The sequence below is a fragment of the Mangifera indica genome, chromosome 2 (assembly GCF_011075055.1).
Source record: "Mangifera indica cultivar Alphonso chromosome 2, CATAS_Mindica_2.1, whole genome shotgun sequence".
Classification (NCBI taxonomy): Eukaryota; Viridiplantae; Streptophyta; class Magnoliopsida; order Sapindales; family Anacardiaceae; genus Mangifera; species Mangifera indica.
In genome coordinates this window covers 16,967,621-17,194,160 of record NC_058138.1, presented here as the reverse complement: position 1 = coordinate 17,194,160, position 226,540 = coordinate 16,967,621, and the positions used below count along the sequence as shown (strand labels likewise).

The window sequence follows — 226,540 nt, the reverse complement described above, 5'->3', positions numbered from 1 at the left end:
ACCAGTACCGGGGCCCCGTTCTGGTCAGCCCCAAAGCGATTCCCTCATCCACTGCAGTTCTCAGCCGCTGATCTTAGTCATCTCCATTTTGTTATGGCTGCATCAATATTACGGGCTGAGACATTCGGCATTGCAGTTCCTGACTGGGCCAAGAACCCTCAGATGTTGGCTGAGGCCGTTGACAAAGTAATTGTCCCAGAATTTCAGCCAAAGAAAGATGCAAAAATAGTGACTGATGAGAAGGCTACCACACTCTCCACTGCTTCTGTGGATGATGCAGCAGTTATCAGTGATTTAATCATGAAGTTAGAGCAGTGCAGGAAGAATCTACCACCAGAATTCAGGATGAAACCAGTTCAGTTTGAAAAGGTTAAAATTCTTTTCATCCCTTGTTCCAATATTTGTTTACGGCTACTATGCATGGTCCTCATGGGCAGTACCTTGATAATTTTAATTTGTTCATCTAAACTAAACATTTTTTTGTAAATGTGCAGGATGATGACACTAATTATCACATGGATATGATAGCTGGGCTTGCCAACATGAGAGCAAGAAACTATAGCATTCCTGAGGTTGACAAGCTAAAAGCCAAGTTTATTGCTGGAAGGATTATTCCTGCTATTGCAACCTCCACTGCAATGGCAACAGGTCTTGTATGCCTGGAGCTATACAAGGTTCTGAATGGAGGGCGCAAAGTGGAAGACTACCGCAACACATTTGCTAACTTAGCATTGCCTCTATTTTCCATGGCTGAGCCTGTCCCACCAAAGGTTATGAAGCACCGTGATATGAGCTGGACTGTTTGGGACAGATGGATCCTGAAAGACAATCCCACCCTGAGGGATCTTATCAACTGGCTCAAGCAGAAAGGGCTGAATGCCTATAGCATCTCATGTGGTAGTTGCTTACTCTTTAATAGTATGTTCCCAAGGCACAGGGAAAGGATGGACAAGAAAGTTGTTGATCTGGCAAGAGAAGTGGCCAAAGTAGAATTGCCTCCATACCGATGTCACCTGGATGTTGTTGTGGCATGTGAGGATGATGAGGATAACGATATCGATATTCCTCTGGTGTCAATTTACTTCCGTTAAGTGTTGTTTTCCCAATCCACCAGACCATCTGATTTTACAATGAGAACCCAACCCTATTATTCAAAGTAGTATCTTTGGTCATAAGGTACAAAATGAAAAATTTTACATCAGATTCACTTTACATATATAAACTGAAAGCAACTTTGATGATTGTTATATGTTTCTATATTTGCTTTATCTGCTGCTTATATTGACCCTCCGTACGTAGTCTCCTTAGCTGTTGGCCACTGCTTGAACAATAGTTTTAAATCATTTGACCGTGTCAATTAGCCCCAGATTTTTTATGGTATTTTCTTTGGCATGATTTACCTTTGTCGCTTTCGTTCCTTAAGTGCGTGTGTGTTTATTTTTGGAAAGAACATAAGCTGGAGTCAAATTTATACAGAAATACAACAGGCTTCTTAGCTTCCAAAAGAATTTCCGAGAATAAATTGTATGAATACGGTGATGTATATTTATCTCTGTTTGTGCGGATAAATTTGTAAAATCAATTGACCAGTAAGTATTCTCGAGTCAGTAAGGTTATGTGCTTCTGTTCAAAATGAAAAAGCTGGATTTTTGTCGGTAACTTCCACAACTGCCATCTGTAACCTAAAACAGATCACTCAATTTTTATCAGCATCTTCGTCAGATTCAGCAGATTTAAAAACTCGGAAATGTGTTTGCTTCTGGCGCCTTGCGCGACGGCGCTGGACAAAATCTTCCCATCCTTCAAGCTATTGTCAACATATACTTTATTATATATGTGTGGCAACAAAAGGAAATGAATTGTAAAACTCTTAATAGAGAAACAAAACCTGCTCGAGGGTGTCCATGGTGATTTCTGTATTATGAAGAACCAGCGTTAAGAGCCGAGTGCACATTGTGAACAACGAATATGGGAGGCTTTTCAAAGCGTTGTTGCTGAGATGCAAAGCCTGTACAGTAATAAACACACTGTATAAATAAATCAATCCAACATTAAATTCTTAAAATTCATAACCTTGATACAGCAATCAGATGAAAGAGACTAAGGACCTTCAAATTATGCAAACTGCAAAATCTATCCGGCAACTCAGACAGATGATTTGATGAAAGATCTACCTGCACCAAGGTGAACATCAAGTCAAATAAAATATCAAATTCATGTTATATGGATGGGAAATTATCCTTCTTAATTTGCACTGCAGCCAACAGCTAAGTAATTTAAGTCACGTTACACAGATTTTAATTCCATTGAAACAAAAAAAGATACAAACACCAAGAGTTGTACCTCAATAAGAGAAGTACAGTTGCCTATAGTTGAAGGAATGGAACTAATCCTGAGCAAGAGAAGCAAGCCAATCAAGAATCACACGATAATTGCATCAATTTAGGAAAATATATTACCTGTTATGGTTGACTTTCAAAACTTCAAGCTCAGCCAGAAATCCTATTTCATTTGGGAGGGCAATTAACTCGTTGTCTGCAACATGTAGCTGAAGCAGACTAGTCAAACGACCCAGTGAGCAAGGCAAAGTCTTCAAACTGCACAAAACATGTAAAAGGCTTTACTGAAAGGCAAATAAGCTGTAGACACCAAAATTTCCACTAGAAAAATATGATACATAAATGAACACAAACAACTAACCAGTTTTTGTTCAAAGATAGATATTGTAGAAGATTCAAACATGTGAGTCCTTGCCACTTAATGGATTCATCCGACAGACCATTTCCATCAAGAACCAATTTCTACCAAAGATTTGAGATTGAAGGATTCACATTTAACTTTTAGAGGGAGGTCATTCAAACAACTCAAGTTTGGAATAGAAAAGTTTTTATACCCTCAATCCAGCAAGACAGTCTATCCGACCTGGTACACGTTGAATGGAATTTTGGCTGATATCAAGGATTCTTATAAAAGGTGCATAAGACCACACTTCATCGGGAATGCCCTATAAAGATACAATAAAGTTATCAGACAGTACCTTTTAAATACATCTAAAAGAAGAACTTTTTTATTTTTATTTATGATACTAATATCAAAGGGGAAAACAGCACTCACATTACAGTGAAAAGCAGCTTAACATTCAATCAATGAACATCTATCTACCTATGACATTCAAGGACCTCTACTAACTTGTATCATTAGGCAATTGGATTCCTGTACACAGGATATTAGTTTGATACCTTCAAGTTGCGCTCAGCCAATGATACAATATTGGTAGCCTTCCACCGTTTTATACAGCTCTCATCAACCTTAAATTTATTGTCATCCCCTACATTTGTCTTCATTGTAATGGGGCTTGGAGCCTTTCTCATCATTGGATCATTCTGTTCATTCCTTAGTCAAACAAATAAAAGTCATTTAAATGGTATAACCACCATGATTTTCCACATAATAATGTATCTTTTCTTGAAGATTACACTTATCTTCATACATTAGTCATCTTTTAGTTTATACTGAAAAAATATAAATGAAAATTTTACCCATATGTGCAAACCCTTAGTGCCCACAAGCATAATCGTGACTCCATTGTTGATCCCAGATTCTCTCAAAGTCTTGTCGTTCTCCAAGATTCGACCTTTCAACACAAAATCAAGACAAAAAGGTGATCACCAAGAAGTTAAGTCAAGATTCACTTCTGAAACATGGGTTTTGATATTTCAACGAAATGGAACCTTTAAAGATGAGTTTCTGGAAAGGAGGGAAGACATTAGTGAGAGGTAGAAGGAGGGTCTTCAAGCGTTGAACTGTTGAGTCATGCGATATAGTTACTGGTATTATTTGTGTAGTGAACTTTACTGTGAAATTAATGCTGTTTTCTTCCATCTTGCTCCCTGTTACGTCCACGAAAAGCTTTTCGATTGGTTCTGTTGCACAAACCTCTTCTTGTGCGTATTTTAAAGCCGGTTCAGGCGCCAAACAATTTAGTAGCTTTCAACAGTTTTTCTGTTTTTTTGCCGTCAGTGTTCAACGAGAGTAACTACAGTTTTGCACAAACTTCGGCTACCAATTGTGGGTTGTCTTCTCAGGCTGAGATATCTTCGTTTCTTTCGTTCCACTCCAATATGTAATTTGGAAAGATTATATAAGGTCTCTCTAATGAAGAAAATCGGTCCTTTTTTATAACTAGTACCCTTAGAGGCTATATTTCATCTTTCTTTTTCCAAGAATATAACTGTAGATTATGTAGCACAGAAACAGACATGTGGAAAGAAACGCAGAAACAAAAATATAAAAACATATTTTTTAAAAAATATATGAACGAAAATGTGAAAAACTTATAAATATAAAAAATATAATTTTTTTTATAAATATTAAATTTTAATAACAAAAATATATTAATTTATATAAAATATAAATAATAAATAATAAAAATAAATAATACTTTAAAATAGAATTATAAAACCTCTTACATAAATATGTATAAATATTTAAAAAAATAATAATAATACACATCAATCTTGTACATAAATATGTTCAAACGAGAACATCCTGTACATAGCTAAAATCAGTCAACCGGATATAACTATTCACATAGCAGGGTAGTTGAATCAAATGTGATGTTCTCTAGTTCTAAATGGAAAGCCGTACTTTCTTCACTAACTTTGCGCAACAAAAAACTGATCAACTCGATTTTTATCAACACCTTCTTATCAAATTCGGCAGAATCTGTTCTATTTTCTTCTCATGCTTTGAACTTCGTCACAATCTTCCAATCCTTTGCACTCTTGTCAGAAGAATGTTTATTATCCGTTGCAGTAAAATGACAATGAAAGAAAAATAAAAAGGAAAAACCTGGCGGAGGTTATTTATAGTGATTTCTGTATTATGAAGATCCAACGTTGAGGGCTGGGCGGCTATCCCGAAACGAATAACGAATTTGGAAAGCTTTTAATGCAGAGCCTGCAGAGTAACAGAGACGTTGTACAAATTCAAGATTAATAATTAACAACAGTTTGTCATGGATGGCCTATCTCATCCCCCTGCAGTGCACAAGAATAGGTAACTTTCATTGTTGTTATATATTGCTATATTTGCTTTTATCTGCTGCTTGTTTTGTTGATCTGTACGTAATCTGCTTTGCTGCGTGCTCGGTGAAAGCAACTACAACTTAACAGAGACCTTGCTTGTGTCAATTAGCACTGCATCAATGGTTTGTTTCCTATAGGTTGAGATACATTTGCTTCCTCGGTTCCTTTCGTGATAATATGTATTTTTAAGTCATATTGTTATCTTTTTTCCCTTTCGATACTTTCATTAATATAGCTTTGGAAAAAGTATATCCTATCCAGAGGAGTCAGAAGCAAATTTATTCAAATGTTTTCGGATTTTACCCCACATTCGATTCCTATGCAACGTAGATAATAAAAAAACAGTACCCTGGTTGTAAATTCAACAAGTTCCCATAACTTACAGAATTTCTTTCCAGGGACAAAATCCTATGCAGGGCTAAAAATTAGCCATCCTGCAATAATTGTTCTCATAACAGTAAAGTTGAATCAAAAGCTACCTTCTTTTTATCTAAATGGAAAAGACACATTTTTCATCAGTAACTTGCACAATTGCCGAGTGTAATCGAACTGATCAACTCAATTTTTGTCCGCACCTTCATCAAATTCTGCAGAATTCATCACTCTGAAATCTATTTGCTTCTGATGCTTTGCACGACGGCGCTTGTCAAAATCTTCCCATCCTTCACACTGTTTGTCAGAAGAATATTTTATAATCTGTTGCAGTCCAAGGGGAATAAATTGGGCCACTTGACAATTCTAATAAGAAAAATACAAAACCTGGCGGAGAGTATCCATAGTAATTTCTGTATTATGAAGATCCAACGTTGAGAGCTCGGTACACATCCTGAACAACGAATTTGGGAGGCTTGTCATAGCGTTGTTACTGAGATGCAGAGCCTGCGCAATAATAGAGACATTGAATATCTTCAAGATTAATTGTTAGCCAGTTTGCTCTTGATGGCCTATCTCATGCACCCTGAAGAATATACAGTGAGTGCACAATACTGGTTAACTGCTTGGTGCAAATAATTGTGTCCTCCGACAGCAATATTCTGATTTGTGAAGAATTTACCAAGGAGGTGAGAATTTATTTCTTAGAACAATCTAGAGCCTTCATATAGAAATCAGAAGAAAGAGAGTAGAAAGAAACTATATATTAAGTAAGAAGAAAGTAGGGACCTTCAAGTTATGCAAACTGCAAAATCCATCTGGCAACTCATTCAGATGATTTGATGAAAGATCTACCTGCACCAGGTGAAAATCAAGTCAAGTTAAATATTAAATTCATATTATATGGATAGGAAATTATCCTTCTTGTTTGCAGCACAACAGCCAAGTAACTTAAAAGTTGAATTGGAAAGCTTTCCAGGCAATCAAAAGAGAAAAAAAAAGACACAAACATGAAGAATTCTACCTCAATAAGGGGAGTACAGTTGCCAATATTTGAAGGAATGTAGCTTATCCTGAGCCAGAGGAACAAGCCAATCAACAATCATAATTATATATAGCATAGACAAAAAGAATCATGCATAGGTCAGTCCCATTCTGTTTGCTCTCTAACACCAACAGAAGATATCCTACACAATAATTGCATCAATTTATCCATACATTACCTATTATTGTTGACTTTCAAAACTTCAAGCTCAGTCAGATTTCCTATTTCATTTGGAAGGGAAGTTAACTTGTTGTTTGCTACATGTAACTGCTGTAGAGAAGTCAAAAGACCCAGAGTAGAAGGCAAAGTGTTCAAACTGCAGAAAAGATTCATGATAATTACAAATATGCAATAATATTATGCACACAGACTATAGTTCCAGGCGTATGAACTTAGGAATAAAAAAAAGTATGACGCACTTCACACCTCACAAGCATGCCTCTAAAGAACAGTGATTAAAAAACTACAGAGAATTAATATATGCTTGTTAGGCCACCATCACTAAGTTATACAGGAGGAAACAAAGGGGTGAGAGTAGAGGATTATTAGACTGTGGTGAAGTGGCTGGATTAGTTATGGTAGCAAAAAAAAAAAAAGGACACATGGAGATCAAAGGAAGAGGAAAGTGGACGCAATACAGATAAAAAGGGGTGCATGGAAGCGAGAGAGAGAACAAGGAAAAATTAAGGGAAAACCAGGGGAGGCTTCGACCAAGGGAGTTTACATAAAGGTAAACAACCTGTCAAATGGTACACAATACAAAAATAGGAATAGCCAGTTCAAAAGATATACATCCATGTGTTTTGCACGGGAAAGCAGAAACCAAAAATTCTACTAGACATTTGATACAAAAACGAACACAAACAACTTACCAGTTTTGGCTTAGAGATAGAAATTGTAGAAGCTTCAGACTTGTAAGCCCTGGCCAGCTAATGGACTCATCCAACAAACCATTTCCATTAAGAGACAATTTCTACCAAAGAATTGCGATTGCAGGATTTACATTCATGAACTTTTAGAGGGAGCTCATTAATAGAGTTGAAATAAAAACACCAAAATTTGCAATAGAATGACTGTTATACCTTCAAACGTGTAAGACAGTCAATTCGATCAGGTACATGTTGAATAGAATTGTGGCTGACATCTAGGATTCTTATAAAAGGTGCACAAGGCCACACTTCATCAGGAATTTCCTATCAACATGAAATAAAGTTATCAAACAGCATATATTAAAATTACCTTGAGGATACATCTAAATAAAGAAACTTCAAAAACTCTTTGCTTTTTTTATTTTTTTTATTTTTTTAAAGTTTTTTATTTTATTTTTTTGGTAATGGGGGAACGCGGCCTGGCTTGTTGGAGCAGTAATGCTTTTTTTATTTTTATTTATGATAATTATAAAGGTCTATATCTCTCATTTCAATTTGTTTTCCTCTACATGTTAGGCAACATGGAATTCTAAGATCCTCAAAAGTTTATATAAACTGACACAATGATTCTACAAATCTCAAGACCTTCATTATTTATAATCTATATTCTCTGTTTAAAGAAAATAACTCTACAATAAATTACTTCTATTGATAGCATTAATAGAGAAAACAACACACACATTACAGTGAAAAGCAGCTTGCAAGTTTTTATAGCATCTGCAGACAGGTCTTACAAAATTGACATTCAATCAATGGACATCTATGACATTAAGAGATCTGACTAATTTGTATCATTAGACAATTGGATTCCATTACACAGGACAATCAGACAAACCATTACACAATGTATCAAGTTTTTTGATATAATATCTCAATCACAATAAGAAGTGATAGGATCCATGACCAACTTAGGTAAATTTTTTTTGAAATCATTCAGAAGAGATATTAGTTTTATACCTTCAAATTGCAGTCAGCCAATGCTACAATATTGGTAGCCTTCCATCGTTCAGTACGGCTCTTATCAGGTTTGAATTCCTTCTTCTCATTCACTGCATTAGTGTTCCTTGAAATAATTCGGCTTGGAGCCTCTTTCATTATTGGACCATCCTGTTCATATAAACTCCTCAGTCAAGTAAATAAAAAACATTTAAATCCTATAACCACCATGTTTTTCCACATAAAAAACATTTCTTTTCAAATTAACATGTATCTCCATATTGTTAGACATAACAATAAGAAAATTTATCAAAGCTTCTAATTGTTACATCATGTACAATCTTTAATCACCTTCCACAAAAATGAAAAAACTTTGACTAAAATCAACTAAAATTTTCACTCGAAAATGAATAATCTTAAACAATATAATCAAGCAAGAAGCTGAAATCTCTTTTTCAAGTCTATACTTCTACAATTTTCTAAAGAAACTGTCGAAGAGTTGCATTCATAACTCTAAATCTTCATACATTAACATCAATACTAACATTTATTGAAAATAAAATGAAAAATTTACCCCTTGGTGCAAACCCTTACTGCCCACAAGCATGACCCGGGCTCCATTGATGATTCCAGATTCTCTCAAAGACTTATCATTCTCCAAAATTCGGCCTTTCAACAAGACAAAAAGGTCATCACCAAGAAGTCATGATTAAATTTTGAAACATGGGTATTGATGTTGTAACGAAATGTCGAAATGGAACCTTTAAAGATGAGTGTTTGGCCACGAGGGAGGATACTAGTGAGAGGTAGAAGAAGGGTCTTCAAGCCTTGAACTGTTGAGTCATGTGATATAGTTATGGGTATCGATTGTGTCGTAAACTTTACTGTGATCTTAATGTTGCTTTCATCCATCTTGCTCCCCGGTCCGTCCATGAAAAGCTTTTCAGTTGGTAATGTTGCAATAACTTCTTGCTGCGTGCATTCGAAGGCCGATTCAGATGCTCAACTTAGCAGTTTTCAATAGTTTTTGTCTCGTTTCCTTTTTTCGTTTTCTTTGATTGAAGGGGCAAGTGAAAATCTAACATGTCTTATTGACAACCGCCGTTGCTTGCCAATCTGCTCAGAATTTTTATAGCAGTTTAATCTTAATTTTCATACAATTTTATTTATTAAATTTAATAAAAAATATTTTTTAATTAAAATAATAAATAATATAAAAATATTTTTAAGGAAATATATTATAAAATTATAACTTAAAAATCATTAAATTAATTAATTTTATAATTAAAAAATATAAAAATCGATTTTAATGTGAAAAATATTTTAACATATATATCAATTTTATCAAGATAATAATTTAAATCTGATATTTTTGTTGTAATATTTGATTTTTTTAATAAAATATTACCGCCGTATAAATTAATTCATCTTGATTAACCCAAGTATTCATCTGGTTCTCTATTTTACCTGGGTACAGTGTGTTAACGATTTCTATTTTAATTCGTGTTAGAGCAATTAATAAACCAATAACCAGTCTTTAATCAACTGGTAGAATACATTTTATGTCTTAATAATATATTAGATTTTTTTTTATAGTTTCAGATTATGAAATTAAATAATTAAATTATTTTTTTTCAAATTGTTATTTTATTATAAATATACGTTTTTCTAAATATATTTACCATATTATTTATTATTTTAATAAAAAACAAGATTTATTTTATCTTAAAAAATTAAGAAGTAAGAATAAAATTATAACAAAATTTATATTATATTAATAGCTTTTTAATATATATTAATCTTTTATTAGCTATTAAATCAAACTAATATAGTATAATATAAATTTTTTGGGTAATCAAATATTATTAAAACCCTAAGAGGTAATTAATGATGGTAAATTTATTTTTACCAAAAATATAATTAACCCATTTCGGAAAATATAAAAAAAATATATAATTACTTCTGAGATTAAGAAAATATTTTCCAAAGATAATTCCTTTATATAAATTTTTATTTTACCAAATTAGTCATAACAATCTAGGTATCCTTTATTTTGTTCCGGTTCCTCTTATGCATAAAAATATGTTACGTACAAGTATAGTTGGCCAGCTGCGAAGTCAAAGATGATAATTCAAATCTTGAACACAAAGGTAAGACTTTTTTTCCTGCCAGCTCTGAAAGGTTAAACCAGTTAACCAATGTTGCAATATTTAGGATGCTGCTTATGTACAGGTTGAGTTCGAAAGCCCAAGAAATCACAAAAATGGGTTTTCATGTGAACAAGAAGAACTTGAGTTTAGGTTCAATCAAATCGGATCAATCAATCAGCACATGGAATGTTATGTGGTGATGGAGTTTTACTTTGCTCTTCACTTTCTTCCCTGCTGCAACCAGTCCATGTGACACTTTTCAGAATCCACTCGCACAACACCCACCCACAGCCACATCATAGCTCTTTTAACTTTAATCTTTAGCTTTTGGGAACCCAATTGATTCTTTATTTCCATTCACGCCTTGTCTTGTCTCTGCCACAGTAAAATTATATATTTATATATATGTTTGGTTTCTTGACAACAGCTCACATGTTAGGATGAATTTTTAGCTCATTTTCTTCATTTCATGGCTCCTTAACCCATAACTAAACTGGCCAGGCAAATGTTGAGAGGATTTTAGCAGAATTAAATGAGTTTGATTTAAGTCATTAGTTCTGAGGTAATTTAATGTTGTAAAAATTCAGGCTAATGCAGATTGCAGAAAAAAGCATCAACTGATAAGGAGGACCTTCCATCTAAAATTAGGCTAAAAATAAAACATACTCTTCCCGTCCCCAAATTTCAAACTCTCTAGAAACCCACTAACACAAAACAAACCCCTTCACCTCAACTGCCTTAACCAAATCAACATCTACCATTTTGAGCCTTTGTTTTATACCATCTCTTGTTCTCTCCATTATTTCGACTTTTCCTCTTCAATTGTTCTCGAACCCAGTTCTCGATGTGGCGGCCGTGGGCTAAATCGCCCGTCAAAATCCACGATACGTCATCACAATTCTCATGCTCCTCCTTCAAAGACATCCAAAGCCTCTGCACAGAAGATTCCCTTTCAACCACTTCCACAAACACCCCAACCAGAAAAGCTTCCATTTTTCACCGTGTTCGCTTAGCTAACTCTGTCATCCGCGCCTTGGGCCCTCGCCCACCACCCCAACTCGACACCTCATCCTTCCACGATAACAAAAATTTACCTCAACCTCAACCTCAAGATTTACAACCGCCACCGCCGCCGCCGCCAATCTCAATCCCCGGAGCAGAGAAGCGCATTGTTGTTTACTTCACAAGCCTGCGTGTCGTTCGTTCCACGTTCGAAGATTGTAAAGCCGTCAGATCCATTCTCAGAGGGTTTCGTGTACAAGTTGACGAACGAGATCTGTCCATGGACTCGAATTTCATAAAGGAGTTACAGGTGATTCTGGGCGTTAGTCAAGGTAAGTTGACTCTGCCGAGGGTGTTTATCGGCGGTAGGTACATTGGTGGGGCGGAGGAAATTCGGCAACTTCACGAGACGGGTGAACTCAAGAAGTTTGTTGAAGGGTTTCCCACAGCTGATATTGGAGCGTGCGACGTGTGTGGCGGTTACAGCTTCCTTCTGTGCGACGAATGTGACGGTAGTCACAAGATGTACGCGGAGAAAGCTGGCGGGTTCAAGTCTTGCGCCGTATGTAATGAGAACGGCCTCATCAGGTGCCCCTCTTGTTCTTTTGCGTCATTTTCAACCGTCTGATTTTTAGATTTGAGATGATAAAAACAAAAAATATGTTTTTTCTTCTATTTTTTGGAATTATTAGTTCTCTAGTTTTTTATTTTTTGTAATTGGGTGAAATTGGAGGCCCACAGATGGTGAGACATAACAGGGGACCGTTGGATTAGTGTTTAAGATTTGTATCAGCCTCCACTGAGTCTTGTTAGTATTAGTGTCCTTTTTAATCTTGTACTGACATGGAAGGTGGACTATCTATACATATAAGATCAGAATAATCTTTATGTTATTGTTATAATCTTTTTCATGATGTAAATGTAATTAAGTCATTAAGTGTTTTAGAGTAATGGCTTTATGAACCTTAATGTATATTATGAAAAGTATTAGCTTTTTGTGTTCATCTTTGAAGTTGGAATAAAGAGATGATGTAAGTTGTTCCTGCAAATTTACCTTCTTCCATGAGAAAATGATGCAGAAATCTCTGGAATCCACTCAGAGAATGTGTTTAAATCTTCTCTTTTTATACTGATACAGTGGTCTCTTTTCATATTTGACGCCAGAAGCACTATTGCTGGCTGCATAGTTGACTACATTTTGAGCCATCCCATTTCAATCAAGTTGTAGGTACAATTTTGACACCTGATTTGCTACTGGAGGGAAAAATTGGTCAGGCTTTTACTATTAGAGAGCAACAATGTGCCTAAAATAGCTGAGCTTTTCTAAGGAAGGTAGCCTAGGTTCAAAAGTTTTTGGGTAGGATGGAGCTATCACATGAAGGACATTACATCCCTAGAACATTTTGTTCTCTTTCCTTCACCCACTACTATAATGACTCCTCAATTTTGAACTAAATAATTAAGTTTACTAATGACATGGTAGGTTTATGCAGTTTTTCAATGGTAATGTAAGCTAGCAGAAGATTATCCTAAAAACTGCCAGAATCTTTGGTCAGAATGTTAATATGTCACAGTTTGTATATTTATTTCTTTTTTTAAGGTTTAGAATAATAGACAGTGGCGGGCGAGTGCAGATCTCACGTTGTGAAAGCAATTATTTGTATTTGGTAGGCCAAAACCAAATTGCCATAAGACTTTCAGAAGAGCTGATCCCAATTTATGGCATCCAGTTCAAAAGGAATCGAATTTAGCTTTTTGATGATCCCAAAGTGAATTATATTTTCCAGAATTACTGCTGAATTATTGACAGTGGGACACATACACACAAATGTGCTTAACCAGGTGTTAATCATTTATAAATATACAAACAATAAAACTATGTGTACTTATTTTTGGTATACAATTTATATACATAGATTAAGTGTTATCATGTGATTGGATGTTTCTTTATCATATGATAACACATGTTTTAAAATCACCTAATTACATGATGACATATCATTGTGTACATGAATTATATATAAAAAATGAATACACATAATATTGCTCTAAACATTCAGTTCTTCAGCTGCTTCACTGGTAACAGGTCAAGTAGTACTCCCAAAAGAGAGAACGAAATTTTGGCTTCCAGCCTCGGAAACAACCATAGAAGCCATTCATTTAACTAAAGAAATTCTGAAAGACCACCAGTGACTGGCCATACGTCAACCCTCAAATATAAAATAGTATCGACGATAATGGTTGGCCCATCAATGTTTTGACACATACTAAAATATGTAAAATAATAATGTATTAATAAACTATTGTTCATAACTCAAGAATTTTATTTACCAAAATGATTAGGAGACAGAGTTTCAAGCAAATGGGTGATGTGTTTCCATACTTCAACTCGATAATTGGACATCTGTCAATCCATAGAAGTGGAATTCTGTGAAGAAATATGGGCTCACAAGGAAATTCAGATTCAAGCAAGGATTAGTTTCTGATAAATTTGTTCTCTTTTTAAGTTATTATGACCTATATCTTAATGTAGAAATTTTGATTAGCTGACGATTAGCCAGGCAGTAAGTTCAAGCATTATCATTATCACCATACAATTTATTACTATTTGTATTTTAACAGGTGAGTTCTGTTAGGTGAGGGTAGATTACCAGCCGCAATCAATAATCTTCGGTAAGAAATTTTGTCACGCATCATTGAAAAAACCCTTCATTTTAATCCCATTTCAGCAGCAGATAAGTTTGAAAGAACAGTCTTATTATTATGAGAGAGATGTTGATGTAGACTTGATGCACAAATATGCTTTGTATCTGGATATTGATAATCAGATGACAGATACTTGAATTATTATTGTAAGAATAATCTGCAAAAAGCATAAAATATACATCAGTGTAATTCCTGAGAGGGCACTATTTAGAGTAGAAATCAAATGAGAACTACAATGCTGCAGAAGTGTGATAAAGTGTTCTGTGAATGACAATGATGGCTTCAATTTTTTTTTTTATATTTAATAATAGTAAATCTTTGCCCCCTTGTCTCCGGTGCTTGATTATGGCCATATATACCAAATCCCTTGACACTCTAAAAATTGACAACTGTTATATTCTTTTCTGATTTCAAAGACGTTCAAAGTTGGGCCTTTTCAGTACAGGCTGGATGATTACAATTCAACAGAGTCACCTCTGGAAGAAATAGGAATTTATTTTGCAGATAAATATGCCCAAGGGATCGGCTTTGAGTTCCTTCTCCATCAATCTCCACGGAGGATTTCTCCAATGATGCTTCTTCTGTCTTATTGATTGGTGTGTATTGTTATTTTTTTCTTAAATATCTATATGCGTTCACTTAAAAACAATTTATAATAAATTCTATGAGTATATTTTATAGTATTTTTTCTCTTCATTTTTTTTATTATTTATTTTTATATTATACAAGTTTATGTATTTTTATTATAAAAATTTAGTATTTATAAAAAACCCATATATTTTTCATATTTATAAGTTTCCCTATATTTCCGTTTCCTATATTTTAAAAAAAATATGTTTCCACGTTTCCACGTTTCTCCATTTCCGTTTCCGTGCTATATAGCTTATTGTCCTCTCCTGTATATTATGACGACCACTCACATAATGTTGCAATTTGTAGCGATGATTCGCCTGTTATGTTCGCAGTGGAGTGGTATTTACTAGACTTGGATGAGGTTGATATACCTCTAAATGGTCAGTTCATGGCTGATGAGTTCGAAGATTTTACAGAGTTGATGGTCAGTGGCAGCAGCCCTGTGTCACATAATTATTTGCAGTTGCTGAAAGAGAATGCTAAGAACCTGAATCTACTGTCACCAATATCAAATGAGGCATCATCTATTGACGTCTAGATACTGCTATCAGATCAAACAACCCTGGTTTTTCCCCCAGAAAAGATGGAGCCTCTGAAGGTAGCTAGGGACTCAATCAGTAACACGGGTATCACGGAAATTTAAGTGAAGTGGAAAGATTAGAGTGCAGTGGATTTGGTTCTTTCATTGAAGGGAAACTGCTTCAACTCCAAGCATTTTTTCAATCAATGGAATGACATTTCTCTGCTCACTATTCGGAATCAAGAGTAGCAATGGAATGTCAGTTTATGGCACCCAAGTTTCTTCAGTTGCTGGCTTTCAGAATTTGGATGAAATTAGTACCAGGAAAAGCATGGCTCTCTCTGAGATGGGGTTGAAAGCCTGGAGATAATCTAAAGAAAATCATATGGAGGCTAAAGAGCTGGTTGAGTGAAGTTTACGGTCTGTATTGGACATGAAGTGCAGGCGAAAATGAGATGGTTTTGGGCTGTATAGGAACTCCATTGGTGAGAGTTTCAAGCTGGAGATAAGGAAATTAGTGACTTTGCAAGAGATACATATACATATTTCTATGAAGGGTTATATTATTTTGCAGAGATGATTGTAGAGAGGCCGATACAGATAAAAAAACAGTCAACCAAAAAAGTAAACAATAAAAGAGAGTTTTTTAAATGGCTCGGTTGTCTCATCAAAACGTACGTTCAATGTAGTGTTATTCACTCACAAAGAGCAATTACAAACAGTTAGTAAGAATACAGAGAATGTGTTGAGTGGGATTGCTTCAGTGGTCTCTAAAGATTGGAGAGTTTCTCCAACATCAATCTCTTCCTTTCTTAATTCTGTCATTTGTTCACTTGTGTTTTGTCTCAGTTATTATATACGAAACTTGTTATTTGACCGAATCATTCATTTTGTATTTAAAATGTCGTTAAAATAATATTTTGCTTTTATATTTAATATAATTTAATTATTTTGATCGGCAAAACGATGATTATATCTAATTATATATTTGTAACAATTTGAAATCATGTTTGAGAGTAGACACAAACAGTATTACTAAAACATTCTTATATTCAAAGAGCTTATACCCGTATTGAACATCTATACTCATTTAGTACATCAAGTTATTTCGTCACTAATTTGCTAGGCACACACCAAGACTCTATACCCGCAAAGTGTGATTAGATGCAGGGATTTAAACTCCTCTTGTTGAAAACTTTACCGTCCAACAGAAATGATTAAATTCACTAGGGTTTATATTCCTAATCTCTATGACATTTTAAACCGGAACTTGAGAGGCATGAGAGAGATTTATGTACTTGCTCAATATTATCTGGGATGCCATTCTAGACAACGCAAAACTTGCAAAATACTTTTCACATCATGACCCACATGTATCTTTCCCATCTTAAACATACTCAACAAAAATTCAGAAGACAGTTCATCATTCTGTCTACCAATTTGGAGAGTGAACATGACACTCTACTCTCTGCCGATTTAATGTCTCAACATGAATTGTTCATACGCCATTTTCTACAACTTTAAGAGGTTGCCTTGTCTGTTTCTATAATGTAAAGCCCCCACTTCCATTTGCACTGGTAAAAATTCAAGACCAAGTAATCAATTATGCTCCACCATAACCGGACCACTTAGACTTAGCTTTTAAGTGATGGTCCGCTCAAGGGTCTGACCCGAACCCTAAGCCCTCCGTTTGCAAGTAGACATGTAACATGTCAAAAGATAACAAGATTTTATTTATTTTATAATTAATTACCCATTACCACCCAAAAATGCTTTAACAAAACCAAATGCATTTGTTGTCTTTGTATGGTGAAGGGTCATTTAATTGCTTGGCACATCTAATTTGGGTGGACCAAATGGCTCCTTTGATTGTCCAGTCACCTAGTCAATTACTTTATTTCATGTTCATAATTTATGAATTTTAATCTAAAATTAATTTGTAACGATTTTTTTTAGGTTCCATTACCAGAAACAAAAACAGCAAATTCAATAAATCGACTTGACCCGTGATATAGACGCAATGAAAATTTCCAATTTTAACGTTAGAATTCCTTTTTCTGAACATAAAAACATCAATTCAATAATAAACCACTTGACTCGTGACATAGACGCAGCTTCATATTTTCTTCATCGTGTATCAGGTCTTGTGGACTAATTCAACAAGGCCAAATAACTTGTTCCCACCCAAGGTTAGATGTAGTTTCAAATTCCTACCTCCTAACTTTTAAAAATTCAAAATCTCATTTATAAAAAAAATTATGCTAAAATTTTCAGTTAAAATTAATGATAAAATTATTATTTAACAAAAAATTTAAAAACTAAAGTTTTATTATATTTTTTCTCTTTAGTTTGAAAAATAATAATTTTACTATTAGAATTTTGAAACCATCATTAAAAGTGACAAAGTTTGTCATCTTCAACAATGATTTTAAAACTCTAAGAGTAAAATTATCACTTTTAAAATTTTGGATAAGCCAAAGGACTTATTCCCACCCAAAATATGTTGTTTTCTCAAATTTTTCCTTGTTAATTTTGAAAATCTCATTTACCCACCTATGACCATTTAAATCTATTAGTTTTAGGGGTAAAATCATCATTTTATATTTAATATTAAAAATAAACTTAAATTTAATTTCATTTTTTCCCTTAAACCCTAACATTTAACAATTTCTCTCAAACTCAAGTTTTCAAAAACTGTATTTTCCCCTTAATGTTTCTAAACTTTTAGATCTAATTTTTTCGATGATGATGGGTGATCTCCAGACACTGTCTCTTCCTCTCTAGTGAGTCCTTCTTCCGGTTGTGCCCCTTCTAACGCTGTGAGATGTGGTTGTCGATGAAGATGAATTGCCCATAGTTGGAAACCCTAGGAGGAAAATGTAGTTTTTAAAAACTTGGGTCGGAGAAAATTGTTAGTTTTTAGGGTTTAAGAGAAAAAATAATATAACTAATAGACTCAGTTAATTTTAACTGTCTATAGGTGGGTAAATGAGATTTTTAAAGTTAATGAGAAAAAATTTGAAAAATCAGCATATTTTGAGGGGAAATAAGTCCTTTGACTTTTTGGATAAAAGAAAATGATTAGATTTTTAAATTAACAAAAAAAATATAATTAAACTTTAATTTTTAAATTTTTTAATTAAATAATAATTTTACCTTTATTTTAACCAAAAATTTTAATAAAATTTTATTTTTAAATGTGATTTTAAATTTAAAAAAAGTGGAGGATAGAAGTTAGTTGTATGCCTAACCTTGGATGGAAATTTGGCCACTTCGACAAACATCACTTACACACAAGCCGATTGGACCAAACACAAACTGATTGAATCGCTACGTGTCATCAAATAATTGGTCTCTTCATAAGTCTTTGATCACAGGGTCAGTCCATAGATTGTGCAGTATTTCATGGAATTGACTGTATCATATCATATATTTTTCTTTTTCATTTTAAAAAATGAAAATGATAATAATATCAACAGATTCCATGATAGGGAGAAATCACATTGTCGTCCTCATATCCTGAAGATCAAAACTAAATCTGACACAAAGGAAGAGCTCTGTCTCTGTCACATTAAGAAGCAAGTAAATTAGCATATTACTACTAATTACTTTACTTTTATTAAATTATCACATTATCATTGACAACAACGATGATAATTTATCTTTAAGGGATAGTTTAAGTAACAAAAGAAAAGATTTATACGTAAGAGAGTATAAGTTTAAATTTTTTTTGATGACATATAAAAATTAAACTTTTGACTTACCTTATTTAGTAATTTTAAAATCAATCACTAAATTTAAAATTTGTCATATTTAATATAATTAATTCTGACCTAATGTGTTGGATGATCCAATTCTAATAGTCTCTTAGTGTTTAAAAAAAATAGTGATAAGTGGATCACATCAATTTTTAAGATCACCCTAAATTGGTGTCTAATCATGTCTCACCTAGGAAAGTGTGAGTTAGCTATTTAAATAGTTAAAAGGCCAAAGGACTATTTTCCATGTAAAATATGCTGCATTCATAAGTTTTTATTACTTAGTTTTAAAAATTTTATTTACTGACTCATAGATGATTAAAGTTAACAGAACTCTAATCTTTAAAAAATTTATCTCATTTTCCTTTTTAAAAGTTTAAAAACTAAAATTTTCTCCTCTATACCAAATTTTAAAAAATCATATTTTTTTCCCTAAGGTTTAGTTTCAATATCTTGTTACCTTCCCCGATACCAGTCGGAGGGGTTAGGGTGGCGTTGAGATAGGTCGTTGGAGGAAGGAAAACTATCGAGAGGGAGAGACGGTTGGTGATGACGTCGGAAAGAGTAACCAGATATTGGAACTAAAGCCTAAAGGGGAAATGTGATTTTTTTTAAACTTTGTATAGGGGGGAAAAGTTAATTTTTAAATTTAGAGGGAGAAAAATAAAATTATAATTAAGTTTATTTTTAATATTAAATATAAAATAATAATTTTATCTTTAAAATTAACATATTTAAATTATCATAATGGATAAATAAGATTTTAAAAGTTAATGGAGAATCTTGAAAAGTTCTTTGGCCTAGTTAAAAGTTATATATAAGAAGGTTCCATTATGGCACAAGGCTAAAGGATTTATTCTCATCAAATGTTTACCCTTTTTTTTTTAATTTTTATCTATTAAATTTTTATTTATTGTTTTTTAAAAATTAGTTGTTAAGTTTATTAGTTTTATAAAATTGTTTAATTAGTAATATTTAAAATAAATTAAAATTTTATTTATTTATTTTAAATTTTAAAAATTAATAATTTTTTAAAATTAAGTTAAAAAAAATATATATTTTTTTTCATGGGTTCACTGTTTATTCACCAATCACTCCTTCAGATGATCTGTTTCTTCTGGTGCTTTTTTTTTTCCCCCCTCCTGACAATCTCTCTTTCCCCATCTCTCCCGCCGTCCGGCCTCCAGTCTTCGGTGTCAGTGTCAGTTACGAGAATTTAAAACAACGTTTCTGGTTGAAGAAAGAAAATTCAATTATAGCACTAAATAAATGAGAAGTGCATACAACGCGTGAATGGCACATGCTCTGTCTAAATTGACAAGTGGGCCAAGCAGGGCAGGGGGTCAAGCCAAGACTCAAGCCCCTCACCACAAGACAAACCAAAACCTACGTCAATGGATCGCCGCGTTTGAAATTTCAACTCGCCAACACAACTCGGAAACATAACATCTCTCCGTCTCTTATTTCAGCTAAACATACAATAAATATTTTTCTCAGTTTGTGTGTCTTCGGTGAAAATTTATACGTTCTGTATATATATTCTTCTTCTTTGATTATCTCAACTTAGATAACAGGCAGCTGATACAAAACGAAAAAAGGTGTTGAAACAGAGTATAATATTATCGCAAACTACTTCTGTGAATGGATGAACGGTGGAGCTTTGGCAGTCGGTGGAGCTTCAACATGGCAGCGTTCATGGTGGTTTTATTTCTGTTTCTTCAGAATCTGAGTCCTTGTTCGGCTCTCAATAGCGAAGGTACAGTTATATGTATACATTTTAATCGTATGTCCGTACAGTTTCAGTCAAAGTTTTTGCAGAGAATGATTTTGGAGGCGTCTGAACGTACAGGATTGGCACTGTTGAGGTTTCGGGAGAGAGTGTTGAGAGATCCTTTTGGGGCGTTATCGAAGTGGAATGATAGTGAGACAGATATTGATCCTTGTTCATGGTTCGGTGTTGAGTGCTCACATGGAAAAGTAGTCATCTTGTGAGTAACTTAATATATCTTCTCAAGAGTCAAACCTCTTTATTCTAGCTTATTTCTAATACATTTCTCAGTTTTGCTCTGATACTTTATAGTTATTGATGTTTAAAGTAAGTTTTATAACTTGTCTTGTTAATAGGGCCGGAGGATTTACAGTGTTTTTTGAATTTTTTGAGACTTAATCATTGTGATAACAAAGTCTACCGGAGTGTGTTCTTGAATGGCTTTCATCATCTTTCAACTACTCTCACTTGCACGGTTATCGAGTCAATTATTGAGTTTGGTTGAAAGATCTAAACAGGGTTTTTCTTTTTTTTGCTACGTTGAGTATAGTATTGTTAATGAAGAACTGAAAATTACATAAAGATTCTTTTTTTTTAAATGACGACAAAGTACTTAATGCTGCATATGTGATGCTTCCGAAGGAATGGTCTTTGCAATTTCTCCCATTCTCTGGTTTTTTTTTTTTTAAATCTTATCAGCATTATTAAGTGTAGCGTTTCTTTGCTGTTATTTGCTATGTATTTTTTTACACCTCCAATGGTTGAGCAGAGAGTAGTTCTTCTATGTCTTATTTACCTTCCTTAAATGTGCTTTAATCTGCCGTCCATGAGGTCACACATGTTCAATTTAATTGCAGGAATTTGAGAGATCTTTGCCTCGGAGGAACACTGGCTCCGGACCTTGGAAAACTCCCGAAATTAAAATCCATGTGAGCATGCATTTTGGCCTCATTATGTCTATAATTCTCTCCTCTCTATACGTTGTTTTGAATCTCCTGCCTTTTGTTTACAGTATTCTTCGCAACAATTCATTTTTTGGGAACATTCCTAAAGAGATCGGAGAACTGAAAGAGTTGGAAGTGTTGGATTTGGGATATAATAACTTTAGTGGGTCGTTTCCTTCTGATTTTGGCAATAATCTGTCTGTAACTACCCTGTAAGTTGACCCTTCAATGTTACTTAAGCTATTGTATGTTTTAGAAGCTCTTTGATTGAATTATCTTGGGATTGTTTTCTGCAGTTTACTGGACAATAACCTGTATCTTGGTGGCATGTCTCCTGAACTATATGAGCTTAAGACACCTTCTGAGTTTCAGATGCAAGAGAACCAGCTAACCAGTGCTGCTTTAAGAGCACCTTGTGACAGAAGATTATTATTTTCATGGTAAGCGAGTTCACTGAGGGCGGTACTTTTCAACCTTTTTAATATGAAGCCCCTTCAAAACTGTGAACTTTAGTCTTGGTTTAATCTGCCCTTGAAAATTAATCCCTTTTCTGCATCTTGGATCTTTCACGGTGTAATTATTTTTGTTTTTTGAGTCTCTATCTAAGAAATCGTGTGGTATTACTTAGAACTAAAGGTGAAGGAGGAAGGGAGAAAAGTTTCCCGCATATTGCAAGGAAGCAATGTTTAGCTTTGGTTACCGAATAATGTTAGGATTCTGTCAATTAGTTAAGGGAATGATCAGATATATGTGTGAATCATCAAATCATAAGTGATGAAATTGGTTTATGATCTTAATAAAACTGTAATAAGCTACATTTTCTTTTCCACGTAAGACTGAGAGGTGCCGAGGGTCTAAACATAAGTTAAAGTCAAGCTCATATCATTCCATTTGCAGAAACTCTCTTAAAGTACTTTGTTTTTTATTCATCAGGAAAACTATCCGATCTAGAGATATCGCTTACAGGAGAATGCTAACTTCTGCAAAGATCAGAAGGATGGGTCGAGCTCTCATTTCTGCTCCAGGATCAGTACGACCTTCAAAGTTTCCATCACCGTCTGCTTCACATATGGTTGCACCACTTCCTGCAAATTCACCAACTGTTGCTCCCACACCACCTCCATTGCATGCATCTCCAATGCCTTCTCCTGCTTTACCTTCAAGCGAAACCGCGGGGGCCCATTCCAAGTCAGAGCATCATATGGTTCTAGTTTTAGCTGGAATTATCGGAGGTTCATTCTTGGCTCTGATTTTTGCTATTGGCATTGTCTGCTTCAGAAGCAGTAAGGTGGCTACTGTCAAACCTTGGGTAACAGGGTTAAGTGGGCAGCTTCAGAAAGCATTTGTAACTGGTATCTCCTTTGTTTCTGGCATGTTCACCTCATTACGTAAGCCTGCATACTCATATATTAGTCTTCATTTCAGGTGTACCTAAACTCAAGCGAGCAGAACTTGAAGTAGCATGTGAAGACTTCAGTAACATAATTGGCTCTTATTCAGATGGTACTATATATAAGGGAACTTTATCAAGTGGGGTTGAAATAGCTGTAACATCTACTTCTATCAAATCTCATGCCGATTGGTCAAACACTTTAGAATCACAATTCAGAGAGAAGGTAATTGTAAATTAAATGAAACTTTATGGATGCAGCATAACAATATCGCTATCGCTAAATGTCACTTTTGGGCCTTTTTATAGATTGACACATTATCAAAGGTAAATCACAAAAATTTTGTGAACCTCATTGGGTTCTGTGTAGAAGATAAACCTTTCACAAGAATGATGGTTTTTGAGTATGCGCCAAATGGAACACTCTTTGAGCATCTTCACAGTAAGTTCCTTTAACCTCCATAAACTTTAGTATAAGCATAATAAAGCATTCTTTCATTGATATTGTATATATATTGCAGAACCTTCTTATGTTAGCTGAGAAAAAACTAGGACATGAGCATAAAGAACCTTAAAACTCACAATAAATGAAAATATATGAACTGCTTTGTGATTTGAATGACATTGAAATCTGGATTTCTTCAAGCACAAGAAGCAGAGCATCTGGACTGGGGAATGAGGCTACGCATAGCTATGGGCGTGGCCTACTGCCTTGAGCATATGCATCAATTGACACCTCCTGTTGCTCATAGAAAACTGCAATCTTCTTCCATATACCTGACTGAAGATTATGCTGCCAAAGTATCAGACTCGAGTTTCTGGAATGACAAAACTGCAGCAAAGAATGAATCAGCTTCAACGGAACCCTTAGAAACCTTAGAAAATTATCTGGGAAGCAATGTCTACAACTTTGGTGTTATTTTGTTTGAAATGATAACCGGTAGGATCCCATATACAGTGGACAACAGCCCTTTCGAGGACTGGGCATCAGCGTATCTGAGAATGGAACAACCATTAAAACAAATGGTGGATCCAACTCTAAAATCTTTTCAGGAGAATGAGCTAGAAAAATTGCTTGAAGTTATCAAGGACTGTGTCCACCCTGATCCTGGACAGAGACCACCAATGAGAGAAATCGCAGCTAAGTTAAAAGAAATAACAGCAATGGGACCCGATGGAGCAATACCAAAATTATCTCCTCTCTGGTGGGCGGAACTTGAAATTATGCCCACTGAAGTAAGTTCATAAAATGGAATTTAGCCTTGCATACTTTTAAAATGATCTTGACCTTTTCTTTTCCCTGTTTCTGTTGTTAACCCCAGAAAGGCTGATATGTAGAGTAGATGTTACTCTGTCTTATATAAGTTGAGGAAATACTTTTGTAAATAAATGGGACAGACATGCTGGTTTTTGTTTGCTTTCTCTCTTGTCATCTGAATATGATTGTATAAATTTCTGCATATAGTTTATAATTATAACATCAATAAATTGAGCTTATTCTTTCTTTTCTTTATAAGCTGCTCATGCATTGGTTGGCTATCTCAGTTGAGTCAGTTACCATCCTTATTTTTAAGCATCGTCTCTTCAGTCCCATCATTTTCTCAAATGAAAATACAATGCACAGTACTACAGATATACAATTGAGAAAAAGAAAGAAGAATGTATTTACAAATAAGAGATTAAAATCTCTTCATGTACAATGTGGACTTTAAATTTTTTTCCTTGGAAGGAAAAAAGGAAAATTAGATACTAATGGAAGACAATTTGTGAATCCTACACCCTTACTAGAACAATAACAAAGCATGCGAGTCAACAGGTTGCCATCTTTATATGCCAGAGAGGAAGTTTAACCAGTTTTTTTAACAGAATGGTCTTGAGTGGTAGCCTGCAGTTCTTTGTTCCAAGGAATCATCATAATCCATAATGCATATATGCATTCCTCAGCGACTCTCATGTTCCTCCTTTCTCTTGATGTAATCCTCTCCTCCTTGCTATCGCTGGCTAAGTCATTGGATGTTTGTAGAGCCCATGAAGTCCAGGAACAAGTTAGCTGTAAAGCAATTCCATGTGATTTTCTTCCCTGAAGCCTGACAGTATAGCCTCCTTCAACGCAATAACTTAGTTGACCAAAGTGGGAGTGAATCTCACTTCTGTGGATGATTGTTTTGTTTCCTTGCTCTATTATACAGATCAAGTATGTCCATGTGATTTGGGTCGAAGCAAAGAGCTGCTGCAGAGTCTTGGATAGCAGATGAAAGGTCCCCCATTGACTCATAAAAGGCTGCTCTCAGATGAAGCATTTGTAAGTCAGGCTTGAAAGCTAGTGCCTTTGTGAGCTCTTCTACAGCCTCAGCTTCTTTCTGGTCATCCATTAATACTGGGTATGAAGATGATCCAAGTCAGAATCGTTTTAACTTTACCAGGTAACAAATAAGAATTAAAAAAGTGACATCAATCATAAATATCAACTAATCCCCCAAAAACACTTAGATCAGTTATAACACACAAAACACCAAAAAACCAACCAAAACATTCATTAGTTTAACACACAAAACACCGAAAAAGGAACCCATTGTTAATCTTATCTTTAGTATCATTCCTAACCAGAACTTAAGCAATCCACATGAGAAGACATTCTCACTCAATTTCCTTTGTTGAATCAATCCACTGATGTAAAGAAAATAATAATTAAAAATAAACAATTATGGGTGCCAAGACAAGATCAAGTTAAACATATCTGGCAGAAAGGTATATGATGGATACCTGGGCCTATAACTGACTGCAGAACCTTTTCTGGGCTACCTCTTCTGTACTCTCCACAATTTCCAGCAAACCATTCACAACAGCAGCAAGGGCATACAAGCAATGTAATAGAAAAAGAAATGTAACACAATCAAAGTAGATGATGAAAATATGTATTGTATTGAATATTTCTTGGTGAAGTTTACAAAATAAATTCTTCAATACAATTACTATTTTCAATGACTATGTTTGATTACAACTGCTAGCCAAAATTATGATAGGAGCCTGGTTCCAGAATGATCAACTGGCTACTGTTCAGCTGCACTGATGGCGATGACTTCTTGGCTTCAGTGATGGAGATGATTGTTTGTATTTATGAAATGTATAAAAAAAACAATGTAACAGTGTTCAATGTAAACAGTGATTATATCAATGAAATAGCAAAATAATTTTATATTTCATCCAAATATTCCCGGAATCAAATGATAAGTTGAGTACAATTCTCCTTTCACAAAATAACACACAATAAGCAAAACAGGACTCTAGGACCGTTTTCCAGCTTTCGAGAGGCTGGGTCTCTCCTTCACTAATGTTTTTCTTCTTTCTGATCTCTCCCCCCTTTCTCTATTTCATTCATCCTTTTGTAGCCATCTGCCTCTTCCCTAGTTGCCACCTCAGCATCTAATATTTCTGTGGTCTTAATTTCTGATAGCATGGGTATTGACTCATTCAGATTGTCTGTTGCTTGTCTCCTAAAGTGCGTGTCTGCTTCTTGCCCTTCCAGATACTTTCTGCTCCTAGTCAACTCTTCCACTTGGCCAGTTGTTCTCCCTTATCCAGTTTCTTTCCTTCCTTTCTTTCTCACGTAGACCCTTTCCCTAACATTACCGCCCCCATCAAGAGGCACCTTGTCCTCAAGGTGCATTGTTGGGAAAAGTTGGTGGATTTTAGTGTAGAGTTCCCATGAATTTTCACAAGCTGGCAAGCCTCTCCACTTGACTAACACCTCCAATTCTCCTCGTGGATTATACCTGTGAGCAATTACATTGTCAGACTTCACTTCTAACTCACCTTCTTCGTTTAAGCAAGTTGGTAATTGTTGGCAGATAATGTTGGATCCAATTTGCTTCTTGAGTTGGGATACATGGAAGATAGGGTGAATTTGTGCAGATTCAAGGAGTTGTAATTTATATGCGACCTTTCCCACCCTTGCTATAACTTCGTATGGACCGTAGAAACGAGGACATAACTTTTCGTTCGGGCGTGATGCCAGCGAACGAAGGCAGTATGGTTGAAGTTTGAGGAAAACAAAATCGCCTACCTGGAATTCAATATCCCGATGGTACTTATCAACGTTTCTCTTCATTCATGACTGAGCTTTGCAGAGATTATCTTTTAGGTGATCCAAGATGTTATTCCGCTCCCTGATTATGCTATTTACTTCCTCAATTTTTGAATCTTTTTCCACCAGTCTGAGGAGGGGTGGTAGCTCCCTCCCATACACGACTTTGAATGGTGCATCCTTGCTGCACTGTGGTAGGCCGTATTGTACTAATACTCAGCCCAAACTAACCATTTCACCCATGTTTTCGACTGACCCATGCAGAAACAGCGTAGGTAGTCTTCAAGGCTTCTATTGACGACTTCGATTTACCTGTCCGTTTGAGGATGGTAAGCCGAACTGAATTTTAAAGAGGTCCCTGTAGCCTTGAACAGTTCCCGCCAAAAATTACTCATGAATACCCTATCTCGATCAGTTACTATTGTCTTTGGGACGCCATGAAGTCATACTATTTCTTTCACAAAAATCTCAGCTATGTCTTTGGCAGTATATAGGTGTCGGATTGCAATGAAATGACCATACTTTATTAATCTATTAATCACGACCAATATAGCATCAGCGCCCTTGACTTTCAACAGATCCATTATGAAGTCCATTGAGAGATCTTCCCAAATGTTGGTTGGTATTGGCAAAGGTTGTAGTAAGCCGACGGGCGACATTGCTTTATATTTGACTCTTTAACACACATCACATTCAACCACAAATTGTTTTATATCCTTTTTCATTCCTTCCCAAAACAACACCTGTTTTATTCTTTTGAACATTCTGAAGAACCCCGAGTGCCCACCATAAGGAGAGGAATGAAATTCCTTGATAAACATGGGAATAAATCTGGACCCTTTGGGTAAGACCAACCTGCCTTTATAAAGAAGAGTATCATTCCTTAAAGCATAACCTTTACAGTCTCCCTGTTGGCCGAGTAACTTTTGAGTAAGTTGCTAGAGTTTTTCATCTTGTAATGCTTCCTGCTGTACCTCCTCGATTCCCATAATCTGACTAACAGAGATAGCTTTAAATTCATTACTGAATTTTGGATTCCTGGATAAAGCATCAGCCACCTTATTTTCGCACCTCGGCTTGTAAATTATCTCGAAGTCGAATCCTAGCATTTTTACCAACCACTTCTGCTGCTCGTGACCGATAATCCGCTATTCAGTTAAGAAACATAAACTCCTTTGGTCTGTATGCACCTTGAAGTGCCTTCCTAAAAGATAATGTCTCCATTTTTGGAAGGCCAACACTATAGCCATCAACTCTCTTTCATATACTGATTTTCCCCTGTTTTGAATTGATAATGTTTTGCTTAAAAATACGATAGGACGCCTCTCTTGCATAGGGACAACACCCAAACCACACCCTGAAGCATCTGTTTCTACAATAAATTCTTTGGAAAAATTAGGCATGGCTAAAACTGGAAGGGAGATCATGGCTGCCTTCAAGTCTTCGAAAGCTTTTTGTGCCTCCTCCGACCACTTGTAGGCATTTTTTTTAGCAGGTTGGTGAGCGGTTCTGCTATCTTTTCATACCGCCGAACGAATCTTTGATAATAACCTGTTAGACCCAAGAATCCTTTCAGCTCACGTATGTCCTTCGGCATAGGCCAATCCCGCACATCTTCAATCTTCTTGGGGTCCGCTTCCACTCCTTTCCTTGACACAATATGCCCCAAATATTCAATTCTTTCACTGCCAAAAGAGCATTTTTTTCTGTTAATGACCAAATTATTTTTCTGCAGTAGTTGCAAGACTTCCTTAAAGTGCCACTTGTGCTCCTGCATGCCCTTGTTATACACAAGTATATTGTCAAAAAAAACCAAAACAAATTTTCCCAAAAATGGTCTGAATATGTCATTCATGATGCTTTGGAACATTGTTGGAGCATTCGAAAGCCCGAAAGGCATGACTAGGAATTCGTAATATCCCTTGTGTGTTCGAAAGGCAATCTTTTCCACATCCTCTTCTTTGATTCGTATCTGATGATAGCCTGATTTGAGATCTAGCTTACTGAAAATTTCTGCCCCCACAAGTTTGTCTAACAATTCGTCGATCGTTGGAACGGGAAACTTATCCGGAATGGTGATTTTATTTAATGTTCAGTAGTCTACGCAAAATCTCCATTCCTCGTCCTTTCTGACCAAAATTACTAGACTCGAGAATAGACTTACGCTGGGTCTAATTATTCTAGCCAATAACATCTCTTGAACAATGCGCTTTATCTCATTTTTTTGATAATGCGGGTACTGATAAGGTCGAATGTTGGGAGGAGTGGCTCCTTCCAATAGACGAATGGCATGATCCTGTCGACTGCGGGGTGGAATATCGTGTGGCTTAGAAAATAAAGATTGAAATTCTTCTAGTAGGTCACTCAGCTCAAGTGCAGAATACTCTCCATTTTGTAATTCCTCTCCCAAGATTGAACTCATCTCTATCCAATAGCCTTCCCCTCCTTTACACATAGATTTCATCAATGTTTTAAGTGAGGTTTCCAGACGGGTAAGTGAGACATCCCCTTTAATTTCAACTTTCCTTCCCTCTCACATAAATTCTATAGTTTGGTTTTTCCAATTAATCTTTACCTCTCCAAGTCTACTAAACCAATCCACGCCTAAAATTAAATCTACTCCTCCTAACTTGAATGGAAGAAAATTCTTTGTAATTTGGATTCCCTAAACACTAATTGTGATATCTTCACATCTCCCTAGTCCCTCTACCCTCCGATCGTCACCCAAGACTATAACAAATTTGGCAGGCTTCACTGGAATGTTTAGCTTTGTAACTACCCTATCTGAGATGAAATTATGGGTGACTCCGCTGTCCAAGAGGATCACCACCTCTTTCCCTTCTATAGTTCCTAGCACCTTCATCGTTTTAAGGGTGTTGAATCCCATGACTGAACTTGAGTTCAACGTGGCCTCTATTTCACGTTCCTCCACATGTGTTGGCTCCTCCTCGTCAACAGCTTCCTCTTCTTCCTCTTCTTCACATGCTATCATCACTTTCAACTGCTTGAATCTACACCTGTGACTTGGAACGAACTTTTCATCGCATCGAAAGCACAATCCCTTTTCCACTTTAGATTGGTACTCCTCATCGGAGAGGCGTCGTAAATTGCCATCTTGTAGTAAGGTGGACGTTGCTGCACCTGAGTTGAAAGGAGCCCTAACAGTTGCTGTAAATTTTGGGGGATATTTGAACGATTTTGTGGGATGAAACGAGTATCCTCAATGCAGCGAGTTGAGCTGGGTACCACATTTTGTGGCGGTTTAGTATTATGAGCCTGATTTGGATTAAAATTTAGCATAGGGCTGAATGCTGTCTGGCTTTGGGCCTGAGTTGATTGTGGACGAGTTGGGCTGTTGAGTGTAATTTGATTTGTATAGCGGGCTAGAGAGTTTTTTGGATTGGGTTGGTTGGGTCGGATCTCATATTTTCCATTAATTATCTCGTTCTTCTCCTCTATTTCTACTGCACGTTGCATCGCCTCTTCCAAGTCTCTAGGATGAAAGAGCTTGGTCTTCGCTCGAACATCCTTTGTTAGCCCATTCATGAATAAGTCAGTTAGAGTCTCTTCTGACATGTCATCCACCGTCGATGATAGCAGCTCGAATCGACCTTGGTATTCCAAAATAGAATTCGTCTGTTTGAGAGCTAATAGCTGTTTTCTGGGAGTCTGTTCATGTCTTCCTCGAAATCATTTCAACACTGCCTCTCTAAATTCTGCCCAACTTCTGAATGCCCTTCGCTTCTCTTTCCATTTCAACCAGCCGTGAGCTAGTCCTTCCTTGCACACCCTTGCTGCCGTGAGGCGTTCTCTCTTATTCAGTTGGTTGACATCAAAATACCTCTCACATTTGAAAACCCACTCAAGCGTTTCGTCGCCATTAAACACCGGAAGATCCAAACGCAGATAGGGGGTGTCTCGATGACCCCCAGTAGAGTCACCCTCTCGCCTTCCTTCTGAAATTGTTTCTTCTACTCCCAGCACTCTTTTTGTTGACTCAAGAAATCATTATGCTCTTATTTTGATGATAACAAACTAATATGTCCCTTAGCATATTAACTAATGATTTTACTTGAGTATGTGTTTAGATTGCAAGAATTAATCTAGTGCACTTAAAGGAGTTTCAAGATAAAAATAAAGACAAGGCTCAAGTGAAGAATTCTTGAAGATTTGAAATAAAACTCAAGTTTAGGTAGACATGTTTGTAATGTGGAACATTTATTTTGATTAGAATATTTATTTGCATGGGATAGCTCACTTGAAAACTCATTTTTATATCTTTCACATTTTGGGTTAAAATGTCGTTTTTTCAAACTTATTGGGTTAAGCCAAGTTTTTCACTAAAGTTTATTAATTCATTTAAAATGATGAAGTTTTTGTGAACTACATTTTCATATGTTAAAGTTGGTTTTGAAAGAATTTTCAAAAAAGGGTTAAATTGTCACTTTTCAAAGTTTTAGGGGTCAAATTGTGATTTTTAAAAATTCAGGGGGTAAAATGCAATAAAATTCGGTCGACCGAATTTGACCGACCGAATCAGCTTCCGAATTGTCCAAAAGCCATGTATTTTGGCTTCAGAAATTCGGTCAACCGAATTAAATTCGGTCGACAGAATTTTGGTTTGAATTTTTTCAACGGCTAGTGCCACGTAAGCTCCACGGAAGTGCCACGTCACATCCGGTTGACCGAATTCCATCCGATCGATCGAATTGTGCATTTTCTGGAAAACTAAAATGGCTATCTTTGTGCACAACGGTAACTTTCTTTATTTTCCCCTATATAAACCCAATCAATTTCGTTTGAAAAGAACTTTTGCCACCAAAAACTTTCATATATTTGAGAGCAAATTAGTTTTGAGCTATTTACTTGCAAATTCTTCTCTCTAATCAAAACCCTTGCTTATACACTTTGTAATTTCATTTGCATTGGGTTGTACTAAGCTTTAACTTTCATATACACTCTTGAGAGAGATCATATTTCAATTTCATACTAAAACTCGTGCTATAAAAGAGTGAGGTTCACTCTTGGAGAGATTAGAAAATTTCTTGTGAGAGAAATTGAGTTTTAACATTTATAAAGGTTAATAGCACCTTGGAAACTATTTTGGTTGTGAAGAAAAGCTTGGTTGAGGTTTAAGTCAACCAAGGATTAGTGGAATACTCCAAGGGAGAAAGCTTGGAGGAGTGGACGTAGGTCGGGTTGAGCCGAACCACTATACATCGTGTGTTTGATTTTCTCTTCCCTTAAACTCATACTTTATGTTATGTTGTTTTGATTGTATTGATTATTTGGAATATTTTAGTTATTCTCATAAATTGGATTAAAAATAGACAACATTTATTGATTTGAATAAATTGCTTTAATTCTCAAATTTGGTAAAGATTGTTTTAAAATTGCCTAATTCACCCCCTTCTTAGGCCATTCGATCCTACACCTTCATCCCCTGGGGGTGGAGGGGTTGTCGCCTCTGGTGGTGGAAGGGAATGTGATGGTGATGCCTTTTGCCCCATTGGTGTTTTGCCCTTGTCTTTGTTTTCCTTTCCGATGATGGCCTCCCTTAGTTCACGTAAGTAACCGTGAAGAGATTCCACACTGGCCTCTAAACCTCCCATTCTGTTGTTTGTTTCTGTGTTTAGCTCCACCATTTGCCGACTCATCTCACCCATTTTCTCTCTCATGTCTTCCATTTCTTTTTTAATTCCCTCTACCCTCGCCTCCATCCTCGTCATGCTTTGATACCACTATGATAGGAGCTTGGTTCCAGAATGATCAACTGGCTGCTGTTCAATTGCACTGATGGCAATGACTTCCTGGCTTCAGTGATGGAGATGACTGTTTGTATTTGTGAAATGTATAAAAAAAGCAATGTAACAGTGTTCAATGTAAACAGTGATTATATCAATGAAATAGCAAAATAATTTTATATTTCATCCAAATATTCCCGGAATCAAATGATAAGCTGAGTACAATTCTCCTTTCACAAAATAACACACAATAAGCAAAACAGGACTCTAGGACCGTTTTCCAGCTTTCGAGAGGCTGGGTCTCTCCCTCACTAATGCTTTTCTTCTTTCTGATCTCTCCCCTCTTTCTCTATTTCATTCATCCTTTTGTAGCCATCTGCCTCTTCCCTAGTTGCCACCTCAGCATCTAATATTTCAGTGGTCCTAATTTCTGATAGCATGGGTACTGACTCATTTAGATTGTCTGTTGCTTGTCTCCTAAAGTGCGTGTCTGCTGCCTGCCCCTCCAGATTCTTTCTGCTCCTAGTCAACTCTTCCACTTGGCCAGTTGTTCTCCCTTGTCCAGTTTCTTTCCTTCCTTTCTTTCTCACGTAGACCCTTTCCCTAACAAATTACAATTCTAGTAACAGATTAGTCATAAAAAGAGATCCACGAAAACTCAGTTGAGTCCTCACTGTATAAGCTCAGCTTCCTAGAGAACCACTTTCTCCCCACTTTCCTCCAGTGTTGCACCTATATTTCTTCTGTAGCACCTGCTCCCTTTTTAAAATTTTTTCACAGCTACTTCTTTTTCTTTTTCCTTTGTTTTGCCACGTCTCCCTATTTTTTGTGGCTGATTTTGCATTAGAGCAATGGTCTCCTAGTCCCCTTTACAAGAGCTAAGAGTCTTCTCTTTTTTACTTCCTCTTTTCTTGCGGGAAATGTATATATGAGTTCTAACAGTATATCAAGAGAAGAACCTAGAAATTATTAATCCTCATTACCTATGATCATTAGAGCATGCAATGAAGTATTTATGTTATGCAGAGCATCTAGTACTTGTATATAAGAAGTCATACCTACTTGAAAAAGGATAAAAAAGTAGACTTCCACTTAGAATCAAAACGCAAATATTGGTGCATAAAATTACCAGCTGCCCTACATCTGTAAGGTTATGTCCTGAGTGGATCCAGCTGTGTTGCCATTTCAAGATCATCTATTGCCGTCTCACGCTCACACTATTCTGATCCTTTTTCATATGCTGATGCACTATTATGAGCCTTCTCTATCAGCTTAGTCATCTCATCATAGGCAGCTTTTTGTTGATTTTTCAAATAACATACACGTGCTAACCCTTGATGGGCTCTTGTATGCTTGATGTTAAGAGCATTTATGTAGGAACTTGCGGCCAGATCTAGCTTGCCACAATCTACATAAATACTCCCTAAATTATTCAGTGCCTGCGGAAAATAATAAATATTGTCAAACAGATATTTCAAGGCATGCATGGCCAAATGATATAGGTTTTGGTACATTCAGAACCCACTTGTCCTTTCCGGAGACCATCTGAAGGACACCTGAGAGCTTCTTCTAATAGTTGGATAACAGAGGTTGAACATTCAGGATCGGCACTTGTATCTGCCAGTATGTATGCTTTAAGGAAAATGGCTTCAAAAGACCTTTCAAGTACAATAGACTTCTCAGCCCTAGAGAGAGCTTCTACTCGATGGCCAGTGTCATATAAAATCCAACCTTCATAAATCAATCTTTCATGTTCAGATGTGGAATGATTTCTTGCCAACTGTAAACAGCGAATTGCAGTCTTCTAACAATTTAACCTATAAATACACAAGTACCCAACATCATTCAAGCTATAGGATGATATAAGTTCAATGTTGACCACAGCCACAAGGCAGAATTCCCAATTTACACACAAAAATACATTACAGTTGTAACAACTAAAACAGATTTGAGAGAATTTACAACTTTAATTTCTAAAACAAGTGTACAATATATAGGACATGGACACAACCCAGAACCCACGATCCCATCAAACAATAAACAAATTAAAGCATGATATTCTAACCAGATTCTTTCTGAAACAATAAGGAAATCAAATGAATAATTTCCTCTAACATAGTCAACTATCCTATCAAAAATACTCAAAAATATTTTGTCATATTTCCTAATCAATAACTGAGATTTCTACACCACTCCTCAAGTTGGAGTGCATATGTTGATTATTCTCAACTTGTTACCTAATCTTCAAAACTTAACCTATGAAGGCTCTATGTTAAGATATTTGTTGTCTGCTCTTTGGTAGGATTATAAGTCAAGCGTACACTTTCATTATCAATCTTCTAATTAATGAAATGGCGATTGAATTCCACATGCTTTGTGCAGTCATAATAAATTAGATTATGTGTTATGCTCACAGCCACCTTGTTGTCACAATATAGTTTCATAGGGGAGTTACTAGGAATTTTTAGTTCACTCAGTAACCTCCCTAACCATCTTCCTTCATATACACCATTAGCCAATGCATAAGTACAATATCCTGAGGTGGACCTTCTATCTACGGATGAATCTGCCCAGTCAACATCCATGTAGACTGAAACGGAAAACACTACACAATGGATGCAACTAGAAATGCAGCTAACAGTAGGATTTATAAGTGAATCCATGAGACCAAGATTTGAAATTCAGTTTTTAATATGAGTATATAGCCTCATGAAAAAAAATCATGATTTACACCCAAGAGAGAATGTGAAATAGGATGAAGCTAGGAATATATAGATCTCAAGTTTACAGACATGCAGTCCTATGAACCATAAGCATATGAGAGTGCAATTATATGATATAACGAACAATAGGTATCATAAAGATATTTACCTTAGTAGAAGCAAAGACTGCCGAAATCGTAGGAAGCTTTTTCCAGGGTCATGTACTAGCATCTGATGTATGGCAGCCAGAGAACCGATATCATCTACAGAAGACCATCTATCATAAAGTTGCATCCAGCAATCAGCTAGACTCCACTGCTGAACCTGATGGCTGAGAAGGTCAACTATGTGATCTCCATTCACCCTGCGATGAAACATCATGTAGTTGGGCTCTAAAGTTAATAGTGCTAGAATGTCTCTAAGAGCACTTTCATAATCCTCAAGCACAAGGAAGAACAAAAAGCTCGCAATTCAAGACAGTCTGCTGAGAGCTTGAACCTAATGATTCTGTTGATCTCTGCGATAGCAGCCCTAACTTGCCTCTCTTCTGCCTTTGCAACTGCTCTGTATTTATACGGAAATGAAAAGATGGGATCCAATTCAGTTGCAGTGTCCAAATCTAAAATCTTCTCCCTTCCAAGATTATACAAAGACCTCTCTTGGTACATCCATCCCGTTGGTCCATGCTCAGAGATAAGAGAATGCATCAACTTCCAGGCTGAGAACCGTTGCCCTTGCCGGTACTTGGTTCTAGCAAGTCCAGCCAACGAATAAAAATGACCCACCTCGGCGGCTGCCTTAAAATAACACTGGGCATCCTGGTACTCCTTTCTCTCAAGCATCACACAACCCAATTGATGCAAAGCCAGCATTCTTTGCCACTGTTCAGTTGCACATTCCTCTATCCTTTTCAACAAGATAACTGTTGTTAGCGAAATCATGTTCTGTTCCATAGCCACCTGGCTAAGGAAATAATACAATAAGAAAGAAGCATGCCCCACATTGCCAATCTCTCCCTAGCATCGGGACCATAAAATATTTTGAGCACTTTAGGATTATACAAAGAGCTTGGGAGCTCTCTTAGCAACACCTGCAAGCAAGAAGCTACAAGAAGGTTTGCCCTTTCCTCCAAACCATATTCAATAAGAATCAGTGCGTCCTCAATATTAACAACAAGCGAAGCTAAATGAGCATCACAGAAAGATTTCATCTCCTCACAACAGAACCTATTTGCAAAAGAAAGTAGCTCCAAAACAATCCCTGGGCAAAACAAATCTACTCTTCTACTCCTAATATATGTTTTGACAGCCCTCATTCCCTCAACAGATATCCCACTCTGTGAAAAGTCAATCTTATCCCTTCTAGACTCAGTAAAGTCACCATACAACATTCCCTTAAACGGACTTGAAAGTGCTGCAACTTTATAGCGATTAAAATTAATCTCCTCATCACCAATACAAAATGCAAAATCTTTATTCTCCTCATCCTTCTCCTCCAAACTCAAACAGTCATTCTCCACACGCATTTTTGCTTCAATTAGCTTTGAGCATCCCTCACAACATTTGCAATTATCATAAACTGAATTTGGTTCAAACCGAGAAACTAAAGCAGCCACTGGACAGTTAAGTACGAATCCACTACAATCCATAGATGAAACACCATCAAGCTCATCTTCTCTCCTCTCAAACCTTAACCAGGCTGAAAGCACAACCTTTGAGTGCACATCTATAGCATATTGCCTTGCAGACCTGACAAACCTTCTTAACAAATTGGCATCACCTAAGCCACGCAAGTAAGCTTACTGCTCAATGCATACCAACTATTTATAGGACTCTAAACAAGTCTCTAGTCGTTGAAAAGCATGAGCTAAGGCGTCTACATAATGTATTGGCTTGAGATTAGGGTCAATGGTTGGTTCAACCAGGTCAGGTGTTGGCAGTCCAAACGGAAGCAGGGTTTGAGCCGCAGAGACAGAATTGTTCTTATCAGACTTTAACCCAATAAATTTGATTCTTTTGTGATTTTTATGCTTATTTCCAATAGCAAAACCAGTGGTGCTACCAATGCTATTGTGTTGTGAATTTAAAGCGTGAACTTGGGTGCTCTTGAATCTTTCTATGAACCTCGCATTTTGTACATCAATGTATACTATTTTGCAGGCATATGTGCAGTTATACGTTTAAAAAAATAAGATTTTTAACAGTTTCGATACAGAAATCTCAAATCTTTCAACGAAAAAAAGAAGTTCTAGTTACCTCTCTGCCCTGCAAAGTTCAGACACCACCACGTGTCCAACCCAGAAAGAGAGAATGGAAGAGATAAAGCAATTGCAGGTTACAGACCAAAAGGTTGAAAAGGGTGCTTGTTTCTCGGGAAAGAGAAAGGAGATTGTAGAAGGATTTTCAGAATTTGCATTTTCTGTGTAGGACTTTCATGATGGAAACTAGAAAAGATTCGTTTTTATGAGAGTTCAGCCATACTGTGTGTCTATCTATCTCAAGAGATACAGTAGGGCCCTCATTAATCTAAACTTTGTCAGTTTTGGTTACCAGTAACCTTTGGTTTTGATTTAGGTGTAAGCGCCCAACACAACCCCCTACACCATTACCACCCAAAACCATCTTGAATCACAATGGATAGATCGACATGAACAAGTTGAGTTTGGTTCATTGGTAAAATATCTAAATCATGAACAGAGTCATTTAAATTTTTAAGATTATAAATAGGTGCCTCCCCAACAGAACTACCAATCTAATCAAACAAATAAACAATAATATTGATCATATCTGGAGAAAATATTTATTTCATTTCTTAACCTCTTCGAAAACACATGCATGTGTTAAAGATATGGTGCCAATTATTAACTAATAAACAAATGAAAGGGACACTTACAAATCAAATTATTGATGGGTAGGTAACACAATTAGATCTAAGAATAGCTTGCAAAGATTAAATTAGGTATCTTTTTTTTATCTCCCAAATTGAGATTCTAATAGTGACTGGAAGACTAAACAATTGGTGTTTGTTTCGTTGAACATTATTGCCACTGGCAACCCTATCTAAAACATAACATAAACTAGGGCAAAGAAAGGGGCAAGGAGACAAGAAATGTAATCACGTGCTTAAGAGCCCATGTGATAGAGGTCTGAGACAGCCAGTCTTGATCAGTTTTTCTTGCTTTGAGAGCCTGATGAATGAGACGGCAGAGTAACAGACTAATATTTCACCAACTTGTGCTTGTGCACATGCCAAGACTGTAGAATTAAATTTTGCAACGAAACTATGCAAGATATGGCAAAGGCTAGAAAGTATAAAGCATATCATAGTTTACCAATTTTAGTCACCACTTACCAGTCATTTCAGCTTTATGCATATTATGTGTGGTAATGACCCCATAAAGCCATCACTCACTTAAAGGATTTGATTTGATGGTGTGAAGTTCTTCATTGTGGGCCTCTTAACTTTATTTTTGAAGTGATATTGATGAACAAAATCAGGCAGAGATAGGACCAGAAAGAGGTAAATTCTGATTGTAAGGCATACCAAATAAAGTTGGACACATAAGAAAGATATACCAATATAAACAAAGCAATGAAGATGACTAGGAAAAACATAAAAAATAGGTTTAAGGTCCATTAAAGTTATTGCTTTTTGAACAGCAAATGTCATAACAAGTTGGGATTTGACTGTGCTAAGATGTAAGATTGAATCGTCCAAACGGAGTAACATTCTTTGATGGACAGACAGGGAGCATTGAGTTGCCATTAAATCACTCAAAGCAAGCCCCCACAACAGTCTTGATGGTCCCTTCACATTGGGCCGCCAAGTATAAACCAGCTGGAGAAGTGGGTATCTAAGAGCTTGTATATAGATTGACAGTGACTCACTTGTAAATAGTTATACTTGCCCAGCCCCCTGACCTGGTACTAGCCACGTGCAAAATACTGCAATGTCAACAATGGCTTTTAGCATATTTTACACATGGTAATCTCTGGTAGTAAGTACATATAGTGGTAGTGGTGCAATATTCACTCTGGGCTCCTAAGAAACACTGGAAAGCATGATAATTTCAAGCTAATATATAATGTAGTAGTATATTCCATATTATGTAGCAGCCACCGAATTTGAAAGTATTTAGATGACCCCAAGAAGACACTGCTGTTCTGAAGCCATCCATATCTATATAAAATTCACATTGAAAAAGCTCGCGGATTGCCCATAAAAATCTTGACCTTTTGCAACAAATGTGTGATCAACAATCTCATGGCTGTTCATCCGAGTCACTTAAAGCATTTGTAGTCTCATTTTTCTTTATCCAAAACAATGTCATAACGGCTTCCATCAGCTTCTTTACGTGCAAGCTTCATTTCCCCACAACTGGCTTTCAGCTGCAAGCCCACGACCAGCACAAATATGCGTTGCAAGAAGCCTCATATGAACCATTCCGTTAGATGAAGCGCCCCCTCTTGAATTGCCCATGTAGACAAGTGTGCCCCATCAGCTAGAAGATCTGATTGATAGATTTCAGTAAGTCCTATATTTCTGCATCAATTTTAGCTATGAAACCATTCCTCGCACAACTTTTCAGTTTGCGTAAAGCCTTTGAAAATTCATTTAGCTCTTTAACCACAGCGTTGCAATAAGTTAACTGTAGACCTCTGGCTTCAGTCCAGATTCTCTAAGATGAATCACCATATTGACTGCCTCCCTGTAGTTTCCCTTAGCCTGACAGAATAGAGTTCAAGTTGTTATTCACATATAATTCAACAAACCAATATATCTTTGAAAATACACAATAAGATTGGATTACTTTGCTTAGCAATAAGATGCTTAAGAATTGTGAATTGACTTGATCTATGTAATCCAGTAAGAAACCGACACTAACAACATTCTTTGATGAATAATTTGTAATAATTTGGGCAAAAGTCACAAAGTTGAACTGCAAATTTCAAATGGGTATCAAAATACATATATATCATTTTGTGCCACATTGAATACATGACTATTTATCAAAGGACATATGGTCATGACAATCGTTATGAATAGATTTTTGTTTAAGGTCATGTCCAGTGATTTTTGTAACATAATCCATATTTTAATATTATCTGATAAGATTACATCTCTATCCAAGTAGAGTGATAATATTCATACTTATAATTCAAAATAATAAAAACAATTGAGGTAGGACAAAACACATAAGTTATAAGCAAAAACTGAAAGAGTATAATTCATTACTCCTAGCACTCACACTGCTACTCCTACCCCAATAAATCTTAAAGTTTATAGTTTAAATTCTTCAAACTAATCTCTTTCCCTCAGCCAGGGCCATTTATGTATGTATGATTAATGACCATACACATATCTTGGCCATAAAACATGATGCATTGATCACGCCATGATAATATATTTTATAGATGAAGTGGGAAAAAGATATTAAATATAGGAGAGAAGGATCAAGTGTGACAGATGGAAAAAGGACAAACATGCTCATGCTCATTCTTGGAATAGTGGGTTGATCCGCATAAATAGGGTTACATATTTTAATACGCTATATGTTAATTATTTGTTTGGGTGGATTACAATGAAATATGAATTAAAGGAAGAAAGATTGCCAAGAGTTGACCTCACATTCGAGCTTCTCAATTCTCAATCACCACAACAAAACAAGCCATTTAGGTTGCAAAATTCTTTACATGCAAGACTTGACACACCCTTTTGATAACTACAAATGACCTAATTCTCTTAGCATATATACTTTGATTATTACATTATTAATTTCTTTTTGGTAAGAAATGACATTTTGAGTATATTATATGTTATTTAAATATTAATCGCTATCAAAGTTGATAACCTATTTCTTTGATAAAGATGATCGGCCACCCTTTTTTATGGTTTACAATTTAAATATACAAATACAAGATATGTGTAAGGTTAGGATTAGGAACTCAAAGACTTTATTATAAACTTTCTATTGAGTGTTTCTTTGGTAGTATTTTAATAAATCAATGTTCAGTTTAAATGATGACATAATCAATATCATCTTTAGCAACTCAACTTATATTATTTCTAAATAATTATACCTTCAAAACAAAATTCACTACATTAAGTAAAATCTTATATTCAGTAATTGGTTTTATAACCAGTAAATTAGATAAATCAAAAGTTTAATTTTAAATATCATTAAAAATGATTTGAACTCATATTCTTTTATATATAAAATCTCTCTATTATCACTTAAGTAAACCAATGGGGCTAATTCAGCTGTAATGCATGGTTTGTGAACAAGAGTCTACAAGATTATTACCTACTGCATGGCAAAGAGCAACCGACCCAGATCATATAGAATATCTTGAATTTTTGTGATTACAGAGAATCAAAAGAGTAACATGCGTAGGATAAGGAGAGAGCATGGAATCCAACGCATGTCAGGAAAAATATTAGATACATCAAATAAAGTCCACAAGAGGTTGAAAGGAATCTCTGAGAAGGACAAAAAACCAAGCTTTGTTGTATATATTTAGGCTTGTATTCATACGGGAAAGAGGCAAAGAGACAAATCCGTGAACACCGACAGCAAGAATCATCAGCACAGTCTTCCTTACGCCCCTCTGAATCAAGATATCTTCTATTCTAGGCTTCATCTAATTCAGTTTCTGTCTTCCCCTCTTGCTTGCCCAAATAAACAAGTTCATTATTTGAAAATGTTTGTGAATTAATTTACTTGGCAATATCTGGGTGTTGTATTGCTTTTGGATTCATCATTTTGTGCAGTTTTTGCCTTTTCGCTAACTTAAATATAATTATTTCAGAACTCTCCACCACCCAAATTAAGTAATAAATTATTTAACAACTAACTAATTACCTTAATTTATCTACTGACTCATGGTTGCATGTTATCAGATGTATGTATCCATGTACATCATTGGATATCATATACATATGAAATTCCATGCGCTGAAATACTGGTGCATCTCAAATTCTTTCTTTTATATATCAGTCGATCATCTGTTCAATTTTTTTTATTGAATATTTTCAAACCATGTGCCATGACTTTTAAGAGTTAGGGCTTGTCATTTGGCATGAGCTTAGCTTCTTAAGTTGTAGAAACTGTTGCTCTGTAAACCCTTTGGAGCTATGTAAGCATTTTTGTCTTTCAGGTTAAAGGGGGAAAGGAAAAGACAGGGAAAGAATTATCAACAAACATCCTGCAGAAATCCATGATGTTTAATTGTTGTTTATTATAAATTAGAGTCAATAATTACTTCTAATGGAGCGTATCATTATTCTCTTCCTTAATCCTTTCAGACCTAGAAAGAGCTAGCCATGAGAGAAAGTAAAGTTAATGATGATGGCTTGAAGTTGAATTTTCTGGACAGAGATGAGCTCGATGATGAAGGCGAAGACGAGAACAAGACTAAAATTAGTACAAGCTCAAGCAACAGTGTAGTTGAAGAAAGTGATCAAAAGAAGACCAGCGGCTCTAGTACTGGCGTGCGCCCGTATGCACGATCCAAGATGCCGAGGCTTAGATGGACACCTGAGCTTCATCTTTGTTTTGTTCAAGCTGTAGAAAGACTTGGGGGTCAAGAAAGTAAGATCAACCTTTTCCTGTAAAAAAATTGTTCATTTTTATAAATTGGATGGTTCATGGTTTCTAAACTTGATTCATTTTTTATGTAGGAGCAACCCCTAAACTGATTTTGCAACTAATGAACATCAAGGGACTTGGTATTGCTCATGTCAAGAGTCATTTACAGGCAAGATTAATAAAATTCTTATATTCTGAACTATTCAGTACTCTCTATTGCTTCAAAATGATCTTAATCTTAGTTGTATATTTTTTGTATTAATTTGGAAGCAGATGTACCGGAGCAAGAAGATTGATGACCAGGGTAGAGGTAAACACAGCTTCACATTCATGGAATCTGAAAATTAGGGTTTATCTGGTCGTCTCTCTAATCTTTGAAAATGTTTTCCATAAACAGTACAATCTATAGGGCATATTATGGGGACTCATCATCCATATCGGTTTTCTCAAAATCTTTGGCACCATCCCATGCTTCAGAATATCGATCAAAGGGTCAGACGTTCCAATAACATCAGGTATAGAATTATGAAACTACATGAATAAGAAATCTTGTTTCGTCAACTTCAGCGCAATAAACACTCTGGGTAGAGCTTGAACATCTCTCTATTAATTAATGCTCCTGTGGTATAGCGATGATGCTTCTTGGAATGGCCAAGGGAACTGGATGCTCAAGCCACATATGACTACTGAAATATATAGTAAAAGCGCTGGTAATTGCTTTCATGACATGAATATCTCAAAAGGCATCGGTTCAAACCAAATAAGAAATGAAGCTCTCCACATTAATGAAAAAATTTCATTCACCGAACCAAGCATCAGGAGAACATGGGGACTCCCTGAAGGAAGAAGGTCGAGCATATACAACGGAATAGAAGAAAGAATGAAATGCTTTAAATCCGATGATCTTGATTTGAGCCTTTCACTGGGCACAAAATTTAGAGAAGACAAGGGAGAGCCATGGCGTGGGGAAGAAGTTCAAAGCACTTGGCATCTTTCTTTGTCATCCCGGCCTTCAAATCCGAGAAAGCGTGGAAGGCTGAAGGAAGAATGCGATGCAACAAACCCAAAATTGCCGAGTACTCTGGATCTGACTATATGAATTACAGAATTCTTAGTGAGATCTTGTTGGTACTTGAACAATTGTTGGTACTTGAAGGAAGGCTAAAGATCATTGTTATGTAATGGGAATGGGAGGTAACACCAATAACTTCTTATAAATTACCATCTAAATCATTGTTGAAGTACCAACAAGATCTCACTAAGATCATTGTTATGTAATGGGAATGAGAGGTAACGCCAAGACTTCTTATAAATTATCATCTAAATCATTGTAATACTCATCCCTTTCTCTTTTGAAATCAAATTATATTTTAATTAGTTAAAATTGATCTCATTTGCCTTATGCTTGAGTTTTCCTTTACTCAATTCATGCTGCCTGCCTATGCATATCCTACACATTGAAAATCAATTAACTATTTTTTTTTCCTTGGAAAGTATATTTCTAATGAATAAGACATGACTGTCATATAGTTATTAATAATAGATTGAGGGAGATACATATCATTATGTAATATTGGTAACCGAGTATTGATGTTGATTATTGGGACTACAAAAAACTATTGTTTGTATTTTCTAGAATAAAAACACAGTAGCATATCTCTTCCCAAGATTTAAAAACCTAAGGCACTGGACCTTGGGCAAACTGCTAATGGAGTTACATTTATAGCCAAATCTTAACTAAGTCAAAGAAAATAGAAGCCTAGATATTTTGGTGGCTCAAAGAAATTTACGGTACCCAGAACAAGAAAGGCTCCGAAATATAAACTTTTCCTTGCAAAACAGAATAATCCAGGACCCAAAACACAGCAGACATACATACTGTTCAAACCATTATTCATGCATGCAAAACACGAAGCATGCGACAAGCACTGAAAAGGAAATTAAACATAAGGGTTTACGACGCAAGAAAATTTAAACCTCAATGATTTTGATGATACGATGAACCCCTTAAGAGGATTAAAAATTCTGGCCGCCATTCAAGCTGAGGAATTGCTCTATTCCACCGAGGTTGAAGTTCATATTGTCTATCGGTGGAGGCTCAGCTTGACTCGACATCTGCATTTGCAGACCAAGTTCCCAGCCAGGCATCATCGTCATCTGTCCAGGGTTTTGCGGTTGCATCAGGTCCACGTTGAGCCAGTCAATCCCATTAGTTTCGGCATACTGACCACCACATTCGGCTGCCAGTTGCTTCATTCTATTCATCACTTCTGTGTTCCCTCCATATTGGCCTACCAAAAAATTAAAAAAAAAAATGGTGCAGTAAACGATGTTATTCATTTATGAATTACAATATACTCTAATAAAACAGCAACTTATTTCAAAACTTCTATAATAGTTTATTAAGGAAAGAGGAAAGTAATTAACTAGAAGAATAAAATGATAATTGAACTGCCAATTTTTTCAAACAATGAATTGAAGAGGACAAAGAAAATTAAGTAACGGTTGAGAGATGCCACTCGTTTCTTTGCCACGTGGCTTACTACAAAGTTTGACTCTTTGACCAGGTGAATTTTCCTTGACGCCATCGCCCCATCAGTTACATGAAGCACCACTAACATTTGATAGAATTCTACAAAAAATTATTTCTCATCCTGTCATCTCTCCCTACATGGAAAAATTTATTCTCTCAAATTTGGCTTTATCTCTTTGCAGTATAAATTAAAATTTAATTTATTCAATTTTTTTTAATATGATAGTATTTTTTTTCCTTTTTCCTTTTTTCTTAGTTAATTACTTTTTTTTTTGAATTTTTGACCGACCAATTGATGTAATTTAAATTTAAATTTCTTTACTTCTTCTTAATTATTACACTAGAGTGTTTGCCCCATTCAAGTATGGTAAATTTGTGTAAATAAATGCAAATTTAAAATTATTATATTAAAAAAAAAGTACTTTTTAAACTTAAAAAAACGCGCTAAAAGTTGTTATTGGTATAAAGAAAACCCTATTAAAAATAATTTGTATACTACTAACAAATCAAAATAGTTTTTCAAACTGAAAAAATGTGTCGAAAGTCATTACTGGTATAGTGAAAACCGTATTGAAAATCATTTATGAATTACTAAAAATTTGATTTTTAATTACAAATGTTTAACATATATATATATATGTTTGTCTCATCTAAATATGGTAAATTTGTGTAAATAAACACAAATTTAAATTTATTATACTTAAAAAAACTACTTTTTAAATAACAAAAAAACGCGGGTAAAATCGTTATTGATAGAGTGAAAACCCTATTTGAAATCATTTATATACTACTAACAAATTGATTTTTAATCACAAATGTTTAATATTTATACATATATATGATAAATAAATTAAAAGATCATGAATTTCATTGAAAATTTAAGAGAACAAACAAATTAATTATCTAGACCTAAAATTACCCAAAAAAATTTAACAAGGAGAGCAAATTGGCATAACCAAGATTGCTGGTTAATATGATGAACTTTACCTTGGTTTGAATTCATAAAAGCCATTTCCTCCAGCCCCACAGACTCCCAAAACGGGAACAATTGCATTCTTTCCTGCAGTTGAGTCAGGTGAAGTTGCCTCAGGCTGGTGACTTCCGCTTTGTTCTGTGCAATTTCAGCTGAAGAAAAAAAGAAAAAAGAAGCAAAACTTTGTCACTTAGATTTTGAGACCACACACACCCATACTAAAGAGTAAGGCTTTAATTAATTGTTTGCTTACCGTTTCTGAGCAAGCTGCGGTTTGTGTAAGTGGCCACACGTTGAGTCAATCTCTTGTGCTCCATTTCCAACATTTTTTGGTGGTTTTTATAAAGTGTCACCTGAGGACTGAGCGCGGATATCTCAGCCTGTCAATGCAAAATAGAAATAGATGAAGTTAGCATGCCTAAAATTAAGAACTTTGATAGATTCAAAAAAATCTTTAACTATAGACAAAGATATATATGGTTACCTCCAAAGCTTTCACCTTCTTCTCCATATCATTAATATACTGAAGCTTCTTCATTCTAGATCTCTGAGCAGAGACCCGATTTGAAACAATCCTTCAACAAAACATTAAGACTTAGACAAGATCACAACTTTTTACGTTAAAAATCAAAGAAAAATAGATAACAATGGATGAATTATCACCTCCTAAGCCTTTTTCCCTCCATTTTAGGGTCGAGGGCAGCACTCACTGGCTGAGTTTTGGCAGAATTAATATTATCGCCAGTAGGCATTGGATTCTTATCAGACCGTAGAAATGGGTTTTGGCTTTTCTGGTTATTAAGATCACTTACCATTGGTAAGGTAGTAGTTTTAGGATCAAAATGTGAAAAATAGGGCTTAGTGCCACCACTGCTACCGGCCCCACTGCCACCAGGGTTCATGAAGCGAGGTTTCATCCAACCTTGAAGTGAACCAGGAGTCAAAGGGTGGATCGCTGAAACCCCCACAGAAATGGCCGAACTCCTACTAGCTGTGCTTTTAGGGTAGGATGGTGGCAATCCGTTCTCGTTATTTTGTAATTTGTTCATACCCGCCATGGATTTATTACCTGCAAAATAGGCAAAAAAACAAGCAAGACATCACTATATGTACCAAAGAAATATTGAAAACCTTAACAGGAAAAATATAATACAAACCCTAAAATGTTTTAATAATAATGGATTTAGTCTGAGTTTATTATGCTTGTCTGGATCTATATTTATATAGAAAATCACAGTCAATTTCGCAAATATTACCTTCTTCTGAGCAAGGATTAATTATATGTTAAAAAAGACCTTATTTTTTTTCAAACCCAAGGCTGAAATACAAACTCACCCGTTACGAGAAAAAAACTAGGTCTTAAACAAGGGCTCTCCTAGTGGTAACCAAGATGAACCAATATATAGGAAAAATGATAGCTGTCGCTCATTCAAAGTTAAATTTGAATGCACGAGAAAGACACAAGAGTCCTCAAACAGAATACTAGCCAACTATGGAACCTTAATTATGATAATACAGGCAATTAGTCAGCTTAATTATGCCACGTGGACGTCCTCACACACTCAAAATTAATTGATTTACTTTTTAAGGCGTCTACACTAAATGAAGTGTTTAATTCTTATAATAAAAATTTTAATCTCTATCAATGATACATGTATATTAGTTAATCTCTATCAATAATACACGAAAATATGAACCAAAATAAAAGATCTTCAAGGAAGTATATGGATTCCACAATTACAAATGGAAAGATATATGATTCGATATTTTTAAAGATGTTTTATGTTCTTATGGTTAATGCATATGTTCAATTAAGTTAATCTATTCGACTGATTCCTTTTCTCAAATGACTAATGTGTCATTTTAGTCACATATTTTGTTGGCAAGTGTTATTATTAATGATTTAATGAAATAAGCTTCAGTTAACAAACTTTGTCATGTAATAATCAAATAAATAAGCATTGTCATTTGTCACTGATTTAATATGCAACCATCAAATTAATGAATCATAATGTCTTCCTTCTGTCCTGTTTCGATGGCTCTTTATTAAACTACTGAGAAAGGAGAATTGAATATTTGTGTTGGGGGTGCCTTCAAATCTTTAATGATCTTGAGGGTTTTTATTTTCTTCGGAAAAACATTGTAAAGTATGCCGTGCATTGTATTGAGTAGAATAATGTGTAGACAAACTAATTTCTGCTAAGTTTGTTTTTTAAGCAAATTTAGGAAAGAATATATGTTGAAAAATAGGCGAGGCAAATGGATTGGAGATATAACATTTAAAATGAATAATTGTGAATCCTTGTCGCTCAAGCTATGTTTATCTCCTATATTAAAATTTTGTTAAACCCATCCCATAAATGAAAAAACATCCCAATTTTGGAGAAGCGTTTCTAGAAAGCAGTTTTCAAAACTTTATTTCTCTATTTGATTTCTTTAGTTTCATGTCCTTAGACAAAAAGGCTAAATTCCCTCAAGGATTGACCTAAAAATATTTTTTCACTCCTATAATATATAAATAATATTTTTTCACCCAAAATCAAACTCTATTAATGAAAAACATGATTTGTCAAAATACAAACGCTAAAATTATCATGTTACTCATATATTAAACCTCTCTCTCCCTCTCTCACCATTTCGTCAAATTTTCTCCTTTCTCTCTGTTATGATAATCCTCTAATTGTTCTATATTTGATAGTAATATTGTTCATTGAACAAAAAAATTGATATACAATGATATGACAAGATTTTATTCTAACGATGTAGAGTGTAGCATAACATTGCATATGTGCAGAAGAAAAGAGATGAGGTGGTGTTTTCACCAAAAAGATTAACAATATGTTGTAACATTTCTTAAGGTTTGTTTGAGCAAACAATAAATTTTGGGTTAGATAAATCTAGCAATCTCATCTCACTTTGTTGAATTTTCCTTGCCAGCTTGAGAAGCACAGTGGTAATGCCCCATTGACACAATATTACAAAAATGACATGAAATGGACTGCTTCTAAAAGTCTGATTTTGAAAGAAAAGATCAGGTACTGATTATGTAATTCTATTAGCATAGTATATAGCAACCTTTGATATTTGCTCTTTGTTGCAATTTGATTGTGACAATATTATATCGTGTTGGCATCACCTTGGTTGTGCCACCTTCACCGACAACACTGGAATGACTACATATTGGTCAAACACCCCGCCTTACCTCAACCATACCATGACATAGTCAGATTGTTCTTACTCTTGTTGTTGTTGTGTTTGCTCCATCTTTCACGTGGTGTGCACTTTATTGCACATAACCACTTGCATTTTTATGTGCATCACATTATTGGTGACCAAGCTAAATGCACACTGGATTTTTTTTTTTTAATTGGCCGGAAGAAGGAGGTGGAGAGTTTTGTGAACTAGGAGGAAAAGAATGTGGTGAAGACGATGATGGTAGTGATGATGACGGTGGTGATAGTGTGTTTTGGTGATGTTTCCATGGCAAATGACGTATGAGAAAGAGATAGAAACATTTTCTATGACCAAATGTTATTTATTTATTTATTTTGATTTTATCTAATTTTATTGGCATATGTATGTATAAGCAAATTGACTATTTTACATTTATAGTATACATTTTCCGCTAAGGAAATTTGATTTTGGATGGAAAGATGTTATTTATGTTTTGGTATGAAACCATGATGCGAAAATGTAATTTACTGTTTGCAAAATTAAATAACCCCTTCTCAAAAAAAAAAAAATCCCTCTAATTGCAAAGGTTTGACAGTGCAGGCGTTACATTAAATCAAGAACAAAATAAACTAGACCCCACAAACTTACAAAAAATTAAAAAAAAAAATGAGAGTTATACATCTCGGGAGAAAGAACTAGATTATGCAAGAAAAATGTTATTAAACTTTAGATGATTGAGGGGCTTTTCAAATCTGTCCGGGTGCAAATGGATTCATGTTCCGGTTAAGCATCTGCGAGGACATTGAAGCATAAGGTTTAAATCCTAGTTTGTCATTCTGATCTACAGATTTGGATTTGACCATTCCTGTGGCCTGTAGTTGAAGTTGGTAGAGTTTCTTCAATATCTCATTCTCCCTCTTCAGTTCCTCATATTGAGCTGCATAAAAAAATTATATTTCATATCATTTTATAAAATGATTCATAATTTCATTTCTTTTGAAACAACACAATATATTTTTAAAGAAAAGGCAAAACAATATTTTAATGTATGGAAGAGGATTAACCTTCTTTAAATGTAAATTCACTAGCAATGGCACTAAGTTTTTTCGTCATGGAACTATTTTCTGCTCGAAGCAATGAGTTCTGCTGATGAACATATCTGATCCTGGGAGAAGTAATCGCTACTTCAGCCTGCACAGAGAAGAATTAGAATCAATTAAGAGAGTCTTTGTATAAAGATAAATCAACGTTGGTTTAATTTGGTTACTTGGAGAGCCTTCACTTCTGTCTCGAGTTGCAGGATATAGTGGAGCTGTTTAAGTCTATATTTCTGCGAATATTGTCTACTTGCAAGAACTCTGTGTAACAAAGATATATATCAAAGAAAATAACTGAAAAACTACTCTCGAAGACTATATTCTAATATTTAAACACGTTAAGCGTATGTAATCATGCATTAATTTTAAATCTAAATGCATGCACTTAATTTAACATGTCCTACAATGTCGAAACCCTATATAGAAACCCTGCTGGATTGATGGATATGGTAGATAATATGAGATGTGAATATTTGAGTTTCTTTTCCTTAAATCCAAACAAAAATGAAGGGTAAATCAATCCACCGTTTCTGCTTCTTGTCTAGATCAGCGTCCACAGTGGTTGACAGATTCTCAGAGGACATCGTTTCTCTGTTAGCGCCGCCATTACTCCTATTCAGTGAAAATGGGATAGGAGGCAGCCCATTGCCAAGTCTCTTATAAGCACCTTTGCCCTCCATTCTTTTTGCCTGCAGAAGCACACGGAAACCCATTCATAAATCTTTAAAAAATTAATATTAGCAAATGTTTATTGAGACATTCTCTGTGTCTTAAACTTACACCGACGAAAGTTGGAGGAAGAAACGAGAATGGAGAAGAACAAAGTGATGACTGTGTCTTACCTTCAACGCTCATTTTTATAGAAGGAAATTCTACCGAGCCATGCACAAGTAACCGACAGCTGTCAGTAGCCGGTCTGGCCATCCATGCACTTGGAGAGTTTTTTTTCATATATTATTCCAAATTTTCACAATGATAATACCTAAACTACCCACGAATGCAGCGATTTTGGCTATATTTTTATGGGGCGTGTTTAGTCTTTATACTAATCTTAATTTGACTGTTGGAGTAGCGTTAAAAGTGATAAACAGATTCAATTAAGGTTTCGTAATTCAGTGGGCTACAATCGCAGCTCGCAAGTTCCCATGTATGATGGATTAGTTATACATTTAATCTTTGTATAAAATGTTTTCTCTTTATTTTCTTACTAAATATTTTTTAATATTTCCAAATTTGGGATTCATATGTTCAATTTTTTTAAATTATTAATAATATATCATTCAATTCAACCGCCAAAAAGTATAAAGATATCTACCGTTTAATTTAATTTGAATAATAGTAAAGATGTATTTTTTTTTTTTCCAACTTATACCCTACTGTGGATGTTGTTTGGGGGCAATATTTCAACTTTGTCTTTGCTTCAAATTCGCACCTATGATGCAGTCAAGTCTCACCCAAACTTGGTTCAACAATACTTCAACATTTTAGGGTCATAATGGTGCAATTTTGGTGGCACGATAATAGTGTAATCAATATGCATTATCAACGATAAACAAAACAACAAATTTATATCAAATAAATAGACATAATACAAAGGGGAGTTCTTCCAATCTTTTATTAATTTTTCTCAATCGATTATAAAGGATAAAATTTGTCTAAAAAAACACTTCAATGCTCATACATGCATAAGGGCACGTACCCATATTTATAAGTCACACATACAAGGTAGTTACAATGATTTGAGTTTGAATAAGATAGTTTGTACCCAACTGCCCACAACATATTTCTAGGGTCTTATCCGAACAATTGCAACATCTTGGACAATAAGAACCGTATGCATACATTTAGTAGCTCCCAACAATGCCAACTCTTAAAGTGTTCAATTGCGCCCATGTAACTTATGCAAATTGGGCAAGCCCACTTAAGAATCCTATCCAAAACTAGTCTTCGATTTTTTTTTGTAACTTCATTGTCAACTAATCGATCGAATCATTAGTTTTATTTTAGGTAGATAAGACATTGATTTATTATCCTTATATGATCCACTATCAAATAACTCAATAGTTTTGTATTCCTAATTAATTTACGTAGATAATTTGCATAATTCCTATTATGTAGCTTTGTCTTTGGGTTTCAATTGTTAGAGGTGTGAGTGATGCTTATTACAAAAAAGTCTTATATGGCATTTGCTATAAAAGGCCAAATGACTATTTCCCACTCTAGACTTGATGAAATGACAAATTTTCATATTTTAAATTAAAAAAAAAAAACCAATTTTCCACCTGTTTCTTTAAAAAAAAGAAAGATAAAATTTCATAAAATTACTAAAAAAATAAAAATTCACTCAAACTAATCAATACTTTATCCTTAATTTTTATTACATATTTTTTATCTTATTTATATTAATTTCAATTAGATATAACAAAAAAAATTATTAATACAAATATAGATGCGTGTGATAATAATGTATAATCATATATTTAATAATAAATTATAATTTTTCAAAATATTAAGAATGTTAATAAAAGTTTTAACAAGGTTTTTGCAATAAAAAAATTAGGGGGTTTTTAAAAAAATTTTAATATACCCCTCAATAGTTTAAAAAAATAATTATATCATCAAAGAACTGAACAAAATATAACATATTATATGTGTAAGTATTATATCACAACTATTAGGGTTATAATATGTTTAAAAAATACATAGGGATGAAAATGATAATTTTTTAAACAAAGTAGCCTATTTACTCTAATAAGTTTAGAAAAATAACATTTACACCTTTATAATATGATTTATAGTTCAATCCAGTGAGATGTAATTATAATATTTTAAACCTTTGAATAACTTAAAAATTAATTATATTTTTATTATATTATTTGGATAGAATAATATATCTAAACATCGTTTACAAATAAAATAAAGATGGATTTTGAAAGATTGAAAAATTAAAATTTCAAACTTAAAGATAAGAGTACATGATTGGTCAGAAGTTTGGTAGGAAGAAGTGATTTGACGTGCTACTAAAATCTAAATATTTGTATTAGAAAAATGTGATTGGTTGAAAGCGCGAAAAACATGTAGAGGGTGATGCATAGTAGAGTCTCTTCTGCAGCCCTCAATCAATTCTCAAGGCCTCCGATCCCAACCAAATAGACTACAGGACCAAATTCATTTAAAAATTAAAAAATGAAAATGATTGCGGCTCCAGGTCCAACCGTCTTCTTCCCACCAGCAAAATCCATCTGCATCTTCTCTCCAATTATCTCTCCTCTCTTTAAATTACCGTCTTCCTCTTCTTCTCTTTCTCCTTGTACCTTATCCATTAGGTTTCGCTCTCCTCACCTCCCTACATCTCGACGGAGCCTTACATCGTCTCCTTCCGCCATGATTCTTCGGCACAACCCCCTACTCTCCGACGTTTGCGCCTCCATTCTTAGTGCCGGTATCGCATTTTCATTTCTTCGTCTTTGGGAAGAAACTGCCAAACGCAAACTCGTCGACCAGGTGAAATAACAAGTTGTAAGAACTTTAATTTTAAGAATTTTATTTCTGATTTTTTAGACATCTTAATATTACATGTTAGTTGACTTGAAGCTTTAATGGCGGAAAGTTGAAGTATAATGTTATCTATACTAGTGAAAGCCGAGTTGACATTTTGCTGAATTATGTTACTGCTCAGCTCGCCCTTCTTGATATTTTGATTCTTCTTTAATGGAAACAAAGGCACAACTGTTATTAATCATAAATCAGACAATAAAATTCGTTTTACTCGATTGGTCATTAACTCTTTCCAGCAGTCTAAACTGTTTGTTAACATTTTTTTTCCTTATTTTCTGAAGAAATGTAAAAAAAAAAAAACACACACACCAACAACAACAAAATTTCAAGTGATCACAGGACTTATTATGTGCTTCTGCAAGTTCGGCTTGTAGCTTTTTTTTTTTTTTTTGGTTTAATTGGTAATACTTCAGTGTAGAGTGGGCTGATAGACGCTAGTTAACACTATTGATACTGTGAAACCCAGGGAAGGAATAATACCAGGGTTTCTGGGTTTGTTATTTTTTGTTTTAAGTATGAAATTAGTTAAATTTACATGTGATACAATTCTGAGCAGTAACATTCTTATTTGTACTTGAAGCATAAAATATCTGTTAAATTCAGCCTTGTGATAAATGCCAATGTCTTGTATAGATTTGTTTGTCTCTGTAGATAACCATTTTTCAATCGCTTAAATCAGCCTATTCAAATGGAGGGTATCAGTTTTGTCAACACTTCATGTTCCTAGAACACTAGTCAATGAAACAAGTTTTATGTTTTGTTCATCAATGGGGATTTCTTATCCTTCATTTTTCTTGTTTAGTATTTGAATAGGAAGCTTGTGCATATTAGTATCGGGCTAGCTTTCATGCTTTGCTGGCCAATGTTCAGGTAATCTCATGACTAAAGAAGCTGTACATAGTACTGCATATCTGCTTGATGAAACAGCTGCTACTTCTCATTGCAGTTCTGGGCTTCAGGGAGCAATTTTAGCTAGTCTAACTCCAGGGGTCAATATAATTCGGATGCTTCTTGTGGGCTCTGGAATGTGGAAAGATGAAGCCACTGTAAAGTCAATGAGCAGATATGGAGACCACAGGTTACAACTTTGGATATTATCTCTTTGGTTCAGGAAGCAAATATGAAGAATATTTGAAATATACAAGTTCACTAGTTGCACTTCCATTGGTCTTGCTCCCCACGTAAGGGATTTAATTTGCTTTGAACTAACATAGCTGGGGTGAGCTAGACCTAGCCATCAATCTACCTAATATTTTGATTGAAAGTTAATTGCTCTGGTTGTCAGAAAAAAGTATATGTTATGGCACTTGTTACTAACTAGTTTGTCATTCAAATAATGATGTCTCTTTGTGGGAATGATTTGTACTACAGGTTGGTCATCATTTTGAATAGAAAAGGTAGGTCTAGCAGAGATATAAATTAGGATTTTTTTTTTGTTTATATTTTTTATTTTACTTTTCATTGTTTCATTTCTTTTTGTTGTCAACGATTATTTATGTCTTATATATGATTTCTCAGATTGTCCTTACACTTGTTCCTTGCATCAGGGAACTTCTCAAGGGACCACTGTACTATGCTACAGCAATTACGTTGGCTTGTGCTGTCTATTGGAGGACTTCCCCAAATGCAATTGCAGCAATATGTAATCTCTGTGCTGGAGACGGTAACATAACTATAGCTTATTCCATTTACATCCTTTAAATGGGTTCCGTTCATTGTCTTAATATCTTCATGAACAAAACCTCATACTGGTATTCTTGCAATCATATAATTTTCAGATGAATTTATGTGACTTGCTCTGTTTCAGGTATGGCAGATGTTGTGGGAAGGCGGCTTGGCAGACTGAAACTTCCTTACAACCAAAACAAATCTATAGCCGGTAGCATTGCTATGGCATCAGCTGGTTTTTTAGCTTCTATTGGGTAAGTTTCACCTGTTTCTTTTTATGTAGTGAGTTAAGTCGTTACAATTTAGTACTTTGTTTGTGACAAGCAACCTTGCTGCAGGTACATGTACTATTTTGCTTCATTTGGATATCTTCAGTGTAGTTGGGAATTGGTTTTCGGTTTCTTGGTTGTGTCGCTTGCCTCAGCCGTGGTGGAATCACTCCCAATTAGTACTCAACTAGATGACAACCTTACCGTAACTCTAACATCTTTATTGGTGGGCAGTCTTGTTTTCTGATGTTAGGAAATGTGGGTACTCACGGCAAATTGTAACGCAGAAATTAATCATGTATGCTTTCTATGTTGTAAGTTGTAGTACAATTGAATAATTTTTAGCAAATGATTTCACCAATTTTACAGAAGATCTTAAAACACTGAAATTTTGTGGATTTGTGGAATTGACTCACTATGTTTATCTTTAGCCCAGGCCATTTTTCATGGAAGGAATGAAGTTTGCAGATTAGGAATGGTAGATTAAAGATGTTTGTGTCTGGTACTGCATAAGCCAAATTCATCCTATTTGGTTTCTTCTCTCAAATTATTTTTCAATTTTTGCTACTCTGTTTTTGCCCCTCGAAGTCACCATTTCCTCCGTGGATTAGAGACATAATATTATTCCTACACAAACTGAATTCTCCATGTCTACGTACAATATATGGTATCATGGTTCATTCTCCAGCCAAGAGAAAGAGAAGATAAACAGGAGGAAACATAATTTTATTTTTCATGTTACACCATGAAAGAACAAAAACAAGAAGATATTATCCAAAACAGCACAAAATTATGAATATTCTAGTCCCATTAAGATAGATACTCGCAGCTACAATATTATCTTCGTTCTTTAAGCAATTAGAGTAAACAGAGTACTGCTTTTTTCTCATTTCACACTCCTAATAATCTTGCTTTGATATTGTAAGGGAAATTTTCTGCTAATTTGGTTATTGCAATTTAGGCACTCTCCTGTTGCAGCACCACCCTCAACTCTTCTTGGTTTCCTTAGCCATAAAATTAAGTGGCAATTTTTTTCTGCTCTTCAATGGAGTCAGAATCTTGTAAATGAAAAGCTCTATTGCGTTTGAGAAAAGGAAGTGCAACAAGTATAAGAAGATAAAGAGCAAAGGAAAATACCAGAACAAGCATCAGGATTTTACCATGCAACCCATATTCTTTGTCACGCATAATCAAACGAAACCCACCATCTTCATGACCAGGGCATAGAGCCGGTGAGACTGCTGATGATGATGATGATGAAATCTCCTTGGAGCTTCCCATAGTTTTGTTCCTCTCATCTAATGTCTCTTTGTATTCTTGATTTGAGTGCTGCGCTTCTATATTTATATTAACAATGTTATATATATATATATATATATATATATATATATTGATATATAAATATATTATTATATGATTAGATCTTATTTTATTATTAATTTAAAATTTTTCAATAACATAATGAGATATCTATATATATATTAAAAATATGTATATATAATTTTATTTATTTATATATAAATAATAAATTTATGAAAAAGATGAGAATTTATTTTATATTTATACATTAAAAAAAGATTAGATCAATTTTACACAAATTAATAATGGGTTAGAATTGGTCTCCTAACATGTTCAAAGTAAGACTAGTCATAATATAGGCTAATCCTGGAAAATACACTGTGGAAGATGCCGCAGAGGCAGATCGACAATCTTATCCCTTGATAATTTGCACCAATACGGTGTTCAGTTTTATGTTAAAGGGTGTTTTGATAGCGGAATGTCAGGACTGATTTTATTTAAGATGTGATTTTATGAGAAAATAATTTAAGATTTTATTGTTACCCCCCTGGGTTGGGTGGGCCGTTAGCTAGAGCTCTTTTAATCTTCTTTTCTTGTCAGGACCATTCTGTGATTACACAGGCCCACAGTTTTCTTTATGCCAATATATATAATTTTATATATCAATAATAATTTATTATTATATAATTAAATATTATTTTATTTTTAATTTAAAATTATTTAATTGTATCATTAGGGTTAGATTTGAACCGAGCCAAGCTCGGTTCGCAGCCAGCTCGGACTCGACTCGGTTTATTTATAGTCGGCTCGAGTTTGGCTCAAGCTCGATTCGAGTTGAACTCGGCTCAGTTCATTTTTTATATCAAAATGATATCGTTTTGTATATATATATGAATCAAAACGACGCCGTTTTGTATAAAAAAATTTTTAAAAAAAATCTACCGAGCCAGCTCGAGCTCGATCGAGCTGAGCAAAGCCCGGCTCGTTTTGGACTCGAACCGAACCGAGCTAAGCTCAAACTCGAGCTGGCTCGACTCAAGTCCAGTCCTATGTATCATTATTTATATATAAAATTATGTGTGCTATTTATATATATAACATTCATCTTTATTTATTAATGAATGGGTTTTATTCAAATTAAGGGGTTTGTATTATTTTACCTATATGATAAGGGTCATTTTATGTTTTTCAATCTAGAAGGGATCTGTAATATTTTACACTAAAAATAATTAAAGTTGTCTGTTCTTCATTGATTAAAAAAAAATTGAAGGCCAGGTTTGGTAGGTGGTTGCCTTCATGAGATGTTAAATCATATATTGATCTATCAATATGGGTGGGTACATGATAGAACGATACCGACATTGATGAATACAATGTATGACTAAATGCAGGTCGTTACAAATCATAATATGATGTATTTATTAATTTAATAAAATTATCCGTATTTATTTTAAGTATATAAATAAATATATATTTGAAATGTGTTATTATATAATTAGATAATTTTAAAATAACAATGAAATAATACCTAAATATATATTTATTTATTTACTCAAAATAAATATGTATGAGTAATGCTATGTATATCTATTTTTAGTACACAATTTATGTACAAAGTGATATATCATCATATAATTAGATGATTTTAAAACATGTGTCATCATATGATAAAGAAACATCCAATCACATATAACATCTTATCTGTGTACACAAAAATGGGCATATATAGTTTTATTGAATATGTATAGTATTGCTTAATTCAAGAAAATCTTTAATATTCTCTGAGGATATTCAGAATGCAATTTTGTTTTCCCTACACAGGTGATATGCCTTTTTCTCTAAGCAAGGAATTGATTGGTTTTGTTGTGTTTGCAGCTCTCGTCTCTCTCTCTCTTTTTTTTTTTTTTTTTTTTTGTGTGCGTGTGTGGATCTTCTAGATTCCATGATGGTTGATGTAGCATCTGAGTCTCACCGGATAGCAAGGTTGGGGCTTGATCGTAATTTGGAGGAAGAGGAGCAGGAATTGAGATTGTCAGCACAAGCTAAGCTCGTGCCAGGGGTGGCTGATTCTAGTAATAGCGGTGAAACAAACAGCAAGTTTGTTGTTTATATATTTGGGCAATCTCATTTGATTGCATGAATTGCCATGTCCAGAAGGTTTTCTCCTCATTTATAGAAGTGCATGGGAAAGGTGATCGTAGTATTCAATATCTCTATTCTGATGTAAATTTGTACTCTACTGTCAAATTTCTGCTGGGATTCATTTTACAATGTTAGGTGAAATGAACTTGCATTTGTACTCTACTGCAGGGTCGAAAGGCTCATCTAAAGGTGACAAGAAGTATCACAGCTACACAGAACTGGCAATTGCGGCGAAGCCATGGTTCCACATTCTCCTATTCAAATTCCACCAACATGAATCGGCAATCAAATGGAGCACCTGGTCATGCTGGTGAGGATTATTCAAATCTCTCATTTGAAGAGCTGTGAGACAGGAGGATGTGTAGACTAAAGGGCTGGTAACTACTTGAAGGTCAGTCAAGCAACTCAAGCAATGCATGTGCTTGTTGAATGTTCATGCCTTAAAAAGGGTTTTATCATTCTTCAAAATTGTTGAAGCAATGCAGCAACTCAAGCAATTTCTGTTGAATGCATCACAAGAAATCACAAATTGTCTCCTCTATACAATTTATTACTTTGTCAATCTATCAACAGAGTTTCTAGAAGTTATTAAAAATAATAAATATCAGAAATCTCCCGTGCAATGAAATGATTCAATGGGAGGTCTCTGCCCCACCCCTGCAATGCTATACAGATTAACAGGATTCTAGCCTTTGAAGGGTATGACTTAGTTTGTCAGTGGAATCCTTCTAACAAGGATAGACAATTCACAATAGTGCTCACATCAACCGGCAGAACGAAGCTTGAAAATAGAATGAAACATGTAGGAGACATATCTAAGAACCTCAAAAAATATTAAATGCAATCAAAGAAAAGAGTTCACTCAGTCATTACTAGTTAAAAAAGGAAAACATCTTTCTATTCTAAATCAAAACTATCCACCAGTAAAGCATTTTAAGACATAACTCCAACCCTAGTTAGCATGATGCTCAAAAGATCCATAGCTCCTTCATCATCAAACCTAAAGCAGAAAAAGAAAACAATATTCAGAAATCCCACAATAAATTTTTTTTTTCATTAAAAAAAACAATGTCAGCCCGTGTGCCATTTAGACTTCAAACTCTACAATAGAATCATATACATATTTTCTATTATCCCAGCAGTCATCGGCTGCAAAAACCGTAAAATAGTCATAACAATCATTACAGCTCACTTTGCTTTGCAACAGAATTTAAGAGTGATTAACATTTTCCCACCCAAGGCTTAACTTTAAAACACTTTTCCAACCCACAAATGAATAAATCACTTTTTTTCATCCAATACCTAAAAGGGTTAAAGGCAAAACTATCAATTTCTTTACCTTATTTATTTGCTTCTTTTATATATGAAAGTGTTTTATTTTTCCAAGATTTCTTTCTCTTGTTCGGACCCTTAAGGTCATACCCATTTACACCTCATATTTTGCCAAAGCCCATAAAGGGTAGCTCCTCACTCAGAAACAGTCGGAACTTGGAAGCAGAATACATGAGGCCAAGGCACTTTTAAGCTCTCTAGTTTAGAATAATTTTAATTTGTATTCAAGAGGTCTGAAGAAAAATCAAAAGCCATCATGGAAGACACTAAAGATGTCAACATGGCACCCATCCCATCGAGGAGAAAAAAAGACTAGCTGATCTACTCCACCTTATTGGAACTAATAGACCCGACTTGACCTATCTGGCTCTACCGTGGATTAGGCTCGTATTTATTCCTTTAACAGCCATCCGGTTACAAGCATAGACACTGAAAGAAGCAACTGAATAGCTCATCTTCAATGTAGCAGGCTAAACTGGTTTTCCCCCAACATCTGGAAGAAGAACAGAAATCAGACTGGGCAGTTGGTCAACACCAGTGACGGGAGAGGTCTCTTCAGCTTGCTATAAGTTGTCTTCGAGAACACAATAGTAGAAAAGGTCCACCTTGGAAGGAATAATTGGTGGGAAAATGTTAATCACTATACAATTAAGAACATCCTAGTGGAAGTTAGCCCCCAGATACCTAGCCCACGGGAGTTCATTGCTACCATCTCACCTAAACTTACATACCTCTTGAATGAAATAATTAAATTTGGGTGTTTACCACCCACTTGTTCCTTCCCCAATCTTTCATTATAATTAACAATATGTATGCAAAACAACCAAGATGAGCCACAATGTTGAATCCTATGCATTAGGAGCAGATTTTTTAAAGGGAGTAACTGTCAAAGTCCAAAGTCTAGACTTTTCACATTCCTAACAAATAAGAACATCCTACAATCAAGAATATCCAAGTGGAATTAAGCCTAAGATACATAACCCCCGGGGAGCTCATTGCTACCATCTCACCAAAAACCTACATCTCTTCAATGAAATTATCAAATTTGGGTGTTTAACACCCACTTGTTTCTTCCCAGTGTTTCATTATAATTCACAATATGTATGGAACTCAACAACCAAAATAAGCCACAATATCAGGAGCAGGTTTTTACAGAAGAGAGAGTCAAAGTCCAAAATCTAGGCTTTTCACATTCCTAACAAATCTAATTTTCTTTCCAGTGAACGATATGTCAAGAGAACTTTAATATTGATATTTGAAAGATAGAAAAACATATATATACACAAACCTCGTTACTCGTAAGGGCAATCGGCTTGTCGATGACCAACCTCCCCACAGCCGTAACACTTACCTCTAAATTTGAAACTCCTACTGCTCGAACCAGAATTCGACTTAACTTCATCACGGTCACGTGCTCTGAAAATCTCCTTCCAACTCCCTGTAGTTCTCACTTTATCTATCACATTCCGCAAACTCAAACCCTTCTCATCCTTGTCAATGTTCATAATCATCCCAAACATCGAATCCTGCCACGAGTCCGGCAAACTATTCATTAAGAAAACAGCCTGCAGTTCATCCGGAATCTCGACTCCCTCCATTTTCAAATCCATAGCCAAATTAATCATCGTCAAAACATGTTCCTGCGCCGACGTGTCGTCCGACATCTTGTGGGTGACGTAGCGTCTAAGCAAAGTCATGCGTTTTGACATGGAGGGCTTTGTGAAATACGAGGTTAGAGCATCCATCAAAGACTTCGCCGTCTCTTGATGCTTGAAGGAGATGATGAGGGCGTCGTCAAGAGAACCAAGGATGATGTGGCGGGCAGTGAAATCATCATCAAGGAACTTCTGGTGGGCTTCCGGGTCGGCTTGTTTATCGGGTAATGGTCGGGTTAGGACGTATTCGACACGGTTGTCGACGAGGACAAAGCCGAGTTTGGTCTTCCAAATGTGGAAGTTGGTGGAGCCGGTGTAGTTGAGCCGGTAAGTTGTTTTGAGTTCTGGGTATACTAGTTGTGAGAGACTGAAATCGATCTCCATTGCTGTTGAATTTGGCAGCCTTGGAAGATATGTAGACTTTGTTATCGTATAAGCACGATACCTAGATTTACAGTTAATAATTGAGAATGGTAAAGTTGACTTTTTTAAAGTCTTCTGAAAAAACTAACCTTACCTGAGCGATCCAATGCAGTCAACCCTTAAGGATTACATAAGATGCCACTTTTGGATAAATCCCACGTTGTCAAAGTGGGAAAAATACGTTGGATGTACTTGTACACTGGTATATCCAAGGGATGGAAGGATAGAGGCCTTGGGTGCCCCCTCTAGAGAAGAATTTGGGGTTTACAATCACTAGCTAATTTGATTTTCTTGTATGGATTTTTTTGTTTGTGGTTTGATATTATATTCTCTTAGAGGAACTATACCAATACATATCAAACTTAATGGTTAAATTCTACTTTGGTGACGAACCGTAGAAGAGATCTTACTGAAAATAGTTTGATGCTTAATGGGTAAATATTTTTTAATTGATGAAATTAGCAAGTTAAATGATATTTTTCAATTATAGTTATTTTATATTATACTAGGCATAATAACTGGTGAGGATTGACTGATATTTTACTTGATAATGACATTAATTGGGTTTAGATTTGAGTCGAAATTATTCAAACTCGATTATTAACTTAACTCAAGCAAATATGAAATAAGTAAACATAGCTTAAACTCAAATTATAATTTTAAGATTCTATAGAATTTAATTCGAGTTTATAATTCTTTTAAATTTAAAAATATTTTAAAATTTATGTTTTCTAAATTGAAAAGATTTTACGTTGAAAATATCAACATAATTTTAAAACTATCGGCATTTCTAACAACTCACCTCATCAATTATTAATAATTTTACTTTTTATTTCTTTTTTTGTTACAATTAAATTTGCTTTCATATTTTCTATTATTAAAAAATCTTTTAAAATTAATAATTAATAAGTTTACAATTAATGATTAAATTTAAAAATTACAATAATATTAAATCAAGTTGGAGCATGACTCATTATATTGAACTTGAACTAATAATTAATTTTTGTCATTATGGGGGGGTTAATTAATAATTTGTAGGTGCAATTTCTTTTTCAATTGTTGGTGTTTTTATTTGTTATTCCCATAAACCAAGATTTATTTTAATGTATGTCGTTTGAATTAGTCCAAGTTTTAATTTTTTTCAAATATGTATACCCAAATTAAAAAGAAGAGGACCTATCCACAATTAGCTTAAAGCCTAGGGTGGGAATTTTCAAGTGCAATCGACGGTTAGAAGACACAAGGATGCGGTGGTGAAGATTTGTGAGGAACTTACAGGTAGTAAAAAAAAAAAAGCTTTGGACATGCTTTGACACCGTTCAAAATGTTAAGGTGCAAAGCTTAATGTTGTACACATATATTCCATGATCCTCTAGAAAATTAGTAACGGGACCTTGTCTTCGATTTATAGTTTCGATTGAATGTAGTTCATGTTCACTTCAACTTGTTGGAGTTCACAATGGTTATTTATATTAAAACGATATCAAATGAAAATGGATTATAGGTGAGAATTGGACATTTCAAAATAAAATGGTGAGAATTGTTGTTTCGTCAAACCTTAGGTGGGAAATAGTTATTTGGCCTTTAATTAATTACCCTGCTTCTTCTATCTATTTTCAATAAGTTATTTTTGGCACCTATTTTAAAATTATGCAAATCACTACAAGTTCCAAATATTATTTACTCTTCAAATCTTAATTACAGTAAAAGCTTTATTGAAAATTGATTAATTACATCATCTAGAAAATCTTAGCAGAAAAAAGCTCAAAAGATTTATCTTTACATATTGTTAAGAATAAACATGAACCACACAATCACAGGAATACATAACACGACACCGACACCGACACCGACACCAACACCTACACCTACACCCAAAAATGGATGGCTTGCCAGGCGTCTCAAACTCTTCACTATATATCATAGCTGTTAAAAAGTTTTGATCTTCGTCCCTAACCTGTCGACAAATTATATGTAAACAGCCTTTCAGTGATCATTAGGAGCAGCAAACACAACCCTCATAGTAACAACTTCTCAGGTCTATTAATATTTTAGCTTATATATTTTGCTTCCACTGCAAGTATATACAATACAGACCTCATCAGTCAAACAATTCCCAATCCTGAGTTATTTTGGTGGAAGATTGTAAGCCGGCTGGTGCGCTTAAGCTTCCCACTCCTGACTCGAAAGTCTCCCATTTGGTTGTCACTGATACTGCGTTGCTGCCGCTGCTGAAGGGGTTCGAGTTTCTTGCCTTTAGACTGTCTATTGTGTCCGCAAAACTCTGTACTCGACGAACCTGTACACCAAAATTTACAACTTTAAACTGTAAATGGTATATGCAAATTTTCAATTTGCAGGGCTAAACACTGTCTACTAAGTGAAGGGGCCACGGGAAAGGTCCAGATGAGACATGATAAGACTGATTTTTTCAGGGAATTCATTACATTTTCGCTGTGCCTAAAATGCCTGAAGACAAGAAAACATAGAGTAATTATTGCTCAGCTTTCTTTCTTCAGTAGAAGGCCATGTCAAAATTACTATCAGCAAGCTCAATTATTCATTGGTTCTGTTTAGTGTCCTTACCTGATCCAGTTGCATTTTCTCATCAATCAATTGATGTGAAGTGGGCAGATGCGTTCTAGACTAAACCCATGTTAGGTTTTCTAACTTTTAATCATATCAAATAAACAGCTTTTGCTTTCCAGAATTAATATACTAGTTAAAGTAGTATAGATCACTGCACCTTTTGGCACATGGAGAGCAAGTTATCTGTGTGATGGCCCAACTGAATTCTCCCTCGGGACTAAAAAAGAAATAAAAAGGATTTTCAAGAAGGTTGACAGCAAAATTCGGCTCACCTCAATCCTCCTCTGAACTTTTGCTTCTCCATCTGCTTCAATGGAGTCCAGTTTAAGCAACTGCACCATAAGTAACTCTGTTAAGACAAGGAATTCCTTTTCTGCAACCTTGGCGCCACCACGGATAGTTGCCCCTAAGGCAGCAACCTAAAAGAATCATAAACAAGACTAATTAGTTTCAATGGTGCTACATGAACATAACTACATAAGGTTTTGTTTCATAAATTAACGGAATCCCACCTTCTCTGAGAGTTTATCAACCTCCATTCTGACTTTAGCAACATCTTCATAAGCTTTAAGTATGCCTTGATTTCTATTCATCTCCTCAAGCTTCCTCTCTTTGCTGGCTGGGTCCTCGAACAAAATTACCTTTGACATATCTTTTACACCTACCATGTGTAAACATTCTTCATCATCTTTTTCTTTACCTCTAAACAACAATCTCTGCTCCTTTGGCTCCAGACCAGTCTCTTGGGCAAGAACCCTTTTCAAATCCCCTTCCATTGAACCAAATTTACCCACTAAGCATCATTTTCACAGTGTCTAATAATTTTAGTGTTGTAGCGTATGCCTATGGCACCAATTAAGTACTTTAATTTTATCATTTTTGCTTTTGGAAAAAAAGAAATTCAGCAAAGTATAACATATAACATTGTAGCTAATAGGACAAGAACATTTCACTCAACATTATAACAACAAAGTGAAATAGAGATAAAATTACAAACCCAGATGAGAGAAAAACCAAAATTTTACCAAAGGTGGATTGAGCAGGGACGGTGAGGTCATGGTGATAAGAACCATAAGAGACCTTGATCTTGATCATGGCCCTGGAAGAGCCATCCCCAGCATCTCTCTTTTGAACCAGCATGCCACCAGGTCTTAGCTCCCAATCTATCTCTCTGTTATACTCATTGTTCACTATTACATCTTTTGAAATTGATGATCTTTTCATAGCCAAAAATTTGACCCAAAAGACCATTAAAAACAGGATTTTTTTTTTTTAAAATGAAAGGAAAAGGTTGAAGTTGGTTGAGAGAAGGAGAGGTGAACTGTAATGTGAAAGGGTAAAGACTAAAGAGAGTAGAGTAAGCAACCCAAAGTGCTTCAAGACAAAGACAACTCAATAGACTTGAGAGGAGTAAGCGGTTGGTTGGTTGGTTGGTTTCAACTTAAAAAAAGTGTCCTTAATCTACACAGATATAGTTTTCATCTGAGCAAGAGATTATCCTTGACCAGGATTGTAGTGCATATGTGGAGCCTTTAGCCTTAAGTCTTAATGAAGATGATGGGGTCCCTGTGATGAAAATTATAGAATGGCCCACAAATGTAACTCATTGTCACCTGATAAGACTTGCACACCGGGGTCCCTGTGGTATCATTTCAGGAGCCCTGGATTTTGATTGTTGGAAGCGTCTTATTGAAGTTGCGTCAGGAACTAGACTCAGTCAAAACTATCAGTTTTTTGAGCATTTGAACTCAGATACAATTCCAACAGAGGATTACAAGACCTTCTTCTGCATTTCCTACTATCTCCGCAATATATTATTATTTTCCTATTAATTTCATGGCCATGATAATAATAATATTTCATCAAGAAGCCAACAAGAACTAGAGCAAGTGATCGTAGGAGTTTCATTCATCCAAAGTCGGGCCTTAACGTTGTTTGTTGAAAGTAAAACTTGGGCCCAATTTGGCAACCATTTATTATACAGGGAACACAGCCCATGGTTGCATGGTAATTTAAAGTTCCAATTAGAGACGCTTAGTTTGAATAATATTTTATTATCGAAATAAAAAGATTATCTTGAAAATAGATTACTTAAAAAATTATTGAGTATAAATAATTACTATATTTGATAAAATTTGGTAAGTATAAATAATTATTATGTTTGGTTAAAGGTAATAAAAGAATATTAATAAATTATTTTACTTAAATGCCCTTCAATATAATTATTTTTAAATATTTTTTATATTAATTAAAAATAAATTTATTTTTGTATAAAAAATTAATAAATTATAATATAATTATAATATAATCAAGATTACCTTAGTAATATTTTAATATATAAAAGTGATAATCAGATTACCATCTATATTATCTGTCACATCAACATTAGTAATAAAATATTATCGTAATCTTTTATTACTGATAAACTAAACAAGATAATGTAAGTAATAAAATATAGATAATTAAGATAATTTTTAAATCCCTGAAACCAAATGACTTTTTAATGTTCAATTTATTTATTATAATATTTAACTATATTCTAATAATGGATAGTATAAATAAGCCAACAATAGGTAGAGCCAAGTGAATACCGTCCAATGCCCATGGAAGATGATAATCAGAGGGCGTTTGATTCCAGTTAAGATAAATTATCTTGATAATCTATCTTTTATTCCCTTGTTTGGTTTGTCAGTAATAAAATATTAAAGTAATCTTCTATTACCAATGATGACGTGACAAGTAATATAGGTGGTAATCTGATTATTACTTTCACCTTAGGTATTTAAAGATTACCAAGGTAACCTTGATTTTATTATAATTATATTATTATTTATTAGTTTTTTAAGGCAAAAATAAATTTATTTTTAATTAATATGAAAAATAATATAAAAAATATTTAAAAATAATTATATTCAAGGGCATTTAAGTAAAATAATTTATTAATAATCTTTTATTACCTTTAACCAAATATAATAATTATTTATACCTATCAAATTTTATCAAATATAGTAATCATTTATGTCCAGTAATCTTCTAAGTAATCAATTTTCAAGGTAATCTTTCTATTTTGATAATAAAACATTACCCAAACCAAATACTCTCTCAATGGAATAATAGGTTGTTGCCTGTTGGTAAAATAAAAATATAAACACTTGATGATAATCACCAACGCATTCCAATTAGATTTATTATTATCTTTAGTGCTATAACTTGGGTAGCGTATCAATTTCGTCTTCTCATTTCTTACGTTGATATTGCCATTCCCACCTATCTAATTATGCAAGATCAATGAAATCATTCTATATACAGTAGGCTTTTCTTGTATTTCTGTCTATCTCTATTTCTACACATTCTTCGGATATGCGGATTTGTTTGTTTAATGGATTCATCACTGATGAATGATTTACAATAGAAGATAGAGAATTGTAAACCTAAAATGTAAGATAACTTGTCTAAAAATAGGTGTTCACTCTAAAGAATAAGATGATTCAAGTGGGAATGAGTAAAGGGTTTGGAGAGAAATGAAATGGATAAATATGATATGATTAGAGAGGAGAACTTTTGAAACATAACAAATAAGAAAAAAAGAAGGAAAAGAAGCATTTGAGTGTGCGTGTGTGTGTGTGTATAGATGAAGATGAGAACATTATTTGATGGATCCAAAACGAAGGAGAGGCATATAAGCATAATGAAACCCCACCTAATAACACAACTCCAAACAAGAAAATTCTCCGAAAGCTAAAAAATGGAACGCAGACAACATAATGCATGCAAAGAAAAACACAAAGAAGACAGATTGTTCACTTGTTATTCCATTTTGTGGAGAAGTTAAACAGTCTTCAAAACTATATGTTATGGCAAATCATGTTGACAATATTATTATCAGTGGCTTCATCTACTTTGATTACTAAATTTCCCAATAATTATTAGGGTATCATTTTACGTTATTCAATCCAATTATAGCTATGGCTTTAAGTTTCTACACGAGGAGATGAGCAAGAAATATGATTTTTCATTCATAAATCGAATCGACATAAATGAATTTTATACATAAAGGAGCCTTTGATTAATGTTTATGCGTTGCTCAATTAAAGATTGATCTCCACAATCTTTCTACCCTTTTTCTTCTTCTTAATTATTGGCGACAGACTTAAACATTAGCAACGATCGATAATGCTTTATATGCTATTAAGCATCTTGTCTGTCTTTTTTTTTTTCCTTTTTCTGGGGGAAATTGATTAGGAAAATAAGGGGTAAATTCTTCCCTTGAGGCACGTTGAGGTGTGGGGGAAGTTTCTAGCATCGTGGTTAATTAATCTAATTAATTTATAAGTAAATGTTATATAATTAGAAGATTGAGAAAGAAGAAGAAACATTTGAGAGCTGAGCATATAAATGATTATCAATAAGAGTTTCAAACTAACCCTTCTTTCTTTTCAACTGCCTACGTTTTAATTTCTTCTTCTCTCTTTCTCTCTTTTAATTTTATGAAAACCCTTGTAGTTGTTGTGCTTCATCATGCTTATGGTTTGAGTTTATTGAAGAATTAATAGAATGGGATGAGGAGAGATCACATTACGAAGCTATGGTGGGCAAATCGATCGAGCTGGAGTGGAAGATCTCGAAAGAAGATGCGAGGTAGGCCCAACTGAAAGAGTGTTTCCCTTTGGATACACTTTGGGTGACCCCATTTGCGGAATCAGAAATAGTCCGTATACAAAATGCTGGTAACCCTACTACAATTATATTTCTTCATTTTCATCATCATCTCTCTTAATTCCATCTTCATTACCTTATATTTTTTGACATATGATCATTTGGTTGGAGTGATTCAAGGCTCTATAATGCGTCTAAGTGTGCTCCACAAGCCTCCTGATAATCTAGCTAAGATGGGCTATATATTGGGTTATAGGGTTGCACCAGTTCATCGACGAAAGGGAATTGGCTTGAGCCTCGTTCGGAAATTAGAAGAATGGTTCATTGTATATGATGTTGATTATGCATACACGGCTACTGAGAAAGATAACGAAGCTTCAGTTAAACTCTTCACCAAAAAGCTCTGTTAGAAAGTTGAAGATTGAAGAAGCTGAGAATCTCTGCAACAAATTCATGGCAGAAACAGAATTCTTCCCATATGACATAGGCAATATATTAAGAAATAAACCAAGCTTCGGGACATGGGTGGCGTATCCAAGAGGTGAATCAAGGGGACAATTTGGGTGGTCTAATGGGCAAGTTTTATTCGAATTAAACTCAAACCATCGAATCCTACTTTTATTCACTTATTCACAAAAGGGTAGTATTTAGAGTAAATACTTTTTGCACAATTCTTATTCAAATCATGTTCAACTTGAGTGTTCTCTGACTAATAACACTAAAAAATATGACACGGACACAGCGCACTCGCAGGAACAGCCAGCTCTACTTTAAAAGACTAGAAAAAATGGACCACACTGAGATCCACCGGATCTGGTCTGCTAGGGCCCATCTTGTCTCTCTTGTAAAGTTTTGGGCCCTCAAAATCACAATTAACAAGCCTAGAAAACCAAAATTATCTGATTGAAGAAGAGAGTTTAATTAAATTGAATAGCTTGAAGGAGATGTAGAAATTTAAAATTTATTTTCTTTTGTGAATATCATAAGTAAAGATTCTTTTTTGTTTAGAAATTGTACCGAGTAAAGCCTCAAGTCTTCTTATCATTAGTCAATTAATCTGAATTTTTCAGCTGAATTTTACGAAATAAACTTAACATATTTAGTGCCTTGTTCATCACCAGTATACATATACTTAATTAAATTTGAAACAAGGGAATAGGACTATTTTCCACCCAACTTTTAGGCTATTTTCAAACTTACACTTACGGGAGATGAAAAACCCTTATTTTCACCCATAGACAAACTTCTGTTAATTTTTTTTGTTAAAAGAGGGGATAAAATAGTTATTTTATTGTTTATATTAAAAGTTATATAATATGACCCCTCATTCAAACTTCTGTTACATAAATTTTTTCTGTTAAAAGAGAAAAGTTACCATTTTACCTATGAAACTTTGAGAATGTAATATGACCGCATTAATAAACGATAATACAAATGTCCTCTACAATATAATTACTTAATTTTGAATGGTGATATATATATATATATATATATATATAATATATATATATATATATAATATAATAATAATATATAATATATATTTAAATTAAATATTATTTTAATTTTAATTAAAAATTAGTTGATATCCAAATTAATTTTTTATTAATTTAAAAAAATTTTAATTTTTTTCCCTACCATACTTTATAATAATATATTCATAAAGTGCATATAAAAGATCCACTCGGATTACCACCATTATAAATTAAAAAAATGTCTTCAGATTAATGGGTATTACCCCCACCGACTTAAAGCGTACGGTGGAATCCACACAATCCAACTTCATCTCTTCCTCTCGTTAGTCTTTTCCGCCCGAAGACAAAAACACACCAAGTCATTTTGAACTTTCCTCTCTCACGAGCCACAATTTTCTCAGAGCTAGGGCCATGGCGGGTTGTGTGGGCGGTACAGATCGAACCCTAGCATGCAGAAACAGCGAAGCCGCGGCTCATCTCAAGTTCATCTCACTCTTTATCATCTTCTTCACGAGTGTTGTAGGTATCTCTTTACCAGTCGTGTTGGCCCGGTTTTTCCAAGGCAAACCCAGTTACGATAAAGCTATTTTGATCATCAAGTGCTTTGCCGCCGGCGTAATTCTGTCTACTTCTCTTGTCCATGTCCTTCCTGACGCTTATGAAGCTCTCTCTGATTGCCAAGTAGCAACAAAACATCCATGGAAAGATTTCCCCTTTTCGGGTTTGGTTACTTTAATCGGTGCCTTGTTGGCTTTGTTGGTTGATATAACTGCGAGTGCTCACGTTGAACATGGCCACGGCGGCGGCGGCCATATGAGTCCTGATAAAGACGCTTACTCGCTCATCGGGAAACCTGAGGAAACAGTAATTCCGGGGAAGAAAGGACTTGGTGAATCAGGCAGATCTATTGAATTGGTTGAACATAATATTATTAGGGATAGAAGTGAAGAATTAACGAAGCTTAAACAGAAATTAGTGTCTCAAGTTTTGGAGATAGGGATAATTTTTCATTCAATTATAATCGGTGTCACCATGGGGATGTCTCAGAATCAATGCACCATTAGACCTCTTGTTGCTGCTCTTGCGTTTCATCAGATCTTCGAGGGTATGGGCCTCGGTGGCTGCATCGCTCAGGTAATTAATTTACTTTATTTGATTTATGATATAAATTACTTGTTTAATTAATCATCAAATAAAATTGGTCGTTTATGGCATTTATTAATAATTTAAGGCTATGGCCCACTAAATGCATGGAATTTAGACAATCTTGGACGTCCCTGATCGCATCACGTGGCTATCTTTTCGCCTTTAGTTTTTAGAAAAATAGAATGGACTTTAATTAGTGACCGACCCACTAGTGGCTGGACATTTTCTCTTTTATTTCATCACGATTCACGACTGCTCACAAATCTGAATGCTGTCATCAACCAATGTACAAAAATCTTATAGGTTGTATTCATATTCTAAGTTCAACTAGAACCAGGAGTTGCAAATTTTTAGGTGCAATTGGGTGGAATAATCTTTTATTATAAAAAATAAATATTATTATAAAATTATATTATTTAAAATATTATTTTGTATAATTATTATTATTTTTTATTATTATATTGATTAAAAATATATAATTATAAATAATTATTTTGATTTTATTTACTAAAAAATTGATAATTATAAATAATTATTATATTTGATAAGGTGGAATAAAATAATATTAAATTATTATTTTACTTAATTATATTTGGTATAATTATTTTAAAATACTTTTTAGGTTAAAAGACGTATTCCAATCTAAGTGTAAGTGTAAACTCAAACTCACATATACTAATTTTTGAAAAATCAAATATTTATTTATTTGTTAAGCTTTGTTGATATTGTTAGGGTAAAATTTTTATTTAAAAATTATATTTAAACTTATATTTTCGGGTTATGAAATTGACTCCCTTAAGTATAGGGTATAAACTCTCATATTTTTCTCATACTGAACCATCCTCATAACTTTCAAAAAATTTTTAGTTTCACCCTTTCGCTCTCCCTCAATTTTCAGATTTTATCTTCGGTGACCATTTGCATAGGTTATAAACCCTCATATTTTTCTCATATTGATCAATACTCATAGCTTTCTAAAAATTTTTAGTTTCACCCTTTCACTCTCTCTCAGTTTTCAGATTTTATCTTTGGTGACCATTTGCTATTTCCGACTCTCTCCCTCCCATTGGTTGAAAAACCAAATAAAGTATTTTCGGTAATAAAAAATAAATTATCCCAGTAATATTTGAATATTCAAACCAAGGCCAAAATTATTTAGACTACTTATGAAGAGTCAATTCCTTGTTCTAATCAATCAAACCCTTAAAGCGTGACGAAATAAAACTGAAGTCTGAACACAGATGACAGATCTATCTGGTTTCTGATTATCAGTTAAAAAGGAAATAAAGTAGGCATAAAATTTAGCATCTTGATCATTTATGGTGAGCTATAATATTATTGAATGCAGGCGGGATTTAGCATTGGAACAGTGGCGTACATGTGCTTCATGTTCTCAGTTACAACGCCAATGGGGATAATTTTAGGGATGATAGTATTTTCAGTGACAGGTTACGATGACAGTAGTCCTCATGCTTTGATAATGGAGGGCCTTCTGGGATCTTTATCTTCTGGAATACTTATATACATGGGTCTGGTGGATCTCATTGCTGTAGATTTTTTCCACAACAAGTTGATGGCTTCTCAAGCATGGTTGAAGAAGGTATCTTTTATTGCTTTGGCTCTTGGCTCTACTTCAATGTCCATTCTCGCCATCTGGGCTTGAAACTTTGTTTAATTCTAATAAAAAACAATGATCCTGTAAAGAAGGAAACAATTATGGTTACAGTTTGCATCGCAATGAATGGTGAAATTCAGAATCATGGGTCCCACGTTAGCTCTCTGACATCTTGGGCATAAATAAATTCATAAACAAATGTGAACCCGAATATAAAAGTAGCTAGTGTATCATAATATAATGAAAAAAAATTAATTAATGCTCGGTTGGTATCAGTTTCAGAGCGTGTTGGGTTGGCTGATCTATAATTGAGATTATGGTATATATTGGTTAAATTATGTCTCCAGAGAAGGTCCCGTAGCTCAGTTGGTCTAGAGCGTTGGTCTTATGAGCCGAAGGTCGCGGGTTCGAGCCCCGCCGGGACCAAAGGATAATAATTTGATCTTTTACACGTTGTGAAATGGTTACTTCGTACTTATGAAGCCATTGCATTCAATTTTGCCGATTTCTCAAGCAACCGAGTTATCCGATGCAATATCTAGAAAAGATAAGCAAAACTCTTATCACATAAACACAATACCCCTTCATCAAGAAAGATTTGTACGTTTCTTCAATTTGGAATAGCTTAAATCATATCTCCCACAATTATTTTTTATTATTAACCTTTTTCTTTAATGATAATTGTTATATGATTCTTCTTGATCAAACTTATAGATTTAATATAAAAAAAACTATTAAATGTTAAATAATAACAATTTATTTAATCAACAGAATATGTAAACTACTACTATATAAGTTTATTCAAGGTGTAAACACTTATAAAAAATTGACAAAGATTTAAGTAATCGAATAAACATAAATAATTTTTAGTATTTTTATTATAATTCTGATACTATTATTTCAAAATAGTTAATAATATAATTGTAGACGCAATTTTTTTATTCACAAGTCAAATCACATTAAAAATTCTATTGCGGCTTAACTTTCTTGAATTAAATCTAATTTTTGTTTAGTGTACTCTTCATTGACCCTAATCTCACGAGTCATTAACAACAACAGTACATAACAATGAGCAATCAAGCTAATAAAAGAGGACATTTAAAAGCAACTTCTTGTTCAATGGGTACCAAACAAAAAGCAACTTCATTCATTTTCTATGAACACATAACTAAAATTTTTTACTATACCTATCAGGAAAATGAATCTAGCTATTTACTTAAAAAGTCTCTTGTTTGTTACAACTAATGTATAAATGGATGATATCATGGGCATTATTTTTCACCACTAAATGAAGACACCAACCTCAACAAGTGTAACTTCACGGAGGTGTTTGGTAGTTGATAAGATACACAACCAATAGGGTAAGGCTGGAATTCAAAGAGTGCTATATATGTCTTGGTGATTTTGGAAATGAAGAGAAAATTTAGAAGTTTTCCCCTGAATGTCAACATGTTTAACATACTGATTGTCTTGACAAATGGCTCACCATCTATTCAAGCTGCACTCTTTCTAGAGCTTCTCTCCAAGTCATCAACTACTCTTATCAATTGACAAAAGAGAAATATTATTCTGCCATGGTATACATACTAATTATTCTATCATTTAATTAGGCTTAAATCAAGGCCAGAAGAATCTTGAAAGGATGATGCCACTTCCCATCTCCCTGTAGCCAATTTAACAATTTAATCTGGCCTGTGATTCATATTGAAGAATCAAAATTTGGTCTAATAAGAAGAAGCAAATCGGCAGAGAGAGAGAGAGAGAGAGAGAAAGAGACTGGAGTGGGACATTTATATATATTAAAGCAAATCCATCGCTGTAGCCCTCCTTTCTTTGACCGTTCTGCTTCACATAATAATAATTGAGTGACACTACGGAAATTGCAACAAAACATTGACCATTAAACATGGAAAACTGTACCAAGAAACTTTTGTCTTTCTTCACTAGTCCAAACCAGTTTTAGACTTCCAGGCTTCAGACTTGCCTTCTTCATCCTCATCATCAAACAACCTCTATAATACAAATATATAACTTTTCTTTTTCCTTTTTCTGACGTAGAAGTGGTTGAACTTTTCTTTAATTTATAATTAGAAGACTAAATTACGTTATCAATATAACATAAAGTTCAAACTCACTGATCATTCGAGCAGCATTAAGATTAAATTATTCACAACTGGGGTCAAGTCATCCTATATTGGCAATTTAACTGGGCTTCAAAATTGATGAAGTCGAATCGATATTTTGTTCTATCCAATTAAGATAGAAAATTTTCATCTATTATATAGTGAAAGATAGTCAAGAAAATGCATGAAAAATTTTTTTAAAAAAAATTATCAGACAGTTGAAATTACCGGGCCCAATTGGGAACTATTAGAAAGATGATACTAACAAGTTTCAAGAAATCTATACAATCAATCCAGATACAAAACACTGAAAAAAAGATAGCCGTGACTCTGTGTCTCTGTCAAAGTGTTAAGCATCTAGTTCATTGACAAGATTCTTGGATGAAGGAAACACTTTGCATTCAGATCTATTTCTACTCAACATTCTTTTCAAAGAACACCCCAATGAAGACGACGATGATGATGAAGAAGAAGAAGAAGAAGAAGTATCATTCATTCCTATAGCATCCTGATCACTGATCTCACAGTTTGATTCTGATACATTGCTTCTTCTCTCCAATCTTGACTCTCCTTCAACCACAATCTCCAACAAATCCACCACACCTACATTCTCAATTGAATTATTACTCAGATCGTTCTCTTCTGCATTAACAGTAGCGGAAATAGCAGCATTCTTGTCGCCACCAACTGGAGCTCTACAAGTGGGACAATTCGAGTGAGAATGCAGCCACATATCAATACACTCAACATGGAAACAATGGCTACACTTCGGTAAACACCTTCCAACATCATTATCTTCGAACCCACTTAAACAAATAACACATTCCAACCCTTGCTTTGATTCATTTGAGGAGTAAACAAACAACGGAATTGAAGCAATTATGGACCGCTCAAGACCCTTGGAAGGAGATGAAGATAGCGTAGTAGTAGTATCAAATGTGAATGAATGGAATTGGTGGAAACGATGAGCCGGGCGTAGGACTTGAGAAACAGAGATGGAGTTTCTTCGTCTCTGTCGAGCTTGTGCTAAGAACCACTTGGCGTAGATGTGAAGAAGCAACACAAAGAGGATAACAAGAAGCAAAGAAACCACAGCTGCAAGCATAACGTTGGTGTCGTAAGAGGAAATGTTCTCTACCAAGTGACTGAGTGGGTTTGATGGGTCAGAATTAGAATTCACCATTGCTGTTAATTGGAAGAGAAAGGTTGGCTTAGAAGGTAATGTACTTTCGCAGTGGCAAGAAGTGAATGTGATACTGATATATGTAAAGAGTTGGTTGGATTTTCTGTTTAAAAAAATTATTTTATAATTTGATAGTAAGTAGAACATAGGAGAATAAGATATCAAAATGGAAGAAGGTTCTTTCAACCTAAAAAGAAAAGAAAAGAAAGCATAAACGTGAAAACAAAGTAAAAGGCATCGAAAAGATGGATTGAATTATGGGGATGGTGGGATTGTAGAATTAACAAGTGTTTTAATTTTGTTGTAGTTGTTGAAGTCAAAAGAGAATCCCATAATCCAAGGAAACAATAACAAGAGTTGCTTTGTGCATGGGATTGGAAAAAGGTTGAATATAAGGTCTCGTGAAGGCGACGGCAGCCAGAGATGGGGATCCTGGATTCATGTGACATTGTTTAGGGATCCCAAGCCTACAACTACATGCATCTCACGCCTCATCTTTCCAAGTCTTTTTATACTTTTAGTTTAACCCATTTCATCATTTCCACTTCTTTTTGTGTCTTTCTTCTATTACAAATGAAATTTTATAATTTATGACACCCTTTGAGATTTTGTTGGGTAACAAAAAAATCTTATTTCACACCAAACAAGAGAAATCTTAAATACTAATCACAATAAACTATATAAGATAAATCAAGAGTTTTATCTTAAAATATAATCAAAATAGATTTAAATTTTTATTCTCGTGCTTAAAATCTCACTCTTTTATCACTAAAGTCATCCACAGGGGCTTTGATTTTGTATGTTTGGTACCAAAAGGGCAGGGCGCGTAGGGACTGATGCGTGAGGCGCAGTTTGAATGGGGTTCAGGGGCCACATGTGAATCTAACAAGACAAGGTCCTTTTTTGACTCATCATCTAACAGTCCACCGCTTTTGTTTACACATGGACCACTCATGGTCTTCGCTTGGTTTCCTTCCAATACAACTTGTATTTGCATCTTTTTTGGTTGCGTGTTTTAAGTAATTAATTAGTCATAAACTTTACAACGGGTGGGCTCGTGACCTGCTACTGCAAAGCAACTGACCACACCAGTATTCACAATACCTGTGAGACTTCAGGCTTCTTTTTACTCTCTTGAAATAAATTCCTTCACACCCCTCCCTACCTAACGTTTGCAGCTACACGCCAAACTATTTTCTTCCTCTAAAAAGTTCCCATTCCTTAACAGAGAAATTTATCACTTTATGCATTTAATCAATGGCAACAAAGAGTGGAATTTATGAAGAGCACTTGGGTTTTTCCCAAGACTTAAATTCAATAAATAGTGTTACATTTCCAGAAAGGTTACATTTTCCTTATGAATTCTGAAAAATGCATCGGAATTCAGTTTTTGTTAAAGCACAAATTACTCGCTTGGGTTCAGTCCATGAGTTTGTATCTTTTCTCTTGGACACCCGAAACTCCCATCTGTATCTCGATTATAGTATGAAGCGGCATCTGAAAACAGGAAAAATACTTCTTTAAGTACAAAACTCTCACAATTAGGCACCAAAAACCAAATACAAGTGCTCCATCTGTTTCTAAATATTTAAGAGAAGCGTTCATTGGACTTTGAGTACTAAACAGTTTAAAACTGTAAACAATACTATGAAATAGTCTTAATATACATGCCACCATCCACCAGAAAAGAAGAGTTTGAAAGCAACGGTAAAAATAAAATCAGGACTGCATGTGTTATCAAACATTACCACAACATTGTAAATTTATCCAGATAGGAAGCGATGGGTGTTTTATCGCAACTCAAGTACATACAAGCCACATTCAAGGTTGCATGCACTTAAAAGAAAATATACAAACAAGTCATGCTAACTAAGATCACCTCAATGTGGGGAATTTCTTTCAGAGGCCTATCAGCAAAATAAGAATATAATGCCCTTAATACTGCCTGCAACATTAAAGAAAAGACATTGGACATTATAGATATCTCATCTATTAAAAATAGAACGAGCTAGATTAACTTATGTATAACCTGGTGAGAGATCACCACAACTGGTGCCCGTTGTCGTTCCAGCTCAATGATTACAGGTTCAAGCCTGCATAAATGCAGGAACTTAATTACTTTAGAACAAGTTAGCAGACAAAATATTCAAAAACCTAGAATAATGTGCAAACCTCTGGATAACATCAAGATAAGATTCTCCACGTGGATACCTATACCTTAGTTTGTCCTTTTTACGAGCCCTGTATATACAGAAGAAACAGAGAAACAAATGTGAAACTTCTGGACATGTAGTTTTAATTGCATACTATTCAATCTCAGTTTGTCCTGCCGACGAGCCCTTTGGACACTTTTCATAAACCACCAAGCTCAATGAATAAAGTCTGACTTCAGACATAATAGAAAAAGAAGACAAATTCAATCTTATCAACCAGAAAAAGAACTTACTCATACTCCTCAGGCATATTCTTCTTTATCTCTTCATATGTCATTCCATCACAAACTCCAGCATTTATCTCATCAAGTGCCCGCCATTGTATCTAGCAAAAGATCTTAAGATTGGTTAGAACCTCCATATCTGATTAGGAAGTAATGTTTAGCTTTAGGTATACATTTTAACCACAAAAGTTGAAGACAATAACTTTAGGAGTCAACAGTTTATTGACATTTTCACAGATTCACACTAACCTTGGGAAATTCAACAATTGGACTTGCTGTCAAAATTGTCCTCTGTAGTGTGCTTGTCCATATCTAGACCAGAGCATTATAGAGGAAAAAGAAAATTAACTCATTTGTCATTATGACACTAGGCATTTTATTCATAAATAAGATTAGAGTTGGATTCGATCTAAGGTGTTTGAGCTAAGATCGAATGAGCCAAAAATTGGGCTCGTTTTCATAAACAAGCAGAGTTCAACCTAATCCAAATATTTGAGTTCAAGCCGACTCTGATTAAATCCAAAGTGAAAAGGTTTTCGCGTCGAGTTCAAATCTCAACTCATCAATCTCAAGCATATCTCAAACAGACACTTTTGGATTCAAGCCGATCTTGAGCTAGGCTTTCTTCAGGCTCGACCCATATCAAATTCAACCCTGAACAAGACCTTTCAGATATTCCAAGAAACTTTATAATTAAAGTTAGTCATTGCAATTCTCATATCTTGAAAAGCAAAATGATATACAGTAGTATTGAAATGGCCTGGATATATTCAGTTATTGGAAACCAATTCCCAATTTATTTACAAACCAATCTTCAACCTCACTATTTCACAGTATGGAAATCCTTATTTAAGGAAAAAAATTACAATCACCTTTTTTAAACCTTGACTGCAGCTTAAGATTCAAACAGACTTGTCTACAAGATAGGCAGTTTTGTTCACTAACAATACGTTTAGCATTCAACATTTTTCTTTTCTTTGGGTTCTCAGAAATAATACAAATTTGAAATCCACATGCAAAATTAATATTTTATATTCTGGAAACTTACAGAAGCAGCCCTTTCAGATTTCAGACGCTTCGCAATGAAGTTGGCAAGTTTTTTTGCATAAATTTCTCCTTTATCACTGTCATAACAAGTTGCAATAACCTTTGTAAGTCACAAATAAATACAAACATAAATCTCTAAAGAGACATGAAAGGTAGCATAAATGCATATCTCATTTCATAAGAGAGAAATTAACTTAAAGTACACTGACAAATAAACGATGTTAATAATTAGAGGAGTTGATTTAAAGAAAAGTCAAATTATTGTTGACAAATGCATATTCGTTAAGCCAGATATGTACTTCATATTAAAAAACATTAGGAGATTTCTTAGTTCTATACAAAGTGCTAATCAGTGTGAGTTCCTTTTCTAAAACAAAATAAGAGTGCAACTCAACAATTATGTTAATCTCTATGATAATTGACAGAAAGTAGGATGTATCCACATTAGGATCAAAAGCACGATGCTGTAAATCATTTCATTTAAGGCTTCAGAAATTATCCTTCCAGTAGAGTTTGCATATACAGGGTGCCCAATCAAAGGAAACAGAGATGGCACAGTTGAAACATGTCGAAGTGAACTTTTGTAAATAAGCATTGTAATTAAACAACAAAACATGCAAAAAACCCATCATTGCATCATTGTGAATAGACAGATGATGCAAATTTTTAATTACATAATGATCCAATTCTGGAGTAAAAAGCATGAGAATCACTCATGAGCTTAAAAGTAGAATAAAATCTTCACCAAACAAGTAAATTTGAACAATCCGAAGAAAATATACCTCAATACAGTGTCACCCCCAATTCTACCTCTAACATTATCCCGACTCTCTCCATGCCTAGTAAGCAATATTGGACGGGGTGTTAGATGTGTATTCACCTGCAAAAGATACAAAAAAGTATAGACATTAGTATTGATAAATCTTATAGATATTCAAGCATTGATGTCTGCAAGAGTCATGCATATGGTCCATGTCTGTTGCAGATTACTACACCTCGCAAATATTACTAAAGCTAAGTTAATAAAGATGGAAGTTATAATATCATATACTTTAATGTCCATGCTTCTCCAAACTAAATACCACTAAAGCTAAGATAAAAGCTTTCAATGCTCCACACTCCAGTAAAGATATTTAAATTCTCAAATCACATGCTTCACATCTAATGTCTAAAATGACAGCCAAGTAAAATATACTTTTATTTGGCATGCTTCCTAAAAACAAACAGAAAAAGGATAAAAACTACCAATATCTCACATTACAATGGGATCTCGAGAATATATATTATAAGCTAAAGGTACAACTCGAAAACACATTTAATAGCACAACCTACCAAGAAAAAGACGATTCGTCCTGGAAGATAGCCACTGATATTGTTGACCTGAAGCAAATTGTTGGTCCTTGTAATAAATATCAATTCAGGTGTTCCATGTCAAATTAGATATAAACTACAATAAGAAGTACAAAAAGATGCATGATCATCCAACAAATGATTTTTGAAAAGGGAAGAGAAGGGAAAGGGGGAAGGGGGGGCACACACTCCAATGTCCAAACACAGTTTTCATGAAACAATACAGAGCTGACAATAAAAAATAAAAATATACTTGGTTATACCTTTCATATCAAAGATAATATTCAAAGAAAAACTTACTTGTATTTGTCCACCATGTCCACTGACCATATCAATCATTTTAATATAAGAGCCCTCTTCTACTGGCTCATAAACCTAATAAAAGAAACATAAGCATACATCTTAAAATGTTGTCCAATATTCACAAAATAACAATCTTACCAAGACCGATTATTTGAAGTATACGTCAGAATTGTACCTTTTCATAATTGGCTAGTCGAATTTTGAAGTCTTGTAATCCAGCTTCAAAATCAGGTCTGTACAATAACACCAATTTGAAGCAATACATACAAAAAAACACCACTATTAAAGTAATGAATATATCATTACTTTAATCCAAAGAAGATAACAATGGTTTGAAAGAGAATCCATACTGTTCAGCATAGTCAGGGCTTTGTTGAATTTTCAGACGTATGTTTCTTAAAATAATGTCTCGATCATTGCAAATTGTTTCCAAAAATATAATCTGCAAATGAGAACAATAAAGATTTATGCAAAGGTTTAACTAAAAATATCATATTGAAAGTCAAAACCTTTCTGCCAGTCAAATTTTGGTTATATTCTTAATAAGATATCTCATGGGGACATACACCAACCCTTAGATTCCTCAGAAATTATTTCAAATCAACAAAAACAACTAATAGAAGGATCATGGATACACAACATCTCTATCAACAAATGATAATTGAAATCACAACTTCATCAGCGAAAAAGTATGAATAAATAAATATGAACATATATGAACCTTAATTAAATCACAACACCTCTATCAACAAATATGAATAAATATGAACAAATAATACTTGAAATCACAACTTCTCCAATAAATGATACTTGAAATCACAACATCTCTACCAACAAATATGTACCTGACCTTTTTAAGGCTTTCACTTTTCTCCCTGTATTTTGATGTGGATATAGCTAAGGCTTTTGGTGTGATTATAGTGGCTAATACAATTATTCTACTCCAAATTTCATCAAGTACTGTTTGGAAGCATATCATTTTTACTGTTTGGAAATTCTTGTCTTCCTAAAACATGGTACCTTGCATTTTCCTTCTGCCAATTTCATCAGCATATTCCTTCGCTTCCTCGTACTGTTAGTAGCATCAAATATTCCAACCTACAATCACATGAGAAATAGCAAGAATTGATAGGGATGGGACTGGAGGAGGAAAAAACTATCACTCAAAAACAAATATAAGGACAACTCACCTGGCCACCTTCTTGCATCCAGGATATCATATCCTCCATTGCCAGGGCTGCTACCTAGCAGCACGTGATATATTAAAACTATGTACAAAGAAAATGGTTAATATGGTATAGACATTGACCAGTTACCCAAGGAAATAAATTTAGTTGTAATAGCATTTATTAGGCAAGTGAGGCATGGAGGAACGATATGTCAACATCTAATACCTATAAGCAACTAAAAATGTACTTAATATAATATATCATGCCACTGATCTTTTTTTATGGTTTCTTCAGAGCATTGCAATTGTGCTTTTCTATTTTTCTTTTTTCAGATGAATAACAGTGGGATAATGTACTTGCAATTGAAGGTCAAATATTAAAACCATAAATTCTGATCACTTAAATGAACCACAATGGTGCTTTTTCCAAAAAGGGAATAGAGCCCAAAAGTATTCAATGTGTTTCACATGCACAAGTACATGTATTATTATATTTAGAATCGATAAGATTTTGTTGTTACAGCCATGGGAAAAGCAATCTTTAAGAACTATAAAAATCTATATATCCAGTTCAATCGTTCACAAAACTTTTGTCAATGATTAAATTATGCATATTACAATAAACAATAACACTATAAATGAACCTGGCTATGCACTAAACATAATAACAAAGCCTGTTACAATATGACACAAAGAATCATCTGTGGATATTCACCTCATTACGAGCCTCCAAGCCTTCAGGATTGTCAGCTCGGAAAAAGTCAGCAGACTGCAACAACAAATGCGTCATATATAATATCATCCATGATAACAAGAAATCATTCAAACGCAATACTATAAATGATAAAAGTTTAGCATTATATCATTCTAACCTATAAAAGTCCTCGAACCCACCCTATTCTGACTAGCAAGAATTTACAGAGTGGTTACCTCAACTGGAAATGATACTATCTGTTTTTTATATTTTTCAGGCATAAATGAGCAACAGAAAATTGAATATGTACACCAAAGGGAGAATTCTCTAAAATATTCATACTATGTAGACATCTCCTTTACAAAAATCAACAGTTTGGCAAAGATCTCTAAGTATTCAAATCTATATCTCTTTCTAGAGCAATTTATTCAATTTTGGGCAAACAAGTGACATGTTTTCTAAAGTCACCAAATGCACACAATGGTGAAAGATCATTAGTACCACAAAATCACAGTTTGCAGCATATACAGGACACTACAGGTTCCTTTTACATCTAAAGAATGTGTGCATGCAAGTGTCAAAGAAAGGGAGGGAGAGACAGAGAGATTAATATAAACGAGGACGTATTATCAACTTCTTTATAGTAATAACAATAATGCATCCTGAAGGTCACAAGGTCAATTCCATCACACATGTAAAACAACACTGATAAAACAACCTGACATTATAACTATATAATGTCAGTTAAACATTTATCAGTAGTTGAAAAAAGTGAAAAGCAACTTTGTTTTACCTGATTAGCTCCATGCTTAAGGCGCCGATACTGTTACAACCAAAGGAATGAAAAGGTCAAGTTAATCTTCTCTCTATTTATTGTGTCTCCACTGAGTAAAGATAGGAGCATGAGCATTATTGTGGTTGTTATAGAAATAACCTTCCCAACATTGAAGTGTTTGGTATCATGCCCCAACCAGCGAAGATATCTTGTAAGTTTAGCAGCAGTAAAAGTCTTCCCTCGGGCAGGCAAACCAACCTGATAAACAACAAACTTGTTAAGAAAAACCTCTTTTGACAATACACATGGTTTATTGCACCAATTAATAGAAAACAAACACATAGGTAATTATTTCCAAAATCCAATTTTCAGGCTATCTAAAAAATGGGATATTCAGTATTTGAGTTTATCACACTTGTTAAAGACTAAACTGAGGAAAAGTGCAAAAAGGATGGCTTCAAATTATCACAAACTGACTCATTATTCGTGGAGGAAAAATACCAAGACAATTGCCAAATGTCGATCCTCCTTTGGCCCAAGCATCTGGTCAGCTACAGCTGCAGCGGCAACAGCTCCAGCAGCTGCTGGCATTGAATTCTAACAATAAACAGAAAGAGATAAAAACATCAAATGTCCGCCAGAAAGTCATATACTATAATTTGCATATTCACTAACAGGTGATATGTGCACTATGACAAACCTTGGTTTCACTATCCAATTTGAGGTCCATAGCGAAAGTACTTGCACTAGCTGATTTCACTAGCCTGGGAGATCCAACACCCCTATCCACAAAGATTCCCCTGTGACTATCTTGCTTCTGCAAAGGAGAAAATGTACCCACTGACTTTGATTCAACCATCCCAGAACCAGAATACACCTTTGATGGGTCTGGAACAATGACCTCGATCTCCTGTGGAAAAATCATTGGAGTATTAGTAAGAACAGAAGAAAAATGAAAACTCTGAAGATATCTGCCAGCAAAGTATAAAAACAGTTAAGAACAATAAAAGTGTCCTATACAAGAACTTGAGCATCAATATCTCTTTCTACCCAATCAGCCAGTGAGTTTGACCCAGACATGCTTAAAGTTGTAAAATCAAAGTTCACCTTGTAAAGATTGAACAGACAGCAAACTATATAAAATTGTAGCAGCAATGAAATCCAAAGGCCCATGTTAACAATTTTGTTGTGACATGGGCTGCACAATATTCTTCAAAACATGCTGAAAAATAATGCAGAGACGCGATGTCCATAAATTCACAAGATCAGTTACCAGGATAAACCTTTATAGTTGCAGGACGATCAGTAGAAATACTACTATGTGAAACACTGCCTGAGCCATCAGCATTAGAGAAAACACCAGTACGGCCTAATGACCTCGGTGTCTCTGTATTGTTGGCTGCATAAACCAGACCTGAGTTGGCAGAAGTAGCTGGAGCTGGGACAACATAATGTTCAAGATCAAGCTCCAAACTAGCTGAAGAGCCACTCTGCTTTGGAAACGCAATAATTTTTAGTCAATATCACATAGCCATCCACTTGAACATCATGACTAAACTATACATACAGGAAAACAAGCGTTTGAAACTAACAGCTTCAGCATTGAAGCTACTCCAGAGAAGAAATGAAATCAACTAGAAAGACAGTCAATTTACTGTTATCTACACCATTTAGACACTTTTAAAACAACAAATGTTACATAATTTTGTCAGGCTAGTTTTAGATATCATGGAAAATAGCTTCCAAGGCACAAAGTGATTAACTGTCTCAACAGACACAACTTAAAACTTCTTTTGGAACAATATGAGTTAGAGTGTTTTGGCTCATCTGATGTGCTACAGTTACCCAACTCTTTGCTGATTTTGAAAATTATGTTATTGCAGCAGTATGTTTGAGTGTACTCAATCAATAAACCAATAAAATGGAACACTGTTAGTTAATCATACCTCAGGACCCACTTGCCTCACTGAATTAATACTGACATCAGGAATTCCACGCACAGTTGAAGGCTGCAGGTTCTCCTGGTAAGCTCTCCAACTGGCAGCTAGATCAAAGGGTGAAACCCTATCTGCTTTTATGAACACTCGACTCTCAAGAAGTTCTTCACTATCTAGCCTAAAAAATGCCAACCTGGCATCCCCCTGTAAGGTACCACCAGTGAGAACTCTGTTTGGACCCTCTTCAACTATGCAAGGACCACTGCCGTACTTTGGCCTCAAAAGGAACTTGAAATCCAAAGTTTCTGTAACCAACACAAGATACTTAAAAGAAAAAGAGAGACCTGAAAACTTAAACATTGCACATTTTACTAGCATCATTATATACCTACGTATCCAAATTCTACCACGCGCATTTTACTTGTGCCATACCAAACTCAATTTCGGTTGTGATTTTGGCTCTAGTTATAGAAAAGTGACATATGTCTATATAAATTAAAAAATAAAACTCTTTCAAAATTTATATGTTCAAGTAATTTCAATGAGTATCCAAACTCTATATTTTCCATTTTTTTCAAATCAACATGTTCACTCAACTAAGTTTAGTTGTAAAAAGAGTAAAACTGAAAATAAAATAGGCTTTCAACAGGAAGTTAAATACTACCAGAAAGTTACACCAAAAAAACCTTTCACATTTTATATTGACAGTCTTTCTGTCAGCTTTATGAGGAACCAAACAAAAGATACCAGCACAAAGAAATAAAATGAAAATAAACAAAACAAACAGCATTTCCTTCCTTCTTACCATGATTAGGAGGAACAACAAAGCTGAGTTCCCACATTGACGCAGATTCACGCTCCATTGAAAGCTATTTAAATTATTAAAACAAAAATAAACTAATTAAACCTACAAATAAATTCAATAGAACAGTATAATTAAAACAATTAGAACGCATTAAGTGAGTTTACAGCTTTAGAAGCGTCCCAAGAACCAACGAGTGGATCAGAGCCATAAACGTGAGGAATAAGCTCGCCTTTAAGCTTGTAATTCTCCATCTTCAACGAGACATAGAGTTGACCACCGGCTTGGTCAAGCATCTCCTCTCTCGCTTCGCCACCGTGGGAACCACCGTCCTCTGTACTCTTTGACACTCCAGTGCCCATTCTCAAATTCTTTCTCAATGAATGTAACAATTAAATTTTAGCAGCAACAATTTGACTGTTTCATGTCTATTTCAATCTTAGCCTTAAAATTAAGCACAGGGGCGATATGGTTGAGACTATATTCTGTTCCTTATATTTTATTTTGTGCTGCTTTGGATAAACGAGAGATGGAGAGGAAACGAGAAGACGATGTTTTTGTCTGCGTCTTGCGTCTGCTGTCTTTCACCCAAACCGGGATTGGGCCGGGTCAGGTTGATCCTTGGTCCACTAGCGTCTCTGATCTGGATTTTTCACACGTGTCAAGATGGAACGTCGTTTTTGGTTTGCTTGAAAGTTTTCGCCGGTTAATTCTTCCAAGACTATAAATTAATAATCTATATTATTATTTTAACCCTCAAGCTTATTTATAGGTGGGATAAGTCTACACTTGTAATAATGTAACAATGTTTTTATTAAACAAACTTTGAGTATAACGTCGTCAAATTATTAAAAAAATTTTATTTTTAGTAAAACCAATCAAAAATATAATACATATCAATCTTTTTTCTACGACAATTACTCATTTTATATTATATAAAAATAATACTATTTGTATTACCCAAATTAGAAAACGATGTTTTTACCATTTTGTTATCAAAATTCTTGAAACGGTGTGAGCATTAAGGAGAAAAACATTTCAAGGCCAAACCTAAGGCAGGAAAATGTAAATCATTGTTTCTCACATTTAGTATTTGATATTGTACATCATTTATATATAAAATGATATGTGATAACTAAAATATATGAATAGTTATGAAATACATGTCGTTTATCCTGTAGAAATATAAACGCCGGGTCGTTCATCTTCTCAGAGAATGAAATGCATGTCGTTTAGATAAATTCATGATTCAATATTCAAGTTAATCGTCATAGCTTGCTTGCATTGATACTGAAAATCACTTATTATAAAGCAACTTTACTGTCTTCACCCCAAAATGAAACAGTTTTGCTAAGCTAACCCTATAGTACATTTTCTTGCCAGTCCACTGCCTTGATTTGTAATATAATATATAACTGGCTGTTTACTTACGTAATTATACATTATTATCATTATGATCACTACGCATACCAACTTTCTTTAGCTCTTCAAATGCATGTATGGTCTCCGTATCAAACCCACCTGCAAACTGAACCTTCCTATTGTTGGTAAAAGAGATGACGAAAATGGAAGGATTTAATAACGTAGAGAGTTTGAGTTTACCTGGTGTATTCTATAGGCAAATCGAACTCCTTGAAGCAGCAGACTCTGTTCTTGAGAATCTTCCTTAACGGACTTCAGCTCCTTGCTTATTCTTTTCATGTATTCCTTGGCAAGCTTCAGTGAACTTAGTTTCATCTGCTTGCAGTCAACATTTCTTACTTTATAAACAAATTTGAGTTGCTATGAAAAAGTTTCATATTATTGGTAAAGAGTTTATATCAGTTGAAATTTTGATTAAATTGAATTTATAAGCTATGTGTTACCTACCTGGCCAATGAGTCCTGTGTCAAACATCCATTCCCATGGGATCTGAAAATCCCTGTATCTTTTGCTGCTGCTTTCTCTCATTCTTTCTGTGTTGTTAACACTTTGCTCCAACCTGCAAGTTTCATATTTATTCATGGATTTATATTAATTGATGCTATCAAATTTCATCACTAAGTTACAGTAATTCAGCTTATACATGCTCGCCTGTCCTGAAGTGCTTGCATTCTTCTTGTTGCCTGAGCCAAAGACTCTTTCTGGTTGTCCTTAAACGATGAAACCTCAGTTTCAAGGTTCTTCAAGTCTCTGTAATTGAAAGCAGCTTCTCTTAAAGCATCTGCTTTTCGCTCTGGCCATTGTGGGAAATGCTTCAACACTGCCCTTTCATCAACCAAAGATGATAGCTCCCCATCTAGCCATTTAACAAATGTTTCCACATCTGATATCTCTGAAAAGCTTGCCGAATCCACCTCTTTGATCAAGAAATTTATGAACTCCTTTTGTTTTTTGACATCAGACTTTATCTGCGTATCAATGTTCATATTGTCAGAAAGAAAGTATTCATATTACAAAACAAAAGAGAAAAACTCAACGAAAAAATAAGATACTGTTACACTTACAGCTGAAAGATAGCTCGAGCGATTCTCAATCTCTCCAATCATGTTCTTATTGAAAGCCATTACGGGAGTTGCTGTAGCATTGGTTCTGTTATCCATGTGAGCATCTTTCTTTGTAAGCAAACGATATAACTCCACAACTTCTGGCACACGCCGCACTGATTTAGCCCCACCCAACAGTTTAGACGGCAATGGAGGCGGCGGTGGTGCTGGTGCTGGCGTTGGCATTGATGGCACTTTAAGTTGATTTGATTGATTTGCTTCACCGAATGTGAAATAGCTGCAGGTGTAGGCCTTGGTGGCGGTTTTGGTAAAATTATTGATCTATCTTTCCCAGATTGCAATTCTTGAAAGTTTGGCTTCGGACTGAAAGTTGTTTCAACATCAAGATTGTGTTGTTTGTGCTGAGATGCAAGATCTGCATTGGAGCTGTCCATGGAATTCTGTAACTTCTTCCAGAGCATTGATTTCCTCTCATTGTCGTGCGCTTTCAGAGAGTTTATCTGTGCTTTAAGACGAGCTACTTCTTGTCTGAGCTCATGATTCTCTTTCTCCAGTAAAGAACTCCTTGCAAGAGAGGCTTCAAGTTGCTTCTTGAGGTTTGAAATCTGTGAATCATCGTCTCCTTGTGGCATTTTAATCCCTCTTCTATTTTGCTTTCCCTGGAAGAAATAATTAATCCCGGAGATTTGATTAGAGTCACATTGAATTGCTAGCTTGATCTTTCCTCCTTTAAATATTCTCTTACTTTTGAAGTAAGGAATGTTAACCAAAACCTGAGAAGAGTGATATTTTTTTGAGAACTAATTCCCCCTAATATGCTGGTAAGCATGCAGGATACAGTACCATAGACAGGGATATTACTCACAATTGTAGCTTTCTTCTGTTAGATATTCCTAAAATTTGTAATGTATAGACCTGAGATTTCTTTGGTTTTCTGCCACAGAAGAATTTGTTGTCCCTGGTAATAAGAAATGTTAGGTGCACCATTTAGTTCTCTGGTCAAATTTACCTAAAGAATCATTTTTCTTTCTTTTCAATTATAAATTTGTTTCCATGTTGCTAGATGGCTCAGGGTAACTTTCTTCTTTTTCCCATGTTCTACACAAAGTGTAGATAGGCATGTGCAGAAATCGAAGCTGAAATGAGTGATTGATAAACACCAACTGCTCTGTGTCCAATCTTCATTGACCAAGTGTTAGCCCAGGTGAGGGAAGGTGGCACCATTCACCATTGAGTCAATTTGGTTTCATTACTTCTGATGGAGTTGATTTTTCCCTGTAGCTGTTATGGAGTTCTTGTTAGTAGATTGCATTTGTTATTCTCTGCTTGTGAAGCAATGTGAAAAGGAAAAAAGGGCGGTGAAGGATGCTGACACTGCAAAATTAAAGTAAAGGAAAAAAAAGCTTTGATAATTACAGCCTAGCAACCAGAATAGAACAAGATCTAAGTTCTATTTAGGTGCCTTTTTACTTTCATAAAAGGAAAGAGCAAGATCTAAGTTCTACCGTTTTTACTTTATACTGGCTCATTCTCATAGATCATTCTTTTCTTCATCTTTGGCTTTGGGTTGGCTTAATAAAATATAAGTGCACAGTTTTGCATCAACAGGAATAAACATTTAATGGAAAAATTTACAGTGAAGAAAGCAAGCAAACCCACATTAAAAAAAAAAAAAAAAATCATTTTTAGAAGGTTTATCCCTTTAACCATCTTGTTACATCAGACGATGCAATTTGAACGTAAAGATTAAAAAAACCTAACTTGATGCACAGTCACTAGGGGTCTAGAGAAGTAGACCCTGGATTAAAATTCTGTAGTTCATAAATATTCTTCTTACTCTATTCCCAAGGGAGAAGCAAAGTGTCCTAAATTGGAGGGCATAACATAATATTTTTTAGGAGTCTACTCCAAAGCACTTCAAGTGAGCTTACTTTCCCGATGCGGGCCATCTTTAGGCTCTTAAATTAAATTCCCTCCAAGCAAGGGAAAAGAGACTCAAATAGATTGACAAATGGTACGCGAAATAAATGTAATGCTGGGACCTATTTTTTATGATGAACTTCATTTTATCTGTAATATGGACGCCCTGGTACACACGGAATTGTTCATCATTGAGCTGTATGTAGAATTCCCTCATAAATGGCTATATGAATTATATCCAGGTAGTTGCATTTGTTTGCACAACAGCTTTGTATAATTGGTAATCTAGATGCATATTCTTTGTCTGGTAAATCACTTTCACTTTGTATCCTGTTTCTGTGAAATTTTAGAACATAAATATTTACAGAACTGTTTAGTTCTGCTTTGTAGCTACATGATAAAATCAGATAATCATCTTTCACTGAAGATACAACCTTGAAGATCAACAGTAGAAAACTAAGCCATTGAAGGGCTCTCTGATATTATTATGCTAATGTCATCCTAACTCTAGACTACTTAATAAACATCTGCGTTACTGGTAAGACCATCAGATTTTGCTGACTTTGTTCCTTCATTGTGCAGCTCCCTCTGTTCTGTAATGGCCGTGCTTTTTTGTAAAAGTTAGACGTAGTAAATCATGCTGACTTCTAGCAAAGAAGTGTGGGGCACATTCAGGACAACCTCAGGTTCTCTACAATTCTTGCTCAGAAAAGAAAACACGACATTGATAGCAAATTTCTTGAGAATGGAAGATGATTTCTTTGCCTTTGCATAAGAATGACCAATAATATAAGCAACACCAGATTCTTTGGCTTTCAGTATCTCGAGAGATTCATCTTTAAGTAGCAAGTTATCAGTCCCTGATTCAGCAACTTGGATCTCAAGCAAAGATCGCTTTGTGTTCTCTTTATTTGAATTCTTGAGGGTGGGTCCTGAAGCATGAAAGACTTCAATATCTGAGTCTCCAGCACATTCTTCTGTAGTTGCTGTGGGAGCAACTTCTTCTTCTGTCTCTACAAATTGTACTATTTCAGACACCAATCGGTTCTCAAAATCATGGTTCTCCTGTTGCAGGTCCTTGTAACCATACCTCACAATGCATCGGAACATGCCATACTCCTTTAGGCTCACCCGACTAATTAGCAACCGTTCATTTTCATTGACATGGGGAACTTGAACAGATTTGACACAGACAAAAACTAGAACTTGATGGAATGCAGGCAAGTTAGTCACAAAGTGTCCAAATATAGCAGGAACTCCGGTTACTAGATTGGTGTAAACAAGTCCAATTCCAGGGACACGCACCATGCCGAGGCTAGGCCCTAAAGCCACTATCCTATTCACTGAAACCTTGTTCTCCACATCAAAATCATGTTTTTTCATAGTTCCATAGTTCCATATATACATTATTGCCATAAAAATCAGTGACAGAGCAAGTGGGATCCAACCCCCTTCTGGAACCTTGTAAACACATGCTGAAATGTAGAGCAGTTCCACAGATCCAAAAACCACCAAGAATGCAACTACATAAATTAGCTTTCGCTTCCACACTACTATCATCACCAGAGCCATCAAACAAGTTGTCACAAACATGACAGTAGTCACTGCTAGCCCTATGAACCGATAAAAACAATCAAATATTATTTGAAGGCATCAATTAAAGACCTTAAGAATATATTAAATCTGCACCGTTAACAGATAACTTAAATATGTACCATATGCATGACCCATCATGTTAGTATCTCTCAATCCGATTGTCACAGCTAAACAAAGGCACATTAAAATCCAATTGACCTCTGGAATGTATATTTGACCATACACTTTACTGGATGTATGGACAATTTTCACGGCCGGAAAGCAGTTTAGTGCACAGCACTGGCCTATAATGGAAAAAGTAGCTGATATTACAGCTTGACTTCCGACTACGGCTGCAAATGTGGCCACAATGAACACTGGCCAGAATACAGGTTCTGCATGAAAGAAAATGACATCAATAAAAATAAATAAATAAAATAACATTAGCTAGTTGATACTCTAATATGATCTTGCCTGGTATGGCCTTGTAGAAGCTTCTCTGAATATCTTCATGGTGCTTAGAGAGAAAAGCAGCCTCACCCATATATGCAAGAACTAGACAGGGATACACTAGACATGTAAAGGCTACCTGGGAAATTAATACCAGATGTTACAATTACAAGTAGAGATAAGAAAATTTCTGGCCTGTTCATTTCTTAAACACAACAGCATTCTTCCCAACAGAGGTACCTTTATTGAGAGAGAAGTGAAATGCCCCAAATCAGCAAACATTGCCTCGACCCCTGAGATAGTATATTTAAACAGAAGTAATATCAATATGCAGCAAGCTAAACAAATCAACTGCATTGTAAGTCAGAAAAAGGCACCAGTGATTGAAAGAACCACTCCTCCTAATGACACCCAGCCAGGAATGCCTGTACTTCTAAAGAACTTCAACATGTAAACAGGAGAAAGAGCATTAAATATATGTGGATTCCACTTAAATATGTTGTATACCCCAATACTGCCAATGCATAGAAGCCATGCTGTGACAATTGGAGCAAACATGAAAGCAACTCTGTGTGTCCCATGGTGCTGAATTGAGAAGAGCCCCACTAATATGGCACATGAGATTAGAATAACATAATCTGCCAGAAAAGAAATTAAATATAAGTTTTAACAGATGGTCTTGGTTTTTGATGGGTTACGTATTTAAAGCTCACAATGAGTGGAGTGGCTCTTACTCTCATGGAGTCCTTTGATCTTAAGTTGAACACCTGAGACTGCAGAAAGAACTGAAAGGAACAATATATCAACTATTATTTCCTAATCATATTTATCAAAAACTAACTCAATCAAAGATGGAAAAGAGATAGAACCCACAGGCTAGAATAAAAGGTAGTTCATAAAAGCTCCTTCTTTAGAAAGGAATCCATTCAATTCAAAAATTAAAGTAAGCAAGACTAGTCACTAACACAGAAGAAGGGATAAATATGCAAAACTAGTCACTAACTGATACACATTGGATATACATTTGTTATACTCAAAAGGCTTTGTGGACATATGACTGATAGAATCAAATATCTTTCAGCATGTTGAATAATTTATGAGGAAAAGAGCTTTTTTTTATTTTTCTAGTTTACGTAGTTCTAGGCTTCTAGCACCACCGGGAACTACTATCAAGCTTCTTTGGGTCATGTCTACTTATTCAAAACTTAAAGAACTTCTACTCTAGGTTTCGGCCAAAAAAATATAAGCTTACAGGGATACAATAATGCAAACAAATATCCCCATTTCCAATAAAATCTATGACCAGATCATTTTCTGATCAACCTACTGTAAAGATACATGTTGTGGATTCAGTACAAGATTATGCGAATAGGAATCACACGACTTATGGAGTCAACATTTATAAGGTTGAATTAGCTAAAACTAAGGTAATGAGCTTATTAAAATTCAGGATATATACAAACGACTACAGAGTCCAACACTATATGGAGATACCTGATATTGTAGGGGTGAGTACTCCATCACCAATTGCCATACAGGTTCCAAGGAGAACAAAAATCAACAGAACTTTACAAATTCTTGGGTTCTTTTCAAATAATGCTTTCAAAGCAGAACTCTGCCATGTGTCTACTGATCCATCTGTTGCGTAGGCAGACAACTTCTCATCTGTGGCTTGTTGATTTGGTAGAATGCTTAGCCTTGCATGGCGGCACAGAAGAGAATACAATGCAAAGGTACCACCTGCGCAGTAAGCGAAAAATTGACATTGATAAGCTGTCTTTCTTCCTTGTCCAATCTGCAGTCATGTAGCTCCAAATTAATATTTCTTGGAACTAGTACAATTCTTCCAAGGGAGGGTTATGTTTAGAATGTAGTAAGGAAAGCTCCACCATAAAGTTAAGATAAAGCAAAGCCAGAAGACTATATCTTTTGGCTACACATATCAGGATACCTTAGCTTAACTCTTGTCTTGTGTCTCATTTTCAATGCAATACGCCCTTGCAGTTGTAAGAAGAAAGAAACTAGGATAAGAGACTCTTGAGTATTGGTTTTACTGGCAAAACAATGAACATTTCTCTCAGTAGATGCTTTATTTTGAGTGGAAGCGCAAAACTACTTATCCGCAAACAGTAGTGACAGCAAACATTATCTTCTATTCCCTCCTCCACAACTTATTATAAAATTTGGAAACGACCCTGGTGGGTAGGTTTAAAAAGTAGTATCAAACTTTATGGGCCAGGTGTCCTTCATCTAATCCACAAGGTCAATCATGTTAATTAAATAATGAATAAGTTCTTCAATAGAAATAAAAAGTTTTACCTTCACCATTGTCATCAGCTGACATCACAATGAAAATATATTTGAAGAGAGCGATGAGTGTGAATGTCCAGAAGATGAAGGATAGCACCCCATATATTTCCTCATCATTTTCAAGAAGGGTTAACTTCCCTGAGAAGGTGGTTTTGTAAACATAGAGAGGAGAGGTACTGAGGTCACCATAGACTACTCCAAGGCTTTGATAAGCCAATGTAACCACAGTTGCACAGGATGCCCTCTTCAAGTTCTGTTCAGGAAATCAAATTCAGTAAATATATTCATCATACTTAACACAGTTAGCTCCATATAATAAAGAGTTGTACAGTTTAAATCCCAAGATTGTATTTGGAATTCACGGTCCATTTATGCTTGCTCAACTGAATACATAATTTCTATTTACAAAAAATGGAAACTAGATGAAAATTCTAGGACACACCATTAAGAATATTCAACTTTCTTAATGTCATAACCACCGATTTCTACTAGGATTGAACACATGAACTCCCACAAGGAAGACAGCGTATGCATTTATTTTAACCCCAAATCATGACTCATGAGTTCAACTCAATGAAAATTTTCTATCATTTTTTAACTAGAACACTCACAATGTATTTCAGAAATTCCAACTAATAACAGAATTAAAATGAACTATGAAACTGTCAAACCCATGAGATTAATAATCTTGTTAAAGCAAAACTTTATACGGAGTCCTTCCACACAAATCACTCTATATCATACAAGTGAACTGAAAGGGAAAATATCAACCCATAAACCACAGAAAATCTTCAATGAAAACGATTCCATGAAGTTTTAATCACATTGCATCGACTCAATGACCCCTTAGTTCTTACAGAGAAGCATTCAACTCAAGGTCCCTAGTCCAAATGGAAGCTTACAAATCATTTTACAAGCCACAAAATCACAACCCCACATAACACACTCAGACAACACTAATAGCAACATAAAAAATCAGATTACATAAAGATACAACTCTGACAAAGTAAATAATGTTGAGTCCAGAAAGATTAACAGGCCATGCAGGACTACCTGTTGAGATATTCCCTGTTCTAAAAATTCTTGTGATGGCTTCATGGCCTTTCTTCTTCTGTTTTTTCCCCACCTTGGAGCTTGTGTTCTGTGAAAAAGAAAGAAACAAAGTATTTTTGAAGGAAAAAGATGAGCAGCTGTGATTGAGAAAATAAAGAGAGAGAATTTAGAGGATGTAGGAAGTAAGTAGCATAGCAGCAAGCAGTGAAGAGGCAAGTGCTGTTTGTGTCCAAAAAATAAGCAAGCATTTAATGCTTTTTATCTCTCTTCAATTTTTCAGCCATTTTATAGCTCAGCCTTGAAAACTGAACATAATTTTATAAGTTAGACTGTAATCTTAATAAATTACTGTGAAATTTTGACATGAATGAGATCTCCATTGGATTTTCTTACCTACACCAACAACTATATTTTTTTTTCCTTCGGTTGTAATTTCCGGGTAAGGTTGTCCCCCATTCTTTATTTACAAGGGACCTCCGTCCTGTCCAACAATAATCCATAAGCCAAAAAAAGAGAAAAAAAAACCTGACAACCCATTAAAGTATATATAATTCTAGATTACTTTAAGGGTTTTCAGAACAGATTTGTTCTTTATTGTTTTAGTTTAAAAAGCATCTGGCCATCCCTATCCAACAAATCCAGGCTTTCACAGTGAACTAAATTTCTCCACCTTTCAAAGGGTATATGGATAAGCATAAACTTCTCAACCCTTGTTTATTGAATTCAATTATATTATGAAATTTTAACTCCTACTTTGAGGCAGGACCCTTCGGGTATGGAGGTACAGCCTACTCTACATAAGTAAAAAGGCCTCACAATTGTTTCCTGTTATAGTTCAAATGTTTGGCCTAATTTTAGGCCATTTAATTTTGATATTGATTATAATGAATGCAGGGAGACTAATCATGCATTTTCTTTGGTTATTATCCTAAACCTACTCCTCAACTATAGCTACTAACTTATCATGCAGATCTTATTTAACACAAAGTATTGGTTTCCAGTTCACCAAAATGGTGGACCTTGCAGCTTTACCTAATATTTTAGTAGTTTAACAATTGGTTTAAAGGCATAAAAGGAGTGATCACTTGAGAGAAATGCAGCAAAAGTTATCAGATAATCATTTTTCTTTATCAGTTTGCTTTACAATAAGAGAGAATTGAATTTCGCTTTCATTATCATTTTCTCTATATTTTTGAAGAATAATGATGTAGCTAGCCTTTAAAAAACTACTCAGTATAAATGGCAAAAAGGGTTGAAGATAATCAAACATTATGCAAATGATATTAATTGGCTAGGAGTCTTAATCCAAGACCTTCTGCATGGCTACATCAGATTAAATGTGTAGATGTGTTACTGAAAACTGCAACTGATAAGGAATTGTATTTTTTTTTTTATCTTGATTTACTCATTTTCTTTACAATTTTACATTGCAAGTGGGGCTTTAAATAACATAATCAAAAGGCTTTTTCTCTTTTTGGTTTTAAAACATTGAAAAAAAAATCCCAGGAAAATTGGATATTATCAGCTACTTACTGTAGTTTGAATAGTCCGTGTCATGGTAGAGAAAGTAAAATAATTTAAAAAGAATAAGACGACAGAAATGGTAGGTCCAAAGGAGCATTTCCGACTCCTTTCTTCCAGGGCTTAGAATTGTGCTCCAATTGGGTCCCCTTTAGTTTCAGAGAATCTTAAGGCCGTGCACACAATTTCACCTCCTCCTCGAATTTTCTCTGTACCCTCATTTGCACGTAACAATTGGAAGCATCCTGGCAAATTTTTGAACCAAAATTTCCCACCGCTTGTCTGTGAATTTGTGATAAGTTAGAAATAAATTGGTTTATTTCAAGTACATTGATTAAAACACTTGAATATTGAATTATGAAAGTGTCGATCTCAGATTTATTTTTAATAACATATAATGTAGCATATTTTCATTTATTGCGAGCCTCTTATTTGGGTGGTTCAATTATTAAACCAACTTTCAAGAAACAAAGTTGTTAGTGACCTTCTGCCTACCAAATGAGCAAGATGCTATGAAATCCTACAACTCTGGCTAAGCTGAATGGTCAGTCAAGTCAAGGTTCCAATGCTATGAGATTTTAAATTATGGGCTCTTCACTTAGAATTTGAATTATTGATAGTATTGTAAGATATTGTATCTTCCCACAACAACCAAATCCCTCCTCCCCTGTTTCTTTTGCCCAAATCATTGAGTTGGATACTTCAATTATCAACACCAAACAACAAGATTAAGATTATTTTTCAACCAAATCCCTCTTAATTTTCTGTTTCTCGCAAAATTATTGGGCTCAAGCGTACAATGATTATGGTTTGTTAGTACATTGGAAAGAGAAACAAATGTGTTAGGCTATGTTTCTTTATCAAACATTTAAAGCTCTTTTAGGCTTTGTCTAGGTTAATTGCATCTCTCAGTCTGCGTCTCAGCCCGTCTCATGTCAATCTTCAAATTCAGACAAATAGAAAAAGTCATTATGTGATCTCATTAAGGTGACCTTATCCTCAAAGTTGTTTTCAGGGACCAAGAGAAGTATCCACATATGCTTACTAGCTTCCATTCCATGGGTGCCTCGCCCATCACTTTCAGGTTCTTTAGATTGTCATTAAAGGGAAGATGATATTCTATTTTGATGCCTAAATTAGCAGAAAATTTCTTTCAGGCGAACCAGATGCACCACACGATCTCCATGCTGCTACCATACACTGTCATAGTCTCATGAAAAGAAAGGCAACAACACCCATTTATTAATTTTGATCCAGTTGGTGAGGGGGGCCTGAAAGTTAACAGGAGCAAACCAAATCTTCATTCTGAAAATTCTAATACTCTACTAGTTTTACTATCCTTTGATGTTACTTGAATTTGGATGTTAGATTGCAAAAAAAATTAAGAAAATTAGAGTACAGGATCATCTCATGATCGCAGCAAAACCTCAGTGAAACGTTATCCCGGAAGAAATGTGAACATCCTCCTTTGGCAATCGCCTAGTATAGCCACAACTTACATCCAATTAATCGCTTTTTGTCGCACAGCTGGCTATGCATCAGAATGCTTAAACTTTCAAGTAAAATTCAGTAATAAAAATATTGGGCTCCCTAAAATAAACTGACATTTAACAGACTAATTGACAGTGAAATATAATATCTGATCACTGCATATACAAATAACAAATCCAAACTCCATAATTCCTGAAATTATATCCAAATAAAAACTCTGTAATTTTTTTTTCAGAAACCCATAAAAATATATAACCAGGAACTTACAATGATAAACAGTAACATTTCTTAAATAAAAAGGTCGTAGTTGAACTTCTCCAACAATACTCAACTATGAAAACACAATCCTCAACACGCAAACGTGACCAGAGCTTCACCAATTGTTGACAGACTCAAACTGGACAGAGACCCAAACCACCAAAACCCATAAATTGGTCCAAATATTTTCACCAGCTTTATGCGCCAAAATATGAGCAAAAATGTATGAATTAACCGACTTCATCATACTGCCAAGCATATGGATGCAAAAACAAACCCAAATCTCTAAGTTGAGGAAGCAGACTCCTCAACTTCCTTCTCCGCATCTTCAGTTTTTGATTCCTTTTCCTTAGCAGCAGGGGTCTCTTCCCCGGCTTTGTCCTCAGTTTTCTTTTCTTCAACACTCAACTTCTCAAGAAGATCAGCAGTGGAAGTAGCTTCTTTATTTTCCTCTGTAGCTTTTTGGGATTCAGCAATTTCTGTAATCATTTCCATGAAGGCTTTGCAATCTGAAAAACGTAGCAAAACAATTCACAGAACAGATAATCAATGGGGGGATAAAGAAAGTAAGAAAGAAGCATTGTATATCAAATAGTGGCACGGAAAAAACTAAAGCATTCACAATGCAATAATATTTTATCCAAGTCAGTTTTTACGATTGCATCCAGGTGAGCCTTCTCAATTAGTGACCGCTCTATTGAGGATAAAAGATGCTCTTTTACTGATGAAATGGTTGAAGTCATTGGGTATTTGCATAGTTGAATACATGGAAATAAAACTACAGTATAAGTCTAATCCCAAACTACTTCAAAGACACAAATTTAGATGACATTGATAAAGATGGTGATAAATTAGTTCTTAACAAATTCAATAATTATTTCATTTACTTAAAATTAATTTTAAAGTATCGTTTCCATTTTTCAGTTAAAATTTTGAATTTGAGTATTCAGAGGGTATAATAAAATTAATAAAATTAAAGAGCAAAAAACATAATAAAATTTTATAATTGTAAATTTGTAAGAAATAATATAAAAAATAAAGGCCCAAGGGCCCAACTTGGGACTGGATCGCCAAGCCCCCGCAATGGGTTTGGTTCCCAAATCGGTCAAAGCTCTGCATTTGGAGAGAAGGCCCAGGCTGGTATCTGTCCCCACTGGCCCAGGCCTTTCAATGGACCAGGCCCTGAGGGCTTGAGCCAGGTTCAGTCTAGGCCCCATTTCCCAGCTCTAGTTAAAATCACCCACTCTCTCTGCTAGCTATAGAAAGTGAACCTATGTCAATTGCTCCATGATGGTGCTTAGACAGGGAGACTTATGGACCCCATAGATCCCTACTTTGTCTTGCATTAAACCAACAAATGTATTATTGAAAATCATTTAATACAAGCACATCAGCAAATAATTCCTGCCAATCACTCTCCTTAATCAAGTATAACATGAAAAGTCAATAATCATTTCATAGACCATAGATTTATATAAAGAAGCTATGCATGCAAAATGTTTAGAACTAATAGCCAAAAATAGTTCATACAACCTAACATTGAAGAAAATCTTATCACATATCAAGATTGGGACAAATTTAAAATACCCAATTTTTTTATAGGAAAATATAACCTAACCCAATTTTAAAAAAAGCAAAAAACCTAAAGGCAATTGATTCAATATATTGACAAAGTGCCACCTATTCTATGATTAAGGCAAATTACCATCCAACAAATTTCAATTCCAAACTAAAGTCTACCATTTGAAATGATGAAGTAAATTTATATAAAAAGACAGAAGATACTCTGTTCCACATTACACTGCCAACATCGATGGAACAAAAAAAGTTTTAAGATAATTTAATAGCACAACTAAATTTTCCTTAAATATCAGCACTTCAGAAACCTTTAGAAATGATATTTTGGTATTATTACAACATTGAACATAATTCTATTTGCTGTTCTTTGTAGACCAAAAATAAAGAACCCTGAACATGTGCATATATAAAGAGATGAAGATAGTTTGAAGTAAAGACCTACGAAAAGTAAAAGCTAGATGCGGCGTGGGGACATGAGATGAAGAATCTAACTTCCAAGTGGAACAGCCTTATCCAAGACTGACAATTGAATTGATTACGGACTTGTTAAGGAAGAAAAGTGGTTTTATCAAAGGACCAAGCTAAATATGATAGACTTCTAAGTCTTCAGTTTGGTATAGAAAGTTTTGTAGCCACTAAACACTGCTAAAATAGGCTTCATCTTATAGTATTAACACTATATTTTTCCAGAGGAAGGATGACAATCACAACATAATCTATATAATTGAAACTTTAATCTTTCACTCCCATTCAGAAATCAATCTACTGCAATCAAAATAGTTCAAATGAAACTCGGCGTTCATCAAGCACGGTTCAGGCAGCCATCTAAATTAAACTTACTGTTACATTATTAAATTAATAAACGAACTAATTGGTCAATACAACTTAAACAACTTCAAAACATCAGATGAGAAATGTAAATCAATAATAGAAAAAATTCACTATACTCACTCTCAACGGATCCGAATCTGATGCAGAAAAGCTCATCCTTCAATTCACCATCAGCAAAGTCAGTGGCGTGCCAGACACACGACTTGTCGTTACCACCATGCTCTTGCACGGACATCGTCGGCAAAACTGCCAGTGCGAAAAAGCACAAGTTTAGATAAATAAACAAATAGCATTTTTATTATTTAAAACATCGAAAAATAAATAAAAAGAAGAAGAACGAACCGAAATGATTGGCACAGATCTTGAGAGTCTTAGATTGTCTCATGACGAGACGAACCTTGCCGGTCTGTTTATGTTTCAAAAGCTTAACAGTACCCGCTCCTCTTTCTTTCCACTGATTACCTTCCTTGTCGAAACGGTACAGTTTCGATTTCCTTCAAGATAAAAAAGACAAAACAAAATCAAAAAGTGAAACCCTAGAAGCGAGAAAAAAGAAACAGATCTAAGCCACTTACAGATCGAGGATGGGATCTTCGTCCTCTTCACCGGTAGTAACAGCGACTTCCTCGAGTTTGACGATGGGGGCCACCTGAGCTCCGGTGTCTTCATCTTCGTTGTGTGGTGCCTCCTCCTCTTCTCTGTGATCGCCCTCGGTGCTGGCCATTGATTTGATTTCTGAGTTAAGCGTGAGAGTGAGTTGAGCGTGAGAATCCGTGATTCAACTCGGCTGACCGTGTTTGGAGGCAAGAATGTAGAGAGCAAGTAGGGCTTCTCAAGGGAAATCTTAAGGTCACGCAGCACAAAGCAGATTACTGTTTTCTTTTAAAGAGAATGTTTGGATTATGGAATAACCGTTTCCCTGGACTAGAACAAGATATCTCCACGTTTAAAATAAACAGTGTTTGGCTTCTTATACTTGTATAGGAAAAAAATTTTATATTTTAAGTTGAAGTAACTTCTAAACCTAGTAAGTAAACGAACGAGGAAAAATGGTATAGAAATTATATAGATGTAATACAATAAAATAGTAAAAATATATTTATAAACAAATTATAAAATTTGAATATAAAAAAATGTAAAATATTTATCTATGAATTTGAATATAAAAAATATGTAAAAATATAATAATATTAATAATAATTTTAATATTTTTTATAGATATTTTAATTAATATTTTAAATATAAAATATTTAATAGACTATTAAACTTAATATAATATAATATATAATTAAGATTTACTTATTATCAAAAATTATTAGGAGAGGTTAAGGATATAGATAACAAAAAAATATTTTTTTTGTTTTATATAATTATGTTATTATGATAATTAATAAAAAATATAAAAGATATATTCACACATTAAACATTTTTAAAAGATAAAAAAAATTGTGTAAATACACATTTAATATAAAAAAACAGATAAAATATATATTTAATATATTCTATGTTTAAAAATTTTAAATGATATATTTAAAATATAAACTAAACATACTGATAAAATATAAATAATTCAAGTTTTTATTAATTGGGGTTTTAAATTATATCCAATGATAATACTGGAGGAAGTGATTATCTTATTTTCCCGGTTAGAGAAGACCAAAAAATATTTTCTAAATTTTATTTTTTCGCTAAAAATCTATTAGGTTAACTAAAAATTACTTATATTTATTTATAATAAATTAAATTTATATGGTATCCCTGTTATATTTTTTTCTCTTACTTGGTGTCTCTCTCTTCTTTTTTTATTGTTATTTTTAAACATTTCTCTCTCCTCTTCTCTTTCTCATAAAATTAATTAAAATAGACACAGAATTTGCCGTATAAACTTTTTTTGATAAAATCTATGTAGTTTTATCATTTTAAACAAATCTTATTTTTTATTTCAATAATACTCTTTATTATATTTCTTCTTATCCAGATTGGTTTTTACCAGAAAATCTTTTATCCTATTGAAACTGTGAAGGGGTGAATAAAAATGCAAAAGAATGCATAAAACTGTGAAGGAATGCGTAAAACTATAAAGGGGTACATAAAAATGTGAAGGGATACGTAAAAATATAAAGGGGTGCGTGAAAATGTGAAAGGGGTATGTGAAAATATAAACAGGTGTATAAAAATACAAATAGGTGCGTGAAAATATAAATGAGTGTGTAAAAATACAAACAAGTATGTAAAAATTCAAATGGGTGTGTGAAAATACAAAAAAGTGCATAAAAATATAAACGGGTGTGTGAAAATACATACAAGTACTTGAAAATATAAAAAAGTACGTAAAAATACAAATTAATATGTAAAAATACAAACAAATACGAAAAAATACAAATAAATGAGTAAAAATAAAAACAAATATGTAAAAATAAAAACAAATACGTGAAAATACAAACGGATGTGTAATAATAATAATAATATATTATATAATTTAATTTAATTTATATTTATTATTATATATTATATATTATAGGATTAAATACCTCTTTCCATTTTTACGTACTTTTATATATATATATATATATAAATAAATTATATATTAATTATTAATATAAGATATATTAATAATATAATATTTTTTTTTATATTTTCACCCATTCTTTTTATATTCTATGTACCATTTTTATATTCTACACACTCGTTTATATTTGTAAGTATCTGTTTATATTTTTACATATATATTTTTTTATGCATCTGTTTATATTTTTATACATTCGTTTGTATTTTCATGCAACCGTTTTATATTTTTACACAATTGTTTGTATTTTTACACACTCATTTATATTTTCACATATTTGTTTATATTTTCACGCACCCGTTTATATTTTTACGTATTCGTTTGTATTTTTACGAGCCCCTTCACACTTTTACGCACCCCTTTACACTTTCGTATATTTTCGTACCCTTTTGAAAAAATACACACATTTTCCTAATTTTCGTACCCTTTTAAAAGAACGTATACCTTTAACACTTATGCACAACCCACATGTATTCTCTATGTAATTATATTCATCATTTTCTAAAGGTATATAAATATCAACTATTGTATTAAAAATTAATCTGTTTTTGATATATAAATCTTAACAATTATAGAAAAATCAAACTTAATATATATATTTTCAAAAATAAAAAATTTCTTGATAAAAATTAATCTAGATAAAAAAAAGATAAAATATATTATTAAAATAAAAAATATGATTCATTTAAAAGGATAAAACTATAAAGATTTTATCGAAAAATATTTATACGGTAAAATTCTTATTTATTTTAATTAATTTTTCAATATGTTATACTTTTTTTCTCTTCCTTAGTGTCTCTCTCTTCTTTTTTTATTGTTATTTTTTAACATTTCCCTCTCCTCTTCTCTGTCTTTTTCCTCCGCCGCCTCCTTAACTTTCCTTTGTTTCTCATTTTTTCTGTCGCGATATTACCAGGGGTGGGCTGGACAATGTAGTCAGGCTGCAATCTAGCCAAATCATGGAAACTCTCACTTCCCCTAGATGTCGACTACAATGATGAGTGTGGCATTTGGATTCTAAGAGTCTTGATTTTTAAAGGCTTCATTTTCAATGCCACGTTTGATTCCTTTGAAACGTGATCATAATGGTGAAAACCAAATATAGTTGTTTCCCAATGGCCAAAGGATTATTTTCTACCAAGTTTTAATATAAAATTAAATATACATTTATAAAATTTTAAATATTTATTTATATTCTAATTTTTATTAGAATTTTTGTTAAAATTTCTTTTAAAGATAAAGAAAAAATTATTATTTTATCATTAAACTCAAAATTTTATATTATTTTTTCTCTTAATTTGAAAAACCAACAATTTTCATTAGTAGTAAGTTTTGAAAAATCGTTTTTCCTTCTAGGGTTTTAAAACTTCCTTTTATTTTTCGACAATCGACTCTAATCCAACCATATTCTTCCTCAATTACAGATGATGGATGACAACACCTTACTGATTCCACTGATGATGAAAGAAGTTAGGACAATGAATCATTTATCATCCAAAAGCAACAAAGGTCGTGTTGTTGCTTCATTGAAGGTCGTCGCTTATGGACAATCAAATATTGTCCTTCATTGATACTTATGGACGATGATTCATCATCCAAATCTAACTGACAAAGCGTCCTTTGGCATGTGAAGCTGTTGTCCATTGAGCCATGTCCAACAATCATCCAACCGTTGTCTGTTAAATCATCGGGGATGAAACAAAGTTTGTGGGGGGTGAAAAAAGTTTTAAAAAGTTTGTAGGGGCGTTTGCAAAGGAAAAAAAACTTGAAAAGAATGAAACCCTATAGTGGGGGGAGAGGGAATGTGAATTTTTTAAAACTTAATCTTAGAAAGAAATCATTAGTTTTCCAAATTAAGAAAGAAAAATGATATACATTTTTAGAGTTTAGTGACAAAATGATGATTTTATCCTTATTTCTAATAAAAAAAATTATAACAAAAGTTAACTTTTAAAAATCTACAAATATATAATTATATTAACAATAATGCTACATGCACAGAAACTGTGCACAAAATTTATACAGAAACTGATGTGACAGTGATATAGTGATCGCTAGAGGTAATTTGTCAACTGTCTTTGCCTTTTTTTTATAGGAATCAAATCGTGGAGATAAAATATTTAATTTAATAACACTAATATAACATTTGTCATATCACTGTCACATCAGTTTGTGCATAAATTCTGTGTATATAGCATTATTATTATATTAATATTAAAACTTGGGTGGAAATAGTCTTTTGGCCTTTCCACATAGTCTTTGCTTCAATTGAAAGCGTTAATTCTTTTTCATCGAAGATGTTCGTTCGAAAGAAATTTCTCAAGGATTTGAAACCTTTTCTAGCCTCCTTTCATAGATTCATACCATATACCATTTGATGTTTCGTTGTCTTTTCTTATCAACATCGAGACTCCTCTAGCTCTTTCCAAACAAGTATCTAGAAATGACTTGTCCTGGGCTTATGCGATGGAAAATGATTTGCTCAGAAAAAACATCCTGTGCTTCTTAGGGTCGCTCAGTTTCTCAAGAACGGAGAAGGTATTTTCGTACGAAAGAAGATGAAAAATGCTTAGCTTCAAATGAGATGACTTGTTTACTTCCTTTTGAGTCCCATATGCATTGTCACCTCCTTTTCAACTGCCAAAGATTAAATATTCATGATTGTATGGATGATTCTCCACTTTTCTATCAATTGCAAATTGAAGAACATGCCTTAGCTTACAGGCCAAAAAAGAACTAAGTGAAGATCACATCGTTGGCCAAATTCTCTTTTTCATATCATTTTTTTTTTTTAATTTTACTAAATTAAATTAGCTACTATACTTTTGTACAATTAATTTTACGTTAATAGACCTTAATTTTAAGTAAAAAAAAAAAATGTATTCAAAAAGTGGAAAAGTATTTTTAAGTAAAATTTTTGACTGGAAAACGTTAATCACTCTAGGAGATGAGTAAGTTATTGAATAGGTGAATGGGTGGCTGATGATGCTAATAAAAGGGAAATCTTAGAATTGGAGGGCTTAAGATGTTCATCGATTGATTAACTGGTTAAGTCACCGTTTTTCAAATTTTGAGTGAAAGAATTTGTTAAAAATTAAATTTGAAAAGATATAATAAATTTTTAATTTTCTTAATATTTTTATTATACGACAATTTTCTTAACCTGAGGGCATGCATTACATAGATTGGCTTCCATTAGAGAGTTCTTCGTCTTCTCAGGGTCATTAGAAATTTCAGGGTCTTCATTGCACCAAGTTCAAAAGAAAAATAAAAGCTTTGCTCGCACACATATAGTTAACCAGAATAAACTTTTGTTACTAAAAACAAAGATGGTGCCTAGAGCTCAAATCTGAAACCAAGAACAAGTGAAGTCCTTCGTCAAGACTACTGGATTTTGGAGCTACCTTTCTACCCAGTTTTATGGTTACCGTTCTGCCCAATCTGGACACATGTTTCATGTCAAGACGAGAAAAATCATGCTCTCTTATGCCGGTTAACTCTGTTTTCCCTGCTGGAACAGATTGTCTTTGCCTCTGTGATGGAGTTTCTCCAGCCCTAGATCTTTCAGCAACAACTTTTCTGCTATGGGTGGGACTGGTTTTATCTCCTGAGCTAACTTAGAATGTGTCAACCCTTTAATTAGCTGTTTGTAGACTCTGAAAGCTTTTTGCTAGTTCTCTCTCTTTGTGGGGGCAAGTTTCTTGATTTGCTCTTGGATTCTTGTGTTCCTATGTGTATAGTTTTTTGCTATTATCTTATCTTTTATCTGGCAATTACGAATATAATAGGGCAAGATAAGTTCAGGTTGGATTGCAATTTTGGCTTTTCTTTTTACTTTTATATACATTTACTTACCAAAAAAAAAAAAAATCGTTCGTCAAGACCCAACTGCTGATAGAATTCTGTGGCAATCTGCATTCAAATTGTCAATGAGCCTCAACTGAAATTTCTTATAACAGATGATAGTTTACCTGCACGATTATCTGAAGATTTCCCTGAGATTGACCAATAAAAGATCTTTCATACACTCAAGGACCCACTCTTTAGAAAGCATTCCAAAGACTTGACAAGAGATTGAGAAGCACAACGTGAATTTAGTATAAATATTTGTCAACAGTTTTATTTTGATATTTTGTTAGAGAAAATTCAAATTTATACAATTTTTTTATACATAAAATCTTTTATTTTTTGGTTATTTAAACTACCAAAGATCATTTACTTTGTTTATAATATTTTTATCAATTTAATCTAATATCATAAGTAGTTGAAATTAGGCACTTTACTCTTTGTTGCGGGTGTATCGCGAAAATGTTTTGAGTGTATTCAGTACTTAACGTAGTTACGTGTATGCCAAAATGTACGGATGGGCCTTTGCTCCGCGATCATAGTATTATTATTCTTAAGTTAGCCCAATCTGCTGGGCTCATAAAACGTGTCAAATGCCAACTAATCGCCTCTCTTCTATTGAATTGGTGGACTTTCAAAACCCATCAGAGTTTCCGTAATTCACAATAATGGCTTCTCTAAGAGGAGTGCTTACGAGGTGCCACCGCTTGAAGGGAATAGTCAATGGTCGGTCTTTATCAATAATCAAATTTATAATTTTCTTTCCTGAAAATTTCTACCGTGCTTCTATTCGTCATCTTAGAAATCGGATTAAACATTTCTATTCCAGTAAGTGCTAAATAATGGGTCTCACAAGTGAGATTAATATATTCAACAAATTGTCCTTTAGGGAGAGTTAAAAGCACATAATGGAAACTTCCTCCTCCCTTCTCCCACTAATATGTTTATTATTCGCCCGTGTTGAAGATAGCTGCATAATCAAATTCAACCCAATAGGAACCAAACACGTGCGCGTGAAGACAAAGCTGGATGTGCCCTGGAATTTCCTGACAGCGTAGATCCAGTTTGGTTGGTACGTGAGCAAGGCAGCGTCAATGTTTTTAATTAATTTTATAACAGAACTAGTGATGTTTGGAACTAATTAAGTAGTTTAGTGGGCAGCTTCAATGTATGTATGTATGTTGCGGATAATTATAATTTACAAGACAAGAAGTAGATGCAATTAGTTGGCAAGCTCCAGTTGACGAGTTTCGTGTCGTTTGATCATGGACCACCCTTGAAGGATCCTCTTTTAGATTCAATGTTAAATTGCCTTCTCTTAGGCACCAATAATTGTGGACCTCTATGTTATTCCAATTCATCTTCTTATTTATAAATATATGTTTGTTGGCAGATGATACCAAATTTTGTCTTTTCTTTTACCGATCGCAGCTTTATTTATAAGAGTAAACTCTTATTAGTTAGTCTCTAATGGTTAAGTTGCTCATATTATTTGTATATATATATATATTTGTATATTTAAAATGAATATAAAAAAAAATACAGCACATTCAATAAAAAACAGTAACATTACACCCAATTGCCTTTTACACGTAATAACCCTAACAGTGTAAATGTTTCCTTAATCAAACAAACATACAATTCTACCTATTTGACATAAATTCAAATATTGGATGACTTCTTTTACCATTGACCTGAGCGTTCTGTTGTGCCAAAGACTCTGACCAGGAGATGCTTAATGTAAACAAATCGTTCTACAGCAAGAAAGTGTGATGGAACAGGTGAGCCAAACATTGAACCTCCCTCAGGTAAAAAGAAATTTCTCGAGTCTTGAATATGCCCAATTTAATTGAAAAGCCGACGAATAATGTGAAAGGCCGTAAACTGAACGACTTTTACATATCATCAACGCGGTTTACTTTATTTGTTTAGTTGCAGCTCTAATAAGAAAATGATTGATTGTATTGAATTATGGTACATGGTGGTGACGATTATACATACGCACGACATGACTATTGAGATATAATAGACGTCAAATCTCTTAATTTCAAATATAATATAATTTCCCAATTACTGTATGGATTTTGCCAATTAATTCCCCATTCTTGCAAAAGGTTCTTCTGAATTAAACACACGAAATTGAATTGGTTCAATTCACATGTAAGTGAATTGAATTTTTTGAGGCCATGGATAAAGGGTAAAGAATATAATAAATATAAACATTTATAATATATCTGAATATTTTCAAACATAATAATAATAATAATGAATTACACATTTTGTATATTCCCGTCTGTCCGGTCACCACCGCTAATTCAACCTTTTGCCATTCTCCATTACACCTCCGAGATTCACCACCGCACCCAAACTCACAACCACCAATATTTTTACTTTCCGAGTTTGCCCTTACGTCAATTACCCAACTTGTCCCTGTTGCCGCCTTTGGCTCTTCACTCCCCAAAACATTCGGATATTCCCTCCTTGTCCCCTTTGCTGCTGCTGCTGCTTCTTCTTCTTCCTCGTAATCTCTTACCGCTACCCAACCGTCTGATTCCCAAATTGCCCCTGGTGAACTTGCCAATTTTCCGAGCCTTTCCCTGGCAGAACTTTCGCAATTCTCATAATCCAATTCTTCTTCTTCTTCTTGGAACTCCGAGTTGACCCAATCGAGCACGCAACGCGGAGATGACTCTGTAATCTTTACTGTTTTATTTACGGATTGTAAAAACGGATGCTGTAAGAGCTGATCACAGCTCCACCGCTCACTCGGCTCCCTTCTCAAACACTTTTCGACGAAATCATGACCCAATTCCGATAACTGAACCGGAAAAATCGGCAGCTCCTTAGAGAACCCGATTCGACTCAGCGTCTCGCCACCGAAATCCTCCCAGGCGGGTCTTCCGGTTGCCATCTCGATAATTGTGCAACCCAGAGACCAAACATCACTTTCCGGTCCCTGGTACTCTCCTCGTACCACCTCCGGCGCCATCCACAGTGGGCTTCCACGTGGCAAGACAGGACCGCCGGAGTTGTCAATCTCCTTGGAAGAGCCGAAATCGGCAAGTTTACAAAAACTTGAACTCGGACCAACGAGAATGTTCTTCCCTTTAACATCACAGTGAACGATGTTGAGAGAATGTAAGTACCTCAACGCTGAGACTATACAGAAGATGTGTGACCGTAAAATCTTCTCGTCCACGTAGGTCGCCACGTCAGCATCAGCCACGGTGCCACCGGGTAAGTACTCCAAGTGAAGATTTCTGTACGACGTCGTCGGAGACTCGTATGAAACATCGTCACCGAGATACTTGACAACGTAAGGGGAAGAAAGCGAACGAAGAATTCTGATTTCGTTCTCTAAACACTCGACTTGAGACGGGTGACAGGCGTTCCGATCAACTGACTTCACCGCAAAAACGTTGCCGTTTAGTCTGTCGACGGCTATATTCACAGTACCAAACGAACCTCTGCCAAGGCACTTGCCTCTAACCCAAGACACCATGTTTGCTCTCTCTGCAAGTACTGAAAGTTTGTTAGGAGAAAATGAGAAAGTGTGTGTTGTCCACTTTTTGAGGGCCCAAAAGGGGGTTTATATATATACGTGTGTGCCTGTGTATGAAGCTGAAGAAATGGAATATTTACGGAATGTCTGACGTGGAATATATTTTAAATAAATGGATAATTCAAGAAAAAAAAAAAAAACTGTTGGTGAAGTCAAAATATATTTCTGGGGCTAAAACTGAAACTGGCTTGTAAGGTGTCGACATAGAAGAGATAGTGGGGGAAAGGATACTGAGTTTTATCCTTATCCCCGGACATGTGCGGATAATATGAGCCGTTGATCAGATTAGATCAGAATTTTATAACGTGCAAGGTTGGTCCTCATCTGTGATTGGTGAGTTGGTAATTTAACATGTGGTTACTCTTGTTCGTGGTGGGCAGATTTTATTGGGAAAGAAAGTAATATGGGAAACGAATTAGTCGTAATCAGCTTAATTACATGCGACATGTGATCATAATCTTAATAAAAAGGTAACACGATGATCATAAAGATAGCCCGTGGAAGTTTCGTGCAGACGCGTAACAGTGAATCATTGGAGTGTAAAGGAGGAAATTCGGCTCCAGCACAGCACGTGGGGTCAAGAGACAGTTCGGTTTGAGACCGGTATTTCAGAGTTTAAAAAAATGGGCCCCACAATAACAGTGACATGGCAGAAAATGGTCGCTCCGCGTATCAAGAATTGGCGGGATGCTTGTGTGCGTCTGGTCTGCGTTTTGCTGTGGTTTTGAGTAGAAGTCGGTTGACGTGCACGACCAACCTCCAATTAATAAAATAACGAAATTTATCCATTTGCATCTTTCGACAGATGAGGACTGCAGGAAGCCTGGCTGTGAACTCATGGTGGCCATTTGAGTTAAGAGTTAAAAATTTATGTTCACCTTAGCATTCTACAGACGGTCAAGATTATTTACATGTAAATTTGGATTGATGACCATCGCCTAACTTACCTAAATCAGGATCCAATTAAGGATAAGATTAGTTATATTTTATGATTAATAATATCTTTGACATTGTGGCCACCAGGTAGTTGTGTTATACAGCCGTGGAGGCACCGCCTACTTGAAAAATCTTTGTTGAGAATTAATTTGAGTAAATAAATAGTGTTTGTTTTGACCTTTGCTTATGAAATTGGACCGGAACCCCATCTAATCGAAGGCATGGTTTGATATAATCAGCAATCAAACTGTTTGTATAATAATTAAACTGATTAATTATTTAAAATAATTTTATATAATTTATCATTAAATATATAATTTAAATTATTTTAATATATATATTTAAAATTTATCATTTTTATTAATAGGTGACATTTGGTACAGCTTTTAAAACATTCCCAAACTGGACATGTCAAAGTCAATTACAAGAGGGTGAGCCGGGTGGGTTTGATGTGAGAAATGAAGACACTTTCCGCATTTAACGTTGGATAAGTTTAGAGGCAGAAGAAAGGGAATTGGAGTTGCCCACAAGTTTATAGTATAAGATGTGTTGAAAATAAATTTAATTGGATGGTATACAAATTGATTTTTTATATAGATTGTATTAAACCCAATTTTTTAGATAATTTAATAATTTAAACTAGTTGGTTTAAATCAATTCAGTTTGATCTAATTTTAAGCAAATTAAAAACATTTTTATTGATGGATGATACCTAATTCAGTTTTTAAAATCATGGTTTTGATTCCTTAGCTTAGCTTGACAAGTCAAAGTTAATTACATGGGAGTAAGTCACGTGTGATGTAGGATATGAAGACACTTTTCACATTTGATGTTGGATAAGTTTCAACAATTTCCTAGGCATGAGGGAAAGGGAAAAGCAAAGAGAATTGCGGTTGTCCACAAGTGTAACTTGTAGAGGAATAGACGTAAAAGCTAGAAGGAAAGAAAAATAAACCTCAATTATAATTTCGTTTTGGCCAAGAGAAGTTAGATGTAATCTCAACCTTTTATTCTCCAATTTTTTAAATTCTATAATATTATTTATAAATAAAATTTTATTAAAATTTTCAATTAAAGTTAAATATAAAATGATTATTTAATAAAATAATTTTGAAAACTAAAATTTCATTATATTTCCCCTCTTAGTTTGAACATCTAATATTTTTCTCTACCTAAAGTTTAAAAAATAATAATTTCACTTATAAGGTTTTAAAACTATCATCGGAAACGACGAACTTTATCATCTCCAACCATATTTGTCCTCCCACTCGTGCTATTTCTTCTTCCTAACTTGTTTCCACCCACTAATTAAAATGATTAACTCTGATTCATTTTTTTTGAATTTTTTTAGTTTATAATAATCAACACAATTGGAGACGACAAATTTCACCATCTGCGCGATGGTTTCAAAACTCTAGAAGTTAAATTGCTATTTTTTAAATTTTGGGCAAAAGAAAATTATTAAATTTTTAAAATGAGTAGAGAAAATACAATAAAACTTTAATTTTTTGGTTAAATGACAATTATACTTTTAATATTAACTGAATTTTTTAACAAAATTTTGAGTGAAAGTTTGAATTCTTAAAAATTAGAAGGTATGAATTTGGGGTTACTCTTAACCTTGGGCGGGAAGAAGCCTTTTGTATTTTTTGTTCATGAATAAGTATCCGTGTCTAGTTTAAATGCACGGCGCCAAGCTCATCAATTAAGAAATAACGAAGAAATTAAAGTTAAGCAGTGGTTTAAGCCGGATTATTGTCGAGTGAGAGGAAGACAAGACGGGAAAGAAATAATCGGACGGCAGACAATTAAACATGCATGAGCGACAACGTTCCATTTTTGGCGGTGGACATGCAAGACTCGCTTTCACTCAAAGTTGAATCCCCATAGAAGGGTCATATATGTGAATTTCCAATTCGGGCAAGCCAGTTGTTGAAGGAAGAATCCATCCATGTGTTGTGCTTGTGCTTTGAACTGAGCCTGACAAAATCCTTTAAGCACCTGTATTGTGCCAAATCTGGCTTGCATCAATTAAACGACACCACATAAACATGTATAAGTTAAAATTGAAAGAAATTGTTAATTGTTTCTAGGGCTTATGTTTTGTTAGTGGGGCAATGTTTGCCCCTTTCAATTCATAGTCATTAACCCAATAACAGTAATTGACCAAGGGAGTTATGAAATCAAAAGAATTCATTAAAATGTACATCTGAATTTTAACATCTGAATCTTATAATAAGAAAATTTTAGGAATTTTTTATTATTCAGTGGATCTTGAATGGATTAATGAAATTATGAATTTATTATTTATGTGTTAAAAAGAAATATTCTGTTCTAGAATAACATACGGTTCTAAGAAGCTTTGACCCCTTCAATAAAAAATCAAGGGAAATGAGGCCTCTGGGGTGGGTCACCAAGAGTCGGCTAATTCAGTAGTTCTATTGGTTAGAGTGGTATTATTGGTGCGATGCAAATAAGTGAGTTAAGTCAAGAGTCAACCAAAATATCCCAAGTTGGGTCTTCGAGGAAAGCCGCAGCACAATTGACAACGTGTAATGTGGGAAGAAACAAAGGCAGCTGGGCTGATTCACGTGCCTTTTCTGGGTCAATTGGGTCTCATACACAGCTGATCATGTAGCTGTTTTGTGAGGTGAAGAGACAGTTAAGCTCAAATTCAAGATTTGATTCTGCAAATGGCTGTGGGAGCATCAATCTAATTACCTTACTTTATTCTTCACATCAAAATTTTCTTGTCTTCTGATAAGATTTGGTTTTGGTCAATGCGTGTGCGTGAACAGGTTCATTCCCTTCTTAGTTTTGGCATTTTCTGGGTTTGGTGGAAGATTAATTAAGTGATTTCCAATTCGACATGCAGGAAAAGAAAGTATATTAACCATTAAATATATGGATTGGGGTCTTAATTAGAGAGGTCTTGTCTAGCAATAAGATGCCATCACCAACCGAGTGGTGGTGCAGTTCTCTCTTATTGAATGACAAAATAATTTTATATTAGTCATCCAAATTATTGGTGTTGCAAACATTATTGGCCTGTTGACAGACGTTTTGAAAGGATTAAACGACCCAGAAAGAGATCAACATATTGCTTGGGAAAACAAGACCAAAGGGGATATTAGTGGCTCAATTACTGTCCAAAATTCATTTCATATAAAGATGATGTTGAGCTCCTTCTAAGTATATTCAATCATAAGAAAGACGATCATAAAGGTATTCCCAAAATTTTTTTTATATTTAATCTGTTCATTTAGGCTTATTTTGATTGGCATTTAAGAATTTATACCATGAGAGCAATCAATTAAGAGGCAATACTTTGAATCATATTCCATCTGGTCCAGTGCAGAAAAAACGATGGTGATATTATTCATACAAGGCTAAAAATAATCTGAGTATCGAGCATCTCTAATTAACTTATTATTTACATATGATCGAGGTCAATGAATCTCTATGAATAAATCAATAAAAGAATTCTCCTGTGGTTAAATACTTAAAGACTAGATTAAGCTACTCTAACTCCATTGCCAACCTCAAAACCTCGCACCAGTGAAGAAAATATTTATCAGCCTGGACGTTGGTTGGATTTCCTACCATGCAGTGATGGGTGACAATCAAATGTAATGATTCAATTGAATCAGCATCACACTAATATCATCAACACAGCCTCGTGACACAGAGAGGTCTACAAGCTTTTTGCAAGCTAACATTGGTGCTGGAGCTGCTACATCAATGCCTCTGCAATAACGGCTAGCAATGTCAACTGCTTCTTGGTTACTAACCTTGTCCCATAAGCCATCAGATGCTAGAATTAAGAACTCATATTCAGGTTTGATTCTGATGATTTTTGTTTCCGGCTCAGCTATTACCCATTGTTTAAGGTGGCGATCGCCAATGCCTCTAGACACAGCTAGAGATCCCTGCACTCTCCATGAACCATGACACAAATCAACATAGCCACCCTGCAAAACAAATTTGTAACAACCGATTAGCTGAAATTCTATGAGGATTCTTCCTTATAATTTGTGCATTGTTCCAATTCTGTTATTTTTAACTTACCATAGTCTCAATTCTGTTCTTTTCATCCTCCCTTGAGGGGCGGTGATCAGATGTCAGGGCCTCAGCAAGGCCTCCACGGCTCATAACAGCGCGACAATCACCAGCATTTGATACAACAAGAGTTCCTTTTCGAATCAAAGCTGTCACACAACAGGAGCCACCATGAACATCTTCTTTTAGAAACTCAGAATCTGTATTCAAATAACCCTGTTTGACTGCTTCCTTAATTTCATTTTCATCCCTCTTCATTACTTCCTTGAAAATGTTCTTATCTAGATTCTCTGCTGCAAATTCAGCAGCTTTGGCACCTCCATGCCCATCGAAAATGCCAAAGATAGCCTGCAATACAAAAATTCAAGCATATAAAAAACCACTCAAAAACTATGTTTCTATTGACAACATTCACAAATTATTGCTAGAGTCAGCTTTAAAAGCAAATTTCAAATATTTCTTAAGAGTTAACTGTACAAATTAATCCTTAAATTGAGGAAGACTCATCAACGATCACCCAAAACACAATCTTCAGTGGTAAAATTTCCATTCGAAGGCACAAATTTTACTGCTTTTTTAAACAAATTTATTGCACATATGTCAGCATCCTAATTCTTCTTAACGCCATAAAAAAGTATCCTATTCTATCTAAAATATCAAGGACTCATAGATCAAGTGAAAGAAATTATAACAAAATACCTGTTTGGAATCTCCTTGAAAATCAGTGACGGCAGAGTAACGATCCTCCATAGATTCTCTTCTTCCTCTTTTACAATAAACAGAGAAGTACCCTTCTCTTTCCTCTTCCAATTCATCTCTTTTCACTTCTCTAGGAGTAGCTACCAATCCTCCAAAGGCCACGGAAGCCACAGGAATATCAAGCTTCGCCGGCCTCTTTCTCTTCAAGATCGTCTGTGAAGACACGGCACCCGCAACTGCAGCCGACGACGAAGAAGACGAGGAATTCGACGTCGTTCCAGAGGGTAGCCTCTGAAGACGAAACCGAAAAGGAGAGGAAGGCGAAGAAGGAGTGGGAGACAAAGAAGAGGAAGGCGAAAACTTAACGTGTGTTAGTGGGAGAGTTAGCGTTTCAAAAAGAGAAGAAGAAGGAGAAAACACAGGAGAGTTAGAAATGGCTAACGAACACGACATTACTGTTATTGTTTTCGTTTTTGTTGTTGGGAGAAATCAATCTTGCAGAAAAATTGTAAATTTTGAGCGTTATGATTTTTTTGTTGCTCTGTTGAAAGAAAGATTATATATATATTCAGATTCTCCGTGTTTTCAGACAGACTTTTGGGTTATTTTTAGACTTCTTTGACCAGTTTAATTGAGCGCTCTTTCCTAAATTTAATTACAATATTACCCTTTAGTTGGACATAGGATATGCCGATATGTTAATAAAAACTCTTAATTGAAAGGGTAAAATGATAATTGAGGTACCGAAAAGGACATCAAGGTCAAACACGTTAACAATTGTAAACAGTGTGTAAACAGTGTGTGAAAACTGTGTGATCATCCATCTGGACCTCTTAACATTGAAGATGTTGCGGCTGCAACTTAGCTGGGGCCCCACACTGTCAGGTTGTTATCAAATGCAAACACCGCCTTCTGAGAAGTTACCGTTAGAGGGACACGTACCTGTTTAGGTGACCGTTGTTTAATCGTTCCTTGCCTCGCTTAAAGATTTATTTTCAACTTAGTCAAATAAGATATTGAATATATATTATTAATAGAAACCTTACTTCGACAATCCTACGTCGTTTAGATTCTACAACCATGGAAACATAACGATGACAAGAAAGCGTTTGTCTTGTTAGCCATTTAAAACGACAATCTTTTGGTTACATCTAAATCTTATTAAGGAGAGTTTACATCGTAGCTTGAATTATGAAATTGCCTTTTACCTGTTGCTGATTCATGATTATTTTTTAAAATTAATAATTAAATAATTAAAAAATCCAAGCCATACTTATCCCTCAAAAATTAAAAATATTCTCGGGCAGATCCACCAATGGAGAATATGCACAAGCTGATAAACAACAAGAGAAGTCATAAAATTTGGTGAAATTCCACTAACCTATGATGCTTGTCCAAGATACATCTCTTATTTTTATTGATAAATTTTATATATTCAATACTTTGCGCGTGTCTAGGAGCAAATGGCAAAATTGGATGTCAAAAGTAAACCCGAATTAAGCAATGGACATCTACATCTCAATCCACAAATCTGAATTCTAACATGAAGCAAGGGTGCAAGTACAATCACATTTGGTCTTACTTTAGTCTAGACAATAGGTCAAACCCCTTTTTATGGTATAACCCATTACTGTAATAGATGACCACGAGATAATACAGATCAATCTGATACTATTCATTGTATATTAAGAGAATTGTTAATTATTTATCAATATGTGAAAAATTAAAAGAATGAACCCAATGTATGTATTAATGTTTTGGAGAATAAAAAATAATAATAAATTACTATAAGAAACCCAAACATATTATAAGATTATTATTAATGTTACAGGAAAATCGAAATATTATTAAAATCCAAAAGATATTAATAAACAAATTTTAAAAACTAAAATAATACAAAAATATATAATTAACAAACCAACCCACCAAATGCCATAGACAAACCCATCAAAGGCCAACAACACAACCCAAGAACTCTTGAACCGTGACGTGGGTTTTTAAATCCTGACAGGCCGACCCAGCTCACTAGGCTCACACTGTAGCAACCCAAAGCGTTAGGCTCACACTGTAGGGTTCCCATAGGTCTTGGACAGAGGTATCAACAAGTCATACTATGCCGAAACGTTGTCACATTATATATTTTTCTATTTTTTCAATTTTTTTTTAGTACTTTTTATATTTTCCATATTAATATTTCAATTTTCCAATAAATTAATTTTTTATTTTTTATATCATTAATAATAAATAATTAATAGGTTTAAGTTTATCACAATAATTTATTATTATTTTTTATTCTTTATAACAGTAATAAATATTTTTAGGTTATTCTCTATATATTAATAAATAATTAATAATTTATTCAATTATAATGAGCAATATCATTTCAAATTGGACTAATCCGTGAGCCCAATTTCATGGCCCATTAAACAATAGACCGTGCCCAAAAAACTCGTGAGCCCAATTTAATAGTGGCCCATTACAATAACAGACTATGCCCAAAAGGCATGGACCAGGTCAGCCCATTGAAATGTTTGCTATGTAAACGTAAAAGCCTCCTCATACTTACTATTTTGAACACATCCAAAAATTAAGGAATCTCTCGTATCGTCATTTCCTCTCCTACCATCCAAATCATAGAACAATTAATTGGCATCACTAAATACATCCAACAACTGAGTAAAAATCACCAAGTGCAGCACCCAAAAACACCAAAAACCGACATAAACAAGTGGAGATCTCTATAAGGAATTTCACCATACAGGTGGTGAGTGTATGTGTTGAGTCATCTTTCAGCTGATTATGGTTTGTTGCGGCCAGTGTTTTGAATAGAGATCTGTTTTCCAAGACTGCACAAGTAGGCAAATGATCCTAATTGCCGTATCTGAGTTGGGTGGGAAATAGTAATTAGCCTTAATTATTTTGTCAGATGTTTAAAATTTAGAGAAAAATGTAGTTCTCCGACGTCCAAGTGCAACACAAAAGCTGCCCTGGATAGCGAGGAGAACAGATTGTTAGGCTCCATTGCAGATATTGCCTCACAGAGAGTATGCAATATCATTATACAAATTAAAACTTGAAGCCTTGAAACATCTACACAAGTACCCAAATAACATAACATAAGCCAATAAAAAAAAACAATATAACAAAAAAAAAAGATTAAAAGGGGAGTGATAACAAGTAACTCAGTCCCTTAGATGTTCGAAATGAGTTGCGATCATATCCGCAATCATTACAGGTCTGTAGACTCATCACCGTTGCTCAATTGCTCCCAAAAGTGAACGTTAGAGAAAGTAATATAGTTGCTCAAGTGTCCTCCCAATACAAAGGGTTAAATAAGTTATGGGAGAGATGTATAATACAAAAACAACACGATTAATATTGCTTCAAGGGAACGAGTCATATGGGAATTGAATGTATCCACACTGACCAGATAGTGAAGCACAAACATCTCAGGTAAGAAACCCAGAAAAATAGAAGAAAACAAATTGAAGACTTGCAATCTTCCCAGTAGGACTTTGCATAATAACGATCCCAAACAAAAAGTATAGAGAACAAAACCCACTTAAAACCTAGACGAGACTGCAGAGAGAGCGCTGCAAAACCCTAACCGCTGAGGAGAAGAGACTTGGGTTTTTTCTTATAGAGGGGAAGTGGAGGATCGGACGGATTATATGCAGCTCATTCAGACGAACGGCTAAGATTTCATGCAATTGTGCTTACCAAATTTTCGCGCTAGCGAAAGTACAAGAGTACTCTCGAGTTCTTCTATTTTGAGCCTTTTATATTTTGGGCATTGAGGGCAAGTTCTTTCATACAAGAGTTGAAGCCCAATTTGGTTTCGGTCCATTTAAGGATTTAAAATTAGTGGGTCTTTGGTGGGTCATAAAGAAACAGCTTCGCAAATGAGCCAATGAATGTGATGTAATTCCTTGGCTTAAGGATACTAGTTTCAGCAGACAATCAAGTCAAGGGCATGTTTATTTCATGAAATAAGTGAAGAAGGCTTCTTTTTTTCTTTCGCTCAAATCATCTTCTCTTTTAAATGTTCATCCCATCAATACAATCTCTCTTCAATAAAATTTTATTACGTTTTCAAACTTGTAATTTTATTTTAATTTTTCAAATATACTACTTTGAATTTACAATTTTTTCTTGTTATTTTCAATATATTCACAAAACATTAATTGAATTTTGAGGAGCTTGACTTGCTCACTAATAATTTAGGTTAAATTACCCACCATGGTAGGTGTCACAGGGCCAATGTGTCAATCTTGTCTTTGCTTCCAATTGGCATCCTATGACATAGTCAAGTCCCTCCCAAAGTTGGTTAAACAATGCTTCTACACGTTAGGATCAAAATGGTGCTAATTTAATTTGACAGTCCAACAATGGAGAAACTAGTATGCATACATTAAGCAACAAATGAACATCAAGTAAATATAAATGACACAATATATACGGGTAACTCTCCCAACATTTATTAATCTTTCTCAAAGTGATTACAAATGATAATATTACAAGTAAAAGACTATCTCATACTCATTATATGAATGAGGACACATGCTCCTATTTATATTTGAACATGGCAATTGCACCCCAACTGCCCCTATCATTTTTGTAAGGTCTTGTCCAAATAATTGCACCATTTAAGACAAAGAAGAATCGCCCCACTACTCCATAGAGTGCCAACGCACCATACGCTCAACTACTCTCATGCAAGCACACCCAAGGTTCTTGTCTAGCAACCAGTCTACGTCTTTTGCATGTTGTATCTCTGTTAGCCATTTCTGTGAGCCAACTAAGCTTGTTTTAGGTAGATAAGACATTGATCTATCAACCCTGTATGCACCACTATCAAGTCACTCGATGTGTAAGTATGTTTGATCAATTAGCACAAATAATCTGCATAACTCCTATTCTATATTGTATATAGTCTGTCTTAGCACCAATCTCTCACACCTTTGCCTCATCTTCGATCTCGGTAGTTAAAAGGTGTGATAATAGACCCATACAAATAGAACACAAGATTTTGAAGCCTCTTTGACGTAACACAAATAATTAAACATTCCCAATTAACACATATGTTAATCAAGTTTTAATAATACACTAATCACTTATTCACCTAATAGACACATTAAGGTAATTAAACTGACCTTCTAAATAATAAATCTTAACCGGAAGACAAAGTCTGATCATCGTGTTCAATCAAGGACAATAATTCAATATTCTCAGCCCGGAAATTTAGACATTTACCCAAGTAATCCTCATGTGGCAATCTTATCTTTTGAACAAAAAAACTATTATATAATGTGATATTCGTGTTGATTTATTGCTACCCTGCACGCTTCCACCAACCGAATAATAAAATGAATTGTTATTAAGGATAAGATCATATAAATGAAGATTTGACACATTTGGAAAGAGAAATCAGAAACTAGCTCGATTAATTATGATTTACCAAGGAAAAGCTACAAATTTAGTCATACATACCCACCAAAGGAAGACAAAAAAAAAAAAAAAAAAAGAAGCTGGATTTTTAAAGTGCTTTATTATCAATCAATTCCTACGTAAAGAAAAATATAGTCAATTTCAAAGAACGATTTCATACGCCACATATTTAATTTTGTGGCGTTTTAATTAAGTAATTTGTCACCTCCGATGTCATACATTACTTAAGATAATATTTTTTTAAAAGGAATTAATGTGTTGCCCAATTTGTTGACAACACAAAAGTTGCAAGTAAGTTATACACTCCAAACTTGTTTGATTGGTTTTGGTATATACTTGCATCCCTGTTTACAACCAATCGCATTAACTAAAATAAACGTCAAGTTCAATAATCAATCTCATAATCAGAAAAATTAAGAATTTAATTTTAATATATCATCAAAAGAAACTTCAACCTATACTTTCTTGTGAATAAATTACTTTCTTTTTATAAGGTTTTTTTATTATGGCTAAAGTCTAAGTAATTAAAAATCCCATACTAAATGAGGTCCAATAGAATCGATGGAAGTGGTCCAAAAAATAATCTGGATGATCAGAATGAGGGAAGTGATAAACAAAATTTAAAAAAAGGTCAAAAAGAAGATAAGCATTCGAAAAAGAAAGAAGACAAAGATAAGCGTTAGGTTATAACCATAGGTTTTAAAGAGATGGATGATTGAGAGATATTGATTATCTCCATTGTTTTTGATTTATAATATCTGGCAGATGGATCGGACAGAACTTGTCCTGCAACCAGTAGTTCTTATCCGTAGTTGTTTGATGTTTTTGCCTCTGCAGCTTTAATTTGTTTGCCCGTAGTGTTCACGTCCTCAATAAGTGTATGGCTTTCTGAGACCTCCATTGTATTCGACACGTGCCATGTTTCCGTTCATTACTCCAATCCAATCATACACATGCTATCGCAAGGTGAAGCGTCATTTCTGAACTAATCAATGACTAAAACAGTATGCAGGTGTCAGAATTCCAAGTTATGACATCTATTTAGGGTTTTTATGGTCATGAATTTTTCAATTTTAATATTTAATTTTTAAAATATGATTTTTTTTTTTTTTTAAATTTATGTTATTTAACATTAAAACTATCACCATATTTCTCAGCTCTAATAACAAAGAGTAAGCGTATAACCGACTCACATGTGCTAGGTTGGAAACTTAACTTGTATGGTTGATCAACCTGCAACAAACATGCATCACGTGTTGGTGTAATTTTATTGCATTGTTTTTGTTATCCAATGAACTGGGATCTGCATGTCACCCACCTAATGTCTTAGGACATGCAAATTTAGTCGGCTGTAAGCTCCATTATTATGCATACGCATTCATTGTAAGCCAGCAAGAAAATAATTTTTTTCTCTAAATTATTTCCCAACAGTCATTTTCCTTGAATGTGTTGAAGGTTACGGACAACGTGTATTATATTGAATTAAATTCTAGCTCATTGAAATCAGATTTTCATTTGAATATTGCCATGGCTAAAATGTGTATTATTATAATTATATATCTTCGTCAATGAAAGAATTTTACAATCACACATTATCATCCATCATCGTGCAAGAAAAAGCCTTATGATTACGACTTTAGGGTTTAAATTCAAAGCAAAGCTTGCTTTTTCTTTTCTTTTTAAATCTTTCAATGCATGATTGAGTTTGGTATATGTTGATGTGGATTGAATTAATATGATATGATAAATATATCATACGATATAATATATATTTTATGATATAATATATATAATTAATATAGATTTATATATCTTCTTAGATAAATGATGATACAATAAAGATATATGTGAAATTTTTTTAATTTTTAAGAATGTTTGAATATTTTTCAAGATGATAATATGATAATTAAATTTTTCATTAATTTATTTTTTAAAAGCCGTATCTTATGATACTTGATATACGATATGAAAAATTAGATTTTCGATATATGATATGATACACAATTCAATTACTATGATGGGGAGAAACTCTAAGTCAAAATGATATCTTTGACTTAGAGATTTAAATTTAAATATTTTATGTTATAAGGACTATTGCTAAAACTTTATTATTATAGGTTGTCTTTAGTTTGTGTAATATTTTATTATAAACATTTTTATAAATTGATAAGTATAAATAATTATCTCAAACTCATGAAACACAAAGAAAGATTCGATCTAGTATATTACTACTAAAGAATCTCCAAGGCGTATATTTACCATCCAATGGCTCCTAAATTATTTAATATTTATGTAGGCCAAAGAATTTTCCACTCAAGTTTTAATTCAATCTTAAAATTATACTCGCGACAGTTCAAAAACTCAAACACTTATTTATGAGCTAATTGCTATTAAAAATTTTAGTTAAAGTAAGAGTAATATCGTTATTTTACCTTTAAACCATAAAAATTTATATCATTTATCCCCAGGTTTTATAAGCTAATACTTCACCCCCGTTCTCAACATTGGAAAAGCAATATTCCACCCCCCCAAACCTAGGGTTTATTTTCTTTCTTTCTTTGGCCATCGGCGACGAAGCTTTCAACCTTCTCATCTCCTTATTCTCCAATGCGATTATTTTGAAATCGATGAAGAGTCATTAATTTAGATGAATCAATGATGTTCGGAGAGAGGAAGAAAATAAACCTTAACTTTGGGAAGGGGGATGTTACTTTTCAAAATTAGAAAAGTTTAGGCACAAATGAAATTGTTAGTTTTTAAAGTGTAGGAAAAAAATATAATGAATTTAATATTTTTATAATATTATTGATAAAATGATAACTTTACTCTCAAAAAATTTTAACAACAGTTAATCCATAGATAAGTGTTTGTGTTTTTAAATTATCATATATGTGCTTTTAAGAGTGGGTTAAAACTTGGTGGGAAATAGACCTTGGGCCTATTTTTGCATTAAAAAGTTGATACTCTTGAACTTGTTTCTTGCCACATACTACAAAAATACACATACTGAAGAGACTATCCAAATACTATTTAATATTCACGGGTCTGAAAACCTTCTGTTGCTTTGTAAGTGAAAAATTAAAGCCGCGAATACCAAAATATGGCAGTGAGGGGGGCTGGTTCAGCAATTCTATTTAATTACTTCGCAATCGAGAAAGAATCTTCCCAATATATCAAAATCTACATATATAAGCTGGCGCAATTTAGAAACCCTTTACCTATTCACTGTTTCTTTGTCATTCTTCTGAAATATTTTGCAGTATTCAATGAATCAAGACTCAACACATAAAATATTTTCATTCTTCCAGAATCTGTATGGTGCCGTATTTTTTTTTATTTTCTTCCTGATGAATTATTGGTTGAGTTAGGTCCATGCAAACATGCATGCATACTTGATTACTTGATAATGTTTTCTTTTTTTCTTTTTTATAATTAAGCGCTCTGTTCATATTTATTATATGAATAAACTTGAAATATAATGATCAAACTTATAATTATTACATCAAGTAAATTAATAAACAAAATATCGTCTAAATCTAGATCATGAAGTATTATCCTTTATCGTCTGGATGATAAATGATAATATTTTATTGTCTAGATCTGGATGCTTTGTCTGACGTTGTCATTCTTTATCGAAGAAGATCGATGGATAATCCTATGAGAAAATCGATAGATGTCCTTCATCTCTTATCAAAGAAGATCAATCGATGGCCACCACAGATAAAACCCTAGAAATAGGGGATGAGAGAAGAAAGTAAATTTTTTAAAGTTTAATCATAAAGAGAAATTAAAAGTTTTCTAAATTAAGTGGAGAAAATAATATAAATTTTTAGAATTTTAGGATTTAATGATAAAATAATAATTTTATTTTAATCTATAATAAAAAATTTTAATAAAAAATAAACTTTTAAATAATAATATATCAGAATTAGTAAATGAGTTATTTTCAATCTTTTAATAATTAATTCTAAATAATCTGGAATTATCTAAATAAGCATCGGTTGAGCTTTGCGCTCCTAGTAGTGACACGTGTCTGATTTGACATTCCAGTACGACAGTTTTGACTTTTCTAAACTAAGAATGCAAAAACCTCAGTGCTGACTCAGCACTTTGTGGATAAACTTCACCTTCAAATTAAGAGAAAAGTTTCCATTTCATCAAGGCAGAGAGAAAGGAGTAAGCGTCAACAACACCATCAAACCATACTCTAACACGTGTCAGCATAAAATAGGCCATGCCCCCCCTCCCCCACCCCCACCCCCCCAAAAATCCAGGGAACAGCCGGTGAACGGTAATCAGTGACTAGTTAATGTGACGCACCGACGTCGTTTTTTGTGGGGCATAGGGTCCACTTGCCCTTCAAATTTGGCTATAAATACGTGGCGATAGTTGTTTGTCTTAACCTACTGAATACTTGTTCATCTCTGCTCAGTGTTGAAAACACTTCCTTTTTTTCTGGCAAATCTTCGTTCTTCTTATTTGCATTATATTGTTTTTGTTTCTGTTTGATTATTGTCAAGTTCAAAATGTGTGGAATACTTGCTGTGCTTGGTTGCGCGATAACTCTCAGGCCAAAAGGGTTCGCGTGCTTGAGCTCTCTCGCAGGCAGTTTTCTCCCTTTTTTTCACTACATTTTCAAACTCTTTTTTAGAGTTTAGGTTCTTCCTTTCTGCAACTTTATGTTTTTCAGTTGGACAGCTGAGCTAGTTTATAGTTTAATTAAAGATGAAAATGGGACCTAAGCTACGTTATTCCTGAGCCAGATGTCAGTACCCGGCTTAAAAAGCATTATATTTTATTGAATATATAAAGTGGATGAGCAAAAAATATAGTTAACATCACTTTTTATAATCTATATATTTTTCATTATGAGGCCCATGTGACGTGCAGTTGTATATTTTGCTCAACATGGAAACTAATATTCATATGACTGTATAATAGATTGAAGCATCGTGGTCCTGACTGGAGTGGTCTTTACCAGCACGGTGACTTTTATTTGGCTCATCAACGCCTAGCCATTATTGATCCTGCTTCCGGTGATCAGCCTCTTTATAATGAAGACAAGAAGATTGTTGTCACGGTAGGCCATACTTTGACATTATTACGGTTTTACAGTAATCCCAGTTTGATTTAAGTTAATTATGTATGATTCATGTGTTAAAATTTAAACCAGGTTAACGGAGAAATTTACAACCATGAACAACTGAGGAAGCTTTTGAAAAATCACAAGTTCCATACTGGCAGTGACTGTGATGTTATTGCTCATCTGGTGGGTCACCTTAACATAAAATTTGAATCAGTTTCTTCAATCTATGTTTGATTTATGAATTTTGTTTATTATAGTATGAGGAGTATGAAGAAAACTTTGTGGACATGTTGGACGGAATGTTTTCATTTGTGCTGTTGGATACTCGTGATAATAGCTTCATTGTTGGTCGCGATGCTATTGGAATCACTTCCCTGTACATTGGCTGGGGTCTAGATGGTAACATGTCTTCTGGGATCTCTCCTCTAAGCACATTTCTGTTTTTTCTTTTTTTTGTATATATTTATATATATTACATAATTACAGTTTTTTTAAATAGATTTCTTTGTGTTCCTTGTCTATCTAGGCTCAGTTTGGATATCATCAGAACTCAAGGGTCTGAATGATGACTGTGAACATTTTGAGACTTTTCCTCCGGGTCACTTGTACTCAAGCAAATCTGGAGGGTTTAAGCAATGGTATAATCCTCCTTGGTTCTATGAGGTCGTTCCTTCGACGGCATATGATCCACTTGCTCTACGACGAGCATTTGAGAATGTGAGATTCATAAATTGCATTCCAAAGTGGAATCAAATGTTTTCTTTGGGCCTTCTTAATTCAAGTCTAAGTTGAATGTTCTATGTGCAGGCCGTTACCAAAAGGCTAATGACTGATGTACCTTTTGGAGTCCTGTTATCTGGGGGGCTTGATTCATCGTTGGTTGCTTCTGTCACAGCACGCTACTTAGCCGGCACAAAAGTTGCTAAGCAATGGGGAACACAACTTCATTCCTTTTGTGTTGGCCTAGAGGTTGGTTGCAAATTCTTATAATGACACCATTACTTCAGAGCAGTTTATTTGTTTAGGCTTAAAGTTGATCTTTCTGTCGATTGACAGGGCTCTCCAGATTTGAAGTCTGCAAGAGAAGTTGCACACTACTTGGGTACTGTTCATCATGAATTTCGCTTTACTGTTCAGGTATTAAGAAAAAAATATTCTTTTATTACACATTGCAATAGCCCTTACTTTCATGATCAACTGAAACTGTAAACTACACGTCTTTGCCATGGAAGGATGGAATTGATGCAATTGAAGATGTTATTTACCATATTGAGACATATGACGTGACGACTATCAGGGCAAGCACCCCTATGTTTCTCATGGCACGTAAGATTAAGTCACTTGGAGTGAAGATGGTGTTATCTGGTGAGGGTTCTGATGAGGTTTTCGGTGGCTATTTGTACTTCCACAAGGCACCTAACAAGGAGGAGTTCCACCGTGAAACATGTCGCAAGGTAGTAGCTAGATGCCACATGGCATATTGTCCAATATGTACAGGGTTCTGATTATGAGATGTGAAGGAAACTAATGGCTCTATTCTGATACATGTAGATAAAGGCCCTCTACCAGTATGATTGCTTGAGAGCCAACAAAGCAACATCTGCATGGGGCCTGGAAGTTCGGGTACCCTTCCTCGATAAAGATTTTATCAATGTGGCAATGGCTATAGATCCTGAGTGGAAGATGGTGCGAAATAAGTTGTATATTCTCTTGGTTTTTCTTTATTCATATAATGATCTCATAACTGTGTTTTTAATCAATTTCAGATCAAACCAGAAGAAGGTCGTATTGAGAAGTGGGTTCTCAGGAGGGCCTTTGATGATGAAGAGCGTCCCTATCTGCCTAAGGTAAAGCAGAATCAAATGATTTGCTGCAATTTCATCCATAAATAAGACTGATTGTTTGATTTAACATGTTCTGTTCTTCATTTCCTGCAGCATATTCTATACAGGCAGAAGGAACAATTTAGTGATGGTGTTGGCTATAGTTGGATTGATAGCCTCAAAGCCCATGCTGAGCAACATGTACATTTACCCTTCTGTATTTTTGGTCCATTAACATTTAAGTCTGATAGCTGATCAAGAAGAAATTAAATTAGTATGATTCATGACTTGTTCACAATTGAATAATTGTAGGTGACTGATAAGATGATGCAAAATGCCCAGCATATCTTCCCGCACAACACTCCTTCTACAAAAGAAGCCTACTATTATAGAATGATCTTTGAGAGGTTCTTCCCACAGGTGATCTAGTTGAAATTAGAAAAATGTTTACTTATTTTTGGTGATCTTGTTAGCATGAACTAATTATATCATTTTTTTTTTTTATTATCTCCTTCGACAGAATTCGGCTAGGCTAACCGTCCCTGGAGGGCCTAGCGTTGCCTGTAGCACTGCCAAAGCTATAGAGTGGGATGCTGCCTGGGCAAACAATCTTGATCCTTCTGGTAGGGCTGCCCTGGGAGTCCATCTTTCAGCCTATAGCCACCAGGCAGCTCCCGCTGCTGCAATGAAGCTGCCATCGAAGATTGTTGATGACATGCCACGGATGATGGAAGTTAGCACCCCAGAACTTGCAATCTCTGGCTAGCGCCTGTTAGAGAACGATAAAGTGGGTGAAACTTATGACTTCAATGGATCTTTTAAATATCCTTTTGCATTCTGATACTTGCTTAGGCACTGTGTACAAGTTGGAAAATGTTCCATGTGGTTGTTTAAATATGTGCCATCATCACCTTCTTCTTCTTGTTTTGAAGTCTGTTATCAATATGTTGTACTTGCGCAAAAATGAATTGAACTCTATGAACTTGATAGTACTGAAATTTGCAACTATGATGTGAAAATCTTATTTCCTTTCACAAATAATATGCATATTTTACAATAGACAATTAGTAGAGGCTGGCAATTCAGAAACTACAGTATGCTACGTCTGATAATCTTAGTTAACTAAAAGTACAGGTGCTGTTATGCATCATCTTAACCGGTAAAATAAATTAATTAGAAGAAAGCACACCGTCCTTAAACATACTTAGTTGAACAAAGCTGCAGAAAATAGTTGGTTCCAAGTATCAGGCAATCCTGGAAGGCACCAATGGCTACAATCAGCAGACTTTTCAGGGTTAGCTTTTTGCCCAGGGTTCAAATCACCACTATAAATTGAAGGGTGTCCATCTTTCCTTAGCTCTGATAGCATTGTTATGTCTAAAAAATATGTGGGATAGCTCATCTGCTTCATCACTGCCTCCACCACTCTCATTTGATCAGGATATGCACCAGGGTATGCTGTTCCACTCATGGGTGCTGTTTCCCCATAGCAATTCTTTGTTGTGGTTGAAGTTGCTCCGGCATTCCATTCACTTGGACTGTCAATGTCATTTACCAACATTACCCACATTACTGTACAAACAATAATGTCTCTCTAGTACAGGTGTCGGCAACCACAAGAAAGTGCAGACTTGTCCATTCAAGTCAACATAACCAGTGTTATCTGGTCACATAACTACTAATATTTTAATTCAGACATGGGCAAATAAACAGGCATGGCTGTAATTTCCTTTTCTTGACTATTAATATTGTGAGGTTCTTCTATCAAAATATTATTTATTTTAAATATATAATTTATTATAATTTTATTTTTAAATTTATTCTTTTAAAATATGAATGGATAATTTAAAGAAATTACAAAAGTTTTTTTTTTTTTTGTATGTTTTATTAATATGAAGTTTATTTAAGAGTATCATATTTACTTTTTTTATAGGAGTCAACATTCTTATCAAGAACATATGAAATGACTCTAATACCATTTATAACACTTAAAGTTTAATAACTATAATGAAGACGTTGAGTGTTATAAGGTTTAGACAAATATTATATTGACAAAACACAAATTGTTAAATAGACTATGAGCTTTTTAAGTTGTCAAGACGTATTTGAGTTACAAAAACCAAACGAAAAATTATGAAAAAAATGGTGTCCAAAATAAACAATATTTTAATAATAGATCAAGTTATTAAATCAGAAATGTTATAAATGTGAGTGACAAAGTATGTATGTTTCCATGAATATCCTATGTGTATGTATGGTCCATGCTCAAAGATATATGACTTTGAATCTATTAATTCAAACTCAAAATAATTTATGGATTCACAAAATGGAGTTCTGTTTGTTATATCTGGGATCTGTTGATTGCTTGCAGAAAGGATTTGATTCATTTTTGTGTTTTGATGGCATTAAAGGAGGCCTTGCAACTAGCAAATTTGAGGTCTAGGCAACACATTTTTTAAAAATAAATTTGGACCAGCCTGGGGGCGGCCACAACTGGCCTCCCTTAATACACGCAGCTCAGACTGGACCGAATATTTAGTGCTTTGTGCTATCATTTTAGCAAGCAAAAAACAATAATTAAGCCTGGACTATCACTGCACACAATTGCATTAGAGAGAGAGAGAGAGTCAAAGTCCTTACTCGTAATGTGTAGGAGAAATTGACTGGAAAAATACTCTTGTTTTGGTTCTGTCAACATTGGTGTCAACCCAATTGGCCCATGTTCTCAGTGCTTTCTCCATAGCAACTAATCTATTCATGTCTTGGTAAAATGTACCTCTTGATTCCATGTAATCCCATCTGCATATTTCACCATAAATCTTTCACTTGAACAGATTAAACTATGTTATATTTATTGGAATTATCCAAACATTTGTAAGTTTATATGAATAATTATATTAGCAAAGTCAAAATATGCACCCTTGAAGAGACCCCTTGTGGCTCCACCAGTGACCAGTGTTGAAAGATAGCACATCTGCAGCACGCCAGGCATTGCCGTTCCCATTAATGTCCTCTAACTTCAAAACCCTCTTCCCTTCTACCGTATCCACATCTACCAAATATGGAGCTCTGTAAAATGATACAGATAAACCATAATCCTGCATAATTAATCATGATAAACTATTACAAACAAGAGGGTCGTTTGAGTTCCATAATAACTAATAATATAATATCCGCCGTTATGACAATACTCCCATGAAAAGAATACAAAAAGGAAGAAAATTACAATTGTGTTGTTGACTTTACAATAAGATTAATGCATTGCAGTTGGCATGAATTGGCTCAAATCACGCTGACAAATACTGTACTAGATTCAAGTGCAATGAAACCAAAAGTTCTTGACCGCATATCTTTTTGCCTCACGAGAGATGGGTGCTTTACTTACTTTTGCTTTCATTCTTTCGAAAAGAAAATTCATATGATTTCAGCAGTTTTAAAGAATGAAACAAGCTTTTGCATGAAAAAGGCCGAGAATTATAGTAAGAATCACATTTTTTCTGATGTCAAAGATGCTTGTAGTTAATAGTTATCTAAAATAAAATAACTTACCAAAAACTTGAACGTGGAAAGAGGATCTCCTCTCATCATCTGTGTCTGTGTTCTTGGTGCAGCTGCATATATCATGCAAATCAACGACTCCCATTGATTTCTTCCCAGGGAGTCACCAACAAACATCACTGTTTTGCCTTTCATTTTCAGCAAAAATTCAAGCCCATTGAACCTGCCACACAATGTTCAAATTTACTTCAGACTTCAACTAAATATGGTGTTGAGGTTAACATATAGTTTTTCTTTTGTTTTTTTTACCTTGGGAGCTCACAATTCAGGGGCTGCCATCTATATTTGAGATAACCAGAGTCGGGACGACCGTTCATTTGGCAGTTGAATTCTTCATCAATAATGGGACATTGAGAAGATACATACATGGGGTACGTGTCATCACGAACCCAAGCTCCTGTAAATAATTCACAAGTGCTTTGGTTGGCTTGCAGCATTGGCTTTCTATGGCGACGATAAATATGGTGGTTTCCCATGCTCATCAAGACAGCAGATGAAACTGCCAGAGGTTGAACTAGCAAAACTAAACATAAGATTGCGAAAAATGAAGCAAGTAGATGCTGAGAAGAAGAACATTCAGAATGAAGAAGAGCCATATTAGAAAAGCAAAAGCTAAACAGAAGCAGAAAGAGTATGAAGAGAGGAGGGAATTGTACGTTTTTATAATGCGTGTGTGTGCATCTATTTATATATTACAAAGTGGGGTTTTCTTTGCATTAAGTTGTTATAATGGAGTGGGGTTTTTGGATTGTTCTGTGCATGTGAAAGGTAGCTGAGATGGTTTCACATGAGTTAATGGATTGGTGGCGGTGTAATGTGACACTAGAAGGACTTCCTTAATTCTACTTGTGAAGGTCTGTCAGCAAGTCCTTCTGTCCACAAATTTCGGTAGTTCGTTATTTTTTGTTTTTGATAAATTAATTTTGAGAGGCTTGAGAAAGCCAGCAAAAAAAAGTAGATAATTGTACAATCAAACAAGAGGGAGTCCAGTTGGAAGATGGGGCCAAAATGTTGGAGAGCCAATTATCTTGAAGCTGTATGCTGTTGAAGAAGGTGAACCTAGAATACCCACTTGGAAAAATGGTGGGTTTTGTTTTGTGGGCGCCTCAAAGTGTTTGATTCTTACCTCTCTCTCTCTCTCTTTATCTTGTTAATGAAAAAGGACAAGAATACTTGCTGGATGACCAAAACGAAAAGCACTTCTGCAATGCCTCCTTTCAATCAAAGAATGAACAATTTTTTATAGCGCTTGTCCTTTGCTTTCCTTAGAGTCAAGTTATTTTAGAATTTCTTGGTGCAATCTTCAGGCATCATCATGATCATCAAATTATTATGCCATAAAAATTTTCTTCCCATATAAAGTTTGATTCAATCTGTTTGTGAAAAATTTACTTAAAAAAGTGATAGTGATATCATAGAACTATTTACAGGCTGTTTCAACTTTAATTCAAAAGATTCACCCGCTGAGATTATGACGTACGGAAAATGAAGTTTACCTATTTCATGTGATCAACCTTCTGTGATTGGCTCAAATTTATTAATTAGGCTTATTGTTTTAAATCACACCAAATATAGCTACTTGCCGAGGGTGTTAGGTGTCCAAATCCTGTTGCAGAGGAACTCTTGAACAGCAAATGCAGGCCAGGAGAAATTTGCGTTCTTTCAATCGATTTAGTAAGCGGGTTTGTAATTTTACATTGTCAAACAACTACAGTTTCATAACATCTTTCCTCTACAATTTTTAAGTGAGATTATTTATAAAAAGGGAATGCGGTTCCTAAGTTAGGAGCCAAAAGAGCATGTGATAGTAATAAGCAGCAAAAGTTGCAGCTGCATTTATCCAATAAGCTCAATCCAAAGAGGACTCGTTCTTTAAATGGATTGGTTACTTGTATATAATAAAACATATAAGCAAGCATTTAGAGGGTTATCTGCACTTGCTATTTTGAGTTAAAACCTTGGAGCATACAAGATGAAAATATTTTTACAAGAGAGCAAAACTCTTGATTAACCAAAAAAAAAAAACTCCTGCAACTTCTACGTTTCAACTCAGAACATGCATTTCTGCACAAAATTAGGAAACACTCTCTTAAAGCAAAATTTTTGAGGTCCTGCCCCCAGTCTAAACAACTAGTCAGAATAATATTTTTTTTCTTATAGGTTCATGAGGCTCACACTTTATCATTTTCATAGTGGCAGTCAATAATGATTTTATCATTCATGTTAGCTTGCTGCCATCTTCCTCCGCTTATAGCTGCTAACATCATCACCTCTATTCCAGCTTTCTTGCTTAAAATTGGCATCCACAACTGAAAACGGTAGATTCATGTGGGTATGTTCTGATTCACATTCTCGATGTGTCGACTCTTTCACCTGAGGTAAAAACAAAATTTCAAAATCTAGTAGCAGAAAAATACCATAAATACAAAGGGTGGTGGGTGGACTCAGGCATAACAAGTACCACTGTGACAAGATGATTCCAGCCTTAATTACCACTATTGCCGTTTTCTACTGCAGAACTGCAAAAATAAAATCACAATTATCATTAACGTAGAATTTCTAAGTATAAAGCACTTATGCCAATTTATCTATTTGTTTATTTTACTGATATTCCATTATCTAATAAAAGTGAGATGAAACATACTCCACTAGCGTTTGTTCCACAATCCCGCTATCATCAATTTGTTCTGCTTGAAAAACTTCAGAAACAGGACTGGACCCAGCAAGATCCACATTATCACCACTTTGAATTTCAGGTTGAGATGCTGAAAATTGCCGAGTTAGACAAAATTTTAGAGGTTGGAAGGTGACAAAAAACATCCCTTCAGATAATCCAACTGAAACATCCATACCTCCTGATAGCTTCACTTCTGCTGAAGGGCTCTTCAATAAAAATTTTTGGCACATAACAGTATCTTGGAAACCCAAGAATGTGTAATCGACAAATTGTAGTCTCTCGGAATTTGTCATCTTTGTAAAACCAAATGACGTTGTCCACGTGTTTAGCACACTAGGAATGGCGGGTAAAATCAACCTCTGGACTCCTAATTCCATGAGTTTCTGAAGAAAATTGGATAAAAAATAATGGTCAGAATTTCACAAATGTAAAATGTCTACTTAAATACACAAAATGAGTATATAAGTCTATTCCATTTCTGAACATTTGCACACCAGGAATGGCTGATAAAATCAACCTCTTAACTCCTATTTTCATGTCAGTTTATCATTTATGAATGATTAAACATTAAACAAATCAGATTAATCACACGCACCAACTTCCAAATAAGAATATGGCAACATACAGTAGAAATGAATAAAAAGTTCTGGTGGGTCACATGAACATGGATTCTACAACTATCACTAAATTATTGGGATCCAGTTTGAACTTTCAAATACTTCATTAACCCCAGGTTGAGATAGAGAACAAATACTCAAAACTCATGTTGGGCTTCAATAATGTCAGCAACAAAGCACTCTTCATAAACAAAAACAATAAAACCTGCATTCAAGGAGCATGATGAATTTACCTTTTCTAGCTCATTCATCAAAATACGACACATTCCAAGTCGACGATGCTGGAACCTAGTACCAACAAGAGGTACTTCTGCAGCCTTTTCTCCAAAGACCCTTGAACAGAAAAATAAAATTTTAAATGAACATTTTTCACCACAGCATAAAGGTTAAGAAGCCTATTAAAACATGTAATTCTGTACAGCTTATGCTCTTCAAATTAAACTCTCTGTGAAGCTTACCTTATAGTAGCTACAGTAATCAGCTCTTCTTTTTTCTCCAAAAGAACTGTGTAGAACCCTTGGCAGTTCAAACGGTTAAGCTCTGACCTGTAATATTTACATTATGATTATTTATTTCTGTTAAAAAAAGCATAAAGAGTCAACTACAACAGCTATGATGTATTGAAGAATCAATGTCTGATAAATTCAATTATCAACTATAATTCAAACACAGTGGCGCAAGCTAACAGATCAATGAGAAGTGCCTAGTAACCAGCCAATTTTTTCAACCCAAACAACCATATGCTCAGCACCTCAACTTTTCATAAAAAACATAAGTTAAAACCTGCATGTTCAACACTTGTGCCTTCAATAAAAAATCAGTTCTTCATATTTGTGAAACTCAACCTTGTAGGCTCTGTTGTGTTTTCAAAACCATCAAAAGACTTAAATAATTTTTGCTCCAGAAGGGCCATGATACATAAATATAATTGGCAGAGTACTTTCGAAAGGAAACACAAAAATATTGAGCAATAATAAAGAAGAAAAGGAAAAAAAATTGGCACAGTACTTAATGAACATAAGATATCACTCACCTTCTGCCAAACATAACATCTTCAACAAGATCTCTATTGGTGTGAGGTTCATTAACAGGCTCAAAACACTCATGCATTATGCATAGAGCAATATTGAGCTTGCTCAACGCCTCAATGTTTGAAGTATCAAGTTCATTATTATCAAATTCCATGCATTTCACCAACGTCCAAGTTAGATCATTGCCTATTGGAATTGGTTTTCCTAAAAGTTGGCATAAGCCCAAGAATATCTGGAAAAAGCTTAAAAATATAAGTCATGTTTTCCATAGTAACAACTTATAGTACAAACAATGAAGTAAGAAAATAACAATAAAAGCAATAAACAATCACAAATATTCAACTGAAACAAAGACAATTGTAGAATACTTCTTCACACTTTTTGCTGCAAAACCAGTTTCCTTTAGAATTAATTCCTGTGTCAGCTGCAACTTTATTCTGTACACAACCACGGTGATCTAAATCACGAAAATAAAGCTTGCATCAGAACTGCTTCAAATTTTTAAGCTTATCCACATTTAAAAATTCGTGACTTACATTTGTGCTCACACTGACGACATATGAGTATATTTTCATCCATAATATTTTCAGCATCTTCTCTGAATTTGCTGCTGTGACAAATTCCACAGCAACATGATGGGCAGAACCAGTCACCATCTGGAATATTCTATGAAAGCCATAAAAGAATAGGTCAAACAGAAGAACCAAATATATCTATCTTATGTCTGAGGGCAAAAAGTTCAGAAAGGAATAAAAGATGAATAGAATTAAGCAAATGAGCTACCTCTAAACCAAGGCAATGCTTATGGAATGAGGATGGGCATTGATCACATAATATAAGTTCACCTCCGTAGTGACAAATGGAACATATGTAGTCGTTCTCACCATCATGATTACTTCCTTTCAACTCATGATTCTGTTCTCCTGTTAACTGTCTTATATTACCATCCCTTAGAACTTGTAGCTGGCATTCTAACAATGATCTTTCATTATCTTCCAAGAAGATATTGCTAGCTGGACTATGAAGAGTACTGCCTGCATGGACTTCAAAGCTACCAAGAGTATAAACCTTCCCACAACAATTACACCTGATACCCTCACGAGTTATCCGCCCTTCTGCGTTTGGACGCCGTGTCTTTCTAGTGCGGTAAGTCACTTTTGCTCTTGGCAGAATGACGTTGTTATCAATCAACCAAGAGAGCAGAGTTCGTGGATTATGGTTCAATAAAGTTGGTTTCTTCACCCTTTTTCTTGATTGAAGAGCAGGGGTTCGACAACCATCTTCCAAGTCATCTGCTAACATGATAATTGCTCTAGAAGTCTTTCCCCGTTTGAACTTCCGGAGGCTAGAACTACAAAAGCCATCTTGTATTTGAAGCGACTCGAAGTAACTATTTCTCCTTTTCCTTGTCCGTTTTTGTGACTGTGACATACAAGAAGACTCAGCAGATTTTTTGGAGACAACATTTGATATACCCAAACTTTTCTTAAACTGTGGATTGCTTACTGCACAAGGCAATTTCCAATTTGTTGACTGGTCCTTAGCTCCCTCACTGAAAATAATGTTGTCTGTGGTTCTGCAAGTAGGAGCACTACTTTCAAACCCTATTCCTCCATCTAAATAAGCTTTGCAGGCCATCCGAAGTGAACTATAACGTTTCCCTCCTGGTGCATAGTGATACAAAATTCGCTTGTTTGTTGTCTCGTATTTAAATTGCCACCCCTGGTAGGCTAGATGTCTTCTTGCATTTAATATTAAATCCTTTTTTTTCAAGCTGTCGTTGCAGTTATCAAACTTATACCAGTCCTCTACAGCTTGAAGGTTACATTTAGGTTCAACAACAAGAATTTCGGAAGAGGAAGAATCCACAGTTTTGGGACAATAATCGATATCCCTATAATCTTCTTGTCGTTCAGGAGGTGAAGACTGTGAATCACCAGCTGAAGTACGCAAATATTTTTGGTTGTCCAGGTACAATGTGGTGGTTTCTGCAAAAGCCAAACATACCTGAGGAAGAGAATAGTAACACTTCCCATCAGGAGAGATGTAACGAAACCTGAGGGTTCCTTTTTCATCTCTTATATATTCAATTTTCCATTTAAGATGTATGAGATGTTTTCTAAGATTTGTTTTCAAAGAATCCCTATCACTTCTTTTATTGGTTTGTACATATTCGATAATCACAGTAGGGCAGTACTCAGCTCCAGGAACTAAATCTGGAACAGCAGGTAGCCAAATCCAATTTGTCTTGCACTTTGAACTTATAGAATCACTGGTTTTCTTATTGGACTTGCTGCTAGAAAATGCTTCATCATTGCTATTGTTTATCACACTAGCACCTGAACTTCTATCTGGATTAGAAGGTAGCACCATCAGAGGCTGGGGTAGTACAGATAATCTATCATGACTACATCCATCTGATCCATTCATAAGATTCAAATTAGGCCCAAAATCCTCTGGAACAGACATTAATTGAACATGATCAAACTTCTCTTGAACAGATTGTGTGCTACTATAGTTCACATCTACTCCATGACTGTTCCCTTGCTTCTCACCAGACACAATAGCATGAGACTTTTCAGGTTCTCCAGGATGCACTGTAACATCACTTATAGGACTAGCCAATTCCAATAATGGCTGGGTTTCTTTTTCCAAGGAAAATGGATGGCCTAACATCCTGTGAACGTGATCTAAAAGAATTTTCAAATTATCATCAATCACCTCCGATATCAACTCTTTCCACAATGATCTCACAGAAGAGGTCCAGTCCTTAATCTTCTTAAAACCTTTCTTTTCCCGTAAATCATACCAAAGTTGTTTCACTGAAACAGCAAGATATGAATCTTTCTCAGATTCCTCAATTAACTCAAGAAACAACCAGCTACCCCTACGATGCCAAGTCCCTTTACCTTCATTCCAATCATGAGTAACCCTTAATGAATCAATTCCAATTGTCATTTCATCCCCCAAATCGGGAAAGAAAACCCTCCTCTCCTGGGAACCATCATTGTGATCAAATATCACACCTTCCCACCAAGCCTCCTGGTAGTAGACATCCACACAGAGTCCATAAGGAAGGCTCCATTCCTGAAAATCAAATTTAGGCGGCAATGGCCTTATGTTTCCACGCTTATGACATTGATTTGCACTGGCACAACAAGTGCCATCAACAATCGGTGAAACACGCACTAAATCTACAAGATTATCACACCCATCATCAGTAAGGAGATGATCATATTTGACATGACGAAGAAGCTTGCTACAAACTGTGACGACTCCTGAATGCCAGGAACCCAAAAACCCTTCTTCTTCACTCCTCACCTATCAAATTCAGCAAAAGTTACTGAGACCCCAGTTAAATAAGCAAATACCAAACTGAATGAAATTTCGTTAAAACCAAACTACAGAAATACGAAATCAAATTTTTATTTCAAATAAGACTTATATATTTAGTACCAATAGTAAAATTTCAACTGGACTAACAACAATGTAAATTATGCGGCATGATAAAATAACTAATCAAAAAAATCCCTTTAAGAAAACAATAGAGAAACCCAATTCAAGCCATGCATGAATGCCAAACAGAACATAAACTATCCATAGATAGAAAATAATAACGAAACAACCAATTTAGAAACACAATGTAGCTAAAATAAAACTCATAAAACACTTGACTCCAGACCCTACACTTCAACAAAAACAAAAACTTAAAAGAAACCAATACTGAAACGATAAAACAAAGCATAAACAAACCAAAGCCGAGAAGAAACACAACAGATACAAAAACCCCATATACTAAAAACCGAAAAGATTAAAAAAAAAGCCAATGATGCAGACGATAAAAAATTTTAGACGAAATGGGATTGATGGGGCGTTTACGTTACCTCTACTCTCTCACCAACCTTCAGTTTTATCTCAGACTCACTGTTTTTGCGCTTTCGTTTATTATCAAACTCTGGTTCAGCAGCCATTGAAGAGAAGAACAAAAAGCCTTAAAATGTTGGTGTCTTGCTGTGTTGTTATACATATGAGAATCACAAAGAGCGTGAAACTATGAGAAAGTTGAGAGGAATTCGCAGTTATATGCACTCCACTTTACCACTTAATACTTTGCCACCAAGTAAGAGAGAGTCAACTGTGTCACGCAACACCGGCACTCTCTCGGCCACCACGATATCTCACCGTTGATTTACTCAGACTAAACCACAATCGACGGTTCTAAATTGTTTTTGTTTTTTTTAAGGATTAATCCCAATAAAACCCCTGTTCCTTTAATTTAAAGTAAAAAATCTTAAATAATCAAAATTAAATACAAAGATTTTTTTTCCTTTCATGTTGAAATATGATGAACTCACAAGTCAATCATATCTGATTATTTGACAAAAAAAAATAATTAATTAAAAAGAAAGTGCAATATATATATATATATATATATATATATATATATATATATATATATATATATATATTAATACGTATTCATGCACGTAAAACTTTAAATATGGGCCTCCAAAACTTCTCTAAAATTGAATTACCGACATTTCCATCCCTAAAGTCTGAAGAAAATACACTATAGTCCAATAAAATCTGAAAAAGGTATTGTAGTCCCTGTCACTATGTTAATGCTTTAAAACTGAAATGTTCCAAATTTGTCTTATTAAAAAGAACAATATAAAATAAAAAATCAGATTAATATAGTTAAATTACAATAAAATAAAATAAATAGAATAAGTAAACAATAGCAAATATTTTGGCAACTATAATTAATGATTTAAAAGAGAAAAGCCCCCACCTTAAAAAACAAAAGTTCGTTTTTATCTTATAAGTAAAAGGGTTTATTTTTTATTCTTAAAAGGTGCAAAATTCTGACGGGGACTATATTTACGTTTTCAAATCTTGTTGGAGTACAATGTTTTGTCCTTAAACGTTAGGGATGAAAATGTTATTAACTCATAAATATTAGTTCAAAATAAAAAATAGATTGATTTTTATGCTATTTTTTCGAATTACCTATCCTATGCTTTGCAAGTAACGTACAGAGGGAAATCTGATACCTGCCGTCGCCGGTACCGGTTCCCAAGAACACTAATTATTTCAATTTTGACTCTTATCTCATTAATTAAGGAGTAATCAATTTATCCCAAATGCCCGTTCAAATTGAAATAATTTGCATCTGATTGTGGTTGTGGAGATCTTTGAAGATATTAATTACTACTATTAATTATTGAGTTTAATTAAGTTAATTTTATTGTTTTAAAAAAATATTTTGCTATCCTGGTAATGGCATAAATCGTAATTCAAATTCTATGGATTCCACATTTAGAATCAGAGCTCACAACACAATGGGATACAAAACGTGTTAGGAGAAACTATACCAAAATTATAGCACAATTTTGAATTCATTGATTAATCGATCTGCAAATAAATAAATTAGATGATTTATTAGCACTTCAAATAGATGTTCTTCGCCGGCAATGGAAGATGCACTCAACACAATTACAGAAGGATTATTATTGAACATGTTGACCACTCTATAGTAAAAGCTTCATTAAAATGACTTAATCCTCATTAATTTTGAACCTTTCGAGCCCCACTTTATAACCCAAAGTCTTGAGGTCATTTTGCACTTGCGCCTGGAAATCACGGTAAGTAAAAGGCTTGTAGTTTGGGCTGCGAATCACATTGCCTTCTTCTGGGAATACAAAGTAGCAAACTGAAAGCCTCTCCATCTTCTTCTTCACCATCACTCTGTGCTTGGCGCTCATGTACTCATCGTTGCTGATTGCCTAAAAAATAATGTCAAATTATTAATCTCCATGATCAAAATCTTAATTTACGTATAAATTTTCACTATGAGAATTAATACTAACCTGCATCATGTCTCCAAGATTGACAATCATTGTGCCTGGTATGGGTTTAACTTCGAACCATTTGCCGTCTTTGAGAAGTTCAAGGCCACCCACTTCGTCTGGGTTCAGTATAGAGAGAACCGAGCTGTCTGTGTGCAACTCCATGCCTACAGCCTCAGCAGTTTCAGGTAAACTCGGATAGCGATAAATTCTGACGTAGGCAGTGGATTCTGATAGATTATAATTGGATTTTTCGGAACCCAGATTAAGGTTCTTTACCATTGCTTCAAATAGTGTTTTAGCAAGCCTTCCCATATGTCTCCCATATTCCTCCAACAAAACACTAGCAATTAAACATACAAAATATGAATAAGAGAAGAACATATATAGTTTTTTTATTATGAATAGTATTTTTCCTTTAGTAGAAAAACATGCATAGTGGAAATCCGTACTCATAAAGGGAATCATGAATAAACGAGGCATAATTGGGAGGTTCTTATCAACTACTAACAACGAAAGTGATGCTGTTGTTGTTTGGAAGAGCAAGAGCTGAATTATTTTTTCCTGGTAAAAGACGTAACCCCTTTTTGGTCGAATGAAAGTCTGTTAGAAATAATTTAAATAAAGCATGCTTAAGTGTCACTCCACAGTTTTTTTAAGCCATCAAAACCACCTAATATTTTCCAGTTGGTTCTTGATGGTGAAACTTCGAATCTAGTGATGGGAATCACAATTAAGAGAATTTAAACCGTTGATTTTATATTTGGAATCTCACTCCCTTATCATTCACCCTACACAGCTTAAAAAAACTAATTGAGGCTGACCATGCAATATTTGGGGTTCAAATGTAAGATCTAAACTATCCAATCAACATGGGTCTGTCACGTCTAGGTTTTGTCATTGCCCACCAGAGACCAATACAAATCTTAAACCTAAAAATTAAAAAGAAGAAGAAGAAAATTCCCAATGACAAGCAATCAAACAACACATGACAAGAACCTAGATAAAACTATACCTGAAAGTGTGAAGCATGGGATCTGCAGCAGCTTCAAACAGGGAGAGGTGACTGAGAGGAACGTTGATTCCTTCAACCCAGTTTATATGTTTGGGACTTATTGATAGGCCAGCCCCCGATGGAGTAAGAGCGGCAGTTCCCCAAGTGTAGGAAACTGGTTCAGTGAATAACCCTTGTTTAGATTCAAACGACAGAGAAAAAATCTTTTTAGCCAGTTGTTGAAGTTGGCTCATAAGGGTCAAGGGAGCTTGATGATTAACCAAACGAAACAGACCCCAATCTTTACATGCTTCCCCAAGTTTCTCCAGGTTTATACACTGGAAATCTATTCGAGGAATAGGATCTAATGAATCCTCTTCATCAACTGCATCATACTTCTGGCTTTCCTCCTTCTTTTGGTGGCGAAACACAGGAGGGTAAGATTCAAGATTGCTCATTTCAGACTTTTGTCATTTGTTTTTGCTGTCAAGTTCATTAGTGTGAGACGATCTATATATAAATTTATATGTAGAGAAGAGAATAGGTAGTGCAGGACAGTGAGGGTCCATTTGTAACGCACTGCAAAAAGAGACAAAAGACTTGCAAATTCAAGCTGATCTGCCTGCAAAAATGGTTATGCATTTAGTTTTGCATGCCAAAGACTTTAATTCTTATTAATAAATTACACATGAAAGTAATAAAAGCTATTACTTATAGTATGCAATTTTGTTTATTTCCTAAATTATATTTCATTAATTAAATTATATACCATTTTAAATATGTTAGTTGAAAGTCCATATATTATCACACAGTCGCCCATTTTTAATATTTAAATACATAATAAATAATTTTCAGTTTTTCTTTTTATAAATGTGGAAATGCTAAGAAGAAAACCATAAATAAATAAATTCAGATATTAGATAAAAATGAATTTACATTTAAAAGCAGGCCAAGTTCCCTAGAATAAGCCCAAATTGATAAATGGGCTTTTAGGCCCAAATATTGAAAGCCCTGTCCAATTGACTGCTCTGCAGCTTCTTGTCGCCGTTTGTTAAACAAAACCTTCTCGACGAAAATCTGTTCTAAACCTCGGAGCTCTGTAGTTGTTTCACTTGCCGCCGCGCCCGTTAGCATACATTGAAGCCGAAACAGTTATTCTCAGTGAAGGTTAGTTTTCTACAAGACCCGACGTCTTATTGAAATATCGATTAGAGTCGTATTGAAAGGGAAAATATTTTTTTTTTGGTTTGGTTGCCGAGAAAGCTCGGAAATATGAAAACTTTACTGGAAAAAAAGGAATTCAGATGGTGAAGTTGATGTATCTGTTTGTGAAATGAAGTTGTTACTAAATATAAGTAAATGTATCGAAGTAATGTTTTTTTGTTAAATAGATATTTTACAAGAGCTGATCATGTGTTATAATTATTTCTAAAGTTTTGATTTAATTGAACTTCAGGCTTCTCTAACTATGAAAAATTTTGAATGCTTGAATGGAAAATACTATAACATGTTTGTTAATTGTTGTAGCTCATGATCATGTTCTACTGACAAGAAACTGACTTTAATGGAGAGATGTTTGCAGTTCTTTATTTTTCTAGTATTATTGAATGGATGAGATTTTTTTTTTTATAATTTAGCTCAGGTAAGTTGAAGAGAATATGGATAAGTATTTTTGGGTGAGTCTTGTAGTGTTGAGACTACCAGGTATTTTAATCTCTAGTCCTTTTTTTTTTCTAGGGGTTGAGTCATTCTTGTCTCCTTTCTTTAAGCTTAAGAATGTGTCTTTTCTGCTTGATTGTTCCTATTCATTCTCCTTAAAGATTTGACCGAAACTCAGAGACAGCCCGTTGCTTTGAAACTCATCAGAAGATTCTCAAGTGATTTTGAATACTACCATAGACTTACCCTGAAAGTTTTCTGAGGTCTCTATTGCTATATTTGGAACTGGGGAGTTTACCTATGGAGGTGAATGAAGTTTACCCAGTTTTATAAAGGATAGAGATATATTTTCACTTAATTGTATATCAAATAGATAATTCTAGGAATTAGTGTTGCTGCTTCAGTTCATAGCATGTAAACTTTGACCTTGTTTCTAATTGTATCAGTCTTGTGTCCATAGAGAAGCAAAGGATAAGTTTTCTTTGTTATATGGATTTTCATTCAGCATTGTCTATCCCTTTATTGTATGGTCAACTACATTTCTTTTTTTTTTTTTTAAGAAAAATACATGTTTTGACCAGGCTTAATGATTTAGTATATATGATGAATCTCAAATGATTGATGCAGTTGAATTTATTGTTTGGTTAATGTTTTACCTTTGGTTCTTAGTTTCATAAAGACGACACCGATTTGTAATTTGCTTTTTGCAATGTTTTTGTGTTATTTTGTTTGTATTTCGGCCTTGTTCGTTGGTTAAAATACAACTGCATTGCTGATAAAATTTTTGTCTCGCTGATTCTGTTGGTTGGGGATGTATATCTGCAGGTCACAGGACATATAGGAACTAGTACTGTATTGTACAAAACATGGCCAAGCATCATCCAGATTTGATTATGTGTAGGAAGCAGCCAGGCATTGCTATTGGAAGGCTTTGTGAGAAGTGTGATGGGAAGTGTGTGATTTGTGACTCATATGTGCGTCCTTGCACACTTGTGCGAGTTTGCGATGAATGCAACTATGGGTCCTTTCAGGGTCGATGTGTTATCTGTGGAGGAGTGGGAATCTCTGATGCCTACTACTGCAAAGAGTGTACGCAGCAAGAAAAAGACAGAGATGGCTGTCCCAAAATTGTCAATTTGGGGAGTGCCAAAACAGACCTATTTTATGAGCGTAAGAAATATGGTTTTAAGAAAAGATGATGATCGCATATAATCATTTCTGCTGCAAGTGCTGTTTGTCGCCCTAATGTAAGATACTTGGTGATAACAGATTTTAAATCAGGCAATTGTTTTCACTCCCAAGTTTGCTGTTGTAGGAGTGACTAATCTTACAAATTTATTGACTATGGAGAAACACCAAGTTTATTCTAATGGGTTTTGACTGTATTTGAATTAATCTCAGCAGTTCTTAAGCATAAATTCAATATGGTCAAAATATTTGTGTCTTCAGATTAGTATGCAAAAGATCTCAATAGCACATGAGATGATTATCATTTTATGGATGGTATTTGCTTAAAGTATTGTTCATGCTTTGTGACTGAGTACATTTAGTAGTGCAATTTTCAGTTTCTCTGACATCTTTCTTCCTGGAAATTACTCTTGATTGATGTGTTTATTCTGTTCAAGAATTTTGAAGTCACATTTTTAGCTTTTCATTGTTTGGCAGACATTGAAAAGTTTTTGCCATGAAACATGGGTTTGCATTTGCATATTCATGGTACTGAAGTTGTCCAAATGTCACCGGAGACCTTGGTTCTTTTCCCTCTAGTGGCTGCAATGCACTAAATCTTAGTGCCTCTAGTCTAAGCCTTGCATGAATGAAGCAATGTTAATTTTATTTGGTGGGTAGAAGAGAGAGAGACGTTTCCATTATATTTGACTTTGATACAGGAATATATATATTCCTATTCTGGTATTTACTAGTCATAGACTCACAATGGTGCAAGTCAAATAAAAACAGCACAAACTGTTCGATTCTCTTCTGTGGTGGGAGTTAAAAGGCTTGCTGATGGCATATTCAGCCTGTGATCCTAATATTCATAAAATAAAATCTTGGGGAGTAATATTAAATAAATAAATTATACAAATTTATTCATATAATTTTAAAAAAAAAATTATATACTGTTACATCAATTTGCATAAATAAATTTTATTCCATTCCAAATGGCATTGACTTTTAATTTGTGAAAGGAAACCTGTACTCCTGTCTCCCAACAAATGGTTTGACCAATTTGATTGATTGGTGGCCAAAAGTGGCGTTTCTGTGAACTCAGATTTCACTTTCGCCTGCTGAAGTTTCAACATTACTACTACTGCTAATCGTGGAGTTAACAAGAACATTTAATCATAAGTCCCCTAAAAATATAATTATTTTTTGACCGTATGCTCGAATAATGGCAGGTACGATGAACCAAATTACCCAAAAAGGAAAGTACACACATGACATTATATATATCATGTCATAAACTCTGAAATAACGATTAAGCTGGCTCGTCATTTGTGTTAATCAATTAAGATTAAAAAATATTCAAGTTGTGCCAAGTTGAGGTTACCTTATAAAATCAAAATTATTGCTTTTCCAAGTGGAAACAAAAGAGTGCACAGATATTGAAAAAAATTATTACTAAATTGTTTAATAATTATATATTTTATGATATAGAGATTCATCCGTGTTAGATAGATAAATTTAAAATATAATAATTAGATTTATAATTATTAAATTCAGATTTTATAAATATAATAAAGATTTGAATCTAAATTTTTATCTTAAAAATTTTAATATTTTATCAATTTTATTTCCGATGGATTAGTTTTTGTCAAGCACATACTTATCAATTATCAAAATCTTCAAACCGGAGCGATATGATTTCTTTTATTTATTATGACTCTTGAGGACAAAAGCCTGGCTCCTTTTCTGTGAAAAGAAGCGACAACAACGAGTTGACTAATACGTTGAACGGCTGAGATGCATTCGCATTCAAGAGATCACTCTTCATGTGTCTGTGAGTCGAACTCGCACCCACGATATGCAAATATATAAATAAACGTCAACTCTCAACATTCCCTATAAATAGAGGATCCTGATCTGACTGTCTCCATTGCAAGAGTTCAACACAGAAAGAATAATAAGAGAGAGAGAAATATGGCGCTGAAAGTGAGGCTATGTTTGTGCCTTCTGCTTGCCTTTGCCATGTTGTCTTCTGCACGTAACTTCATTTCACTTTCAGGTTTGTTTTTGTTTTCCTTCTGTTGCATTTCTTGTGGTATCAGAAAACCCTTATCAAACCAAATTGTTTTTTCGTTCAAGAGTATATATCTCTTCAGCCGGCCAGCCAAAGTAATTAGGGTTCGTGAATTTTAGAGTTTATGCAGCCATTAAGTTATACTTAATTAAGCAGTGCTTTCTTTACAAGAACTGCACTTTTTTTAGGAGTTGTGAACTTGATATGAATTAGTAGAATCCAAAAGCACAGTTATTATTAATTTTTGTGTGTACTTTAAGCAATCAGTCAGCTGGATTCCTTCCATTTGGTCGCATAGATGTTTCAATCTTACTACCAACTGCTCCTGTATTTTCGTAACAGACAACTTTGGTTCCTCTACATATGCAACTTCGCTGAAAATGTTAATATGGGCTTACTTGACACAGGGAATAACAATATTGATGAAGTGGTGGGAAGGTCCTTGATGGGCGTGAGTGTTGATGATTACGGCGAGCCATCAGCCAACCGTGGCCACGATCCTAGTAGGAACAAAGGAGGAGGCGGTGGTGGCCGTAAAAGCTGAGATCCATGCTAGTTTTGTCATGCTAATTTGCCTTACATATATTAAGAAGATATATAATATGCATGTGTATATATGCTCTCCTTTTGCTTAGTGAGGGAGCTTTTTACATATATATCTTTCCACAAATAAATAAAAATATTCCCTGACTTTATTTATTTATTTTGCTTTTAAATATCCAATTAATTTTTCAATAATCATATTATTAATTTATATTAAAATGATAATAAAATTATGTATACAATTTTTATTCAACCAAATATAACGGTCCTGATTAAAATCACAGCGTGCATTTAACAAGGGCCTAATAAAACAGCTTGGGCCTAAGCTTAAGGGACTGCAATCCAGGTCGACGTGGCATCACGTGCCGAAAATGGAATGTGGCACGCACAACGACTGACACGTAATTAATTCCATCCATCCCTCGCAACAAGCAGAACAAAACTCAAACAAACTTTGTGGACGTAACTCTTTCTGTCCAAAATAACCGGAGAAGCAGCTCCCAAACACAGCAACTCAGTTATGGTTTGGTTCAGGAATCTAATTATGAATCCCTTACGAAAATCTTCTTCTTCTGCTTCTCTTCACAAAGTCAAATCCACAATTTCCCCGTCGACCTACTCAATGTTCACGTGTCTCTCACGTTACAGTGCGGAAGTTTCATCCTCACAACTTGTGGTGGGGTCGGAGCTGGGGCCCACGAATCCCGGGGAGAAGCCAAGAGTGGTGGTGCTGGGATCAGGATGGGCGGGGTGCCGGTTAATGAAGGATTTAGACACGAGTATTTACGATGTTGTTTGTGTTTCTCCGAGAAATCACATGGTTTTTACTCCGCTTTTGGCGTCCACGTGTGTTGGCACTCTGGAGTTCAGGTCAGTGGCTGAACCCATCGGCCGGATTCAGCCAGCTATTTCAAGGGAGCCTGGTTCTTACTTTTTTCTTGCTAATTGTACTGGGATTGATGCTGATAAACATTTGGTAAGATTGCTGTTATTCAGATTTTTAATTACTTCTTTGTCAGAGCATTATGAATTCATTATTTACATTGGATTTCTGCTAGTTAGATTAATCACTTCGAATTATAGAAGAATGGATATATTAGTTAATCGGAGCCTAAAATGTGCAATGCCAGTGAATTTGTGGATGGAAATAGTATACAAGAATGGATTGATGAATACTCATCTTATTGACTTGGAGTGAAAATATGTAATGTCAATTTCAAATTTTGATGTTTGATTTGAGCAAGTCAGGGATTGAAGGTCATGTGTTAGCCTAGTTTAATATAGTTTTTTGTAGAAACTTTGTTAGTTTGGAAATTAACTTGTGTGAAGGTGAAATTGTGAATTGTTTTGTTTTGGGTGATGAAGGTGCATTGTGAGACTGTCACTGATGGAGTAGACACATTGCATCCTTGGAATTTTAAAATTTCGTATGACAAGTTGGTAATAGCATTGGGAGCACAAGCCTCAACCTTTGGAATTAAAGGTGTGAAAGAGAATGCTATTTTTCTTCGTGAAGTTCATCATGCTCAGGAGATTCGGAGGAAGCTACTTCTGAACTTGATGCTCTCCGATGTGCCTGGTAAGATTCTTTGACAACCCTGTATTTTTCCCTTATCTTCTATATTTGGAGGTAAAAACACATGGTATGAATTTTATGTTAAATGTTACTTTCTGTTTGGTGTGGATGCAGGGATAACTGAAGAAGAGAAATGCAGACTTCTACATTGTGTTGTTGTAGGAGGGGGGCCCACAGGAGTCGAGTTTAGTGGTGAACTTAGTGATTTCATAATCAGAGATGTTCATCAAAGATATGCCCACGTGAAAGATTATATTCATGTTACTTTAATTGAGGTTTGGTGAATACTAATTCTAGCATAAAATAGTAATTAATGTAGTCCTCCATTTTTAATAAGGCTAGTTAACAAGGAATTTGGCTTGATATGTCTTATAATTACTTTGAGAGCATATTTAGGATTGCTTTTTAGCTGAATTATAGTTACCCAAGAGATATCATATTATTTTCAATTGACTGCAATTGTGAAATCTTTACAGGCAAATGAGATATTATCTTCCTTTGATGATCGGCTTCGTCGTTATGCGACTAAGCAGTTGCAAAAGGTCAGAAATTTCTGTTGATACTAACATATTGTAGTCACATAACTGATATCGTTATTGATGTCAAATTTGTGCTTGTTAGTCTCATTTCAAAGTCTTCAAAGGAAACATTGTTTCACATAAATGTTAAACAATTTTTGTTAGTTTTTATTCTTCTTCAAGGTCTCTCTATTTTCTCATTTAGTAGTTTTTCTCAGTCTGGAGTTCATCTTGTGCGTGGGGTTGTTAAGGATGTTGAGCCTGAGAAATTGATACTTAATGATGGCACAGAGGTTCCATATGGGTTGTTAGTCTGGTCGACAGGTGTTGGCCCCTCACCACTTGTAAAGTCACTAGACCTTCCAAAATCACCAGGTGGCAGGTAATTACATGTTGTCCTTAGCTTGTTAAAAAGGATTATTTACCAAAGTTTTCAGGTGATGTGGAACTTTTGACAATTGGCCCTAAAAGAAAGCTTTTCTTGGAAGGAGTATATAATCTCTGGAAAACAAGTTTCAGAAATCTGTCAAAAAGCTTTGTGGTTATGTTTGAATATCTTGGGAAAGGATAGGAGAGTCTCTATAATGAGTAGGAACTTTCATAATTCATTTAATTGATGAGTCCTCAAAATTTTCATAGCTCTTAGAACTAGTACTTCTTCAAATTTATACATGCTTCGCTGGCGACCTTCAATACAATTGAAAAAAGTTTCACATCACATTCTTAGATGGTTTATTTTGAATGCTGTATTTTGCTTTTCTGCTTTGTGATTTCCTATCTTGTTGGCATTTATCCAAAATTTGAAATCATTTCTGCTCTACTTGGTGGTGATTTCTTATGCATATGTTATATGTTAAAAGGATCGGTATCAATGAGTGGATGCAAGTTCCTTCTGTCCAAGATGTGTTTGCAATTGGTGACTGCAGTGGGTATCTTGATAGTACTGGTAAACCTGTCCTTCCAGCTTTGGCCCAGGTGAGCCATCAACAGCTTTAACCTTTTCAGAATCCTAATACTTCTGGGTTGTTTTAGTCACAATTTCAAGCTGGGGTCTTCAGGTTCTAGTGATATCTGCTTTTGATGCCACTGTACCTGTTTATTCATGATATAGTCTGAGACAAAAAGAGGTCTTTTGTTATCTACTTCATTTCAGTTATACACGAGACAATGGAATTTAATCTTTCGATGCTTTTGATTAGGTAAAGCTGTCAATAAAAAATTTCCATGCATAGTAATATGAATTTGAGATGCCATATACTAGCTAAATTATTTGAAGATGTTACTCTTATAGTCAGTTTCATAATTGAAAATGTGCTTTTTTTTTTTTTCCTTCTTTTTGCTGGTATGTTTCTTTGTGGATGTTGTTAAATGATGCTGTTAGATGTTTCTCCTTGGCTATCAGTTTGCTTCTGGTTCATAGAATCTCCCTTATATGAGTTTTTTGAACAGGTTGCAGAGCGGCAGGGTAAATATCTTGCAAGTCTATTGAACAAAATTGGCAAAGCCGGTGGTGGACATGCAAACTGTGCAAAGGACATGGATTTTGGAGGACAGTTTGTGTACAGGCATCTGGGAAGCATGGCAACGCTTGGCCGACACAAGGCTCTTGTGGACCTAAGACAAAGCAAGGTGACTCTCTTTATACTTGCAAGCCTTTCTCTTTAGCTTCAAGCTAAAACAAGTGCCTTTGAAACATGTTTTACAGGAATCAAAAGGCATATCTTTGGCCGGATTTCTCAGTTGGATAATCTGGCGCTCAGCATACCTAACTCGTGTAGTTAGCTGGAGGAACAGATTATATGTGGCTGTCAACTGGGCTACAACTATTGTATTTGGTCGTGATATAAGCAGAATATAGATTTGAAGAGTGGTGTGAATACCCTTTTACTTTTCTTGTGCTTCTTTTAGTCGGTGAAGTTATACATTCTTCTTCTTGTTGATGTACTTCCTGAGTATCAAATAAGGATTGTAGGACATGCTAGGTTGTTCTTTGTAACCCAAAACAACAAACAACACAACAAATAAATAAATTGAAAGGATTTTATTGAGAAAGGGGTATTTGCAAGGATAAACTAACGAATTCAAGGAGTTCGGATTTCCCAATTTGGGCCATTCAAGGTGTCAGAAACGTTCCTAATCAGCCCTAAGGTCAGCCACATCTAAGCTGCATAAGCTCAAATCTTCTCCTCCTCTCTCCTTCCTCAATCTCTCTTCTATACTTTCCCATTTTATGACTGTTTTTAAGTGCTTCATAACTGTTCATCCATATTTCATAATTGCCTTTTAGTGCTTCATAACTACTCATATTTTAGAACTTTCTCTGAATGCTTCATAATTGTCCATATTTATTTCTATAGTCCCAACATTCTTATGTTTTGGAATTGTAGAGACTATTATTCGGCTTTAAAACCTCCTAGTCCCCTTCATTGTTGTTCATTTGTTGCTTGAGTTGGCCATCGTTAATTGTAAGTTTCAGAACACCAACCATCAATGTTAATTGCTAATACATTGAATTAACAACTTTGTAAGCTTCTGGTCACAACTTTGACGAAAAACTCTGTAAACTCCTGAACATGAAATTAATGTTAAAATATTAACAGTTTCCCCTAAGCAGAAGATCATTGAAATAATAGAAACGTAGGAACTCCCAATTGTTAACATCAAGCATGGAAGGGCTTTGGTGCATGAATGTTTGAATGGAAGATAGCAAGCTGAGCATACAGATGTTTTCTATAAATAATTTTCTCAACAACTCTTTCCTTTGGACACCATTTGTTGAAGTTTTTTCAACAAAAGCTCCTTGACATCGGGGAAATGTGAGATATAATGGTGGCATTAAGGAGATCTAGCATGTATATAGGATAGAAAAATGCAATTATGGAAACCTAACTCATGCTGGAAAAATATAGTTAATCAAAATGCTGACTTTGAGATCAATTGTCTTGGAATGACCTTGATGCAGATTCAAATTTACATTAATAAAATGGCATAAATAACACCTGTTCATGTTTGGTTCTACCCTAAATCACGACATCTTACATGTACCTATTGCACTTCAATAGCTCGGTTTCAACCCTCCATTACCTGACAATGAACTAAGACCATGCTTCTCCAAGATCATGTACAAGTCTTGATGTTGACAATTTTTTGGTAACAAGATCTCTTAACTCAATCTCGCCTGGAAATCTGCCCTCCTTCAGTTTAGAGAAGACCTAAAATGTACAGAGGAAACATATGTAAAAAGAACAGAAATTTTGTTAAGCTAAATGTTTATTTCTCCCAAGATGCAGACCGTCTCAGACTATGCATACTAAAGAGGTAATGGATATAGAATAACCAAATTCAGGAAATGGAACAACATGAGAATCAAGTGCAAGCATGTCAAGCTACTCATATGAAATAAAATGTAAATGTGATGTGCCATCACATACATATAAAAACAGCATTCTCAAAAAGTCAGCAACTTAAGTAGTGGTACTAAAAACTAACTGCAACTTTAAAGGATATTTGAGCACTGTTAAAATGGCAGAATGTAAGCTCTTTGGTTGGGTATTCAAAACTAATTAACTGAACTGGTTTTAGGATTTTCTGAATCAAACCAAAATTTCCATTTGGGAAAAACCTTAAACTGAAATCGAACCAGTTTAAGGATTAACCAGTTTTGAACTGAGCCGAATATACAAAATAACGGAACCCAATTTTCAATTATTTGATTAGAAACCGAATTTTTATACTAAAATTTCAATTATGCCCCCACTGTTGTAAACTTCAAATATATACTTAAAAATTATTGAAATATATTTCTTCTAACCCACACACGCTAATGCATGCACATAGTTATCAAAACAATACCCACCTACAGAAATAGTACCAGACATCAAAACCTATATACGTTCTACATGCCTACAAATGTCTAGTGGCAAGAGTCTTCAGAAATTACTTTTTTTTTTTGGGTGAATAGCTTATTGGCATATCCATTAACTAGCACAGATGCATTACCTGCTTACTATAACACCAGCATGAACTAGTACAGACCTCAATTTGTTTCAAACATATCAATTAATCAAGTGGCAAGAAGAATTCGAATCATCCGTGTTGATAGGATCCCAACCAATACTCAACCAAAACAATGAAAAACAGAATTAAATTAAGAGAACGAAGATTTTTTTTTTCTTTTAAGAAGAATTTACAGTGTATAAACAGGCAATTCAAAAAGCCAGGCCTTCCAATTCCAAACATTCGAGGCACCGGAAACCTCCCTTCAGCCCAAAGGCTATCCACAGCCAAGGCTACCCAAAACCGTAACAATCCCTCATTTGCTGATGACCTCCTCATCAGCCAAAAGGCTGCCCACAGCCAAAAAAAAAACCTTCCCCACTCCCTCTTTTCCCTCACTGTTGCCACTCTTTTTATTCTTCTAATATTCAAAATTCCTATCCTAATTCAAACTTTATTAAAATCCTTAATTCCCTTAAACTAATTCAATTATTATCCTAATCTTTCATTCTAATCTTCAATTATTAATTCAATTCCATTATTTTCATTGTTCAAATACTATCCTACTCTTCAATTACTAATTCAATTATATTATTTCCATTATTATCCTAACCCTACCACATGTATTTCAAGCATCTGATGACAGAAAAAGAGGTGCTTTTTTTTATAAGAGATAGACAAAAAGTGAGCGTCAGTTAAGAGAAGAGAGAGAGAACTATACCAATTCATCATTGCAGTAAACTTCAAAAGCCCCAGAACTTTGCAGGAAGGACTGCAAAAAGTTTCCAAGAAGCCAGGTGGATGCAATAGATCCAAATTTATTGGCACGCAAAGAATAATACCACGAAGGTGTCATAATTCCCATCATTGGAAAAATTTGTTCACCAGCCATGATGATCCCAATGACTCCAAACTGAACAACTGGGACCACTTTAGCAAGCAGACGCTTGGGCATAGGCGGGGGATAATTTTCAAGGATAACATCAATTCTAGGAAATTGATTCTCCAACATCTTCTTCATCGTTATTGCAGTGCCCCTGTAGAAAACAACATTATAGAAAATTAAACATTTTCTTCAGAAAATGTAACTGTTGGGAAAAACAACCAGGCTGAAAGCAGTGAATAATTTATAAATGTGGAACAAATATTTTTCCCTCTTTTGTGTGATTAAAAGGGTTCACAAAATCAGTTTGATAACTTAAATCAACTCAGCAACAAAACATAAAAAAATCAACGAATCTCAAACTAAGACATTAATTTTTATGTGGAAAACCCAAATAGGAAAAAACAAGATACTGTAGTCTGATATCAAATTCCACTATATCAAATAATGGATACAAGAATTTCTTCCTAGATAATACTAGAGGCTACATCAATATCACCAAAACATCATCCTAATAAGATGGATCTCAATTAGAAAAACACTCAAGTAGAGAAAAGGAAGGATCTCACCAAAACACCACAACGAAGAGGACTCTCAAGAAACTGACAATTGGATGGAAAGGTCTCATCATCAACAATACTCTAAAATATCAATGAAAACGGAGTAAGATTCACTGATGGGTTATTGCCAGAGAAGTCAGTTTTCAATTTCTCTCTTCACTAATGTTTATGTCTGCTTCTTCTTCTCTTTCTCTCTCTCTCTCTCTCTCTCTCTCTCTCTCTCTCTCTTTTTTAATTTTCTCTTATTGTCTATCACCCTTCATTAGGAGGAGGTCAAAGTGGGCCACAGCAACTGAGTTGGACCCAACAAATACAAAGGCCTGTTTGATGAGTATTGTAGATCTTAAGGAATTCAGCTTGAGAAGACTGTACCAAAGACTTCTCAGCAAAACAGTGTAGTTGAGAGAATCAGCAGAACAATTGAAGAAAGGATCAAAAGCATGCTCTATCACTCCAAGTTACTGAAACCATTCTGGAGTAAAGCTAACTGCAATTGACCAGATCAACCTTTCTCTTTCAGCTCACTTGGGTGGTGATATTCCACAGAAAGTTTGAATAGGGAAAGATGTTTTATATGCACATTTAAAGGTGTTTGGCTACAAAGCTTTTGTTCACATTCCCAGCGAAGAGTATCCTAGACTTGATAGCAAGACAAAGCCATACATTTTCTTGAGTTATGCACATGAAGATTACAAGGACAAACTATAGGATTCAGTGGACAGGAAAGTAGTGATGCTCTTCTTTGAAGATCAGACCTTTGATGATGCTGAGAAGCCTAAGGGCTCTACAGAAGTTCCTACTGATTTTGATACAGTTTCTCCATCAGTTGTGCATGATGGTTATGAGGAACATGATGATCACGAGGGAGATGCGCAAGCTGAAAATCATATCCTTGATAACAGTTATGATGAGCCAGATGAACAGACTAAGCCAAATTATCCAGATCAGTTCCACTGGCAGAACCTCAATATGGGAGAGGTCAAAAGGTGCCTAGACTTACGACAAGATATCCTCCAAGCAAGTATGTGTTGCTTACTAAAGAGGGAGAGCTTGAATGTTTCCAAAAGGCAATGACGCTTGAGCACAAAAAGAAGTAGCTAGTTGTGATGCAAGATGAACTCGATTCTTTGCATGAAAACCCACACTTATGAATTGCTGAAACTACCAAAGGGAACGAGAGCACTGAAAAATGAGTTTACAAGTTGAAAATGAAGAAAACAACTCACATCCAAGGTACATGGCATATTTGTTTGTCAAAGTGCTCAATCAAAAGAAGGCATGAACTTTAAAAAATATTTTCTCCAGTTGTGAAGATGTCTTTGATCCGAGTTGCGTTGGGATTAGTTGTAAGTTTGAACTTGTAAGTTGAGAAACTTGATGTGAAGACTGTATTCTTTCATGGTTATTTAGAATAGGAGATTTACCAAGCAAACAAAAGGATTCAGAGTCAAAGGCAATGAAAACCTTGTATGCAAGCTGAAGATTTGTATGGGCTCAAACATGCACCAAGACAACGATACAAGAAGTTCAACTCATTCATGATTAGGATTACCAAGAAAAATGGTAAGAATGTGAAATGGATTCTCAAGTATATCAGAGTGACTTCCAAAGTGTGCTTGTGTTTTGGTGATGGTAAGAATGTGTCAGACGGGTACATAGGTGCAACCATGCCAGGTGATGTTAATTAAAGGAAATCTAATTCACAGTAATTAATGACTTTCTTCAAGGGAAGTTGTCTCATGGCAATCAATGCTACAAAAATGTATTGCATTGTCCACGACAAAGGTCAAGCATATTATAGTGACAAAAACTTGTAAGGAAATTTTGTGGTTGAAAAACTTCTTACAAGAATTGAGTCTCAAGTAAGAGAGGTACACACTTTATTGTGATAGTCAAAAAGTCATACATTTTAGCAAAAATCCAACTTTTCATTCAAGATCAAAACATATCGATGCCCGATGTCATTGAATTCATGATATCTTGGATCAATAGTTGATGAACCTTGAGAATACCCAAAATGACAGCAATGGGTCGGATATGATGACAAAGCCTCTACCTAAGGAGAAACTCAAGACTTGTAGACAACAAGCAAAGATGACAACACTCCCCACTTGAGTTGGAAGGGCAGGATTGCTGGATTAAGCTCAATTGTTGGGGCCCACCTTGACGTCCTCTTTATAAAAGAGAGTAGAGAGACTTGTTTGGTGAGAGATAATAAGAGGGGGGAAAAAAGAGAGAGAGAGAAGAAGCAAATAGAATCACGAGTGAAGAAAGCAATTGAAAACTTATTTCTTTTGCAACAATCCAATGGTGAATCTTACTCTAATTTGTTGAAATTTTGCAGTGCTATTGTTATGACAAGATCTTTCCATCCAACAATCATTTTCTTGAGAATCTTTTTTGTTGCGTTGTTGTTTTGGTGAAATCCTTCCTTTTCTCAACTAAGTGTTTTTCCATTGAGATCTATCTTATTAGTATAATGTTTTGGTGATATTGAGATAGCCTCTAGATTATCTAGGGAAAAAATGTTGTGCCCATTATTTGATAGGGTGGGAGTCGATATCAAACTACAGTCATATGGTGTTTTTTTTTTTTCTATTTGGTTTTTTAACATAAAAATTGGTGTTTTGTTTGTGACTAATTGATTTTTGTTGTTGTGTTGCTGAGTTGATTAAAGTTATTGAACTACACAAACCTTTTTAATCACACGAAGAGGTAAAAATATTTGTTCTGCATTTATAAATTGTTCACTACATTCAACCTGGTTTTTTCCCTAACATTAACCAAATAATAAATTTACTTTCTCATGTTAGTCAACCTATATAAATTCAACACAAACCAAGTAAACAATGAATCATAGTGCAATTGTCAAATCTACAAAGACATTGAACTCGAGTATCTGACTCTGAGTGCCTAAAGCAATCAGCAGGTGTATCCCTATTTTTGCAAGCAGGTTTTTCCTTGCATATTTACTGAACTTCTATCCTTCACAAGCAAATATATGTAGATGTTGGTAAAGAAAAACCAATAGCGTAAAAAATAAAGTCAACTAAGCAGTCTTCTTCTGTTTAATTTGCTAAATAAGCTCCAGATTACATGTATAACATAGTTCCAATCACAATTAAACGAAAATCACGCCCTACACATATTATCAATCAACAGAAATTAAATTCTATACCGCACGTCTATGATCTCAACATCAACTATCAATCAAACACCATTAAAACCAACCGAAAAAAAAAAGATAAAATACCTATATGAGCAAGAAGCACAAAAGTTTATGTTTATTGTACTGCCATGCCCGATACCTCCCTCAGCTTTCTGCATAAGAGAAAAAAGAAATTACAGCAGTAATAACACATTTAACAAAATCCCAGATATAAAAACTCAATCTTTTGATGAAAAGTAATTAAAAGATACATGATATTACCATTGCAGGGAATTCTGGGAATTTTGGAAATTCTGGGAAATCTGAACTAAGTGGGGGTTTGTGGTGGTGATGATGGTGGTGGCCGGGTTTCGGATGAGACGCCGGAGGTGGCGGAGGCGGAGTAAAAAGGTTTAAGAGATCGCTGCATAGAAGAAAGACAGGTAGTCCAAGAAGAAAGAAGTGTACTCGATCCATTGTAGATGCCAAGAGAGGAAAAAGCCAAAACACGTAGATATCGTTGCGACGAGACTTAGCTGCTGCTCTTGTTTGGATAGTAGGAACTATTGGCACGGTTTCTGGATAGAACTATATCTTGTACCAGTTAAGGAAACTCTTATTCAGCATGGGTTTTTTTTCGGTTCAAAATTATAAACGGTATTGCCCGGTTTTTAACCGCAATGAGGTCTGCGCCTAAGGTTTGACTTGTTTTAAACGCGGCAGTTCAAAGCTTTAATTTTCACTGAATTCGACCGCCGATACTCCGAAGTCACAGCCGCCGTTTCGCCACCACCGTAACCACTAATCTTGACCGTTAAATGACTTCATCACCGCCACTCTCAACGGCTGAGGCAGTAGAATCAATTAAACGCTCTCTCTCCGACCTCAACAACAAGATCAACAACCAGGACTTCTTCGAGAACCCCTGCCGCTTCTGCGGCTACGTCTTGCTCCTCCAGCTCCTTCTCAATACTCTAATCCGTACTTTTTTCTCGCCTTATGCTCGTCCTCCGTCCGTACAGACCTATTTGAAAGGCATCGCTGGAGATTTAGCGGAGGCCCTGGAAACGGTGTTGGTTTACTGAAACAAAAGCAAGTTTTTTGTTCTCATTGATTACATTTCTTTATCCGATACGCTCCAGGAGTGCACGACAGCTACTGGTGCATGGCTTGCTTTGACCGAAACCTCTCTTCACCACCATCCCGAACTTCGCCAAAAAATCGCCTATCTCTCACGTGACATGAAAGAAACATTCTTCAAAGTAAGCTCAACTTAGTTTAACGTGATTCACTAACAGCACTTTCTTTTTACACGCGATGCTATGACGTTTTTTTTTTTTTTTGTGTGTTGTAGGTTACTGAAATGAAGAGCGTGTGCACGCTACGGAAGGAGGGCGAAGGAAGAGAGACGGCGAAAGCAGTTCAGAGCGCAATAGTAATGGACTTTATGAGAACGTTAGGTATTAAATCCGATGATTTAACTGAATTAACGGAACAAATCAAGCAGTTAAGGACTGATTTTGCTCGCTCTATTTCGAATTCTAAGAGAAATATTTTGAGTTCATTACAAAGAATCTTGGATTCTTGGTATATTACATTTCGAATCTAAATTATGGAATTTGAATGGAAGATGATGTCAACATCTCACCATTTAAAAGCTTTTTATGTCCTTCAACCAATGAAGCAATGAAAGAACCAGTAGTTTTGGAGTCATCACAGACTTATGAACGAAGGGCAATTGAGTATTGGTTTGAGAGATGTTTAGAGGATTGTCGAGACCTGAGTTGCCCAGTAACAGGCAGGTGTTGAAGTCGTTGGAGCTGAAACCAAATATCAAATTGGCTGGAGCTATTGAGTGGGTAAATAGGAATGTTAATGTTCAGGTGAACAAAGCGGCGGAAGTCCTTAGTGAGGAGAATCCTCTAGTGGATTGTATTGAAAGAGTGTTGGACATTGTTTATAAGATCTCGGAGGAGTATCCTTTCAATAGGTACAGGGTTAGGAATGCTGGTGTTGTGTTGCTTATTGTTAAAGTGCTCAGGAATTCTTCTAAGAATATTGAAACCCAACTGAGGATTAAAGCTGTCATGGCTTTGCTTAGCCTGGCAAAGGACGAAAGAAAGCAAGGTAAGTATTTTAGTTGTTTGTTGAATCATTTTAAAAGTAGTTTTCCGGTGGGATTGTATTACTGTTTTATTAAATTGATAAATGAAACATCTCAGTTAATATGGTTTTTGCTTATGTGTTAAATTTTTTATTGAAAATCATGCTTGACGAGGGTGCCAGTAAGTTGATCATACAGTCTTATTGGAAGCTCAGAAAAAGAGAGGGGTATGGGGTGAAGTTATTACTTGAGTTCTCCAGCTTATTGCATATCAGTAGCATCAGAGAATGGGGCATTAGTTCTTCTAACAAGTATGTCTGGAAATTTGGAGCATCCTGCTCTGTCTAATCTACCTGAAGAGGTTTTAAAGAACTTGGAGAAGGTGCAGGACACTGTTCAGCTTCTAGCAGCAGCTGGAAGATTTGAACCATTGATCAGTCGTTTATGTGAAGGTATGTCTTGCATTGGCTTCTGTGAGAATACCTGTCCTGCTTCTAAAATTGGGAGACAAAGAGTCATTGCTTTTGTCAATAGTGATTATCCTAAGGTAGAAAATCACAAATCAAACTTTTAACCTTGGTGTTTCCTGTGAACAGGTTCTGATAATATGATGGCATACGTGGTGGGAAAGATGACCTTGATTAATAGCAGTAAAGAACAAATTGCTAGACAATGTGCTAAAGTACAAGTTGAGTTGCTATACATGGGAAGAGCAGCAAGCCTGCAAGCATTATAGAACCTATCCGGGTTGGATGACAATGCAACCATCCTTGTTGATTCTGCTGTGCTTCCAGCTCTAATTGACATTCTTTTCAAAGGACAGGATGCTTCAACTGAATGAATTGGCTGCAGCTACAATTGCAAACATAGTGTCAAATCCAGGGCACTGGAGTTAGCATCTGCTGACAAGAAAGAGTATTCAATGCAGTCAGAATCAGTTGTCACTAGTCTATTGGCCCTTTAATTTGATGCATCTCCACAGTGTCAACTGTCCATTCTCCACATCCTGTGTCAAATTGCTTCATCTCCTGGAGCAGCAGGTAATTTTCTGTTAGACTAATATATTTTTTTATTAGGAGTTTGGTGTCATCATCATTTTTTGTTTGAAAAAACTGGACTTATTTGTTATCCACTTTATCAATTCATATTTGGATTTCCATTGTCTAATTAATTTTATGGAATCTGTGTTATTTTCTGACTTGTTGATATCAAGTTGTGGAACATAAAGCAGGGAGACAATATTCGATATGTGAATCACTTTGAATTTTGCTTGACTTAGGATTCTTATCCATTAGATATAAAAGCAGAATGACCATTCTTGCTCTTAATTTTCACTTTTTAGGTTCTGTGGCTATTCACATAAAATCTGGAGATGGCATGAAAAGCACTGTCCTGTTCCTTGAACTCCCGGAAGTTGAACACAGACTTCATGCTTTTAGGCTTACCAGAATACTCTCATAATGTTTTGGGCAAAATTTAGCTTATGAGCTAAAACCACTTTAAAAAACTTTCTTTTTCAAAGAAAATCTATTAAATGACCAATCAAAACATGGTGAGAAATCTGAGTCTGCATGCATGCTTGCCAATATTTTGCTCTCAGATACAGTGGAAACACTTATTGAATCTAACTTTATAAATTGGATAGTGGCCAATCTTAAGAACCAGCAACGCAGCTCCAATGCAAGACTTTCCCATCATGTATCAAGCATGATAGAAGGGCTACTTGGGCTTTTACTTCACTTTAAATGGAGTCTCTGTCCACCGAGTCTTACTGTGGCAAGAGAAAAGAGTCTTGTGACTTTTTTACGAGCAGCTCAGTTTTCCTTCAAAACCAAGAGTGAAGCAACTGGCTGCCCTTGGATTTAAGAGCTTTTAAGATGCTGGAAGATTGTTTTCTGCCAGAGACTCAGGAAAATTAACTCTCCAGGGATTATGTGCTGCCTTGGTAGCCATGTGCGGTAGGCCTCCTCCATAACCTTTCACATGTCCTATACACAATGCTCGTAGTGAAGATGACAGTCAATTGTGCCTACAGCAACTGCATCAGAACACTGGTTGATCTTCACACAGAAGTGGACACCAATGTTCAAATTGTAGGAGTGGAGGCACTTTCAACTCTCCTTGTGGATAATTCTAAAAAATTTGAAAAGAGTTGTTGATGAGCTGGATCAACAAGGTGTGATAGATGTTGTGATTGGTCTTCTCACAGAAGTCCTTCCCGGGGTTCTTCAAGAGAGGGCAGTTTGGATGATAGAGCATACTGAGAGTGGAAGGCCACAGTCACCGATACTCGCTCAATCAATCTCTTGTTAGGGCTCTCGTAGAAGCCTTCAGGCATGGGAATGCCAATGCCAAGATGCATGCTCAAGCTGCCCTTACAAACCTAAAGCAGATATCAGGTGTCAGCAAAAGGATTCAAGTCAAGCTTATTCATGAGGTAGGTGATGAATGAACTACTTTGTCAATGTTGTAATATTCTGTAATTTATGGTAGTTTATCTTGTATAGTTGTTGCATAATTCAAATTTTGCTTGACGTAACTTATGAAATTGGGATAAGTTAGGTGCATTATCAGTCAAGAAACTTACCTGTACATTATGAATACAAATTACAATGAGTTCCCACTTCAGACAGTTTGGCTTCTGTATTTATTGCAACTTTTGCTCTTCTCCGATCTTACTCTTTATATTATCCTCTAGGAGACAACGTGTTTGTTATTTCTAGTGTGAACATTAGATTACAATTTCCTCATAAGAAAGTAAGAAACTACGGATGCTAAACCAAGTATGTACACAATTGGATTTTGCAAACAACATTCGCTTTTTTGACAGTTACTGTGTGGCAATCATGACTCCTCATACCAAAGGCACTCAACCTAAGTTGAAGCTGTTCAGGGCACTTGTATTTGACACTAAATTCATGATGCCTGTACTTGAAATTAGAAAATGTATTCAAGACAACCGACTGTGTCTGGAAATGCAGCCTCATTGAGATTGGTAAAAGAAAGTGTGAAATTAGTTTGTTGAATCCTGAAGACTAAAGCCTTTAGGAACTTGGTATTAGTTTGATAGATGCGAACCATTACTTTGGATGTTCAATCAAGCCAAAAGCTTTCTGCCTACAGATTAAAATATTGGAATGTTTTCAGCATTTCCCTCTTGTAAATAAGTTAAATTAGTGTCTCGAACGAGGAAAAATAAAACTACTTTCCTGGAAAGTTCATAGCCTTCCTCAAGATAAGCCAGTTGGGCTTGGTGAATCGAGATAAAGAGATCCAAACCAGTTTCGGCTTCGGTTACATTTGTCCATTTATTCGTTGTTTGAACTGGGCTGTATTCAATCAATCCAAATTTTGTCAAATTTTGAAGGTATGACTAGAAAGGGGTTTTGATGTCCTCTGTCTTCTGATATATGAACTGAAGGAAATTAAATGCGAATAAATATTGGTAGGTTCAAATATTAATTTCTAGGAATATTTATTTATAATTTGAAAATCTTACTTCTGAGAAGATCAATTGGAAACTAGAATGGTTGAAGCAAGTAGATGTAGACAAAGTATTGGAGTTGAAAACACATGGAGTGTGCAGTAAGACTCTGCTGTAAATGTCCAATTTCTGACACTTAGAGATTGCAAAAATTAATATATATGATTCACAGTACAAAGTTTGAAAGAGATATGACTTTGGAGACCCCATCAATTTGCTAATGTATCATGGAAAAAGATACAACAGTTAGTACCCATTCATTGATTGCCAGCCATTCACCATTGCATCTACCTCCTCTCACCCTTTTTTCTTTTCCCACATCATGAATTTCCTCTTTAGCTTGGCCCTGTCCCCTCATGTTTCTGGGTCTTATTTCTAATTTGGAAAGCAATACCAGAGAAGATAATTGATAAATAGTTATTGGTGTTATCTTAATAACAAAGATTGATTTTCTATTCAAGCTAAGTCCCTTTAGTACTATATTCTCACTCAGCTTCAGCTTTTCCCTGAATTAAAAGCTGTTTTGTTATTATTCTCCAAGCCTTACCTTCACTTGTTTCAATGCAAATTTTCTGCATTTATATTCTTAGAATCTAATTCCAGGGCTGCATGTTGTTTGTTTCAGTTTTTTTCTGTCTTTTACTTTATGGCTACAAGCTTGAAAAACTGGTTATTTAATTTTGAAGCAAATAGTTTATGACATCTCCAAGGGATAATTTTAGTGGCAAAAGAAAATAATTTATGTAATAAATGGGAATGGCCATACCCTAAAATTCTTTGGCAAATCTACAATATTTTTCATGTCACAAAGGAAAAGAAGGAAGAACATGAAGTCTGAACATTCAATCTGAAAGCATTTTTTTTTCCAAAATATAAACTCCAATCCTAACTTTAAAGAATCTTCTTCAGTTCTTTACTATATTATTTGTCCTTCAATTGTTCCTTCATATTACAGTGGCACCACCCTTTTGGGTTAGTGGCCACCGCCACCCGCCACCCACCAGCATATTCAGTTTTTAACTTTTCCATTTGATCCTCCCCATTCCTCAAAATCAACACTTTAAACCCCTTTAAATTCAACTTTTTGAATTTGTTTTTTATTATTTCTTACCCATTTATTCCTTAAATAATCTGCTTGTACACTGCAATAAATTTTCTGATTCTGCCACTGCTTTCGGTCCCTTAAAAAGAGAAAAAGTATGTTTGACATAATTACCATTTCGCAAGAAAAGAAAGAGAGTTTCACTTTTGTTTTGGTTTTGTGATACATTAACTTGCAGTTAAAGAACACGTTAACCAACATTAGAACAAACTTTTTGCAGGATTCTCTCCAATGAGTTGTTGTAATTGGGATCATTTTGAGCTTTTTTTATTATCTTGGTCTTTATTTTTTGTGACATTATTTGCCCCACATTTTGTTTCTGTGCTTCTTGTGTGCTTTCATTCATATTCTTTTTGGCCAAAAGACTTTTTCCAACCCAAAAGGAATAGTGAGTTTTCAATGCCCTACCTTTCAACTTTCAAAAATTTAAATACTCATCTATGAATCAAATTTTATTAAAATTCTCAATTAAAGTTAAAAGTAAAATAATCATTTAACAAAATAAAATTAAAAAAATTAAAATTTTATCACATTTTCCCATCTCAATTTAAAAATCTTACAATTTACTCTCATCTAAAGTTTGAAAAATGGCAATTTCCCCCTATCTTATTCTCTCTAGCAACTAATTTCTTCCCGACCATTGGCCAGCCTTCCCTCCTTCTTCTCCCTCAATCATCGCCTCCTTCTTCCCTCCTTTATTGGAGATGGAGATCCTCATCTCCATTTCAGACGAAAACAAAACGTTTTCATCTAAGACGAGGAGTCTTTGTCTCTGTTTTGTTTGAGACAGAGACAACAGTCTTCGTCTCTGATGAAGGGGGGAAGAAGAAGGCAACGGCCGAGGGAGAAGAAGGAGGGAGAACAGCTGACAGTTGAAGACAACGAATTGTCAACAAAGAGAAGAAAAAAAAACTGTAAGAGAAAATTATCACTTTTCAAACCTTAAGTGATGAGGAAAATGTGAGAGAAAAATATAATAAACTTTAAATTTTTAAATAAATAACAATTTTATCTTTAATTCTAATTAAGATTTTTAACAAAAATTTTCTCCTGAGTAATTGTTTAGGTTTTTGAAAGTTGAAGAATAAGACTTTAGAATTTTACTATAATTCGCGTGGGAACAAGTCTTTTGGCCATTCTTTTTTACATAAATCACACACTGCTTCTTCTGGAATTTGGATTTGAAATCCAGAAACAAATCATTTTTAATCACATATACCACTACTTCATATATAAATTGTTGATTCTATTTAATAGACCTATTTTAAATGAAAGGTATAAAATAATTAGACCCAAAAGAATTATATTTATTTCATTTAATCCAACGATGATATTATTATGATAGTTGAATCATATATTATATTATATATCAAAAATTAAAATTTTTATATTATATCATATTATAAGATACAACTTTTAAAATAATAATAAAATATTAATAAAAAATGATAAAAAAAATTTAATTGATATGTTACACTTTAAAAAATATTACAAATACTTCTCAAAATTTCTAATTTCTCATATACATCTCTACTAAATCTTTATTTTCTTTAAAAAGATATAAGGTATTGATAAGATGTATCATATCGTAGAATATATATTGTATCGTATGATATATTTATCATATTATATTAATTTAATATATCTTATAATACGTATCACTTTTCACTTATATCATACCATATTATATAGTATGAATTATTTATTATTGAATATTAAGAAACATGGGTATTATTTGAGTAAACTCTAACCGCATATAAAAAAATTGAAAATTATATTCTTTTTATATTTTCTTCACTAGCGGAATATATATATATATATATATATATATATATATATGTATCAATTAATGAAAAAATTTATTCGAATTATACCATTTTTATTGGATGAAACCAATTATACTAAATAAATCAAACCTTTTAAGTAGATAAAATCTTAGGTTCAGTAATCGACTTTATAATTATTGAATTATGTAAGTTAAAAATTTAATATTAAAATATCACTACAGAAGACTTGAACTCATATCTTTTAACATATAAAATCTCTTATTTTGCTAGTTAAACTATCTCTTTGAGGGAAAATCAAGTAAGTTTTATAATTGATAAATCTGATCATTGGTTTTTCTTGATTCAATAAATGAAGAGTTAAAGTTGTTAGAAACAATACAAGAAAATAGCATTGAGAAAGAAGAACATAAGAAATTTTCTATAATTAAAATAATGAGTAAAGCTATGTGTTTATATTTTGAGTATATAAATTATGTATTATTATGTAATTGAATTTTATTTTTAATTTAAAATTATTCAATCACATAATTACATAATATATATATATATATATATATATATATATATGTATTTTATGTATATATAGTTTTGTTATCCAATAATTAGAATGGAAGTAGAATTCTCATATGCGTTGATTGTTTTGCATGCTACATCTTGACTTAATACCCAAAACACATCTAATCCCTCTTTCGTAATTTTAGACTGTCTTTTCGAATTTTAATTATAGCCAAACGATTATTTTTCACTTAAGCTTTGATACGTTCTCAAAATCATATTCATAAAATTTGAAAAACTCAAAATCTAACCTATAAACTAATTGTAGTTAATTTTTTTTGTTAGATGTAAAAGTAAAATTATCATTTTACTAATAATATTAAAAAAAATATATAATTCATTATATTTTCTTTATAAGTTTTAAAAATTAACAATTTTACATCTACATAAAACTTTCTAATTTTGAAAAGCCACAATTCTCCTCTCCTCCCCCCCCCCCCCCCCCCTCCAAAATCATTTTTCTTCTCCCTCTTGTCACCATCTCCAACACCGACGATCTCCCCTTTCCATCTTAAAATATTGATCGATGCATGACGAAGTACAAGGACCTTCTCTCTCCATATCTTTGTCTCTGTAGAGGGGCAATTGTTATGTCCTGTTACACATTGGCTAACATTTTAAAGTAAAAAGGGGACGTTATCGATACCAGAGTTGGTGTCCAAATGAGAGAAAAAAAAAAAAACTTTTGGTTTGGGAGGAAATTATAACTTTTCAAGATCATAAAATTTTATCTGAGGTAAAATTATTAATTTTTAAAACTTGGAAAAAAAATTTAATAAATTTTATATTTTTTAATATTATTAATAAAATAATAATTTTATACTTATTTTTAATAAAAAAAACCTTTAATAACAGTTTGCTTCGTAGAAAATACTTTAAATTTTTATAATTTTAAAAACACATGAAGACTCGCGTTGGAACAGGTCCTTTGACTTTTAATTATTGAGCATTCCGAGTGTAGTCATAGAGAGCTCAACTATTTATTTCCATGCAATAGCAGCCAACACGTTAATTGCATGTATCATGTTCAAGAATGTCACGCAACCAAATTTCATTACTTCACTCCTCTGACCCTTACCTTTTTCTAATTTTATTTTAAATTAATAATAATTAAAGTTATATTATATATATATAGCTATTTTAAATATATAAACAGATACATATTTATTCGTGTTATTATATAATTATATATTATTTTATCTTTAATTTAAAATTATTCAATCATACAATAATATACATCAAATATTTATTCAAAGTGGGTACACATAATTTTATTATAATAATTAATATGATTAAGAAAAAAATATTGTAATGCATCTTAAACTCCATTAATGGCATATCTCGCGACTTAATTTTATGTGTATATTAAATGGTTGAAATGGTGCATTGATTATCAAATTTGTAAGTTTTTTTTCAGTCTTTATATTTTTTAGTGGGTTTAGAATTTGTGTCCCATTAAGTGGTACTAAGGAGACAATTTCAAAGCTTTCATGCTTGAAGATTCACATCAAGAGGAAATTTGTGAAGATTGTGCTTTAAATCTTTATTACACGTGATTTATTTGAGCAATATTATATGTGTATATTTTTTTATGTAATATTTATTATATGTATATATTTTTTATACATAATTTGAATATATAAATTATGTGTTATTATATGATTATGTATTATTTTATACTTAATTCAAAATCATTCAGTTATACGATGATATATCATTTATCTACTCAAGTTATATACCAAAAATATGTATGCATAATTTTATTGTATTTATTTATTAAAATTGCAAGATTTTTTTCTTTATAAATATATTTCCCCCACATTAGATTATCTGTGCAGTATATTTGTAAGGTGACTTTCCTTATGAAGCCAAATTTTATACCCTTGCCACTAACCTTATCAACCTTAGCTTCCTTCACTATTTATCATTCAAAAGCCAAACATAGCTATACACATAAAAGGTTGTTTCTAAAATTGTCACAAAACTTATTCTTATCTAAAAATTCAAATTTGCTAACTACACACAGGCATATGTAATTTTTTACTTAGTCATTTTCACATGTAAAATGACTTTTCTGCCCTTTCAAGGTATGAACAGGTGTCACCTATGTGGTGCACTATCATCCCTATTGAAAACTCATCATAATTCAACTTAATTCATAACAAAATAGTTTGAGATAAAGCTTCGTTCTTCCATAAAATACTTATATACTTGAAGAAAAAATATTAAAAAATATAAAATAAATATATTAAAATAATAAAAAGATAATATTAATTAATAACCTGCCGATCAATATATACTCACATAACTGGATACTGATTTACAAAATTATTACTCCTATATATCGATTTTAATTCCCACTCGTTTTATTTGTACCAATTTTTACCGCTGCAACCCCCCGTTTGCAGGTCTAGATTTGGGTGGTGGGTTGTGCTTCTTATATTTGCATAGCGCGTTAAGTAGCTGACCAAACTCCTTCCGCAAATGCAGGAACCATTTCTTGATTCAATGGAGGAAGAAAGGAAGTTTTCTAATGATCAAGGAGGTTTCGATCCCAGTGCCCCTCCTCCATTCAGTATAAACGAGATCCGAGCTGCCATTCCAGAGCATTGCTGGGTGAAGAACCCACGGATGTCACTCAGTTATGTTTTAAGAGATTTGCTTGTGGTCTCTGCACTCACAGCAGCTGCACTGCACTTTGATAGTTGGTTCTTCTGGCCACTCTATTGGGTTGCTCAGGGGACAATGTTCTGGGCAATTTTTGTTCTTGGCCATGATTGGTATTCACATTTTAATTTGTTCATTTTGTCTGCTGAGTCATACACATAATTTCTTTACGTTTTGTGGTGAAATGAGCTTTGTTTTATTATTGTGAAGTGCACATGGAGGTTTCTCGGATAGTCCCACGCTCAATAGCTTTGTAGGACATCTCTTGCATTCTTCAATCCTTGTGCCGTACCATGGGTGGTGTGTATTTTATAACCCTGTCTTGTTCATTTTATCTTTTTTAAGTTGTTTACTCATTTCATTCGTGAATCATTCAGGAGAATTAGCCACATGGCTCACCATCAGACGCATGGACACGTTGTAAAGGATGAGTCTTGGGTCCCGTATATAAATAATAATAATAATAATAATAAAAAGGCCAAATGACTATGTCCCACCAAGATTTTATGTAAATTTTTTCTATAAGTTAATAATCTACTGTCTAAATATCTATTAATTTATTAAATTTTATTACTATTATGATGGTAAAAATTATTATTTATTTAAGTATTTAAAAAAATAAAAAATTTATCATATTTTTAATCTCCAGATTTAAAAATTAATAAATTCTCTCTACCCAAAATTTAAAAAACTTATATTTTGTCCTAAGGTTTTTTTAACACACTGCAAGGGGCCAAAGACAACAACGATAATGGCTTTTTCTCTCACTCTCAGCTTCTCTCTCAATCCTATTCTATTCTCGATGAACCTCGACCTACAGAAGCTAAAGACGAAAAAATTTCTTTATCTCTCGACGAAGACGAAACATCTTTGTCTCAAACAAAGATAATGAATCATCATCATCTAAAAAACAATGACAACGTGTCATCTTTATCTTATACGGAGACAAATTGCGTCTTCATCTAAAGATGAAGAATGGTCTTTGTTTGCCGATTTCCTCAATTAGTGACAATTGAAAATGAAGTGAGAGTGAGAGAGAAGTCAAGAGGGAGAGAGAACATCGTTGTCACCATCTCCGGCCGCTAGTAGTGGTGATTGGAAAAACTATAGGAGAAAATATTGATTTTTCAAACCTTGGGGGGGAGTGGGAGAGGAAGAAATATGATAAATTTTTAGTTTTTTTTTTAAATATTTTTAATAAATGATAATTTTATCTAAACATTAATAATAAAATTTAATAGATGAGTGGATATTTAAATTTTTTAAAGTTAGTAGATAGAAAGGTGCTTGCATCAAATCTAGGGTGGGAAAGAGTCATTTGGCCGGAAAAAACCACCTTTTAGTGGGAACACACCTTCTATGGTTACTTGTTTCCGTCATTCTTGCAGTTGACTGAGAAGGCTTTCAAGGAACTAAGTCATAGTTCTCGAATCTTAAGATTCACAGTGCCTTCCCCCATGTTAGCATACCCTTTGTATCTGGTGAGAATACATATAAAAATCTATGTAACTGTTTTAAAAATAAAGATATCAATACAATTACTTCGATCCTCCATGGTTTGGCTTAATTTTGGTTCATGTTCGTGGGGGTGTATAGAACTCCGGGAAAGGAGGGATCTCATTTCAACCCCTACAGCGACTTGTTCACTGCTAATGAGAGAAAATTTGTGTTGATTTCAACTCTGTGTTGGACTATAATGGCAGTTTTTCTGCTTTATTTATCCTTTGTCGTAGGCCCTGTTCAAATGCTAAAGATCTATGGTGTTCCTTACTTTGGTATGGCTGCAATACTTCCTCTCCGGAGAATTTTCAGATTCTTCATATATGATGTTTATTTTCTGATATTGTGCTTCTGTTTGCAGAATTTTGTAATGCGGTTAGCCTTTGTTACTATTTGCAACACCATGGTCATGATGAACAGAAACTTCCTTGGTACCGCAGCAAGGTATTAACCTTTTTCAGCTCAGCATCAGTAGAAACTTCATCAGTAATTTGTTCAACATCTCATTTCAGAACTCATGCTTTTGACAGGAATGGAGTTATTTGAGAGGAGGGCTTACAACAGTTGACAGAGATTACGGATTGTTCAATAACATACACCATAACGCTGGCACTCATGTCCCCCATCATCTCTTCCCTCAAATCCCACACTATCTCTTGAAAGAAGCCGTAATATCTCTATATCATAATATAGCAATACTATATATATTTATTTTGAATATTCAAATCGATACACAATTATATGTCGTCATGTAATTAGGTATTACTTTATTTTTAATTCAAAATCATTCAATTACATGATAACACATATCAAATATGTATATGTTTATATATTCAAAATAGATACACATAATTTTATTGAGTATGGGGTCCAAATCTTAATATTTATCTCCATATATGATGATTTTGATTCTTGCCTTGCAGACAAAGCCAGCGAAGCCGGTGCTGGGAAAGTATTATCGCGAGCCAAAGGGATCTGGTCCCATTCTATTCCATTCTATTTGATTAAGAGTCTAGTGAGAAGCTTGAGGCAAGACCACTTTGTGAGATATACTGGAGAAATTGTCTACTATCAGACCGACCCAAATCTGCATAAAATATCTGCCAACAAATTGGATTGATATTTTAAAGCTTGGTCTAGTTAAATAAGTCGGGGATTCAATAAATCTCACTTCTTTAGAAATCAATGTAACACCCCACTCTAAGATTCTTTCCCTCGTGATAAAAAAATGTTATTAAATTTATGTTGCACATATACGGTAATGTTATAATATAATTAAGTGTTATAAAATCAAACATATGTAAAAGAAATATCATCTAAAAAATGCTTCAAATCTAACCCTTTTATTTTTCTCATACAGGTTGTCTCTATCTCAAAGTGTCAAATCTCAATCAACCAAAGAGAATCATCATATCCTCATATCCCATTAGATATTCGAATCTCTTTCAATATTTAATTATTCGGAACTCCATCAGACATCAATCTAATTCATTTTATCTCTACCTGAGTTTGTCAAATCAATCTCGAGGACATCAACCCATCAAAAATTATGGCCAACACATATAGCTGAAAGCTTACTAATCTTGGCATGCTCAAAACCATGATAGTTTGTTTTTTCTTTTTTAATTCATATTATTAGATTATTGGATTTTTTTTTTAAATTATTAGATTATTAAATTTAATAAATTTTGTTATATTTCTAATTCAAAAACTAAAATATTAGACATATTAAACATTTTATCACAAATAATCAATTTTTAAAAATAATATATCAAAATCAATTATTTTTATAATTATAAATAGTATCCTACAATGCATAATTATATCTTATAATATGATATGATATAAATTAAAAATGAGATATATTATAAGATGTATCGAATTAATATAATACAGTAGATATATCATACAATATAATATGTATTTTATGATACAATATATTATCGATACAGATCAATATACTTTTTTAAAGAAAATAATGATATATATGAAAATTTTTAAAATTTTAAGAGTTTTTATAATATTTTCTAAAATAATCACATGTTATTTATATTTTTTTATTTTTTAAAAGTTATATCATACGATATGATACGATACTGGATATATGATACGAAAAATTAGATTTTTAACACATATAATACAATATACAATCCGACTACCATGTTCTAGAGGTGATAGCAGTAAATTAAAAAATGGTAAGCGAAATGATAATGAAGGCTGAAGGGTTATTGGGTCGTATATATATATATATATATATATATATATATATATATATATATGACTCATAATGTAGAACTTTAATCCCTTCTTCTCTGCTATTTTTAGACTGCCTTTTCGTATTTGAATTGAGCAGTTAATTTGTTTATTTCCAGACGCAACTGCACCCACCACGTTAATTACATGTTTCACGTAAGACTGTAACTCAACCAAATTTCACCATTTCCACACATTCATGATCTTCACCTTCAACCTCTCCTGTACCCTTTCCCAATTTTATTTCTAATCAATAATAATTAATATGAACAGAAAGAATAAATTTTATTTTATTTTATATATTTTAAATTTTATATATCTTTATATCACATTATATCCTTTATTAAATTTGTAAGGTTTTTTTTTTTTTAAATTTATTTGTTCCACATTAATTATTTACTATATTTATAAGAGATTTTTCCCTTTGAATAAATTACTTTAGATTAGTGACTATTAAAATGGTGTAATTCAAATTTTAAGTTTGTGAGTTTTTTCCTACTTTGAGTGAGTGGGGTTAAAACCAATATTTGATCATGTGGGTTTTTTTTTTTTTTTTGGGTTTTTTTTTTATCATTTTCAATGTGTTCAAAATTTAGGTCGTATACCAAAAGGAGGAGTTGGAGATTTAGTTGGTATAGAGGCTTTGCTGAATAAAGAATAAGTCGAAGACGTTAATTTGTTAAAATTGTGCCTTAAATTTTTATTATCATCATCAATCTACCATGTTTATAAAAAGACTTTCCTTGTAAAAACATTATTTTGTTTTCAATTCTAGAAGTTAGATAATTTGAAAAATTAATGGATTGAAATTAGTTTGTAGGGTTTTTGGGTATCTTTTGTTATTCGCCGCAGGTTTGGTTGGTCGGTGAAACATAAACCATCTTTCGGTGTTCATATACTGCAGTGAATCTTTGCCTTTATATTCCTCGTTTAAGTTGCGCTTCTTTCATTTGCATAGCGCATTAAGGGGAGAGTTAAGTAGCTGACCAACCTCCTTGCACAAATGCAGGAGCTATTTCTGGATTCAATGGAGCAAGAAAGGAAGTTTTCAAATGATCAAGAAGCTTTCGATCCCAGTGCCCTTCCTCCATTCAGGATAAACGAGATCCGAGCTGCCATTCCAGAGCATTGCTGGGTGAAGAACCCATGGAGGTCACTCAGTTATGTTTTGAGAGATTTGCTTGTGGTCTCTGCACTCATGGTAGCCGCACTGCACTTCAACAGTTGGTTCTTCTGGCCACTCTATTGGGCTGCTCAGGGAACAATGTTTTGGGCAATTTTTGTTCTTGGTCATGACTGGTATTCACATTTTAACTTGTTCTATTTTCATCTGTTGATTCATATGCATAATTTCCTTACGTTTTGTGATGAAATGAGCTTTGTTTTATTATTGTGAAGTGGGCATGGAAGTTTCTCTGATAGTCCCAAGCTCAATAGCTTTGTAGGACATGTCCTGCATTCTTCAATCCTTGTGCCTTACCATGGATGGTGTGTATTTTGTAACTCTGTTTTGTTCATTTTATCTTTGTAATTTGTTTACTTCGCAGACTCATTTTATTCATGAATCTTTCAGGAGAATAAGCCACAGGACTCATCATCAGAACCATGGAAACGTTGAAAAGGATGAGTCTTGGGTCCCGGTATATAAAAAAAAAAAAAAAAAAAACACCCATTAAATGGAAACGCACGTTTTAAAATAGTAGAGCTATAGTTAATTATTTCCCTCATTCTTGCAGTTGACTGAGGAGACTTTCAAGGAACTAGATCGTAGTACTAAAATTCTGAGATTCACAGTGCCTTTCCCCCTGTTAGCTTACCCTCTGTATCTGGTGAGAATACATATAAAAATCTATATAAGTAACTTGCTGTGATTATAAAAATGAACATACAATTACTTTGATCCTTTATGGTTTAGCTTAATTTTGGTTCATGTTTGTGGGTTACAAAAACAGTGGCGTAGAAGTCCAGGAAAGGAGGGATCTCATTTCAACCCCTACAGCAGCTTGTTCACTGCTGATGAGAGAAGATTAGTGGTGACTTCAACTGTGTGTTGGACTATAATGGCTGTTTTTCTGCTTTATTTATCCTTTGTCGTAGGCCCTGTCCAAATGCTTAAGATATATGGTGTTCCTTACTTGGTATGGCTACAGTACTTCCCAGCCGGTGAAATTTCAGATTCTTCATATATGATGTTAATTTTCCGATATTGTGCTTCTATTTGCAGATTTTTGTAATGTGGATAGACTTTGTTACTTATTTGCATCACCACGGTCATGATGAACACAAACTTCCTTGGTACCGCGGCAAGGTGTTAACATTTTTCAGCTCAGCATCAGTGGAAACTTTAACACTAATTTGTTAAACATCTCATTTCAGAACTCATGCCTTTGACAGGAATGGAGTTATTTGAGAGGAGGGCTTACAACAGTTGATAGAGATTATGGATTGTTCAATAACATTCACCATGACATTGGCACTCATGTTATCCACCATCTCTTCCCTCAAATCCCACACTATCACTTGATAGAAGCTGTAACATCTCTATACCACACTATTTTACAATATTGGGGTGTCCAAATCATAATATTTATCTCCATACATGATGATTTTGATTCTTGCCTTGCAGACAAAAGCAGCAAAGCCGGTGCTGGGAAAGTATTATCGCGAGCCAAAGAGATCCAGTCCCATTCCATTCCATTTGATTAAGAATCTAGTAACAAGCTTGAGTCAAGACCACTTTGTGAGTGACACTGAAGAAATTGTCTACTATCAGACAGACCCAAACCTGCATAAAAAATTTTCCAGCAAATTGGATTGATATTTTGAAGCTTAGTCTAGTTAAATAAGCAGGGGATTGAATACACTCTCACTTCTTCGGAAGTTTTAGTTTTACATTGTAGCAAGTCTTTTTTATCTATGTATCAGCAAATCATATAGTGCATCAGCTTTTTTATTTCATTAAATTGTGAGCTTGAACTCACATGGTACACTGTAAATGCTGTACTCGTCTTCCATTATTCATCTTCATAAGTGAACTTATCAGCGCCTTCACTTAAAAGAAGATTGTGACCGATGATAAATCATATCAACTTACCAGACCTTTCTAATTCACTTGTTAAAAACTTCACACCATGATAAGTGCAATTGTGACATTGCTATCAAAATTTTTACTAACTTCAATCATATCCATCCATAATTTTGCTCCCACAAGTCCGTTATATCTCCATAGTGCCGTGGATCCTCTTAGGCCCATGACATGACAGACTTTTGCAGGCTAGACTTGAGCCCATAAAGAACCTCATTCATTCATTCATCGCTGTTTCGTTGGTGTATGTGCATCTTTGACGTTATTGAAACTTTCAATGGAGTAAATGCTATGAAGCACAGTAATATTCCTATATTTATAAATGAGTTGATTTGTTATTATCACAGTTCATTCAGGTGATTTAGATTGTTGCCCAATATTTTTTTACTGAATCTAAAAACAGATATCATAAGACTTCTTTCATTGAAGGATACTCCAAAAATTGGTTTGGTTTGTTTATTTAGTTTGTTCTATTCAATTTAAATTTAAATCAATTTTAAATTAGTTCAGTTTTGTTTGATATATTGGTTTAACCGAATTTCCGATTCAGTTTAAAAAAATATGAGATTGGTACCGATCACCCGGTCGTAAACACCCCTAAATTCTTTATTTGGAAAATATTTTATGCACTCCAATGCAGAGAAGTAAATGATTTTTAGAGTAAATGGGGTTTATTATATATCACTCTAAGGGACCTTTTCTTTCTTTGTTTTTTTATAACATATGTTGTGAAGGCTATGCCGAGTGTTTAATATTTGGTGGTTATTTCTTGAAGAATATAACGTATTGTCAATTAATGTTGAAGTTGTAATTGTCCCTTTTCTCTCAGGTAGACTTGGTAAACTATAAATGAGAATTTTTCGGAAAGCGACTCATCTAACTTCAGATATCTTCACTTGAGATTTTCATGGATGAGAATGCAAGCTTCTCATACACAACCAGTTAAAAAAAATATATGTATAAGACATATATATGTGTATATTGAAAGTGATATTGATGGTTCCTCTGACAAGATGAATTCATGGCAGAGCCGATAGAATCCAAGCAAAATTCAAGGGAAAGAAGCATGCCATTGTATAAATTAATCTTCTGGTGAATGTCTGTTTCATAACTCAATCAATGCATCTCATATGTTATCCATCTGAATTCACAAGACAAGAAATGAATTTTTGCCTTTAAATTATTCTTTGCTTGTGACAGATCACACTAAGGAAGGAAAGCTAGCTAGACAACCAATCCATTCCAAAAATGAAAGAGCCAAGTTTTGATCCAATGGAGACACAAGGAAAGTTCAGTAATGATCGACATGGTTTCAACCCAAGTGCCCCTCCTTCATTCAAAATAAACGACATCCGAGCTGCCATTCCTCAGCATTGTTGGGTGAAGAACACATGGAGATCTCTCAGCTACGTTGCAAGGGACGTTTTTGTTATTTTTACGCTGATAGCAGCCTCAACCCTCTTAAACAATTGGTTTTTCTGGCCACTTTACTGGCTTGCTCAGGGTACTATGTTCTGGGCGATATTCGTTCTTGGCCACGATTGGTAATCACACCTCAACTTGTTCTCTATAATCTCTTCTGATGCATATTTCTAATTGAGTTTACACTTGGTTTGTGAAGTGGGCATGGAAGTTTCTCGGATAATTCCAATCTCAACAGCTTGGTGGGTCATGTCCTGCATTCTTCAATCCTTGTGCCTTACCACGGATGGTGTGTGTTCTGTTTTGTTCATTGTCTCTTTTGGAACATGTTAACTTTGCAGACTCATTTATTTATGAATCTAATAGGAGAATTAGTCATCGCACTCATCATCAGAATCATGGAAACATTGAAAAAGATGAGTCTTGGGTTCCGGTATGTGAAAGTCCATCCATTTACTTGATGGGAATAAATATATGTTGAATCATAATGGTCTGGTTAAATATTTCTCTTATTCTGGCAGTTGACTGAAAAGATTTTCAAGGAACTGTCTGCCAGAACTCGATTTCTGAGATTTACAGTGCCTTTCCCAATGTTGGCTTACCCTCTTTACTTGGTAAGCATATATAGGTATATATACACACCAACGTTGTGGTTTGATATTAAATATAAGGTTCAATTGTTTTGATCCTTCAATTCTGGTTCATGCTTTGTCTGGAAAACCAGTGGTTCAGAAGTCCAGGAAAGGAAGGATCTCATTTCAACCCCAATAGCAGCTTGTTCAAAGAAGATGAGAGGAGTTTAGTGGTGACTTCAACTCTCTGTTGGACTCTTATGGTTGTTTTGCTAGCCTACTTATCCTTCGTAGTAGGTCCTATCCAAATGCTTAAGATTTATGGTGTTCCTTACTTGGTATGGCTACAATGTTTCCAAATCTGGTGAATTTTCTTCTCTGATCTTGATTATTCTGATAGTAATACAATCTCCCCATTTTGCAGATTTTCGTAATGTGGGTAGATTTTGTAACATACTTGCATCACCATGGTCATGATGAGCACAAACTTCCTTGGTACCGTGGAAAGGTAGTATTGACATTACTTTGGTTGGCATAATTAAAATTAACTGAACAAGTCTCCGATTTTGACAGGAATGGAGTTATTTAAGGGGAGGGCTTACAACTTTGGATAGAGATTATGGAATGTTTAATAATATCCACCATGACATTGGCACTCATGTTGTTCATCATCTCTTCCCTCAAATCCCACACTATCACTTGGTAGAAGCGGTATCATCCATTTTCTTATTTGAGTAATCTTATATGCACAAACAAATACGCATAAATTCGTGTATAAATGATCATGTGATTGACACAGACAAAGGCAGCAAAGCCAATTCTGGGAAAGTACTATCGGGAGCCGCAGAAATCTGGACCCATTCCTTTCCACTTGATGAAGAGTTTAGTGAGAAGCCTGAGCCAAGATCACTTTGTAAGTGACTTTGGGGAAATTGTGTATTACGAAACAGAGCCTAGTCTTTATAAAAAATCCGCAACCAAGTTGGACTGATACTTTCAGAGCTTAATCTAGCTAAATAACTAGGGATGCATAACCCACCAGTTGGCTCAATAATCTGGGTTTTCAGGTTTATTTTGTTGGTATATTCTTTTTCAAAGACCCATTCAATACAATCAATCTATTAAAGAAATAAAATATGTTTTCCTGCCTCTTCATCCGCGTTAATTGGTGAAATGATGTGTGGTTTTGTTAGGAGGACAAGATTTTATGTCTTTATTTGAGAAGAATAATGTTATTTGTATATATTTTCTATATATAATTTAGATATATATATAATTTTATATTTGATTTATAATCATCAAATCATATGATGATATCTTATTTGTATCTTTAAATTATATATAAAAAATGCATACATATAATTATATCGATGAAATACGTAATCTAGAGTTATCAGGTACTTAATACTAGTACATTGCGATGAAAAATAAAAAATATATTTAAAGAGAATATGATATACCAAGTTTTTTTTCGTGATTTGATTCGATAATCAAAAACCTATGTCATATACATGATATGTTTCTGATTGAGTAGATACAATAAAATATATCATTAGAAAGCTCAATTTTGGACAATAAGAGAATTGTCTAGTATAGTAATGTACTTAATTCAGTATCACTTGTATCTCTCGGTAGGACTTAAAACTAAAAGTTACATTTAAATAATCAAAACTAATTATTTCTAATTCAAATAGAATTCTCAAGATTTTATTTATATCCTAATTAAACTAAAACAAAATAATTATATTTATAGTATGATCCCGTTTTGGTAGCAAATGATAATTTTCCCTTGTAGGCAAAAGAATAAGAAAATAATCTTGTAGATTATGATGAAAAGTATTGTCTTGTAAAGAGTTATATTTGGCTAGCTTAATTTAAAAACAAATTGAATCTTTTAATTTGAATTCAAACTAAATGAATTTGAATCAAATCAAATTGAGTTTATCCGATTCTAAGATTAAGTTGAGTCAACTCAAATTCAAACTTACTGACCTAATAGATAATGTATTGGTAATTTAATTACCATTTTTTCTTAAATATTAAAAGATTCTCAATATAACCGTAATTTTATTATAATTTTAATCTTACATAATAAATATAGTTTAACATATTAAAGATATTTAAGTGACATAATATTACAATACTCAACCAAACATAATAAATATTTATGTATATCAATTTATCTAAATACATAATTAATTTATACGTATTAATTTTTAAGATAATATATTTTTATAGTAAAAAAATAAAATATTATTCGAACTAAACACACTAATTTTATTGCACTTGTCTCTTCCATTTTATTTTATTCACTTTTTGGCACATACTTTAATAATTTTAGACTCGGTATTTTGGTAATGAAAGATAAGGCAAACTAATAAATTTTTTAATATATTTATTACATAATAATATTATATGTACAAATGATAAATATTAATTAATATAAATTATATTATATGTTATCATATAATTTAATTATATTTTTAATTTAAAATTATTAAATTACATAATAACACGTTAATTTGTTAATTTTATTAGTGTTCATCATTTATATATAAAATATTATTTTTTGTTACCACCCAAAATACTTGGATGTATCTCTTAGTATCCTTGCATATATGAAGAAGATTGTGACAACCCAGGAAAGCAATATTATATGTATATAAATAATATAATAATTTTATACATATATAATAATATATTATTATATAATTAAGTAATTTTAAATTAAAAATAATATTATATCTAATTATATAATAATATATTATTATTTATGTATAAAATTAAACTTATAATCGTATTGAACTCAAACTATAGGTGTTTGCTAGGTAGTTGAACATTCTTTCATAAAAATTGTTACTATAAAGTCACATCAAATTCATACGCATAAAATGATTGATAATGTAAGGAAATAATTTATTAGTGCATTTTACAAGTTTAATATTCTAATATATAAATTTTAGGGAGAAGGACTATTTCCCACCCATTTTTTAGCCTTATCTCAAATTTATATCTATGTCTGATAAAAAACTCAAATATTTACCCAAAGTTTAATCTGTTTTGATTCACTCATATATTTTCTGTTAAGGTTAAAGAGTAAATTCGTCATTTTATCAATAATATTAAATAATTAAAATTTTATCTCATTTTTTCCTTTTTAATTTGAAAAACTAACATTTGTCCCCTAAATTAAGTTTTAAAAAATTCACTTTTTTCTCTTGAAATGCAGCCACTTTTTTCTGCTACGATGGAGAAGTTTTCGTCCAGAGGTAGACCACCTTTGGACAACGTTTCATCGTCTATTCTAGACGACGAGCGTCATCGAGAGAATGGATGACTCTTCGTCGTCTAGTGAAGCTTAACGAGAGTAATTTAGATCTAGACGACGCTCGTCACTCTTTCTCCAGCCACCCGACGACGTGGCTGGAGGAAAAGTGAAAAAAAATTAGGGATTTGGGGGGGGGGGGAGGGGAGGGGGGATGAAAGTCACTTTTCAAAGTTCAGGGATGGGAAAAAAGTTAATTTTTAAAATTGGAGAGAGAAAATGAGATAAAATTATATAACTTGAATATAAACAGTAAAATAACAATTTTACCCCTCTATTTAATAAAAAACTTAACAGCGGTTTAGAGATAAGTGAGTGTTTGAGTTTTTCATCAGACGTAGGTATACTTTTGAGGTAGAGTTAAAAAATGGGTGGGAAATAATCTTTTTCCCTAAATTTCATGTTATGATTTTAGAGTAGGCCAAATGACTATTTCCCACCCAAGGTCTATAGTAAACTTAACTTTTCACTCGTTATCTATTAAAAATTTAAAAATTTATTTATTTATTAAATTTTATTGTTATCATAAAATTATTATTTATTTAAAATATTTAAAAAAATAAAAAATTATCATTTCCTCTCAGCCTTTTTAAGTTTAAAAATTTAATAAATATTTTTTACTTAAAATTTGAAAAAAGAGCATGGGTTTTCCAGCCGCTATAAGAAATTTATATTTATTTGGAAACTATGAATGTTAATTTGCACTGAAAATCCTTCAATTAAAATGAAGGAGACTGAAAAGAAAAAGTAGATGGAGATGGAAAGGAAACAGAGTTGGTCGGGAGAATTGGCCCTCTTGGTTTGAAAGAAACAGAAACACAAGTTAACAAAGTCAGCATCTTCGGCTTCAAACCCAAAAGGAATTTACAATTCCAAGAATTCTTCTTCCTTTTTGTTTTCCAAGTTGAATAAATATAATATAATAATAATAATCATCCCTAAATCCATTTTGTATTAACTAAATTAATCAAATTAATTTGATTCTACAGAGTAAAAAATGTGATGATGATTCCTAATTTCCTATCCTTCAGAAATTGAATACAATTGCTGGCCCCAGAGGCCAAACCTAACAAAACAATACAAGACAACAGTTTGCAGAATTGACTTGTCAACGCGCGTGAATTTCTCTATGTCAATCTGTCTTCAACCTCAGCACATATTCAAATCTAAAGCCCGCTTTTTCTTGTTAAAGTTGCATTCTTTTTGCAAAGTTAAGTTTTGAATCCCGACAAAACAAAAGAAACTACTGTTTCATATTTCTTTTGTTTACTCCATTAATAATAATGTCGTTTCTTTCTTTCACCATGAAGTTGAAGTTGAAGTTGTTATCATCTTCTTCTTCTTCTTTCGCCTCTTTTGATCCCAATAACAGCATTAATAATAACATTCCCTCTTCGAAAACTGCCACCACTCCTGCTTCTGGCTGTCTTGCTGCCATCTTACGTGCAATTCTTTGCTCTACAACTCTCCCTGCTCACCCATCTCATCAAATCACTCACACTCAGCTTGCTTCTGTTTTATGTGAAAAGGATCAACAATTCAACTCCCAAGACAGGGTTATGCCTAGTCTTCTGGCAAGATTAATGGGCTTGGAAGGTGTTCCCAATGTGACTAATACAAAAATATCGTCAACTCGATCGACGAATTCATTGAATTTTGAGGCAAGTAGTGGTCAGATGGAAGGTGATTATAAGCACACAAGAGTAAAGAGTAGTACATTGTCGATTCTAGAGGTGCCGACCTTTTTTGAGGTTGAAAATGATGAATTTTTTGTCCTCAGCTTTGGTAATGGAAATGAAGATGAAGAAAAGAGGTCAAGAAGGAAGAAATTTGGGATGGGTCCTGGAGAATTGAAGCAAAGAAGAGGTGAGAGATGCCGAAACAAGCACCAGGGAGTCTCTAATAAGCTTGAAAATCCATGCGTTGGTTCAGAAATTATGGAGTGTGAAGGAGCAAAATTAAGGAGGAGAAAGAAGAAGAAGAAGAAAGTTCAGAGTGTCGAACATGAAAGCAGTTCAGAAGATTCAAGCCCAGTTTCAGTTCTTGATTTTGATCAATTCATTATGTCAGGTAAGTTTCTTTTGCTTTTTCACTTCCTATCTTTACTCTGCAAGTTTCAATTTTAACAAGAATTGAAATGTGTTTCTCACTTTTGGCCTCTCACATTTTGAACAGAGTTGGATTGTTCAAACTTGGTGGAGTCAAATTCAAGAAGAAAATTATCACCAGAGCCTGATCAAAATTCTGAGGGCCAATCAAGAAGAAATGACAATAATTTGATGATTCTTGATGTACCAAAGACAAAGAAATCTGAAGGCAAATGTGTTGGATCAAGAAAGAGATATCTGCATAGTCACAATTACCTAAACGTCTGTGATCAAATTTGCAAGATGACTGATGGTGAGGTAGCTGAATCAAATTGGTCACACAGAAAAAACATCTTGAAGCATGAAGATTTTGAAGAAATTTCTGCAGATTTAGAGTCTCAAATCTTTGATCAATCACTAGATGAGCTGGTTCATCAACTTATTGGACTTGCCATGTGGACTTAATACATGTAAGATTTTTGTAAATTATGGTATTAACCAAAGAAACAACTTTTAACCCATTTTAAGACTTTCAATTAATTTTTGTTCATCAGTAATACCCACTTGCAGAATTCAAATTTGAACATATTGGGCTACAGGTATTCACACCTTTGATGAATTTTTTCAATCACATTATCATATCTTATGGTAATTTAAACCATAAATTATGGATAGTAATGATTATTTGGCAAATTTAAGTACTAGGAATGTCCTAGAAGCAATTTCCTCCAATCCTGAGCAGCCAAACTTTACCTTCTGTGGTGGGTGAGCATGAAATGACTTTGTTTTTTTTTTTTTTTTTTTTTAAAAATCTTTTTTGATGAACAAACGACCTCCTGTCCTGTTTTTGGCTTTATTATATTCATCCTGTGGCAATGTACACCCGACATTTCAATTAAAATACTTAGTCAAGCTAGACTAGCCCAATTTCTGAGCTAAATTTGAGGTGTGGGGGAATATTTTTTAAAACGACAAACTTGGAAGAACGTTACATATTCTATATGCAGTGAGATTAAAAATTATCAATGGTGTCTTCATCTACATATTTAATTCAACAGTGGCGAAGCCGGCAGCAATCAAAAGGAAGAACCCTTATGAAGCTGAATTCAATTTCAGTTTTAGGGAACATAAAATAATATTTTAGTATCTATATTTCCACCAAAACATTGTTGGCGTTGGTCATCTTTCAGCTAAATGAAAGCGTTACTATCTTTTCCTCTGGTAGTGCTTATGCCACTACAACTAGCCAACAAGAAAAGGTCGATGAAAAGACATAAAATAAGTTAAATATAAGCAGGTATGCCTTTTTCTTAGTGCTCAATAATCTCCCCAATTAAGAATCATGGAATCAATGAACTCATCCTTCAACTTTATGGATGCCGAAGGCGATAGGAGGATGAGAGTGGAAGAAGAAAAAGAAGATGTAACAGAAAGCATATTGGCAGTTCCATTCAATCTAACATGCGCAAAATGTTTAAGCTTTGAGGCCCAGGTGCCACAGCTAAAGAATGCAGAAGCAAATCTATATAAAGGATAAAATTAAGATTTTATTATGTAGGTAATTAATTTTACAATTTACATATCCGAAAATAAACCAATAAATCAGTATGTCTTTTTATCTTCCTTCTGCAAATAGAAAATAATTGAATCCAGGCAGTTTAAACTAATCTGCTTCTCTACTCCCATCGGCAGGAGACTGTGCTTCCCACATCTTCCACTTTGGGATGTATATGAGAACAGCTGAAAGGAGAACCAAAATTATAGGGAAAATAAGTAAACTACTTATTCTTCAGGACTGAAGAATGGTCAGAGCAGAAGCATTTAATCCTACTCAACTTCCTTGGTGAATGCTTTGACGCTCTCCAAAACCATCTCTTTTCCACTTACAGATGATGAATATTAATAATAATTAAAAAAAAAAGGCAAAAATAACCAAAAAACTAGTTCACTTTAGAAAACCAATATCGGGGCTTATCAGGACTAAGCCACCATCTGCTCCTGCTCCATATACAGTTGCTCCACCCAAGCAGGAAGCATCTCTGAAACTCCAGTGTTAAGATGACACTGCTGCTGATCCTCCAAGACAAGCGGACCAGATTTCACAGTAGGGGTATCCTTCACCAAGGACTGAACCCATGACACGTCTGGCTCATCAGCAGTTGCTGGCACAGAGGATGCAGATGCGGCCAAATTGCTGCTACAGCTTCTTAATCCAAAAGAAGCAGATTTCCTCAGCTTGTTCAGCTCATCTCCCTGGACACCCCAGTCCAACTTACCATCAGGGGAACCCCAATCTGCCAGGTTAGAAGGCATCACAGTTACGGTAGCAGCTGGTGAAGAAAACCCAGAATGCCGATTCACAGCAGTCCGTTCAATGAAGCTCTGACTACGTTTTGTAAAGGCAGCTGACCTTGAACTCAAAACTGCAGCAGCAGTGGCCCCAGCAGGATCAATCCCCAAGGACTGAGACGCCCTCACAGGAGAGGAGAGACCAGAAGGATAGCAAGATCGGAGCTGCTGGTTAATGTTCTGTCGAATCTGAATGCCAGTGGGTGACTGCAATTTGGTTGCTTGAGCATCCAATGATAGTCCTTGTAATTGAGGCAAAATTGTCGGATCGGGAGATCCAAAAATGTCATCAAGGTTAGTTGGTTTCACTCCACCAAGCCTATTTAGTTCTCCTGTTCGATCACCAGAAGAAGAAAAGGGTGATACAGCAGACATGGCATTGTTCCAGCCGGATGGCGATGAGTGACCAGATATCTCATCAATTAATTGCTGGTGCCGACGCCGATGATTCTGTAGACCAAGCAACTCCATGTCAAAATCCATATCTCTAGCATGAACTGCAGCTTTCAGCCTGCTACCAGGAAGCTGCAGTGTAGGTACAGTAGGCTGGGTCTGCCAGATTGATCCACCCATAGGAGAAGAGGCTCCAGACGGAGTCAAGGGTGGTGTAGATGTTGGTGGTATCCCAACTGATGGAGAACCAAGGGCAAGTGGGGTGACAGACACCATGTCAAGCGAAGAACCATTGGTTGAGAATGATCTAGGAGAAGGCACTGCTGAACCTGTTGAGGCATATAAAGGACGTAGCTCTTCCGGCTTGTGAGCAAAGAAGCATACCCTCCTGTTGCAATTAGTCTCATCTTTGCACAGACGAGTCCGATACTGCGCAGGGTGAAGCCAGCACTCAAAAATACCATGTGCATATTCACAAGCATCCCCCTGCTTACATGTACCCTTCCGGAACTCAGGGCATGGGACACAGCTATAATGATATTTTCTTGGATCACGGCGCCTAGCGTTCTCCCCAGGATGAACAAATGGGCACTCTGTCCAATCATGCGAGTAAGCCCTTGAGCAGGGCTTGACTTTGAAAGTATACATTCTAAACTCATCTGTCCCATATATCCCATTCTTGATATCTGGAAGGGTGAGATCAATAGGATATTCTTTCTTTTCAGCTCCTTCTTTAGAAATTCGGGGTGTCAAAATCTCAGGCTGTTCTTGTATTCCCGCTTCATTAACCACTCCATCACACAGAACATCTATTTCTACCACAGCAGCATCACCTTTCAACATAGACTCCAATACCTTCTTCCTTGACTGGAAACCCAAAAGACAACCTTTGAATATCAAGTCCGCAGGCCGGTTTCCATTAGCATCCCCAGAGTTAATATCAGCAGAAGCATCAAGCAAGAGCTTGATAATTTCAATCGAATTAGCAGCACTACCAGAGGCAGCACAGTGTAACGCAGTAGCCCCATCTGAACCACAAGCCCTATTAACATCAACACGGCCAGTCTCAATAATATAACAAAGCACATCTTTGCTTCCAAACATGGCAGCAATCATGAGGGGTGTTCTTTCTTCAAACCCCATCTTTCTGGAACCACTCTTCCGACCGTACCACAAACCAGGCTCATCAATATCATGACCCTTTTCTTCAATAGCAATTTTAAAACCAAGCAAATCATCAGAGGCTGTCAATTCAAGCAAAATTGAGAAATTATAACAAAGCCCGTCTTGTTTATGAGAATCAGTATCCATGATGAAACAAGTCTGTGCTGCTTTCCTTTTAGAACCGCTGCACATGGAAATCTTTTTCTTCTTAGAACTCAAACAAAAAGCGCCTTCTATTCTTTCTGCAAAATCGTAGAACAAACAATATTTACAAGGGGCCCAAGAATCAGAAACATTGGTTATTAACATACAAGAAAAAAATTGAATAAACGAAAATCATAACAAAGAACTGATAAACTAACGAAAAAAGAGATGGGCATGGAGAGTACAATTAATCCAACCATTTAAAATCAAAATTAAATTAAAAAAAACTGCCATTAAACTATGTAAACTTTAACTAACCCATAAACTGACCCCCAAATAAACACCTAAAACCCAAACAGAAACCCCTTACAACCTTAACAAACATAACTACATCACACACAAAACTATAACTACCAAAACTCTTTCCTTCTTCATTTCCAAATTTACACCACCCATAATATAAACCACCAAAACTGAAGAAACCCCACAACTTAAAACTCAAAGCATAGCTTACTGAGGGAATGATAAAGCCAAACCCAGATTAGCCTCTCTTCTTCAACTTCAAACTATAATATAATTATTATTACTCTTATAATAATTAATATTATAATTATCAATACAATTAAGAAAAATGCACACGGCCTACCAATCAATAAAGAAAGAAAAGAAGCAAAGCTAGACTTTTGCTTCGTCTACTTTTATTATGTGTTTTCTGGGTCAAATAGGCCAGCGCCTTGTCCTCTCAAATTTCCAATTTTATTTATTTATATATTCAAATGTCTGTGTTAAATTCAAATGCAATGCAAATGCAAATTCAAATGAAATGACTATATGTATTGGAGAATGTCATTGCAAATTTTTATTTTTACTTCAAAATGGTGGTGGGTCCCTTTATAATTTAAATATCTAAACCATCTTTGAATGATGAAACGCCACGTGTCCTAACCCAATAGAAACGGTTTCACCAAAAGGTGACCGTATCGAGATTCTATATTACCCCGCTTTATGCGTTTTAGTCTTGGCTGAGGACGTGGCCCTTTCAGCACCGTCAGCATGTTTTTAAGACTTAATTCGTTCCTTTGGTTTGCTATTCTCACGTACTGTCTTTTAAGTCCACACAACGCATGAATTACAATTTCAGAATAGAAGACAAGTAACTTACGGTATCTGATTGGTCTGTCAACAAGTAATATCCTAAAGCCAGTCCGGACAGCTCGTTGGTTTCTAGAAGAATACTTTATTTTTTTAACTATTTTTTAAAATAAAAAATAACAAACTCTTAAAATATCGGATTATTATTTTTTATTGAGAGGCTTTTTCTTTTTTTTTGCAAACATTTTGATAAAACTAAATAATATAATTTTGTTTTAAATAAAAAATAATTATTTACTAATATGAACAATTTTGAAATTGATTTGGATAATCTTAACTCTAAAATTTTAAATTACCATATTTTTTCAAATTTATTTTCATAAAAACTACAAAACCCAACCACAATTAAAATTAATTTATACTTAGGGATGTTTGATGTAAATTGTAATCTATCTTTTATTCAAAATTCTATTTTTTTATTATTATTAATAATATAATAAAAAAAATTAGGTTATCAATTTTATTTTATGTGCAAGAAAATTCTTATTTTATTACAATTATACTTTTATTTACTATTTTTAAATAAAAATATTTTTTAATTAATTTAAAAATTTTACATACTAATATTTAAATAAAATAATATTTTTAATACATTTAATTAAATATAATAGTTATTTACATTATTAAATTTTATTAAATACGGTAATAAAATATCACGCTTCAACTGTTGTACTCTGAGGCCTAGCCTTTAAATTACACAAATGTACAGCTGCTCTGAGTGCAAATCCTGGTCGTACACTTGACGATTAAAATTTGTCAAAGAAATCCAACGCCTCAGCCCCTTGTCTCAGGTCCCGTACGATGTTTTGTCAGTCCAGTGTGAATTCGTCAACATCGAGAAAAGTCGATGCAAACAATGAGTGGGACCCATGAAAGTTATCCGGAAGGATTTGATGTCAGTATCTGACGGTGGAAAAAGCATGCACTGCATTTGCAGTTGATGTTGTAATGATAGTGTTTTTGATTTTTATTGATTAAATATGTCGGAAATACATGGAACAAGGCACCATATTTTTGTGCATAATATTATTATTTTTTAAATTAAAAAACTCCTTTACTTTAAAACCTCCAACTTCTACTGTTGTTGTATGTGTCCTTAATGTTAAAACTAAGAGTAAAATTGAAATAAATTTATTTAAATTTAAAATAAGTTTTATTTAAATAAATTTGGGTTAAATTTACTTTAAATAAGCTTGAATATAAATGTGAGTTTAGATTTTAAGGTAAAAACATATACAAACCCAAATATGGATTGAGCGAGTCAAGTTCGATTTGTGAGCTACTTATTCAAATAAAATAAAAATTTAACTTAGAATAAATAACACTGTTTGTTTCTTAAAATACGAGCTTAAAACTGAATTATCAAGCTTAAAATACGAGTCCAAAGTTAGTCAAAGCGAACTTAAACTAGAATACACGAACTAAATTAAGTGTAAACTGATCACAAATACTAAAATTATGAAACGAGCTAAATACAAATATGTATTTAGGAAGCTCGATGAATCCGAATATGAGCCTTGAACTCATTGAAAATAAATCAAACCCTATTCAAACCCAAATGAACTAGTATTCAGTCGTAATAAAAACCCATTTCTCCTTTATCAAAACTTAGTTTATACGAAGAATTCAAGTCCGAAAAGATAAATTGTTATACTATTTTAAAATATCTCATTTTTAAATATTACAATATCACTCCATTAAAATTTAAATTTATATTAATACAGTCTTGGTATTATCACTATTATTATTATTAATACGTTGTTATTTTCTTATTTGGATAAGTTATCTTTATAATCTTAACTCTATAAATTACTGTCTCTCACACAGAGTATCTCTCTCACCGTTACTATTTATTAATCAAATATGACTTTCATAAGATTTAAAGTTTTTATTCCTACCAAAACATTAACGTTTTTCACTACGTTCTACGATTTTTGATAAACCCAATCTCTTCTCTTGACTTATTGTGCTTGTCTTCTCCTTTGTCTACCACTTCATCTAAACTAGGCTCAACAACCAAATCAAATTAAGTCTCAGGGCATGTCAATGACCCACTCTAGCTATTCTGTTGATGCTAGTGCATGCCCACAAAGATCTTTCTGTCATTAATGAAGTATTTATGCATGGACGCAATAGATGAATCGTTTGTGAGTGAGGCTCAAAAAAACAGAACAGTTGATAAATGTGATTGTTTAGAGTTTGGCAATTAAAGTTTTAAAATTATAAAAAATAAATTACAAGTTTTTAAACTTGTAAAAAGGTCTACTATCATACTTAAAACATTAATGAAGTGTAAAAAGGTCGACTATTATTTTTATAATATTCGTTTTTTTTTTTAAGTAAATTTTAGATTTAAATAAAAATATATATAATTTATGTATTCAAAATATACAAAAGAATTTTTAAACTAAACCTTGGATTACTAAAAAATAAAATATCAAGAATAATATCAAAATATGTAGCGTTAGTTATTATCCTTTTGATGTAAACAGGCTTGACAGGACATAGAATTAATGATGGAAACGAAAACCAGGGGAATATTGAATGGGGACAAAGACAATTGAATGGGATGAATGAAGAAAATAAGGGAGGGACTGGACTGGACTTTAAAAACAAAATCCAATTGAAGATTTGCTTTGTACATTTGTTTGGAATTTTCAAAGGAATTGGGTCATCACTCCTTACTTACTCCCCTGTACACCTAATTTAGCCACACCACATCGACCACACAATTGCCGTCACGTGCTTCACTCTAAATCCTAATCACCAGCAGACCATTTCACTTCCAAACTTTCCATCTCTGTTTTCTATTTTAAAGCATATTGAATCTTCAATCGTCTTGTAAAGTAATACAAGGGAGTTTGGCTTGAGAGAAAACAGAATTAAAATTAGAGAAATCTTTGGGAAATTTCCTTAGAATAGTAGAAGTTATACTGCATTTCTTTAGTATATAATTCATTTTAGATCTCAAAAAGATAAAATAGATCGTTTTTTTATTCTTATATCATCAATTTGTAGATTAACTCAAGACGTAGATGAAAGACTTTTCCTTCTAAAACATTAAAAATAACACGAATTGGTAGCTTGTATAAAGACTTTAAGACAATGAAAAACTTATACAACTTTTAATGAACTCGTCGTAATCTTATTAATCTCTTATAATAGTGAATCAAATAACTGTGAACAAAGACTTGTGAATTATAATCAAACCATATTAAAAATCTAATAGTGTTATCACTCATTTATACAATATGTTCATGAGGAATAATTACAAAGGACATTCATGAAAAATTCTCAAAGAAATTTTAGAGAAAATTTAGAGAACATCTTTCTTACTTGAACTGTGATTAAAAATGATTGAAATGAGGCTCCCTCTCCTAGTCTCTTTTGGTTTGTATACCCCAGTGAAGAGTTCATTGTCATCATCCAAGAGCACATGCTTTTGGTAGGCATTCCTTGGTATGGAGTTACTTTAATTAAGGAGAAACATTTACAATCAAAATCAATACACGTTGAAAATGGTTGGATGTAATACCATTGGTTTACATTAACATGATAAATATTGTTTGATTGGTTCAATCACTTTATATTTAATATGTTATTAGAAAGATACAACCATATTGTATTAAAAGTGACCCAGTGTGTAGTCAATATAATGATGAGTATACCCTGTTGCCTAGTCAAGCAACTTGAACACTTTATCTAAAGATGGATGTGTGGTTACAATCAATCTCTTCTTTCTCAAAGGAGATTTACTTTTCCTATATTACTTTGGTGTAAAACCCCGTACATTCGAGTCATGTAACAACATGTATATAGATAACGTGAGTCATCTACACACCCATGCCATGAGTTGTCTATACGTTTTTAGTGAAGTGTCATGTTGCTAGGATCTATAAACACTACCAGATGCCTGTCAGTGGCATTTAGTCTCACGTGATAAACTTACCCGCATAACAATATTGAAGAATCAAACATTTCCCATGTTTCATTTGCATTGAAATCATCTTTCAATTGCAATGAAATTATTACCACCTAAATCTTTAATGACTTGTTTAGAATTGAGTTTTCATCTTGTATATATTGCAAACGAATGGGCTTCTCTCATCCTGCCATTTAAAAATTACTTTAATTTGGGTTTGAACTGACCGAAGTCCTGATTCTTTAAAGGTTATCAAAAGTTCGGGAAAATGTGAAGACAAACGAATGTAGATACCTAAACGGCAACATGTTAATAATTTTCTGCTAAAAAGGAGCATTATGCATATTCTTTTACAGCAGCTAATGGTAACACAAAAACACTATTATCCCATGCAGCGTTGTTTGGCAATGTGTCCCTTAGTCTGTTCGTAGAAAATTATTAACATGTTGCCTCTTTGTCGTCTTTATTTATCTTCACATTTTCCCAAACTTTTGAACCTTTAAACCTTGGACACATGGCCAAACGACGTTTTTTGGATGCTATGACCTACGGTATACATTTTTTTTTTACAAGAAGCAGCATAAAATAGCTAGAATCACTTACATGTTGATTTTTATGGGAAGGCAAATTTCAGGAGATTCTGTTTGAAAAGGACAACCTTCACAAACAGCTAGTTTCACAACAGACCCAGGTTTGGGATGGTACTTCTGCTGAAATTGAACAAAGTTTCTGCTCAGAACAGCTTCAATCCAAAACTCTATTGCCATCTTCTTGTTTGATAACCACGTGGCAGCAAGTATTTCTATCATGACTTCATCATCAATCTCAAGGACTACCTCAGATCCCATTGCTCGCTGAAATCGTATATTGATGTCCTTGGTCAATTTCGCAGCAAGCAAGTCAAAATTCAACGGCTTGAAATACACCTTCGCATCGACTTGATCAAAGAAATCTTCCAACCAAGCTTCTGTGCTTTCAGAGGTGGCATCACTGTCATATCCTATAGAATTGTTTTTCTCTTCTGCCTCCTCTATAGGAAGGTTAAGATCTAGATTGGATCTCATCCACTTGTGATCCGTTTTCTGCAACTCAGCTGCAGAGTCATCAATGTCAATCAGCTTTCTTTTATTCCAAGATTTTCTGCAACTAATTGACATTTGCATTTGCCACTTCTTGGCTCCAAAAATTATTTCCTCAGAAAATTTACTGGCTTTCCTCTCTGAAATTTCACTATTGTTACCTTTCATGATTGTCGTTGTTGTCACAAAGATCACTTTGCTGATGCTGACTCCTCTCTTGAATGAGTTGTGAAGTTTACCAATTTTCACAGCCTCGGATAATGCATTTTGGGTCACAGGATCAGCCTTCTCTACATTTTCGAGGAAGACAACTGAATCTGGTTTCTTACTCAACTCCTTAGCAATATAATCAACAACATAGTGCCCCCGAAACTCCATATCACAACCATCCAATTGTTTGCACTGAAAAATATATTCCAAATGGCTACCCCTGTCTTGGGAACTAAAATCCATGCAAATTATGTTTTCCTGGTCACCAAATATTATCTCAGCAAGAGTTGAAGCAATTATTTTCTTTCCAGCTCTGTCAGGCCCAAGGAAACTAAGCCAAATGTCTCCTCTACCACTTGAGCCCTGATGCCGTCCTCGTCCATTCCTACAACGTGATACAGCTTGACTAATAGAAATTATGGCTTCATCCTGCCTGCCAACCTTTTCAGCAAGTTTTTTTCTAAGCGTCTTGTCATCGCCATCATGTGGTAGCTCTCCTAACTTAGTAATGGAGCTGCTGGAGTGAGAACAACATTTGGCAAAGTAGGTACCCTCATGAACTGCATCAAACTTAGGAGATTTGGGATGAGAAAGACTCTGATCTATAAATTCTGGAGTTTCTGCCTCCCGCCTGGTTGAAGAATAGATTGTTCCTAATCCCAAATCTGTGGTTACTGCAAGTGGGGATGAAGATGGAGGGCTATGAGGGGAAAGTGGCTGGCTCTCATTCTCTAATTGCTGATCTTTATAAGAGTTTACCTGTACCCTGGATTGGGAATTTATAATCTCAGCTTGAGAAGTTGATGCTATCAAAGTCTTTGGTATTGGGGGTAATACCTTTTGCAAATCTATGTTCATGATGGGATTTAGATTACCACACAGATTTTCATTTGAGGTAGGATCTTTACTGCCGCTTTCCTTCATGTCTGTGATAAAGACCCTGGAATTTAGGACTTGGGACCTTGTTTCGGGAGTACGTAATTTGGGTAGTACTTGAGTGTGGTGAAGACGTTGACAAATATCATTCCATTTCTTTCGTAGCTCCAGGACTTCAGCATGCAATGCCGTTCCATCCTCCTTGGCCTGCACTGAATGATGAAGCACATTCTTACATAAATATTTCACAAATCAATCAACAAAATATTGCAGATTAATCAAATATAAATTCATTTGTGCAAAATATAGGTATAGACAACTGTTACTGTGCACAGGTGAATGTCCAATATATCTAGATTGGTCAAAGATTCCACAATTTGAAGGACTACACACCTTGACCATATCAACACCCTTTCTGGTGTCAAATTCTGCCATTTCTAATGAAGAAGAAAGTTTTTCTGAGCACCGATCTGCAACTGAAGTAATTGATCGCCCCTTCAAAAGCGCACCAACTTCATGTTCAAACTTCTCATTGCAAAGGTAACAAGAAGTATTATATTGATTCTTGCTTCTCATTGGACTTTTAGGCTCAAGTGGCAAAGAAAAGAATCCACCAAATGGAACAAAGGACCCCATCAAGCTGTAAGTATATCATGAGCATGGAACTGTGAGATCCAGTGGATTGAAACAGTTATAAGGCACGGTGCACACACACAAATGCATGCATGCATACAAATTATAAAAATATTATGGGAATGCACTAGCCCTAACAATATTTAAGAACTGAATAGAAAAGTCCAAAAGAAGAATGGTTACTACGCGCATTGTCAGATGCAAACTGCAGTTTAATGCCATGAGTGTATGGGAAGCTCTTGCTACAGTATCTAACAGTACAAGTAGCATTTTCTACATTTCATGTTAATGGACGCCAATCAGCCAGCAAAGCGAGTCTTTATATAGCAGCAGATGTTTTACATGTTTTAAGCCAAAGCATAAGCCATCATGTATGCAGCATGCTTGCTTGGAATTAGAAATCCATTAAAGGACAAGACATTAAAATATACAGAAAAGGGTTATTTGAAAAGAACACACCCAACACATTCAAAACATAAAAAACAATGAAGAAACCACTAAACAAAAGAAAACATATCAAAACTTGAGCTAAGGCAATGATAAGTAATCTTATTAAAACTCGCCTGGATTTGAAGTGAATAGGCAAAAGTTGCAGATTCCAATCCTTCTCTATACTTGGAAATACATTTGAAAACGTTGAGTAAGCTTCATAATTCGCCACCGCTCCTATCAACCATAAGTTCCTACTATTCATCTCCAACAAACTGGTCAATTTCGAAACAACGAACTTGACAGCCTCACTTGACACATTGTCACCAACCAAAGCTTTTAGTTCACCAAAATTCACTAAAACACCAGGCCCTGAACATTGCTCCACCGCAGTTTCCAATTCCTTAAATCTTAACGCAATAATCTCTTCACTTCCCTTCTCAAGAACAAACTTCCTTATCTCCCTCTCAATACAAATCACATCCATCCCATATACTTCTTTAGGCAAAACCCCCAGCTTCCTAGAAGTTACATTTTCAATAAATCCTCTCAAAGCTTTATTTGCATAAACACCAACAAGCAAGGGGTTCCTCCCTTTTTTTTCATGTCTCTCCACAAAAACTTCACCAATTCTCCTACAACTCTCGTCAACATCCGCAAAACCAAGCGGTAAGCTCAGTCCAGCTCGGACCGAGTCCGGTCCCAATCCCGAGTCCGTTAAATTACAAAGAAACCGAGGGGTTCGCGGAAATTTGGGAGATAATTGTGCAACAGGCGGTTGAAGTATCGCTCTTTTTATTTCAAAGCTTTGGAAACCGGCTTCACCAAACACACGATTAACAATAGGATCGTCTAGAATAGATAAAATAAAATATTTCAATTCCACCTTCAAAAGAGACGCTGATTGTTGGTTACAGTGTATCAATTGCAGGTGATAATTCTCCGGATTCCTCCGCTGGCTCGCTTGCCCCCGTTTGATTGCCGCCGTCAGCGAGTTCGATATAGGCGGCCGCTCCACTGATTTCGAACTCTGCAGCCGGTCGAGTGCGACCCCGACGCCGAGCTCCAGCGCACGAAACTGCAAGCGCGAGTTGTACGGGATGCTCATGGCACGCGCACAAGCGTCGCGTAGAGTTGACGAAGGTGGAGCTAGTAAAGCGGAGACCACATGGAGCGAAGTGGTCTGAGCATGACTCCGTCGACGCGCCACCGCCACAGCGTCGTCTAAAACACGCGCGGCTGCCTCCGTCAGGCATTGCCTCACCAAGTCCACCGGCGTGGGCATGGCCGGCAACCTTGAACAAGCCAAGAAACACAGAAACAAACAAACAAACACGTGTACTAAAATAATATAAATATATTATTATATATAAGTATACATAGATAGATAGATAAAGGTGCGTCTGATTTTTCTGAAAGAGAAGATGGGTTTCCTTAAAACTTTTTAAAATATTAAATACATGGATGGAGAGAAAGAGAGAGATGTGGCTTGGTCTAAGACTGTTATGTTTGTTCTTGGCTTGGATTGGATTGGATTGGGTTGGATGTTTGTGCCGTGGGGTCGACTTTTGGGTCATTCATCGAACATATGGTGAGCATTAGCATAGATTCTGTTTCTCTCATCTCAGACGGTAGATCATTATTATTATTTGAAAGACAAAAAAAAGAGAGATGGAGATGCCCTGTCCAGTCCCGTCCACTGGAAACAAGCAGAAGTGTTTAATTATTCAACTGAGGGAAAGTTAGAGATAATGAAACATGTAAATCCCTCTTAACGTCCCACTCAACTAAAAGTCCTTTATAAATAAAATAAACCCCACTAGGACCCACCCAAACGCGGCCTTATTATTTGTTAAATGTTAATACGCCATCTTGTCACGTGAGTAGCAGCCGGCAACAGCCTATCTTCCAATGACACGTGTCCATCCGAGCGCATTTTACTTGAGGATAATGTTTCTAAGGCGGCCGGCCTCAGCTATGGCTCCATGGGTCAAGCCCCAACTGTGACCGGCTCTAGGAAAAAGGTTCTTCATTTGGCATGCTTGCTTTTGTTTTGTTTTATTCTCATTTTCTATTTTAGAAATTATAATTTCATAAATAATAATAATATTGTCATTGAAAATATTTTCTAAATACAGTAACATTAGATTCCACATTAAAAAATAAACTATTAAGGATGAGAAACACATGAGAAAGAGAAAAAAAAAATAAAAAAATAAAAAGCAAATTAAAGCTCTGAAAAACCCACCAATTATTTGACATGCAACAAAAGTTGAAGCATGGCCTACATCAATGTGTGGTATAATAAAATCACCTTCAAAATCATATATAATGTAAGCAGCGAATCTATCTATTTATGTGTGACACTTCACTATTGCCTGATTAGGGGTAGGCAGTGGCCAAATAATTGGTTTAGTGTGAAAGAATCACCCATTCCAAATTTAATTTACAAGACCCCTTTTTTTTTTTTATGTATAATTATCAAATTTATTGAATTTGAACATGATTTGATAACAGATATATTGAGTTTGAAGTTGACCAGTTGAGAAAGAAAGTTTCTCTCTCTTCTATAATTGGAGTTTTGGATGGATTCCAATCTTTGAAATTGCCTCTTTTTCATGAGAGTGATGATGCGTTAGCTTAGCCTTAGCCATGGCCATTTGGCCTTACATGCTTTTAATCTTCATCAACTTGCAACAATTTTTAAAGGGGGTGATCCGCAAGCACCAATAGTAGATAGACGCGTGGCCCAAATGGGTTTCGGCTCAAACAGTTGGTGGGAAAAGCAGGATCCGAAAAGTGATTTCACGGGTAGTGAATTGAACTTTTTCCGCTTTCTGATAAAGCAGCTTTTGCTAAAAAAGGAATTTGGGGGATTACAATTTGAGACATAAAGAGAAGTTGTTCTTTGTATCGAGCACAGCCCAAAGATACACAAAATCTAGGAGAGGTAAAGATATTCTCTCCTGGACGCCTCCGTTCGCTAACTAAAAATCTCAACATGTCTATTAACACCCGATGTACGTGGCAGATGTCACCTCTCCTGCCATATCATAAATCTGTCGTCTCAAGCGTGATTATTATGCAAAAATTTGACATATTTAATGTAATTAATTTAATAAAGTTTTTTTTTTTGAAGCCTCAACAATATGGGTTTTGTATTAGATTAAACAGTGGTAAAAAAGGAAGAGTGAAAAAGGGTGAAAAATGATGGTGAAAAATGATAACTAATGGTGATGGTGGAAGATGATAAGATTGGTGGGTGAGATATTTGATTCAAGGTTTTAATTTGGCAAAATTTTTTTAATTAATAAAAGAATGGAGTTTGAAGAGACTAACAAGACAAATCTATGATGTGATTAATGAGATGTCATTTACCACATCAATTACCATATTTAGTCGCATATGGTGTTAGTAAAGGACAAATACTCAGTGTCGTTTTGACAAATTTTATTAGTCAAGAGATATTTATTAAAGGTTATCACGTATCTTACTAGCAAGGTAAGTATCGATAGTTAAGAATTTATATATGATTGAGCTTTTCATTCAAAAGAGTATTTATTGGTCGATGATATAATATGAGTTTTGAATAAAGAGAAATACAACTTTTTCACGTTTCACTAATAGTTGTAAAAAAAGAGAAATAAATTTTTATGGTAAAAAAATATTTTTATCAACTTGTAAAATATATAAATATTATAAGATTATTATCACTTATACTTTTAAAAATAAATAAATTACATTTTCTCCCACTGTCCCTACAATTTATCACTTAGACTCCCATCTTCAATTTTAATATAAACTCAAACACTAACTCTAATTAGTCTCAACTCCGTAATTGACCAATTAAAATTAAAATTAAAGTTAGAATCACGTCAAAATCACATTAAAATAATGTAATTTTTGTCAAAAATGTGTTACTCTAGTGCGATTCTAATTGGTTTTGCACAATTCTAATGAGATTTTGACTAAAATCGCATTAATCTAATATCGATGATGGTGATTGTTTTAGGTTCAAGAATTTATCTTTTCAAACTTAAATATTATTTATCTTTAATAAAAATTTACATATATAAATGAAATTTTTGTTTTTTTATTCATTATCTTAAAAATTAACTAATTTTATTAATAATATTTGATAAGAGGTGAGAAAATATTATTTTTTAATTTTATAAATAAGAATTTACCATTTTTGCATAATTTAGACTAATTCTATTGTTTGCCTCTGTAGTAATAATGCCCATCCTTTGACCTTTTTTAATGGAAGAAAGGAGTGAATAGAGAGCGCCATAACTAAGAATCTTCAGATTAAAAAAATCAGTTGGGAAGGAAGTAATGACCAATTGGAGATGATGGCCTGACATTTGAAAGGGACAAAAAAAAAAAAAAAACTTACTGTGCTCTTTGTTGGTTGGACGGCTGAGATGAGACTGTGACTCATCAGCTTCCCAACTTTATCAAATTTGAGAATAATTGGTTGGATGACTTTTCACTTAACGATAAAATATTTTTATTAATAGTATAATTTTAATCTCAATATTATATGTAATTACATCTCTGCCCAAATAAAAAAAAAAAGGTAAAAAGACTTATTCCCACTTAAGGTGCGGTATACTTATCAACTTCCATTCACTTATCTTTCTAATAAAATTCTTTATTAAGATTAAAAATAAAATTATTATTTAATAATAAATTAAAAATAAAATTTTACCTTATTTTATATTTTTTAATTTAAAAAATTAATAATTTTTTTATTAAAGTTTAAAAAATTATATTTTTCTTTATGATTTGATTTTTTTAATCATACTTTTTTGTGACCAATCAATTCCATCCATCGGCCAACCTGCTATGAGTCTCCCTCTTTGACGATTTCTAGGTATAAAAATTATCTAAAATTCAATCAAAATAGTTGGACGTCATTATATAAATTTGTGTAACATTATATGGATCTATGTGTTATCCAATTATCTGTGAGTCGATGCCAATATTTTTTGTTAAAATTTTTATTTATAGATGTTATTATACTAATAAGAGCAATATTATATATATATACAAACGAATACATATATGATATGTTATTATATAATTAAATATTACTCTTATTAATTTAAAATTATCTAATAATATATAATATATATTTATTTATAAACTAAAAAATACATACAAAAAGGTCAAAAATAATAATTACAAGGTATTTTTTCTTTAAAAGCATACAAATTAACGTTTATATTCAATACCATAAAAGGTTATAACATAAGTTGAAATTGCAATAATTAAATTTGTGAGACGTGTTTGACTTCCATAGAATGGACCAGCCATGTCCAAACAATAGTGTTAATTCTTTACTAAGAGTCAATCAAAGTATAATGGGTTTTGAGTTGTGACAATTGGATTTTGATGTGAGAAAGAAAACTAATTATTCTACTCACTAACCACTAAAGGCTAAGCATTGGTTGTTTTTATTAGCTTTATTTCAAAGATAAAATATGGCACTTGACCATCATGCATGATGTGACATCGTTCTTCATCTTCATCTATGATACAAAAATGATTGAAAAATCTTCATCCTTTTATCAAAGAAAATTTTCTTCTCCCTTCTCATTCTTTTAGTTAAAAAAAATATACTTATTATATATCAAGAGATATTTATATTAATTTTAAAATTTAAATTGTAATTCAATATTAAAGAGTTTAGAAGATATTTAGAGAATAAGATGAACCAAATGGGGACGGTTTAAGAATATTCCCTCCTTATTTGAAGATGGGTGAGTCAAAAATCTAGTTTGAATGGTCAAATTGATAGAGATGTATAAGGAAAATAAACAAAATAAAGGATTGGTGGGCAATAGGTTTGTGGGGGGAGAAACCCAAAAGCTAGGCTAATGGTGTTGGCTATTAGTATCAAATTAAAATAGAAAATCTCACTTTGTTGATGAAAATCTTCAAACTTTGACCAAATTTGTGGTTCAAAACGACTAGTGTTTTATTGCTTTGTTTGCCTTTGGATGGTTACCTTTTTTGTATGCAAACTTCTCAATCATATCTTCATAAAGATTTTGTGAAAACTCATATTTGGTTCTATTGCCTTTACTCTTCCACCAAAAAGAATAATACAAAATTATTATTATTAAATAAGGAGAACTTAAGAATATGGTGGGGATATTTAGAGATACCCATTTTTGGGCTCAAATTTGGCCCAGCTTTTCTGTTTTTGGGCTCGGCCCATCTTCTACTTGGTTTCTCCTCTATTCCGTCTTTCCCACCCTTGAAACTAAACCCTAATTCTTCACTTCACCGTCCGGATTTGAAATCGGCTACACTTCAGGTAAAGTTTTCAACTTTTTCATTTTCCAAGTATGTAATAATCGTATGTGTGAAAAATTTCATCTTTTTTAAGCAGAAATGAAGCTTGTTCACGTAGTCTTTCGATCCGTTAATACTAACATATTACATAAATCTTATCGATCCACCATCACCAGAGCAATATCTACAAACCCTTATTCAGGTAAAATTTGTGTTTAATTAACTGGTTGTGTTTCGATTGTTTTGAAAGTTTAATATTAAAACAGTTTTAATTAGCCAATGATGGTAACAACACAAGTGAGACTGCTGATGAGTTTGAGCGCCGGATATTCGGTGGCGTATCGGGGAACAGTTCAAGTTCAGATTCTTTTTTCCGAAAGCTGGATAAAATGGAGAAGGGTTGGAATAGGTCTGCTTGGTCAAGTAATTTGAACGGAGGGAATAGTTCATCATATATGGATGGTTTGGATGACAGTTTTGATACTCTATCCGATGGAATGGATGGTAAGTTACAGAAAGCTGCAACGTATTTTGAGTTCGATCCGGAAGAAATTGCGAAGGATGATTATGCTTATCGGCCGGATGTCAGTTTTCAGCCTGGGATGACTTATACAATTAAGGTATGTAAAGTGGTTTATTATTTCCATTGTGTGTTTGGCTTATTTGGTATTGCAGATCTATCGTTTCTGTGAAAAGTGTAATTTTTTTTAAAGCATGGAATGTTAAGAGTTTGTTTGTTGGCTTCTTTTTTTCTTGAGCTGACATATGGATCTCTGATATCTGATGCTATTAGTATTGATACTGAAAGAATTACCATGTTAAATAGCTTGTTAAAAGTTAAAGGAGGTTCTCAGCTTTTTCAGTGATTGCATGGAAAAGAAAATTTTAGAGTCATCTTCTTCTTGTATGGTTAATAGATATGGAGTAATAATGTGAAGCTACCAATTTGACTCACCCTCTCTTTTGATTTGAGAAAAAGTTGATCGAAGTACCTTATACCAACTCTGTTCAGAAATTTCTTGCTTAAGTTTATTTTAGAACCTGATGATGTGGAAAACTTTTGGTGTGAATTGTAAGTTTGAGCTATTTCAACTCACAAGTTGACTTAATAATATCGTTTTATTGAAAGCAAATGAATATGGAACTGCAAAGGACCTGGTAGCATATGCAGAGCCAGAGATAAAAGCAGGGCATCTAAACCGGGTGCTAGATAAGAGGGTGGTGGCGCGAGATATTAATGAGAGGGTGGCGTTGGAGGTGGTGGCTGCCATTGCCATTCAATGTGTCAACTTAGAAGGAAAGGAGAGGCCAAGTGTAACAGACATTGTTGCTACTTTGGAGAGGGCACTGGTTCTTTGTGAGGATACTAATGCTGTTAGCTTCTCTACCACTACATTCTCATTCCCTTCTGATCGAATCCCAAATTTCATGTAGTTATTTTTTTCATTTTTTTACTGTTTCAAATTTTTGGTTTTCAACTTGTGATTTCATCTGGGTATACACCTTTGTTTTTGTTAATTGATAAACTTAATTTAGTGGTCACTTATAGAGAATGATGTCCCCTAATTTCTTGTTATTTCTGTCGCCTTGTTGACCTTTTTTGTGTTTTAGGCCAAGCAACTAAATAAATCAGCTGGTGTGGGAGACATTGTGGAAGGGGATTTGCACGGACTCGAAGAAAATCATTATTCCAGGACCAGGGACTAGGGTGGTACGATGGGGTGCAGACTTTGAACCGATTCAAGCACTAAAATTTTAGTGGAACAACCTGTCGTACATAATTATACCAGCCAACTGGATTCAACATCATTGGATTTTTCAGCCAACACAACTCGGTCGGTCTATGTATGAATGCGCATTAAAGGCTCGTAAATAAAGAACAAAAGCTCGTCAGGTTCTCTTGATTACTATTAAAACAATGGATAGCAGATTCTTCTTCTAAAACACAGAAACAAATTGGGTTCACATTGTTTAATCATAGAAAATTCTTTTGAATAGTATCATAGATCAATCAATACAGTCTGTCCTGAAAAGACGACCCAAACTCTTATGATTTTCTCGTTAAAAAAAAAAATTAAATAATATTGTAAACAAGAATTATTGGCTCAATTATAAAAACATTAAGCAGTGGTAAACGTTTTGGAATGCAAATTGACAGGCCCTGGAGTAGCCGAGAGGGTGCCTGCTGGTCGGTTCAATATGTACATCACCATTTTTCACAAAATATGCAGCTGGTCCACATTCTGAGGTGGTCGGTTTTATTATATTGTGATCTTTCAAACATAAATAGTTATACTTTAAGTTCAATAGCCTAAGACATCGAAAACTGTAATTTACCCTGATTATGCACGAACCATAGGCATTTCACCATGTTGGTAGTGATGGATTCATATCGAATCTATAATCTGGTAATCACTCATATATAGATTACTATTAACCTTTAATAAAACGTTATAATTATTCAACCAATGAAGTATTAGTAATTAATTTTTATCTATAAATAATATAATTACTGTATAATTTGATTATTTAATCATATGATATCTGTTATTAAGACATTAAATTAATATCTATAAATAAATTGTATAACTTTTTATATATAATCTAAGATGATTGATTATAATTAAATATTATAATTATTTATTATTTATTATTTTAAAATTATCTAATTAAATATTATTATATTAAATTATAGGTAAAAAATTGTATAATTTATCTCTACGTGTAATATACTGAATTGATCCTGTTATTGCTGCTAAGTTGGTTTCCTGTTTAGTGTTGTGTCTTTGACCAAGTGATGACAGAAACAATAGCCGATTTGTTGCATTGTTTTAATAACCGGACCAGGCCTTGACACAGTCAAGCGTTCGATCCACTTCTGTCTTAATCAAACCAACCTGACCAACGAATCAGGACTCTTATCGATATATAGTTCTAACAATACTGAAAAAATAAATTAAATATATAATAAAACATAATGATGTGATTTAGTGGTGCATGACAACCTTGTTAACTGTTGGGATTTGGATAAAGGTTCCAGCCATTACAAAAGTAAAAAATAGAAAAGGTCAAAGCATTATTTTCCACTAAGTTTTAATCCGGATGCAAATATATATTTATAGGGTTTAAAAAACTCAAAATTTTATTCATAAACTAATTTTTGTTAAAAAAGGTAAAGATAAAATTGTTATTTTATTAATAATATTAAAAAAATATTAAATTATCATATTTTCTTTTTAAAATTTTAAAAACTATTAACTTTATTTTTATTTAAAATTTTTTAACTTTTAAAAATAATATTTTTTTTACCAAAGACGACGGTTCAACACACAAATCTCTGACTACTCTTCATCTTTTTGAAGCTTTCATGAGATGTAATGATGATACGTCTTCGTTGATTCCAAAAGAATTTATGAAGATGCGTCTTCGTTGACTCTATCAATTCTATTAGAATTGATGAAGTGTTCATTGATTCCAGACAAATCAATGAAGATGCATCTTCTTGTCCTGAAGAATAAAGATTTGATGGTCGAAGATAATAGGTTGAAGCGTCATCACTGGTGGTGGTAGAGCGTTTGGAAAATAAACCTTAAATTTTGAAAGAATGTTACTTTTGAAAGTTAAAAAACTTTAGGAAGGATAAAATTGGTAGTTTTTAAAATTTAAGAGAAAAAATTTAATAATTTGATTTTTTAATATTATTAATAAAATGACGATTTTAATTTTATCATTAACAAAAAATTCTAATGATAATAGGTTTATAAGTAAAATTTTGGATTTTTTAAACCTAATAAATATAACTTTGAAAACATATTAAAACTTAGGGGGTTGGTAAAAAATTGAGAAGTTTGGGATTCAAATATCGATAAAACCAATTCAATGCGTTAGTCTCATCGAGGTTTCACATTTATTATCCAACACACAAATCTGGCTCCTAGCCAAGTCCATAACTCTTTATATTCTCAACTCAATCATGGAACCATCTCTTTCCCTAGTGACAACCATCTCATTTCTTTTGTCTTCAAAAACAATGCATAGATTCACATTTATCATTTTGTTTAGCGCATTTTCATTTTTCCTTCTCTCTGAATTATGTATATCTAACTCCTCTTCTCTTACAAAACATACAACAACTAACACCCAAAACGGCAAAAGCTCAGCACAAAAAATAATTACACTAACATCGGAGAATTAGTGTGTATAACTAGACAAACTCGAAGCGCATGAGAAGTTTTACTGAGCTGAAACTCTCTCCCTTGCGGTTGAAAAGGGGGACTGCACGAATGCCTGGCCTCAATTGAAACACAGGCAAGCAAGTTTGGCCTGCAAAATCATCTTTCTCAGACATGTTGTATTCATAAACTTCAACTCTAAGCAATGCCAGTTCTGGAACTGTCAATGCGAATGTAAATTCCTCTTCCCAAACTGGGCTCCAACTGTTCAGTTTTTTCTTTGTCTTCTTCATTGTCTTATCCGCTGGTACACCAGCTATGCCAACCTGCTTCACACATTGCCATAAATTAATACATCCAGTCTCCACAAAAATTATAGTATGCACAGAACAGAAGAAAAAATTACCCTCGTGTAGAAGTGAGGTGGAGACCAAACAGTACACTGCTTTGGTTTAAAATCCAAATGCCATCCATCTCCCATATACACTTTTACCTATCAAGTCAATTCACATTATATAAATAAAAGGAGAAATGGGGTGGGATGAAACGATGGATCGAAAACATTTTTAATCAAATTGCATATGTACTCACCTTCAAGGTTCTCTTCACTGGCAATTTTTCTTTGGGATCAAAAACTTTGCCATTTGTACCATATTTCATCAAGAAATCAGGCTTTTTCACATACCCACACCCCGCATTGGCTCTGAACATCCCATGCATCAGCCAAAGAGATTTACCATATCCGTGTCATTGGAACAGAGACAGCTTTTTAGAACTCGAAAATACTAGAAAAAAGGCAATATAAATCACTTATTAACATTACAAAACTGATCAATACCTGCATGTTAAATGCAACCATTTGAGCTCCATGCATCCATCCAATTAGTGGCTTGTAATTAGAGGAGTTAACTCGAGTTTGTTTGGGGTATATCCTCAATACATTTTTCTGGGTGAATCTGAAGAAGCATTAGAATTGGTCAGTCTAGCAGAAAGTTAAAGGGACAATGAATAACTTTGTTGATTAATAAACATAGATCTATTTAACAATTACCTGACAATATCTGTTCCAAAAGATGTAGTGGCCTTTCTGAACTTTTTTTCACTCAAACTAAGACGTCTAACTTTTCCAACTTCAAGTCTTAGTTCGTCCTTCAACTGACGACCCTTTGGTTTTCCTGAATGAATGCCGATTAAACGCTGGTATGCTAGTGTTCCATATAATGGGCGTGATTCTTCATCATCTCCATCAAACTGATTTTGTTCACTTGTATCATAATCACTACTCTGCCAGCAACAGGAAGAAAGAACAAAGAGAATGATGTAAAAACCTTAAAACTTCAATTAATTTTGTTGACTACAACTTCTAATTACATTGATTTCACAGCCCACCTTTTCATCATCTGCTTGATCAACGGAAACGTCTGATGACTCCTTCCCCCATGTATCTTCATTAGAATTATTTTCGTTCACTGGGTTGTATCTTTTGCTATTCATACTTAGTTTCAAGGTACTCTTTAGAGGTTTTGTTGATATGATAATGCGATATTTCGGTTCTTTGGGTGAAGGAAACTCTTTTAAACATTCGGTTTCAGGGTAAAATAGCATTTCACCAAATGTTTCAGTGATCATCTACAAACAAAAGTTTCAGAAATCGATTAACCAGTTATCATTGAGATCAGATTAACTGCCAGGAAAAATGAAAATTACCTGAGCCACTTTAGCTTGAAGATCGGGTGTCAAATGGTCTTCAAGAGTTATAATTACAGGGAAGGGTGATGCAGAAAAGACATGCTCTTTAATCGATCTCAAGCATTTGATTAGTTCTATGGGTGCTGTCAAAGTCCTGTATGCATTAATTCAGCAAGAAGAAAGAAACAAACATGTTAGAAGTTAAAAAAACTCAAGAAAACTTCAGGAATTGACTTCTGTTGAGTTTGTATATACCTTCCATGAAGAACATGCACATTATCTTTAGCAGAATTTGGCCATAAATCAAGCTCAATAGCTCTTACTCCTCTCTTCAGTGCCTTAATAATTGGGACATCGCTGCAATCGCTACTCAATTGGTTTCCAGTCAAATATGAATTATGGCCAGTGAATATGAAATAGTGAGACAATGGAGCTCTCATGTCTTGGCAAACCTGAAGCAATTCAAAGTAAAATGCTACTAAGTGACAAAAGAATACAATAAAAAGATTATGGCAAGTCGGAGATGTGATCAGTAAATCTCCCCTTAAGTTGGTGCATAGATTTCACTTATGTTCAACTTGTCTAAAAATCTTGGGAATAATCGATTTGAAACTGTTTTACTAAGAATATTAGCCATGAATAAAATCGGAAATATGAATCGCAATCCTCAGCAGTAAGCACAAGAATTGCTCTTACCTGATTCAGAATAGGAGAGTTGTAATCTGTGGAGAACAAGTAATGTTGAAAATCATCAAGAGTTAGACTGCGCCTGGCGAATTTCGAAAGGTGGTACCGTCCTTGCAAAATCTGCTCCACTATTTGCTGTGCCTCCTCCATTGACGTGCCAACATGACCCTGAACTTCTGCCAAGAACCACCGCAGCTGCTCCACCGTCATGTGGGTCCCACCTTCCGTGTATTTGTCGAACATCTCCTTCACCTCCGTCACCCTACTTTTCCTAGCAAAACACGAATGCAACCTACAACTGCCCATCTCTCAGTCGTCAAACAATCTTTCAATATCACGTTTCCTTGATAAAGAAGAAACAAAAGCCTGGGGTTGGAAGACTAATGTGTAAGGTTTGGGACCTTTTACACTCGGAAACAAGGCGTGTTTTTTCATTTATTAATTGTGTCGTCGTGGAAATACGCAGATATTTGGTTGCTATTTTAATGGTGCTTTTTCAATTCCAAGCAACTGTCACACACTGACTTAAATTTGGTCATACATGCAGATGTTATAAGAACAAATTCTGTCATTGCTTTAAGAACGAAAATGGATTCGCTATACTAAATGAATATCACATAAAATGGAGAAGAACATATTCTGAAACAGTCATGGTATAGAATATTTGTGTTTATGTGGTTTATGGAGGCAATGGCCAAATATTGTCAAGTCATTTCCATTTTTCCCATTTATCTGGATAAAGTTTATTTATGGTAAAAAACCGCCACCATGTCCGCAACCAAATCTAAAGCCTCCTCTTTTTGAACGGAGATATCAATTAATTATATAAAACCACACACAGCACCTTTTTCCTTTCCTCATATGGAACAGTGTGAAATTGACTGCACCATGTAAAATATTTGAGGTATTGCTATATTTCCTATTAAATTATATGAAGTTTTATGGCATCTGCGATCTCAAGTATTTTACATTTCTTCTGGTTTTGGAAGATATCATATGGGGATATAAAGGAAACTGTCCAGCAATGAAGGCACTTTCAAAAGATCAAATTCTGTCCCTACTTTGTTACTTGGTAAGTAGCAAGAATTTACTCAAAATTGTTTTAAAAAAAGACACATCCATCGTTTACCAGAGTTTCAAGTCTTTAAATAACGTAAAAAAATTTCCTTTAAAAGATTTTCCAGCAAAAGACCGCATAGTATTTATGACCGTCCCCGACCCGTCCCCGATTACGAGATTTTTTCATCTCCATCCCCGTCCCTTTCCTCTTTTTTATCAGGGAATCCTCTCCCCGTTAGGGTTGGGGAGGGTCGGGGCCCCTAAAGTCGGGTCCCTTAAAATCGGGTCCAAATTGTCATCCCCGTAATCATTGTCATATGAGATGAAGGGTGGCAAATGTTGTTGTGGGGTGGCTGAAAAATTGACTAAGATATTCTGAGGGTGGAGCTGATGAGTCGATTGGGTTCTCACCAGTGAATCGAAGTAACTCTTTCAAATGAACTCTTTCTGTGATATGAACGTGTAATTAAGTAAAACAGTTCTTCTAAATTGCTTCTTGTTAAAGTTTGATGTGAATTCCTATGCTATAAAGATAGATTTCAAGAAAAATATTAATGAACTATCAAAGTATGTCATTCACAGTGTAATTGCTCTTGAATTAACATGTTGGGCATTTGTCTAAATTCATACTCAAATCCAAAACTGTCAATAGTCTTTCGATTAATTTGTTTGGGAAGTCCTGTCACATGTTATATTGCATAAAGATGAAAAAAAAACAGAAAGGTACAAAGAGGAACTCCACTGCTTGTGTTCTTGGATGATTTCTTGTTATGCCATTTTCTTTTTTCCATTATGTTTAAATATTTCTTTCTCGGAGTTTAACTCAAATCCTTATGAACAAACAATTTCCGTGTAACCTATTGCAATCACAACTTTCTATCAAAACAGTTTCAAGGGTGTAATACAGAGTTTAGATGATTAAATTTACAGTTTTCACCAACAAAGAGCAACTGCACAATATTACTCAAACCGACTGCTTAAACAGAAAATATCTTCCGCACTTTCTTCATCTTCCTCCGACAAATGGGACAAGTTCCAGCCTCTTCTGCAATCCTGCAGAGGTCACTGGGATTAGATTTCTAAGTTAAAAACTGAAATCTGTAATGTTGCAGTTAGTATTAACCAAATAAGCACAAAGGAAAAGTGGATATGAGCCCCAGAAAGATTGATAAAGTAAGAATTGCCCGCTTCAGGATTAAATGCAACATTTTAACATGAAGATTGGTGTTCATTTACCTTGTTCCACAAGTAAAACAGGCGGCGCAGTGTCCACATGGGAGAAAGAAGCAATCTCTTGGGGAATCACAGCAAATGACACAAAGACGCCCGGGATTGCTATTATTTTCCCCTTCGTATGACAAATTTCCTTTGAGAGCTTTTACTGCTAGCCATTCATCTAAATCTTCATCATCATGTGATACAGAATCATAAGATGAACCCCAGCTGGAGAGATCGTCGTCTTTGTTTGACAGCAATGGAGCTCGCTCAGATGTCATATCTCCAGCCTGAATTCCTGTTCCATTTCCACTGGTAGACTGGAACACGTTGAGGAATCTAAAGGCCAACAAGATGAGGATGGTCATCACACCTACAATTACAAATTGAGAGGCATCAAATTTAGAGGAGACGTTTTTTCTTAGTCCTTAAAAATGAATTGAAGGGAAACAAAACTAACCTGATCCAACAAAATATGCGATCCATCGGGGTCCATATGAGAGTTTGACATACCAAGCATTGCTGGAACCCTGAAAGAACCACAATTCATACAAAATCATAAAGAACTAGAATGGCAACACTGACCAAAATATGAGAACCGGGAAATCTATGGGATAAAATTCCTTGAACAGCTATAGGAAAGCATTGAAACAACAAAAAGTTAAACATATATTATCCTTTTACCTCTGTTGGACCTGGAGATGTTAGGACAGCAGTATTTGCCCCTACAAGAGGAAGAGTGAAACTACACTGACGACTGCCCAGTGAACACTTGTAATAAGCCTTAGTTGTATTATAGATGAAGGCACTGATTGTGAAATTCAATTGTACCTGTACAAGGCAAATTTACTTGGGAATAAATTGTCTAATAATTTCAAGTTGTCAACATTTTCTGTAAAATATAGTCCCAAGTACAAGATTATAGCAACCAAAGAAAATTCTGTGTATCACAGGCACTCATTTATTTTCATTGGAAAAGGCTACAGGTACCACAAGAATCTATTGAGTGCTTATAGGGAAGTAACTCAAAATTTTAGTTTCTCCATAACTCCCGTCAACTCCCATACCAGACCATTATGCTCATTTAATAATTTAAAATGAAGAAAGACGAGGTTCAAGAACTGTAACATAATAATTTGTAAACAATTGTTATGTAGCCAAATCAAATGGCAGATCTCAATTTGATAAATTACAAAGTTGATAAAATTCTACTAGAAGAATATAGAAATGAAATTTTTGACAAATTACCTCCACTTCGTGAGAGTTTAAATTACCCACAGCAATATAATAGGTTGAAGACTCAGAAATTTCTTGCTGGATCTTACCACTTCCTGTGGAGGAAAGCATCCCAGTTAGAGTATTAAAATCAATCATGAATTAATAAAAACATATTTTCACATATATATTTTACCATGTATAATGTCCCACGACAAAGTTGTATTAGGATATGATGGGTCGTCAATCCACTCTTCAAGACTTTCACTGCCTGCAAATTTATTTAAGAAAACAGAGTTACATTTTAGCACCAAGTTTTTTTTTTTGGCAAGCATGCAGTGACAACCTACTATTATAACAATACACAATAAGCTAAACCAATGAGTGAACTAAGGGCTTATATGGGGGAACTATAAGATATCTGACTTGGCTGATAAGATAATGGTAATAGAACAGTTCATGTTACTGTTGGAAATACAAACCCAAACTCAAGTTTATCACATTGGGTTATCAGCAAACAAGATGATTCACAATCAAGATAATGAGATGAGGTGTATATCAGCAGAAAATGATACAAGATAAAATAAAGGAATTCTAGAATTGTCCTTGTACTTCCATATGTTCTGCTCTTAGCTCATTGTAAATATACTTGAACTTGAACTGAAATAGAAATATCTCAACTCTCCATTCTTTGCTTTATACTTTCTGCATTTTTAAGTACTACATTCTTTCTTTTTCTTCTTTTCTGAATCGGAATGGTAAGCAGTCATACAATTCCAGTCGTAACTACTAGGGTGCATATTTAAGTAGTTGAGCTTAATTGATTACTGGATAAAACTGACTCTAAAAGGGTTAAAACGATAATTTATTTATTATCTTATTAAGCTAAAGAACCGGTAAATTGTTCCCGCAACTTTTGTTAAAATGTGTCTTAAATTCGAAGAACATTTCACTTAAAATTTTAGAATTGATAAAAAGAGTAATCCATAAGAGGCGAACAGGTGTTCCAAACAATAAAGTAGCAGAACAAGGTCATTTAAAGCAAGAAATGATCATTCTAGGCGTTGTAAAAGAGCAGAACGATCGCTCTAAAGATTTTGTCATTGCCCATTCTAAAAGCATGTTAGCCGTTCCAAGGAGGAACAAGTCATTCCAAGCATGATGATTTGTGGGGAAGGGAACAAGCTTGATCCAAGCAGAACAAGCAAGGCTGGAAGTGTGGAATAGATGTTCCACCCTTGGAATGCTCCTTATGTTAGACGAGACTAGAAAATTTCAGTTGGGATGAAACTGTATATTGAATTTCACTATATAAGGGAAACAAGAGTTTAATAAATGAACAATGACTCCATGTACATAAACACATTGATGAACCAGGTGAAAATTTGTGTCTTGGATTGATTACTTCTACTATAGAATTTCACTTTAGTTACTGTGTCATTCAATTAAAGTCTGTTGCAAAGATTAAAAAGTTTTCACAACACTTGTTGCAAGTCTTAAAATGTTATGTTGCAACCACATCTTCTTGGCACCATTGACATTCAACCATGAGGCAGCAAATTATAATTTCCAAATGCTTCTAATTGTTGGACAAGAAATTACCTTGCGCAATTACAAGGGATAATGGTGAGGTACTTGGAGATATTACTCTGTATGAGATATCCACATTGGACCCCTTGTTAAGGTAGTATAACCACTCCTGTAAACAAGAGGACAATACAATTTCACCCCATTAATCAAAGCAAAGTCTCCAGAAATTTCTTAAAAAGAAGTAAAAGCAATGAATATAGTAAGCGGGTAAGATTTTTGCCTCGTGCAAATCAACTTGAACCACTGCATTGTGAGTCTCAGTCCAGGTAATTTCAACATCCAAGGGAGGAGGTTTGTGAAACCCATATAGAATTAATGATCCAGAACTTTGCTGGTCTAGTTCTTCAACCTTTTATAAGAAAATATAACTGTTAAAAGCAGAGTCATTGAACAATGAGAATGAGTTGAAGAACAAATGCATCAAAGTCACCTTAATAGATTGAACGAATATTGAGTTAGTTTGTATGAGACGGGAGTAATTAGGGCCCAATTGTAAATCCACAGAGCCATAGATACCAAGAATCATAGTCATGGAAGCTGCTGGAAATAAATGTTAAAATCAAATAAAAAAAAATCAAAGATGAGATTAACTCAGTAGAAACAAGCATCCAGAATTATATTCCATTAGAAAATGAAAGAAAAGAAACGAACCGAAGAACCAGAAGGTGACGAGCACAACAAGGCAAGACCAAACACCATCTCTCATGCCACTGCGTGCAACATCTGAAATGGAGATATTGATATGATACGACGCCGTAGAAGACGCTTGTTGTTGTTCTTGCTGCTGCTGTTGCTGTTGCTGTTGCTGGGTTTCGTCATTGTCCTCTTGAACACGGGAAGTAGAGATTGGGGACAAAAAAGACGAAGGGACAGAGTCATGTTGACTGTCGCTTTGAATATGGCTATGCGTATGTCCGTTTGATGTTTCTTGTTCCATAATCTGGTGAAGAAAATTTAAGAATCAAGAAGTTTAACAATAAAAAAAACTCTTTAGAGTTTCATTTTCTTCCTCCTTTTTTTAAAAGGGATAACTGAGGATGAGAATGCAGAGTTTAGTGGGAATCGGCCATTGTTGATTCAGAGGCGGGGTAATACCTTTTGCAAGTCTATGTTCATGATGGGATTTAGATTACCGGACAGATTTTCATTTGAGGTAGGATCTTTACTGCCGCTTTCCTTCGTGTCTGTGATAAAGACCCTGGAATTTAGGACTTGGGACCTTGTTTCAGGAGTACGTAATTTGGGTAGTACTTGAGTGTGGTGAAGAAGTTGACAATTATCATTCCATTTCTTTCGTAGCTCCAAGACTTCAGCATGCAATGCCGTTCCATCCTCTTTGGCCTGCACTGAATGAAAAAGCACATTCTTACATAAATATTTCACAAATCAATCAACAAAATATTGCAGATTACTCAAACATAAATTCATTTGTGCAAAATATAGGTATAGACAACTGTTACTGTGCACAGGTGAATGTCCAATATATCTAGATTGGTCAAAGATTCCACAATTTGAAGGACTACACACCTTGACCATATCAACACCCTTTCTGGTGTCAAATTCTGCCATTTCTAATGAAGAAGAAAGTTTTTCTGAGCACTGATCTGCAACTGAAGTAATTGAACGCCCCTTCAAAAGGGCGCCAACTTCATGTTCAAACTTCTCATTGCAAAGGTAACAAGAAGTATTATATTGATTCTTGCTTCTCATCAGACTTTTAGGCTCAAGTGGCAAAGAAAAGAATCCACCAAATGGAACAAAGGACCCCATCAAGCTGTAAGTATATCATGAGCATGGAACTGTGAGATCCAGTGGATTGAAACAGTTAGAAGGTACGGTGCACACACACAAATGCATGCATGCATACAAATTATAAAAATGTTATGGGAATGCACTAGCCCTAACAATATTTAAGAACTGAATAGAAAAGTCCAAAAGAAGAAGGGTTACTACGCGCATTGTCAGATGCAAACTGCAGTTTAATGCCATGAGTGTATGGGAAGCTCTTGCTACAGTATCTAACAGTACAAGTAGCATTTTCTACATTTCATGTTAATGGACGCCAATCAGCCTGCAAAGCGAGTCTTTATATAGCAGCAGATGTTTTACATGTTTTAAGCCAAAGCATAAGCCATCATGTATGCGGCATGCTTGCTTGGAATTAGAAATCCATTAAAGGACAAGACATTAAAATATACAGAAAAGGGTTATTTGAAAAGAACACACCCAACACATTCAAAACATTTAAAAAAATGAAGAAACCATTAAACAAAAGAAAACAATCAAAACTTGAGCTAAGGCAATGATAAGTAATCTTATTAAAACTTGCCTAGATTTGAAGTGAATAGGCAAAAGTTGCAGATTCCAATCCTTCTCTATACTTGGAAATACGTTTGAAAACGTTGAGTAAGCTTCATAATTCGCCACCGCTCCTATCAACCATAAGTTCCCACTATTCATCTCCAACAAACTGGTCAATTTCGAAACAACGAACTTGACAGCCTCACTTGACACATTGTCACCAACCAAAGCTTTCAGTTCACCAAAATTCACTAAAACACCGGGCCCTGAACATTGCTCCACCGCAGTTTCCAATTCCTTAAATCTTAACGCAATAATCTCTTCACTTCCCTTCTCAAGAACAAACTTACTTATCTCCCTCTCAATACAAATCACATCCATCCCATATATTTCTTTAGGCAAAACCCCCAGCTTCCTAGAAGTTACATTTTCAATAAATCCTCTCAAAGCTTTATTTGCATAAACACCAACAAGCAAGGGGTTCCTCCCTTTTTTTTCATGTCTCTCCACAAAAACTTCACCAATTCTCCTACAACTCTCGTCAACATCCGCAAAACCAAGCGGTAAGCTCAGTCCAGCTCGGACCGAGTCCGGTCCCAATCCCGAGTCCGTTAAATTACAAAGAAACCGAGGGGTTCGCGGAAATTTGGGAGATAATTGTGCAACAGGCGGTTGAAGTATCGCTCTTTTTATTTCAAAGCTTTGGAAACCGGCATCACCAAACACACGATTAACAATAGGATCATCTAGAATAGATAAAATAAAATATTTCAATTCCACCTTCAAAAGAGACGCCGATTGTTGGTTACAGTGTATCAGTTGCAGGTGATAATTCTCCGGATTCCTCCGCTGGTTAGCTTGCCCCCGTTTGATTGCCGCCGTCAGTGAGTTCGAAATAGGCGGCCGCTCCACTAATCTCGAACTCTGCAGCCGGTCGAGTGCGACCCCGACGCTGAGCTCCAGCGCACGAAACTGCAAGCGCGAGTTGTACGGGAAGCTCATGGCACACGCACAAGCGTCGCGTAGAGTTGACGAAGGTGGAGCTAGTAAAGCGGAGACCACATGGAGCGAAGTGGTCCGAGCATGACTCCGTCGACGCGCCACGGCCACAGCCTCGTCTAAAACACGCGCCGCTGCCTCCGTCAGGCATTGCCTCACCAAGTCCACCGGCGTGGGCATGACCGGCCAACTTGAACAAGCCAACAAACACAGAAACAAACAAACAAACAAACAAACACGTGTACTAAAATAATATAAATATATAAAGGTCCGTCTGATTTTTCTGAAAGAGAAGATGGGTTTCCTTAAAACTTTTTAAAATATTAAATACATGGATGGAGAGAAAGAGAGAGATGTGGTTTGGTCTGAGACTGTTACGTTTGTTGTTGGCTTGGATTGGGTTGGATTGGATGTTTGTGCCGTGGGGTCGACTTTTGGGTCATTCATCGAACATATGGTGAGCATTAGCATAGATTCTGTTTCTCTCAACTCAAACGGTAGATCATTATTATTATTTGAAAGACAAAAAAAAGAGAGATGGAGATGCCCTGTCCAGTCCCGTCCACTGGAAACAAGCAGAAGTGTTTAATTATTCAACTGAGGAAAAGTTAGAGATAATGAAACATGTAAATCCCTCTTAACGTAGCACTCAACTAAAAGTCCTTTATAAATAAAATAAACCCCACTAGGACCCACCCAAACGCGGCCTTATTATTTGTTAAATGTTAATACGCCATCTTGTCACGTGAGTAGTAGCCAGCAAAAACCTATATTCCATTGACACGTGTCCATCCGAGCGCATTTTACTTGAGGATAATGTTTTCTAAGGCGGCCGGCCTCAGCTATGGCCCCATGGGTCAAGCCCCAACTGTGACCGGCTCTAGGAAAAAGCTTCTTCATTTGGCATGCTTGCTTTTGTTTTGTTTTATTCTCATTTTCTATTTTAGAAATTATAATTTCATAAATAATAATAATATTGTCATTGAAAATATTTTCTAAATACAGTAACATTAGATTCCACATTAAAAAATAAACTATTAAGGATGAGAAACACATGAGAAAGAGAAAAAAAAAATAAAAAAATAAAAAGCAAATTAAAGCTCTGAAAAACCCACCAATTATTTGACATGCAACAAAAGTTGAAGCATGGCCTACATCAATGTGTGGTATAATAAAATCACCTTCAAAATCATATATAATGTAAGCAGCGAATCTATCTATTTATGTGTGACACTTCACTATTGCCTGATTAGGGGTAGGCAGTGGCCAAATAATTGGTTTAGTGTGAAAGAATCACCCATTCCAAATTTAATTTACAAGACCCCTTTTTTTTTTTATGTATAATTATCAAATTTATTGAATTTGAAAATAATTTGATCACAGATATATTGAGTTTGAAGTTGACCAGTTGAGAAAGAAAGTTTCTCTCTCTCTTCTATAATTGGAGTTTTGGATGGATTCCAATCTTTGAAATTGCCTCTTTTTCATGAGAGTGATGATGTGTTAGCTTAGCCATAGCCTTTTGGCCTTACATGCTTTCAATCTTCATCAACTTGCAACAATTTTTCAAGGGGGTGATCCGCAAGCACCAATAGTAGATAGACGCGTGGCCCAAATTGGTTTGGCTCATACAGTTGGTGGGAAAAGCAGGATCCGAAAAGTGATTTCATGGGTAGTGAATTGAACTTTCCGCTTTCTGATAAAGCAGCTTTTGCTTAAAAAGGAATTTGGGGGATTACAATTTGAGACATAAAGAGAAGTTGTTCTTTGTATCGAGCACAGGCCAAAGATACACAAAATCTAGGAGAGGTAAAGATATTCTCTCCTAGACGCCTCCGTTCACTGACTCAAAATCTCACCATCTCTATTAACACCCACTGTACGTGGCAGATGTCACCTCTCCTGCCATATCATAAATCTGTCGTCTCAATCAAGCGTGATTATTATGCAAAAATTTGACATGTTTAATGTAATTAATTTAATAAAGTTTTTTTTTTTAAGCCTCAACAATATGGGTTTTGTATTAGATTTAACAGTGGTAAAAAAGGAAGAGTGAAAAACGGTGAAAAATGATAACTAACGGTGATGGTGGAAGATGATAAGATTGGTGGGTGAGATATTTGATTCAAGGTTTTAATTTGGCTAAAATTTTTGAGTTAAGAGAAGAATGGAGTTTGAAGAGACTAACATGACAAATGAGATGTCATTTATCACATCAATTATCACGTTTAGTTGCATAAAATATTAGTAAATGATGGTTATTCAGTGTCGTTTTGACATATTTTATTAGCTAAAAGATATTTATTAAAGATTATCGTGTATCTTACTTGCAAGGTAAGTATCGATGGTTAAGAATTTATACTATTTATGTGTGATTGAGTTTTTCATTTAAGAAAATATTTATTCGTCGATGATATAATATAAGTTTTGAATAAAGATAAGTCTAATTTTTTCATGTTTCACTAAAAGTTAAACAATAATTTTTTGTGGTAAAAAAATATTTTTATCAACTTGTAAAATATATAAATATTATAAGATTATTATCACTTGTACTTTTAAAATATAAATAATTTTATTTTCTCCCACTATCCCTACAATTTATCACTTAGACTCCCATCTTCAATTTTAATATAAACTCAAACCCTAACTCCAATTAGTCTCAACTCCGTAATTGATCGATTAAAATTAAAATTAAAGTTAGAATCACGTCAAAATCACATTAAAATAATGTAATTTTGTCAAAATTGTACTATTCTAGTGCGATTCTAATTGGATTTGCATAATTCTAATGAGATTTGGACTAAAATCGCATTAATCTAATATCGATGATGGTGATTGTTTTAGGTTCAAGAGTTGAACTTTTCAAACTAAAATATTATTTACCTTTAATAAAAATGTACATATATAAATGAAATTTTTGTTTTTTTATTTGTTACCTTAAAAATTAACTAATTTTATTAATAATATTTGATAAGAGGTGAGAAAATATTATTTTTTAATTTCATAAATAAGAATTTACCATTCTGGCATAATTTAGACTAATTGTCTCGTTTGCCTCTGTAATAATACCTATCATTTGACTTTTTCTTTTAATGCAAGAAAGGAGTGAATAGAAAGAGCCATAACTAAGAATCTTCAAATTAAAAAAATTAGTTAGGAAGGAAGTAATGACCAATTGGAGATGATGGCCGCCTGACATTTGAAAGGGAAAAAAAAAAAAAAAAACTTGGTGTGCTCTTTGTTGGTTGGACGGCTGAGATGAGACTGTGACTCATCAGCTTCCCAACTTTATCAAATTTGAGAATAATTGGTTGGATGACTTTTCACTTAACGATAAAATATTTTTATTAATAGTATAGTTTTAGGCTCAATATTATATGTAATTACATCTCTGCCCAAATTAAAAAAAGTAAAAAGACTTAATCCCACTTAAGACGTGGCATACTTATCAACTTCCATTCACTTATCTGTCTAATAAAATTCTTTATTAAGGTTAAAAATAAAATTATTATTTAATAATAAATTAAAAATAAATTTTTATCTTATTCTATATTTTCTTAATTTAAAAAATTAATAATTTTTTTATTTAAAGTTTAAAAAATTATATTTTTTTTATGATTCGATTTTTTTAGTCATACTTTTTTGTGACCAATTAATTTCATTCATCAGCCAACCTTTTATGAGTCTCCCTCTTTGTGGTTCTTTGATATAAAAACTATCTAAAATTCAGTTAAAATAGCTGGATGTTATTATATAAATTTGTATAACATTATATAGATCTATGTGTTGTCCAATTATTTGTGCGTCGATGTCAATATTTTTTGTTAAAACTTTTATTTATAGATGTTATTATACTAATAATAATATTATATATATATATATATATA

At 34.4% G+C, this 226,540-nt stretch overlaps 34 protein-coding genes, 2 long non-coding RNA genes, 3 other non-coding genes and 4 pseudogenes across 58 annotated transcripts in view; 17 read left to right on the top strand and 26 right to left on the bottom strand.

Annotated features, from left to right (window-relative positions):
• LOC123206933 (ubiquitin-activating enzyme E1 1-like) overlaps nt 1-1,247 on the top strand; it is a 6,101-nt gene extending 4,854 nt beyond the window's left edge. For both annotated transcript variants that reach the window (XM_044624235.1, XM_044624227.1), the window contains 2 exons: nt 1-369; nt 495-1,247. The exon at nt 1-369 is cut by the window's left edge and continues 64 nt beyond it. In XM_044624235.1, the coding sequence (XP_044480170.1) occupies nt 1-369; nt 495-1,091 (966 nt within the window). In that variant the 3' untranslated portion in view covers nt 1,092-1,247. The remainder of the gene's footprint in view (nt 370-494) is intronic.
• Nucleotides 1,248-1,528: 281 nt separating this feature from the next.
• Nucleotides 1,529-4,247, bottom strand: LOC123206948 (LRR repeats and ubiquitin-like domain-containing protein At2g30105). The gene is made up of 10 exons (XM_044624248.1): nt 3,732-4,247; nt 3,540-3,634; nt 3,240-3,383; nt 2,894-3,004; nt 2,701-2,801; nt 2,460-2,597; nt 2,344-2,392; nt 2,109-2,174; nt 1,889-2,008; nt 1,529-1,807 (listed from the first exon to the last, which is right to left on the bottom strand). The coding sequence occupies exons 1-10, from the start codon at nt 3,880-3,882 to the stop codon at nt 1,697-1,699; spliced, it is 1,086 nt and encodes a 361-aa protein (XP_044480183.1). The 5' UTR covers nt 3,883-4,247; the 3' UTR covers nt 1,529-1,696.
• Nucleotides 4,248-5,437: 1,190 nt separating this feature from the next.
• Nucleotides 5,438-9,492, bottom strand: LOC123199999 (LRR repeats and ubiquitin-like domain-containing protein At2g30105). The gene is made up of 10 exons (XM_044615070.1): nt 9,131-9,492; nt 8,944-9,038; nt 8,391-8,540; nt 7,587-7,697; nt 7,377-7,477; nt 6,683-6,820; nt 6,484-6,532; nt 6,249-6,314; nt 5,847-5,966; nt 5,438-5,756 (listed from the first exon to the last, which is right to left on the bottom strand). Exons 1-10 carry the CDS (start codon nt 9,300-9,302, stop codon nt 5,646-5,648), a joined length of 1,113 nt encoding a protein of 370 aa, XP_044471005.1. The 5' UTR covers nt 9,303-9,492; the 3' UTR covers nt 5,438-5,645.
• A 1,538-nt stretch (nt 9,493-11,030) lies between these two features.
• Nucleotides 11,031-12,570, top strand: LOC123203712 (uncharacterized protein At5g39865). The gene has a single exon (XM_044620162.1). The coding sequence runs from the start codon at nt 11,364-11,366 to the stop codon at nt 12,147-12,149; it is 786 nt and encodes a 261-aa protein (XP_044476097.1). The 5' UTR covers nt 11,031-11,363; the 3' UTR covers nt 12,150-12,570.
• Nucleotides 12,571-20,396: 7,826 nt separating this feature from the next.
• Nucleotides 20,397-24,737, top strand: LOC123209215 (probable inactive receptor-like protein kinase At3g56050). The gene is made up of 9 exons (XM_044627086.1): nt 20,397-20,894; nt 20,988-21,126; nt 21,764-21,835; nt 21,919-22,062; nt 22,147-22,290; nt 22,784-23,202; nt 23,276-23,466; nt 23,550-23,682; nt 23,887-24,737. The coding sequence occupies exons 1-9, from the start codon at nt 20,780-20,782 to the stop codon at nt 24,486-24,488; spliced, it is 1,959 nt and encodes a 652-aa protein (XP_044483021.1). The 5' UTR covers nt 20,397-20,779; the 3' UTR covers nt 24,489-24,737.
• Nucleotides 24,738-24,880: 143 nt separating this feature from the next.
• LOC123209218 lies at nt 24,881-31,375 on the bottom strand. Its single transcript, XR_006501000.1, has 2 exons — nt 26,004-31,375; nt 24,881-25,617 (listed from the first exon to the last, which is right to left on the bottom strand). It is a non-coding gene; the product is annotated as an uncharacterized LOC123209218 (long non-coding RNA).
• A 1,842-nt stretch (nt 31,376-33,217) lies between these two features.
• LOC123209216 (ethylene-overproduction protein 1-like) lies at nt 33,218-38,246 on the bottom strand. Of its 2 annotated transcripts, XR_006500999.1 has the most exons (3): nt 35,940-38,240; nt 34,594-34,885; nt 33,218-34,507 (listed from the first exon to the last, which is right to left on the bottom strand). XR_006500999.1 is itself a non-coding variant. In XM_044627087.1 (2 exons), the coding sequence occupies exon 1, from the start codon at nt 37,416-37,418 to the stop codon at nt 36,708-36,710; it is 711 nt and encodes a 236-aa protein (XP_044483022.1). In that variant the 5' UTR covers nt 37,419-38,246; the 3' UTR covers nt 33,218-34,885; nt 35,940-36,707. The 2 variants fall into 2 exon arrangements, 1 of the variants encoding a protein (XP_044483022.1); XM_044627087.1 differs by having other exon boundaries at nt 33,218-34,885; nt 35,940-38,246.
• A 4,831-nt stretch (nt 38,247-43,077) lies between these two features.
• On the top strand, nt 43,078-44,457 carry LOC123208627 (transcription repressor KAN1-like). The gene is made up of 5 exons (XM_044626157.1): nt 43,078-43,361; nt 43,451-43,527; nt 43,632-43,668; nt 43,756-43,873; nt 43,989-44,457. The coding sequence occupies exons 1-5, from the start codon at nt 43,094-43,096 to the stop codon at nt 44,455-44,457; spliced, it is 969 nt and encodes a 322-aa protein (XP_044482092.1). The 5' UTR covers nt 43,078-43,093.
• Nucleotides 44,458-45,143: 686 nt separating this feature from the next.
• Nucleotides 45,144-47,925, bottom strand: LOC123196698. Its single transcript, XM_044610785.1, has 5 exons — nt 47,528-47,925; nt 47,349-47,439; nt 47,118-47,244; nt 46,879-47,016; nt 45,144-45,649 (listed from the first exon to the last, which is right to left on the bottom strand). The coding sequence occupies exons 1-5, from the start codon at nt 47,920-47,922 to the stop codon at nt 45,375-45,377; spliced, it is 1,026 nt and encodes a 341-aa protein (XP_044466720.1). The 5' UTR covers nt 47,923-47,925; the 3' UTR covers nt 45,144-45,374.
• A 2,859-nt stretch (nt 47,926-50,784) lies between these two features.
• LOC123208626 (basic leucine zipper 19-like) lies at nt 50,785-52,059 on the bottom strand. Its single transcript, XM_044626156.1, has 5 exons — nt 51,916-52,059; nt 51,661-51,824; nt 51,306-51,396; nt 51,103-51,229; nt 50,785-50,975 (listed from the first exon to the last, which is right to left on the bottom strand). The coding sequence occupies exons 1-5, from the start codon at nt 52,057-52,059 to the stop codon at nt 50,785-50,787; spliced, it is 717 nt and encodes a 238-aa protein (XP_044482091.1).
• Nucleotides 52,060-54,267: 2,208 nt separating this feature from the next.
• Nucleotides 54,268-57,001, top strand: LOC123209613 (probable phytol kinase 3, chloroplastic). The gene is made up of 6 exons (XM_044627728.1): nt 54,268-54,639; nt 55,496-55,563; nt 55,640-55,771; nt 56,241-56,356; nt 56,501-56,615; nt 56,700-57,001. The coding sequence occupies exons 1-6, from the start codon at nt 54,322-54,324 to the stop codon at nt 56,875-56,877; spliced, it is 927 nt and encodes a 308-aa protein (XP_044483663.1). The 5' UTR covers nt 54,268-54,321; the 3' UTR covers nt 56,878-57,001.
• A 334-nt stretch (nt 57,002-57,335) lies between these two features.
• On the bottom strand, nt 57,336-57,970 carry LOC123209614. Its single transcript, XR_006501097.1, has 2 exons — nt 57,768-57,970; nt 57,336-57,665 (listed from the first exon to the last, which is right to left on the bottom strand). It is a non-coding gene; the product is annotated as an uncharacterized LOC123209614 (long non-coding RNA).
• A 2,468-nt stretch (nt 57,971-60,438) lies between these two features.
• Nucleotides 60,439-63,505, bottom strand: LOC123209825. 2 transcript variants are annotated; one of them, XM_044627986.1, is made up of 2 exons: nt 62,692-63,505; nt 60,439-60,571 (listed from the first exon to the last, which is right to left on the bottom strand). In XM_044627986.1, exon 1 carries the CDS (start codon nt 63,440-63,442, stop codon nt 62,696-62,698), a length of 747 nt encoding a protein of 248 aa, XP_044483921.1. In that variant the 5' UTR covers nt 63,443-63,505; the 3' UTR covers nt 60,439-60,571; nt 62,692-62,695. The 2 variants fall into 2 exon arrangements, with proteins under 2 accessions (XP_044483921.1, XP_044483920.1); XM_044627985.1 differs by lacking the exon at nt 60,439-60,571 and adding an exon at nt 60,886-61,071 and having other exon boundaries at nt 62,692-63,500.
• Nucleotides 63,506-65,175: 1,670 nt separating this feature from the next.
• On the bottom strand, nt 65,176-67,539 carry LOC123202046 (BAG family molecular chaperone regulator 4-like). Of its 2 annotated transcripts, XM_044617769.1 has the most exons (5): nt 67,096-67,524; nt 66,583-66,839; nt 66,343-66,489; nt 65,579-65,780; nt 65,176-65,438 (listed from the first exon to the last, which is right to left on the bottom strand). In XM_044617769.1, exons 1-4 carry the CDS (start codon nt 67,319-67,321, stop codon nt 65,583-65,585), a joined length of 828 nt encoding a protein of 275 aa, XP_044473704.1. In that variant the 5' UTR covers nt 67,322-67,524; the 3' UTR covers nt 65,176-65,438; nt 65,579-65,582. The 2 variants fall into 2 exon arrangements, with proteins under 2 accessions (XP_044473704.1, XP_044473712.1); XM_044617777.1 differs by having other exon boundaries at nt 65,176-65,780; nt 66,228-66,489; nt 67,096-67,539.
• Nucleotides 67,540-72,445: 4,906 nt separating this feature from the next.
• LOC123205209 (zinc transporter 6, chloroplastic) lies at nt 72,446-75,104 on the top strand. The gene is made up of 2 exons (XM_044622142.1): nt 72,446-73,335; nt 74,696-75,104. The coding sequence occupies exons 1-2, from the start codon at nt 72,613-72,615 to the stop codon at nt 75,008-75,010; spliced, it is 1,038 nt and encodes a 345-aa protein (XP_044478077.1). The 5' UTR covers nt 72,446-72,612; the 3' UTR covers nt 75,011-75,104.
• A 209-nt stretch (nt 75,105-75,313) lies between these two features.
• TRNAI-UAU lies at nt 75,314-75,388 on the top strand. The gene has a single exon. It is a non-coding gene; the product is annotated as a tRNA-Ile (tRNA).
• A 1,921-nt stretch (nt 75,389-77,309) lies between these two features.
• On the bottom strand, nt 77,310-78,439 carry LOC123205219 (RING-H2 finger protein ATL63-like). The gene has a single exon (XM_044622148.1). The coding sequence runs from the start codon at nt 78,413-78,415 to the stop codon at nt 77,435-77,437; it is 981 nt and encodes a 326-aa protein (XP_044478083.1). The 5' UTR covers nt 78,416-78,439; the 3' UTR covers nt 77,310-77,434.
• Nucleotides 78,440-79,489: 1,050 nt separating this feature from the next.
• On the bottom strand, nt 79,490-89,326 carry LOC123205196 (6-phosphofructo-2-kinase/fructose-2,6-bisphosphatase-like). 2 transcript variants are annotated; one of them, XM_044622127.1, is made up of 23 exons: nt 88,949-89,326; nt 88,785-88,848; nt 87,989-88,284; nt 87,326-87,535; nt 86,743-86,952; nt 86,544-86,639; nt 86,202-86,300; nt 86,061-86,090; nt 85,289-85,342; nt 84,596-84,649; nt 84,426-84,503; nt 83,756-83,847; nt 83,581-83,638; nt 83,403-83,477; nt 83,085-83,132; nt 82,535-82,632; nt 81,754-81,829; nt 80,955-81,017; nt 80,715-80,806; nt 80,441-80,509; nt 80,298-80,361; nt 80,148-80,213; nt 79,490-79,765 (listed from the first exon to the last, which is right to left on the bottom strand). In XM_044622127.1, exons 1-23 carry the CDS (start codon nt 89,141-89,143, stop codon nt 79,688-79,690), a joined length of 2,265 nt encoding a protein of 754 aa, XP_044478062.1. In that variant the 5' UTR covers nt 89,144-89,326; the 3' UTR covers nt 79,490-79,687. The 2 variants fall into 2 exon arrangements, with proteins under 2 accessions (XP_044478062.1, XP_044478068.1); XM_044622133.1 differs by having other exon boundaries at nt 87,326-87,532.
• A 710-nt stretch (nt 89,327-90,036) lies between these two features.
• On the bottom strand, nt 90,037-92,316 carry LOC123207797 (annotated as a pseudogene).
• A 1,170-nt stretch (nt 92,317-93,486) lies between these two features.
• LOC123202089 (potassium transporter 1) lies at nt 93,487-98,861 on the bottom strand. Its single transcript, XM_044617822.1, has 9 exons — nt 98,576-98,861; nt 97,532-97,775; nt 96,707-96,952; nt 95,947-95,997; nt 95,590-95,850; nt 95,453-95,505; nt 95,237-95,351; nt 94,903-95,157; nt 93,487-94,800 (listed from the first exon to the last, which is right to left on the bottom strand). The coding sequence occupies exons 1-9, from the start codon at nt 98,618-98,620 to the stop codon at nt 93,809-93,811; spliced, it is 2,262 nt and encodes a 753-aa protein (XP_044473757.1). The 5' UTR covers nt 98,621-98,861; the 3' UTR covers nt 93,487-93,808.
• A 2,822-nt stretch (nt 98,862-101,683) lies between these two features.
• LOC123209274 (ran-binding protein 1 homolog a-like) lies at nt 101,684-105,107 on the bottom strand. The gene is made up of 4 exons (XM_044627190.1): nt 104,830-105,107; nt 104,597-104,748; nt 104,375-104,500; nt 101,684-102,354 (listed from the first exon to the last, which is right to left on the bottom strand). The coding sequence occupies exons 1-4, from the start codon at nt 104,976-104,978 to the stop codon at nt 102,131-102,133; spliced, it is 651 nt and encodes a 216-aa protein (XP_044483125.1). The 5' UTR covers nt 104,979-105,107; the 3' UTR covers nt 101,684-102,130.
• A 7,693-nt stretch (nt 105,108-112,800) lies between these two features.
• On the bottom strand, nt 112,801-114,488 carry LOC123208875 (mitogen-activated protein kinase kinase kinase 18-like). Its single transcript, XM_044626491.1, has one exon. It carries the CDS (start codon nt 114,166-114,168, stop codon nt 112,816-112,818), a length of 1,353 nt encoding a protein of 450 aa, XP_044482426.1. The 5' UTR covers nt 114,169-114,488; the 3' UTR covers nt 112,801-112,815.
• Nucleotides 114,489-118,521: 4,033 nt separating this feature from the next.
• Nucleotides 118,522-120,465, bottom strand: LOC123208876 (probable protein phosphatase 2C 25). The gene is made up of 3 exons (XM_044626492.1): nt 119,923-120,465; nt 119,233-119,571; nt 118,522-119,135 (listed from the first exon to the last, which is right to left on the bottom strand). Exons 1-3 carry the CDS (start codon nt 120,373-120,375, stop codon nt 118,788-118,790), a joined length of 1,140 nt encoding a protein of 379 aa, XP_044482427.1. The 5' UTR covers nt 120,376-120,465; the 3' UTR covers nt 118,522-118,787.
• A 2,402-nt stretch (nt 120,466-122,867) lies between these two features.
• On the bottom strand, nt 122,868-123,005 carry LOC123209864. The gene has a single exon (XR_006501170.1). It is a non-coding gene; the product is annotated as a small nucleolar RNA snoR136 (small nucleolar RNA).
• Nucleotides 123,006-123,098: 93 nt separating this feature from the next.
• On the bottom strand, nt 123,099-123,181 carry LOC123209835. Its single transcript, XR_006501143.1, has one exon. It is a non-coding gene; the product is annotated as a small nucleolar RNA SNORD25 (small nucleolar RNA).
• A 6,589-nt stretch (nt 123,182-129,770) lies between these two features.
• LOC123209826 (asparagine synthetase [glutamine-hydrolyzing] 1-like) lies at nt 129,771-133,271 on the top strand. The gene is given in 14 exon segments (XM_044627987.1): nt 129,771-129,924; nt 129,927-129,975; nt 130,312-130,450; nt 130,544-130,639; nt 130,714-130,855; nt 130,983-131,173; nt 131,264-131,425; nt 131,513-131,593; nt 131,689-131,910; nt 132,008-132,142; nt 132,223-132,303; nt 132,394-132,480; nt 132,592-132,699; nt 132,800-133,271. Coding segments are annotated over 14 exon segments (1,767 nt in total). The 5' UTR covers nt 129,771-129,896; the 3' UTR covers nt 133,046-133,271.
• A 1-nt stretch (nt 133,272) lies between these two features.
• Nucleotides 133,273-136,532, bottom strand: LOC123209827 (protein PMR5-like). The gene is made up of 5 exons (XM_044627988.1): nt 136,087-136,532; nt 135,829-136,000; nt 135,199-135,377; nt 134,920-135,078; nt 133,273-133,817 (listed from the first exon to the last, which is right to left on the bottom strand). The coding sequence occupies exons 1-5, from the start codon at nt 136,431-136,433 to the stop codon at nt 133,484-133,486; spliced, it is 1,191 nt and encodes a 396-aa protein (XP_044483923.1). The 5' UTR covers nt 136,434-136,532; the 3' UTR covers nt 133,273-133,483.
• Nucleotides 136,533-137,911: 1,379 nt separating this feature from the next.
• Nucleotides 137,912-144,133, bottom strand: LOC123208625. The gene is made up of 11 exons (XM_044626155.1): nt 144,047-144,133; nt 140,946-143,483; nt 140,699-140,828; nt 140,531-140,619; nt 140,165-140,394; nt 139,590-139,676; nt 139,365-139,464; nt 138,690-138,897; nt 138,482-138,602; nt 138,299-138,356; nt 137,912-138,210 (listed from the first exon to the last, which is right to left on the bottom strand). The coding sequence occupies exons 1-10, from the start codon at nt 144,131-144,133 to the stop codon at nt 138,323-138,325; spliced, it is 3,624 nt and encodes a 1,207-aa protein (XP_044482090.1). The 3' UTR covers nt 137,912-138,210; nt 138,299-138,322.
• Nucleotides 144,134-145,521: 1,388 nt separating this feature from the next.
• Nucleotides 145,522-147,483, bottom strand: LOC123209695 (gibberellin 2-beta-dioxygenase 8-like). Its single transcript, XM_044627823.1, has 3 exons — nt 147,027-147,483; nt 146,033-146,354; nt 145,522-145,948 (listed from the first exon to the last, which is right to left on the bottom strand). Exons 1-3 carry the CDS (start codon nt 147,461-147,463, stop codon nt 145,721-145,723), a joined length of 987 nt encoding a protein of 328 aa, XP_044483758.1. The 5' UTR covers nt 147,464-147,483; the 3' UTR covers nt 145,522-145,720.
• Nucleotides 147,484-149,490: 2,007 nt separating this feature from the next.
• Nucleotides 149,491-150,127, top strand: LOC123205979 (PHD finger-like domain-containing protein 5A). Its single transcript, XM_044623063.1, has one exon. The coding sequence runs from the start codon at nt 149,531-149,533 to the stop codon at nt 149,861-149,863; it is 333 nt and encodes a 110-aa protein (XP_044478998.1). The 5' UTR covers nt 149,491-149,530; the 3' UTR covers nt 149,864-150,127.
• Nucleotides 150,128-151,779: 1,652 nt separating this feature from the next.
• On the top strand, nt 151,780-152,585 carry LOC123197659 (protein PSY3-like). The gene is made up of 2 exons (XM_044612003.1): nt 151,780-151,890; nt 152,313-152,585. Exons 1-2 carry the CDS (start codon nt 151,806-151,808, stop codon nt 152,447-152,449), a joined length of 222 nt encoding a protein of 73 aa, XP_044467938.1. The 5' UTR covers nt 151,780-151,805; the 3' UTR covers nt 152,450-152,585.
• A 304-nt stretch (nt 152,586-152,889) lies between these two features.
• LOC123209416 (internal alternative NAD(P)H-ubiquinone oxidoreductase A1, mitochondrial-like) lies at nt 152,890-156,594 on the top strand. Its single transcript, XM_044627479.1, has 8 exons — nt 152,890-153,424; nt 153,814-154,027; nt 154,139-154,299; nt 154,501-154,566; nt 154,761-154,924; nt 155,403-155,517; nt 155,992-156,171; nt 156,248-156,594. Exons 1-8 carry the CDS (start codon nt 152,969-152,971, stop codon nt 156,398-156,400), a joined length of 1,509 nt encoding a protein of 502 aa, XP_044483414.1. The 5' UTR covers nt 152,890-152,968; the 3' UTR covers nt 156,401-156,594.
• Nucleotides 156,595-157,451: 857 nt separating this feature from the next.
• LOC123209418 (selT-like protein) lies at nt 157,452-163,659 on the bottom strand. Its single transcript, XM_044627480.1, has 4 exons — nt 163,412-163,659; nt 163,235-163,302; nt 159,260-159,575; nt 157,452-157,754 (listed from the first exon to the last, which is right to left on the bottom strand). Exons 1-4 carry the CDS (start codon nt 163,604-163,606, stop codon nt 157,638-157,640), a joined length of 696 nt encoding a protein of 231 aa, XP_044483415.1. The 5' UTR covers nt 163,607-163,659; the 3' UTR covers nt 157,452-157,637.
• Nucleotides 163,660-163,819: 160 nt separating this feature from the next.
• Nucleotides 163,820-167,865, top strand: LOC123209419 (annotated as a pseudogene).
• Nucleotides 167,866-174,614: 6,749 nt separating this feature from the next.
• LOC123209417 lies at nt 174,615-177,578 on the top strand (annotated as a pseudogene).
• Nucleotides 177,579-178,713: 1,135 nt separating this feature from the next.
• LOC123209054 (omega-3 fatty acid desaturase, endoplasmic reticulum-like) lies at nt 178,714-181,639 on the top strand. Of its 3 annotated transcripts, none has more exons than XM_044626780.1 (9): nt 178,714-178,737; nt 179,591-179,880; nt 179,980-180,069; nt 180,155-180,221; nt 180,318-180,410; nt 180,534-180,719; nt 180,806-180,889; nt 180,976-181,113; nt 181,208-181,639. In XM_044626780.1, exons 1-9 carry the CDS (start codon nt 178,729-178,731, stop codon nt 181,397-181,399), a joined length of 1,149 nt encoding a protein of 382 aa, XP_044482715.1. In that variant the 5' UTR covers nt 178,714-178,728; the 3' UTR covers nt 181,400-181,639. The 3 variants fall into 3 exon arrangements, with proteins under 3 accessions (XP_044482715.1, XP_044482717.1, XP_044482716.1); XM_044626782.1 differs by lacking the exon at nt 178,714-178,737 and adding an exon at nt 179,426-179,442; XM_044626781.1 differs by lacking the exon at nt 178,714-178,737 and adding an exon at nt 179,500-179,515.
• A 127-nt stretch (nt 181,640-181,766) lies between these two features.
• Nucleotides 181,767-184,809, top strand: LOC123209055 (omega-3 fatty acid desaturase, endoplasmic reticulum-like). Of its 4 annotated transcripts, none has more exons than XM_044626787.1 (9): nt 181,767-182,758; nt 182,867-183,210; nt 183,288-183,377; nt 183,455-183,521; nt 183,610-183,702; nt 183,813-183,998; nt 184,085-184,168; nt 184,234-184,362; nt 184,460-184,809. In XM_044626787.1, the coding sequence occupies exons 2-9, from the start codon at nt 182,915-182,917 to the stop codon at nt 184,649-184,651; spliced, it is 1,137 nt and encodes a 378-aa protein (XP_044482722.1). In that variant the 5' UTR covers nt 181,767-182,758; nt 182,867-182,914; the 3' UTR covers nt 184,652-184,809. The 4 variants fall into 4 exon arrangements, with proteins under 4 accessions (XP_044482722.1, XP_044482718.1, XP_044482720.1 ...); XM_044626783.1 differs by having other exon boundaries at nt 184,234-184,371; XM_044626785.1 differs by having other exon boundaries at nt 181,767-182,764; nt 184,234-184,371.
• Nucleotides 184,810-188,252: 3,443 nt separating this feature from the next.
• On the top strand, nt 188,253-189,593 carry LOC123207761. The gene is made up of 2 exons (XM_044625225.1): nt 188,253-189,055; nt 189,161-189,593. The coding sequence occupies exons 1-2, from the start codon at nt 188,269-188,271 to the stop codon at nt 189,535-189,537; spliced, it is 1,164 nt and encodes a 387-aa protein (XP_044481160.1). The 5' UTR covers nt 188,253-188,268; the 3' UTR covers nt 189,538-189,593.
• Nucleotides 189,594-190,595: 1,002 nt separating this feature from the next.
• Nucleotides 190,596-193,922, bottom strand: LOC123208849 (zinc finger CCCH domain-containing protein 66-like). Of its 2 annotated transcripts, none has more exons than XM_044626443.1 (2): nt 193,769-193,922; nt 190,596-193,220 (listed from the first exon to the last, which is right to left on the bottom strand). In XM_044626443.1, exon 2 carries the CDS (start codon nt 193,168-193,170, stop codon nt 191,053-191,055), a length of 2,118 nt encoding a protein of 705 aa, XP_044482378.1. In that variant the 5' UTR covers nt 193,171-193,220; nt 193,769-193,922; the 3' UTR covers nt 190,596-191,052. The 2 variants fall into 2 exon arrangements, with proteins under 2 accessions (XP_044482378.1, XP_044482379.1); XM_044626444.1 differs by having other exon boundaries at nt 193,637-193,861.
• A 4,559-nt stretch (nt 193,923-198,481) lies between these two features.
• Nucleotides 198,482-203,172, bottom strand: LOC123208762 (protein SMAX1-LIKE 6-like). Its single transcript, XM_044626282.1, has 4 exons — nt 202,815-203,172; nt 201,558-202,782; nt 200,755-201,001; nt 198,482-200,568 (listed from the first exon to the last, which is right to left on the bottom strand). Exons 2-4 carry the CDS (start codon nt 202,706-202,708, stop codon nt 198,796-198,798), a joined length of 3,171 nt encoding a protein of 1,056 aa, XP_044482217.1. The 5' UTR covers nt 202,709-202,782; nt 202,815-203,172; the 3' UTR covers nt 198,482-198,795.
• A 4,425-nt stretch (nt 203,173-207,597) lies between these two features.
• LOC123208761 lies at nt 207,598-209,691 on the top strand. Of its 5 annotated transcripts, none has more exons than XR_006500805.1 (5): nt 207,599-207,748; nt 207,824-207,928; nt 208,003-208,346; nt 208,856-209,083; nt 209,338-209,691. XR_006500805.1 is itself a non-coding variant. In XM_044626279.1 (4 exons), the coding sequence occupies exons 2-4, from the start codon at nt 207,826-207,828 to the stop codon at nt 209,431-209,433; spliced, it is 543 nt and encodes a 180-aa protein (XP_044482214.1). In that variant the 5' UTR covers nt 207,598-207,748; nt 207,824-207,825; the 3' UTR covers nt 209,434-209,691. The 5 variants fall into 5 exon arrangements, 3 of the variants coding, with proteins under 3 accessions (XP_044482214.1, XP_044482216.1, XP_044482215.1); XR_006500804.1 differs by having other exon boundaries at nt 208,856-209,156; XM_044626279.1 differs by lacking the exon at nt 208,856-209,083 and having other exon boundaries at nt 207,598-207,748.
• A 2,021-nt stretch (nt 209,692-211,712) lies between these two features.
• LOC123208624 lies at nt 211,713-214,700 on the bottom strand (annotated as a pseudogene).
• A 1,467-nt stretch (nt 214,701-216,167) lies between these two features.
• On the bottom strand, nt 216,168-223,286 carry LOC123208760 (protein SMAX1-LIKE 6-like). Of its 5 annotated transcripts, none has more exons than XM_044626274.1 (13): nt 221,683-223,286; nt 220,814-221,127; nt 220,449-220,699; nt 220,005-220,293; nt 219,784-219,893; nt 219,574-219,702; nt 219,366-219,462; nt 217,960-218,034; nt 217,797-217,879; nt 217,233-217,379; nt 217,009-217,078; nt 216,570-216,921; nt 216,168-216,398 (listed from the first exon to the last, which is right to left on the bottom strand). In XM_044626274.1, exons 1-13 carry the CDS (start codon nt 222,831-222,833, stop codon nt 216,311-216,313), a joined length of 3,156 nt encoding a protein of 1,051 aa, XP_044482209.1. In that variant the 5' UTR covers nt 222,834-223,286; the 3' UTR covers nt 216,168-216,310. The 5 variants fall into 5 exon arrangements, with proteins under 5 accessions (XP_044482209.1, XP_044482210.1, XP_044482213.1 ...); XM_044626275.1 differs by having other exon boundaries at nt 219,784-219,890; nt 221,683-223,285; XM_044626278.1 differs by having other exon boundaries at nt 220,449-220,694; nt 220,881-221,127; nt 221,683-223,284.
• Between the last annotated feature and the right edge of the window lie 3,254 nt (nt 223,287-226,540).

Excerpts from the sequence above, each read along its gene's own strand:
- LOC123206948 (XM_044624248.1), bottom strand. The coding sequence starts at position 3,882 with ATGGAAGAAAACAGCATTAATTTCACAGTAAAGTTCACTACACAAATA. Across the intron at positions 2,598-2,700 it reads CTATCTTTGAACAAAAACTG|TTTGAAGACTTTGCCTTGCT; the intron begins GTTAGTTGTTTG and ends TGTTTTGTGCAG. Across the intron at positions 1,808-1,888 it reads CCATGGACACCCTCGAGCAG|CTTGAAGGATGGGAAGATTT; the intron begins GTTTTGTTTCTC and ends TGTTGACAATAG.
- LOC123199999 (XM_044615070.1), bottom strand. The coding sequence starts at position 9,302 with ATGGACGGACCGGGGAGCAAGATGGATGAAAGCAACATTAAGATCACA. Across the intron at positions 6,533-6,682 it reads TTGAAAGTCAACAATAATAG|GATAAGCTACATTCCTTCAA; the intron begins GTAATGTATGGA and ends CCTCTGGCTCAG. Across the intron at positions 6,315-6,483 it reads ACTGTACTCCCCTTATTGAG|GTAGATCTTTCATCAAATCA; the intron begins GTAGAATTCTTC and ends CACCTGGTGCAG.
- LOC123203712 (XM_044620162.1), top strand. The coding sequence starts at position 11,364 with ATGTGGCGGCCGTGGGCTAAATCGCCCGTCAAAATCCACGATACGTCA.
- LOC123209215 (XM_044627086.1), top strand. The coding sequence starts at position 20,780 with ATGGATGAACGGTGGAGCTTTGGCAGTCGGTGGAGCTTCAACATGGCA. Across the intron at positions 23,203-23,275 it reads TCAGAAAGCATTTGTAACTG|GTGTACCTAAACTCAAGCGA; the intron begins GTATCTCCTTTG and ends TCTTCATTTCAG. Across the intron at positions 23,467-23,549 it reads AATCACAATTCAGAGAGAAG|ATTGACACATTATCAAAGGT; the intron begins GTAATTGTAAAT and ends GCCTTTTTATAG.
- LOC123209216 (XM_044627087.1), bottom strand. The coding sequence starts at position 37,418 with ATGGATTGTAGTGGATTCGTACTTAACTGTCCAGTGGCTGCTTTAGTT.
- LOC123208627 (XM_044626157.1), top strand. The coding sequence starts at position 43,094 with ATGAGAGAAAGTAAAGTTAATGATGATGGCTTGAAGTTGAATTTTCTG. Across the intron at positions 43,362-43,450 it reads AAGACTTGGGGGTCAAGAAA|GAGCAACCCCTAAACTGATT; the intron begins GTAAGATCAACC and ends TTTTTTATGTAG. Across the intron at positions 43,874-43,988 it reads AGACGTTCCAATAACATCAG|CGATGATGCTTCTTGGAATG; the intron begins GTATAGAATTAT and ends CCTGTGGTATAG.
- LOC123196698 (XM_044610785.1), bottom strand. The coding sequence starts at position 47,922 with ATGGCGGGTATGAACAAATTACAAAATAACGAGAACGGATTGCCACCA. Across the intron at positions 47,245-47,348 it reads AGAAGGTGAAAGCTTTGGAG|GCTGAGATATCCGCGCTCAG; the intron begins GTAACCATATAT and ends TTGCATTGACAG. Across the intron at positions 47,017-47,117 it reads CCGCAGCTTGCTCAGAAACG|CTGAAATTGCACAGAACAAA; the intron begins GTAAGCAAACAA and ends TTTTTTCTTCAG.
- LOC123208626 (XM_044626156.1), bottom strand. The coding sequence starts at position 52,059 with ATGGCCAGACCGGCTACTGACAGCTGTCGGTTACTTGTGCATGGCTCG. Across the intron at positions 51,230-51,305 it reads CAGAAGTGAAGGCTCTCCAA|GCTGAAGTAGCGATTACTTC; the intron begins GTAACCAAATTA and ends TTCTCTGTGCAG. Across the intron at positions 50,976-51,102 it reads TGAATTTACATTTAAAGAAG|CTCAATATGAGGAACTGAAG; the intron begins GTTAATCCTCTT and ends TTTTTTATGCAG.
- LOC123209613 (XM_044627728.1), top strand. The coding sequence starts at position 54,322 with ATGAAAATGATTGCGGCTCCAGGTCCAACCGTCTTCTTCCCACCAGCA. Across the intron at positions 55,772-56,240 it reads AGCAGATATGGAGACCACAG|GGAACTTCTCAAGGGACCAC; the intron begins GTTACAACTTTG and ends TCCTTGCATCAG. Across the intron at positions 56,357-56,500 it reads TAATCTCTGTGCTGGAGACG|GTATGGCAGATGTTGTGGGA; the intron begins GTAACATAACTA and ends GCTCTGTTTCAG.
- LOC123209825 (XM_044627986.1), bottom strand. The coding sequence starts at position 63,442 with ATGGAGATCGATTTCAGTCTCTCACAACTAGTATACCCAGAACTCAAA.
- LOC123202046 (XM_044617769.1), bottom strand. The coding sequence starts at position 67,321 with ATGGTCTTTTGGGTCAAATTTTTGGCTATGAAAAGATCATCAATTTCA. Across the intron at positions 66,840-67,095 it reads CCCTGCTCAATCCACCTTTG|GGGATTTGAAAAGGGTTCTT; the intron begins GTAAAATTTTGG and ends GTTCAATGGAAG. Across the intron at positions 65,781-66,342 it reads AAGTTCAGAGGAGGATTGAG|GTTCGTCGAGTACAGAGTTT; the intron begins GTGAGCCGAATT and ends TTTGGTGTACAG.
- LOC123205209 (XM_044622142.1), top strand. The coding sequence starts at position 72,613 with ATGGCGGGTTGTGTGGGCGGTACAGATCGAACCCTAGCATGCAGAAAC. Across the intron at positions 73,336-74,695 it reads TCGGTGGCTGCATCGCTCAG|GCGGGATTTAGCATTGGAAC; the intron begins GTAATTAATTTA and ends TATTGAATGCAG.
- LOC123205219 (XM_044622148.1), bottom strand. The coding sequence starts at position 78,415 with ATGTTCTACTTACTATCAAATTATAAAATAATTTTTTTAAACAGAAAA.
- LOC123205196 (XM_044622127.1), bottom strand. The coding sequence starts at position 89,143 with ATGGGCACTGGAGTGTCAAAGAGTACAGAGGACGGTGGTTCCCACGGT. Across the intron at positions 84,504-84,595 it reads GGATGCAAGAAGGTGGCCAG|GTTGGAATATTTGATGCTAC; the intron begins GTGAGTTGTCCT and ends ATGTGATTGTAG. Across the intron at positions 83,639-83,755 it reads AGCCCTGACTATGCTGAACA|ACCTGATTTTGAAGCTGGAT; the intron begins GTATGGATTCTC and ends GTTATTGTACAG.
- LOC123202089 (XM_044617822.1), bottom strand. The coding sequence starts at position 98,620 with ATGAAGCCATCACAAGAATTTTTAGAACAGGGAATATCTCAACAG. Across the intron at positions 97,776-98,575 it reads AACAGGGAATATCTCAACAG|AACTTGAAGAGGGCATCCTG; the intron begins GTAGTCCTGCAT and ends TTTCCTGAACAG. Across the intron at positions 95,158-95,236 it reads CTTCTACAAGGCCATACCAG|AACCTGTATTCTGGCCAGTG; the intron begins GCAAGATCATAT and ends TCTTTCATGCAG.
- LOC123209274 (XM_044627190.1), bottom strand. The coding sequence starts at position 104,978 with ATGGCCAGCACCGAGGGCGATCACAGAGAAGAGGAGGAGGCACCACAC. Across the intron at positions 104,749-104,829 it reads GAAGATCCCATCCTCGATCT|GAAATCGAAACTGTACCGTT; the intron begins GTAAGTGGCTTA and ends TTTATCTTGAAG. Across the intron at positions 102,355-104,374 it reads CAGATTCGGATCCGTTGAGA|ATTGCAAAGCCTTCATGGAA; the intron begins GTGAGTATAGTG and ends TACGTTTTTCAG.
- LOC123208875 (XM_044626491.1), bottom strand. The coding sequence starts at position 114,168 with ATGGTGTCTTGGGTTAGAGGCAAGTGCCTTGGCAGAGGTTCGTTTGGT.
- LOC123208876 (XM_044626492.1), bottom strand. The coding sequence starts at position 120,375 with ATGTCGTGTTCGTTAGCCATTTCTAACTCTCCTGTGTTTTCTCCTTCT. Across the intron at positions 119,572-119,922 it reads TTCAAGGAGATTCCAAACAG|GCTATCTTTGGCATTTTCGA; the intron begins GTATTTTGTTAT and ends TTTGTATTGCAG. Across the intron at positions 119,136-119,232 it reads AGAACAGAATTGAGACTATG|GGTGGCTATGTTGATTTGTG; the intron begins GTAAGTTAAAAA and ends TTTGTTTTGCAG.
- LOC123209827 (XM_044627988.1), bottom strand. The coding sequence starts at position 136,433 with ATGGCTCTTCTTCATTCTGAATGTTCTTCTTCTCAGCATCTACTTGCT. Across the intron at positions 136,001-136,086 it reads CTGAATTGTGAGCTCCCAAG|GTTCAATGGGCTTGAATTTT; the intron begins GTAAAAAAAACA and ends ATTGTGTGGCAG. Across the intron at positions 135,079-135,198 it reads CACAAGGGGTCTCTTCAAGG|ATGGGATTACATGGAATCAA; the intron begins GTGCATATTTTG and ends TGAAATATGCAG.
- LOC123208625 (XM_044626155.1), bottom strand. The coding sequence starts at position 144,133 with ATGGCTGCTGAACCAGAGTTTGATAATAAACGAAAGCGCAAAAACAGT. Across the intron at positions 140,395-140,530 it reads GCAGCAAAAAGTGTGAAGAA|ATATTCTTGGGCTTATGCCA; the intron begins GTATTCTACAAT and ends AGCTTTTTCCAG. Across the intron at positions 139,677-140,164 it reads GATGTTATGTTTGGCAGAAG|GTCAGAGCTTAACCGTTTGA; the intron begins GTGAGTGATATC and ends TAAATATTACAG.
- LOC123209695 (XM_044627823.1), bottom strand. The coding sequence starts at position 147,463 with ATGAGCAATCTTGAATCTTACCCTCCTGTGTTTCGCCACCAAAAGAAG. Across the intron at positions 146,355-147,026 it reads CCCATGCTTCACACTTTCAG|TGTTTTGTTGGAGGAATATG; the intron begins GTATAGTTTTAT and ends TTTAATTGCTAG. Across the intron at positions 145,949-146,032 it reads ATCTTGGAGACATGATGCAG|GCAATCAGCAACGATGAGTA; the intron begins GTTAGTATTAAT and ends ATTATTTTTTAG.
- LOC123205979 (XM_044623063.1), top strand. The coding sequence starts at position 149,531 with ATGGCCAAGCATCATCCAGATTTGATTATGTGTAGGAAGCAGCCAGGC.
- LOC123197659 (XM_044612003.1), top strand. The coding sequence starts at position 151,806 with ATGGCGCTGAAAGTGAGGCTATGTTTGTGCCTTCTGCTTGCCTTTGCC. Across the intron at positions 151,891-152,312 it reads TAACTTCATTTCACTTTCAG|GGAATAACAATATTGATGAA; the intron begins GTTTGTTTTTGT and ends TACTTGACACAG.
- LOC123209416 (XM_044627479.1), top strand. The coding sequence starts at position 152,969 with ATGGTTTGGTTCAGGAATCTAATTATGAATCCCTTACGAAAATCTTCT. Across the intron at positions 154,300-154,500 it reads TTCATGTTACTTTAATTGAG|GCAAATGAGATATTATCTTC; the intron begins GTTTGGTGAATA and ends AAATCTTTACAG. Across the intron at positions 155,518-155,991 it reads TCCTTCCAGCTTTGGCCCAG|GTTGCAGAGCGGCAGGGTAA; the intron begins GTGAGCCATCAA and ends TTTTTTGAACAG.
- LOC123209418 (XM_044627480.1), bottom strand. The coding sequence starts at position 163,606 with ATGGATCGAGTACACTTCTTTCTTCTTGGACTACCTGTCTTTCTTCTA. Across the intron at positions 163,303-163,411 it reads TCCCAGAATTCCCTGCAATG|AAAGCTGAGGGAGGTATCGG; the intron begins GTAATATCATGT and ends TCTCTTATGCAG. Across the intron at positions 157,755-159,259 it reads TTTACTGCAATGATGAATTG|GTCTTCTCTAAACTGAAGGA; the intron begins GTATAGTTCTCT and ends TGTACATTTTAG.
- LOC123209054 (XM_044626780.1), top strand. Across the intron at positions 180,070-180,154 it reads CTTGTGCCTTACCATGGATG|GAGAATAAGCCACAGGACTC; the intron begins GTGTGTATTTTG and ends TGAATCTTTCAG. Across the intron at positions 180,222-180,317 it reads AGGATGAGTCTTGGGTCCCG|TTGACTGAGGAGACTTTCAA; the intron begins GTATATAAAAAA and ends TCATTCTTGCAG.
- LOC123209055 (XM_044626783.1), top strand. The coding sequence starts at position 182,915 with ATGAAAGAGCCAAGTTTTGATCCAATGGAGACACAAGGAAAGTTCAGT. Across the intron at positions 183,522-183,609 it reads AAGATGAGTCTTGGGTTCCG|TTGACTGAAAAGATTTTCAA; the intron begins GTATGTGAAAGT and ends TTATTCTGGCAG. Across the intron at positions 183,703-183,812 it reads TGGCTTACCCTCTTTACTTG|TGGTTCAGAAGTCCAGGAAA; the intron begins GTAAGCATATAT and ends CTGGAAAACCAG.
- LOC123207761 (XM_044625225.1), top strand. The coding sequence starts at position 188,269 with ATGTCGTTTCTTTCTTTCACCATGAAGTTGAAGTTGAAGTTGTTATCA. Across the intron at positions 189,056-189,160 it reads TGATCAATTCATTATGTCAG|AGTTGGATTGTTCAAACTTG; the intron begins GTAAGTTTCTTT and ends CATTTTGAACAG.
- LOC123208849 (XM_044626443.1), bottom strand. The coding sequence starts at position 193,170 with ATGTGCAGCGGTTCTAAAAGGAAAGCAGCACAGACTTGTTTCATCATG.
- LOC123208762 (XM_044626282.1), bottom strand. The coding sequence starts at position 202,708 with ATGCCCACGCCGGTGGACTTGGTGAGGCAATGCCTGACGGAGGCAGCC. Across the intron at positions 201,002-201,557 it reads CCTATTCACTTCAAATCCAG|CTTGATGGGGTCCTTTGTTC; the intron begins GCGAGTTTTAAT and ends ATATACTTACAG. Across the intron at positions 200,569-200,754 it reads AGGGTGTTGATATGGTCAAG|GCCAAGGAGGATGGAACGGC; the intron begins GTGTGTAGTCCT and ends CATTCAGTGCAG.
- LOC123208761 (XM_044626279.1), top strand. The coding sequence starts at position 207,826 with ATGAAGCTTGTTCACGTAGTCTTTCGATCCGTTAATACTAACATATTA. Across the intron at positions 207,929-208,002 it reads ATCTACAAACCCTTATTCAG|CCAATGATGGTAACAACACA; the intron begins GTAAAATTTGTG and ends AGTTTTAATTAG. Across the intron at positions 208,347-209,337 it reads GGATGACTTATACAATTAAG|GCCAAGCAACTAAATAAATC; the intron begins GTATGTAAAGTG and ends TTTGTGTTTTAG.
- LOC123208760 (XM_044626274.1), bottom strand. The coding sequence starts at position 222,833 with ATGCCCACGCCGGTGGACTTGGTGAGGCAATGCCTGACGGAGGCAGCG. Across the intron at positions 220,700-220,813 it reads TGGACATTCACCTGTGCACA|TGCAGGCCAAAGAGGATGGA; the intron begins GTAACAGTTGTC and ends TTTTTCATTCAG. Across the intron at positions 219,463-219,573 it reads TTCAAGTTGATTTGCACGAG|GAGTGGTTATACTACCTTAA; the intron begins GCAAAAATCTTA and ends TCTTGTTTACAG.